Raw genomic sequence first — 288358 nt, forward strand, 5'->3', positions numbered from 1 at the left:
GTGCAAACTCCACAGAGACAGTGACCCAAGTCAGGAATTGAACCCAGGTCCTTGGCGCTGAGAAGCAGCAGCGCTAGCCTTTTATATTCAGATGGCTAAAGCCTCTGCTTCTTTTTTTTCCAAAAATATACTTTATTCAGAAAAATCTCAAATAAACTATTGCAAATGTACAGGGCTTTGAGCTGAAAACAATGCAGAATCAAGACATTTTTACAGGTTTGAACAAATTACAATGATTACATTTCAGTACTTAAAACTATCTCCATGCCTCAATATTTACAGATTTGTACAAATTACAGTGATTACATTTCAATACTTAAAACTAGATACATGCCTCAATAAATTACTGTGTGCCGTTAGTGCTCAGATTGGCACACAGTTACGCAGGTCGAGGGTATTCTGCAGTTCCTGGACCCTCGGTCTGCCTCCGTTAAAAGGCCTTACAGTGTGGCCTTTCCCCATTGTGCCTTTGCGGAGGCTGCCCCAAGCTTCAGCGCGTCCCTCAGCACGTAGTCCTGGACCTTGGAATGTGCCAGTCTGCAACACTCGGGTGGGGATTTCAATTGCATCATCGACAAGGCCGACCGATCCAGCAGGGCCGAAAACAAACTGGACGCTACGTCCAGAGCCCTGCTGGAGACGGTCAAAGATGCCAAGCTGCTCGACGTCTTCAGCAACCCAGCAGACGGAGGGCAGCGCAGGTACACGTGGTCGCGGCCCAAAGGGTCAGTCCGCTTTATGTTTGTGTCCCGCACGCTCACGGTCAGGCCCACCGACGTCAGGCCGGTGTTCTTTTCTGACCACTGCCTCCTGCTGGCCGACTGTCAGCTGGAGGGAAGCCAGAAAGTGGGCAGAGGGTCCTGGAAGCTGAATGTAGAACTGTTGACCCCAGAGAACCTCGAGGAACTCAGGAGGGTTTACCACGGTTGGAGGACCGTCAAACCCTTCTTTGAGTCTCCATCACTCTGGTGGGAAACCATCAAAGACAACATCAAAAGGTTCTTCATTCGCAAAGGAGTTCAGAAGGCCAGGGAGAGACGGGGGGAAATGTCCCGACTCCAGGAAAGCATGCAGGAACTGCTCCAACTGCAGTCGATGGGGGTTGATGTCAGGGAGGAGCTGGGGGTAGGGTGTTAGCGTGGATAGAGGATTGGCTGTCAAATAGGAGGCAGAGAGTGGGGGTCAATGGGTGCTATTCGGATTGGCGGTTGGTGACTAGTGGAGTGCCCCAGGGGTCGGTGCTGGGGCCTCAGCTATTTACCATTTATATAGATGATCTGGAGAAGGGAACCGAGTGTAGGGTGTCGAAATTTGCTGATGACACCAAGATTGGGGGAATGGCAAATTGCGCGGAGGGTGTGGAGAGTCTGCAGAAGGATCTAGATAGGCTGGGCAAATGGGCCAGGAAATGGCAAATGGAATTTAATGTTGGCATGTGCGAGGTGGTCCACTTGGTAGGAATAATAGTAGGAAGGACTATTACTTACGTGGTGAAAAACTGCAGCAGGCAACGGTGCAGAGGGACCTCAGGGTCCTTGTGCATGAGTCGCAAAAACCCAGCCTGCAGGTGCAGCAGGTGGTCAGGAAGGCGAATGGGATGCTGGCCTTCATAGCAAGGGGGATTGAATATAAAAGTAGGGAGGTCTTGCTGCAGCTGTATAGGGCACTGGTGAGGCCGCAGCTGGAGTACTGTGTGCAGTTTTGGGCGCCACACTTACGCAAGGATATTTTGGCCTTGGAGGGAGTGCAGAGGAGGTTTACTAGGCTGATTCCGGAGTTGAGGGGGTTGAGCTATGAGGAGAGGCTGAATAAACTGGGCTTGTACTCGTTAGAGTTTAGAAGAATGAGGGGAGATCTCATTGAGACGTATAAGATGATGAATGGGATGGATAGGATAGAGGTGGAGAGAATCTTCCCGCTCAGAAAGGACAGTAGGACTAGGGGGCATAGCCTCAAGATAAAGGGGGGGCGGTTTAGAACAGAGTTGAGGAGGAACTTCTTCACTCAAAGGGTGGTGAATCTCTGGAATTCTCTGCCCGTTGAAGTGGTGGAGGCTGCCTCGCTAAATATATTTAAGACGCGGCTTGATGGGTTTTTGATAAGCGAGGGGATTAAGGGTTATGGGGAGAGGGCGGGAATGTGGAACTGAGCCACGACAGATCAGCCATGATCTTATTGAATGGCGGGGCAGGCTCGAAGGGCTAGATGGCCTACTCCTGTTCCTATTTCTTATGTTCTTATATCCAATTCAATCCAATCAAAGTCCAATTCAAAGTCTCAACAAGTGAGATATTCCCAATCCAAGCTTACAAGACAGGGCTCACTACTTCCTGTCATGGGCTTGATCTACATGATCAAAACTGATTGGAGTAGGCATTACACCTCCTCCAAGCTTGATCTCATTTGCATCTTAGCCAAAAGGCCTAGATTTCGCTTTTAAAAATTACTTCAAATGAAGCCTCAGTGTAACCTCGTGAATTCAACCAAGTGCAGGACAACAAAACTATACATGTCAAAAGCAAAATACTACAGATTTTTTTTATATTTCAAAAATATACTTTATTCATAAATACTTTGAAATAAACCATTACTTTCAATCATTACAAACAGTGCAAAAACAGTCGTATTTACAATTTCCTTAACGTCAATATTTTATAGTGCTCAGTTCCAAGACATTACAGTTCAGTTCTTCAACAAACTATATACATTCCTCATATTTCACTGTGTGCTGTTTTTAGAGTTGCACACAGTTATGCAGTCCAAGGATTTTTTACAGTTATTGACTTCTCGATCTTCCTTGGTTGAAAGGCTTTAAACACTGGCCTTTGCCCATTGTGCCTCTGTGGCCCCAAGCAAAATACTGCAGATTTTTTTAAATCCAATTCAATCAAATCAAGTCCAATTCAGAGTCTCAACAAGCTGAGACATTCCTGATCCAAGCTGACAAGACAGGGCTCCCACCTCCTGTCTTGGGTTTGATCTACATGATCCAAGCTGATTGGAGTAGGTGTAGCTCCTCTTCCAAGGCTTGATCTCATTTGCATCTTAGTCAAAAGGCCCAGATGCCGCTTTTAAAAATTGTTTCAAATGAAGCTAAAATATAACCTAATGATTCAACCAAGCACAGCATGTCGATACTACACTTGATCTTAACCAAAAGGCTGAGAAGTGACCCATTTGCTTCTGACAGCCGGGGAAGAGCAGAAGGGAGGGATTGGGACATCAGGAAAATGCCAGAGACATAAAACCCCAAGTTCTACCCGTCTGCTTTCAATTTTAACAAAGACTAATTTAAGTTCTGTAAATGAACCAGTTCAATGAAGACAATGTATCAACCACATGGTATTGCATTCATAGGAACACAGGAAATAGAAGGAGGCGTAGGTCACCAGGCCCATCAGGCCTGCCCCGCTATTCAATATAATGACAGCTGATGTACATTGGCCTCAACTCCTTTCCTGTGCCATTTCCCCATAGCCTTCTATTCCTCAATTTATCAAATATTTATCCACCTCCACTTTAAATAGTTCTAATGATCCAACCTCCGCTACCCTTTGGGACAGAGAATTTCAGAGGTTCACCACCCTCTGCGAGCAGAAATTTCTATGCACCTCAGTTTTAAATGACCGTCTCTTCATCTTGTACCTGTGTCCCCTTTTTGAGACTTTCCCATCCCAAGTGAAAACATCTTACCATCTGCCCTGTCAAACCCCCTCAGGATCCTATATGTTTGAATAAAATCACCCCTCACTCTTCTAAACTCCAAGGATTACAGACCCAAACTATTTAATCTCTCATGGTCGAACAACCTTTCATCCCAGGAATTGGCCTGATGAAGTTTTAGTTTAAAGTTTATTTATTAGTGTCACAAGTAGGCTTACATTGACACTCAATGAAGTTACTGTGAAAATCCCCTAGTCGCCACATTCCGGCGCCTGTTCGGGTTTATGGAGGGGAGAGTTTAGCATGGACAATGCACCTAACCTGCACATCTTTTGGACTATGGGAGGGAACCCACAGCAGTGGCAGCAGTGTTAACCACTGTGCCACTGTGCCTTGGACTGCCTCCTATGTTACTATATTCTTTTTAGTCAAGGAGACCAAAACTGTATGCAGTATGCCAGGTGAAGCCTCACCAACACTGTACAATTGCAACAAAACCTCCCTATTTTAAAACTCCAATCCCTTTGCAATAAAGGCCAAAATGCCATTTGCCTTCTTAACCACTTGTTGGACCTGCCATTCTGTCAGTCATGGAATCCCTACAGAGCAGACAGAGGCCATTCAGCCCATCAAGTCTGAACCAATCACAATCCTACATAGGCCCTATTCCTGTAACCCCACATATTTACCCTGTCACCCCCCTCCCTTCTGACACTAGTGTCATTTTAGCATGGCCAATCAACCTAATCCACACATTGTTTGCACTGTGAGAAGAAACTGGAGCACCCAGAGGAAACCCACACAGACTCAGGGAGAAAGTGCAAATTCCACACAGTCACCCAAGGCCGGAATTGAACCTGGGTCCTGGTGCTGTGAGGCAGCTGTGTTAACCATTGTGCCACCATGCTGCCACTGTTCAATTGGTATGCAAATGCAACCAAAAAAAATGCAGTCATGCTGCAAGTTCACTGGCAGTTGCCATGTAACTCTCATATCTCCAATCTTTTCATGGCTGCAGGCTGGACATGGCTCTTTTTACTGTTTATTTGTTTCTTTCGTCATCCAGGGAGCTCTGACCAAGAGTCATTCAGACTTGAAACGTTAGCTCTCTTCTTTCTCCATTGTTACATAAGAACATAAGAACATAAGAAATAGGAGCAGGAGTAGGCCAACTAGCCCTTTCGAGCCTGCCCCGCCGTTCAATAAGATCATGGCTGATCTGTCGTGGCTCAGTTCCACATTCCCGCCCTCTCCCCATAACCCTTAATCCCCTCGCTTATCAAAAACTCATCAACCCGCGTCTTAAAGATATTTAGCGAGGTAGCCTCCACCACTTCAACGGGCAGAGAATTCCAGAGATTCACCACCCTTTGAGTGAAGAAGTTCTTCCTCAACTCTGTTCTAAACCGCCCCCCCTTTATCTTGAGGCTGTGCCCCCTAGTCCTACTATCCTTTCTGAGCGGGAAGAGTCTCTCCACCTCTATCCTATCCATCCCATTCATCATCTTATACATCTCAATGAGATCTCCCCTCATTCTTCTAAACTCTAACGAGTACAAGCCTAATTTATTCAGCCTCTCCTCATAGCTCAACCCCCTCAACTCCGGCATCAGCCTAGTAAACCTCCTCTGCACTCCCTCCAAGGCCAAAATATCCTTGCGTAAGTGCGGCAACCAAAACTGCACACAGTACTCCAGCTGCGGCCTCACCAATGCCCTATACAGCTGCAGCAAGACCTCCCTACTTTTATATTCAATCCCCCTTGCTATGAAGGCCAGCATCCCATTCGCCTTCCTGACCACCTGCTGCACCTGCAAGCTGGGTTTTTGCGACTCATGCACAAGGACCCCGAGGTCCCTCTGCACCGTTGCCTGCTGCAGTTTTTCGCCACGTAAGTAATAATCCTTCCTACCATTATTCCTACCAAAGTGGACCACCTCACACTTGCCAACATTAAATTCCATTTGCCATTTCCTGGCCCATTCGCCCAGCCTATCTAGACCCTTCTGTAGACTCTCCCCACCCTCCGCACAATTTGCCATTCCACCAATCCGTCAGACCTGCTGGGGTTTTCCAGCATTTTCTGTTTTTGTTTCAGATTCCACAGTATTTTGTCTTTATCATTGAGCCCTAAATTGTAAAAACCAGAGTTGTTGTGTTGTTGCTTGACTGCCCACAGGAATGGGGGAAAAAGAAACCATCCAAGGTTCAAACACTTGTTCAATGTTTGGTGACCAAATATTCACATTCTGATGGAATAGGAAGGTCAGCTCTCAGGTGGGGATAAGTAGCTGGATGATCACTTGAGTGAGGTTTTGGAGTTCTGGCAGGCCCTTTGTGATCATAAGCCACAAAGAACCAACTCTTACAGGCGGATTATTTTTATTTGTTCATTTAAGGATGTTGGCATCACTGGCTGGACCAGCGTTTATTGCCTATCCTTTATTGCCCTTGAGAAGGTGGTGGCAAGCTACCTTCTTGAGCTCCTGGAATCCCTGAGGTGTAGGTTCACCCACAGTGCTGTTAGGGGGGGAGTTCCAAGATTTTGACCCAGCAATAGTGAAGGATCAGCAATACATTTCCAAGTCAGGATGGTCAGTGAGTTGGAGGACACAGTATCATCACACGTATCCCCTTTAAGACAAAAAAAACCCATCAACATTGAAAGGAGACACACCAGGACACTGCCTGGGATGGAACATTTAAGTTATGAAGAGAGGTTAGGTAGGTTTGGGTTGTTTTCATTGAAGCAAAGAAGACTGAGGGGCGACCTGATCAAGGTGTACAAGATTATGAGGGGCTCGGACAGAGTGGATAAGGAGTTGCTGTTCTCTTAGTTGAAGGGTCAGTTATGAGTGGACATAGGTTCAAGGTGAGGGGCACGAGGTTTAGAGGTCATGTGAGGAAAATCTTTTTTACCCAGAGGGGGACTATGGTCTGGAATGTGTTGCCTGAGAGAGTGGTAGAGGCCGATTGCCTCACATCCTTTAAAAAGTATCTGGGTGAGCACTTGGCACATCATAATATTCAGACCTATGGGCCAAGTGTCAGCAGATATAATTCGGTGCAAGCTCAGGTGTTTCTAATGTGTTGGGGCAGACTCGATGGGCCAAAGGGCCTCTTCTGCACTGTATAATTTTATGATTATATGACTTTATGGCTTCATTTTTCAAATATTTCTAGTTTCACACTATTAATACTCTACAATAGATAAATAATCATTTTGCAAAATCAAAGTATGCAAACATAACAGTAACATAGTCAGTTCAGTCCTTGTCTTCCAATGACAAGCATTCCTTCTTCTTTCTTTTCTTGACACACTGATATTGTTCAGCTCCTTCCTCGTTCCTCACCAAAGTTCTCCTTCAGTCCTTTATCCTGCTTTGAATCCAAGTTCGAGGACAATTTCATCATTACAATTATAAATCAGCTTTAGTGATGTCCTCAGAGAGTTAGGCAGGATCAGTAGGATAAAACTTCACACGTGTGTAGTCAGGGCCATTCAGAAGGGTCACTTTTTCTCTGTCCTCTGTCTTGTCAATTGGCCTTAATTCTTCTGTCAGGCAGTCCAACTCCTTTGTTTGCTCTGGATCTTCACCATCACTTTCTACACACTCTCTGCTAAAGACAGAGATTGCCTCCTATGTTGTCAAAACCCATTACAACCATGGTTCCAGCAATCACTGTAACAAAAACCACTGTAATTTACTCAAATGCCAGCTGTGAGCAGAACTGTTTCACTGGATATCCACATCTGTGCAAACTGTACAGATTCATTATCCCAGCAGTTATTTTTGAATGATGGTCCATTTTCAGCAAACAGCCTTATTTCACATCGTTGTCCTTTTCTTTGATCTGCAGCAGTAACAAACTTCTGCTCCTTAATCTCCTTTTAAAGATCATACATGACTCTCAATTCATCTATATTTTTCTTTGCATAGATGAGCTGTTTTGACAATCTTGCAATTTATGTTCAGGTAATTTCAACAACTCAGCTTCCAAATAGTCACGTTGTCTTGTCTTGTCTTCACTTTCCTATTTCACATTATTGTCCGGTTTTTCTTCTCCACCTTCACCAGTTTTACATGACTGATCAGGATTTTTCAGCTGCCGCAATTCAGACCGAGTAAACGTTAGCTTCTCCTCCTGAACCTGTGCCAACTTGAGAGGATTATGTCGACATAGATGATGCTCAACTGGAAAAGCATTTTTTACAACTGCCTCAATTTTAATATTTCCCAATTTAGTCGCAAATATCTCCCCATGTGATTATAATAATTCTTTCAGGTCATTTCAATTCTCCTCTGGATGATACAGAGACAAGTAGTATTGAGGAAATGGTGGGGGGTGCTGCAGAAGGTCTTGAACAGGTTAGGAGAGTGGGCAAAGAGATGGCAGTTGGAATACAATGTGGAAAATTGTGAGGTTATGCACTTTGGTTCAGCTCCTTCCTCGTTCCTCACCAAAGTTCTCCTTCAGTCCTTAATCCTGCTTTGAATCCAAGTTCGAGGACAATTTCTTCATTACAATTATAAATCAGCTTTAGTGATGTCCTCAGAGAGTTAGGCAGGGTCAGTAGGATAAAACTTCACACGTGTGTAGTCAGGGCCATTCAGAAGGGTCACTTTTTCTATTATTCTATTGCACTTTTTCTAAATGGAGAAATGCTTAAGAAATCAGAAGCAAAAAGGGACTTGGAAGTCATTGTTCAAGAGTCTCTTAAGGTTAGCATGCAGGTTTAGTTGGCAGTTGAGAAAGCAAACGCAATGTTAGCATTCATGTCGAGAAGGCTGGAATACAAGGGCAGAGATGTATTTCTGAACCTATATAAGGCTCTGGTCAGACCCTATTTGGAGTATTGTGAGCAGTTTTGGGCCCCGTATCTAAGAAAGGATATGCTGGCTTTGGAAAGGGTCCAGAAGAGGTTTACAAGAATGTTCCCTGGAATGAAGAGCTTGTCATATGAGGAACCGTTGAGGAATCTGAGGTACCAGATTCTGTACTCGTTGGAATTTAGAATGATGATGGGGGATCTTATTGAAACTTACAGGATACTGTGAGGCCTGGATAGAGTGGATGTGGACAGGATGTTTCCACCAGCAAGAAAAACTAGAACCAGAGGGCACAACCTCAGCTTCAAGGGATGATCCTTTAAAACAGAGATGAGGGGGAATTTTTTCAGCCAGAGAGTGGTGAATCTGTGGAACTCTTTGCCGCAGAAGGCTGTGGAGGCCAGGTCATTGAATATCTTTAAGACAGAAATAGATAGATTCTTGATTAATAAGAGAATCAGGGGTTATGGGGAAAAAGCAGGAGAATGGGGATGAAAAAAATATCAACCATAATTGAATGGCGGAGCAGAGCTGATGGGCTGAGTGGCCTAATTCTGCTCCTATGTCTTATGGTCTTATGATCTTATGATAATGCAACAATTTATTCCAATTTCTGAGAACTTCTTCATTATCTAAATTAATTGTTAATTGTATTCTTAAATAAACTTTGTTGATAAAAGCTCCCTACTGGATCAAGCCTCAAGTGAAGTCCATCATGCTTATCCCAGCCAAGTTCCAGATGCAAAACTTTTGATGCAGATGGAGTCCATAAAACACTTTGGAGTTTCTGACCTGAACTATAACCCTAGAAACAGCACAAATCTGTTAACCTCAATCATATGAGATTAAACCAAATCCTTATGATATGTATATACCATAAGGATGACCAAGTTGTCTTACATTTGTCCCATTATTAAGTGCAATGCAAAGACTGTTTATTTATCAACAGTGAATTTTCAGTATAGCAATGGAGGATGGATTAATTATTGAGGAACTTCGAACGTGTTATAAAAAGGCAGTTTTCCCTGTTATTCTAATGAAGAGGTTGTTTCTGTTCTCTCTCTTCTTGCACCTAGAGGTGCAGAGGGCAGATTTTCATTGGTTCCCATAGTGAGGTTTTTCCCGGAACAAGTCACTATAGCCTGTCCCCAGAGGCTTACAACTTATGGGGCCTCACTCCACATTAAGCACGGACTAGGAGTCGTTAACACTTTCTCCACCAGCCTTTGGCATGTTGGAAGGATTTTTCAGGTTAACAGTCAACCTGTTTGGATGTCAAGTCCTGGCCTGGAACCTGAACCCAGAGTGTCTGGCTTTAAGGCAGGGATATTGACTGCCGCCACAAGACCTCCAACAAAGCAGCCAATCAAAGTTAATTTAACATTAGTGGGTGACTCTCTCTTTCACAAATGGACACGGCAGTGTTACATGAATGGGGTACCATGTTCGGTTGCGAATATCACCAAATTATTTTTAGTTTGATATCTCACATTGTCCAGCTGAGATTACAGCACAGAGGCAAAGCAAAGTTGTCACCCAGTCCTAAGGAATTCGCGCTCAGATTTACCTATCCCTTTAAGAAAGCAACCACTGCACATGTGCACGGTGCATCACAGCACTGTCTCTCGATTCTGCACATGTGCAGTGCCATTTTAATTGGGAACACCGCGATGATGACACCTGGAGCTGAAAGGCAAGTAGTCTTTTGTGTTTCTGCACTCTCTTTCTCACAATGCCGGCCTCGCTTCCCTGCTCATTTTCCATGCTTGTCTACAGCAAAATGCTCAAGGGAGAGATGAATATTAATGCATCTTTCCATTCAAGGAGAAAAAATGCACTTCCCGCCAATCCCCCAGATCCCTTGCTGTATTTTGTTGACTGAAGGTTCAGATTTATATCATGATTATAGTTTGAGTCTGAAACCAAAACCAATCTGAACATTGCTAGCTAAATATCCTACCTTGTTTAAGTTACAGTTGTCCTCAACTAGGTACCAACCTACAGTCTATTTCAGCATTGTAGTGATATAAAACAGTAATTAAGAGTTGTTAAAGAATATACATGCTCAGCCTTCTCTGCATCATCGAAAAGTAAACTCTCAAGGGCATGTACAAATAACAAGTGCCTGCAGTTTCACACTAAAATGCGATCGATGAAATTTGTTCAGTTCATTGATTTCTGTTTTTAACTCTTAGGAGAATTTTATTTTACAAAAACCTCATCTCCCACCAACAATCACATCCTCTCCAACCACGGCTCCCCCTGCTCCTCCTCCACCCACCCCCTCTCCCCTGGCCGTTTCCAAAAGTGCTGCTTTGATCTCGCATGCAGCACGTACAGATCAACTGACATGTCACCCAAGTGACCATTTCCCATGTGGTTAAGGTGATGAATCTGAAGAAATTATTTCCTGGTTCAAGCCTCCACTGCTCAACTTGTTTCCAGCCTTACAATAAAAGCAAATTATGGTAGACGCTGGAGTCTGAAACAAAAGCAGAAAGTTCTGGAAAGTCTCAGCAGGTCTGACAACACCTGTGGAGATGGAATAGCGCCCCCACCGTGGCCACTCGAAATGGTTTGTAATAACCACAGAGGGTGTCGCATTGCTGGAGATGCTGTCTTGCCAATGAGGTCCTTTTTACTTATCACCTCGGAACTCCATTCAACTTACTCGTCATCTCAAAAAGGTGGGTTGTTCCGGCTAACTTTAATTGCTGCACCATTACCATGAAAAACAGGTGACTAGGCCGCTTATCTCATTTTCTATTTGTAGAAAGAGTCAGGGAGAGAAAGACACAGCAATAATCACGGGAACTCTTTATCTATTTATAGACTGGAAAAGTCAGGTGGGCAAAGATAGCTTAGAAGGAGAGTTCATAGAAAGCTTTTGGGATAGCTTCTTAGAGCGGCACAGTGGTTAGCACTTCTGCCTCACAGCAGCAGAGACTCAGGTTCAATTCCTGACTTGGGTGATTGTGTGGAGTCTGCATGTTTTCCCTGTGTCTGCATGGGTTTCCTCCAGGTACTCCGGCTTCCTCCTACAGTCTGAAAGATGTGTTGGTTAGGTGCATTGGCCATGTTAAATTCTCCCTCAGTGTACCTGAACAGATGCAGGAGTGTGGCAACTAGGGGATTTTCACAGTAATTTCATTGCAGTCTGAATGTAAGTCTTCTCATGATACTAATAAGTTCTTCTCCCTTTTCTAGAGCCAAGCAGAAAGCAGGATTTAATGTGCACTGTGATAACTTTGAAGTGCCCTGGTCACTTCAATATCCATGCTCTATGAAGACTTGCAAGCCTTCAAAATCAGAACATTACTCCATTCAATAGAAGGGATTGCCCTTCCTCACTCTCAGAGCCCCAGCTATGATAGGATCCCTTTGAAGTCCTCAGACTGACAGGAGCTACCAGTTTCAGTGGGGGTTTCCCTTCCTCTCTCAAAACCCCAGGTTTGATAGGATCCCTTTGAAGTCCTCAGACTGACAGGAGATGTCAGTTACAGGAGGGGTATTCCCTTCTTCTCTCTCAGAACTGCTTAAAAATGGTAGCTCAACATCTGTAGAGCCGGGCTGGCTGACATGTTTTGTGCATAAATTTAAATGGTTAAGCTGGGTGAATCCCACCTGACAGATGTTGCTAATACCAGCGAGCAACACTCCAGTTTTCCTGGAGTGCAGGCAAGAGAATTGTGTCCAATGCTTTTAAATTCAAATAAGGGCAATTATGAAAGCTGAGCTGGCTGAATTAAATTGACAAGTGAGGTTAAATGATAGGTCAATAGAAATACAAGGCAAAAAATTTAAGGGGATGGTTCAGAACACACAGAATAGATATATTGCAATAAACAAGAAAATGTTCAAGAGGGTATGTCCACCAATTGTGGTTAACGAGGAAAGTTAAAGATATTATCAGACTTAACGTAAAAGCATATAATTGTGCATAAGCAGGTGGAAGATCAGAAGAGTGGACAGAAAGTAACAAGCAGCAAAGGGTGAAGAAGAGAAAAAATAGGGCAGGAGAGTAAATGACCCAGAAATATAAATACAGATAAAAAGAGTTTTTTTAAGTTAGAAAGAAAGATAACAAAGTGAGCATTGTAGAAAGTGAGTCTGGAGAATGTCCCGGCTTGGGTCAATGCCTGTGCAGAGTCTGCACATTCTCCCCATGTCTGGGTGGGTTTCTTCTGGGTGTTCCAGTTTCCTCCCACAGTCCAAAGATGTGCAGGTTAGATGCAATGGTCATGCTAAATTGCCCCTCAGTGTCCCAGGGTGCATAGGTTAGCAGGATTAGCATGGCAAATTCATGGGGTTATGGAGATAGGGCCTAGGTGGGATTGTTGTCGGTATAGACTCAATGGACCAAAAGGCCTCCTTCTGCACTGTGAGATTTCTATGACTCTATCATTCTAATTGATAATGGGAAACAAGGAGCTGGTAGATGAATTGAACAGATATTTTACATCAGTCTTCCCTACAGAGAATATAAGTTACATCCCAGAAGCAGCTATATATCAGGAAATGGAAGGGAGGGAGAAACTCAGGAAAATTACAGTCAGCAGAGAAGTGGTACTGAGTAAGTTGTTGGAGCTACGGACTGACATTTATCAGTTCCTGATGGGCTTCATCCTAACAGAAGTGTCTAGTGAGATAATCAATGTATCGGTTTTAATTATTCAAAACTTCCTAGATTTAGGGAAACTCTCATTAGATTGGAGAATAGAAAATGTAACTCCTTTTTTCAAAAAAGGAGGGGGACAGAAAGTGGAAAATTATAAGACAATTACTGGCTTAACATCTGTTGTAGGGAAAATGTTAGAAGTTATTATTGCAGAAGTTATAGCAGGGCATTTGGACAAACTCAAGGTAATCAGGCAGAGTCAACATCGTTTTGTGAAAGGGAAATCATGTTTAACCAACTTATTCGATTTCTAAGAGGAAATAATATATACTGTAGATAAAGGGGAACCAGTGGATGTACTGTACTTAGGTTGTTAAAAGGTATTTGATAAAGTGCCACATCAAAGGTTGTTATAGAAAACAAAAGCTCATGGTGTCGGAGGTGACATGTTGGCCTGGTTAGAAAATTGGCTCACAGGAAGAATAGAGTAGGCATAAATAGGTCTTTTTCAGGTTGGCAAGGTGTAACAAGTGGTGTGCCATGGGCATCAACACTGGGACATCAACTATTTACAATTAATATAAATGAAATGGATAAAAATATTGAAGGGATGATTGCCAAATTTGCTGATGAAACAAAGGAGAGTAAGTTGTGAAGAGGTGTTAAGGAGGCTACAAAAGTATGTAGACAGGTTAAACGAGTGGATAAAGATCTGGCAAATGGCATTGGGAAAATATGAAAATATGAAAAATTCCCTTCAAAAAGTAGAAATAAATGGGTCATTTTCAGGTTGGAAAGCTGTGGCTACTGTGGCAAGGATAGAGAAAGTTAAAGCTGCAGTGCTTAATGCTCATTAACTTGCCCCTGAAACATATCAGTTGAAATGTTAGACTTTACAGAAAAGACAGAATTAATAGTTTGAAGAATTTGTTACAGAGGAGGAAATGGGCTAGAATAATCTTGCCGGTCACGCCCCATTGCCGCTCCAACCGAGGATGGAGAGTTTGGCGTTCAGTCAAATCTCTGTTCACTACAGCGGGACCAGAGAATGCAGCCAGCATGAATGGCCAGAAAATTCCCACCACGCTGTGCAACCAGTGGTTTTTATCCTGGAAGTTAGAAGCAAATTTTGGGAACATGAGGGATTAAGTGATATTGGAAGAATTTCAAAATCATATTCCAATAGCTACCAGATCACATCTGGAGGCTCAGAAGGTGTTTAAGATATGAGAAGCAGCAGTATTGGCAGAATGGGATCATTCTTCATGCAGGAATCCAGGGAACAGTAAGACCATAACACCATAAGACGTAGGAGCAGAACTGGGCCACTCGGCCTATCAAGTCTGCTCTGCCGTTCAATCATGGCCGATATTTTTCTCATCCCCATTCTCCTGCCTTTTCCCCATAACCCCTGATCCCCTTATTAATCAAAAACCTATCTACCTCTGTCTTAAATCCATGCTCCCTGGATATTGACCAGGGAAAAGGGGAAAAGTTTCTTCCTATCAACCCAGTCTCTACCCTTCATAATTTTGGACAGCTCAGTCGGATCCCCCTCAGCCTTTTCTGCTCTAAGGGGAACAACACCAGCTTAACCAGCCTTGCTTCATAACTCATCTTGGAGAGTTGTGTGTACAGTTCAGTTTAGATATGTAGCTGGGAGATTTAAGAGTTCACCCAAGTTGTTGTAAGGATTACCTGATTATTGTATTAATTCATGAAGGGGTCTTTTCTGAATGGGGATAGGGTATAGAGAAGTGTTGCTACAACTGTACAAAACACTGCTGAGAATGCAGTTGGAGACTATGTACGGTTTTGGTCTTCTTCCCTAAGGAGGGATATACTTCCACTGGAAGCAGTTCAGAGAGGATTCACTAGGTGGATTCCTGAGTGAAGGGAGTTTCCTATAAGGAAAGGTTGAGCAGGTTGGGCCCATACTCATTGGATTTGACCAGAATGAGTGTGATGTTACTGAAACACACATGATTCAGGAGGGGGTTTGACAAGATGGATGTTGACAGGATGTTTCCTCTTGTGGTGGGAGTTAGAACTAGGGGACGCTTTTAAAGATAAGGGCTGGAATTCTCCCATCCTGCCCGCCACTGGAATTTTAGCAGTCGGGTTGTGGAGAATGTGAAATGCCATTGGTATTCAGGCAGGAATTTCCAGCTTTTAGTCTAGCATTCTGTCCAAAGGGTCTGCAACTGGGGTGAGGAAGAACTTCTCTCGTGAGTTGTTAAGCTTTGGAATTCTCTTCTACAGAGACCAGCGGAGGCTGGGTCATCACATATATTTAAGGCTCAGTTAGACAGAGTTTTGACAAAGTGTTATGGAGACAAACAAGAATTTACCGTTAAAGCATTTATCAGACATAATCTTAATGGCGGAGCAGGCTTGATGGATCAAATGTCCCACTTCTGCTCCTATTTTGCGATGAGTTTATGATAGAATCATAGAAACATACACTGCAAAGAGGCCATTCAGCCCATCGAGTCTGCACCAATACATGAGAAACAGCGGGCCACCCGCTTTATCCCATTTACCATCACTTAGCCTTGAATGATGACCTGAGATTATCCCAAAAAAGTCTTTGGATTAAAATACATAACACACTTTGTTTCTGTCTTCACAAAAAATAGTATGACGTCAATGCCGCAGCAGAGAAGATGGAAGTTGAGATATTGGATGGGATTAAAATAGAAAGCAGATATAAAAAAAGTTAATATCACCCAAAGTTTTCGAGTCACCTAGTCCAGATGTGATACACTGTAGATTGCTGAGAAAAGTTGGGGTGGAGATGGAGATGGCAGAACCTCTGACCAGAATCTTTCATTCTTCCTTGGATATGGAAATAGTGGCTGAGAATTGAAATACTTTATCTCCTGTTCAAAACTGGGAAGAGGAACAGTCCTTGTAATTGAGGCTGGTTGGTCATACAGTCAGTGGTGGGAAAACTACCAGAGACCATTGCCAAGGATAGAATCAGGTCTCACTTGGAGAAATGTGCTAATGAGCAATGCAGCCTTTTCCCTCTCTTCGGAGCATGCAAGGTACTTGAGCTGTTCCTTTCATTTTTATTTTATACAGAACAGCTTCAAGTCTTACAGTCACAGAGTCATAGAGATTTACAACATGGAAACAGGCCCTTCGGCCCAACTTGTCCATGCTGTCCTTTTTTTTAAATGCCTAAGCTAATCCCAATTGCCCACATTTGGTCCACATCCCTCTATATCCATTCTATCCATGTAACTATTTAAATGCTTTCTAAAAAAAAAATTGTACCCGCCTCTACTACTACCTCTGGCAGCTTGTTCCAGACACTCACCACCCTCTGTGTGAAAAAATTGCCCCTCTGAACACTTTTGTATCTCTCCCCTCTCACCTTAAAGCTATGCCCTCTAGTTTTAGACTCCCCTACCTTTGGGAAAAGATATTAACTATCAAGTTGATCTGTGCCCCTCATTATTTTATAGACCTCTATAAGATCACTCCTCAGCCTCCTACACTCCACAGAAAAAAGTCCCAGTCTATCCAGTCTCTCCTTATAACTCAAACCATCAAGTCCCGGTAGCATCCTAATAAATCTTTTCTGCACTCTTCCTAGTTTAATAATATCCTTTCTATAATAGGGTGACCAGAACTGCACACAGTATTCCAAGTGTGGCCTTACCAATGTCTTGTACATCTTCAACAAGACGTCCCAACTCCTGTATTCAATGTTCTGACTATGAAACCAAGTATGCCTAATGCCTTCTTCACCACTCTGTCCATCTGTGACTCCACTTTCAAGGAGCTATGAACATGTAGCCCGAGATCTCTTTGTTCTGTAACTCTCCCCAACGCCCTACCATTAACTGAATAAGTCCTGCCCTGGTTCAATCTAACAAAATGCATCACCTTGAGGCCATCATGTACACAGGAACCTCTTAGAGGTGCTGCACAGCCATACAGGCACATAGCTTAGAGTGAAAGTTGATAATAAGAGACTTTCTAGAGATAAATCGTACCTACCTAACCTGGTTAATTTCTTTGATGAAGTAACTGAGAGGGTTAATGAAGAGAGTGCAGTGGATATTACATGTACGGACTTCCAATATTTCCATTTGTGGAATAATACAGAAGCAAAGAGAGTTGGGAGGCTTCATGTATATAAATCATTAAAATGTCATGAATAAGTACCAAAATTATCAAATAGGCTGATCAAATGCGCACCTCTTCTGTCTCCCAATTGCCAGAGAGCAGAAGTACCTCCCAAGATGCACGACAGGACCCCTTGGAAATCCCAATTTCTGTTTCCTGGGAGACAGTGCCCAGGAGGTTTGAGCTTCCAATGGGCAATTCCCCTACTCCCTTTGAAAAAGTCTCCAACTCTGAGTTAGAGCCAGAGACTTTGGATGTTTGGTGAGACTTACCTGAACAGTTACCAAGAAATGTTAAACAGGAAAGTAAAGAAAAATTTATTTACTATTGTCACAAATAAGGCTTACATTAACATTGCAATGAAGTTACTGTGAAATTCCCCTAGTCGCCATAGTCCAAGAATGTGCAAACTCCACACAGACAGTGACTCAAGCCAGGGATCGAACCCAGGTCCCTGGCGCTGTGAGGCAGCAGTGCTATCCACTGTGCCACAATGTCACCCATCCCTGTCTACTCTATCTCCTTGTTAACTATACAATCAACCCCTCTCACAGCCACCCACTCCTTCTTCACTCTGTAACTCTCCCTAAGCCTTTCTCCCCTCTTTCCAAGATTTCCCCAACCCCCTGAGTGGTCCCCATCACCTAACTAATCCCCTGAACCTCGATCCCTTGACTGTTCTGACCTAACCTCACAGCTGCCATCCTATCCAGCTCCAGTCACCTCACCCAACTTACCCCAGCTCCCAAGCACCTCACCCACTCTATCCCAGCTTCCAGTTACCTCACCCACCCAACCCAGTTCCCAGTTACCTCACCCATTCTATCCCAGCTCCCAGTTACCTCACCCACCCTACCCCAGCTACTCACCCATCCTATCCCAGTTCCCAGTAAGTCACCCATCCTATCCCAGTTCCCAGTAAGTCACCCATCCTATCCCAGTTCCCAGTAAGTCACCCATCCTATCCCAGTTCCCAGTAAGTCACCCATCCTATCCCAGTTCCCAGTAAGTCACCCATCCTATCCCAGTTCCCAGTTACCTCACCCACCCTACCTGGGTTACCTCAATCACCCAGCCCAGCTCCCAGCTATCTCACCCACCCTACCCCAGCTCCCAGCTATCTCACCCACCCTACCCCAGCTCCCAGCTATCTCACCCACCCTACCCCAGCTCCCCGCTATCTCACCCACCCTACCCCAGCTCCCAGCTATCTCACCCACCCTACCCCAGCTCCCAGCTATCTCACCCACCCTACCCCAGCTCCCAGTTATCTCACCCCAGCTCCCAGTTATCTCACCCCACCCTACCCCAGCTCCCAGTTATCTCACCCACCCTACCCCAGCTCCCAGTTACTTCACCCACCCTACCCCAGCTCCCAGTTACCTCACCCACTCTACCCCAGCTCCCAGTTACCTCACCCACCCTACCCCAGCTTCAAGTTACCTCACCCACCCTACCCCAGCTCCCAGTTACCTCACCCAGCCTATCCCAGCTCCCAGCTACCTCACCCAGCCTACCCCAGCTCCCAGTTATCTCAACCAGCCTTCCCCAGCTCTCAGTTATCTCCCCCATTCTATCCTAGCTCCCTCATCCTCACTCCCCCAGTTACCTCACGCACCAAACGGGCCATCTGAAATGGTGATTGGTAAAGCACTCTGGGACAATTGGACAACTAAATGGCAAGCTGCAGTTTAAAAGACAGAGACAAACAGGCTGCAACCCGGAACATGTGAATCCACAGGATATGGGTCATCTCAAGGATCAAAGAGACTTTCTGGTCACACTGGGTTGTTTACCAGACATAAGGGAACCGTGGCCCTTGTTTGGGAGGGAAGGTGTGAACTTTATGTGCCTCCAGTATCTACAGGCATGGTCATTGGGCACACACCCAGAGATCAATGTGGCAGCACCAGATTGGACTTTTACCGATCAGGGTGATCAAGTCCTGATCGATTGATTGGCAATGGCCAAAAGGGGCGCAAAACCCAACGGGGTATAAAGGGTGCTGCGCAGCCAGGAATCTCTCTCTCTCTCTGACCCCATGAACGAGCTACAACAATGGTGACCATCGCCAGCAATGACTGGCACAAGGAGAGCCACCACATCCGAGAAGGAAGGAAAGAAGACCAGAGTCAGAGTACCAGGCCAGACCAAAGGACCAGACTATGCAGAGGACGACCAAGAGTAGCGCACAAATAAATGCCAACATTTGCTTGGGCACTTGCCACCCATGCAAAGTTAAGTCAAAGTCTCGCATTGGGCTTGAACTTTAGCATTTTCCTGTAAGATAATTTATCGTTGGTTGGCTGGATGCTCATTGATTGTGTGGGTTTAAATAAGTATTGGTTGCACTAACAATACATCTGTTGCTTTTTGTTTTTTGTCCATCGTATAAGGGTTAAAACAGACTGTGTGGCGGGTAATAGGCGATATACCCTACCTCAGTTTCCAGTCAGCTCACCCACCCTACCCCATTTACCTCAATCACTCTACCCCAGCTCTCAGTTCCCTCACCCACCCTATCCCAGTTAACTCGCCTTTCCCCAGCTCTTAGTTCCCTCACCCACCCTATCCCAGTTACCTCGCCCTTCCCCAGCTCTCAGTTCCCTCACCCACCCTATCCCAGTTAACTCGCCCTTCCCCAGCTCTCAGTTCCCTCACCCACCCTATCCCAGTTACCTCGCCTGCCCTACCCGCTTGCCTTCTCTCTGTAGATTTTCAAAGAAACTTTGAAACATTTTAGCTTTTTCTTTACCGAAATGCAGCTAGAGCTATTGAGAAGTGGGCGCAGTTCCTGTGTGGATTGCCTCCATCGATGACTTCAAAGATTACCTGCGCTGAGTAAGTTTGCAAGGATGTTCCAACGGAAGAAAATCCGGGGACTGGTAAGTGGGTATATTTCTGTCTGAAAATCAGAGTTCTCACCGTTCAAAAGATTTTGGATGTTATATCTCAAGGAATAGAATATAAGGGTTTAGAGGTTATGCCCCAGCTATACAAGTCAATGATTAATCACACCTAGAGCAGTGTGAACACCGCACCTGAAGAAACATTGACTTTTGAGCGAATGCAATGCAGATAAAGTCATAGAGGTTTACAGCATGAAAACAGGCCCTTTGGCCCAACATGGCCATGCTGCCTTTTTTTTTAAACCCTTAAGTTAAACCCAATTGCCTACTTTTGGTCCATATCCCTCTATACCCATCTTACGCATATAACTGTCTAAATACTTTTTAAAAGACAAAATTGTACCCACCTCCACTGCTACCTCTGGCAGCTTGTTCCAAACACTTACCACCCTCTGTGTGAAAAAAATTGCCTCTCTGGACCCTTTTGAGTCTCTCCCCTCTCCACCATAAAACTAGCTCTCTGGCTTTAGACTCCCCTACTTTTGGGAAAAGTTATTGATTATCTACCTGATCTGTGCCCCTCATTATTTTATACACCTCTATAAGATCACTCCTCAGCCTTCTACACTCCAGAGAAAAAAAGCCCCAGTCTATCCAGCCTCTCCTTATAACTCAAACCATCAAATCCCAGTAGCATCCTAGTAAATCTCTTCTGTACTCTTTCTAGTTTAATAATATTCTTTCTATAATTAAGTGACCAGAATGCCATGCTGACTGTCCCTAATCAGTCCTTGCACCTCTAAATGCCTGTAGATTTACCAGAATGTTAGCTCATAGAATCATAGAATCACTATAGTGCAGAAGAAGGTCATCTGGCCCATCGGGTCTACACCAACTCTCCAATAAAGCACCTTTATCAGACCCTATCCCCATAATCCTAAGTATTTACCCCACTAATCCCCCTAAACTACACGCCTTGAGATATTAATGGGCAACTTAGCATGGCCAACTACCTAATCTGTACGTCTTCAAGCTGCAGGAGAAAACCAGAGCATCCGGAGGAAACCCATTCAGACAGAGAGAACATGCAAACTCCCCTCAAGACAGTTATCAAGGCCAGAATCGAACCTGGGTCCCTGGTGCTGTGAGAAAACAGTGCCAACCACTGTGCCACCATGCTGTCCTATTTGTAACTGACTCTACAGACAGAATTTTATCGCCTGGCTCGTCCCGAAACAGTAAAATCCCACCCAAGGTCAACGGATTTTCCCATGGTTTGCCCCTCGCCCACTCCAATCTCTGCGGCAGGCGGGGCAGTAAAATTCCAGCCCACAAGTTAAATTACAAGGAGAGATTTTCTTTTATCTATTCTTTCATGGGATGTGGGCATCGCTGGCAAGGCCCAGGTTTATTGTCCATCCTTAATTGCCCTTGAGTGACTCAGAGAGCATGGAGGGCCTGAATGACACTATTGTTACTAGAGAGGCAGTGCTCGACAGACTAGAGGGACTGATGGTGGACAAGTCCCCAGGACCAGATGGAGTGCATCCAAGGGTTCTGAAAGAAATGGCGGAGGTGATAATGGATGCCTTGGTGATTATTTTCCAAACGTCGCTGGATTCCGGGGAAGTGCCGGAAGATTGGAAAACGGCTAATGTTACGCCATTGTTTAAGAAGGGTGGCAGGCAAAAGGCAGGGAATTATAGGCTGGTTAGTTTAACATCTGTTGTAGGTAAAATGCTTGAATCCGTAATTAAGGAGAAAATAGCGAGGCATCTTGAGGAGAATTGTTTGATAGAGCAGACGCAGCACCGTTTCGTTAAGGGGAAGTCGTGTCTGACGAATTTATTGGAATTCTATGAGGATGTGTCTAGTGCGGTAGATAGAGGGGAACCGGTGGATGTGGTGTTTCTTGATTTTCAGAAGGCGTTTGATAAGGTGCCTCACAAGATGTTGTTACAGAAGGTTAGGGGGCATGGAGTTGGGGGTAGGGTGTTAGCGTGGATAGGGGATTGGCTGTCAAATAGGAGGCAGAGAGTGGGTGTCAATGGGTGCTATTCGGATTGGCGGTTGGTGACTAGTGGAGTGCCCCAGGGATCGGTGCTAGGGCTTCAGCTATTTACCATTTATATAGATGATCTGGAGGAGGGAACCGAGTGTAAGGTGTCAAAATTTGCTGATGACACAAAGATTGGTGGAACGGCAAATTGTGAGGAGGGTGTGGAAAGTCTGCAGAGGGATCTAGATAGGCTGAGCGAATGGGCGAGGAACTGGCAGATGGAATATAATGTTGGCAAGTGTGAGGTTGTCCACTTTGGTAGGAATAATGGTAGGAAGGACTACTACTTACATGGCGAAAAGCTGCGGCATGCTACGGTGCAGAGGGACCTGGGGGTCCTTGTGCATGAGTCGCAAAAACCCAGCCTGCAGGTGCAGCAGGTGGTCAGGAAGGCGAATGGGCCTTCATCGCGAGGGGGATTGAATATAAAAGTAGGGAGGTCTTGCTGCAACTGTACAGGGCACTGGTGAGGCTGCAGCTGGAGTACTGTGTGCAGTTTTGGTCGCCGCACTTGCGCAAGGACATTTTGGCCTTGGAGGGAGTGCAGAGGAGGTTCGCTAGGCTGATACCGGGGTTGAGCTATGAGGAGAGGCTGAATAAACTAGGCTTGTACTCGTTAGAGTTTAGAAGGATGAGGGGAGATGTCATTGAGACGTACAAGATGATGAATGGGATGGATAGGGTAGAGGTGGAGAGGTTCTTCCTGCTCAGAAAGGACAGTAGGACTAGAGGGCACAGCCTCAAGATAAGGGGGGGGCAGTTTAGAACGGAATTGAGGAGGAACTTCTTCACTCAAAGGGTGGTGAATCTCTGGAATTCTCTGCCCGTTGAAGTGATGGAGGCTGCCTCACTAAATATATTTAAGACACGGGTAGATAGGTTTTTGGTAGGCAAGGGGATTAAGGGTTATGGGGAAAAGGCAGGAAAGTGGAACTGAGCCACTTCAGATCAGCCATGATCTTATTGAATGGCGGGGCAGGCTCGAAGGCCTAGATGGCCTACTCCTGCTCCTATTTCTTATGTTCTTAAGAATCACCCACGGATTGCTACTGATCTGGAGTCACACGTTGGTGGGACCAAGTAAGGATGGCAAATTTCCTTCCCCAAAGGGACATTAGTGAACGAATGGTTTTTACAACAACGAAGACAGTTGTCATGGTCACCGTCACTGAGATTAGTGATTTTCCTGATTTTATGAGTTTAATTTAAATGAATGCCAAGGTGAACTTTGAACCCACATCACCAGGCATTAGTTTGGTCCTCTGGATGACTGGAGCTGTGATATTTCCATTATGCCACCATCTACCCTTTACACAAAATCAGACTGCGTGCCCTACAATTTAGACAGTTAAGGGATGATTTACCCAAGGTTCTGAAGTTGTTAAGGGGAACAAATATCGTGGATGGAGAGAAACTGGTTGGAAAGTCTAGAACGAGGTGGGGCATAATGTACAAATCAGAGCTATAAATGTCAGAACTGAAATTAGGAAACACTCCCACACAAATGCTGGAATTCTACCACCTCATGCACCATGGAATCGGATTGGGGGAGGGGATGGAGAATGCAAATGTCCATTGACCTTGGGAGGAATTTCCGGTCTAGTTCGAGCAAGGTCATAAAATCCAGCCCAAGGTGTTGTTGAAGCATGGAACTCTCAGCTGCAAATGGCAAAAAAAAAAGCTACTTTGCAGGGATTCTTCAGGTAAATGGTAAAAAAAAACAACTTTGCAGGGATTCTTCTGGTAAATCCCAACTTCTGTGTGCCACATTGTTTCAGAAATGTTCTGGGATAGCGTGTTTTCCTGCTGGCATCACAGACAATTGAGTATGGCTGGAAGATTCCAATCAGGCCTTCATCTGCATCCCATTAACAGAATCATGCTGGATCTGAAAATTGCCCAGGCAACACAGAATCAGTCTTAAATGCCCTCTGAAATGGAGGGCAGTTTAGGGATGGGCAATAAATGCTGGCCCAGCCAACAACACCCACATCCCATAAATACATTTTTTTAAAATCATTTAATTCCTTCTTGAACGCCTCAATTGAACACTTTGAGGCAGTGCTTTCCAGACTGGAATGACTTGATGAATGAAAAGGATTAATTTCACAACACATTTGCTGCTTTTGCAAATCAGTTTAAATGTGTGCCGTCTCATTCTTGATCCTTTTCCGAGCGGGAGTAGTTTCTCCCTCTCTACTCTGTCCAGCCCCCACATGATTTTGAACATCTCTATCAAATCTCCTCTTGGCATTCTTTCTATTGTTAGAAGCCAGTGTGCAAATTAGAACTAAACAAGAATTTTAAGTGGGGGCTGTTCTTACCAATATGCATTGAACAGTGAAGTGAGAGTGGAATAGAGGATTTTGGGATATTGTAACAAATGAAGCTTTGGTTCAGTTTTGTTTAAGAAGGTGAGGAACAAATGTCATTGTAACCAATGTCAGTGGATTGTAACTGCTATCTTTAATAATGTGATGTCTTAACTCTAACCGCGGTTATTCTCAGACATCATCACACAATTGCCGACCTTCGTCTGCTCCTCCCCAGATTTCTGCCATTGGCCAGCCAACATGTCAATCATCAACAGAGCCCACCTTCTCAACACTTTTCAATATGTCCCAGACTTAACTTTGGAAAATCCGGTCACCCTCGTGTGGTGCCCATCCACCCCCCACATGCCCTCCCCCCAAAACTAGCACTAAATCCCAACCTCTGTAAGGATCCTTTGAGCTGATCTTAAGTAGAGGGTGCTACTTTCAAATCGCAGCAAGTTCCGTTACGAAAACCCATGGAAACTCTGTGGTCAAGCATGAGTTTAATGGCTGACTGCAAAATTCGGGCCAATGAGTTAGGCCTCACACTGAGGGTGCCACATACAGCGAATGTGGTATGCTCACAATGATGCAACAAAGAGTTTAAATGATGCCTGACGATAACATTGCTGGCATTTTTTTTATTCATTTGTGGGACATGGGCATCACTGGCTGCCCATCCCTCGTTGCCCTGGTTCAGAGGGCAGTTGAGAGTCAACCACATTGTTGTGGCTCTGGAGTGACTTGTAAACCAGACCGGGTAAGGATGGCAGATTTCCTTCCCTAAAGAACATTAGTGAACCAGATGGGTTTTTCCAACAATCAACAGTGGTTTCATGCTCATCAGTAGATTTTTAATTCCAGATTCAAATTCTGCCATGGCAGTGGCAGGATTCAAACCCAGGCTCCCAGAACATTAGCTGAGTTTCTGGATTAATAGTCCGGCGATAATGCCATTAGACCATCACTTCCCATCATCAGTCTCACCAGAGATTTTGTGGGGCTTCTGCCAATCCTTTGTTGGAACCCTGAGTGAAATGGCATTGCTGCATTTTACAGCATTTAATCGGCAATTCCCAAAGCCAAAGCAGGAGATTGGGAAAATGCTGTGGAAATTCTCTGCTCTCATTTCAGTGTCATTGTGTTGTTCTCTTATTGCCTTTACCTGGCAGCTGATGAAGCTTTAAAAACTCCCAAAGGGCCATGTGCATAAATTCACAGTGCACACCTGCAGAGCTACATAAGTGCAGGCACCAAGTCTAATTATATTTTTCAAATTGATGCCCATTGTACTTACAATACAAGAATAATCATCTTCTTAGCTTACACTATACAAGAATAATAACTTCAATTTGCAGCAATGTGACACTGAGCAACATAAGGTACAAAGTATCTCAGATTTATTCCCTATTCTGTATTGCTTGTTGATTGTGCAATTCAGTTTTGAAAGGAAATAACAATGTACAACATGAAAATATTAAACAACCTTGCAAAGCTCATCTCAGAACTGAATTCTGAGCTGCATTCGGACAAGGGGGTGCAGGTTTGCAACTGTGAGAGGGAAGTTTAAGACAATGACGTATTGTTACAATTTTAGGGGATGGAATAGTTCAAACATAATTGGCACTGGGATGATAATCCAAATTCATCCCCATGCTGAACACAATCCGTTAACAAAAGGGCAATAATTCCACAGCAGCATGGTGGCACAGTGGTGACCACTGCTGCCTCACAGCACCAGAGTTTGATTCCCAGCTTGTGTCGCTGTCAGAGCTTGTCCCTGAGGTTCTTAGCGCATCATTGGCTCCTCAAACCCATCTTTCAGCATTTCAGGATCTCATCTTCTCTGAAAGGTCTCCCTAAGGACAGTAATTCCCTCAATCCATCACGCAAACCATCGTCTTTGTGGAGTTTGCGTGTTCTCCCTGTGTTTGTGTGGGTTCCCTCTGGGTACTCCGGTTTCCTCCCACAGTCCAGATGTGCACGCTATGTGGATTGGCCATACTAAATTGTCCCTTAGTGTGAAGGGGACTAATAGGGGTTACAGGGATAGGGCCTGGGTGGGATTGTTGTCGGTGCACGCTTGGTGGGCCAAATTGCCTCCTTCTGCACTGTGGGGATTCTATTCTATTCTATGATTCCAATGTAAGAACACCAAACATGTTAGATTTGTGAATTGTTGGACAGTCAAACACAGCTGTAGACCAGGATTTTATGTTTGAACTTCAGGAGCAAGCTTATCATCAATTGATGTCAGGCATGCAGTTTTGAGGGCAATTGGTGCACGTACCTGCGAATTGGATGTACATCCGCTTACAATTAAAGAGCCAATTAAGACCATTAACAAACCAATGAACTGATTCTGCGTTGCCTGGGCCATTTTCAGGTCATTGTGCGGGCAAAACAAGTGGGTGAAAATCACATTGTTATTATTTCCTCATCCAAAGGTGGACCATGACACCCAGAGCAGCACCACCTCCTCTGTCATTGCGAGTTTGTCGCTTTGTGAGTACAGAGCTTGTCCCTGAGGTTCTTAGCACATCATTAGCTCCTCAAACCTATCGTTCAGCATTTCAGGATCTCATTTTCCCTGACAGGTCTCCCTAAGGACAGTGATCCCCCCAATCCAGCACACAAACCACCCTCCCATTCACTGACTCTGTCCACACTTCCTGTAGCCTCGGCAAAGCAACCAGCATAATTAAGGACCCCACGCACCCTGGACATTCTCTCGTCTACCTTCTTCCATCAGAAAAAAGATACAAAAGTCTGAGGTCACGTACCAACTGACTCAAGAACAGCTTCTTCCCTGCTGCCATCAGACTTTTGAATGGATCTACCTTGCATTAAGTTGATCTTTCTCTACACCCTAGCTATGACTATAACACTACATTCTGACTCTCACGTTTCCTTGTCTATGAATGGTATGCTTTGTCTGTATAGCGCACAAGAAACAATACTTCTCACTATATACTAATACATGTGATATTAATAAATCAAATCAAATCAAATCAAAGCACTGGTCCTCTGCATCTCATCCAACAGGGGTAGTGTATTGATGGGCATTCTCTGAAGAGGGAGAGAGAGAGAGGCAGGACGGAGAAAAGAGCAGATAAGTATGGACAGCATCCCCGAGACAGACCTCTAAGAGGAGAGGCACAGTCAGTTGGTGCAGGGTCAGCAGGGAGGCCAAGGCGGGAGGGAATGCCAATATACCACTACCGAGCACTGCAACTACTTCCAAATGTCCAACATCCAGTGACACCGAAGACTCTGTCTGTCCAGTAACACATTGTAGGCAAAATGCTACTTGATAAGTCAGGAAATCATCTCCAATTGCAAGGGTGGTCATTCCATGACGGTGATTTGAAGGTCACAGTGACCCTCAACTTCGATGCCTCTGGTTCTTTAGAGGGGTCAGTGCAGCCTCTCTCAATCAACCTCGCACAATTGCATCAAGCTCATGACTATCCTCAAACACATTCATCCACTACCGGACAGAGCACGGCAGCCAGTCAGAGAGACAGCATGCAGTGATGGCAGTGTTCCTCCCTATTTCGGGGTGTAATAGATTACGCTCATGTGACCAACAAAACACCAGCTTTCAGCAACAGAAAGCGGTTCCACTAAATGAATATTCAGACTGTCCGTGACCATGGGACACAGGTTCTCCAAGTTTCTGCCCATTACCCAGGGAGCTGATATGATTATTACATCTTGTGGAATTCACACACACCAAAGTTGTTTGTGGCTCCTCCATGATTGGATGGATGGCTCCTGGGTGACAAAGAAAAGGTGTCTGATGACCCCACTCTGTCACCCAAGAACAGAAGCAGAGGAGAGATACAAAAGGAGTCATGCCTCCACAACAGGTGGTGGAGAGGAACAACGGGCTACTGAAGCTATGCTTTGGATGTCTGCACTGATTGGGGGAGCATTCCAGTCTCCCCCATTGTTTACCTGTTCAAGGAAGAGAGTGCGGAGGTATTTAGTATGTGTGTATGTGTGAAAGGGAAAAAGGTTCTTTGCCATAGTGGAGGTGAAGGGTTAGTTGCTGCGGATGGTCAATTGTGGTGTTCAGGGGAGGAGCCGGGCAGTCAGTATTGGTGGTCAGCATATGTCAACATTCTCTCCAGTGCTGGAACTGTCACAAAGGGTTGTGGGCATTCCTACAAAACTTATTACCAAACTCCGTGGCCTGGGCCTCGGCTCCTCCCTCTGAGACTGGTCCAAAACTCCTTAATCCATAGACAGCAATCAGTAAGGATAGGCAACAATACCTCCTCTGCGATCATCCTCAACACCGGTGCCCCATAAGGCTGTGACCTCAGCCCCTTACTATACTCCTTATTCTGCTGTGACTATGTGGCCAAATCCCTCTCCAACTCAATTTTCAAGTTTGTTGATGAACCACCATAGTGGGTCGGATCTCAAACAAAGATGAGACAGAGTACAGGACAGAGATAGGAAATTTGCTAAACTGGTGCAGGAACAATAATCTCTCCCTCAATGTCAGCAAAATGAAGGAGATAGTCATCGAATTCAGGAAGCGTAGTAGAGGACATGTCCCTGTCTACATCAATGGGGCTGAAGTGAAAATGGTCGAGAGCTTCAATTTTCTAGGTGTCCAGATCATCAATAACCTGTCCTGGTCCCTCCATGCTGATGCTACGGTTAAGAAAAACCACCAATGCCTCTACTTTCTCAGGAGGCTAAGGAAATTTGGCATGTTTGCTACAACTCACACCAACACTTACTGATGCACCATAGAAAGCATTCTTTCTAGATGTATCACAGCTTGATATGGCTCCTGCTCTATCCAAGGTCCCAAATAACTACAAAGAGTCATTATCAAAGTCCAGTCCATCACTCAAACCAGTCTCCCATCCATTGACTCTGTCTACACTTCCTGCTGCTTTGGCAAGGCAGCCAGCATAATCAAGGACCCCATGCACTCCAGACATTCTCTCTTCAACCTTTTCCCATTGGAAGAAAATACAAAAGTCTGAGGTCACGTACCAACCAACTCAAGAACAGCTTCTGCCCTGCTGCCATCAGACTTTTGAATGGACCTATATTGCAACTTTCTCTACACCCGAGCTATGATTGTTACACTACATTCTGCACCCTCTCCTTTCCTTTTCCCCTATTATTCTATGAAAGGTTTATTTTGTCTGTGTAGCATGTAAGGAACAATACTTCTCACAATATACCTATACACGTTACAATAATAAATCAATTTACATCCTCTGGGAAAGATGTTGATGTAGTATAGGAGGAATTTTAAAAAGTTAATTATTGCCTTGAGGTAGGTGACAGAATGGTGCCTTGTGTTACAGAACTGGTCAGAATTCTATTCTAATCACAGAAAAGATGGATTGTCAACAGAAATTCTATCACCACAATCTTTATTTTCCGTTCATTTTATATATCGCTCACAAAAGTCAGTATCTTTTGTATTAAGTTAAACAGTGCTTTGCCCAGTGGGATGGTTCTTGTGATGTTAATGTCACTTCTGGCAGCATCAATAAAGTTTATTTATTCATCATAAGTGGGATTACATTAATACTGCAATGAAGTTACTGTGAAAATCCCCTAATTGCCACACTCCGGCACCTGTTTGGGTACACTGAGGGAGAATTTAGTATGGCCAATGCATCTAATCAGCACGTCCTTCGGACTGTGGGGGGAATCCGAAGCACCCAGAGGAAACCCACGCTGATGAGGGGAGAACATGCAGACTTCGCACAGACAAAGATCCAAACCAGGAATAAAGCCCAGAACCCTGGCACTGTGAAGCAACAGTGCTCACCACTGTGCCACCGTACTGCCTCTGTGTGTTTCGACTTTCCACATGGAATTCAAAACCTGTGCAACCAAAGCCACATGCTGATTATCTCAGCAATTAGAGTATCGGTTTCCTTGGCTCCTCCACTGATTCAATGAACTCCTGAAGTGGAACTGGTTCAATCATTGTTCTGCTGTGTAACTTGATCCCAGCTAGGGTATGTTTCAGGGGTCGGGTAGAGGTGGTGGCCTCCTTTCTCTGTGATATAGGGACTGAAGGGTTGGTTGAGGTTGTTCTGAAAAAGTAACACTGCTGCAATGAAACCAGCCATGAACATTAATACAGCAGATGGTGGCACGGTGGCACAGTGATCAGCACTGCTGCCTCACAGCACCAGGGACCCGGGTTTGATTCCAGGCTTGGGTTACTGTGCGGAGTCTGCACGTTATCCCCATGACTGAATGGATTTCCTCCAACTGCTCTGGTTTCCTACCACAGTCCAAAAGGCATGCTGGTTAGCTTCATTGGCCATGCTAAATTGTCCCTTAGTTTCCAAGATGTGAAGGTAGAGGGATTAGTGGGGTAAATACGTTGGGAGTGACATGTATGGGGTGGGACGCTCTCAGAGGATCAGTGCAGACTCAAAAGGCTGAATGGCCTGCTTCTGAATCGTAGGGACTCTGTGATGCAAACTTAGTGATGTAAGCTTTACACACTTGTAGGCACTCTATAATTTGAGGATAATCCCTAACTCAGCTTTCAAATTTAGCTGTAAATCTATCCACCACCACTTAGGCGAATGCTCTTAACATTGTTGTTGACTTGCAGTGAGGCATGACTCCTCCAGCGTAGAAAGGTAAGACTTCTCAATTTTATTGGGAACATCGATGCTTCATAATGCAGTTACGATGCCCCGTGGTCAGATGTGGATGTAATTTCTAAATGTCAAAGTTCATAGATGAATGCTGAACACGTTACTACTCTACAAACTTATTGGCAACTGTTGGTGCCTGCTTACAATGGACTGGACAGAGATGTAGCAGGAACACATTAGGAATCGCTATGTGAACCTAGATGAGAGGGAAATGCAGTCCATAGTTTGTCAATGCTTCCATGGCATGAAGAATGGTCAAAAATACAGCAGGTGCTGGAAACGTGAAATAAAATAAGAAAGCTGTAAATATCCAGCCGGTTAGGCACCATCAACTTAAAATCTTAACCCTGTTTCCCTGCGCAACTACTTCTCGCTCTGCCATTTCCTGCAATTTGGCCTGTAACTTCCTTGGTCGTCAGTGTTGGATGTGGAAGTGTAAAGATGCATTTGCCCAGGCTTCATTGGTGAACACAAGATGTTTTTATTAATAAGAATTGTACAGCAGCCACATGGCTGAAGATGCTCCCCAAATATCACTGCCTAGGACCTCCTCTCCACATGGGGTGATTCCACGCCCTGAGTCCTGATTGGTCACCCAGGCCAACTGACCCTTACTCTCCTGTGTTTCCCTTAAAGGGACAATCACCACAGCGGGTATCCCAAAGAGGCGCTGGGGAATCCCCCTTGGTTTACCCAGGAATTGTCCAGAAGCATTAACTTCCCCTGGACAATTGCACTGTGCTGGGAACCATCAGACCGAGCAATCACTAACTTCAGTTGATTCTACCAGTTTTACCCTCATAGTTACTCTGAAAGAGTTGGAAGAACTAAAACAACTTCCGACTTCTACGCAACCATTTTAAACACCAAGACTGAGCCCTGTTGGGGACATCCCCAATGTTCCTGGCCCCCAGGACCCCCCACATCCTACACTAAGCATCCCCCACTGTATCCATCACCACCAACCCTTCCCCCCTCTCACCCCTGTCTGCTCAGCCTAATATCCTCCTGTAACCCAAGCTGGCTGGAAACATCTCCCTTCCCCCACTCCGCCCACACCCAACTTGAGCCAACATCCATAAAGCCCCAACACAAACGAAACTCCAATGCCCCCCTAACTTAAACCAAACCCCATGTCCCGCCCATTGCTCAATGTCCAAACCCACCTGGTCCATCACACTAGCTCCAATGTCCAACCCACCACCGCCCCACCCCACCCTGATATCCAAACCTATTCACAACCCGCCCGGTGTCCAATACCCCCATGCCTAACTGTTCCAATGTCTGACCACAACTACCCCTCCAGTCCTCCATGTCAGATCTGCCACCTTCCCCCCCCAAGATACCGGACCTCTCCCCCCGTTGGTGTTCGACCACACATTTGTCGTCAATGTCTGACCACCACACCCACCCCAATATCAGACACACACCCCCACCCCACTATGTCAGACCTTCTCCCCAACTCTTGATGTCAGACCTCACAACCCCCAGTGTCCAAACCCTCACCTCCTCCAATGTCTGACCACCACCCCATCTCTGAACTACCCCCCCCGCACCCCGCACCCTCTACAACAGCTAGTGCCGTAAAACAGAGGACATTGCCACCACTTCACTCCGACTCTCTCAGACTTTGATGCTGGGGTCCGGGATCATGCTGTACTGCCTGGATCTCACCTGGCCTGAGTTCAGGAAGGTTGGCCAAGGCAGGCGCTTAAACATTTTGGCGCAGATAAGTGGGTACACTGTGGCAATCAGTATCCGAGGAAATTATAGCCCAATTCTATTCATGGAGAATGAATATTTTGGTGAATCATTGAATTCCTACAGTGTAGAAGGAGGCCATTCGGCCCATTGTGTCTGCAGCTATTTACCATTTATATAGATGATCTGGAGGAGGGAACCGAGTGCAGGGTGTCGAAATTTGCTGATGACACCAAGATTGGGGGAAAGGCAAATTGTGCGGAGGGTGTGGAGAGTCTGCAGAAGGATTTAGATAGGCTGGGCGAATGGGCCAGGAAATGGCAAATGGAATTTAATGTTGGCAAGTGTGAGGTGGTCCACTTTGGTAGGAAGGACTATTACTTACGGGGCGAAAAACTGCAGCAGGCGACGGTGCAGAGGGACCTCGGGGTCCTTGTGCATGAGTCGCAAAAACCCAGCTTGCAGGTGCAGCAGGTGGTCAGGAAGGCGAATGGGATGCTGGCCTTCATAGCGAGGGGGATTGAATATAAAAGTAGGGAGGTCTTGCTGCGGCTATATAGGGCATTGGTGAGGCCGCAGCTGGAGTACTGTGTGCAGTTTTGGGCGCCGCACCTGCGCAAGGATATTTTGGCCCTGGAAGGAGTGCAGAGGAGGTTTACTAGGCTGATACCGGAGTTGAGGGGATTGAGCTATGAGGAGAGGCTGAATAAACTAGGCTTGTACTCGTTAGAGTTTAGAAGAATGAGGGGAGATCTCATTGAGACGTATAAGATGATGAATGGGATGGATAGGATAGAGGTGGAGAGACTCTTCCCGCTCAAAAAAGACAGTAGGACTAGGGGGCACAGCCTCAAGATAAAGGGGAGGCGGTTTAGAACGGAGTTGAGGAGGAACTTCTTCACTCAAAGGGTGGTGAATCTCTGGAATTCTCTGCCCGTTGAAGTGGTGGAGGCTGCCTCGCTAAATATTTTTAAGAAGCGGGTTGATGGGTTCTTGATAAGAGAGGGGATTAAGGGTTATGGGGAGAGGGCGGGAAAGTGGAACTGAGCCACAACAGATCAGCCATGATCTTATTGAATGGCGGGGCAGGCTCGAAGGGCTAGATGGCCTACTCCTGCTCCTATTTCTTATGTTCTTATGTTCTTATCAACCACAAGACCACCCAGCCCTTATCCCTGTAACCCCACATATTTACCCTGCCGATCCCCTGACACTAGGAACAATTTAGCATGGCCAACCAACCTATCCCACACATCTTTTGACTGTGGGAGGAAACCAGAGCACCCTGGAGGTAACCCACACAGACACAGGGAGAAAGTGCAAACTCCACACAGACAGTAACCTGTGGTCAGAGTTGGATCCGGGTCCCTGACACTATGAGGCAGCAGTGCTAACCACTGTGCCGCCCTGTGAAACTGTAACCCTGATTATCACATTTAAATTATTTATACCCCTTTTTGTGATAGCCCAAGACTTGCACTGTTTCTTTTAAAGAGGCTACTCAGAATGGCATTGTCCACTTAGGGCCACATAATATTTTGATATAGGTGTGAATTGAATTGTGCAGATTGGATTGGGATCAATGCAGCAGATAACCAAGTGCTTTGACCTTCAAAGGGATTGTATTTTTCGAACATGTGGATCCTTCTGCCTTATTCAAAACTGTATTTTTAAACCTCTCAAGTGTTCAGACTATCAGAACTGCATTGAATGGTAATTATTTCAAACAGAACCTTCTGCTGAACTATTTTGTTACTAGTCATTGTAAGAAGACTGAAAAACTTAAGAAGCTCAAATAGATTTTCTAATTGTAAGTGTATTTTAAAATGCTGCTTGCCCTGTATGGTACACAAGGTTCACATTATGTCAGGGTTCTGCCTCGGTGGGCTCAATTAAATATGTTAATACCTTCCACCAGTTGATACATAGAAGAAGTGGTGGGCATTCCCATACACAAGTTACTATAATCAGTAGACTTGCGCTATTATTTCTGGGAAGCTGAAAGTGTAAGACAAAACTCCGAGTGGTTAAAGAGCATCATCAGTTTACAAATCACAAGGAAATCAATGCTCATGATGCATTGAAATAGAACAATGAGCCATTCATTAAATCCAGTACATCAATCCACTTTAAAAGACCAGATTTAAAATTTGGAATCAAAGGTTTATTTCTTGTTTTTGCGACACATCTTGGGAAGTTTTTCTAAGGTAAAGCCATAATATTAATCCAAGTAGTGAAAAGTGACACAACATCTCAAACCAATAGTCTCTTAAACCTTCATAGGGTAGCTTGGATTAGTGTTACCAGCAGCAACAGTGCCCATTATAACAATGTCATTTGAGCTGCAGATAAATGTGGTCTGTGGAACCCGATTTTCAGACAAACGTGTATGTCTAAAGTCAATTTACAACAGAACTGTTCAGGAGTGTTTAAATCAGTAAGGAAACCTGCCTACTGATTCCTCCCGGTAGCACAGTGGGTTAGCACTGCTGCCTCACAGAGGCAGGGACCCAAATTTGATTCCCGGCTTATCTGTGCGGAGTCTGCACGTTCTCCTCGTGTCTGTGTCTGTTTCCTCCCACAGTCCGAAAGATAGGCTGGCTAGGTGCATTGGCTATGCTGAATTCTCCCTCAGTGTACCCAAACAGGCACCGGAGTGTGGCGGCCAAGGGATTTTCACAGTAACTTCATTGCAGTGTTAATGTAAGTCTACTTGTGATTAATAAATAAACTTCAGTTAACTGTCAATTAACACAGTTAATTACCTCTCTACACCTCCTCACAATCTGTCTACCTTTAATATATCAATCATGAGACTCACACAAAACTGGGTGTTGTCATAACCAACTTCATTGAGGTACATTAAATCAGTGAAACATCTCAAAAGTATGACAAAGGTCATTCGAGTGATTCAAAACTTTGAGATCACCAACGTGAGTTCTCTAATCTCGACCTCTCCGACAGGCGCTGTTCGTGAAACAGGGTGAGGAGAAGGAATGCATGGGTGAGGCTGAGATGCTGGGCAGTTGTCCTAATTGCCGCAATGCCAATGTGGGGGGGAGGGAGGGGTGTGGGTGGGGGGGTGGGGGGGCGGTGGATTGCAACAGGCCATTTCCTATAGTCAGCATGCAGGTAAAGCAAGTAATTTGGAAGCTAGATGGAATATTTGCCTTAATTGCAAGGGGGATGGTGTATAAAATTAGGGAAGTCTTGCTACATAGAGGGTATTAATGGTACTGGGGTGGCATGGTGGCACAGCAATTAGCACTGCTGCCTCACAGCACCAGGGACACAGGTTCAATTCCAGCCTTGGGTCACTGTCTGTGCGTAGTTTGCCCTTTCTGCCTGTGTCTGCGTGGGTTTCGTCCAGGTGCTCCGGTTTCCTCCCACAGTCCAAAGATCTTAGAATCCCTACAGTGCAGAAGGAGGCCATTCAGCCCATCGAGCCTGCACGAACCATAAGCCAACCTAGGCCTTATCCCCATAACCTCTCACGCTTACCCTACTTGTCACCCTGACACCAAGTAGCAATTCAGCATTGCCAATCTATCTAACCTGCACATCTTTGCACTGTGGGAGGAAACTGGAGCACCCAGAGAAAACCCTCGCAGACACAGGGAGAATTAGGTTAGGTTAGGTTGACTGGCTGTGCTAAATTTACTCTAGTGTCAGGGGTATTAGCAGGGTAAACGTGTGGGGTTACGGGAATAGAGCCTGGGTAGGCTTATGGTCGGTACAGATTCGATAGGCCAAATGGCCTCCTTCTGTACTATAGGGATTCACTGATTCTATGACTGCACCTCGCATACTGAGTGTACTTTTTGTCACCTTACTTAACCAGGGACATACTTGTATTGGAGTCAGTTCAGAGAAAGTTCATTAGGCTGAGGTGAAGTGATTGTCTAAGAAGAAAGGGTTGAACAGGTTGGGCCAATACTCATAAGAGGCGATCTTATTGAAACATATAAGATTCTGAGGGGGCTTGACAGGGTGGATGCTGAGAGGATGTTTTCCATCTTGGGGGAGTCTAGAATTAGGGGTCATGATTTTAGAATAGGGAGCCTCCCTTTTCAGACTTTTATTAATTTTTATCGAGCCAGGGGAGTTAATTGAAAAGCGATTCTCATTTACAATGACGAACTGACCACGAGGCTAATGTCCTAGCAAAGAAATCACACAGCAAAACCATTCTTATAAACACTAAAAACAATACAATATAAATTAGAAGTGACAGAGAATTGACAGTTTAATAAGTACAAGAGAGACTAGGACCCGAGGGCACAGCCCCTGAGTCAAAGGATGACTCTTGAGAACTGACATGACTCTTTTTATGGCCCACTTCACTGTTAGAATGAAAGACTACCTGGGGTGCAGCAGACGTCCACTTCATACATCTCTGCTCCAACAGTGTCACTGACTAGCCAATGCCACATAAATTGGCATTCATTGCCTAGTTGTCAGTGCACTGATCCTGCATCCACTTGGCGTAAGGCCACGTGGAACTCACCAAGAGCTTGGCCGCTGTCATGTGACCATGCACCTGAAACATGGCGGTGCACGATTCTTCGATGGACCTCTCCATTCTCTGTCCGTGACTCAGCAAAGCTGCAGGGAATACTTGGGCACATGTTTCCCAGCATTGGCCACTTAAGCAGAGGCAGATTTGTGCCTCCATGAGGCAGGCAACTGATTAGACTCATTAAGGTAAAAGAAACATACTGCTGGTGCTGGAAATCTAAAATAAAAAAAGTTCTGAACAGTCTTATTCAACTCAAAACATTAACTCTCGTTTCTCTCACCACAGATGCTGCCAGATCTGCTGAGTATTTCTCAGATTTTATGTTTTTATTTTAGGCTTATTAAGGGTCTACACTCACTGGTGTTCAAAGGAGAGGTGATCTTCCTGAAACATATAGTTCTGAGGGGTCTTGACAGGCTGGAGGCTGAGAGAATGTTTCCCCTTATGGGAGAGACTAGAACTAGAGACACTTAGACAATAAGGTGTTTCCTGTTTAACACTGAAACCAGGAGGATGTTTTTCTCTTTAATTTTTATTCTCCGAGATGGAAATCCCAAACATGTACATGGTGCCAGGAATTACCCATCTGCCAATCTGAACTTCTTACGCTTTTGTAAGTGAGATACTGGTAAAACCCCATTTGGGAGATGTGTCCAAATTAACATACAGGGCGGAATCTTACCACCGTTCACTCCGGCAGGATTTTCCCAACCCACCACAGTGAACGGAGATCTGGCTGGCTGCCAAATTCTCCGAGCTCGCTGAAGCAGGAGCATGGTGAATACGGCAGGTGAGGTCGCGCCCTCAGTGCATTCTTCAGGTTTGACAGCGACTAATGAACTGCATCTTTTGTGGCAACTCATCCTGGTGGTCATTTGGACTAATCAGTTTGTGTCTTTCTCTTTGCAGATGATCAAAAACAAAGTAGTGATTTTACTTTGTATGTTCTCTTTAGCCTTGACATTTTTGATGTGTACTTTTCACCCGGACATGTACGTTAAACACAGGCTCCTTAGGGCAAGTATACATTCGATCGCAAAAGAGAAGGGCGAATTTCTCATTATCCCACAACCAAACTGTGACCATGACCCTCCCTTCCTCATCTACCTGGTGACAGTCTCACAGCCTCAATGGAAAGAGCGCAATGCCATTCGGCAGACCTGGGGCAGGGATCAGCGCACGGCTGAGAAAAGGACAGTTGCCTACTTCCTCCTCGGATACGATACAAAGTACCAGTCCAGGATCTTAAACGAAAGCATCCAATACGGGGACATAATCCAGAAAAACTTCACCGACACTTACCACAATCTGACATTGAAAGTGCTGATGGGAATTGAGTGGGTTCATAAATTTTGCCCATCGGTGAAGTTTGTGATGAAGACTGACTCCGATATGTTTGTGAATACTTATTACCTGACTGAGCTGCTGTCAGAGAAGAACCGGACTTGTTTGTACACTGGGTTTATCAAGGCCAATGAGAGGCCTATCAGGAATAAATTGAGCAAGTGGTACTTGACCGAGGAGGAGTACCCTCAGAGCACCTTCCCGCCATTTTGCTCGGGAACGGGGTATGTTCTGTCAGGCGACCTCGCCGAGAAAATCATCACCGTTTCGAAGCACGTTCCCATCATAAAGCTGGAGGACGTCTACATGGGGATGTGTCTTCAAAGGCTCAACGTAACGCCGGTGGAGCTGCACCCAGATCGGCCTTTCCACGCCCGGAAAGTGGAGTTCTCCATCTGTAACTTCCACAAACTGGTGACATCTCACGGGGTCAGCCCAGTCGAGCTGCTGATTTACTGGAAGACACTGGCAGAGAACAGCAAAGAGGAATGCAAAAATTGAGGGGTTTCTCTGGGCGTGATTCAAACAATGCAGGGGCACAGCGAAAATAAAAATATAAGCTACTAAAATCATCATCATTTTATTGATTTGCTGTCAAACCACTGCCTGAATCAGCAGTGTGAAAATTGATTTACCTTCCTCACCTGGGGTGCCATTTTGAATCAACACTCCAAAGACCTCAGGTATTTAATAAGGAATGTCAATTTATCGGTGTAAAAGGGAAAGTAATTAATGTTGGTGACATTGGTGAACGAAAAGATTAACTTCAAATATTGAACACAAATAGCAATTCAGTTATTTTCAATGGGACACTATGTTTACTGAAATAACTATGGAATTTCAAATCAAAATGCACACTCACAACTGCTAATACACTGTAACCTCTCCAGTCTGGAAATCCACTGCGGAACGAACAGTTGGCCAGAACAGAATAGAACCAAAGATTCTTCAACACGATGGGAATTATCTAAGTACAGCATTTTGATAGCAGATACCTGGAAGATACAATATTTGAATGAGTAAAACAATTTTTACTGCTTCCTGACGTTTTATCACTATTTAGTATTTCCGGCTAATATTTATATCTCAAGTCTGGTTCACACATTTCTGGTTAGGCATTCGATAATCCAGTGAGCTTCAAAATCCAGAAAGGACTGAATGTGTCCAAAGTGTTCTTGACTAGGAGAGGTTACGGTGTATTGGCAGCAGTCACCTCTAAGCTTATTATTGTAACAGTGGAATATGATTATTCCAGTGATGTTTCAAAGTTAACTCATCCATTGGCTCCTTGAATGTAAATATGTATTTAAATATAGTCAAATTCTCGATGAAAAGCATGCCAGACTTACACTAATTGCTGAAATATCCCACTCTTACCACATTTGAAATTGTTAATAAAGTCTCCGATTTCCTTATTGTGTTTTGCATACTTTGTGCATTCAAATGCACACCACTCAATCCTCTACTATTTGTTTTTATAATGAAGATTGACCTTTAATCTTTTGCCTTGGTGTTGTTGATTCATTAAGTGATAATCCTTGCCTCTTTTGTGCAGAAAGACATCGGTTGGATTAGCAACGGGAGTTGGAAGTGGTGTCTAAGCTAAGGGAAGTGCTAGAAGTGCGAAATCAATATTTTGCGATTGTATTTACCATTGAAAGAAAGAAGCAGGGGGGAATGCCAGAATTAAGAGATTTAAAGGATAGAACAGGACTGGAAACTGTGACCAGGAATTTATTTTCTGATTTGATTTGATTTATTATTGTCATATGTATTTTGTTATACAGTGAGGAGTATTGTTTCTTGCGTGCTATGCAGACAAAGCGTACCATTCATAGAGTACATAGGGGAGAAGGAAAGGAGAGGGTGCAAAATGTAGTGCTACAGTCATAGCTAGGGTGTAGAGAAAGATCAACTTAATACAAGATAGGTCCATTCAAAAGGTCCATTCTTTGAGGCTTTAAATCATTTGTAATAATTTAAAACAATGACGGGTGCAAAACCAAATACTGTGACCCTCCACTGTTTCCATCCTGTCATCTCTTCACAAATCATCATGGTTTAATTTCATCCAATCCAGCTGACTGGGATTGTCATAAAACAGGATAAGAACCTGCAGTCCATCCAATTGGTTATCAAAGAAAGGAAATGGATTCAATTGTTTTAGACCACCAAGTGATCTGTCCACCAGGAGAAAGATGCAAAGTTGTAAGATGCAAAACTATGTGGGGCTCATAAATGATAAAATAATGTCAACCCATTAAATTTGCAACATTACAGGAAAGTGCATTATAAGAAACTACTCCCTCCATGACACACTGGCCCACTCCTCCATCACGCCCAACTCTTCATTCTCTTCCCACAGCACCTTGCCTTGCAATCACAGAAGATGCAACACCTGCCCCTTTGCACCCTCCCTTTTCACCATTCAAACCCCCAAACACTCTTTTCAGGTTAAGCAATATTTCACTTGCACCTCCTTCAGCTTTGTCTACAGCACTTTATATTGACCATGGGTATCACAAAGCACTTCACAACCAATGAGTTACTTTCCAACTGCAGTCAAATAAGATGAGCAGCAAAGATGTTCCCCAACGCAGTTATGCAGTATGTGCCAAATCTCCCCAATATAGAGGAGACCACATTAGGAGTAGCAAATACAGTAGACCAAATTACACAGGATCCAACATTATTGGAGGAGACTGAAGAATAACAAGACAGAGTTCTACTTCTCAACATGAGGTTCCAGATACAATTCTGGGGCCTGGATAGTGAGAGAAGAACATTAAAGATGGCCTTGAAATAAGAGTGTAGAACCACCATCTTGCACTATCAAAGTTATGATGCAGTTGTAAATCAAATGTAGAAGTGAGTCTGCACTGGAGGGGTCAGAACCCCTCCAGTGAGGGAGAAGTGCGCTGCTGGACGAAGGAGCCCTTTTTGGGGGCGCATTCATATTTGCTGATTGTTTAAAAGTTAACTGGAATCTAAGCTGAGAGAAAGGAGGAAGACCTCCTTCAGACCATATCCATTGGCACCCACGCCTATTGCAGCACACTAGCAGGGAGATGTAGGAGCCAATGGCTTAAAGGCATAGTTGTTGCCTTTCAACATTAACAAAGGAATGTGAAACTTGGATATGCAGGCAACCTTTAAAGAGGCACAGGTGTAGCATATTTGGCAGCCCATCCATGAGGATTGTCATGTTCTTTCCAAAATTGGCATTTATTGTGACCCAAAGGGCAGCCAATCATTAATCATAAACAACTTAGTGATTTTCAGTATGCTAAATCAGAGATTGGAGCACTGAGCGAGGTCAGGTCACACATGGCATTTTAAACTTTTCCAACCACTGTGACTTTGCAGCTCTCACAGACTTCCCAAGAGTGCAGGTTTTTTTTTTAATTCATTCCTGGGACATGGGCATTGCTGGCTGGTCAGCATTTATTGCCCATCCCTAGTTGCCCTTGTTCAGAGGGCATTTGAGAGTCAACCACATTGCTGTGGCTCTGGAGCCACACGTAAGCCTGACCAGGTAAAGACAGCAGATCTCCTCCCCTAAAGGACATTAGTGAACCAGATGGGGTTTTCCGACAATTGACAATGGTTTCATGGGCATCAGTAGATTTTTAATTCCAGATATTTTTAAATCAAATTCATCTGCTGTGGTGGGCTTTGAAGCCGGGTCCCTTCAACATTAGCTGAGTTTCTAGATTAATAGCCTAGCGATAATAGCACTGGGCCACTGCCTCCCCGAAAGTGTGCAACTGATTGTACCTATGTGGCTTTAAGGTTTCTATGGTTTACCAATGTCTAATAAGCCTTAATGTTTACCAGTCGTTAAAGCACATAATGCTTACGTATGCCAGGTACCATGGGAATTGCCAAGGCTCATACATCCTGAGTCATTCCCAGGTTTTCGAAAGGCTTGACTACCTGCAAGGATGACTGCTTGGAAATAAGGGATGTCCGCTGATACATCAGCTCATGACACTGGTGCATCAGCCTCAAAGTGGTTTGGAGGAGAAGTAGGAGGAAAATTATAGCACAGCCCGCAGATCCACATATCCCTAATCAAGAAGATCTGCTTCAGATGCTTGGACCATTCCATGATGTACTACATTGTATTCTCAATAGGGTTTCACAGTATGTTAGGTCCTTCACAACTTGATGCTGCAAAGAGGTGATCCCTCGTCAAGAGGTGAAATGGAGGAGAATGAGAGCTCTTCCAGGACGGAAATCCAGAGGCCCAGGCACCTGAAGAGGTTGATGAGGGTCAGCTTCCATGGACTAACACCATAGAGGAAGCAAGACATGGGAGACATTCCAATGTCACTTTAGTTGTTGCCAGATTCCAGGAGAAAAGTGAAAGCAAAGGGTGATGACCACATTTCTTTTTTTTAAATTCACTTGTGGGCCATGGATGTCGCTGGCTGGCCAGCATTTATTGCCCATCTCTAGTTGCCCTTGTTCAGAGGGCAATTGAGAGTCAATCACATTGCTGTGAATCTGGAGTCACACGTAGGCCAGACCAGGTAAGGACAGCAACTTCCCTAAAAGACATTACTGAACCACATGGGTTCTTCTGACAATCAACAATGGTTTCATGGGTCATCAGTGGTGTTATGATTCAGGTCAGAAACTCCAAAGTGTTTTATGAAGCCCACTTGGATCGTAAGTTTTGCACTTTGATTTTGGCTACGATAAGCATGATATGTATGATTCAAATGAGCTTTTACCAAAGAATATAAGAATATAGTTCACATGTTTAGTAAGAAAATTAGCAATAACTTTTATCAATTATGGACAAAAGCAAAACAATCACAATAATGTATAACCCTTAACAAATAAATCTAAGATGTTCTAATCAAACAAAAACTTCCCATAGCCAATCTTTTCCACAGGTTTAACACAGCAAAGAGTAATGCTCATGTGATACTGGAACTGAGTCCTTTGGTTGGAGAATTGAAAATCCTGACATCTCAGCCTTGTAACTTCTAGCAGCCCTCTGGACACACTCACAACAGTTTGAAGTTAGAACAGGTTCCAAGAACACCAGGGAGAGTCTCTGGTCGAGCCACCAACAACAGACATTCTGCTCCAGGAAGGCAAGAAGCCTTGCTTTCAGTGAACCAGCAGAATTTCCAAAACTATAGAGAGAGAAACACTTCTTTTCAGCTTGATGCCCCTTTGAAAACTAAAAACTTCAGCCAGCCAAAACAGAAGTGAAACCTTAAATTCACTAGGAAGGAAAAAAAACTGTCCAAAACACATAATCTTCCAGCTGATGAATGGGATGGATAGGATAGAGGTGGAGAGACTCTTCCCACTCAAAAAAGACAGTAGGACTAGGGGGCACAGCCTCAAGATAAAGGGGGGGGCGGTTTAGAACGAAGTTGAGGAGGAACTTCTTCACTCAAAGGGTGGTGAATCTCTGGAATTCTCTGCCCGTTGAAGTGGTGGAGGCTGCCTCGCTAAATATTTTTAAGACGCGGGTTGATGGGTTTTTGATAAGAGAGGGGATTAAGGGTTATGGGGAGAGGGCGGGAAGGTGGAACTGAGCCACGACAGATCATCCATGATCTTATTGAATGGCGGGGCAGGCTCGAAGGGCTAGATGGCCTACTCCTGCTCCTATTTCTTATGTTTCTTATGTTTATTTCTTATGTTTAATGCAGGGTCATAAAAGATCCCAGAGTAAAAACAAACAACCCCATTTAATCCACTGAAGGAGCAATAAAAAGACTTCTAGCAGACAACCCAGCAGCAATTAAACCAAAACAGCTTATAGCTGCAGAGAACATGATGTAAAAAAAACATCATTAACATCACAGTAGATTCTTAATTCCAGATTTTTTAAAATTGAATTCTGTCATGATGGAATTTAAACCTGAAATATTCGTTGAGTTTTCTGGATTAATAGTCCAGTGATAATACTGCTAGGCCATCCCCAATGTCATTTGATTTCAATGGAAGGGATGTCCAACCTGTCACATCTTGAGTTAGTTCAGCATTCACACTTGCATCTTCCAGCCTCATGATTCACCAGGACATGATCTTTAAGAAAGTCAACGGTAAGTGCTTGCTCTGGTAAATAAAGCTACTCAACAGCAATAAGACCATAAGATTTAGGAGCAGAATTAGGTCATTTGGCCCATCCAGTCTGTTCTGCCATTCAATCATGGCTGATATGGTTCTCATCCCCATTCTCCTGTTTTCTCTCTGTAGCACTTGATCACCTTATTGATCAAGTCTATCTCTGTCTTAAAGGCACTCAATGACCTGGCCTCCACAGCCCTCTGTGGAAATGAGTTCCACAGATTCACCATCCTCTGGCTGAAGAAATTCCTCCTCATCTCAGTTTTAATTCACTCTGAGGTTGTGCCCTCGGATTCTAGTCTCTCCCACTAGTGCAAGCATCCTCTACTCATCCACTCTATCTGGGCTCCTCAGTATTCTGTAAGTTTCAATTAGATCCCCTCTCATCCTTCTAAACTATGTCAAGTATAACCCAGACTCTTTAACCACTCCTCATATGACAAACCCTTCATTCCTGGGATCATTTTCATGGGCCTCCTCTGGACCCCTCCAATGCTGCAAAAACCCACTTGAAACGGTAATGAGAAATTACAGTGCGATACGGATATGGTTGAAGGTATCCTCTCTTATCCATGTCTTGACCTTTACCTGTAAGACTTTAACCAGGTTAAAGTCTAATGGGTTTATTTGGAGTCATGAGCTAGGCCATCCCAAGTTGCCTTCGAGAAGTGGTGGTGATCTGTCTTCTTGAACACTGCAGTCCCTGATGTATAGGTACACCCACAGTACTATTAGGGCACTGGGAGGGAGTACCAGGATTTTAATTGAGTGGCATGTGTCCTATGTTGAGTGAACTTCCTTCAATCATAGAATCCCTACAGTGCAGAAGGAGGCCATCTGCCCCATCGAGTCTATACCAGCCAGGCTCTATCCCCATAACTCCATGCACTTATCCTCATTAGTCCCCCTGACACTAAGGGGCAATTTAGCATGGGCAGTCCACCTAACCCACACATCTTTGGACTGCGGGACAAAACTGGAGCAACCCAGAGGAAACCTATGCAAACATGGGGAGAATGTGCAAACTCCACACAGACAGTGATCCAAGCCAGGAGTTGAACCTGGGTCCCTGGCGCTGTGAGGCAACAGCGCTAACCACTGTGCCACTGTGTCGCCAAGCTTTTGGTCACCAGCATTAATACCTCCTCATGTGCCCAAATCTTGTTTCATAGTGTTCCAAAGAATCTCTTTGGTATTTACTTTTCAACTACATAAATTGTGTTGTCATTAAAACCAAAGCAAGTTTTTTTTAGCTGGTTTTCTTTTGATAAGTGAGTTTCTGGGGGAAAAAAGGATGGAAAAATTGGATGAGTGAGTGAGATTTGAAAAGTGAAAGGTTGGATGAACTTAATGCCATCCTAATGTGCTTATGTGACCAAACGTGCCATCACTAAGCTTTAATATCCTAATCAGACACAACTATATCTGGTGCCTGGAACATTTTCAGTTTTTTGCACTCCAATGTAATCACCATTTTAATAATTTTGAGATATACATTTATGTGGTTAATACTGCTGCCTCACAGCGCCAGGGATCGATTCCCGGCTTAAGTCAGTCTGTGCAGAGTCTGCACATTCTCCCCATGTCTGCACGGGTTTCCTCCGGGTGCTCCAGTTTCCTCCCACCGTCTGAAAGATGTGCTGGTTAGGTGCATTGGTCACGCTAAATTCTCCCTCAGTGTACCCGAATAGGTGGCGGAGTGTGGTGATTGGGGGATTTTCACAGTAATTTCTTTACAGTGTTACTTTAAGCCTACTTGTGACCTTCAGAAATAAACTTAAACTTGTCAAGAATTTGTGATGGAGATTATCTGAATTATTGAGGTCCTTGGTGCTAGTTTGATTTGCTGTCAACATTATGTTAGAACCATTTTGAAGAGCAAGAATAATCCATTACATTTTTATACTGCAACATTCCTTCATTTTGGACCTTAATAAATGAATTTGCATTCTGTTTTTGGCATCTATTTGCTTCCAGTTTTCTGCCTCTTGCAGTTTTTTTTTGTGTAACTGGCAATGATATAACTCATACTGTAATTCTCATTCAATGCCACAGATGTCACTGTTGTAAACAAACTCACAAACATATGTGGAGTTCAGTGGTAAATGCTGCCTCAGTGAGGACTAATTTAAAAGTACACTCTATTCATTAAACACCTACAAAATTGGACTGCATGAGACTGCATTGTTAAGCAAGGCTAAACCAGAATGATTCATTAACACAATGAAGGTTAGGAGTCCAGGTGATTACAAGGGCTTTTTATACGGTAAATCAGCTCCACTAGTCACTGAGTCAGGAACTAGAGGGAAATAAATCTAAGAAAACCAGCAACAAGATAGGATGGTGGCACAGTGGCTAACAAAGTTGCCTCCCAGTGCCAGGGACCTAAGTTCAATTCTCAGCTTGGATCACTGTCTGTGCGGAGTCTGCACATTGCCTCCACGCTGCTGTGGGTTTCCTCCGGGTGCTCCAGTTCCCTCTCACAGTCCAAAGATGTGCAGGTTAGGTGGATTGACCATGCTAAATTATCCCTAAGGATCACAGATATGGTGGTTAGGGAAATCAGTGAGACAAATAGCTGGGGCTACGAGGCTTAGGGCCTTGGGTAGGATGCTCTGTCGGAGAGTCAGTGCTGACTCAATGGGCCAAATGGCCTTAAGCACTGTAGGGATTCTAGGATCCTAGGAGAAGGGGATGTTAGTAGAAATATCTTCATGCAGATAGATGTTAGGAGCAGAAAGTGTGGCAGTAATCACTTTTGAAGGTCAAATCTAAAACTATTTGAAAAAATAAACATTTGAGAAGTTTTGGGAAATGCCAGAAGAATGCGATGGGGAAAAAAGTATTTCAACAGAGCCAATGCAGGCACCATGACTCTATAACAATACATCTCCTCCTGTTGGACAACTACCTGAAGGAGGAGGAAAAGATGCAGGGTCAAGATGAAAAGGCAGGGGATTGGGGTTATCCGAGTGTCAGCTTGGACATAACTGAATGTCCTGCTTCTTTGATGCAATCCTGCTGTGACTCTAATACAGGGGCTGACAAGGAAAGGATCAAAGTCCTAAGGCAGAGAAAATGTGGACAGAGATTCCAGTGATGCAGAGAGTGAAGACAGAGGTGACCTCATTTCGAAGGTGAAATAAGCAGCAAAAAACCTAAAATGCTGGAAAATCTCAGCAAGCGTGACATCTGTGGAGAGAGAATAGAGCCGACGGGCAGGATTTTACAGCCACCCTGAGCGAGACTGGAAATTTACGCCCAAGGTCAACGGCCCACTCTGATTCCATGGAGGGCGGGGTGGTAGAATTCTGGTGAATGTTTCCAGTCTGGATGACCCTTCATTGGAGCTCGACACATTGGCTCTATTCTCACTCCACGGATGCTGTCAGACTGGCTGAAATTTTCCAGCGTTTTCTGCTTTTGTTTCAGATTCCAACATCTGCAGTGTTTTGCTTTTATATTAGTGAAATAAGTAGTCTCAACGATGGACAGGATATGGGGTTTGAAGCTCAGCTTGCAAAGTGGCTGAATTGGCCCAAACATATACCTGAGGTTGCAGTAAGGAGAAAGCAGACAGATAAAATAACCTCGGATGCCTGCTTTCTGTGGGAGATAATTCTCTCTTAGCCACAGATTGTCGATAGGCAGCCTAGCAATTCTGAAGTGAGATGGAAGCAAGTATGGTAGTGGAAAGGTGCAATTAAGGTTCAATAGCATAGACATGAAAACTGACTCCAAGCAACAGATTTTTGGGGCAATCTTGAACTTCACTGCCTTGGCGGTAACTGTAATGGGGTGAAAATTGGACAGGACTTTTAACAGACAGGCAACCTATTCGATCACATTCCGTCAGGTAGAGAAGTATTCCTGCTAGGCATTGGTAAACTGCTTAGATGCAACTCAGAGAGGTTTTGCAGACTCATTCCTGAGATATGTTGTATGTTGCCTCATGATGATGTCTAAATACTTGTATGATTGAACAATAACTATTTATTAATGACCCTATACATATCTACATGATACAGTCCTGTCTTAGTTTTATCTTCATGCCCATCATACTTACTGCTACACTGTACTATTCGCCTGTGACTCCATACCATAATGTGGGCAGTATGGTTTCCACAGTCCCACAGTAATCCTTTCAGTCCTAAACTCCCTAAATACCTGCAAAATGTGGGGGGGTTTTTCCAACAATGACAGTTTGAACAAGTTGGGCCTATAGCAATTGAAGTTTAGAAGGATGGAAGGTGATCTTTTTGAAACATGTAAGATCCTGAGGGGAGTAGATAGTTTACAAAGCGGAGGTTGGTTCCCCCCTCTGAGAACTAATAGCAAAACACCCAAAGAGGAGTACCTCACCTTACAATTTGTAAAAAGTGTGCATGAAGTGGTGTCACCTGGGCTTCAGCAACTTGGTGAACAATTTTACCAAACTATTAACGAACTGAATAAAACAATATTCTCGTGGTATGCTGTTCCCATAAATACAATTCCCACTCATTAATAAAAAAAAGAGTTTAATTACTCTCCAAATTGCAAACAGGTTCTGCGTCCTCCAGAATTTTCTTGGCCTTCTCTGTTGAATCTTCTGCCTGGAACTTCTTTGTTCTTTGGTACCTTTGCTATCCAGATGGTGCTTTGAGCTGTGAGCTGTGGCAGGTGGCAGTTGCTCTCCACTCTTTATCCCACTGTCCTCTTCTTTTACACCTGTAACGACATATCAATATTTCCCACAATAGAATTGGTCTGAGGTTGTCAAAACCTTTGGATTAAGTTTACCAGGTTCTTGGTATCTAAGTGCCTAATTCAAATTGATTGGCTGAATTCAAAAAATTCAAAAGCCCATTGCCATGGTAAAACTGCTGCTTGGCCTTTTGATATAAATGTTTCATTTTGGGCTCTCTGTGTACTTGCATTTTTTAACTCTCTAAGCAAAGAAAAAGCACCACCTTTTAAAGGGATCATGCAATGCGTTCTCCCTAGCATCTTACAATTTTACAAACACCAATCTACAATTACTCTACCCAACTTTGTAACACCTCCCCCCCTTAAGAAAGAATGAACAATCATCATGATAAGCTGTCTTTTTTTAAACCTTAACTATATTATCTTACTCGATCCATAGTTCATTAATCTAGAGTTTCACATTTTATACTAACTCTATTTATATATAACATTGAACACTACCATTTCTATCTTATATAAACATTTTCCTTTTAAATTCGTGATAAAGCATCTGCAATTACATTTAAAGTTTAATTATTAATGTCACTGCACTGAAGTTACTGTGAAAATTCCCCAGTCACCACACTCTGGTGCTTGTTCGGGTACACCGAGGGAGAATTTAGCATCGTCAGCGCACCTAACCAACAAATCTTTTGGAGTGTAAGAGGAAACCGGAGCACCCTGAGGAAACGCACGCAGGCACGGAACAGACGGTGACCCAAGCCAGGAATCGAACCCAGGTCTATTGGTGTTGTGAGGCAGCAGTGCTAACCACTGTGCCACAATACCACCCCATATTTTCACAACCTGCAACATGTACAATCAGTCAATTAAGTACTTGCAACATGAGACTCCAATGAAGTAATCTGGTGTTCTTGTCCTTAAATCTTCCCAAACATGTAAAAGGATTGTGATCAGCATACACAATTATCACTGATGCATTGTTTGCAACGTAAACATTAAAATGTTGTAAGGCCGTTAGCAAACTCAATAACTTTTTCAATGGTTGAATTTTTTTGTGGTGGATTTTTTTTTGAAAAGTAACTGATTGGCCTTTCAATTCCACAATCATCCTCCTGTAACAGCACAACTTCAACATCTACATTGCTTGCATCGATGGCGACTTTGAAGGGTTTCAAAAAAATTGGCGTGGCTAAAACGAATGCAGCGGTTAAGACAGCTTTTAAATTCTCAAATGCTTCTTGGCATTATTCTGTCCACTAAAATTTTTCCTCTTTCTTAAGCCACCAGCACTATGACTATGACCTTATTGCAGTGAAAACACCTGAGGTCTTTCACCTCTTCTTCACCCTGTTTGGTTTGTTTCTTTTCACAGGTGGTAAACTGTTCCCAGTGTGATTTACCTTTTTGTTTTTCATTGAAGGATCTCCCTCCTTCCCAATTTGTATCCCTCAAGGAATGAAATTGCTGTCAGAAGCTAGATTTCAATTTATGCACTAAGTGTATTCATCTGCCATCTCTGCAGCTCTTCTTACTGTTTGAACTTTCTGTTCCTCAACATGAGTTGCTATCACTTCTGCAAGTGAGTTTTTAAACTCCTCCAGCAGAATACTAAGAGCCTCATGTGTCTTTTCTATCTTTAATGCTCTCACCCAGCTGTCAAAGTTGCTCTGTTTATATCTTTCAAACTTGATATCAGTCTGACCTAGTTCCTTTCTTACATTTCTGAACCATTGTCGATATGCTTCTAGTACCAATTCATAGGCTCTCAAAATAACTTTTTTTTACTTTTTCATATTTTCCTGATACGTCCTCTGACAGAGTTGTAAACATCTCAGTAGCCCTGCCTATCAACTTGGCAACTTGGTCTGAATTAACATTACCCATACCTCCTCTGGCCAGGTCATCTGTGTAGCCAATTTCTCAAAGGAAATGAAAAAGGCTTCTGCATATTTTTCATCAAATTTTGATAATGTTTGGACATATTTGTATATATCCCTGCCAGTTGGTTGGCTATGATGAGGTTGCCCATCATCACTTCTATCTTGCACTTCTACTTCTGTCATTTGAAGTCTTTTTGCTTTAAATTCCAACTTCATGCCTTCTTCACCACCTGCTGAACCTGCAGCAACTGTTATATGAGGCCCTCCAGACCTTGTTGCACCCCCCTCTCAATCTACACTAATTCAAATAAAAATCTGTCACATTTATCCACATTACACTGCATCTTCCATGCATTTTCCCAGTTCTCAACTTGTTCCAATCACACTGAAACCTCTCTGTATCCTCTTCACAGCTCACCTTCTTACCAAGCTTTGTGTCATCTGCAAATTTGGAAATATTACATTTGGTTCCTTGATCTAAATCATTAATATACATTGTGAATAGCTGGGATCCTAGCACTGATCCCTATGGTACCCCACTGGTCACTGCCTGCCACTTGGAAAAAGAACCATTTATTCCTACTCTTTGTTTCCTGTCTGCAAACCAGTTTTCTATCTCAATACACTACCCCTAACCCCATGCACTTTAATTTTACACATTAGTCTTTTATGTGGGGCCGTATCAACAGCCTTCTGAAAGTCCAAATTAATCGCACCCACTGCTTACCCCTCATCAACTCGACTAGTTACATCCTGGATGATGCTGGGACCAAGTGAGAATGATGTGGAGATGCCGGCGTTGGACTGGGGTAAACAAGTAAGAAGTCTCACAACACCAGGTTAAAGTCCAACAGGTTTATTTGGTAGCAAAAGCCACTAGCTTTCAGAGCGCTTGCTGCCCCTTCATCAAGCGCTCCAAAAGCTAGTGGCTTTTGCTACCAAATAAACCTGTTGGACTTTTACCTGGTGTTGTAAGACTTCTTACCAAGTGGGAAGGCAGAGGTGGACAGTTTGAAGCTAAAGTTGCAGGGTTTGTAGGAGATCTGATGATGACAGAGTTGATGTCTCTATGAGGTCTATAATTAGGCACAAATTGAGCATGGTAACGCAGTGGTTCCATTACTCTGATGGGTTTGGGAATATCCAGCCACAATTTCTCACATCATTATGGACATCTTTATTCTCCATAACACAACATGTGTGGAGTTTGGACATTCTCCTCGTTTATGAGTGGCTTTCCTCAGGTGCTCCAGTTCCCTCCCACAGTCCAACGATGTGCAGGTTAGGTTAATTGGCCATGCTAAAATTGCCCTTAGTGTCCTGAGATGCGTAGGTTAGAGGGATTAGTGGTTATAATAGGTAGTGATATGAGGGTAGGGCCTGGGTGGGATTGTGGTCAGGGCAGACTCGATGGGCCGAATGGCCTCTTTCTGCACTGTAGGGATCCTATGATTCTAACATTGCAAAACAAAGACATGCAAATCGGGCAAACAACAGCAAAGAAATATTTACAAATAAGATCCTGAAAGCCAGCTTCTTTGGCAGCTGCCAGAGCCATTCGAAATAACATGAAAGGGGATTCGTTTTTTTAAGCAAGGTCTTCAATAACTTTCCAGCACCTGCGCTGCTGGAGCTTTCCTGTTTCTGTGGTTTCACCTCCTGTCCTTTAGTGGGCGCTGTGGGCAGAGTGGGGGCGGGGGAGGCGGGGCAGCAGCCAGTGCGCATGCTCAGCAGCGGTGTGCTGTCAATAAAGTTGTGTTTGAAGGTGTCCCGCTGGTGGAAGCGATGGCGGATTATCAGGAGGCGCCGCTCGCCACCCGGCCTCAGACCCTCAATCCCCGCGAGTACTTGGAGCTGAGCCCGGAGGAGCGCCGGGCCCAGGAGGAGAGGCTCGCCCTCCGGGCCCGCCTCAAGCTGCAGTATCTGAAGCAGCTCAATAACCCGAGGCGGACCGAGCTGATAGTGAGTGATGGGGGGAGGGGGGGAAAGAGAAGGTGAACGGGTGGGGGTGAGGCGGGGGGGGCAGTTAGGGGAAGAGTTGGCCGCGGGCCGGGGGGGGGGCAGATGGGCGATTAATGCGGGGAGGGGAGGGGCCACTGATAGAATCCCTACAGTGCAGGAGGAAGCCATTCGGCCCATGGAGTCTGCACTGACCACAATCCCACCCAGGCCCTAGCCCCATAACTTTACCTGCCAATCCCTCTAACCTAGGTATCTCAGGACACTAAGGGACAATTTCAGCGTGGCCAATCAATCTAACACACACACACATTTCTGACTTTGGGAGGAAACTGGAGGACACTCGGGTGGAGACGAAGAGAATGTGCAAGCTCCACATGGACAGAGTGGCCCAAGCTGGAATTGAACCTGGGTCCCTGGACCTGTGAAGCAACAGTGCTAATCACTGTGCCACCCATAATCCCATGGGGTGGCACTTCTGGACCTGAAGAAGGAGCAGTGCTCCAAAAGCTTGTGCTGGCAAATAAACCTGTTGGACTTTAACCTGGTGTTGTGAGGGCTTACTGTGCCTCAGCGTGCCAGGGATCTGGATTCAATTCCTGGCATGGGTCACTGTCTGGGTGGAGTCTGTGTGTTCTCTTTGTGTTTGTGTGTATTTCCTCTGGGTGCTCCAGTTTCCTCCCACCATCCAAAGATGGGCAGGTTAGGTTGAGTGGCCATGCTAACTTGCCCCTGGTGTCATGGGATTAGCAGGATAAGTATATGGGGTTACAGGAATAGGGCTGTGTGGGATTGTGGTTGGTGCAGACTTGATGGGATGAATGGCCTCCTGCACTGGTGTGATTCTATGATTCTAACCCCACATAGTTACCCTGCTAATCCCTTAACAATAAGGGGCAATTTAGCATAGCCAATGCACCTAACATGTCTTTCAGACTGTGGGAGGAAACCCATGCAGACATGAGGGGAATGTGCAAACTCCACACAGTGACCCAAGCTGGGAATCGAATCTGGGTCCTTGGTGCTGTGAGGCAGCTGTACTAGCCATTGTGATGCCCCAAAGGTAGAGGGGAGGTGTGAGGATGTGGTGGGGGGGCATTGAGGAGAATGAAGATGGGACATGTTTAGGGAAGTGAGGATGGGAGAAAGATATGTGAAGACAGGGTTGTGAAAGGAGGTGAATAACCAGGAGAGTGAGCAGAGGATGGGTTGTGGGGTGAAGGAAGGTGAGCAGTTTTTGAGATTTCTATTCATTTGATTCGGCACTCTTTCAACTTTGATTTTAATTGTTTCACCGTTGGTGGCTGTGATTTCATGCACTCACTCCGTCTTGGCTACCATGTCTTCAGAAGGCGTTGGGGTCTGTGAACTTCCAGTGAATAGCTTGGTGACTAGGTATATTGCCATAGTTTCTATTAACCAAAGTCCTGAGCTATGAGTTCTCTTCCTTAAGCTCCTAAGGCACTGATTTTTAAGATGCATCAGAAGTATTACTGCAAGGAGGAGATGTTGGCATAGTGGGGATGTTTGCGGGTGATTAAACATGCTCAGTACCGTTTGCAACTACTTGGCCTATATGCAGCAAGATGTGGTCAAAATTCAGTCTTGGGCTGATAATTGGCAAGTAATATTTATGCCACACAAGTGTCAAGCAATGACCATCTCTAAGAAGAGTAAATCTTACTGTTTCCTCTTAACGTTCTGTGACATGGCCAATACTGAATTCCCCATTATCAACCTGCTAGGGGTTGAACTAAGATCAACAATATAAATACTATGATCACAAGAGCAGACCATGTGTTTCACCTCCTGACTCCCCAAAACTTGTCCACCATCTACAAGACTTTAGTCAGGAGTGTAATAGAATACTGTCCGCTTGCCTGGATGTGTGCAGCTCATCTTTGAGCATCAAGCATCATTAAATTTCCAATGTGATGAATGGTCTTCAGTGTTTAATAGGAAATTTTATTTAAAGCTTGTGTATTCTGTTCCAATTGCTCAAAATTTGTCATAATCTATTTCATTTTGACGTGTTGTAAGTTTGGTTCTCCCCAATATAATTTGCTGCAATTTTCTTGCAATTTACAGGAAGACCCAGCCCTCACCCGGTGGGTACATGCTCGCAGTCTGAACCACATCTATCCTAATTTTCGTCCAAGCCCCAAGACATCACTGCTGGGATTTGTGTGTGGTGTAGTGCCTCTATTTGCCTGGTACTACATCTTCAAAACTGATCGGGTAAGAATAGTGAGAACAAATAACTGAAGCAGAATTAGAAAATAATTAGAAGAAATTTGAAGTGAGGAATGTGGGTCTAGTCCAGGCTGGATTTCTGTATGGCCAAACTTATCACCAACTTCTGCCTGCCAGTGTTATACTATGGAGACCTGGCCCAGTATGGAGTTGAGGAGGAACTTCTTCACTCAAACGGTGGTGAATCTCTGGAATTCTCTGCCCATTGAGGTGGTGGAGGCTGCCTCGCTAAATATTTTTAAGACGCGGGTTGATGGGTTTTTGATAAGCGAGGGGATTAAGGGTTATGGGGAGAGGGCGGGAATGTGGAACTGAGCCACGACAGATCAGCCATGATCTTACTGAACGGTGGGGCAGGCTCGAAGGGCGAGATGGCCTACTCCTGCTCCTATTTCTTATGTTCCTATATGTATATGTGGTGGACTACAGGCAGTCCTTTATAGGTAGCTTAGCTTCCTGAGAATATTCAGTGCTGCAGCAACTGCTGAAAGGGTAATGACAGTAATTTTATGTATGTAACACAGAACCTCTACAGTGCAGAAAGAGGTGTTCAGCCCATTAAGTCTGCACCAACTCTCCAACAAAGCATCTTACCCAGGCTCACCAGCAAACCCCCCCACCACCAAATCCCATTCACTTAACCCCATGTATTCATCCCACTAATCCCCTTCAGTATAGCCAATCCACCTAACCTGCATATCTTTGGACTGTGGGAAGAAATCCAAGCAGATGTGGGGAGAATGTGCAAACTCCATAGAAATGATCACCCAAGGCTCGAACCTGGGTCGCTGACAATGAGGGACCAGTGCTAACTGCTGTAAGAGTGTGGTTCTGTGAGGGTCTTTACCCAATGATCTGATATAAGATGGGAGAATGGTTGTGTGGAAAATATCAAAATGATCTCCAAATAGGAACCTTTGGCATTGTGAAAGCTACATATATCTCGGGAAGTGACTGAATCAGTCTTGTGATGGTTACACTTGTTTGGTAGTGAACTTGAACTGTAGTCAGCTGTAGGTTTCCCTGCCCTCCGATTTCTGTAAGTCACATCCAAAGCAGTTTTGAGGGGAGGTGACGAAGTCGTTGTACCTGTCTGTAAAGGTAGCTGCCATCAGATGGGAGCCAGGAGTTTTCTACAGTGCTTGGCATCTTTGGTAGATTTTTGATAGCTTTTCCGAGCTTCAAAGCAAAGGCGAGCAGGAGGCTTGCAAGAGATGCCATAGGTTTCCCAATCCCAGTCTGATAAAACAGTCTGATAAACAGTTGAAAGCAAGGAATAAGATGACTGAGCAGTTGATTATTTTCCATTAGAATCAGAATTTTTGTATATGGAGAGTGAATGTGAAATGATTGGCAATTCTGTAATTAAGAATTAATATATACTTTCTTGTTCTATCTTAGATGCCTTTTAACTGAATAATGCATTTTCTTTAATGATGAGGAGGGGCTGTGATCTTGGGGGGGGGGGGGGGGAAAGAAGGAGGGGCTGTGAATTGGGGTGGGGGGGGAGCAGGGGTGGTGGTGGTGGCAGGGAGGAGGTTGTTGAGAGGTGGTGGAATGGAGGGCAATTTAGCTAATTTTAGTAAAAGCAGTGCAGAAGATTCAGCAAAATCTAAAATCAGTAGGAGAGCAAGATTCAGACCAAGGCAAAGAATTAAAATAACAGATCCAGGCAAAGAATTAGTAAAAATAAATTTTATTTATTAGTCACAAGTAAGGCTTACATTAATGCTGCAATGAAGCTAGTGAAACTTCCCTAGTCACCACACTGCTGTGCCTGTTCGGGTCAATGCACCTAACCTGCACATCTTTAAGACCGTGGGGGGAAACAGGAGTGCCTGGAGGAAACCCATGCAGACACGGGGAGAATGTGCAAACTCCACACAGTGGCCCAAACTGGGAATCAAACCTGGATCCCTGGCGCTGTGAAGCTAACCACTGCTAATGTGCCACCCATAGGATAACACATATCCAGGCAAAGCATTAGGATAGCAAACCTCCAGGCAGCAAGTAGTTATAGAATGTCTGTAATGACTGTTTAAAAATAGTGAATGGAAACATTAATAAAAACAAATTAAATTGCCTGTTTAGCAGTGTCCACTGCAAAACCAGGAAACCAAAGGCAGTAATTCATGACAAGGAACAAGTTATAGTGGAGCAAGTTATAGCGGAGGTTATAGTGGATGCCTTGGTGGTTATTTTCCAGACGTCGCTGGATTCTGGGGAAGTGCCGGAAGATTGGAAAACGGCTAATGTTACGCCGTTGTTTAAGAAGGGTGCCAGGCAAAAGGCGGGGAATTATAGGCCGGTTAGTTTAACGTCTGTGGTAGGTAAAATGTTAGAATCCATCATTAAGGAGGAAATTGCGAGGCATCTTGAAGGGAATTGCTTGATAGGGCAGACGCAACACGGTTTCATGAAAGGGAAGTCGTGTCTGACAAATTTACTGGAGTTCTGAGGATGTGTCTAGGGCGGTGGATAGAGGAGAGCCGGTGGATGTGGTCTTTCTGGATTTTCAGAAGGCGTTTGATAAGGTACCTCACAAGAGGTTACTGCAGAAGGTCAGAGGACATGGAGTTGGGGGTAGGGTGTTAGCGTGGATAGAGGATTGGTTGTCAAATAGGAGGCAGAGAGTGGGGGTCAATGGGTGCTATTCGGATTGGCGGTTGGTGACTAGTGGGGTGCCCCAGGGGTCGGTGCTGGGGCCTCAGCTATTTACCATTTATATAGATGATCTGGAGGAGGGAACCGAGTGTAGGGTGTCGAAATTTGCTGATGACACCAAGATTGGGGGAAAGGCAAATTGTGCGGAGGGTGTGGAGAGTCTGCAGAAGGATCTGGATAGGCTGGGCGAATAGAACATTACAGCGCAGAACAGGCCCTTCGGCCCACGATGTTGTGCCGACCAGTTTAAAAAAAAACAACAATGACCCACTAGCCTAAACCAATCCCTTTTCGTCCATAAACCTGTCCACGGATCTCTTAAACGCCCCCAAACTAGGCGCATTTACAACCGCAGCAGGCAGGGCATTCCAATCCCTCACCACCCTCTGGGTAAAGAACCTACCCCTGACATCTGTCCTATAACTACCCCCCCTTAGTTTAAAGCCATGCCCCCTCGTGCTAGATTTTTCCATCAGAGGAAAAAGGCTATCACTATCCACCCTATCTAAACCTCTAATCATCTTATATGTTTCAATAAGATCCCCTCTTAGCCGCCTTCTTTCCAGCGAAAACAACCCCAAATCCCTCAGCCTCTCCTCATAGGATCTCCCCTCCATACCAGGCAACATCCTGGTAAACCTCCTCTGCACCCTCTCCAAAGCCTCCACATCCTTCCTGTAATGTGGGGACCAGAACTGCACACAATACTCCAAGTGCGGCCGCACCAGAGTTGTGTACAGTTGCAACATAACGCTACGACTCCTAAATTCAATCCCCCTACCAATAAACGCCAAGACACTGTATGCCTTCTTAACAACCTTATCTACTTGATTCCCAACTTTCAGGGATCTATGTACACATACACCTAGATCCCTCTGCTCCTCCACACTATTCAAAGTCTTCCCGTTAGCCCTATACTCAACACATCTGTTATTCCTACCAAAGTGAACTACCTCACATTTCTCTGCATTAAACTCCATCCGCCACCTCTCGGCCCAGCTCTGCAACCTGTCTAAGTCTTCCTGCAAACTATGACACCCTTCCTCACTATCTACCACGCCTCCGACTTTGGTGTCATCAGCAAATTTACTGATCCACCCAACTATACCCTCATCCAGATCATTAATAAAAATCACAAACAGCAGTGGCCCCAACACAGATCCCTGAGGCACACCACTTGTAACCGAACTCCATGATGAATATTTACTGTCAACCACTACCCTCTGTCTCCTATCCGCTAGCCAATTCCTAATCCAGTTCCCTAGATCACCCCCAATCCCATACATCTGCATTTTGTGCAGAAGCCTACCATGGTGAACCTTATCAAATGCCTTACTAAAATCCATATACACCACGTCCACTGCCTTACCCCCATCCACCTCTTTGGTCACTTTCTCAAAAAACTCAATAAGGTTAGTAAGGCACGACCTACCCACCACAAATCCATGCTGACTATCTCCAATCAACTCATTACTCTCCAAATAACTATAAATCCTATCCCGAATAATTTTTTCCAAAACCTTGCCCACAACAGAAGTGAGACTCACCGGTCTATAATTCCCGGGGAAGTGTCTGTTCCCCTTCTTAAACAATGGGACAACATTCGCTAACCTCCAATCATCTGGTACTATACCAGAGGCCAACGACGACCTGAAGACCAGAGCCAGAGGCTCTGCAATCACTTCTCTTGCCTCCCAGAGAATCCTGGGGTAAATCCCATCCGGACCAGGGGACTTATCTATTTTCAGACCCTCCAGAATATCCAGCACATCCTCCTTATCAACTGTAACACTGTCAATTCTACTCCCCTGCAACCCAGTGTCCTCCTCAGCTATATCCATGTCCCCCTGCGTGAACACCGAAGAGAAATATTGGTTCAATGCTTCACCAATCTCCTCCGGTTCCACACATAACTTCCCTCTGCCGTCTATAACTGGCCCTAACCTTGCCCTAACCAACCTTCTGTTCTTGACATACCTATAGAACGCCTTAGGATTCTCCTTAACCCTATCAGCCAAAGTCTTCTCATGTCCTCTTTTAGCCCTTCTTAGCTCGCTCTTCAACTCCCTCCTAGCCAATCTAAAGCTCTCTAGTGCACTATCCGAGTGCTCACGTCTCATCCGAACATAAGCCTCCTTTTTCTTTTTAACCAACGAATCAACTTTTTTGGTGCACCACGGTTCCCTAGCCTTACCAATTCCACCTTGCCTGACAGGGACATACCTATCACAGACTCGCAGTAGCTGCTCCTTGAAAAAACTCCACATTTCGGACGTTCCCAATCCCTGTAATCTCCTAGTCCAACCTATGATTCCTAATTCTCTCCTAATAGCCTCATAATTACCCTTCCCCCAGCTAAAACCACTGGCCCGAGGTTCATGCCTATCCCTTTCCATCACTAAGGTGAACGTAACCGAATTGTGGTCACTATCACCAAAATGCACACCAACTTCCAAATCCAACACCTGATCTGGCTCATTTCCCAGCACCAAATCCAATATAGCCTCACCTCTAGTTGGCCTATCTACAAACTGAGTCAAAAAACCTTCCTGCACGCTTTGCACAAAAACTGACCCCTCTAACGAGCTAGAGCTATAACAATTCCAATCAATATTAGTAAAGTTAAAATCCCCCATAACAATTACCCTATTACTTTCACTCCTAACAAGGATCGTCTCCGCAATCCTTTCCTCAACCTCTCTAGAACTTTTAGGAGGTCTATAAAAGACTCCCAACAGGGTGACCTCTCCTCTCCTATTTCTAATCTCCGCCCATACTACCTCAACAGACAAGTCCTCATCAAACCTCCTCTCTGACACTGTGATACAATCCCTGACCAATAATGCTACCCCTCCCCCCCTTCTACCTCCTTCTCTACTTCGACTAAAACATTTAAACCCTGGGACCTGCAGCATCCATTCCTGCCCCTGCTCTATCCATGTCTCTGAAATGGCCACAACATCGAAGTCCCAGGTACTGATCCACGCTGCAAGTTCACCCACTTTATTGCGAATACTCCTCGCATTGAAGTATACACATTTCAAACCCTGCTCCACCCCACCCGTGCAATGCCATGCATTGCAGTCCCCATCCATGCACCCCTCACTTTCAACCCCTCTACTCAGGATCCCTCCCCCCCTCCGAATCAGTTTAAACTTCCCTGCATAGCCCTAGCAAACTTACCCCCCAGCATATTGGTCCCCTTCTGATTCAGGTGTAGACCATCACTCTTATAGAGGTCCCACCTTCCCCAGAACGAGCCCCAATTGCTTAAGTACCTGAACCCCTCCCTCCTGCACCATCCTCTCAGCCACAAGTTCAAACTTTCCCTTTCTCTATTCCTCTCTAAACTATCCCGTGGCACAGGCAAGAGTCCGGAGATAACCACTCTATCAGTCTTGGCCTTTAGTTTCCACCCCAACTCCATAAATCTCTGCTTAATATCCCCTTCCCTTAACCTCCCTATGTCATGTGTCCCCACATGAACAATAACTTGGGGTTGATCTCCCTCTCCTCTAAGAGTCCTGAATACCTTTTCAGATACATCCCGGACCCCAGCCCCTGGTAGGCAACGCACCAGCCCTGAGTCCCTACCTTTACTTCCGACCCTCCTATCTGTCCCCTTAACCATGGAGTCCCCAATCACGAGGCCCAATCGTTTACAGCCCCTAACCACCTGAGCTTTTACAATAGGCTCACCCCCAGTGACCTGCTCCCTTTGACTATCCCCAGTTGTTTCCTCCTCAACTGTAGCCTCCAGGACCGAAAACCTATTTTGGAGGGGAACCGCCCCAGGGGATTGTCCCCTCGATTGCTTCTTTCCCCTCTTCCTGGCAGTGACCCAAGACTCATTTTTAGGAGTGACTATTTCCTTAACTCCTATCGATTTCCACCTCTGCCTCCCGAATTATGCGGAGTTCCTCTAACTCCACCTCCAGCTCCTTTACACGCTCCTCCAGAAGCTGCAATCTAACACACTTCCTACAAGTAAACTCCCCTGAAACACTACTAGATTCCCTCACCACATACATCCCACAGGAGATGCAGCTTACTGCCTGAACTGCCATCCCTGAAGCAATTACCAGCAGAAAAATAAATTAAAAAACAAACAACAAACTTCCCCCACTCTTATAATTAGGTTAGAGGAGGTGGGAGGGTGGGATTCTCTACCAGTGTAGAGGATCGGGTATCCTCTCTACACTAATTTATAGGGTTAGGGGCCCAAGAAAAAAAAACTACAAATACTGGCCAGCGTCCTAGTGACGACTTCCGGTTTCTAACTAATTTTAAAAAAAACCGCCGAAACTCGCGACTTTAAAACTATAAATAAAACGTTAAACAATAAAAACAGAAAAATGTACCTGTTTGCTGCTTCCTCTCACGCCCAAAAATCGCTGCCTCTCGATACTGCTCCTCAGGAACAATGAGCCAGGAATGGGCCAGGAAATGGCAAATGGAATTTAATGTTGGCAAGTGTGAGGTGGTCCACTTTGGTAGGAAGAATGGTAGGAAGGACTATTACTTACGTGGCGAAAAACTGCAGCAGGCGACGGTGCAGAGGGACCTCGGGGTCCTTGTGCATGAGTCGCAAAAACCCAGCCTGCAGGTGCAGCAGGTGGTCAGGAAGGCGAATGGGATGCTGGCCTTCATAGCGAGGGGGATTGAATATAAAAGTAGGGAGGTCTTGCTGCAGCTGTATAGGGCATTGGTGAGGCCGCAGCTGGAGTACTGTGTGCAGTTTTGGGCGCCGCACCTGCGCAAGGATATTTTGGCCTTGGAGGGAGTGCAGAGGAGGTTTACTAGGCTGATACCGGAGTTGAGGGGGTTGAGCTATGAGGAGAGGCTGAATAAACTAGGCTTGTACTCGTTAGAGTTTAGAAGAATGAGGGGAGATCTCATTGAGACGTATAAGATGATGAATGGGATGGATAGGATAGAGGTGGAGAGACTCTTCCCGCTCAAAAAAGACAGTAGGACTAGGGGGCACAGCCTCAAGATAAAGGGGGGGCGGTTTAGAACGGAGTTGAGGAGGAACTTCTTCACTCAAAGGGTGGTGAATATCTGGAATTCTCTGCCCGTTGAAGTGGTGGAGGCTGCCTCGCTAAATATTTTTAAGAAGCGGGTTGATGGGTTTTTGATAAGCGAGGGGATTAAGGGTTATGGGGAGAGGGCGGGAAAGTGGAACTGAGCCACGACAGATCAGCCATGATCTTATTGAATGGCGGGGCAGGCTCGAAGGGCCAGATGGCCTACTCCTGCTCCTATTTCTTATGTTCTTATGTTCTTAAGTTACAATAGGGATAACTGAGACAGCTTAATAAAGAGCTGGACTTGAGGTTATATAGTTACAGGATATAATCTAAAAAGAATAGAGAAGGAAAAGGAGTTATGAGACAGCTGCACAAATTAGAGCCAATAATTGCAATAGGAAAGAGGAACATAATGTTGAAATACAAGCAGAATTCATACAGATTTAATTAAAGGATGAGATGGATCATCCAAATGGTGGTTCTCTATGCAGTGCGGTAACCTGCACTGGAAAGTGGGGATTAAAATAAGTAATTGCTTTTTCATCTTTTTTGGCAAAAGATTTAAAATGGTGATTATCAAAATCCAGAAGGAAAAATATTCCAGTAAAAAGGCAGAACAAACCAGCCAATAATGAACACCATGAATAAAGAAGGAAATATAGAAAATTTTAAACTATGGCATACACTTAAATGCAAGTCCATAGACTGAAGTTATTGAATTTTCTTGAATTCTTTGTAAAAATAACAAAATAAACAAGGGTAATACAGTGACTTTGTAACAACAACATTGACTTGTGTAACATCTTCACAAGGGCATTATAACACTGAGCCACATAAGGAAATAGGTAATTAAATAAAAGCTTGATTAAGCAAGTAGGTTTGAAAGAATCCTTTAGAGGAGGAAAGAGGGATGGGGAGAGTAAGAAGGCTATTTCAGAATTTAACATAATGTGACCACTAATGGTGGAGCAATTTAAAATCAGGGTGTTAAACCAGAATAAGAGGAACATGGATATCTTGATGGGATGTGAGCTGTAGGAGTGGGGCCATAGTGGGAATTGAAAATAGAGGTGAGACTTTTAAAATGAGGATTTTTTGATGGGGAACAAATGTAGGTCCGTAAGCACTGGGGTGATGCATGATTAGGATTTGGTTAAGACATTGACATCAGAGTTTTGGATGACCTCCACTTTGCAAAGGTGAGAATGTAGGAAATGTTCATTAGAATAGTCAAGTCCAAAGGTGACAAAGGCACAAATGAGGATTGGAGTAGCAGATTAGTGGAGGCAGGGTAAAATCAGGCAATGTTAGAGGTGGGAACAAATCTTGGCTTGAATATGAGGTCAGAATTGAGGTGGCAGTGATCTGGAACTGTGTCACAGAGTACACATGAAAACTGATGATTTTTAAGATGATATCACCAAGGGGCAGCATGTAGACCAGTGGTGTACCACCTGCAGCCCCACCTGATGAAGGAGCAGCACTCTGAAAGCTCATGTTACCAAATAAACCTGTTGGATTTTAACCTGGTGTTTGAGATTGTATGCAACATTGTGCGAGCATGCACTCCCCTGCATCCAATCGCAGTGTAAATATTTTTTTTTACTACTTAAAGTTGGTAGATCTCAATATATAAATGTTTAAATGTTTTCTATAATTTATGAAATATTCAGCAGGTGTCTTCAATCTTATTCCAGGTTATAGTTAGTGAACATGCCCAATTTCAATTTGCAGCCCATTAAGATGGAGGGGCACCACCTGTGTGACCCACTTACTTGCCTAGGGTTGTCTATCACTGAGTTAAATGATAAACAGGAGCAGGCAGGCCAGGGTTAGATTCTTGGGTAACAGTGGGGATAACAATGAAAGCAGGCAGAGAAGGCTAGCACGGTGGTACAATGGTTAGCACTGCAGCCTCACAGCACCAGGGACCTGGGTTCAGTTCCTGGCTTCGGTGACTATGTAGAGTTTGCATGTTCTGTGTCTGCATAGGTTTCCTCTGGGTGCTCTGGTTTCATCCCACAGTCCAAATATGCTAAGTTGTAATTGAGCCATGCTAAATTCTCCCTCAGTGTACCCAAACAGGTGTCGGAGTATGGCAGCTGGGAGATTTTCACAGTAACTTCATTGCAGTGTTAGTGTAAGCCTACTTCTGACATTAATAAATAAACTTAAAACATTGTAAATGATTCTGTGGCTATGATTAGATAAGAATAGAATTAGCCCTGTTCAACCATACATCATAAGACAATCCTTTTATCCCAGGAATGAACTGAGTGAACTTTCTTTGAATTGCCTCCAAAACTAGTATATCCTCCTTAATTAAGGATAACAGAACTACCACAGAGATTTGTGCACCTCTTAAATTCCCTGTACGTTGGTAGCAAATCTTTCCCTTAATATTTAATCCCCCTTTCAGTAAAGACTAACATTCCATTTGCCTTCCTAATTGCTGTATTTGTTTTCTAATGACCCATTTATCTGGACCCTCTGTTTCCTGTTAGTCAGTTTTCTATCCATACTAACATTAACCCCAACTCTCATCTTGTGTAGGAACCTTTTTATATGGCACATTATCAAATGTTTTTTGGCAACCCAAATACACTGCATTTACTGGTTCTCCTTTATCCATACTGCATGTTACGTTCTTGCAAACAGTTCTTGGTACCCTCCCATCAATGTAAGATGATGGACGTAACATCCTGAAAGAACTCTAATAAATAGAAAGTATGTTATAAGGATATGATAAAGTGCTTGGATGGGCCAAATTGTCTGTTGGTACATCTGATGCAACTCTAAATTGTCAGTAGTAATTTTGTGATGCAGTTGATATTTTTGCGTATTTGAAATCTTATTTAACTTCTGCTTTCTATTTTCTTTGAAGGACCGTAAAGAAAAGCTCATCAAGGAGGGAATGGAGCGACCATTTAGTCTATCGACATGAGTGGTTGAACCACAGTGACAGACATGCCTAGTAATTGTACAGTATATTATGAATAAATTTAGCCTACGCCTTTATGCTTTAAATAAAAGATTTAATTTATCCTAGTTTCCTTGATCTTTCTTTGAAAGTCCTGGGTGAAAGCCATGAAGAATTGAGAACAAGGATGACCATTTTAATATTGGTTCACAGTTAAGCAAAGCCTCTATGTAATCCAGTGTACACAGGTGATAAGTTAACAGGACTTGGTGTGAGTAAGCACAAAGGCAGCAGAGTTTTGCATGACATCAAGTTTATGGAGATTAGAATGTGAGAGTGCAACAGCACTTTGGAATAATGAAATGTAGAGGTAACAAAGACATTGAGGGTTTCACCAGCAGATGAGTCAGGCAAGATGGAAAATGGATGAACTTAATGATGTGCAGGTATGTGGTTGGAAGCTCATCAAGGTCAAAAATGGCATCAAAGTTGCAAACAGTCTGGTTCAGCCTCCCTTTCCAGGGAAAGGGATGGACCCTGTGGGTAGGGGAAGCATTTTGTTGTGGGAACTGAAGATAATGATCGGTTTCCCAATATTAAGAGGAAACATTTGCTCATTATTTTGTCAGACAACAATCTGACCATTGAGATAACAGGGATCAAGAGAGGTATTGATGAGGAGGGCCATGTGGTAAGTGTATACATGAAAACCTGTGCTGTTTTTGGATAATATCACCAAAGGACAACGGGTAGATGAGAAAAGGGAGAGAGCCAAGGATAGATCCTTGAGGGCATTGTAAGGAAAGGTGGGGGATTGGGAAGAGAAATTGTTGGCGATTTTCTGAAAGCTATTGGAAAGTAACAGAACTGGACAATGCAGCCCACTTAGTTGGACAACAGTGGAGAGGCATCAGAAAGATGTGACCAGCTGGGTTAAAGGTTGTAAGCAGTTTGAGAAAGGTGAGGGCTAGTTTGCCCTTTCTACAGTTACGGGATGTTGTTCGTGACAAAGCATAGGGTTTGGGTGCAATTTTTGTCGGTGTCGACTCGAGTTGAATAGCCTCCTTCTGCAGTGTAGAGATTCTGTGAATCAGCAAGTGGTGTTTTGGTACTGTAGCTGGACAGAAATCCCAATGGGAGGGATTCTAACATGGATTTCCAGGTAAGCTGGGCTTGGATTTGGGAGGTGACAGCATATTAAGGACTTTGGAAAGGAAGGTAAAATATGGAGTAGTAGTTTGCAAAGATGAAACAGCAAAGAGGTTTTTTGATAGAGGTATGAAGGCAGTGAATTGAAGAGTGGGACAGTACCTAAAGACAGATCAGCTAACATGGGAACCAGGAAAGGAACTTGGGTGATTGAATATGGTTTTCCCCAACTATATTGCCAAAGTGCTTCTGAGAGCCTTGTGTAATTTAGCTCTGGCCACATTCTTCTTGCATTGCAACAAAAAGTTAATGGTCAATATTGTTTCTGATTCCCACAGTTTTGATTTTTTTTGCTGTACCTAGCTTATTTTGGCATAATTGAAGGTTGCTCTGCTTTTCATATAGATCTGCAGATCTTGCATAGTCAGTTATAAAAATGGGTCAAAATTTGCTGGAGTGGGACTTCTTGTGGTAAGAGTTTTCATAGAATCACAGAATCCCTATTGTGTAGAAGGAGGCCATTCAGCCCTTCCAGTCTGCACAATCCCACCCAAACCATATTCCTGTAACCCCACATATTTACTCTGCTAATCCCCTTGGCACTTGGGTCAATTTAACATAGCCAATCAATCTAACCTGCCCATCTTTTGACTAGGGAGGAAACCCATGCAGACACAGAATGTGCAGACAGACAATGACCTTAGGCCAGAAGTGAACCTGGGATCCTGGTGCTGTGAAACAGCAGTGTTAACCACTGTGCCACCTTTTACTCAGCTTGAGACTTTCTGTGCTACAAATTGCTGAAAGTGCTGTTGGTCCCTCTGGGGCCGAAAACTCCAGCACCAAACCAAGAGCCCATTGTTTAAACCAGTGAGATTTAAGGCTGGGCCAAGTAACAGGAATGGCAAGGATATAGGGTAAGTGGGAATTAAAGGTAGAGAGGGAAAGAGTTTGGAAAAGTAAGATTATTTTAATTTTAAAAGCCCCCAGGAACAATTTAACTTTGTGCAGTGGTGAGATGGCACAGTTCCCATCATTCCCTTGTTGATCCAAGATTGAATGGTATTGTAGGAGTATGAATCTCATGTAAAAGGTCCTTGCATCATTACATAAGAGTCCTAATTTTTGCAGTAAGTTTATTTTATCTGTGCAAATGCAGAATATCTTATGGAGAAGTTGCTGTTTTTGCAAGACAAATGTTGGAGTAGTGCAAATTACCCAGAAATCTGCAACTTCCAACTCATGGGGGTTGTCCTTTCCTCACCACAAACTGCTAGGTTATTCACATACTGAGTGGCAAGTGATTAAACTGTTTATTCAACAAATTCTGGCTTGATAGTTTATTTTTGTGCTAATTTGAATGTTTACTTTCCCTCAGTGGTTGGAAAACATGATGTCCAGGATACCAAAGTGGCCAACTTCCCTGAGTTGAGGGTATATAACTGTGTGTGTGGAGTTTGTACATTCTCCTTGTGTCTGCGAGTATTTCCTCTGGGTGCTCCAGTTTCCTCCCACGGTCTGGTTGTGATGACTAGGGGATTTTCACAGTAACTTCATTGCAGTGTTAATATATGCCTACTTGTGACTAATAAATAAACTTTAACATAAAAGATTGTAGTGTTACGTTTGGTACATCAATCTGGTTTTAATTTTTGAAAAAGGACAATGTATAATGAGTTAGCAAGAGGTTATAAAAATAAATTTGACGACCACCTTGTAAACTGTCATGTTCTTATTTGGTGCAGATAAACAGAGACTAAGCATCAGTCATTTAACTTCCTTTTACTTAACCTAAATGTTTGTATTTAATGATTCATTTAGTTAATAGAAATATTACATTTCTTAATTACTGTCCTCAACCTCACCAGTAGAAGTAAACATTACATTTCACTGGTGACCCATTGATTTATCCATCTGGTGTGTATTGAGAATAAAATGGAAATATTGTTAAACTTCTTTCCAGTTGTCACGGTTCTGATCTGAAATTGCAAAAGATAAATGTAAGTCAACAAAAATCAATTGCAAATACATATCTTAACAGCAGCATGGTGGTACAGTGATTAGTACTGCTGCCTCACAGTGCCAGGGATCTGGGTTTGATTCCCAATTTGGATCATTATCTGTGTGGAGTTTGCACATCCTCCCTGTCTCTGTGTGGGTTTCCTCTGGGTGCTCCAGTTCTCCCCCCCCCCCCCCCCCCCACAGTCTGAAAGATATGCTGGTTAGGTGCATCGACTCAAACAGGCACCAGAGTGTGGCGACTGGGGGAATTTCACTGTAACTTCACTGCAGTGTTAATGGAAGCCTTACTTGTGACTAATAAATAAACTTCAAAGTGTAAACATAACATGATTCTTTGACATGCACCTACTGATTAGCCTTACAAAGTCAGGCCGAACGTCTTCAGCTTGAAATTAATTGTTCCTAATTGAACTGTGCTGAAATTGCTTCTGCCAGAATTGGTGGAATATGGGATGGGTTTCCCTTTCATTGCCTTGGCCTGGCCACCTAACCCACTTGGCTACATTTTGGCATCCACCACACTGAGGTGGTCAAACTCCACTTTTCAAAGACTGCTCCAAGTACACTTCAGGCCTTGGCTATCTGTCTATGTTGAGTTTGCATGCTGTCCCTGTGTCTGCATGGGTTTCCTCCAGGTGCTCCAGTTTCCTCCCACAGTTTAATGATGTGCGGGCTAGGTGGATTGGCCATGCTAAACTGCTTAGTGTCCCAGAATGTGTAAGCTGGATGTATCAACCATGGGAAAAGTGTGGGATTGTGAGGGAAGGGCCTAGATAAAATGTCACAGAGTTGGTGCAGACATGATGGGCTGAATGGCCTCCTGAATTGTAAAATTAAATGGCTTGTTCACGGATGTTTTTTTAACGTCTTTGCCCAGTCTGTTCATGTTCTCTGTTTATAGTGGCAGTTTCATGCCAGCGAGAATCTTTAATGAAATGTCTCGGTTGGGTCTGCCAGTAAGAATCCTGCATCTCTTGAGGTTGAGGGAAACACTGCACTCTAGCTTGCCTTTAGACCCCTGACCCCAGTATAAATGTTTCTGTTCTGTTTCGTCCATTTATATGCGTATGGAGGAAGTGCAGAGTGAAGCTATCCATTGTATTAGCATATGTCCAAAAAAACAAAGGAACGCAAAACAATTTGTTCAGTAGCAGCTCCTATGTCTTTAATCCCAATTTCCTGTGTTTTCCCATATTGTTTTGTACTTTTCAGATATGTATTTCCTTTTTAACACCTCAATTAATTGGGATTATTGGACCATCTCACCCTATGGTTACAGGCATTTTATATCCCAGCTTCACTTGTCATTTGGCTTCCAGTTGGGATTGAAATGCTTTCTCAGTGGCTGCCAACAGTTCGAGTAGTTTTTGTCCAGGCAATTGCAGGCCTCCTGGCCCCATTTGGTAACAATCATGTTATATGAAGACTCAAACATAAATGCCTGTCAAATAGAAAATGAAGGAATTAATAGATTCACTTAACAATGACTCTTATGCAGTATTGCACAGAGACAAATTAACATTATATCAAACTGGAATAATTAACATGATTGTGCCTTCCTCTAAGAACAACACATTTTCCAGTCTGTACAAACTTGATAGTAGCACCCGATTGAATGATATATGTTCTCCAGCAGTATTCTGCACCATGAGTATGTTAAGAAGCAGTCTACAGTGTTGAAGACTCTCCTTGTGATATAAGAGGTTCACATGTCGGTAACAAGTCTTAGGCTTTGCTGCATTATTCCCTATATGGCAATCTCTAGTTCTCATGATCAAATTTTGAAAAGTAATTATTTTCACCCATTTTAATTTAGCCCGGTTTTTGCTGGGCGAGGACATTTATGATTAGGAGACGATTGATTTCCAGTAGTCTCGATTGAGTAGATTTTCTACTGGATAAGGTTATGCAAAAGATTTTTCAGACATCATAGAAAACATTTTTTCTGGTTGTATCACAGCTTGCTATAGCTTCTGCTCTGCCCAAGATCGCAAGAAACTATAAGATGTTGTGAACGTAGCCCAATCCATCATGCAAACCAGCTTCTCATCCATGGACTCTGTCTACACTTCCTGCTGCCTCAGCAAAGCAGCCAGCATAATTAAGGGCCCCACACACCCCAGACATTCTCTCTTCCACCTTCTTCCATCAGGAAAAAGATACAAAAATCTGAGATCATGTACCAACCAACTCAAGAACATCTTCTTCCCTGCTGCTGTCACACTTTTGAATGGACCTACCTCACACTAAGTTGATCTTTCTCTACATCCTAGCTATGACTGTAACACTACATTCTGCACTCTCTTGTTTCCTTCTGAATGCATGGTATGCTCTGTGTAGTCCACCAGAAACAATACTTTTCACTATATGCTAATACATTTGACAATAATAAATAAAAAGAAACAGGAACAACCTCTTGATATTAAGCCACTGATCTCACATTAATTATCTCTTTAGAAGGCAGTCCTCTCATTTCCAATACAATAAATACCTATAATGAATTGTATTTTTGTCTTCAAATGTTCATCTTGGGAAAACCTATTTGAGTTAATTTGACAAGTTAACAGCATATTCAGAAACTTCAGGAAATTCTGTGCACTATAGTCACAATATGGGAACAAAACGATGATGATAATCTCATCATGCCTACTTTTGCCATAATCTCCACTCATGCGATAATGGTTGTGCCTACACCCAAGAGAGCTGACCTAATCCTTAATGAATATTGAATTTAGCTGAATAATTTATCAGTGATCATGGCATGCAGCACATTGTATTGAGAACACCACAGGAGTTGAGAGCCAGAGTGGGGTTGGCCAAGAGCAAATGAAGGCTACCCATACATTCTCTGTCATTTTGTCCCTTGTGCAATTTGACTGTTGAAGGCTGAAAATAATTGTGAGCAATAGGTAAAGATGTTGTTAACACATATATTTGTAGAGCATAGAGAAATAGCTTGAAGTTAAATAGATTGGATATAGTTAGGCATATTGATAACCCACTTTATGGAAACAACTGTGAGTTTAGTCACAAACATAGGACATAGGGTTCGATGCTGCTAACACAGCAATAATTAGGGATAATAAAAAGACTGCCTGTAATGTAGAGATAACATCAGAGATGTGATGTGCAGTGAAGCATACACCACATCCTGCAGGAATGTAAGAGGCCCACGTTATAAAAAGCAAATGGTCTGCAAGATGTGTTGTTTATACAACTAAGCATAAAAGGGGGAAGGGGTCACTGAGATAGTCGGGACAGCAGTGATTAAGTTGGCAAAGGATTGATTACTGCCAATCTGAACTGGACATGTAACAGTATTGGATAAGATGGATGAGTTTGCTAATGCACTCTTGTGATAACAGGAGACATTGTTAGATGGGATAGGAACTTAGGGCACCTCGAGCCAATAGGAGAATGTCAACACATAGATGGGACAGGGACCACCAATTAGGAGAGAACATCACATTGCAAAGCCATCACAATGCTTGTAAAAAAGGTATAAAATGTGCTGTAAATCTATGTGAGGTGTGCCTATTTCGCTAGACACCCGGTCTTGCAAGAACGTCAAATAAAATCTTGCTCCTTCAGAACTTGACTTGACTAAATTGTTTAACTGTGAGCTGTGTTTCTCACAATTGGGGGCTCGTCCGGGATACTAACATCCCTGGTAGGGGGGTTGCCGGTGACAACTGGGAAGACGCGTCCCGTTCCAAATTGAACGGTCCCAGGTGTTCATTGGTGGGCTTCTCTGCCACTGACTGTTGAGAATCCTAGGAAAGTTGTTCTGAACGAGTAAGTGGGATACGATAGGCACCGTCGTGTGGTCGGGCAACGCTGTGCACGGACCAAGGTAAGAAAAGTGACTTTTAAGTATTGCCTTGGCGACCGGGTCGTGGTCGGTAAACCATGGGAAATGGGGGTAGTTGGAAGAAGTCCCCCGGGAAAGGTGTCAGGATTGGGGCCCCAGGGAACATCCCTCCAGAAAGTCCGTTGGGAAGGATGTTGGAAGGTTTGAGCACTAGTAGCTGTACTAGGGATAAAAACAAGACGACAATGAGAGGATATTGTTGTCTTGTTTGGGTGAAAGAAGCAATCCGGAGTCCGTCTGTCTTCTGGCCAAAGTACGGATCGGAGGAGGATTGGGTTTGTCATATTCTTAATGAATATGTGAGATAGAAGCAGCCGGTGTCCCAGAAAGGAATTGACTATGCAAGTTGCTGGATAATGTTAATTTCGGGGCTGCGGGGGAGGTTATGTGATGAGGGAGCAGAAAGAGTAGAGAGAAGTATGTCAGTGGAACTGGGAACCCTGACATAGGCTTTTACTGAGGTGCGGGGTGAATGCTAATAGCGGTTATGTATTTGGAATTGTGCATGACTATATGACTGTTTGAGAGAGAAGGGGATTTGTCACGGCATGGGGCACCCAAATCAAACAGGTCAAATTTATTAGAGGCCAGTGAGCTCCCACCAGTAAAGGGTTAAAAAAAAAGACAAGCAGGCTGACTCTGTATGGTACAGAGAGAGAGAGAGAGAGAGAGAGGGTGTAACTGTGTAATTGAGACCCTCATGTGATGTAATAGGTATAGCCAATCAAAGTGAATTGCTTTAAGTTTACTAAATTATGTAGGGATCGGACAGAGATTTGAATTCTGCCAAGTGGGAAAGGTGGCATTACATTGCATCTTAAAGTTGTGAGGAGAGTTAACCAGTTAGGCAAACAGTAGATTTGATTTTGTACTTGCCTGTGTTGGTTACAAAGGCAGAGCTGTAGAAATAATTAAACATGTAGATTGCACATTAGAATGCTTTCAGTATTTCTTCGTGCATCTGTGTTCCAAGTGATGTTTTGTTTTATTGTACCAGAATTGTAAGAATGTGCAAGGGTCTTGATTTAGTGAGGATATTTAAAGGTGATAAAAATAAATCTTATTTTGGATTTTCTGAATCAGGCTTTTGTTAAATAAACTGCTGTACTTTGACTCACAATTGGATTCAGAGGTATCTTTACCTACAAGAATTGGTGCTGAAACCTGGGATCTGTTTACGGGTCCGGTTGAATGGCCACAACCGGAGCTCCGGAATAGATTACCGAATTTAAGGGAGTGAATCAAAGTACAGTAGGTGCTCATCTGTGATGAAAGAGTGTGAGTGTGTGAGAGGTCTGAGCTGAGCACGTGCAGATAAGGAGGTGTCTGTCTTTACACCTAGCCTTAGACCAGTTGTTAAGAGGGGTAGCCCCCTATGCGAAGCTCAGAAGTTTGAAGTGAGTGTAAAGGCTAGAAAAGGATGCCTGGGATGTGATGTTCAGATGAGAGTAAGAAAGAATCTGTCTGAGAGATTGCCGGAGTAGAAGGGAAAGCCGGCTTAATAGTGTGAGCTTAAGGGTGTAAGCCCACGAGTGTAAGCGGTGGTACGGAGGGGACTGATCACCCCTGATAGGTATCACCGGACTGTGATAAGAGCGACCTAGGGGTGGGATCCATTTCACCCACTAGATCAACAATGGAAATGATTGGGAAAAAAAGGACGGAACTAAGATAATTGGAATTCTCTTAGTTTGAATTAATTAAACAGGTTTAAACTGGATTCATTGAACACATCTCAGTCTTGGGTAAAAAAAAAACTGGGCTGACGACAAGGAGAGAATTAAAACGTCAGAATCACAGATTAGAGAGTTAGAAAAAAGAAACCAAACAAAGAAAATAGCAGTATTGTTAATACATCAGTTAGCTGGACTAATTGAACAAGTAGTCACTTCCACTAAGAAGTGGAGTGGGGATAAAAAAAAAATTCAGAAAATAGAAGGGTGGAGTGAGAAGCCACTTGATGAATTGTTAAGAGAAGCACAGAAGGTATTTGTGAAGAGAGATAATGAGACAGAGAAACAGAAGGCAAAGATAATGGTAGCAACCGTAGATGAGATTGTGAGAAAGAGGGTAAATCCCCTAACTGAGGAAAGGACACGAGGGTATCAGTATGTTGAACGGAAGGTGCGCGGAAGTAGAAAAGGTGGGGCACTAAAAGGTGGGGTAACAAAAAAAAAACCCAAAAGGGGTGTTATCACTGTGGAATGGTTGGACATTTTAGAAGACAGTGCCCTGAATTACAAAGAGAAGAGAGGGTAGTGCCTCTCATGAGTATGGATGAAGATTAGGGAGGTCAGGGGTTCCTACCCCCGGGAATCCACCGGGAACCCTTGATAAATCTGCAGGTGGGTCCCCAACAAGAAGATGCGGTGTTTCTGGTGGATACGGGGGCCACTAGATCCTCTCTGAATTATATACCGAGAGGAATAAAGTTAATCGATAAAAAATTAATGGTATCAGGAGTGAAAGGGGAAGGTTTTACAGTCCCCATGTTTGAACCGATTATGCTTAAATATCAGACTGAGCGGATAGAGGGTCAACTCTTATACATACCAGCAGTTGGCAGTAATTTATTAGGCAGAGACTTAATAATTAAATTGGGTTTGGCAATTGGAGTAGAAAAGAACCAATTAACAGTAACCATTGGCAGTATTAACAGACGAACAAGAACAGCAAATAGACCCGATAGTCTGGGCAGGGGAGGAAAACCGAGGGGGATTAGACGTTCCTCCTCTGCAAATAAATTTAAAAAAAAAGGAGAGACGGTGTGTGTTAAGCAATACCCTATACCTTTGCAAGGGAAAAAAGGATTACAGCCAGTAATTGAAGGATTGGTTAGAGATGGACTGTTAGAACCCTGCATGTCCCCTTATAATACCCCTATATTGCCTGTAAAGAAGCCTGATGGAACGTACCGCCTGGTACAAGACCTAAGGGCCCTGAATCAGATAGTGCAGACACGACACCCCGTTGTCCCTAATCCTTATACTTTATTAAGCAAGATTCCTCCTGATCATGGATGGTTCAGTGTAGTAGACCTAAAAGATGCATTTTGGATATGCCCACTGGTGGAAGAAAGTCGAGACTTATTTGCTTTTGAGTGGGAAAATCCTATCACAGGACGGAAACAACAGTTCAGGTGGACAGTGCTCCCACAGGGGTTCACAGAGTCCCCAAATCTTTTCGGTCAAGTCTTAAAGCAGGTGTTAGAAAGATTTAAAAAGCCTGATGAAATCACGTTACTACAATATGTAGATGACCTACTAGTAACAGGAGGAGGAAAGGAAAAGGTAATAGAAACCACAAATAGCTTATTGAATTTTCTGGGACAACAGGGATTCAGGGTGTCAAAGAAAAAGCTGCAGTACATAGAGAAGGAAGTTAAATACCTTGGACACCTAATCAGTGAGGGAAGGAGAAGAATAGATCCAGAAAGAATACAAGGAATCCTAGATCTAAATATACTACGGACTAAAAAGGAACTTAGGAGGTTCTTGGGATTAGTAGGATACTGTAGATTGTGGATCGAAGGGTACGCACAGAAAACTAAACAACTATATTTGAAACTGTTAGAAGAAGAACCTAATGTTTTAGAGTGGACAGAGGATCTAAGCTGATAATAGAAACGAAACTCCCTTGGACTAAGTGCTTACCAATAGCGCTTTTGCGTATTTGTACACCTCCTCGAAAGGATTTGGGTTTATCCCCCTATGAAATGCTATTTGGACTGCCTTATATGGGGGCAGTCGGGGAGTTACCGGTTCCTGAAATGAATGATCAATTTGTAAAGAAATATATACTGGGCCTGTCCTCCTCGATATCTTCCCTTAGGAAACAAGGATTATTGTCGCAGACTCCAGCCCTCGACTTCACGGTACATACAATACGACCGGGAGATTGGGTCCTGGTAAAGTCATGGAAAGAAACTAAGCTGCAACTGGAATGGGAGGAACCATATCAAGCACTCCTAACAACTGAGACAGCAATCAGGACTGCTGAAAAGGGGTGGACACATCATACTAGAATCAAAAGGACTGGTAAAACCTCCAGATAATTCCGACACGTGGAAGGTCGAACCAACTGAAGAACCTTTAAAGCTGAAATTTAAAAGACTCTAAATAATCAATTTCTAGTAGCGGCGTGAGCGCGGGAAAGAAACTGTTTTGAATAAGTTCTCTCCTAAAAGGTAACGAGAAAGGGATAGAATGGAAGGGGTAACCTGGATAATGCTTTCCTTCCTCTTGTCTCAGAAAGTACTTACAAGTATGGGATATAATTTAGATAAATTAGAAAAGGAAAGGAAAAATACTATAAGCTCAATTACGATTCTGGATCTCCCTACAACACAGGTGGTAGAGACTGACCTATGTTTTTTGGTAGTATGTGGAGATCTGATGAGCCAGCGAAAATATTCGGTGGAATTCTTACAATTTTATGCTGATGGAAAGTATCCTTGGGGTAGACTTCCTTCCATAATATCCCTTCATCAGAAATATATGCAGTCCAGGTCAGAATGCTTAGATAAGAAATGCAATCCTATATATATATATATATATAACAATAAAAGGGACCAAATGGACCGGAAAAAAAAAGTAAACGGTCCAGTTCTAGATCCTAAGAACCTCTCCTGGTACTCCATAGCTGGTGGACCCTTCCTTACGGTTAACTGGACCAGAGACTACCAATTGCACCAGGCAGTATTTGGAATTAGGGTGAAGGAGGGAGGAAAAGATAGTAAATTGAAATGTTGTTTCCGAATCTATGTAGATAAAAATTTGAAAACACCCGACCAGAATGATAAGGTTCCCCAAAACGACCCAAGGGCAGTAAAAGTAGTAGAAATACACAACCTAAAACAAACCCTTGAAATAGAGACTGGGTATGAGGAAACCAATGCCTGGGTAGAATGGGTTAAATACACTGTAAAAAGCTTAAATAAAAGCAATTGCTATGCCTGTGCGTCTGGGAGGCCAGTGGCCCAAATAGTACCCTTCCCTCTGGGATGGAAACGCGACAGAAGAGGTGTGGAGTGCATGTTAGCCCTGTATCAAGAAAAGGAAGCATGGGGCAATCCGAACTGCACATCCCTATCCCTGATGTTCCCTCCCGTGGAAGCAAAGAACTTAAAAACTCCCCCTCAGTTTCTCACTGCTGTTGTGAATCACACTTCATGTGTGAACCGACAAGGGGCAGAGTTAACTCATAATATGGGGGAGTTAGAATCATGCTCAGAGATCAGGAGCATTACAGAGAACGGAATGGGAGGGAACTATTCATCATTGAAAATCCCCAGAGCAGATATATGGTGGTATTGTGGAGGAAGGGTACTGAGGCCAACTCTACCCCCCCAGTGGAAAGGTACATGTGCAATTGTCCAATTGGCTATACCATTTACCCTGGCATTTGAAGAATCGAAAAAGATAAGGAAAAATAAGAGATCAGTGATAGGAATTTCTTTTGATGAAAAGATATATCTAGATCCCATAGGAGTGCCTCGGGGAGTCCCAGATGAATTTAAAGCTCGAAATCAAATTACAGCTGGGTTTGAATCCTTGTTTTGGTGGGTAACAATAAATAAAAACGTAGATTGGATAAATTATATATATTATAACCAACAGAGATTCATTAACTATACCAGGGATGCTGTTAAGGGGTTGGCAGAACAACTAGACGCCACTAGTAGAATGGCGTGGGAAAATAGAATGGCCTTGGATATGGTGTTAGCAGAGAAAGGAGGTGTATGTGTAATGTTGGGGGGAAAGTGTTGTACCTTTATCCCAAATAACACGGCCCCTGATGGCTCTATAACCCGAGCCTTACGAGGACTAACAACCTTAGCAGAGGAAATAGCAGAAAATTCTGGGGTAAACAATGTATTCACTGACTGGTTAGAGTCCTGGTTTGGAAAATGGAAAGGAATGGTAGTATCAGTACTAACCTCCTTAATAATAATGACAGGAATATTGATAACCGTGGGATGTTGCATAATCCCCTGTGTAAGGGGACTGGTCCAAAGGCTTATTGAAACAACACTAACAAAGAAAATGTCTACGGTACATCATGGAGAGAGAATGAATTTATTGAAAATTGGAAATGAACTGGATGATGAAGTAAATAAAATAGCAGAACAAATGCTCCAGGAATTTGAAATGTGAGGATGGATGGATGTGTCAACAACAAATTAAAAAGAAAAGGGGGGAATTGTGAGCAATAGGTAAAGATGTTGTTAACACATATATTTGTAGAGCATAGAGAAATAGCTTGAAGTTAAATAGATTGGATATAGTTAGGCATATTGATAACCCACTTTATGGAAACAACTGTGAGTTTAGTCACAAACATAGGACATAGGGTTCGATGCTGCTAACACAGCAATAATTAGGGATAATAAAAAGACTGCCTGTAATGTAGAGATAACATCAGAGATGTGATGTGCAGTGAAGCATACACCACATCCTGCAGGAATGTAAGAGGCCCACGTTATAAAAAGCAAATGGTCTGCAAGATGTGTTGTTTATACAACTAAGCATAAAAGGGGGAAGGGGTCACTGAGATAGTCGGGACAGCAGTGATTAAGTTGGCAAAGGATTGATTACTGCCAATCTGAACTGGACATGTAACAGTATTGGATAAGATGGATGAGTTTGCTAATGCACTCTTGTGATAACAGGAGACATTGTTAGATGGGATAGGAACTTAGGGCACCTCGAGCCAATAGGAGAATGTCAACACATAGATGGGACAGGGACCACCAATTAGGAGAGAACATCACATTGCAAAGCCATCACAATGCTTGTAAAAAAGGTATAAAATGTGCTGTAAATCTATGTGAGGTGTGCCTATTTCGCTAGACACCCGGTCTTGCAAGAACGTCAAATAAAATCTTGCTCCTTCAGAACTTGACTTGACTAAATTGTTTAACTGTGAGCTGTGTTTCTCACATAATGCTAGCAAGGAAACTGGCCCTGTTGTATGGAGAGAGACAACCGATAGCAACATTGATTCCACTATGGGCTTTCCTTGAAGTATTTCACCAGCTGGGTGCTTGGTATCTGGAGTGCCATTCTGATGTTGATAGATACCCAAGTTTAAACAAAATATGTGACCTTAGTGAACCTTCTGGTAGAAAATGAACAATTTACTGGGTTTGATGACCACACCAGGTTGCCTCCATGTCCAATACCAGTCACTTACCATTGTTCCTTCAGCTACTCGTTCTGGCTCAAGTTTTGCCTTGCTTGCTTTCTGAAAGCATTCTGCATCGGGTCCATGTGGCGTCATAATACTATGCAGACTTCCTCCACCAGGCAGAAAACCCTCCTCTTTTGCTTCATAATGACCTTTAATCAGCCCCATAAATTCACTCATACAGTTGCCTGGGTAGGAAACAAAACAAAGCATGAAAACCCTTTCAATTGCAAACTACTGATCCTACCTATACTCTACAATGTTTCAAATTTCTGGTTATTATTTAATCTGTTTAGAGCCAGGCTGGGGTTTAGAACAACAGTGTTCAGTTCTTAAAGAAATGTCATTTCATTTTTTTTTTCATTGACAGTTTGCTTTTTTTTGGTAAAATTCAAAACTCAATGGTTGAAGACCTGTTGAATTGTTAACAGGAAGCATCGATTGAGGGTTAGTGTTAAAACCGTTTTTTTCATAAAAGGTTATTAGGTCATGAAATATTTTCCTACAAAATGGCTATAACATGGTAGTGGGTCATCCAATTGCATTGTCACGTATGAGCAGTGACCTAAATGCTCTTACATCCTACACTACGAATATAAGATAAACAATTGGTCCAATTTAAAAATAATCATCTAACATCCGGTATATCTTCTGGCTTTCAGGTGGAGGTTAATTACAAGTTAAATTTTAATCTGTTTCAGGTCATCTGTCTAAGGTCTTTGGAAGTCAGTTCCAAAGGCTGGAAAGACTGCCCTAGTGCACTTGCTCTCTTGAATATAGTATCAGTTTCTGCCACTGTATTGTGTTAGTAAGAGACACAATGGATTTGCCATGTCTTACGATGGTAGTAAGGGGGCCTGAATGTGTGGTCAGCTACTCCCCAGCGAGGTGGAAAGATCACAAAGTCTGCGATTGCCACACCTGGACGGGTCGACTTTGCAGTTAGCACTGTGAAAATCGAAGGATCCTGAAAACACATAGGGTTGGTTAGGTCAGTGCTCTCTATCTCAAACACCATTGCATACCTGCGATGTCTGAATTTGGTTTCGGGGTACTCTATTTTCCCCTTGCACAGGAAGCTGTTAGAGTCATAGAAGAGAATCATAGAATCCCTACAATGCATAAAGAGGCCATTTGTCCCATCGAGCCTCTACTAGCAACAATCCCGAGATAAAAGCAAATTACTGCAGATGCTGGAATCTGAAACCAAAAGAGAAAATGCTGGAAAATCTCAGAAGGTCTGGCAGCATCTGTAAGGAGAGAAAAGAGCTGACGTTTTAAATCCAGATGACCCTTTGTCTGGAACATAAGAACATAAGAAATAGGAGCAGGAGTAGGCCATCTAGCCCTTTGAGCCTGCCCCGCCATTCAATAAGATCATGGCTGATCTGTTGTGGCTCAGTTCCACATTCCCGCCCTCTCCCCATAACCCTTAATCCCCTCTCTTATCAAAAACCCATCAACCCGCGTCTTAAAATTATTTAGCGAGGCAGCCTCCACCACTTCAATGTGGAACTGAGCCACGACAGATCAGCCATGATCTTATTGAATGGCGGGGCAGGCTCGAAGGGCTAGATGGCCTACTCCTGCTCCTATTTCTTATGTTCTTATGTTCTTATGTTCCAGACAAAGGGTCATCTGGATTTAAAACGTCAGCTCTTTTCTCTCCTCACAGATACTGCCAGACTTGCTGAAATTTTCCAGCATTTTCTCTTTTGGTTCCAGCAACAATCCCACCCAGGCCCCATTCCAGTAACCCTACATATTTGCCCTTCTAATTTCCCTGACATTAAAAGACAATTTAGTCTGGCCAATCCACCTAACTTCACATCTTTAGACTGTGGGAGGAACTTGGAGCACCCAGAGGAAACCCACACAAACACAGGGAGAACATGCAAACTCCATACAGAACAGTCACCCAAGGCCAGGGTGGAACCTGGGTCTCTGGCTCTGTGAGGCAGCAATGCTAACCACTGTGTCACCGTGCCGCCCCTATTATATGAAAGGTTTAAAGTTTAACTGGGCTGTTTGGATATTTAATGAAAAGAGAGCAAAAAAGTAGGTTTCTCAAAATTAATCTCTAAACTCTTGAGGCGTTAGTTTTCAAATACTTTTTTTGTGTGTTTAGGTATTCAAAATTTGACCAAAATGAAAGGTTTGGTCAAATTTTGATTCTTTTCCCAAGAAATGGTCTTTACTGTGGTTCCGACCACTTGTAAAATGGACCCTGTAGTTTCATAAAGATCATGTTGATGGGAGCCTGTAATTTTGTAATATTTTTGCTTATTTTATAGTCTTCTTATTTTTCAGCTGTGCACATATTTGATACATCAATTGATCAATACACATAGAGTGTGCGTGGTGGTATCATGAGGTTGAATCTTTGTTGGTTGTTCCTCCCTCGATATATCCCACATACAAAACACACCTTTCACTGGAAGTCCCCAAGTCTGAAATTGATCTCAGTTTGGTTAAAAAAATCAAAGTGCCTTCAGCTTTTTTGGAAAACTATCAGCTTCACAACCTCGTCATTACAAGATATCTAAATTCCCAAATGGCGTGTGCCTCATGTACCAAAATAAAAAGAACAGGAAGGAGACAGAGAGTGAAGTGAGCGGGAGGGGGTCAGACAGAGAAGCGAGCAGGAAGGGGACAGAGAGAGAGAAGCAATGGCCGAAAGCAGAGAGGGGGAACAGCGCGCACCAACCCACTGAGTTTTAAAAAGTATTGTCCATGGCGAGTAGGGAAGAACATTACTTACAGCATGATCAAATGAAACAGTATTAATGACCATGAAGTCCTGAAGATTGTACTTGTAGGGTGTATAGTTTCCATGCCAAGCCACAACATTAAATGGAGAGAAGTTCTGAAAAGGATAGGTTGAATTGCTTAATCTGTTACAACATTAGAAACTGAAGAATTACATTTGAGATTCTGGGCAAATTGATCCCAGGATCAGCTGCCCTTTGCATGTAAAGTAATTCAAAATAATTAAAGCACATCCTGCAGAACCAAGTCCCCAATGGATAACACTGACCTCTCCCATTTGCTGACTGAAGAAAGGGTGGTTGAAGTCAGAGGCCATGAGGCTCTAGAACTAGATGGGAAGTCTCTCCACAATATAGTGAGGAGCGAGTTCATCCGTACTGCACTTGTAGTCATGGGGTCTGACCCCAGGCAAGGCTATTGAAACAGGCAAAACGCATACCACCCAGACCAATGGGCGAAGCCAACTCAGGACAGAGCTTGACAAATAAACCAGCTCGAGAATGAGGAATTGATGCAAGAAAATTGCAGCACTGCACCCAAAGTTGGCTCTGGTCAAGATTAAACTCCAAGTAAATGGCCACCCCTTAGGCACGGAGCTAGAGAGACACAAGACTCACTGCATCAATTATTGGGGAGCAAACCTTCAGGCAACTCCGATTGGGTATCTTACCTTGAGGGGATTTTCACAGTAACTTCATTACAGTGTTAATGTAAGCCTGTTTGTGACACTAACAAATAAACTTAAACTTTAAGCCTGTGGGACACCAGGGTTAAACTGGCCACATACACTGGGGAACTGTTACCGTACTGCTGGAACCCCAGTTTCGCATGGGCAATAGACTGTCCGATCCCCCTAATAGTGGTGCAAGGACCAGGGCCCAGCCTTTTGGGAAGGGACTGGCTACAGAAAATTCACCTGGACTGACAACAGATCTTTAAACAGGGTACTAATAATTTATGCCAAATCATTGGGAAGTATCCCAAAGTGTTCCAAGATGACCTTGGGAAGATTATAGGCACTAGGGCCAAGATTTAGGTGGATCCACGGATCTAACCTAAATACTCCAAGGCATGACCAATCTCCTGTACTTTACAGGCCAAATTGGAATGTCTAGAGCTACTTGGCATTATGTGTCCAGTACAATTTGCTGAATAGGCCACACCAGTCATCCCCCATTTTAAAATTTGACAATTTGGTCTGACTCTATGGAGATTGTAAGTTGACAGACAACTGAGCCTCTTGCTTGGACAGACACTCTATGTCGTACATAAGAAGATTTGTATGTGGATCTGGGTGTCTATTAACCTATTTTCCAGATTAGACATGAGCCACACCTGGAACTTGAGGTGTTATCCAGGAAGTACGTCACTGTAAATACTCACAAAGCACTCATTTGCCCTTTAACATACCTTGGGCAAAGAGACCATCTGCCCATCAACAATATGACTCTCCAGCTGTTTGTCTTTCTATTATGTGAACAATACAGTGACACATGTCCCATACAAAAATGCATTCCTTTTCCTTTGTATAGATGCATTTCAAAATGAAACAACCTGCAGTTACAGGAACCAACACAAAATTACCCATATCAGGAGCATCAGATTGCTAAAGACAGGAGAAAGTATCTGATGAAATGCCCAATACTCCAGTGGGAGCAAACGGAGGAAGCAGCAGAGAAACAGCCACAAGGCAAAGATGGGCTTTTGGGGGGGGGGGGGGGCGTTCCTCAGTTACAAGGTATCTATATCTGCTCAGGCTGCATACAGAGGGGAAATTAAACAGACTGGAACCAAAAGCACCTCATGAAGTCATTTGAGAATCTTTAGGACATGTGTGTATCCATCATTTCTCATAGATGAAAGGATGCCAACACACATCATAATACATTGCATTATGTCAGAAACAGTGCAAAGGGGCAGCTCTATCATGTGTGCAGGCATGCAAGAGGATTTGACAAACAATTTATAGAGTAAGTGGCAATTTCAGAATTATCCACAGGGTGGCGCTGCAGACCAAGCCTGTGAGTTTGATGACTGATACCAGGGTGGGTGAAGGTGTTTGCTCGCTTCCTTAGTACAAACTGAGGGAAATGTTAGGTTGAAGATGGACAGAAACGGACTTTACTCAGTTTTGTTTTCACTTCCACCTGTTGACTCTTGCTGGTTTGGTGTACCGTGGGCATCTACAGACCTCCAGCACCTTCCCCAAATTACTATACATGAACCTTGGTGACAAGTGCTTGCAGACTTTGCAAAGGGAGGAGGAGACAGTGCACCAAGTTTAACTCTTCACCTCAAGACACAAGGTAGTGATCTGGAGGGATTACCTGGCTGAATTTTCCCTTCCTTAATTCAGGAACGCTGGTCAACTGTAGCACACCTTACTGCTGACCTGATCAATATGGTTCAATAATACACTAGGAAGAGAACTTTCTGAGCAAATTACCAATGGATATGGCACTAAAACACAACTGATTTGTCCAATATATCCTCACAGTGCATTCAGTATTTGACAAAGAAACCTTACCTGCTGAGCAGCAAATAACTTGCCCTGGAACTTGCTGACCACTGTAAACCCAGCTGGAACCTGTCGGTCCTCATACCAAGCAACCGGTACCTTGAAATCCCGGGGATTGGCAAGGCCATTAGCTCCTAGTGAAGAAAGTGAAATAACATTCTAGAGTTGGTACCACATGCCTTTGAGAATCCATTGATTCCATCTACACTTCCCGCTGCCCCAGTAAAGCAGCCAGTATAATGAAGGATGCCATGCATCCCAAACATTCTCTCTTCCACCTTCTTCCATCAGGAAAAAGATACAAAAGTCTGAGGTCACGTACCAACTGACTTAAGAACAACTTCTTCCCTGCTGCCAGTAGACTTTTGAATGGACCTACCTTATATTAAGTTGATCTTTCTCTACAACCTAGCTATGACTGTAACTCTATATTCTGCTCTCTCCTTTCCTTCCCCCCTATGTACTCTATGAGCAGTATGTTTTGTCTGTATCGCACACAAGAAACAATACTTTTCATTGTATCCCAATACATATGACAATAATAAATCAAAGCGAATCAAATCAAAGAATAAAGGAGAGAATACTTATTTGATATGGAGTGCTAATTTTCTTCTACTTCTTAAAGAATTCTATTTCCCCAATATTTACTTCACATCTTAACTATTTTAGCTTGGGAGCATGCTGTCTGTCATCTCCCCCTGTTGTTAGTGCAGAGCATGTAGATTCAATCTGGAGATGTTGGCTTTGTGGTATCATTAGTGCAAGATTTGTTCATCGTAAGATTCATTAAGGAGAGAGGAAAGTTAGGCTTCTGGAAGAATTGAGACAGTCAGAAATTGATTTTAACCAATCCACCAAAATAAAAAAATCTAGGTATAGAATCACAGAATCCCTACAGTGCAGGAGGCCATTCGACCCATCAACCTGCACTGATAACAATCTCACACAATGCCCATTCCTATAACCCCATGTATTTACCCTGCTAATCCACCCATGACACAAAAGGGCACTTTAACATGACTAATCAACCTAACCCGCACATCTTTGGAGTGTGGGAGGAAACCCATCAGGAGAAATCTATGAAAATCAATTTTAAAGAATACTTAAACGAGTCAATGAAAATGATGAGTTTTAACTAAACAAGAAAACAAAGTTGGGTTGGGTGCATTGGCCGTGCTAAATTCTCCCTCAGTTTACCCGAACAGGCATTGGAGTGTGAGATTTTCACAGTAAATTCATTGCCCACTTGTGACGCTAATAAATAAATTTTAAACTTTAAAGTCGCTCGGATGCTGGAAATTTGAACTAAAAGAAGAAAATGCTGGAAATGCTCAGCAGGTCTGGCAGCCTTTTAAGAGAAAGAGTGTTAACATTTCAGATCAATGATCTTTCAAATAGTGTCTGAACTGTTGAGTATTCCCTACATTTGCAAGTTTTATCTAAAATCCTGTTATGCCTATTGGACGAAAGGAGTCACCGTCGCATACTTTTGTGCCACAATATTGCGGAGAATGGGTTTTGCTTAATATTTTGCAATGTAAAATCTTTACCAATTGGTCCAAGATCAGGCAACTCAAAGTGGCCTTGGAAGACCTCCAAGATGTAACCTCTCGTCTCTTCAAAAACCTGCACACTGAAGTGCATCCCTTGCTGAAAGAAAGACCAAAAGTATATTGTTATACCTTCAGGGCATCTTTGGGTATTTTTCATAGCAATTATGAATATAAATGTCATGCAGATAAATCTACTTTATTTAATTTATCATTAATCCTCGTGAAAACAGAAAACGTTACAAAAGGAATTTGTATCATATGCTTTTTGAATCAAATGGATGCAACCAGGCTCCTGATGTTAAAATTAGAAGTGTGTGTGTGTGTGTGTGAGAAATACACCTTTTTACTTTTATAAGTTATTGGTATAGTTTATGTGTAACATGGGCAGTGCAGTAATGTTAGCCCTTATGCGTTTAGAGATACAAGTTCTACCATTATAATGACAAATACAAATTCTCCTCCTTGGGGCTGTTTTCCTTTAAACAAAGGAGATTACGGGGAGATCTGATAGATGTGTACAAGATTATGTCAGACATTGATAAGTAGACAAAGCGTACAAGGTAATGACAGGTCTTGATCATTTGTAATTTTTCTTAAATGTGAGTTTTAAATTGCAAGGTAAGGTGCGGGCAGATCGGTGACACGGTCATTAGCACTGCTGCCTCACAGTGCCAGGGACCCAGGTTCACTTCTGGCCTTGGGTGTCTGCCTATGTGGAGTCTGCAAATTCTCCCCGTGTTTGTGTGGGTTTCCTCCAGGTACTCCAGTTTCCTCCCACAGTCCAAAGATGTGCAGGTTAGATTGATTAGCCATGTTAGGTTGTTCCTTAGCGGAAGGTGATATAGCAGGGTAAATACGGAGAGGAGGGGTTATGGGAATCGGGCCTGGGTGGGATTGTTGTTGGTGATGGCTCAATGGTTCGAATGGCCTCCTTCTGCACTGTAGGATTCTATGATTCTATACCTAGATCACTTCCAGCATTTCTGTTTTTAGTTCAGATTACCAGCAAGTGCGCTACTTTGTTTTTCATTTAGTTAAAATTCATTATTTTCATTGACTGGGTTTCAGAGTTCTTTAAAATTAATTTTCATAGATTTCTTCTGATGTGTTTCCTCCCACACCCCAAAGATGTGCTGGTTGGGTGGATTGTTCATGCTAAATTGCCCCTTAGTGTCAGGGGGTCTAGCAGGGTAAGTAAGTGGGGTTACGGAGAATAGTGGTTGGTGAAGGCTTGATGGGCTGAATGGGATTCTGCACTGTAGGGATTCTCTGATTTAATGATAAACCTAGAAAACCTGGTCCCATTAGCTGATGGTATAAGGACTCGGGGACGGAGATTTAAGGCTTCGGGGAAGTGATGCAGTGGGATGTGAGGAAGCGCTATTTTTATGCAGTGAATGCTGACAACCCTAGAACTTGTTGGCTATGAGGACAATGGAAACAAAGATGATCGATCATTCCCAAATGAAATTGGATAGGCACTCGAGGGAAATAAACTGGCAGGGCTGTGGATGAGAGTGGAGAAATGGGACTGATTTATTTATGTAATTATTTATTTATTAGTGTCACAAGTAGGCTTACATTAACACTGCAATGAAGCTACTGTGAAAATCCCCCAGTTGCCATACTCCGATGCCTGTTCAGGTACACTGAGGGAGAATTTAGCTCGGTCAATGCACCTAACCAGGACATCTTTCAGACTGTGGGAGGAAACCAGAGCACCCGGAGGAAACCCACACAGACACGGGGAGAATGTGCAGACTCCACACAGAAGTCACCTAACATGGATATCACGCCTCGTCTCTGGAGACCAGTAGTGGTTCTCGCCCAGCTACCTCTGCGCCCACGGGGTGGAAAATTCCAGGACAGGAAAGATCTTGCCATGAGTGGACTCAGCGTATTTAGATGCTCGTTTAAATATGTGGATCTGCTTCCCGCTCTTCCGCAAAACATGCTAAACCACTCACCCGCGAATCTCCAGTCCCGTTCCATTCTAATGCATTCTGTGCTGGACGCAATGTAACCGGAAAACCCTATTTTATCATTTTGATTCTAAGTGTGGGGCAGACTTGAAACTGGGAATGTTTCAGGTTCGATTTTTAGCCCGTTCTGAGTCGCCCCCATACGCACTCTACCTGAAAAAAAAATCAGTGATTCCAAATCCCACTGCACCCCCTTATCCCCACATCCCCCTGCCACCCAGACTGATCACAAGCTCCTCCCCGTCCTCCCGATGTCAGGCAGAGTGACATCGGACACCCCCTTCTCCCCCACTGATCTCAGGCAGAGTGACAGTGGACACCGTCCCACTGTCCCCTCCTCACCGATCTCAAGCAGAGAGCCTTCAGAAGGTCGACACTTACTTTCTCACTAACTGGAGTGCCCGAATCGGACTTTTGTGGAGCATGTCTGTTTCGTGCCAATTTTGGATGGGCAAACACGGTGGTAAAAGGGAAGTGCCGGTAAGTACGGGCATGCAGCCCATTAAGTCAATTTAAATGCATGCCCGATTGTGGCCATTTTCGGGCCTTGGTAAAGGGGGAACCAGTGCAGAGGCCGGCACGCATCATGCTACTCGCCTCACACCCGACTTTACCAAGTTTCTGCGCCTGAAAACAGGCACAACTTGCTGGTAAAATCAGGCCTTAGATCTTTGTGACAACTTTCTTTGGAAAACACACTGTGCAATTGCTTTTGTTGATCACAAGACTCTGCCCATATCACTATTCATTCTTCCTGGACTATTTAACCTTGCAACCTTTTTCAGAACTTTCTGAAAAAGCTAACTTTTCAAATATCAATTTCCTATTAATCTTTCCTCATCCTTTCTCACTATATTGTGTTGTTAAGCTGACAAAGGAATATTTGCCCATTAAGAACGTAAGAACATAAGAAATAGGAGCAGGAGTAGGCCATCTAGCCCTTCGAGCCTGCCCCGCCATTCAATAAGATCATGGCTGATCTGTCGTGGCACAGTTCCACATTCCCGCCCTCTCCCCATAACCCTTAATCCCCTTGCTTATCAAAAACCCATCAACCCGCGTCTTAAAAATATTTAGCGAGGCAGCCTCCACCACCTCAACGGGCAGAGAATTCCAGAGATTCATCACCCTTTGAGTGAAGAAGTTCCTCCTCAACTCCGTTCTAAACTGCCCCCCCTTCATCGTGAGGCTGTGCCCCCTAGTCCTACTGTCCTTTCTGAGTGGGAAAAGTCTCTCCACCTCTATCCTATCCATCCCATTCATCATCTTATATGTCTCAATGAGATCTCCCCTCATTCTTCTAAACTCTAACGAGTACAAGCCTAGTTTATTCAGCTTATTAATATCAAACTGGATGATTAACACAACAGGATTAAATGTAATCTCTCGAAAACATGCTTTTTTTCCAACTTACCTGAATGACACAAATCTCATTGGGTTCAACCAGCATCTTGCCAAATTCTGTTGTAATCAACAGGTTCCCTTTTTGGGGCACTGCAGTCAAACAGATATACATTAAAATTCCACAATCTTAAAAATTAATATCTATACAATGCTTCCTATTGTCAGCTTTGGAGAACTATTATTTTATTGGCACTCCTTCTTACCCCATTTTCATCTTCTTGTGGGCTAATCCCCTGCACATTTTTCTGAAATTAGCAAGGTAGAAGATCCAAATCTGTATATTTTCCTGCAATGGCCGTTACTGTTACACCATTATCTGATACAAAGTATGTTTCTATGCTCATACATAAAATAATGCAATGCCAGTAATTGCATTTTTTAAAAATTCAATCATGGGATAAAGACTTCACTGGCTAGGCCAGCATTTATTGCCCATCCATAATTGCCCTTGAGAGGTACTGGTGAGCTGCTTTCCATGTGGTCTACATACACCTATAGTGCTATTTGGAGGGAGTTCCAGGATTTTGATCCAGCGACAGTGGAGAAAGAGCAACATATTTCCCAGTTAACATGGGGAGTGGTTTGGATAGGGATTTCCAGGTGGTGATGTCCCCATGTGTCCCATGTGATGGTAGTGGTCATGGGTTTGGAAGGTGCTGCCTAAGGAGCCTTGCTGAATTCCTGCAGCACATCTTGCAAATGGGACACAAGGCTGCTACTGTGCGCTGGTGGTAGAGGGAGTGAACGTTTGTGGAAGGGGTAGCAATCAAGTGGGCTACATTGTCCTGAATGGTGCCGAGCTCCTTTACTATTGTTGTAGCTGTACTCATCCGGGCAAGGAGAGGGTAATCCAGTTTTGACTTGGGCTTTGTAGATGGTGGACATGCTTTGGGAAGTCAGGAGGTGAATTACTCGCCACAAGATTCCTCGTCTTTGGCTTGCTCCTGTAGCTAGAATATTTAAATTGCTAGTGCAGTTCAATTTCAACAGTGGCAGTGGGAAGTCAATATTTAAAGTGCCAGTCAAGCAGGCTGCTTTATCCTGGATGATGTTGAGCTTCTTGAGTGTTGCTGGAACTGCACAGATCCAGGCAAGGGGAGAGTATCCCATCACACTCCTGACTTGTGCCTTGTAGATGGTCAGACCATGGAAAGCTGAGTTACTCTCTGTAGAATTCCTAAGCTCTAACCTGCTATTGATATATGGTTAGTCCAGTTCAGTTGCTGGTCAATAGTGCAACCCGCCCCCACATCGCTACCCCCCCCCCCCACCCCCGCCATTCTGCACCCCCCTCCACCGTCCCCCCACCCCCCACCACCCCCATTCCCCATCATCCGTGATGACGGTGATAAAAATCATCTTTTTATGATGAAAAGAAGATTATTGATGAAGCAGCTGAAGATCATTTGGCCTACACACCACCCTGAAGAACTCCTGCAAGTGATCCCACAGACATGCTGGTTAGGGGTGCATTGGCCATGCTAAATTCTCCCTCTGTGTACCTGAACAGATACCAGAGTGTGGCGACTGTGGGATTTTCGCGGTAACTTCATTGCAGTGTTAATGTCAGCCTACTTGTGACACTAATAAATAAACTTTAAAATGGGGCGGGCAGGCCTTGCCTGGCTATGATTCATTTTATCACAACCCAGAAACTGGAAAGCAGTCATTTAACTCCATTTGCCACAGTCAAATGTTGTTTCATGGTCCCACCAGCAGGAGGCTCCAATTCATGGCAGGCAGGACTGGCTGTGCTGTTGCTTTGGTGTTAAGTTTTGAGGGCCACGTTATGTCAATTTAACCACTGGATTAAATGAGAGACACATTTCCTTCAATGATAAACTGACCGAGTGTATGAACTGACTTTACATACTTACCCAGAAGGAAATCCCCATCTGAGTTATAAAAACTCCTGAAATACAGAACGTTAAGTAATTATGGTACACTTTGATTTTACTAAGTAGGAAGTTATACTCAATTACTGGACAACAATCGTTTAAAATCAGGTTAGGACAAAAGAATTGTATGAGCTGTTGGACCAATGAAACATCTTAATGTTCTTTAGGCAGCAAACCCCTGTTCAACAAAAACAAGCTAATGCCAGTTAACTTTAACACTACTGGAGATGGCAAATATACATCCTAACACCTATCTGTGAGATGTTCAGGACCTGCTTGTGTTGTTGACTCAAAGCGCACTGTGTCAGTTCAGATTGCTGAGAGTAATTTAGTTTAAAACCCTTTGCAGCTGTAAGCAATGTTCTTTTTAAACATTTGTCAGTGTGTGTGGGCGATAACGACCCTTTAAACTTTTATATGGCCATATACATACAATAATTTGTGTGCTGACTGCATATCGTCCAGTTTAGAGCGAACATTAGCTGGAAGACACAAGTTTCTTCATTGGTTTGAAGTAGTAACATGAATATGAAATTGGCTGAGTGACAGGAAAGAGAGATCAGTGATTTGTTTTTCAGACTGGAAGAAAGTTTATAATGTGGATCCCCAAGCATTAGTTTTGGGACTCCTGTTCTTCCTGATAAGTACTGATAATCTATATCTTGGTGTACAGAGCAGAACTTCAAAATTCGGGGACAATATGAAACTTGGAATCATGGTGAGGATAATGGTGTAGAACTTCACTAAAGTTGTTCTTCACTGGAACTATTCTTGTGAATCTTTCTTGCACTCACTCTAATGCCTTCACATACTTCCTAAAGTGTGATGCCCAGAACTGGATACAGTGCCCCATTTAGTGCCGACTCACTGTTTTACACAGGTTGAACATCGCTCCCTTACTCTTGTACGCTATAGCCCTGTTTATAGAGGGCATAGAGAAACTGGTGGAATGGGCAGACAAGCAGATGAAGTGTGCAGTGATAGAAGGAATGTGGAAAGACAATGTAAAATAAAAGATGCAATACTAAAAAGGGATTGCAGGAATAGGGGGACCTGGGTGTATGTGTGCATGTCATTCAAGGTTGCAGAACAAGTTGAGAACATGGTTAATAAACCATCTGTTTAGAGCAAACATTGGCTGGAGGACACAAGTTCCTTCACTTGTTTGAAGTGCAACTGATCCAGATTTTGCATTTGAAGCCACTCTGCTACATAATTCTTGATGCCCTCATCCTTTCTGGCTTGGATTAGAACACACATCCCAGAGATATGAAGCTAAGCAAGCAAATGTCTAGGGGCCAAAATTCCTTGGATGTCTTCGAGCCTGTGTTTGTAAATCTGGCAGAAGACTAGCACTGCCAAGTTTATAACTGTGATCCAGTTATCTCAGTTCATTCATTTTACTTTGAGCTAAGAAGCTGTGCCCTAGCTGCCCATCACCTTCAGGTGGGGGAATGTGATTGATGCATATGTTTTCCGGCTCTGAGCCAGTAAGTTATTTGAAGCTCAGCCATGGTACCTGAGTGCAGGCGCATCCCTGTACTTATTACAGATCTGGGGCCTTGGTCTTCAATGCAACAATAGTAAGAAGTCTCAAAACACCAGGTTAAAGCCCAACATGTTTATTTGGTAGCACGAGCTTTCAGAGCACTCACTCAGCTGATGAAGGAGCAGAGCTCTGAAAGCTTGTGATACCAAATAAAGCTGTTGGACCTTAACTTGATGTGAGATTTCTTACTGTGCCCACCCCAGTCCAATGCCAGCATCTCCACATCAATGCAACAATCGTTGCATGAGTAACAAGAATCAACTCAGGAGAAAAGTAACAAAAACAAGGACTTTTCTATCTCCTTTTTACCACGGTAAAAGGCATAAATGGAAAACAGTCTGATAGAAAATATCCCTATGGTCGCATACTTATTCTCCATTGAGGTGTTGCAGGTATAGATGTGGATAGCCAAGCCATTTCGGGATCTGATGTCTCCAGCTCCACATATTGTATTTAAACCCTGTTGATAAAGCATATCATTCAATTGCTGTGCTCCAAAAAGAAATAGTAAGTACATTGGGATAGGAAGTAAGGAAAGACCCATAATTGGCTAAATGATAAATATGTTACAGAGGACTTTTTTTAAAATTCATTCATAGGACATGGGCATCAGTGGCTGGCCAGCATTTATTGCCCATCCCAATTGCCCTTGAACGGGGTGGCTTGTTAGACCATTTCAGAGGACAGTTGAGAGTCAACCACATTACTGTGGCTCTGGGTCCAAATGTAGGCCAGACCAGGTAAAGACGGCAGATTTCCTGCCCTAAAGGACATTAGTGAACCAGATGGGTTTTTCCAACAATTGACAACAGTTTCATGATCATCAATAAATTATTAATTCCAGGCTTTTTTTGTTGATTTCAAATTCCACCATCTGCTGTGGTGGGATTCGAACCCAGGTCCCCCAGAACATTAGCTGAGTTTCTGGATTAATAATCTAGCGGTAATATCACTAGGCTATGACCTCCCCATTTTCAATTTTCCCATTTCCCATTTCAATTTCACTTTGTCAAAAAATATGAATAGGAACTATTGTCCAGCCTCTCCTGTAAATAAAGTGCATTGTCTTTAATAAAATGAGAGAGATGGAGGGCATGAATGGAAAAGGTTATGAAGTCAGCTATTTACATATCATATTACAGCATCATTATCCAGCCGTTCACACCAGCGAGGTTCTCTGGTCCCCCTGTAGTGAATGGAGATTTGGCTGAGCGCCAAATTCTCCGTCCTCACTGTCAGCGGCAGTGGAACAGCTAGAGAATTCTGGCCTATATCTGCTTGACCCATTCTGGAGAGCCTACCTGAAAGACATCGGTATTGTAATGTTGGAGCAGCAGCCCAGAAGTGACGTTCATTTTGCAGGAAACCCGCCCGAGGTCTACTTCAAATGAAGCCCAAGGCTCAATTCTAACCAACACCGAGACATACCTGTTCCAGTGCAGGGATTGTTGCAGCACTGGGGGATACCTGTGCCATTGGAAGGCTTGCAGTTAGCACTGCTGCTTCGTCACAGTGCCAGGAGTCAGGCTCAATTCCAGTCTTAAGTGACTGTCTATGTGGAGTTTGTACATTCTCCCCGTGTCTGTGTAGGTTTGCCTTGGGTGCTCTTGTTTCCTCCCACACTCCAATGATATGCGGATTAGGTTGCGTGGCCATGCTAAATTGCCCCTTAGTGTCAGGGGGATGGAGTTACGGGGATAGGGCCTGGGTGGGATCCTTGTTGGTGCAGGCTCGATGGGCTGAATGGCCTCCTTCTGCACTGCAGGGATTCTATGATTGTTTGATTGTTCCAGCGCTAGGACATACCTGTTCCAGTGCAGGGATGGTCCCATACAGCCCCTTAAAACTGTTAGTAATGACATTATGTAATTCTGCAGATCAATCGAGGCAGCCAAAAGTAAAATAAATACAGTCTTACCATTACAAAATCAACCTTCTTCTCTGACGTTTTGTGAATTTTAAATGGCAACCATCTGAGCTAGAAGCAGAATAAACAAATTTGTGATTTTCATTTCAAATTAAGGATATGCACTATACAGGACTTGTCCAGACTTACACTATCTTTTGGACAATGTGTTGATATATTATTCGAAAATTATAAAAATCTACTTGAACGTGCAAATTGAGTACGACATTTTGCAGGAATTTACTTTTATATATTAAAAATCTCACGTCTGGGATTCTCCCGAAACAGTTCTAAACGTTGAATTAGTGTGAAAACTGGAGTAAATCACACTTTTTTTCAGTGGGAGTTGAGAGAAGAATTTCTCACACTCTGTGTACTGCAGAGTGCACTGGCATAAATCACATTGAAAATCAGTGGGTGGGACTATTCCCTCTGGAGAGGCTGGCAGCATAGTGCTGAGCAGGTCATTGTGCATCTGTCAGTTGAGATCACGCGCAGTGGTCCCTGTGTGCCGGCCTCCTGATTGCTGGCCAGCTCAATTGTTGGTCAGTCCTGCGATCCCCGCAGTACTGGTCCTCTGCCACCACCAACCCCCCCCCACCCCATTTCCTCCTATGGCCTGATCAGCCATGCTTGGCCCCCTCCCTCAACCCCCCCACTTTCTGGCTGCCCTGATATTCCCCCATTGATTGATTTCCAATCATACCCTGCATCAACAGTGGTGCCTGCAACCTCTCCCCCAACACTCCCCTCCACCCTATAGCCTCCCCAGGCTGGCTGACTCCCTAATCCCCCCACACCCCAATGACCAGTCCCAATCACCGGCTTTCCTTCCTTAACCCACTGATCCTGACTGCAGAGTGGCAGCAGGAACCCACCACCCCCCCCCACCGCCCCTACTCCCACCAATCGCCCCACCAGGCCCTGCCCACACCAAGCCCCACCGCTAAGCCCTGCCTCCATAGGCCCTTCCCCTTGGCACTGCCCTGCGCCCAGTAGGCAGTGGTTAGGTGCTCCCTGGGCATTAAAACGTTGCTCCCCCTTAGACACTATCATGGGGCCCAGGCTGGCACTGCCAAGATTGCTGTGCCCAGGGTGCTCACTCCCCAACCACCACCCGATCCTGTGTGGACCCACGATCACCCCCCTATACTCCAATGGGGTTGGGCCTGCAGCTCCCTGAAAGTGGAAGCTACTGTAAACCCCGCTGGAGTGAAATACTCCTGGCATAGGGTGGGGGGGGAGAGGCTAACGGGAGCACAGATTTCTGTCCCAGGCCCGCTAATTGCATTTAAAATATATTTAAATTTCTCTGCATATGCATCATGCAACTCCGCACCTATTTCTAACATAGAGCTGATAGTGCCAGAAATCTAGTGCTGGGAGACCACTCGGGGCTGGACACCCAGTGTAGATCACACAGATCGGGCACTGCCTGCTGCACTAAAAAAATTATGGTAGTGGGATGGGAGAATCATCCCCTAAACCTGCAATCACTTTCTGCCAATAAAATATATGACATTAAAAATGGATCTGAATTATATTTTGTCCAATGATCCCCTACTTTGTAACCCTACTTCACCTGAAGACTATCTGGTCTTGACATCAAGAATAATCTGTTAGAATGGTTCACTTCCCTATTGTAGACTTTATGGGATTTACGTAGCATCCAACGAAATGAAATAAAAATTGGACAAGTTCTACGAACGACCGACTAAACACCAAAGATCATCTATGTAAGCCAGAACTTGCTCCCTGTGAAACAAAATGCTCCTTAAAATGCCCAACAGCCAAAAATGTAGCAGGCCTTGAGCTCCTAAGACATTTGTATTTAGCTCAATCAACGGACGGGATTTTTTGGCCAGGCTCGCCCAAGACCAGAAAATCCCGCCCGAGGCCAATAGACTTTTGCAGGGTCCGTATCCCGCTCGCAGTGATTCAAGTGCCAGGCAGGATGAGAAAATTCCACCCAATATGTCATATATCCTCTTGTAACATTCCAGATTTTGCACTGTTAGAGTACACAAAAGATTAGACTGTGGCTTAGCTAATTCATTAAAAACTAACAGCTAAATGGTCGTAACATATGATGCAGTGGGTTATAATAATTCACAGACTTCTCCAGTCCCCCTTGAATGATTTGTTTCCAAAGATATGACTTGCTCATAAAATTCATAAAAGTACATTACATGATCGTTCAAAGTTGACATTATGCTAAATACAAACAAAATCAGTTTCTTCCAAGTCTAATTAAAGGCACAAGGAACTGTAACAACTTTATGATTCTGTGATGGAGGGTTCAGTAAGTGTCAGCAGCCTCCATCTAACAAATTTATATTGTGGTATTGAACCAAAGAACAAAGCACGCAGCGACAGGAACTCGCTCTGGTGGCATCAACCCAATTGCTTTGCAGTTACCCATTATTAACTTATTGGTCTCCCAAAGCCAGTTTGTCTTGTTCCCTAAATGCACTGGCGCGATGAAGTGCTCAGTTCTGAGGCTGGTGGGGGGGCATCTATTCAAATAAATCTGGTTTTCATCCCAAATAACTGTATCAAAAGAAAATACATCCCTGCCAAGATTTGGCACAATGCACAATATGCAAGACATTTTGTTTCATAAGATAGATTGCACTTTACATTGAAAGGGTAAGAATCTCTTAAAAATGTAGCCCCAAATGTTTTTATGAGTACATAATTGCAACATTTTATTACCTGGTTGGGATCAGGTCTGATTTCTTCCCAATTGTAGGATAAGTTTCCCTGTGGTATGGAAGCAAAGGGCTTGTGTAGAACTGAAGGTAAAATACGATAAAACCAACTGAAATGCAAAGGGTAGAAAGAAACTAATTAAGTTCGGTGTGAAATGCCCAGATGTATCAGCACTGAAATTGCAAGAATGGTAAAAAAAATTAAGTTATATAAAAGAAAATTATTGCGGATGCTGGAACAAAAACAGAAAATGCTGGAACATCTCAGCAGGTTTGACAGCATCTGCAGACCAAGCGCAAAGCTAACGTTTCAAGTCTAGTTAACTCTTTGCCAGACTCTTCTCATGAAGAGTCTTCAAGATTTGAAACTTCAGCTCCTTAAAATAAAGTTAGTCTGGCTTGTGGACTGGGATCCCTGCATTAGCAGCAAAGGAAGTGCCAAATTTTGCAATGGAACTCTTTCCCTCTAATTTTAATAAACCAATGGAACATAAAAACAGGTCAGGAAACTTGGCTTGTCACACACAACATTGGCGAGTATGAGCAGCACTCTTTAAAAGGCTGCACATTCCACTGAAGGGTAATTTGGGCTGGTGGAAGAAAAGTAGATGAATTGTTCATTAAATGTGTGTGTGTGTGTGTGTGTGTGTGTGTGTGTGTGTGTGTGTGTGTGTGTGTGTGTGTGTGTGTGTGTGTGTGTGTGTGCGGAGTTTGGACATTCTCCCTGTGTCTGTGCGGGTTTCCCCGAGGTGTCTTTGTGTGTGTGTGTGTGTGTGTGTGTGTGGAGTTTGCACATTCTCCCTGTGTCTGCGTGGGTTTCCCCGAGGCGGTTTCCTCTCATAAGTCCAAAGGTATACAGGTTGGATTGATTAGCCATGCCAAGTTGACTGTAGGGTCAGGGGTATTAGCAAGGTAAATATGTGGGGTTACGGGAATAGTGGTTGGGTGGGATTGTGGTCAGTGCAGACTTGATGGGCAGATTGGCCTCTTCCTGCACTGTAAGGATTCGATTCTATCTATGTGGGCAATAATAGTCTATTTCATGGCAAACAGTGGAGATCCTCCAACAGGAGTGCAGCCTGAATTGGTCTGAAAGCGTACCTCTAGTTGCCTCTGGCGGCTATGACTCATCTTTCATTCCCTCACCCTACAGTATAAATATCTCCCACTTTCTATGCCTTTTAGCTTTGTCAAAAGATCATCTGGATTCAAAACATCAGTTCTTTTCTCTCCTTACGGATGCTGCCAGACCTGCTGAGATTTTCCAGCATTTTCCGTTTTTGTTTCAGATTCCAGCATCCACAATAATTTCCTTTTATCTAGTAAAAAGATAATTGCAAGCTAAAGGATGATTGCGTAAACAAATGGTTCCTGACACCTGACTTCAAATGAGGAAAAAGTTTGCTAATATCAAGAAGGAGATGGAAATGAATGTTTTTCCACATCTTCACATATATTTCTTGTTTGCTGTACGTCATGTTGGACACAAACTCAAGTGAAAAGCTCCCACACCTTTAGTGAGTTACCGCTGCAAGTACCAGATAAAGATCAACACAGATCTTTCACTATGCTTAAACTGAATAGTGTCCTTTCACCCATTGGAGGTGGTGGACTTAGAATAAGCTTAAGCTTGGGGCTCTTCTCTCTTATTAACAGATTTTGTTCGGTAAAGTTATCAGCTTGGCCCTTCACACAAATCAGCCTCCCATCCATTGACTCCATTTACACTTCTTGATGCTTGGAAAAGCAGCTAGTATCAGGAACTCCACACACCCTGGACATACTCATTTTTACCTTCTTCCTTCAGGAAAAATATACAAAAGTCTGAGGACATGTACCAACCAACTCGAGAACAACTTCTTCCCTGCTGCTACCAGACTTACCTCGTATTAAGTTGATCTTTCTCTACACCCGAGCTATGACTGTAACACTACATTCTGCATGCTCTCATTTCCTTCTTTATGAACGGTACGCTTGGTCTGTTAGCGCACAAGAAACAATACTTTTCACTGTACACTAATACATATGACAATAATAAATCAAATTAACTCAAGAACGGTTTCTTCCCAGCTGCCATCAGCCTTTTGAATGGACCTATTATATATTAAGCTGATCTTTCTCTACAGCCTAGCTATGACTATAAGACTATATTCTGTACCCTCTCCTTTCCTTCTCTCCTATGTATGCTATGAACGGTATTCTTTGTCTGTATAGCGCGCTAGAAACAATGCTTTTCACAATACATATAACAATAATAAATCAAATCAAATCAAAGCCATTAAGACGGAGGTTAGTTCTCATCTCATAAGAACCATCACCCCATGTTTCTTCTCATATCAAAATGTAGAAAACCGTTTTTTTAACAAAAGCAGTCTTTCCCCCCACAATCTAAGAAGGAGTTGTCAAAATTCTATTTTCTTTCCTTGCAAGATTAATTTCCTTTGGATAAATTTCATCAATGTGTTTGATAAATTAAATACTGAATTAGCAAAACTGGTTTTAAAATTTCTTTTTGTACATTACTTTTGCTCCGTCCCCTGAACTTGCTACTAAACTCCTACCCCTCAGCTGAGCAGTGAGGATCTGGCTGAAATATTCTCAATGCAACAAAGCACAACTTTGTAATTACTGTAGCTCAGAATTGTTCTTTGGTAACAATTTCTTTCACTTCTCAAAGACCTCTCATGAGGATGATGAACTTGCTTTGGAAGGTTCGCTAAATTGATGTGTTGGTGTTGTTTCACAACCAATTGTTTCTTCATCATTTGGTCACTGGGAATTTTGGAATCTTACCCATTAAAATGTTTCTCTGATTACCTTCGTTTTATGATGATCACGTTAGAACATTAATGAATCTTATTTGCTTACATGTCATAATACATGGAGTAAATAATATTATAAATTTTACCATAAAATCTACATTACCTCCTCTTGTTATTGTATCTTGGACAAGTAAAGGCTGAACCAGAGAGTTGTTCAGCATACAACCCATATGGACAAACCTGTGGGTTATTCTGAAATGTAAAAAAATGCCAAACTGTTATTGTTTCATTGTTTACTCAACAAGATTATCCCTGTTATTGCTATTATCAACAATTAGAAATCATTACATCATTGCTGACAAATCAAAAGTGATCTTTTCATATTCAACTCATTGTCATACGGTTGATATGAACCAGTAACCTTTTCTGCCACCCACCCCTTCCCCTGGACATTCCAGAATGTTCTGAACTTTTTAAACATACAATTGTATGAATTATGAGCAGGAGTAGGCCGCTCAGCCTCTTGAGTCTGCTCCGCCATTCAATAAGATCACGGCTGATCTCATTTTAACCTTAACTGCATCTTCCTGCTTACACCTGATAACCTTCCACCCCCTTGTTTATCAAGAATCTATCTGCCTCCGCCTTAAAAATATTCAATGATTCTGCTTCCACAGCCCTTTGAGGAAGAGAATTCATGATTGTGAAGTTGAGTTTGTGAAGTGTGGTCCTTTTAAAAGCTGGTTTTGTTTTCAGTGCTTGGAGGTTTAACATGCAGGTGCATACAGGGTATGCAGACTGCAACATTTGTAGCAAAGACCAAGCATCAGGGTTGCCTTGGTAACAGGCTTTGCAGGCTCTTGAACTTTGAATGCAGCCTACCAGTTTAAAGAAGACACTCAAGTATCAAGAACCTATCAAATTTAAATTTATTGTTGACAACAACAGATAATCCTGTTGTAGGAAAATTGATTGACCATCACAGTTATAAAGAGGAGATCAACTACCTGCCTGCAGTTCGGTTCAGTTCATTTTGTCTAAAGAACTGCCACCTCTCGAAGCCTAGAGTGGGAAAGAGCAGCCTCTGCTGGCTTCAAATATCTCTCAACAGAAGTCATCATCTATCTAAAGAAGAGTATCAAATCAGAAAGAGCTTACAGGCAGCAGAATCAACAGAAGAACTCCAAAAGTTTCCCAAAGCCACAAAACCTGGTGGTATATGCTTTGAGAGTGACTAAATTATTTTGTTAATTTTTTTTGTTAATGAATGAACCTTGCACTTATCTGAACAGCATTCCAGTAGAATCTTACTTTAATTGATATGTTACTTGTTTGGTTAAAGTTTTCTGTTAGTTAAAAATAAATTGTCAATTGTTCACTTAATGTGAGTGTCAGGAGTTTCTGTTAGTTAACCTCTCAACCTTATTGAAGAACAGGTCACACCTTCCCAAACAGGTTTAACAGATTACAAAGTGAGGTACTCTTCCCTGGGGGGTTCAGGGTACCTTCTCAAAAGGGGATCAACCTCTGCATTGTAACACTATCTTCTGATTTTGATTTGATTTATTATTGTCAAGACTACAAGAAACTACAAAAGGCCATGAATTTATTCCAGTCCATCACGCAAACCAGCCTCCCATCCATTGACTCTGTCTGACTTCCCGCTGCCTCGGCAAAGCAGCCAGCATGAAGAAGGACCCCACACACCCTGGACATTTTGTCTTCCACAAAAGTCTGAGGTCAAGTCCCAACCAACTTTTGAACGGACTTACCTTGCACTAAGTTGATCCTTCTCTACACCCTAACTATGACTGTAACAGTACATCCTGCATGCTCTTGTTTTCTTCTCTATGAACAGTATGCTTTGCCTGTATAGTGCGCAAGAAACAATACTTTTCACTGTATGCTAATATACGTTACAATAATAAATCAAATCAAATTGCATATTTTCCCGGTGTCTGCATGATTTTCCTCTGGGTGCTCCAGTTTCCTCCCACATTAGGTTCATTGGCCATGCTAAATTAACTCTAACGTTGGGGGATTAGCAGGGTATATGTAAGGGATTAGGGGAATAGGATCTGGATGGGATTGCGTTCGGGCAGACTTGACCTGCTGAATGGCCTCCTTCTGCACTGTGGGATTCTATAACAAATCAAAAAGCAGGTAACCATCAGAAGTGAGTGAAAAGTGTGAGTTAATCAAGAGGTTGTGTGGTCTCCATCTGTTCTTAATTCTCATGTAGTGATTAAGCTCACTGCAGGCAATAAAAGAGGTGGGAAAATTCTACAGTACCTGACCCTTTGGTAAGGATCCAGGGCAGCTTGGATCTTCTGAAGAAAACTCATTGCCAAATCCTGACATGTACTGGAAAAGAACAGACAGTGAACAGTCAGTGATGTGCCATTTTGGCATTCTAGTAAAGCAATTGATTTAAATAGCTATAAAATTGCACAAATATTACCATGTCTAATTAGATGATGCCCTTGTTTTGTCCTTGGAATGATTTTTATCCAAGCATCTAATCTGACTGCTCAATAACTTAAATTTCACAGTGAGGCTTTGAATATTCAAGCATAAATGCATATATTAAAAGATGTATGTGTTTAGGTGGCACAGTGGTTAGCACTGTTGCTTCATAGGGCTAGGGGCCTGGGTTCGATCCCCGCTTGGGTCACTGTCTGTGTGGCGTTTGCACGTTCTCCCCGTGTCTGCGTGGGTTTCCTCCGGGTGCTTCGGTTTCCATCCTCAGTCTGAAAGATGCGCTGGTTAGGCCCAATGGGCATGCTAAATTCTCCCTCAGTGTACGCAAACAGGCATCAGAGTGTGGCGCTAGGGGATTTTCACAGTAACTTTAGTGTGGCGTTAACGTCAGCCTACTCGTGACACTAATAAATAGATAACCTTATCTGTCAATGCAAGTTTACTACCATAGTCATTTTAATTTATTTCTCCACAGATTTTATTTATTATTTTACTTCAGTAAGGACAGTTTCATTACACTTATCTGAAAATATTTTTGTCGTCCTCTTTTCTCGCAGTTGAAAGATGTACAATGAAGAGACCAGAAATGATTGGTTATAACAATCAAAGGTGTTTGAACAGGTTTCTGATAATTTGGATCAGGTTTGATAGGACAGATATAGAGATGTTTCCATTTGTGGGGCTGAGGGGTTCAATCCTATAAATTTAAGATAGTCACTAATAAATCCAATAAGGAATTCAGAAGAAAATTCTTAACGCAGAGAATCTTCTGAATGTGCAATGGAACAGATGCATACAAGGTGAAGCTATACAAACACGAAAGGGCAAACAGAATGAAAGGTCATGCTGATAGTGTTAGCTGAATTGGAATGGGAGGAGGTTCATGTGGGGAATAAATACCAGTATGGAGCAGTCTTTGCTAAGTAATTCTATATATTAGGATTGAGGGAAACCTGGTTTAGGGGTGCAGACACCTTCCCTTACGCCCTCATGCCCCTCTAAGACCATCATGGTGGTGGTGTGGTGCTTATCATAAGAACATAAGAACATAAGAAATAGGAGCAGGAGTAGGCCATCTAGCCCTTCGAGCCTGCCCCGCCATTCAATAAGATCATGGCTGATCTGTTGTGGCTCAGTTCCACTTTCCCGCCCTCTCCCCATAACCCTTAATCCCCTCTCTTATCAAGAACCCATCAACCCGCTTCTTAAAAATATTTAGCGAGGCAGCCTCCACCACTTCAACGGGCAGAGAATTCCAGAGATTCACCACCCTTTGAGTGAAGAAGTTCCTCCTCAACTCCGTTCTAAACCGCCTCCCCTTTATCTTGAGGCTGCGCCCCCTAGTCCTACTGTCTTTTTTGAGCGGGAAGAGTCTCTCCACCTCTATCCTATCCATCCCATTCATCATCTTATACGTCTCAATGAGATCTCCCCTCATTCTTCTAAACTCTAACGAGTACAAGCCTAGTTTATTCAGCCTCTCCTCATAGCTCAATCCCCTCAACTCCGGTATCAGCCTAGTAAACCTCCTCTGCACTCCCTCCAGGGCCAAAATATCCTTGCGCAGGTGCGGCGCCCAAAACTGCACACAGTACTCCAGCTGCGGCCTCACCAATGCCCTATACAGCTGCAGCAAGACCTCCCTACTTTTATATTCAATCCCCCTCGCTATGAAGGCCAGCATCCCATTCGCCTTCCTGACCACCTGCTGCACCTGCAAGCTGGGTTTTTGCGACTCATGCACAAGGACCCCAAGGTCCCTCTGCACCGTCGCCTGCTGCAGTTTTTCGCCACGTAAGTAATAGTCCTTCCTACCATTCTTCCTACCAAAGTGGACCACCTCACACTTGCCAACATTAAATTCCATTTGCCATTTCCTGGCCCATTCGCCCAGCCTATCTAGATCCTTCTGCAGACTCTCCACACCCTCCGCACAATTTGCCTTATCGCTAGATCACACCATGTCTAACTCCTTAGTCCTCTGGCAATTTCACTGAACGCTTCATTTTCATTGGGTGGCACAGTGGTTAGCACTGCTGCCTCACAGCACCAAGGACCCGGGTTCGATTCCAGCTTCGGGTCACTGTCTGTGTGGAGTTTGTACATTTTCCCCATGTCTGCATGGGTTCCCTCTGGCAGTTTCCTCCCACATTCCGAAAGATGTTGCTGGCTAGGTGGATTGGCCATCATACTAAATTGCCCCTTAGTGTTAGGGAGAGTAGCTTAGTAAATATGTGGGATTATGAGGATGGGGACTGGGTGGGATTGTGGTTGGTGCAGACTCGATGGGCTGAATGGCCTCCTTCAGCACTGTAGGGATTCTATGGATTCCATTTTGTTCCATCCTTTCATTTAAAATCTTCATTCATTACTTAATAAATACAATAAAATGCTCTCACTGAGATATCTATAATGCTTTACTCTCTCAGGCTCTCTCAGCCTCTGCATCAAATATGACTTCTCATCCTTGCTGGTCAAATTCCATCTCAGCTCCTCATGAGTTCTCACTGCAGTCTTCCTTAGTCTATCCCTCCGTGTAAACTCCCCTCCACATACTTACCACAGCTCTTTGAAATTTCCACATTACATAGCCTCGCCATTCCCATGGAAGCAATCACAGATATTTAGCTCTGTCTTGGGTAATTCTGTAACAGTTTTCAATTCCAGTGTGTCTAGTGCAATAAATTAGAAATACTGGAATTGCATGTATTTATCTCTTACAATTCTCCTTTTTCTCCAAATGAATTGGTCTCCAATTCATTTGAGCCTTTCTGAGTTTTTAAGTCATTAATAGATCTTCTATAAATAAAAGAAAATTATGGCAGCGGATGCCGAAATCTAAAACAAAGACAGAAAATGCTGCAAAATCTCAGCAGTCTGACAGTATCTGTGGACGGAGAACAGAGCTAACATTTCAATGATTAGGGTCATTCAGACTCAAAATGTTGGCTCTGTTCTCTCTCCACAGATACTGTCAGACCTGCTGAGATTATTTTCCATAATCTGTTTAATCTGGGGATGTGTTTCTTCCCTGTCTTTTCACTGCATTTCCCCCTTTTCTATTGAAATGCTCTCCTCCCACTGCCCTGATGTTCCTTGCAAGTTTTTTGGCTAATTATACAATTTCATAGAATCCCTAAATTGCAGTTTGCAGAAGGCCATTAAGCCTTTTGAGTCAGCACTGACACTGTGAAAAAGTATCCAGGCCCTCTCTTTTTCCCTATCCCCGTAACTCCACACATTTACCATGGTTAATCCCCATAACCTACACATCTTGGGACGCTAAGGGGCAATTTTACTTTGGCTGATCCACCCAACCTGCACATCTTTGGAGTGTGGGAGGAAACCAGAGCACCCGGAGGAAACACGCAGACACGGGAAGAATGTGCAAAATCTGCACAGTCACCCATGACTAGATTTGAACCTGGGTCCCTGGCGCTATGAGACAGCAATGCTAACCACTATGCCACTGTACGGCCAACCTCTCTTATGACTTGTATGTTTGTTTTTCCCTGGAAGGATTCCCAGTTATTTGTGAAGGTAGGTAGATGTGCCATGCTGCAGCCATTTACTCACTTCCTCAATTCATTTGGTGTCCTCTCCGCTTAAATATTTATCTGGAAATTAAGACTGGATTATCACAGATGCAGTGGGTGGCTACCCTCAGTCTCCTGCTGATTGGCTGTTACTTACTTAATGCCAAGTTTCAAAATATGTTTGTGATCAAAGTCTGGAAGTTGTAAAGTGGACTGACCTTTAAAGACAAACACATGCTTTCTACTTTCCCCCAAAAGTGACCAACTTCCAGCTACCGAGAGCAATATGTTGCAAATTGCATATTGAAAGGAAAATAATTAAAATACAGTAGAATTTCAATAATAAAAGTAACAAGTGATAGTGACAGACAAACATATATGTTCACTAAACTGGTCGATAGTATGCTAACGTTAGCTGGAAGGATAGAACTTTTCAAGGCAAAATAAACAGGCCAGGGAATGTTACAAATGCACATTAAAATATTTGGGAGAGAATAGGAAATGGAATGTATTTCGAATGAAGATTTTTCCCCTCAGTAAATGAAATGAAGAATTATATCCATAAATATTCATGGTACATATCAAAATTGGTGAAAAAAAATCAATAAAGAATAGTTTTGAGAAAGTTGATTCTTGCAAGAAACAAAACATATTTATGTCTAAAATTTATGGATTCATAGATCTTACCTTGAGTGATGCCATTTTTTATGTTGCTTTTGCTTTCTTCAAAAAGTTCAGGGGAGGTTTAAATGAGCACTGGACAGAAGCGATTGAGCTTTGCTCAGAGAGAGAGGAGAGAAGTATGTCGCTCCAGGGCAAAGAACTTTATATTGCAGGGATTGCATTAGTCATGCTCCAGAACTTATGCAACATGTTCGATATTGAGAAAAAGTGAGGAGAGTGAGAGAGACGTTACAGAATGACAAGTGGAGAGAGCAAAGGGAAATGAGAATGGAAAATACAAACCAAGAAAAAAAGTGAAAAACAAATAATATGGACAGGAAAAGGAGCAGAGAAGGAGAAAGCTATTAGACTTAAGCGAGAATTTAATGATTGAAAAGTCCTCATTAACCATTTACAGTGTTAGCGTCTGCTTCAGATTAAGAGACAGTGTAAACCACATTTAGCATTATTGGACTTTATTCTCCTTTTCCTAGCCCACTAAAACTCTAGGATATTGCCATCTCCTGATTTTACTTCGCCACTGCCCTAATTCCATTCTATCTAAACAGTTGACCACTCCACTTGCTTTTTTGCCCACCATCCTATTTGTCATACTAAATAGCTGTCCTCTCTTGCTAGTGTGTGTTCAGGAGAATTTTATACAGCAGTATGTTTGCAGACCAATAAGAGAGGAGGCACTGTTATACCTGGGAATGAGGTGGATCAAGCATGAGGAAGGCAACATTCAGGGGACAGTGATTGTTGTGTTGCAAGGAATAGTTTACCTATGGAAAAGGACAAGGAATAATCTGGAGTAACTGGGAGAAAGGCAACTTCAGTGGGCAATGAATGAATCAGAACCAGAAAAACTGGAACCCAAGGTTACCAGGCAAAACGGCAACTGAACAATAGGCTGCCTTAAAGAAGAGATAGTTCAGGCACCGTCTAGGTATATAGTGGGTGGCACAGTAGCACAATGGTTAACACTGCTGCTTCACAGCACCAGGGACCCAGGTTTGTTTCCCGGCTTGGTGACTGCCTGTGTGGAATTTGCATGTTCTCCCCATGTCTGCATGGGTTTCCTCCAGGTGCTTGGGTTTCTTCCCACAGTCTGAAAGACATGCTGGTTAGATGCACTGACCCGAACAGGCGTTGGACTGTGGTGACTCAGCGAATTTCACAGTAACTTCATTGCAGTGTTAATGTAAGTCTTGTGACACTAATAAATAAACTTTACTTTATTCCCAGGAAAGGAAAAGATGGGCAAACAAATTCAGAACTTCCTGGATGACAAAAGAGGTAGTTATCAAGATAAAGCAGGTAAAGTGTGCCTATGGTAAGTCGATGGGTTATACAAGTGAATATAAAATGCTCAGAGGGAAATCGATAAAACAAATAGGGGAAGTAAAGAGAGAGTATGAGAAAAAAGTGGCAGGTAACATAAAGTGAATCCAAATGTCTTCTGCAGCATATGAATGGAAAAAGGTATAAAAAGAGGAATAAGGTCAATTAGGGGCCAAAAAGGGGATTTATGCGTGGAGTCAAGAGGCATATTTAAGTTATTAAGTGAGTACTTTGCATCTGTCTTTACCAGGAAGAAGACTCTGCCCAGGGCATGGTGAAAGTGGAGATAGTTCAGACTCTTGAACAGTTTAAAACTGGTGAGGAGGAGGTATTGGCTTGACGGTCTGTACGTAAAGTTAGTAACACACCAGGATTGGATGAGATAAATGTAAAATACTGGAGATGCTGCAATCTGAAACAAAATCAGAAAATGCTGGAAAATCTCAGCGGGTCTGACAGCATCTGTGGAGAGAGAAGAGAGCCAATGTTTTAGGCGACCCTTCATCAGAGTGGAGAGGAAAGAGAATGAAGAGAGATTTATACTATGAGGATGGGGGAGGGGAAGTGGAATTGGACAAAGGGAATGTGATGAAAAACTTATGAATAAGCAAAAGTGATTATACAGTAAACCCAAGGAGTATGCCTTGCCTGAATGTACCCAGAAATGATCATTCATGTAATATATCGTATTGCTTCAGTGAACCATAATATCCAACTTACAAATGGGGCATTGGCTTGGCTTCCTGTTGGATGGAAGGGACCTTGTTACCCTAAAGAAATTTCCATATGTATATAAACTCCCTCATCTGCCAAGGCGTCAGCAAGCTGTGACAGAAGGATAATGGTTTTGGCATTATATTTACCCAATATAGAGTGGTCAGAACAATCTGAGAGATAATTGTGCACTCCATTGGGAACAAGTTGCCAATACTGAAGCTGCCCTCATGGGGATCAATGGTGAGATGGTTGCCACGCGTACAGAGAGACTATAATGGTATTGGATGGCGTCTTGGTAGCAAGGGGAGGGACATGTGCAGTAATTTGATCAACGTTGCATTTACATACCAGACAGTTCAGTGAACATAACTAGTCTGGTTGTACACATCAAGAAGGAGGTGGAGAAACTCAAAGACCCTGAACCATTTACCTTGAGTGGTTGGCTTTCAGGCTGAATAGGGTCTCCGAGAATATCGACCCTGGAAGGGATTATATTATTTTCACTGTGATCCCAGTATTAGTAGTAATTGTATACCTGATCAAATATGGAAGTGCTCAACTTTCTACGTCCATAGGAGGAACAGCATCAGTGATGGCTGGTAGGGTAAAGAAGAGAGGAAAATTCAAAAGTCACAATACTTAGTAAGGGCTAAGATTAGTTACTTAGATACATCAACTTACCAGCTTTAGTTGTGGCCAAAGTGGGGGGGGGGGGGGGAACTGATGTAGAGGGGCTAATTAGGCTAATAAACACATAACCGTAGATTTAGGAATACTAACCCGATACTAATTGTAGAATGAATGATCTTGGACTATGAGAACGTAAGTTGGACAGGGCTGTTGCCAGAGAAGATAGCTCTGTATGATTAACAAATATTTCTTACTTAAAACATGTATGTTGAATTTACAAGATGGATGTGTTTTGCTTTTGATGACATTTTGTGAAACTTCAGTCAGTGACAAAATACAGGGAGAGGGGAGGAACAATAGTTCCACTGAAAGCAGTAATGCCATCAGCAATGGTCGGAACAAGATAGTGCCAACGTTAATCATCCAAGAACTGGATGAAGTGCTCCAGTTAGTGCCGACTCAGTGTTTTATACAGGTTTAACATTGTTTCCTTACTCTTGTACGCTATAGCCCTATTTATAGAGGGCATAGAGAAACCAGTGGAATGGGCAGACAAGTGGCAGATGAAATGCTGAGAAGTGTGCAGTGGTAGAAAGACAATATAAAATAAATGATACAATACTAAAACGGGACTGCAGGAATAGGGGGACCTAGATGTATATGTGCATAAGTCATTGAAAGTTGCAGAACAAGCATGATTAATAAAATATTCACTACATTGTTTTATAAATGGGGACTCCAGCCTTAGAATCATAGAAACGCTACAGTACAGAAGAAGGCCATTCAGCCCATCAAGTCTGCACTGACCATAATCCCATCCAGGCCCTACCCCCATATCCCTACATATTTTACCCACTAATCTACACATCTCAGGACACTCGGAAGCTATTTAAGCATGGCCAATCAACCTAACCCACACATCTTTGGAACTGTGGAGGAACCCAGAACACCCAGAGGAAATCCACACAGACACGAGAAGAATGTGCAAACTCCACACAGACAGTGACCCAAGCTGGGAACCGATCCCAGGTCCCTGGAGCTGTGAAGCAGCGGTGCTAACCACTGTGCTACCATGCCACCTTTGACCTGTTGCAATGCTCCAGTAAAGCCCAATACAAACTGGAAAAACAACTCATCTTCCAATTGGGCATATTACAGCCTCCTGGACTCAACACCAAGTTCAACAACTTTAGACTCTGAACTTTCCTCTCTAGCTTGACCCCCTTTTGTTTTTTTTTCTTTGGGGCCCTTGGTTTGCCCCAGTACAGCCCCACCGTCCCCACATGGCCTTCTGTTCCTTGCTTGTCAAATGTGCTTTCAGTCAGCACTGACCTTTATTCTCCCATTACACATTCTGCTACTTTACCTTTATGCCACAATTAGCACTCCTTCAGTCTCTAATACCACCATTAACACCCTTGTCTTACCTTCATGACACCTTTGCCAATATTACATTAGTTCTGACCAAACCTTATTCTTCCATTCTACCCCACCTCCTTCTCCAACTATAGAATCAATTTCTATCCCTCTTCAGTTGTGTAAAAGGGCCACATAGATTCAAAATGTTAATGCTGTTTCTCTCACCAAACTTGCTGAGTTTATTCAGCATTTTCTGTTTTTCAGATTTCCACCATCTGCAGCATTTTGCTTTTATTGGGATAGACGTGTTGGTGATGATGGCAGATTTAAAAGGAGCAGGACAGTGAGGAAGGATCTGATTATCACATATGCTGGCATCAGCACAAGGAATTGACTTCAACAAATGGTCAGAAGTTTAGTGATAATAAGGGTGAGAGAATAGGACGCACATTTTTAAAATTCATTCGTGAGACAGAGGCAATACTGGATGGTCAGCATTTATTGCCCATTCCTAGTTGCCCTTGAGAAGATGGTGGTGAGCTGCCTTCTTGAATCGCTGCAGTCTACGTGCTGTGGGTTGACCCATTTGCCTTCATCAATCAAGGGATTGAGTTTAGGAGTCGGGAGGTAATGCTGCAGCTTTATAAGACCCTAGTCAGGCCCCTCTTGGAGTACTGTGCGCAGTTCTGGACGCCTCACTACAAGAAGGATGTGGAAACTATTGAAAGGGTGCAGAGGAGATTTACAAGGATGTTGCCTGGATTGGGTGGCATGCCTTATGAGGATAGGATGAGGGAGCTCGGTGTTTTCTCCCTGGAGAGACGAAGGATGAGAGGTGACCTGATAGAGGTTTATAAGATGTTGAGAGGTATAGATAGGGTGGACTCTCAGAGGCTATTTCCCAGGGCTGAAATGATCACAGTGAGAGGACACAGGTTTAAGGCGCTGAGGAGTAGGTACAGAGGAGATGTCAGGGGTAAGTTTTTCACTCAGTGGGTGGTGGGCGAGTGGAATCGGCTGCCGTCGGTGGTGGTGGAGGCAAATTCATTAGGGTCTTTTAAGAAACTTCTGGATGATTACATGGGATTTAATAGGATTGTGGGTTATAGATAGGCCTAGTAGGTTGGGATATGATCAGTGCAACTTGTGGGCCGAAGGGCCTGTTTGTGCTGTAGTTTTTCTATGTTCTATAATGCTGTTAGGGAGGGAATTCCAGGATTTTGACCCAGCGACTGCAAAGGAACGGTGATACATTTCCAAGTCAGGATGGTGAGTGGCTTGGAGGGGAACTTGCAGATGGTGATGTTACCATGTATGTGCTGTCCTTGTCCTTCTAGATGGAAGTGGTGTGGGTTTGGAAGGTGCTGTCTAAGGATCTTTGGTGAATTGCTGCAGTGCATCTTGTAAATAGTACACACTGTTACTACTGAGCGTCAGTGGTGGAGGGATTGAATGTGCGTCGATGTGGTGCCAATCAAGCGGGCTGCTTTGTTCTGGGTGGTATCAAGCTTCTTGAGTGTTGTTGGAGCTGCACCCATCCAGGCAAGTGGGGAGCATTCCATCACACTCCTGACCTGTGCCTTGTAGATAGCAGATAGGCTTTGGGGAGTCAGGAGGTGAGTTACTTGCCGCAGTATTCCTAGTCTCTGACCTGCTCTTGCAGTCACTGTGTTTATATGGTGAGTCCAGTTGAGTTTCTGGTCAATGGTAACCCCAAGGATGCTGACAGTGGAGGATTCAGCGATGGAAACGCCATTGAATATCAAGGGGTGGTGGTTAGAGTGTCTCCTATTGGTGATGGTCATTGCCTGGCATTTGTGTAGTGTGAATGTTACTTGCCATCCAAGTCTGGATATTGTCCAGATCTTGTTGCCTTTGAACATGGACTACTTCAGTATCTGGGGAGTCGCAAATGGTGCTGAACATTATGCAATTACCGGCAAAAATCCGTGACCTTATGACAGAGGAAAGGTTATTGATGAAGCAGCTGAAGATTGTTGGGAATCTCATGGAAAAGATGAGTTCTGTAGACAGACGAGATGGGGAAGAACTAAAGAAATATATGTACGTTCACTGGTGGCATGACTAGGGTGGGGCGAGAACTTTGGCTTGGTGAGCAAGGAGAGCGTTGAATGGATGGTCTCCTTGTACGTTGCAGGTATGATTGAAGGGGGTAGGGGATAGGGGATAGGGGAAAAGGCTTTGAGGATATTGTTAATTTTGTTAGGTTTGTTTCAAGACTATTCCAAGACATTGGGCAGTATTCTGCACTCTCCCAGCTGCATATTTTTCGGTGGCATGTTGTTCGCTGGTGGTGGGGTTCTCTGGTCCCACTGTTGTCAACAGGATTTCCTATTGGAGCCACCCCCTCTTGCCAGGAAACCCATAGGCCAGCTGGCCAGACCAGAGAATCCCACTGGCATGAATGGCCAGAGATTCCCATCTATTATTTTGCATATTGACTTTTAAATAGCTTTATTGATTGGGTGGTGCTGTAGCACAGTGGTGGGCGGCACGGTAGCACAGTGGTTAGCATTGCTGCTTCACAGTTCCGTGGTCCTGGGTTCGATTCCCGGCTCGGGTCACTGTCTGTGTGGAGTTTGCACGTTCTCTTTGTGTCTGCGTGAGTTTCCTCCCACAGTCCAAAGGTGTGCAGGTTAGGTTGATTGGCCATGCTAAGAAATTGCCCCTTAGTGTCTAGGGATGTGTAGGTTAGAGGGATAAGTGGGTATAATATATAGGGATATGGAGGGTAGGGCCTGGATGGGATTGTGTTTGGTGCAGACTCAATGGGCCGAAAGGCCTCTTTCTGCACTGTAGGGTTCTATGATCTATGATTTACTCATTGCCAAGAGGGTGTGACAGTGCATGCAATTAGACTGGGGCTTAAGCTCATAAGAGTTGGCCATTCAACCCATTGAGTCTGCTTCACCATTCAATAAGATTATGGTTGGTCTGATGTGACTTTAAATCCACTTTCCTGCCTGCATCCCATGATACTTGACTCCCTTGCAAAGTAAATTAGATCTCAACAATCATCATCCTTTAGGGGATTCCCAAGTCACCTCATCCATTCTCAGTCTCTGTGTAATTGCGATGTTTGTAGTGACTTGGGAACCATGCAGTTACCTCTTTCTGGTACACTCTAAATCTCCTAAGAATTGTTCAGATTAATTTAGTTACGGCTCAAATCAGTCAAGTAGACTTCATTCATTGCTTTCCATCAGCTTCTGTCAAAACAGGTTTCAGAAAAGTGGCTAAGCAATTTTTCTTCCATCTAGTGCATTAAAGGTAGTAAAATACAAATTGCTGTAATTTATCTAGGTACTGGTTTGGTTTAATAAATTTAACTTTAATGATATTTCAGAAACAGAGGAATCATTGTTTCGCAGCTGTTTTGTTCTTATTCCTCTGAGAATACCAAGTTCAACAAAAATATGAAGCTGCAAGAACAAAGCAGTTATTTCATGCTTCTGTTAACAATGCTCTTTCAACCATTAAATGTGGACATGATTAAAAAATCAACATCGCTGGCAGTCACAAGTAAGGGTACAGGAGAAACGCAGGAAGTATCTGTTTATTTTTTTTTGCATTCCTTCAGAACAGCATTTAAAACTATGTTGGGCTGTTGCTTTGTCTCACTAAAGTTTATTTATTAGTCACAAATAAGGCTTACATTAACACTGCAATGATGTTACTGTGAAAGTCTCCTAGTCGCCACACAGTTTGGGTCAATGCACCTAACCAGCACGTCTTTGGAGTGTGGGAGGAAACTGGAGAACCTGGAAGAAACCCATTCAGACACAGGGAGAATGTGTAGACTCCGCACTGACAGTGACCCAAGTCAGGAATCGAATGCAGGTCCCTGGTGCTGTGAGGCAGCTGTGCTAACCATTGTGCTGCCCACACTTGACCAAAGAATGTTTGGCACTAATAGCTGAACTGGAATAAGTTTCATTTCTCAGTGTATATTTACACACAAAAAAAAATCTTCTATAATGTTTAGCTATTCATTCCTCCAAAACATACTTTGTTACAACTGAAAATTTTTTGCAATTTTCAATATAATTTCAAGTTGGCACTGATTTTCAACAAATTACAGAACTACAAAATGTGTTCACCAAATAGCATTTAATAAACTATTTTCTGAAAAAAAAATTCAGTTTTAATTTCCTTTTTTGTAAATCATTAACCCAAAATCATACTTGAGCTCAATTCTTCACCCTGTGCATTCAAATCAATTTCTAGAGGCATTATGAACATATTTACAATAAACATTTATATCTGGTTTTACAAAAGAAATTTTACCAAGTGTATGTAGTCAACACAAAACTGTACAATACAGTTCATGTAAACACAGGAGATACAAACGCTCCCCTTTAAACATACAAGCTGAATTATTGGTACAGGCTTCAAAATACAGGTACCTAAATATTGCTAAAATCAAAACAGATGTCGGAAAACTTAAATAAAAACAGAAAACACCAAAAAATCGAGTCTGGCAGCACATGTGGAAAGAGGAGGAGTTTTAGAATCATAGAATCCTACAATGCAGAAAGAGGCCATTCAGCCCACCTAGTCTGGGCTGACCACAATCCCACCCGGGCCCTAGTCCCATAACTCCGTGCATTCACCCTCGCTAGTTCCTCCTGACACTAAGGGACAATTTAGCATGGCCAATCCACCTATTTATCATGGCACATTTTTGGACTTTGGGAGGAAACCCACAGAGTCATGGGGAGAATGTGCAAACTCCACACAGTAACCCAAGCCAGGAATCGAACCTGGGTCCCTGGTGCTGTGAGGCAGCAGTGCTAACCACTGTGTGCCACCCAGTTTAGAGTTCATACATCGGGACTCAGAATTGAACTAAGTTTCTCTCTCCATGGATGGCTGCCAGACATGCTGAGATTTTTCCTGCATTTTCTGTTTTCATTAACTAAGTTTTACTTCTGTACTCGAGGAACTATCACAAGCTGTTATGGACTTCTAGTAGCTTCAATAATCCAATGCCTAATATAAAACAGAGCTTGCATGGACATGACAGGCCATAATGGCTTCCTTCAGTGGTGTAACCACTCTAATGATTCTTTGATCAAACCTATCTATCCACCATTTTAGTCACAGGGACAGGTGCATGCTTTAAAGCAACTGAATGTGGTGTTGAGAAAGAACTATGTAAAAAGAGTGATGTAACAGCCAGTGTTGCTCTCCAATAGTAAGCTACTGATAACAAATCTTGGATGGTGATTATGGTGGTATATAGCCCAAACACCTTCAGGCAAAAATGAAAGTAGTTGAGAATTCACAAACTGAAGTGTAAAAAGAAGTGCACTATGTCTGGTTTTGGCTTTTTTGTTTCTGAAAATTTCAAAAAACATAAAACAATGGCAACAGGTGCTGCTGATCTACAGACCATCCAAAGTGCTGACAATTCGCAATTTTGAAGCTACTCAACGCCCCAGGAAGGACAATAATGCCGTGCTGTCGTGCTCTGTTCCCAAGAAGCTAGTTAGCTGATTGAAAGATTGTCTTTTGCCCAAGGGAAGACTTAAAACTATATTTGTGCATATGTTTACATACAGCATGCTTCAAATAGTGTTGAATCCATTTATTAGAGACCTCTAATGAATGTTTACCCCCTTTCTCAGCCTACAAACACCTGAGGAACATGTATTTTGAGTGTCAGAGGTCCCTAGGGGTTTTCACTGAAGAGGTCTGGACAATTCTAAATAAATACAGATAACAAGCTCAGGCAGATAATTCAGATGTATATTCATTTTTGCAAATGAAACTTAAGGCAGTTACTCATGAAAGAAATTGGAACATTTACTGGACAAAAGTTTATGTTCAGATTTGTGTAACAACATAAAAGCTTGTACAGCTCAATCTTATTAGACAAATTTGAATTCGACTTTTATACTGCATATCATTTCATTTTGCTATTGGTTGCTAAAACATTCTCACCATTGAAATATACATTGTTTCATTAACAAAGTGTAATTTACAGATTGAAGAGAGCTTTTGAAACATGCATCTTTTGAGCAATGTAACCCAAATTTTGACAATACAAAGATAGAAAATGTTTCAAATATCCTCATGTGGCTCAAATTTTACTTTCTTTTATAAAAAGCAAAAGTAGTAATCTGTTCCTGAAAGAAATTCTCCAAAATATAGAAATGTGCGATCAGTGTGCGATGTTGAGAGTTCAGCCCCCATATTCCGCAAAACATTGACCATTCTGCTTAATCGTAATGAAGAATTTTCATTGTGCCTGATGCTCCAAAACGTTTTCGGTCAGCAAAATTAGGAATCTGTGAAAATATACATTCAAAAAAGAAAACAACAAATTAGAATTGCACGATCCGTTCCATACTATGTGCTCCTAACTCAGTTCTCTGATGCAGTCATCAGAACTTAACTCACTCTGACATGTTCATGACGATGCGCTGGGGTTGTTAAATGGAAACATCCCATGACGCGCAGGCTTCTGCTTCGTGCAAACATATTATCTTGAGAAAAATATATTTTCCTCTTTGGGTTACTTTGTGGTTAATAATTCAACCCTAGTGCAGCATGGCCACTGTTCAGGCACTTTGCACATCTGTGCAAGAATCAGCCGAACTTGCCTGATCACTTGAGACATATTAACAAAGCTAAAAGCAGCGGGATGGGAATTCAAGTGCCAGGAAAGGCTGACTGTAGCTCTGCCTCCTAGGGGAGGAGTAGGAGTGGAGTGTAGCAAGGCAGGACAGGGAAGAATAAAAGTCAGGCTTGCACTTATAAAGCATTTTACGTGACCCACAGGATGTCTCAATGCACTTAACAGTGAAGTCACATTATAAGGAAACACAAAAATTACGTAAATAAAAAAAGCACTGCTCTGGGCAGCAGGGTAGCACAGTGGTTAGCACTGCTGCCTCACAGCACCAGGGACCCAAGTTCGATTTTGGCCTCGGGTCACTGTCTGTGTGGAGTTTGCACATTTTCCCTGTGTCTACGTGGGTTTCCTCCAGATGCTCCTGTTTCCTCTCTCAGTCCAAAGGGGTGCAGATTAGGTGGATTGGTCATACCAAATTGCCCCTTAGTGTCAGGGGGACTAGCAGGGTCAATGTATGGGGTTATGTGGATTGGGCTTGTGTAGGATTGTGGTTAGTGCAAGCTCGATGGGTCGAATGGCCTTCTTCTACACTGTGGGATTCTATGATTCTTTCCCTCAATTAACCTTTCAACAAACTTTATTGAGTAGTTTAAAGCGGTTTCTGTAGTAGGGATGGTATTCTGCAAGACAGAACAACATGTCAAGGGTTTTCTGGTCAACCCCTAGAATTTGCTATAGTTTACTAGCAACTGGGCAAGTGAAGGTATATCCTGATTCATAGGGAATCTAGGCAGGTTCACAAGGATGATGAATGTCACCAAACTCAAAAAAAAATTGTTGTTCAAATCACATTATGAGTATGTTTTCCATTTAAGGCCCAGCTGTTTAATACCATCAAACATCTATTCAGGTATTATATTGGTTCTGCCACTGAGATAACAGGAGTGCTATTTCCACACAATAGTTAATTGGGATTCCATGTCATTTTTATATCCAGCGATAACTGGTCTCAGCGATTTAACTTGCAATGGAAACATTGCTAAATTGCTCATAATCTAGCTACAAGTTTCACCACAATTAAAAAGTGAAAAAAAAATCTAGGTAGGGATACTCTGATACCAGGGTTTGGGTATATTGTTGCGCACAGCTCAGGGAACTTTACTATACCTCTGGTCTGCATTATATCAGACCTGGGAGTGCCAGTCCCTAACACTGACAACTTGTACTTTGATGTACGTCCTAATTTGAATTATGTATTTTAGAAATTGTTATCCCACCAAGTAGATTTACAATGGCTGGAACGAAGTAGGAAGAGAAAGGGAAAGAGTGATATGGAAAGAATGCTCTATAGTTTACTTTAAAATAAAGTTAAAATAGATTGTGGTTTTATTAGCATACAAAATATATTGCGGCAGTGCACTGCATTCTATATCTTGGAGACTTGTAACCAACGATGGCATGGTAGTACAGTAGTTAGAACCGCTGCCTAGTAGCACCAGGGACCTGCATTCAATTTCAGCCTTAGGTGACTGTCTGTTTGAAGTTTGCATGTTCTCCCCTGTCTGCCTGGGTTTCCTTCAGGTGCTCCTGTTTCCTCCCAAAGTCCAAAAATGCATAGGTTAGGTGGGTTGGCCATGCTAAACTGCCCCTTGGAGCCAGGGGGATTAGCAGTGTAAATGTGTGGGGTTGACAGGATAGGGACTGGATGGAACTGTCGTTGATCTAGGCTTGATGGGCCGAATGGCCTCCTTCCGCATTGTTTGTTTCTATGATTCTATATCCAGCTAAACTGACAATCCCCTGTAATTGCAAGATCACCTAAGTGAAATAAATTGAGTAATATCAATCCAATTTCCAATGGACAGAGCAAAACTAATTAGCAAATTTTAATCAACTAAATTACAGAATAGCTGATAAAGAAATAAGTACAGAAGGCCATTCAGCCCATTGAGTCTGCGCCGACCACAATCCCACCCAGGCCCTATCCCCATAACCCCATGCATTTACCGTAGCTAGTCCCTCTGACACTAAGAGGTAATTTAGCACGGCCATTCCACCTAACCCGCATCTTTGGGCTTTGGGAGGAAACCAGAGCACCCAGAGGAAACGCACGCAGACACGGGGAGGACATGCAAACCTCCACACGGACAGTGACCCGAGCTGGGAATTGAATCCGGGTCCCTGGCATTGTGAGGCAGCAGTGCCATCAAAAGAACTGTCAGAACTTGCATTTGTATAACACATCTTTGTCAGGATGTTCAAGTGTGCTTCACATCTAAATAATTACTTTCCAAGCATTGTTACGTAGGCATCTGAACATAAGATTGCATAATCAGCACGAGAAGCGTGACTGCTTAATGTATTTTAGTTGAATATAAAGACGAAGGCCATCATATCTGAAGAATTGATTTTCTTTGAAGCGTGCCATAGGATATTCTAGTTCATTCAAACAGTCCGATTTGGACTTGTGCTTTATCCATAAGAACATAGCTTCAACAACACAACTCTCATTGAGTACTACAATGAAGTATAAACTGAGATCGTGTGTTCAAATCTTGAAGTACGTGTTCAGCCAACAACCCCCGGACACACAGGCAACTGTGCTACTTGGGCAAGTCAAAGCAAGGAACCTGGCCAAGGAGGTGATGTTCTGCTGAAGCTGAGGTACACTGCTGAAGCTTTGCTCTGAAAAATCATGCTGAGCAAAGACTGATGTGAACCCGAGGTTGGTGCTCATTGATTTTCAAACCCATGCATTTCAATTGCTTGAATTATTCACTTATCTGAACGACTAGCTGGGGGAGAAACAAAGCAAATAGAATCCGGTTTGGGAGAAAAGCAAATTTAAAAATGTACAAACCTGGTTACCATCACGTGAAAAATACCTCCTTTCTATTACCTGGAAATACAAACCAGAACAATTATTATGATATATGAAGTGATTGAAGTGAGTAAAGTAAAACAATTACTATACATGTACGACAGTGATAAGAGCGAGAGAGAGAGCAGCAAGTAATGCACTGCAACCACTTGAGAACAAAAAAGATGCAACATTAATTGAGTTTCAGAAGATTGTTTGTCGTGTATAATTGAAGTTTATTTATTATTTATCAGTCACATTAATACTGCAATGAAGTTACTGTGAAATTCCCCAAGTCGCCACAGTCCGGTGCCTCTTTGGGTCAATGTACCTCACCAGCACGTCCTTCAGAATGTAGGAGGAAACCAGAGCACCTGGAGGGAACCCATGCAGAAAAAAGTCTGACAACACCAGGTTTTAGTCCAACCTATTTATTTGATAATATACTCACAAGCTTGGGAGTATATTATCAAATAAATAGGTTGGACTAAAACCTGGCGTTGTCAGACTTTTTACTGTGTTTACGCCAGTCCAACGCCAGCATACCCACATAACCCATGCAGACACAGGGAGAACATGCAAACTCCTCACATACAGTGACACAAGCCGGGAATTGAACCCAGGTCCCTGGCGTTGTGAAGCAGCAGCGCTAACCACTGTGCCACCATGCCACCCCTGAAGTTATTCACTAGTTGTATAAACCCTCATCCCTACTGTACTCTCTCCCTAAAAGAAATATATTTTACACTGCAGAAAGATGATAGTATATTGAACATAGAAAGCAATGTGATGCAGGGTTATGTATGGAAAAAATCTTCCAAATTCCTACATTTTCATTTTAACATTAAGCCATTGGAGAGGTGATAGTTTCAGAGAAGACATTTCACTTGCTGTCACGATCAATATGTGGAATTCAAATATTTATAGGCTGTCAAATTTCTCCATAACATAAAATGCATACACCTTTTTAAAAACTTAATGTTTACTCAATTAAACTCTTAATAATAGATTCTCTGACCATAATACAGATATTAGTTCCTTGCTGCAGATCCATTCAGAACCTGGCAATCTAAATAGTAGGACCCACTGTACAGTTTTACGTTTCAATATTAACAAGTACACTTGCAATAAAACTAGCCATTAGGAGTAACTTTTCACCATCTACCCTCAATCCCAAGACAAATCAAGTTCAAAAAAGGCACTTGGTGATGGATTCAGTTGGCAATTTTGCCAGCTCCACTAATGAAAAGTTTTGGAATGCTTAATTTCTACAGACAACAAACCTCTTTCTGGAGCACTGTTAAAAGATGGAAACAGCAAGAGTTGCCCCTACATGGCACTTGTTAATGGCAGCTATATCTTTGACATCCACTATTTCAGGATGTGCAGAGATTTTTATAATGTTCTTTTAAAAATAAGTTACCAACAGAGTAGATCCAAAGAAGAGTCTGGTTCAGCCTACAGAAAGCATTCTTTCTGGCTGTATCACAGCTTGGTATGGCCCCTGCTCTGCTCAAGACCGCAAGAAACTACAAAAGATCGTGAATGTAGCCCAATCCATCAGGCAAACCAGATTCCCATCGCCTCGACAAAGCAGCCAGCATAATTCAGGACACTATGCACCTTCTTCCTTCAGGAAAAAGATACAAAAGTCTGAGGTCACGTACCAGATGACTCAAGAACAGCTTCTTTGCTGCCATCACACTTCTGAATGGACCTACCTTGCATTAAGTTGATCTTTCTCTACACCCTCGCTGTGGTTGAAATATTACATTCTGTACTCTCTTGTTTCCTGCTCTATGAATGATATGCTCTGTCTGTATAGTGTGCAAGGAACAATACTTTTCACTGTATGCTAATACAGGTGACAATAGCAAATAAATAATAAATCAAATCCTTAGATAGTTTTCTGGGAGAAGGACAGTTGTGGTGCCCAGGGATTGGAGTTTATAGCAGTGACCAAAGACAATGGTTTTGTGCTTCCCAATATTGAACACAGTTTATAACATAGTCCAACATCATCAAAAAACTAAAATATTAAGTTCCCATCATGTTATTTCAATAATTGAGATTCTCAAAGCTGAGACTTCAAGGATAATGCATGGTTTTATTAAAACATCTGGCAAATGGTAACTGATCCTTGAGAAATTCAATTCATTGAAAATTCATGTGATAGTAAGAAATTAAAAGATTGGTTACAGCAAGAACTTTTTAAAAACCTACTTTATCAAAGAAACGGCTCAGTTTCACAGCATTGGATGATCCTGCAGCCAAATATCGTGGATTGGTACAATCCTAGGGCAAATAGTAGAAAAAAGGATCAGTGAAGGAGCATTCCAATAGGGAGAATTTAAGCACAAGCGAAATATTGCGGATGCTGGAAATCTGAAACGTAACAGAAATATGAATCCTCAATGGGTCTGGCCAGATCTGTGGAGGAAGATAAAGCTAATGTTTCAGATCACTGACCTGTCATCAGGTTTCTTTGACCTGAAACATTAACCTGTTCTCTCCTACAGAGATTTGCAGTAATGACTCAACTTCAAGACTGAATTTCTTTGGGAGCACTTAGAGAATTATAATTGTTTACAATTTGAGAACTACTTTCAAAAAAGATACTACTACACTTCTAATATATTAATTTAACAGACATACAAATCTATTTTTATGTGAAATGGCCGATGGCTAAGGCTGTCCAGCTGTACACCATTTTGTGGTACAGTTATGCCGATCATGAGTGACATACACCTATGGTTTAGATGGAGGTTCTGAAGCTGGCCAGGGGGCTGAGAGTCGAGGAAGAGTAGAAACTAAACAGGGGCCAGGATTTTCTGGCCCTTCCCGCTTGTTCGATATTTTGGTCCTGCCACAGGTTCCTAAGCAATGCAGTCAGCGAGTAACGCAAATAGACAATGACCTTGGCAGGATGGGAAGATCCCGCCAGCGGCCAATGGTGAGCTGTCTCAGCTGCTGGAAAACTCATTACAAGAAGGTTGGAAAATCCCAGCTGGAGTCTTTAGTACAAAACACTATCCGTGGACCACCCAACTGGGAAATAGACAAATGTGGATATGGATAGACTTGGCTAAAAAATATGGATAAAAACGTATTACTTTGGAATACTTTTTAATTCTATTTGTAACAAGTCAAATTTTAAATTTGAGACTTTTTCCATGGAATCAAAACAGTTATAAGACATTAAAATTAACCTTTGATCTTCACACCAAGTATCAAAAACACGACTCAAAACCAAACCATTCTAATCTTCCAGAACACAAGGTTAGAGATTTTATTGGGCCTAGTCTGTCTATTACTGTATAATAATTACATTGATTTTATTAAATGTAGAATCAAATGCAAACTGATAAAGTAGAATAATTTTCCTAATCTATCTTTACTCCTACAAGAAGCTCTTTCTCTAGTAGAATTAAATTTTGCTGTTTGAAGTCTGAATCATGGTATAAAAAGCCCATACCAGATTAATTTCTTCAGCATTGAAATCCTCTGCCAAGAATGCAGTCCTTGTCAAAACCTCATTCCTTTTAGTTTCATGAATCTGGTCCAACTTGGTACCAATGACCAATAGTGGAATCTGGTTATCTGCAAACTGTTCACGATCGTAGTCCCTTTGGAAAAAAAAATGGTTGACTTCGGACTTCTACACAGCTCAAATAAACATGCAATTGCATCAATTTGGCTTTTACTTTCTTGCACAGTCGGAATTATGAAACAAGTCAGGGATTCCTCAGCTCTTCCGGCCTCAGCGCTAGCTCAAATCTATTTTTGTTCATCTTTCAGTTACTCCATCACATCACTGAATTTCCCATTTTAATTCACACTTTGGTATAAATCCCTTCTTCCACCGCTGCGCCGCTCCCCCCCACCCCCACCCCCCAACCCACCCCTCCCCTTCCACCCCCACCCCTCCCCTTCCCCCACCACCTCTCCCCCCTCCTCTCCCACCCCCCTCCCCCCACCCACCCCCCTCCCCCCCACCCCCTCCCCCCACCCTTCCCTACCCCCCTCCCCACCTACCGCCCTTCCCTCCCCCCTCCCCACCCCCTCCGCCCTCCACTCCCACCGCCCTCCCCTCCCCCCACACCCCTCCGCCCTCCCCTCTCACCGCCCTCACCTCCCCCAACCCTTCCCCCCCCACCCTCCCCCCGCCCTTCCCTCCCCCCTCCCTCCCCTCCCCCACCTACCCCCCTCACCCCTCCCCGCCCCCTGCCCACCCCTCCCCCCCACCTACCCCCCTCCCCTCCCCCCCACCTCTCCCCTTCCCCCCACCCACCACCCCCTCCCACCACCCTCCCCTCCCCCCACCGCCCTCTCCTCCCCCCTCGTCCTCCCCTCCCCCCCACCTACCCCCTCCCCTCCCCCCACCCCCGCCCTCCCCTCCACCCCCCTCACCACCGCCCTCCCCTCCCCTCCACCCCCCTCCCCTCCACCCCCCCTTCCCCCACCCCTCCCCTCCGACCCCCCTCCCCCCCACCCCTCCCTCCCCACCCACCTCCCCCAACCCCTCCCCCCCACCCCTCCCTCCCCACCCACCTCCCCCAACCCCTCCCCCCCACCCTCCCCACCCCCCAACCCCTCCTCCCCACCCACCTCCCCCAACCCCTCCCTCCCCACCCACCTCCCCCAACCCCTCCCTCCCCACCCACCTCCCCCAACCCCTCCCCCCCACCCTCCCCACCCACCACCCCCCCACCCTCCCCACCCACCACCCCCCCACCCTCCCCACCCACCACCCCCCCACCCTCCCCACCCACCACCCCCCCACCCTCCCCACCCACCACCCCCCCACCCTCCCCACCCACCACCCCCCCCCTCCCCACCCACCACCCCCCCACCCTCCCCACCCACCACCCCCCCCCCTCCCCACCCACCACCCCCCCCACCCACCTCCCCCAACCCCTCCCCTCCCCCAACACCTCCCCCCCCACCCACCTCCCCTCCCCCCCACCCCTCCCCCCCACCCACCTCCCCTCCCCCCCTCCCCCCCACCCACCTCCCCCCAACCCCCCTCCCCTCCCCCCCCACCCACCTCCCCCCAACCCCCCACCCCTCCCCCCCACCCACCTCCCCCCAACCCCCCTCCCCTCCCCCCCACCCCCACCCACCACCCCCCCCACCCCCCACACACCTCTGGCTGCAGTTTCCCCTCAGACTTTCAGTATGAATATAGACCATGAAAGTGTGGCCTCACGATACTTCTGACCTTTTGGGCCTACTACTACCCTGCTTAATTCTCCCTTCAAAAATAAATCACAAGCTCATTTCTCCCTTCATTCATTTGTATTTTCCCTCCCCCAAATCAATGGTTTCCACATCTCAATCCCCATATTTCTGCTGATCAGCGTTTGATTCCCAGCTTGGTCACTGTCTGTGTGGAGTCTGCACGTTCTCCCTGTGTTTGCGTGGGTTTCCTCCCAGTCTGAAAGACATGCGGGTTAGGGTGCATTGACCTAAACAGGCAATGGAATGTGGCAACTACGGAAATTCCACAGTAACTTCATTAAAATGTTAACAAAAGCCTTACTTGTGACTAATAAATAAACTTTTAACTTCTGTTACCATTTGCCCCACTGTGTAAATTTTCTGATCACTGGCTTTTGTCGCCCCTTGCAATGACAGCACTTCCCAGGTGACGGACAGATCCACTGAACATTACCTTCCGCAATGTCTCTCTTCCCACTCCTTCCTCCGCTTAATTCTACTCCTGCCTCCCCACCTCCACTCCATTCTGTCGCCCCCTTCCCATCCCTCAGATAGTTGCAGTTTTCTCTTGAATCTGAGCAATTAAATTTAATCATGACTATTCAGATGCAGTACTACAGGAGATTAATCCTGTAATGTAGAGGTATTTCCAGTGAATTCTTTATCAAATTTTAGTTGAACGTAATATAGTACATACTTAAATTCTTCAAGTTATCACAATGAATATTCAAGTAGGTGTGTTGCTATTGCTTGAAGAATGTAACAGAATTACAATGAAAGCACAGCTTACCCATTCGTCACTATGACTCCAGTAGGAGAGGAGTCCTTATTTAAAGCTTCTAACGACCACCGATACAGATTCTGGGATGACTTTTTGTTTGTACAATCATGCACTAATATTACACCTTTAAGAACAAACAAAAAACAAACAGAAAAGGTTATATTTATAAAAAATAAAACATTTTGATTGTTCCTGCCATGCAAATATAATGCTTTACATTCCAGGTAATAGGACTTTTCAATAGGAGGTCCATTTAGATCTCACCAATATTACAGCAGAAAGAAAAATACAAACACTCCCTAAAACCTGTCTACCAGCTACAAGACACAAGTCGGGAGTTGGATGGAATACTGTTCACTTGCCTGACTGAATGTGACTCCAACAGCACCCAAGAAGCTCAACACCATCCAGGACAAAGCAGTCTGTTTGATCGGCATCCCATCGACCACCTTAAACATTCACTCACTACACCACCAGTGCACAGTGGCAGTCCTGCGTACCATACACAAGATGCACCGCAGCAACTTGCCAAGCCTCTTTTGCAAGTGCCTTCCAAACCCGTGACTTCTACCAGAAGATGCATGGGAATGCCCTCACCCCTTCCAGACGCCATCACAATTTGGAACCAAGTTGTTGTTCCAAAAACGTGGAACTCTTTACTAACAGCACTGTAGTTACACCTATCCCACACAGACTGTAGAGGTTCAAGGTGGAGGCTCACCACCACCTTCTCAATGAACAATTAGGGAAGGGCAACAAACACTGAACCTGCCAGCAAAGAATATTTTAAAAATCCAAATCGGGTGTTAATTTTCAGCTGTAGCCAGTTTGATAAGTGGTTAGCATTGCTGCCTCACAGTGCCTGGGACCCGGGTTCGATTCCTGGCTTGGGTCACTGTCTCTGTGGAGTTTGCACATTCCCCCCTTGTCTGCATGGGTTTCCTCCGGGTGCTCAGGTTTCCTCCCACAGTCCTAAAGATGTGCTGGTTAGGTGAATTGGCCATGCTAAATTCTCCCTCAGTGTTCCCGAACAGACACTGGAGTGTGGCTACTAGAGGATTTTCACTGTTACACCATTGTAGTCAGAATGTAAGCCCACTAATAAACTTTATTTTTAGCTTATGCATCTTTCAGCTGTTGCCACTTGGCCTCAGCTTATACATTATTGTATTCATATTTTTGTTTGAATAAGTTAATATATGTAAAATACCGTATCTCCAAGATTAAAACACTCCCTCGGTGTCAGCCTACATTATGTTTTCTGGTGTTGGAGTGGGGTTTGAATGCTTAACCTGCTGATTTAGAAATGAGAATACCAATCGTACTAAATTACCAATGCTTTTAAAGGCAAATGTCAGAAAAACCGACTTCCAGCTGTATATTTGCAGTTTGACATTTTTAGACATCTCTAAATACACGTTGCAATTATTAACTTCATACATACTTTTGTAAGTATATAGTGCTCTTATATACTCATGCTGGGTAAATTATAACAATATGTGGTTCATTAGGGAGTGTTTACACAATCCAACCAAATCTTTTTTTGAAAAAAATCAACAGCTAACAGGGATGGAGTGAAGACCTGCATTAAAAAAATCAAAATACGAATGTGAACAGACTTGTAGAAAATATTAATTAAACTACAGAACTGTGAAATTGACTATATTAAGTTGGAAGATATATTATTTCATGAAGGTATCATACCAGGTAATACATCATTCTGTTAGGAAGTGCCAGCATGATTACCGTGGTGTGTTCTTTTAGCACTGCATAGTTTAATTACAATGCTGTCCCACAGTAAACTGCAGGTTAATTACAGTGACAGAATAGCAAAAGTAACTCATAGCACGCTGGGAATCTCAAGGTCATGATAATGTGCTAAGTAAATACAAATGACATTCCTTCATTTAAGGAAGTCCTTAAGTCAGTTAAGGTTCAGAAGAAACCAGCAGGAAATTGCATTCAGCTTTTCTTTTTGAACTGTTTTTAAGAAAAAAGCATCACTCAGAAATATTGTATACCGAACAAAGCATGAGATTATCATAAAAGCATCACATTTATCTATTAGGGATGGTCCATATGCATTTTAGGTTAAAAGAAGGAAATCCTGACTTGAGTTTGCATCTAAAAACAGATTAAAATCCAAGATACATAATAACGGACCATTTATCACCAATTTTAAAATAATATAAAATAGTTGGGTTACTATATGATTTGAGAAAAGAACTGAAATGTAACAAATGGTAACTTTAGGACCAGTATAAGTTACAGGTTGATGAAGTAGATTCCATAAAGGGAACGAGGTAGCTGTTTTTGAAGAAAGAGCATGAAACACTGGCACAGATTTGATGGACTGTATTACCTGTTTCTCTGCTGCAACATTCAATACTTTAAGGCAAACAGTTTAGGACACAGATTAAAAATGGACTAAGCTTACTCATAATTAGACAAAAACTATGAATAGCAAAAGTAGCTTCCATACCATTCACAGAGTTATAAAATACAGCTCTAGTGCTTTTAATACTGCTGGCATTGCCCACAGATCCACCAACATCCCACAGTTCAATGTAGTAGGTTTTCTCAGCTGGTGTGCCTTCTTTATAGTCATGAACCTGAGTTAAAGAAAGGGAAAAACAAAATGTATACAAATTCCACAAAAGTCACCAATTCCACCAGTTGCTGAAACAAATGGGGCAGATCAAAGCTGAGCATCCATGTGGATCCATGGTGCTGTGGGCCATCAGCAACAGTAGGAGTGTACTCAACCACAATCTGTAACCTCATGGCTCGGCATATTCCCGCAATCTACCACTACCCAGGGTAAACTCTGGTTCAAAGAAGAGTGCAGGAGGGCATGCCAGGAGAGCATCAGGCATACCTAAAAATGAGATGTCAACCTGGTGAAGCTCCAACATAGGACTACTTGCATACCAAACAAGCAAACACCATGCGATAGAGCCAAGCGACCCTACAACTAATGGAGCAGACCTAAGCTCCGCCATATCCAGTTATCAACAGTCATGGCCAATTAAATAACTAACTGGAGGAGGCGAAGGCTCCACAAATATCCCCATCCTCAATGATGAGGGAGCCCAGCACATCATTGCAAAAGATGAGATTAAAGCATTCACAGCAATCTTCAGCCAAAAGTGCTGAGTGGATGATCCATCTCCCCCCAAGGATTCCAGCATCAAAGATTACACTCTTCAGTCAATTTGATTCAGTCCATATGATATTAAGAAACAGCTGAAGGTACCGGATACGGCAACAGGTATGGACTCTGACAACATTCTGGCAATAGTACAGAAGACATGTGCTCTAGAACCAGCTGAGCTCCTAGCTAAGCTTCTCCAGTAGGGCTACAAGAATGGCATCCATGTGGCAAGGTGGAAAATTGTCCAGGTAAGTTTGTCCACAAGAAGCAGGACGAAGCTAACCTGGCTAATTACCATCCTATCAGTCTACTCTTGATCAAAATGATTTAAGCAAGCACCAGCTTACTGATGCTCAGTTTGGGTTCTGCCATGGCCATTCAGCTCCTGACTTAATTGCAGTCTTGATTCAAACATGCTCACAAGGTCTGAACTCTAGAAGTGAGTTCATAAGAACACAAGAAATAGGAGCAGGAGTAGGCCATCTAGCCCTTCGAGCCTGCCCCGCCATTCAATAAGATCATGGCTGATCTGTCGTGTCTCAGTTCCACATTCCCGCCCTCTCCCCATAACCCTTAATCCCCTCGCTTATCAAAAACCCATCAACCCGTGTCTTAAAAATATTTAGCGAGACAGTCTCCACCACCTCAACGGACAGAGAATTCCAGAGATTCGCCACCCTTTGAGTGAAGAAGTTCCTCCTCAACTCCATTCTAAACTGCCCCCACCCCCTTATCTTGAGGCTGTGCCCTCTAGTCCTGCTGTCCTTTCTGAGCAGGAAGAATCTCTCTACCTCTACCCTATCCATCCCTTTCGTTATCTTATACGTCTCTATAAGATCCCCCCTCATCCTTCTAAACTCCAACCAGTACAGACCCTGTCTATTTAGTCTCTCTTCATAGTCTAACCCCCTCATCTCCGGTATCAGCCTAGTGATCCTCCTCTGCACTCCCTCCAAGGCCAATATATCCTTGCGCAAGTGCGGCGATCAAAACTGCACACAGTACTCCAGCTGCAGCCTCACCAGTGCCCTGTAGTTGCAGCAAGACCTCCCTGCTTTTATATTCTATCCCCCTCGCTGTAAAGGCCAGCATCCCATTCGTCTTCTTGATCACCTGCTGCACCTGCAGGTTGGGTTTTTACAACTCATGCACAAGGACCCCCAGGTACCTCTGCACCGTAGCATGCTGCAGCTTTTCGCCCTTTAAATAGTAATCACTCCTACTATTACTTCTGCCAAAGTGGATAACCTCACGCTTGCTAACATTGTACTCCATCTGCCAGGTCCTCGCCCACTCGCTCAGCCTATCCAGATCCCTCTGCAGACTTTACACACCATCTGCATGATTTGCTTTTCCACTCATCTTTGTGTCATCAGCAAATTTCGTCACCCTACACTCAGCCCCCTCCTCCAGATCATCTACATAAATGGTAAATAGCTGAGCCCCAGCACCGATCCCTGCGGCACTCCGCTAGTCACAACTGTCAATCAGAATAGCACCCATTGATACCAACTCTCTGCCTCCTATTAGACAACCAATCCTCTATCCATGCTAACACCTTACCCCAACTCCATGCCCCCTAACCTTCTGAAGCAACCTTTTGTGTGGCACCTTATCAAATGCCTTTTGAAAATCGAGAAACACCACATCCACCGGTTCCCCTCTGTCTACCGCACTAGTCACATCCTCATAGAAATCCAATAAATTCGTCAAACACGACTTCCCCTTAATGAATCCGTGCTGCGTCTGTTCTATCAAATCATTCCTTTCCAGGTGCCTCGCTATTTCTTCTTTGATGATGGATTCAAGCATTTTTCCAACTACAGACGTTAAACTAACCGGCCTATAATTCCCTGCCTTTTTCCTGCTATCTTTTTTAAACAGCGGTGTAACGTTAGCCGTTTTCCAATCTTCCGGCACTTCCCCGGAATCCAGCGAAGTTTGGCAAATAATGACTAAGACATCTACTATCACCTCTGCCATTTCCTTCAGAACCCTGGAATGCATTCCATCCGGTCCTGGGGACTTGTCTACCATCAGTCCTGCTAGTCAATCAAGCACTACCTCTCTAGTGACAGTAATCGCATTCAGGCCCTCAACTCCTACCATCCTTCTATCTTTAATATCCGGCAAACTATTCGCGTCCTCCTCCGTGAAGAACGAGGCAAAAAACTTACTTAAGGCCTCAGCCATTTCCTCATCTCCCACCACTAAATCCCCCCTCTCATCCTCTAAGGGTCCAACATTCACTCTAACCAGCCTCCTCCTCTTTATATATTTGTAAAATCTCTTACTGTCCTTTTTTATATTTAGTGCTAGTTTAGCTTCATAGTCTATCCTTCCTTTCTTTATCAACTTCTTAGTCATTCTTTGTTGATTTTTAAACCTCTCCCAATCTTCTACTCTCCCACTACTTTTAGCCACTCTAAAAGTATCAGCTTTTAATTTAATACTCTCCTTTATTTCCTTCGATAACCACGGCTGATTATCCCTTTACCTACATTCCTTCTTTACCATCAGATGCTCTTGACATCACGGCGGACTAACAAAATTGGAGTCAATGGAAATCAGGGAGAAACTCTCCACTGGTTGGAGTCATACCTAGCACAAAGTAAGACGATTGTGATTGTTGGCAGTCAATCACCTCGGTCTCAAGACATTGCTCTAGGAGTTCCTCAGGGTACTCCTAGTCTCAGCCGCTTCAATGACCTTCACTCCATCATAAGATCCAAAGTGGGGATGTTAATGGATGATTGCACAACGTTCAGCTCTATTGGTGGCCTGGAGGCACAGTAGTCAGCACTGTTGCCTCTCAGTAGCAGGGGCCCGGGTTCGATTCCAGCGTTGGGTGACTGTGTTGAGTTTGCACATTCTCCCAGTGTCTGGTGGCTTTCTCCAGGTGGTCTAGTTTCCTCCCACAATCCAAAGATGTGCAGGTTAGGAAACTGGCCATGAAAAGTAAAGTTAAAGTTTATTGGTCTAAGTAAGACTTATATTAACACTGCAATGAAGTTAATGTGAAAATCCTCTAATCGCCTCACTCCAGCACCTGTTCAGGTCAATGCACATCTTTCAGGCTGTGGGAAGAAGCCATGCAAACACGGGTAGAATGTGCAAATTCCACACAGACAGTAATCTAAGCTAGGAATCAAACTTGGGTCCCTGGTGGTGCAGCAGTGCTAACCATTATGCCACTGTGCTGCCCAGTGATACAGTGTAGATGTGAGGCAATACATTTGGTCAGAAGAATGAGGAGACTGTGGGAGGAAACTAGAGAACCTGGAGGAAATCCACCCAGACTCTGGGAGAATGTGCAAATCCAACATTCTAAATAGCATAATTATAAGGTGGGGACGGAGTGCACAAAAGAAGGGAGTGACCTGGGATGTTTTGCACAATCTTTGCTGATGCAGGAAAGATTAACAAATCCAACGGCAAACCCAACAATAAATGGAGACATGATATATAAAGGCCAGGAAGTGATTCTAAGCCTATATAAAACATTCATTCAGACTCAGCTGGAGTACTATGTCTAATTCTGGACCCAAGACTTGCTGAAGGACATGTTGATGAGTACAGAAAATATTTACTAGACTGATTTCAGGAATGATGGTTTTGTGGATAGGCTGGAAAGTTGGAGTTGTTCACTTCAGAGCAAAGACTTCACTTACTCTTCAGTAAGGGAACACTTCATGCACGTGTTTATAATCACAAAGGATTTAGAAAGAGTAAATAGAGACTAACTATTTCCGGTGATAGTGATTTCCCAAACAATGTAAACAATATTTTTCTACTAACAACTCAAAGCTTGAAGCCTACCCAAGTAACAAGTTTTCTACTTTTTGCACGTTCCATTTATTATTTATTTTCCATACTGTCTCTCCTATATTTGTTTTAAATATTATTGAAGTCCTACATTCATCTGCCTCTGTAAAAAGAGGGAAAATGTTTATCAAGTAATTCTGCTATTGCATCCCAGTATAAACTTTTCCCTTCATCTCCAAATTCCCACTTACATTGGAATCAGCCAGTACTAATGCACAGTTATGTCTAGGACACGTGAACCAAGATTATTTTCCCTCTTAGAAATGTATGGTACTTTGCCGAGGGAACCAATCAATTGCTAGAGAAAAAAAAAATCACCTTTCACAGCTTTTAAAACAATAAGATCTTTCACGTTTACGAACAGGCTCGGCCTTCTCATACATACCCTCACATCAACGGAGCATCCAACTGTCCAAGATGGATTTCCCAACACTTGGTTGTGGCACAGCAAGTGGACAAGGGACGATTTCCCAACTCCTGGGCAATAAACAGAGTAAAGATTGAAAACAGAAGAAATGGAATAAAATAATTCACCCTTTTGCTGTCAGCATTGTCTTAATAGCAATGTTCCATATTTCACACAGTACGATATGTAAAATCACGTGACATATATACAAAAACTTTACGAGCATATTAAACATTCTAGTGATATTAAAAGATTACCTCACAACCAGCTGTACAACAGATTTTGTTTGCAAGAATATCTTTATACATGAATAGGATGGGAATAGAGGGATATGGTCCCTGAAAGGGTAGGCGGTTTTAGTTAAGTAGGGCAGCATGGTCGGTGCAGGCTTGGAGGGCCGAAGAGCCTGTTCCTGTACAGTAATTTTATTTGTTCTAATAGTAATTCAGAATACTGGTCTTTTCTTTAAAATAGGGGAAATTTAAAGGTATATATTCGGAACACCAATGTTGTGACAAAAAAATAGAACTTGCATTTACATAGCACCTTCCATATGTCAGATGAAGAGCTATATGGCCAATGTGAGCCCTATTTGAAGTGTGGTCGTTGTTGTAATTGAAGAGAAACACTAGTCAAGGTGACACAACAGCAGCTTAATAATAAACATACAAAGTAGGTGAAGTAGGTAACTTGGCTCCTTGAGTCTGCTCTGCCACTCACCATCACGACTAACTCTTTTGAGTTTTATATTCTCCATCAAATAATGGCCAAATAATGTTTATGGTGATGTTGGTCACAAGGGAGTTGCTTAACTCAGTTGGCTAAGCATATGGTTCAGATTAACGCCAACAACGTTGATTCCCATTCCAGCTGAGGTAAGGCTAGGATGTGCCTTCCTTACCCTGCCTGGAGAATGGCAAACACCAAAAAGTAAAGTTTATTAGTCACAAGTAAGGCTTACATTAACATTGCAATTACCGTGACATTCTCCTAGTCACCATACTCCAGCGCCTATTCAGGTCAATGCACCTAATCAACACGTCTACCACTACTAACAAAAACTGCCAAGAAAATGGATCAGGATGAAGCAAGTGTAGGCAGCAAAATAAAGGACCAGCCTTTGCACAGAGCAAACTGGAACAATGGTATTAATTGAGCAACAAACGTTGGCCAAGACACCACAAGAACTTCCCTACACTTCTGTGGACAATGCCATTGAATCTTTTACATTCACCTGTAGAAGCAGACAAGCTTAAATATCTTATTTAGAAGACTGAAGTTCCACCAATACCTCATTCCCTGAATTTGATATTGTACTTTAATCTCTTAATTAGGACTTGAACCCTGGATCTTCTGATTCATAGGTGAGAATGATGTGGAGGTGACGGTGTTGGCCTGGGGTAAACACAGTAAGAAGATTCACAACATCAGGTTAAAGTCCAACAGGTTTATTTGGTAGCAAAAGCCACTAGCTTTCGGAGCGTTTGCTGCTCCTTCATCAGGTGAGTGGGAGTTGGTGAGGATGCCAGGAATAAGCCGAGACTGACATTACGTTTAGTTGTTTTGTTTGTTTTAAAAGGGAGACAATTTCAGACCATAAAACATTACATTATCAGTTTAGTTTGCTCATTTGAAAGACTGTAAAATTCATCCATGTCAATATGCTCAAAAATTAGGACGACAGGGTGGAACAAAGGTTAGCATGCTGCCTCACAGCGCCAGGATCCCAGGTTCAATTTCTGGCTTGGGTCACTGTCCGTGCGGAGTTTGCAGATACTCTGCGTCTGCGTGGGTTCCTCTGTGTGCTCCGATTTCCCCTCTCAGTCTGAAAGATATGTTGGATAGGTGCATTGGCCATGTTAAATTTTCCCCAGTGTGCCCAAACAGGTGCTGGAGTGTGGCGATTAAGGGATTTTTACAGTAACTGAATTGCAGTACTAATTTAAGCCTACTTATGACACTAATAAATAAGCTTAAACTTAAATTCAGGCAACAGTTTATTTAGAAATTCATACAGTGCTGTGTATGGGAGCTTGTTACACACAAACTGGATCACAATAGTGATAACCAACTTCAAAACAACACTTTGGCTGCAAAAACTTGGGATGTCTTGAGTTGGTGAAATGCACTACATAAATGCAAGTCACCCTTTGGTTCAGATTAAATCAACTCATTAAAAATTAATTCCCACTGCTCATCTCATGTTTAACCTATTTGGATCATTCTATCAATAATTTACAAATGACAGCATCTGCTAGTCAGGCCCACTCATCCATAGATTGCTCAGTGAATTGAATGTAAAATGTTATCAACATAGAAAACAACACTGTCCATCAACTTGAGGATCAGGAAGATTAGAAACCCACTTAAAAGAGGAAATTGTATTTACTAGTGAATAGATTCCATTTCTAAAACAGAGTGAGCATGGCTCCAGGTCATGTAATACTTGTGGGTGAAGCTTTATTTCCAATATACTACATTAACCGAGAAATGAATGATTAACCACGTGGAATTTCATACATTTTGGTTGGGGCAACGTGTGACCATCTGGAGGCCTGGCTCCATGTGGCTCTCGGAAAGTAAACTACATCTGAATCTTTACCTGAATCCCCCAACACCAGCACCTTCACTCGCTCCAAGGACGCCATGTCACTAACAGGTCCACCTTCACCCCAGCCCCCACCCTCGGGTTAGCGTGTGAGATTATACACAATATAGTTCCAACAGAGAGAGAGAGAGAGGCGAGGATCGATCAGTCTTTACTGAGTGGCTGACAGGCTGTCCATCACAGCGGGCTGAAGCCACAGGAGGGGCCAGCGTCTGGACTCAGACCGCCGTGACGTCCATCTCCACACTCCGCACTGCGCCGTGACGTCAACCTCCACGCTCCGCACTGCGCCGTGACGTCAACCTCCACGCTCCGCACTGCGCCGTGACGTCAACCTCCACGCTCTGCACTGCGCCGTGACGTACGCCAGCCCCACTACGCTGCGCGGTGACGTTGACCTTCACGCTCCGCTCTGCGCGGTGACGTCACTGGCCCAGCCGCACTGCGTGATTACGTAGCCCTCTGCCCACCGCGCGGCGCCAGCCGGGTAACGTGGTGCTGCTTCTTTAAGGGCTGTAGTTGTGAACTGTGGTGAGTATTTATTTAAATATAGAAATTATTTTAATGGTCATTACCACTTAATGTCTAATGCCGCTGTTAAAATATCCCCCCTCGACTTACATCTGTGGCCAGCCCTTTGTGTTAATTGGCATTGTTTTAAATAAAGACCTGCAGCTTTGATCAGTGACCATTTGTTGAACATTTTGTATTTGGTTATGTTTTAAATTCCCCACCTGAAGCTGTCTTTATTGATTATAATCCACAATATGCGACAGCATTTAAGTTTCGGTATTTACACTGAGTAGTTCCAAGTGAGGTGTAATTTGTAAGAGTGTATGAGATGGTTGTGGTCTAATTATATGGGGAGTAGACTATTTAAAGGTTAAAGCCCCCGGGGGGATTTGGATGAGATCTCCTAAACAACCAGGGCAATTCCCCAGTGGGTTGTACAGCATTTGAATGAATCTTGAACTATATTCTCCTGTAACACAAAGTGAACTCTTAATGCCCTTCCCCACTTGTTTGAAAATAGGCAAATACGTTAGAAATCAACGTTTGTGGGCCCTCATGCACGGATGTGCCTAACTTTTAATGTTAGGGAAGAAGTGTTCATGCTGTCTGGTTTCTATGAACAAATCTGAAAGTGTAGCCTTGTGCTGGGCTTGAGTGCTATTTAATCTGGTGTGAGGTAATGTTGGATAACATGCCTTAGTGCACTTGGGAGTTATTAAAACCAGATCTGATTAATGAAACAGCTCATTCCCACCAGTGTTTAGTACACCTACCTTTATTTACCTTTTGAGGATTGACTTGGTGAAATGAAACTATGATTTGACGGATATAATTCTTCAAAAATTCTAAACTTTCCAACTTGTCTAGATAGAGTCAAGCATTAGCATCCAGCAGTGCTTTGCTATACAAGTTTAAACATGATCTAGATCTCTTTCTTTTACAAACTTTGAACTACTATATTACACCGTATATCTTTCTAACTATATTACTTTGCTTGCCTTCCACAAACTCAGCTTGTATCAGCCTTTATCAAAAAGTTGTATGTGATATAAGCATCCATCGTCTGAGCTACCAGAGGCTTATGGAATTTGCTTATGTTTAGGTTTTTTAAAAAAAATATAGAATGTAGACTCCTGTGGGTCAAAATCTGGTAACTCTTATCCAACAGAATTGTAGGACCACATTACCACAATCAATGCAGTAGTTCAAGAAGATGGGCCACCACCTTTTCAGTGGTTAATAGGAATGAGCAATGAGGACCAGCCATAATGTCACATCATGAAAATTAATTTAAAAAGGAAAAATCACTTGTACAGATAAATTAGCCTTGAAGCATGTGTAAATGTGAAAAAGTTTAGAATTAAGTGTAATTATTTTACTTTGCTCAGGCTATTTGTGACTGATGTGAAGACTGTCACTGTCAGCAATGTTCTATGGGCTTTTCAAATTGAGACTTAATATTAAGTGGATTACCTATTAGGATTAAGATCCTTGTGTTCTTAATTTATTTGCACCTCAGATTGTAGAAGCCTACTATTTTTGTCAGTCTTGGTATCTGTAGCTTGGCCCAAAAACAGTTCAAAAGAACACAACCTGACATTGTACATTAGGACAGGTTTGAAATATCATGAATTTCAGGTTCAGTTTGAATCAGTGTTAGAGCATCAAAGCTTTGGGCCCAAAAAGTTGACTTTTCCTGCCAAACCTCCTTGTCCAAATATATTTTTCTGTTTATTCCATGTAGCCTTCAAAGTTCTTACTGTTATCTAATTCTCTTTTAGTGGAAAAGCAAAATTGTTTTGATTTAATTTATTATTGTCACATGTATTAACATACAGTGAAAAGTATTGTTCCTTGCGTGCTATACAGAAAAAGCATACCGTTCATAGAGAAGGAAATGAAAGAGTGCAGAATGAAGTGTTACGGTCATAGCTAGGGTGTAGAGAAAGATCAATTTAATGCAAGGTTGGTCCATTCCAAGGTCTGACAGCAGCAAGGAAGAAGCTGTTCTTGTGACGGTCGGTATGTGGTCTCAAACTTTCGTATCTTTTTCCTGACGGAAGAAGGTGGAGGAGGGAATGTCTGGGGTGCATGGGGTCCTTAATTATGCTGGCTGCTTTGCCGAGGCAGGGGGAAGTGTAAACAGTCTACTGGGAGGCTGGTTTGCGTGATGGATTGGGCTACATTTGACCTTTTGTAGTTTCTTGCAGTCTTGGACAGAAGCTGAAGCCATACCAAGCAGTGGTACAACCAGAAAGAATTTCTGCAGATGTGTGAAATCCAAAATAAAAATAGCAAATGCTGAAAATACTCAGCGGGTTGGGCGGCGTCTGTGGAGAGAAAACATGTAATGTAAAACTAGTTAAAGGTTCTGAAGAAAGGTCATAGACCTGAGAAGTTAACACTCATCTCTTCCAGAGATACTGCCTGACCTGCTGCATTTTTCCAGCATTTTCAGTTTTGTCCCTTTTAATGGAACTTTATTTTACTTTAATCATGACTTTTGAATGATTTATCTTAAATTTATGCTCCCTGGATAACCACTCTCGATCAATATTTACTATGTCATAATTCTGATTGCCCCTCAGCCGTCTTCATCTCCACCAAAGTCTCAAGTATAATCCCATCATCCCTTCTGTTGAATCTGCATTTTCTGTACTGATTTTTATACTTTTCCTATAATCAAATGTCCAGAATTGCGGAAACTGCAAATACTTCTGAAAGGTTATTTTATTACAATTAATATTTTAAAAAATGAAGTTATTCAATCATTTCAGTGATTTTGATTGACAAGGAGAAGACCTGTTGCTTATCCAAGTTTAACACGTTAAAAAGGCAAGTAAAAAGAGCATAAGAACTGGAAAGACCTTTTTTGAAAAGGTGGGTATGGGACATTTATGAAAGTAGGACTATGATATAATTAGGGTTAAAAGGCACCTCTGTGAAGGAAGAGAATTTTTAAATTGTGAATATGATTGAAAGATGGGGAAGGCAATTACAACATGTTCTGACTTCACAAAAGTGGTTCACAAACCTTTTTGAAAAGTCACTTGCCCTGTGCATATTAATGTGACCACGCAAGCTTCTCAAAATCAATCAAGTATAATTATGCATTTTTAGCACAAAAGATACCAGTCTGCCGGAATAGGTGGATCACTGAGCACAAATTCCATATTGCATTGGACTACTCAATGGAATATAATACAGAGAAACATGAAGTTATGCACTTTGGCAAAAAGAGTAAAGGAGCTGAATATTTAAGTGGTGAAAGACTGCAGAAAGCTGCAGTGTAGGGATTTGGGGGACCTCAATCACAAAAAGCTAGCATGCAAGTTCAGCAAGCAATAGGGAAGGCTAATAGAATGTAGAGCTTTATTTCAAAGGGAATTGAGTATAAAAATAGGGAAGTTTTGCACCACTAGTTAGACTACATTTTGAATACTGTGAACAGTTTTGGTTCCCCTTGTCTAAGGAAAAATATAGTGGCATTGGAGGCAGTCCAGACTTGATTCACTAGGGTTGGTCCTGAGTATTGAGGGATTTTCTTATGAGAAGAGGTTGAGTAGGTTGGGCCTGAACTCATTGGGGTTTAGAAGAATCAGAGGCGACTTTATAGAAACATATAGGATTCTCAGGGGGCTTGACACGGTAGATGCTGAGAGGTAGTTTCACCATGTGGGTGAGTCTAGACCAGAATGCATCATTTCAGAGTAAGAGATTGCCTATTTAAGACAAATGAGGTGAAATTTCTTCTCTGAATCTGTGGCATTCTCTACCATAGATAAGTATGTTCAAGGCTGAAATAGACAGATTTTTAATCAGTAAGGAAATCGAGCGTAAAGTGGGAAATTGGAGTTGAGGATCATCACATCAGATCAATCATGATCTCATTGAATGCTGGAGCAGACTCAGTGGAATGAATGGCCTATCTCTGCTCCTTTGTCTTGTAGTTTGCCAGTTTTTCTCTATCACTTGAGGGGGCAGTGCTCGATAGACTAATGGGACTGAAGGTGGACGTGTCCCCAGGACCGGATGGAATGCATCCCAGGCTTCTGAAAGAAATGGCAGAGGTGATAGTGGATGCCTTAGTGATTATTTACCAATATTTGCTGGATTCGGGGGAAGTGCCAGAAGATTGGAAAATGGCTAATGTTACGCTGCTGTTTAAAAAAGGTAGCAGACAAAAGGCAAGGAATTATAGGCCGGTTAGTTTAACGTCTGTAGTTGGAAAAATGCTTGAATCCGTCATCAAAGAAGAAATAGCGAGGCACCTAGAAAGGAATGGTTTGATAGAGCAGACGCAGCACGGATTCATTAAGGGGAAGTCATGTTTGACAAATTTATTGGATTTCTATGAGGATGTGACTAGTGCGGTAGACAGAGGGGAACCGGTGGATGTGGTGTTTCTAGATTTTCAAAACATGTTTGATAAGGTGCCTCATAAAAGGTTGCTACGGAAGGTTAGGGTGCATGGAATTGGGGGTAAGGTGTTAGGATTTGCTGTCTAATAGGAAGCAGAGAGTTGGTATCAATGGGTGCTATTCTGGTTGGCAGTTGGTGACTAGTGGAGTGCCGCAGGGATCGGTGCTGGGGCCTCAGCTATTTACCACTTATATAGATGATCTGGAGGAGGGGGCTGAGTGTAGGGTGACGAAATTTGCTGATGACATGAAGATGAGTGGAAAAGCAAATTGTATGGAGGTGTGGAAAGTCTGCAGAGGGATCTGGATAGGCTGAGCGAGTGGGCGAGGACCTGGCAGATGGAGTATAATGTTAGCAAGTGTGAGGTTATCCACTTTGGCAGAAGTAATAGTAGGAGGGATTACTATTTAAAGGGCGAAAAGCTGCAGCATGCTACGGTGCAGAGGTACCTGGGGGTCCTTGTGCATGAGTCGCAAAAACCCAGTCTGCAGGTGCAGCAGGTGATCAAGAGGCGAATGGGATGCTGGCCTTTATAGCGAGGAGGATAGAATATAAAAGCAGGGCGGTCTTGCTGCAACTGTACAGGGTACTGGTGAGGCCGCAGCTGGAGTACTGTGTGCAGTTTTGGTTGCTGCACTTGAGGAAGGATATATTGGCCTTGGAGGGAGTGCAGTGGAGGTTCACTGGGCTGATACCGGAGATGAGGGGTTGGATTATGAAGAGAGACTGAATAGACTGGGTCTGTACTGGTTGGAGTTTAGAAGGATGAGGGGGGATCTTATAGAGACGTAGAAGATCATGAAGGGGATGGACAGGTAGAAGTAGAGAGATTCTTCCCACTTAGAATGGAGAGCAGGACTAGAGGGCACAGCCTCAAGATAAGGGGGGTGCAGTTTAGATCAGAGTTGAGGAGAAACTTCTTCACTCAAAGGGTGGTGAATCTCTGGAATTCTCTGCCCGTTGAAGTGGTGGAGGCTACCTCGCTAAATATATTTAAGTCACGGGTAGATAGGTTTTTGACAGACAAGGGAATTAAGGGTTATGGGGAGAAAGCAGGAAAGTGGAACTGATCCACTTCAGATCAGCCATGATCTTATTGAATGGCGGAGCAGGCTCGAAGGGCTAGATGGCCTACTCCTGCTCCTATTTCTTGTGTTCGTATGTTTTTAAAAAATTTCCTTTTACAGCGCTTTAAGAGAAATGCTAGCATCCTCCTTAATAGTAAATTGCCGTGCTTCAACATAGGGCACTTGGGCAGGTTAGGAGAGTGGGCAAAGAAGTGGCAGATGGAATACAAAGTAGGAAACTGTGAGGTTATGCAGTATTTTTAAGGAAGAATAAAAACATAGACTATTTTCTAAATAGGAAGATAGTTCAGAAATCAGAAGTGCAAAGGGACTTGGGAGTCCTAGTTCAGGATTCTTTTAAGGTTAACTTACAGGTTGAGTTGGTTGTTCGGAAGGCAAATGCAATAGAGTCATCGAGGTTTACAGCATGGAAACAGACCCTTCAGCCCAACTTGTCCATGCCGCCCTTCTTCTTTTTAAAACCCGTAAGCTAATCCCAATTGCCTACATTTGGCCCATATCCCACCATACCTGTCTTACCTATGTAACTATCTAAATGCTTTTTAAAAGACAATATTGTACCTGCCTCTTCTACTACCTCTGGCAGCTTGTTCCAGACATTCACCACCCTCTGTGTGAAAAAGTTGCCTCTCTGGACACTTCTGTATCTCTCCCCTCTCACCTTAAACCTATGCCCTCTAGTTTTAGACTCCCCTACCTTTGGAAAAAGTTATTGACTATCTAACTAATCTGTGCCCTTGTTATTTTATAGACCTCTATAAGATCACCCCTCAGCCTTGTACATTTCAGGAAAAAAAAGTCCCAGTCTATCCAGCCTCTCCATATAACTCAATCCATCAAGTCCCAGTAGCATCCTAGTAGATCTTTTTTGCACTCTTTCTAGTTTGATAAAAGCCTTTCTATAATAGAGTGACCAGAATTGCACACGGTATTCCAAGCGTGGCCTTACCAATGTCTTGTACAACTTCAACAAGACGTTCCAACTCCTGTTCTGACCAATGAAACCAAGCATGCCAAATGCCTTCTTCACTACTCTGTCCACCTGTGACTCCACTTTCAAGGAGCTATGAACATATATCCCGAGATCTCTTTGTTCTTTAACTTTCCCCAGCGCCCTGCCATTAACTGAGTAAGTCCTGCCTTGGTTCAGTCTGCCAAAATACATCACCTTGCATTTGCCTGAATTAAACTCCATCTGCCATTCATCAGCCTACTGGCCCAAAAGGTGAAGATCCCATTGCAATTGGAGATAACTTTCTTCACTGTCCACTATGCCACCAATCTTAGTGTCATATGCAAACTTACTAACCATGCCTCCTATATTCTCATCCAAATCATTAATATAAATGACAAATAACAGTGGACTGATCCCTGAGGCATACCACTGGTCACAGGCCTCCAGTTTGAAAAACAATTCCCTACAACCATCCTTTGGTTTCTGTCAAGAAGCCAATTTTGTATCCATTTAGGTACCTTACCCTGAATCCTGTGAGATTTAACCTTGTGCAACAACCTACCATGCAGAACCTTGTCAAAGGCCTTGCTAAAGTCCACATAGACAGCATCAACTGCACTACCCTCATCTACCTTCTATCTACCTTCAAAAAACTCAATCAAATTTGTGAGACATGATTTTCCACTCATAAAGCCATGCTGACTGTCCCTAATCAGTACTTGCATCCCTAAATGCCTGTCGATCTCCCAAAATACCTTCCAACAACTTACCCACCACAGATGTGAGGCTCACTGGCCTGTAGTTCCCAGGCTTTTCCCTGCAGCCCTTTTTAAACAAAGGCACAACATTTGCCACTCTCCAGTCTTCAGACACCTCACCCGTGACAATCGATGATTCAAATATCTCAGCTACGGGACCTGCAATTTCCTGCCTAGCCTCCCACAATGTCCTGGATACACTTCATCAGGTCCGAGGGATTTATCTACCTTGATGCACTTTAAGACTTCCAGCCCCTCCTCCTCTGTATTATGTACATTCCTCAAGCCAATACTATTTATTAAATTCAATGATAGCATTTGTTTCGAGAGGACCAGAATACAAATGCAGGGATGTACTGCTGAGGCTGTATAAGGCTTTGGTCAGACCACATTTGAAATATTGTAAGCAATTTTGGGCCCAGTATCTAAGGAAGGATGTTCTGGCCTTGGAGGGGATCCAGAGGAAGTTCACAAGAATGATCCTGGGAATGAAAGGCTTGACATACAAGGAGTATTTGAGGACCCTGGGTCTGTACTTGATGCAGTTTAGAAGGATGAGGGGGGTGGGGAATCTCACTGAAACTTACAGAATACTGAAAAGCCTGGATAGAGTGGATGAGGAGATGTTTCCATTAGTAAGACAGACTAGAATCCAAAGGCACAACCTCATAGTGAAGGGACAACCCTGCAAGGTGAGGAGGAACTTCTTCAGCCAGTGGGTGGTGAATCTGTGGAATTCATTGCCACAGAAAGCTGTGGAAGTCAAGTCATTGTATTTAAGATAGATAGGATCTTGATTGGTAAGGGGATCAAATGTTATGGTGGAAGAATGGGGTTAAGAAACATATCAGCCATAATGAATGGCAGAGCCACTCCAGCTGAATGGCCAAATTTTGTTCCTATGTCTTATGGTCTTGTGATACATTTTGTGCCTTTGCATCTGTATCATTATTTCAACATTTCTAATGCTTTGCTTTTTAAAGCAGTTTGAAAAAACTATATTATCCTCACCTCCACAGATGAATTATCATTGGGCTTCTCTACTAGATCCGTTTTTGATTCAACCCTGTGTCTGAAAATTTAAACCAGTCTCTGAAGTGGCACAACCCAGAAACTCAGGTGGGTTGAAAGACAAGGTCTTCTTTTATTACTTGTAACATCAATTCTATGCACAATTATTCATTTTCTGAAAATAGGAAACAGATTTGGAGGTAAGAGATGCACTGATGCTGAATAATGAGAAGAACCTTCATCTATTTCTGAAACCTTTAGTGAACTTTTTCTGGGAGGCACTGCACAAATTGATAGCATCTGTAATAACCAATCACATGGTACATGTACCAGGCCTTAATTATGTTGCTGATCAGCTTTATATGGATTCTGGTGGACTGTGTTTGAGTTTGTATTGTTGGCTGTTTTATGTACGTCCATCCGGGTAAATGCATTGATATGATGCAGAGGGAATTTGTTCCTTATAATCCACCTTGGCATGGAGAAGAAACCTTCTGTGCTGCCTAATATGTCTTAAAGTACCTTTATGGTATACAAAATCATTTTCTATTAGTTACATTGGTTGCAGCACAGAAACAGGCTATTTGACCTAACTGATTCATGCTGGTGTTTATGTTCCACGTGACACTCGTCCCACCCTCTTTCACCTCATACCATCTGCAGAACTTTCTATTCTTTTCTCCTTCTTCTACTTTTCTAGTCAGTGGTACAGTGGTTAGCACTGCTGCCTAACAGTGCCAGGGACCCGAGTTTGATTCCTGGCTTGGGCCCCTGTCTGGCTGTGCGGAGTCTGCGCATTCTCTCCATGTTTGCGTGCGTTTTCTCCGGGTGCTTTGATTTCCTCCCACAGTCCGAAAGACGTGTTGGTTAGATGGATTGGCCATGCTAAATTCTCCCTCAGTGTACCCGAACAAGTGCCGGAGTGTAGCGATAGGGGATTTTCATAGTAACTTCATTGCAGTGTTAGTGTAACCTACTTGTGAGTAATAAACAAATAAACTTCAATTGTCTACGTTGACAGTAACGAGAAACCTGATCCTATCATGCCTCTGATGATTTTGGCATTCTGATTTAGTGTGTTTAAAACTAATCTCAGTCTTTATTTTTGTATAGGCAGTCTTGCTTAGAAATATCAACAGTGTGGCACCCAAATATTACCTGTGTTTAAGCCAGCCTACATACTAAGAAAATAATGGTAGGGATTTCTGTCTGGAAATCAAACTCTCCAATTTAGTGTACCAGATTCAATATCAAGGCAGGTACAGTAAGCAGCTGCAGATGCCTAAACGTAGCAGAAAACTGTTAGCATTTTAAATAGGTTTTGCTGTCTCAGCTGACAGCTTGATGCTGCCCTCTTACCCATATAAAAGTGATAATGACCAGAATCTCAAGGCTGTTGTGGTTTCACTGACCTGTCCTAAATTTAACTGCAGCCAGGGTGGTACAGTGATTAGCATTTCAGTCTCTCAGCGCCAGGGACCCGCATTTGATTCCCAGCTTGGATTACTGTCTGTGCAGAGTTTGCATATTGTCCCTGTGTCTGTGTGGGTTTCCTCTGGGTGCTCCAGTTTCCTCCCACAGTCAGAAACAAGTGCTGCTAAGATGCATTGGTCATGCTAAATTCTCCCACGGTGTACCCGAACAGGTGCCAGAGTGTGGTAATTAGGGGATTTTCACGGTAACTTCATTGCAGTGTTAATATAAGCTTACTTGTGACACTAATAAGTAAACTTTAGATGATGTTTATACAACACACAAGGATTCATTAAACAGTGGGTCATGTACTTTATTAGTCTGGTTTGGGAAACTCTGGCCAATATGCATGTACTCTGAATTTTAAATTACAAAATTCCAATTACCTTTTTTGCAATATGGAGCACTTTATTATGCTAATGACATTGCATAATTTGAGTATTGGATAATTAGTGCAAAAGTAACTTTTGAATTATCAGAAGGAGTCTGACCTGGTTTAATATCACAAAACAACTGACTTTCTTGGGTTACAAAAATATAGACCCCACCTTTACATAGTGACCCGATGAACCCACTGTAAGTGGTGAACAGTGTTTTCGAGAATAGGAATTAGGATTGAAACTACACCGATATGGGCATAATCATCTTTGCTGCCATGTTTGAATTTTTGTACTCATCCATGGGGGCTGGGCTTCGTAGACTACATCACTAGTCATCAATGCCATTAAGAATGTAGTTATGAGAAGTCTTGTGATGTAAGTACACAGGGTGTAAGGAGAGATTTCAAGGATTTTGAAGGAATGATGATATACTTCCAGGTTGGAATAGTGTGTGTACTTGATAGTGTTCCTATATGTATTCTAGATGATAGGATTTTGAAGGTGCTGTTGTGAGAACCTTTAAAGAGTTGCTGCAGTGCATCTTGTACATGTTATGCACTGCTACCGCGGTGCGTCAGCAGTGGAGAGACTGAAGGATTAAGGCTTTGAGGCATCAGGACGTGATTTGCATGTTCTTGCATCCGCAGTATCTATGTGGATGGTCCAGTTAAGTTTCTGGTCAGTATTAAGTCTCCAGGATGTCGATGATTGGGAATTCACCGATGGTGATACCATTGAATGTTAAGGGGAGTTGGTTAGATTCTCTCTGGAGATGATTGTTGCCTTGTACTTGCGTGACCTGTACCTTACGATTATCAACCCAACCATAAATATTGTGCAGGTATTGCAGCATGCAGGCAGATATTGCTTCACTATCTAAGGAATTACAAATGGGTCTAATTGCTGCAGTGAGCAGCCCACTTCTGATCTTAATAAGAGAGGGAAAATAATTGATGAAACAGCTGAAGGTGGTTTTGCCTAGGAGACTACCGGGAGGGACACTTGCAGCAATGTTCTGGGATGAAATGATTAGTCCCCACTTCCTCAGATTTTTTCCCCTCATTTCCATTGACGTCAATTTTATTAGTGCTCTTTGCTGCGATCCTTTGTCAAATGTTGACCTAATATCAACAACAATCACTGTAGCCTCACCTCTGGAATTCAGTTCATTTGTTCATACTTGGACAAAGCTGTAATGAGTTCTGGAGCCAGGTGGACCAAAACTGAGCATTGGTGAGCACATTGTTGCAACATAACTGCTGCTGGATAGCACTGCCAATATCACTACTCATCACTTTGCTGATGATTGAGAGTAGACTGATGGGATGATACTTGGCAGGATTGGATTTGTCTTGCTTTTCCACGTTGTCATGTGAATTTCCAGTATTGCAGCTGTACAGTTTGACTAGCGGTGTAGAAAGGTCTGGAGCACAAGTTTTCACCACTATAGCTGAGATAACATGACAAGAGGACACAGCCTCAAGATGGGGGGAGTTGGGGGGGGACAGTTTAGATCAGAGTTGAGGAGGAACTACTTCACTCAAAGGGTGGTGAATCTCTGGAATTCTCTGCCCGTTGAAGTGGTGGAGGCTACCTCGCTAAATATATTTAAGTCACGGGTAGATAGGCTTCTGATAGACAGGGGAATTAAGGGTTATGGGGAGAAAGTGGAACTGATCCATTTCAGATCAGCCTTGATGTTATTGAATGGCGGGGCAGGCTCGAAGGGCTGGATGGCCTACTCCTGCTCCTATTTCTTATGTTCTTATAGATGGTGGTGTCACAGATGACCTTTGCTGTATCTGTTGTGTTCAGCTGTTCCTTGATGTTGTGTGGAATTATTTGAGTTGGCTGAAGACTGGAGCCTGTGATGGTGGAAGCCTTAGCAAGAGGCCAAGATGGTGTATTCAAGTAATCTGGAGAGCAGTGATAGGAGGAAGATGCAATGGGTTATCTGATCAGTATTTCTGGCTGAAGATGTTGGGAAATGTTTCAGCATTAATGTACTGGGTTCCACCATTCAGAATGGGGATACTTGTAGAGTCTCCTCATCCTATTAGGTCAATTGCCCTCAACCATTCATGACTGGATGTAACTGGCCTACATAGCTTTGATCTGATTCATTAGCTGTGGGATCATTTAGCTTTATATCATGCTGCATTTGTTGTTTAGCATGTCCGTAGGCCTGTGTTGTCACTTCACTAGGTTGGTATCTCACTTTTGGCTGCACTCTTTGTTGAACTGGGTGGTTCTTTTTCATATGAGTTATGGATGTGCTGAACCATGAGGTACAGAATGTGGTGGTGTACAGTTCTGTAGCTGCTGGTGGCTCACAGGGTCTCATAGTTGGCCAGTTTTGAACTGCTAAATCTGATCTGAATATCTCATTTAAAACATGGTGGTAGTGCCAAATAACACAATGAAAAGTGTCCTCAGTATGAAGGTGGGCCCTTGTTTCCACAAGGACTATGCAGTGATAAGTCCTACCAATACCATCGAGTACAAAGGCATTCTGCGATAGGTAGATTAGTAAGGACATTGTCCAGTTGGTTTTCCCACATGTTGGTTCTCTCACCAGGGCCAATCCCTCCCTACTATATACCACTGTGTTGCCACCTCTGCTAATGGGACTGAACAGACACAGGGAAGGTAATGGAAGAGTCTGGAAAGATTTTGAGAGTATCGCTATTGTCAAACCATTATTTGTCCAGAACTGTGAGGCAGCTCTCAATGATAGAATCCCTACAGTGCAGGAGGCAATTCGGCCCATTGAGTCTGCACTGACCACAATCCCACCCAGGCCCTATTCCTGAGACCCTCATATTTGCCCTCCTAATCCCCCGATACTAGGGTTAATTTAGCATGGCCAATCAACCTAATCCACACATCTTTGGACTGTGGGAGAAAACCGGAGCACCTGGAGGAAACCCACGCAGACATGGGGAGAACATGCAAACTCCACATGGACAGTGACCTGATGCCGGAATTGAACCCGGGTCCCTGGCACTGTGAGACAGCAGTGTCGCGCACTGTGCTGCCCTAATGTTGGCATATCCCCAGATGTTAGTGAGGAGGATTTCACAGAATTGACTGGGCAGCGTGTGTCTTTGTGTCTGTTGCCAAAACAGTTGGTGAGTGGTGTGTCCTGTTTAATCCTTCACCATTTTAGTGAGCCAGATTGGTTTTTATGACAATTTGGTAGTTTGATGGTCATTGTTACTGAGACAAGCTTTTTATTCCAGGGTTATCAATTAATTGAATTTAAATTCCGCCAGTTGCTGTAGTAGGATTTGAACTCATGTCCCAAATCTGATCCTCATTCCCTAATAGCAATGCCTCAATGATCTTTGAATCACAGGGTTCTAAGTCCCATTCCAGGATTTGAGCACAAAAATCAAGGCGGTGCTGTTTTTTATATGATCTGTTAAACTGAGGCCTTATGTTATTGCTTGGGTGGATCCTAAAGATTCCATGGCTCAATCTCAAAGGAAAACAGGGGAGCTATCCCCAGTGCCCTTGCCAATGTTTATCCCTCAATCAACATCATAAAAACAGATTAACTCCTCAATATATAAACTAGAAAGAGTGCAGAAAAGATTTACTGGGATGTTACCGGGACTTGATGGTTTGAGTTTTCAGGAGGGGCTGGATAGACTGGGACTTTTTTCTTTGGAGCATAGTGGGCTTAGAAGTGATCTTATAGAGGTCTATAAAATAAAAGGGGCACAGATAAACTAGATAGTCAATATCTTTTCCCAAATGTAGGGGCGCCTAAAGCTAGAGGGCTTAGGTTTAAGGTGAGAGAGGAGAGATACAAAAGGGTCCGGAGGAGCATTTTTTGACTGAGGGTGGTGAGTGTCTGGAACAAGCTGCCAGAGGCAGTAGTAGGGGTGGGTACAATTTTGTCTTTTAAAAAGCGTTTAGACAGTTACATATGTAAGTTGGGTATAGAGGGATATGGGCCAAATGCAGGCAATTGGGACTAGCTTAATGGTAAAAACTGAGCAGCATGGACAAGTTGGGTGATACGGCCTGTTTCCATGCGTTAAACCTCTGACTCTATTATGGGAGTTGGCAGTGCACACATTGGCTAACATGTTTTCCACATTGCAATATTAATACATTTTTTAAAATGGTTTAAAGCACTTTGAGACAACTGGTGATTGTGAAAGGGCTATATAAAGGCAGTCTAATAAATGGCCATCCACGGATGGCTAAGGGCATGCATTCACAATTACAGCCAAGCACCATATCTCACATGTTCAGTCTGCACTGCCACGTTTAAACTGTGCTCATACAATCTCACTTGAGATTCACACATGTTCAATACGTGAGGCTTTTCCCTTTCTCCAAAGTGGGCAGCATGGCAGCACAATGGTTAGCGCTGCTGCCTCCCAGTGCAGGGACCCAAGTTTGATTCCCAGCTTGGATCAATGTCTTGTGCAGAGTTTGCACATTCCCCCCATCTCTGCATGGGTTCCCTCTGAATGCTCCAGTTTCCTGTCATTCTCAAAGACGTGCTGGTTAGTTGCGTTGACCCGAACAAGCGCCGGACTGTAGCGATGAGGGGAATTTCACAGTAACTTCATTGCAGTGTTAATGTAAGCCTTATTTGTGACTAATAAATAAACTTTACTTTGAACATGTGCTGCCTGACTTTAACTGCATCACTCCTTAACTAATCACTCTATTCCATCTGTAACAATGGGGTAAATGCCTCCTCCCACACCTACTGGCTGATATCAACTCTATTATCCCATCAACTCTTTAAAAACATAATTTATATAGTGGTTTTCATGATCTCACTACGTCCCAAACTGCTTTGCAGCCAATTATGTATTTTTGTGGTGCAGTCAGTATAATTTAAGAAGTAATTTATTTAATCCAGCTGAGACCAGAAAAAATCTAAAACAGGCATAGACTAAGAATTATCCATGAAGTGATTTAAATACAAATGTCAATGAGCTGCAACAAGCTTATTGAAATCCCTGCAATAGTTGCGACATTTAATGGTTTGTAGGCAGTGCTTCTGTGATTGTCTTCAGTAGAAAAAGCAAATGATTATCAGCTTTGCAGGTGATTGCTCGCGAAATATAGGCAGTGGGGACCACGCTTCAATTCTGTATCAGAAATATAAAACTAAAGCACTGATGTTACATAACAAATATTCATAACCACTCAGTAAACCATGGAACTTGTGACTTACCTCGTCTGTCAAGCTGCATATTAATCAATCAGTGTTGCACTTCATGTCAGCCCTTGGCATTGTGTTTTGTTTTAATTTACTCCCACAGGTGTGGGCATCGCTGACTAGGCCAGCATTAGTTGCTCATCCCTAATTGCCCTTGAGAAGCTGATTTGACATGTTTTGGGGAGTCAGGTAATGATATTACTCACTGCAGAATTCCCAGGGCACCTCAGTGGCACAGGTGGTTAGCACTGCTGTCTCACAGCGCCAGGGACCCGGGTTCAATTCCTGGTTTGGGTCACTGTGTGTGTGGAGTTTGTACATTCTCTGTGTGGGTTTTCTTGAGGTGTTCTGGTTTCTTCTCACTGTCCAAAGATGTGCCATGCCAAATAGGTGGATTAGGTGGACTGGCCATGCTAATTTGTCCCTTAGTGTCCAGGGGACTAGTGAAAGTAAGTGCATGGGGTTATCGGAATAGGGCCTGGGTGGGATTGTGGTCAGTGCAGTCTCAATAGGCCAAATGGCCTCCTGCACTGTAGGATTCTGTGACCTGCTCTTGTAGCCAAAATTTTTATATGGCTGGTCAGTGGTAACCAGAATGTTGATGGTTTTAAGGGAATGACCATTACATAGTATGTTTAAAACTACAGTGCAGGTTCACATTGAAAATGTGCTTACTACACCTATGAAGCACTCAACAATATAAAATTCTCTATAATTGTAAAAGTAGGTTACAAAGGCAGCTTATGTGTGAAGCTGAAGCAAGACCAGCAAGCTACGTGTGCCCTGAGAATCGGAATAAGGAGTAGTCCATGGCATGGTGGCACAGTGGTTAGCACTGCTGCCTCACAGTGCCAGGAACCTGGGTTCGATTCCTGTCTGTGTGGAGTTTGCACATTCTCCCCATGTCTGCTTGGGTTTTGTCAGTGCTTCAGTTTCCTCCCACACTCCAATGATATGTGGGTTAGGTGGATTGGCTGTGCTAAATTGTTCCTTACTATCAGGATGATTAGCAGAATAAACACAGGTGGCTGTGGGGATAGGGCCTGGGTGGAATTGTGGTTGGTGCAGACTTGTAGGGTCAAATGGCCTCTTTCTGTAATGTAGGATTCTCTGATATCTGTTATTCTTTGATTTCTGAGATGACTCATTTTATGCTGGCCTCAATAAAAAAATAAATAAATACAACTTGTACTCTGTTTAACATGTATAAAATTGGTCACTGGTGAAGAGGCACTTACGGGCAGCTGCGACACAGTTTGAGAAGTGCCCAGCATGAGTTACTATCTTTTAGGGGAGGAAGAGAGAAGCTAGTTTGAGATGGAGATAAACGAGTTGTCCACCTCAGTTATCGGTTAGCATTTTTGGGATTTGGATTGAATCTGGTTCTGACTGATGGCATGATAACTGTCTTTCGGTTGTGATGGTTTCAGTTGAAACATGTTTGAGCCATGACAAGACGAGGTCTCTAAATTAGTACTCTCAGTTGAAAACTGAAAGAGCATTCAAAACTAGTTGTGGTATTCAATGTTTGTAGAGGATAATGCACTTCCTTAGTTCATTTTTACTATCAAAAATGCCATGCTTACCCAACATCATGGGGCCATTCCAAGCCTTATTGACAGTAAACATATTGACAGCTACAGAATCAAGTGCAATTTTAAAAATTTTGATTATCATTTTAGGTGACTACTTCTAATGACAGGAGTGCAGACCAATCGATTCTACTGCTTTAGCAATGTAGTTAATATTCTGACAATATAGCTTGGTTAAATTTATTGTCCATATACAAGTTATCTCAGAGTAACAGGTTTGCATTTGTATGTGTATTCAGTGTGAGACCTCCTAATTTTGAATGAATTTTCTTTTTTTATAAATCAAAGGTCAAAGATGACTGATCCAGATGTTGTGACTGAGGTGCCTGCAGCTTTGAAACGCCTTGCCAAATATGTTGTAAGAGGATTTTATGGGTTGGAACATGCACTGGCCTTGGATATTCTCATTAGAAACCCTTGTGTCAAAGAAGAGGACATGCTGGAGCTGCTGAAATTTGACCGCAAGCAACTGCGAGCGGTCTTGAATACACTGAAAAATGACAAATTTATTAAAAGTAGAATGCGGGTTGAAACTGCTCCCGACGGTAAAACTACCAGACACAATTATTACTTCATAAACTACCGTCTTCTGGTGAACGTGGTGAAGTACAAACTTGACCACATGAGGCGAAGGATTGAAACCGACGAACGAGATTCCACCAACAGAGCCTCTTTTAAATGTCCCACCTGTTCCAACACATTCACAGATCTGGAAGCAAACCAACTATTTGACCCAATGACAGGTACAGAGAGTTTTGTGCTTAACTATTCAACATGCCACCATCATTTACTCAAGTAGCTTAAATGATCCTGATTTATCTGAGAACAGTGCGAGTGAATATCTCATCCGCACAGACAAGGAACGTTCCAATCTTAGTTCCCATTATATGTTGCTGAACTTAGCCATGGTGGTGGTCGGGGTACTATAATTGTCATGAATATCTTGAGTTGTAGAGGGGAAAATCAGCTGAAATTCCAGAAATCCTTGCTCAAAATATATATCAGTGGACAGGATTGGATTGGGCACTAAAACTCTTTAAAACCAAGGAGCACATTGTCACAATTCTTGCGTTAATGATGACCACTTGTGGAAGGGGCACGATAAATATCTCAAACCTTTGGGCAGGAAGGAAGGGAAATAATGGTGTGGAATGGAGGAAGGAAGGGAAATAATGGTGTGGAATGGAGGAAGGAAGGGAAATAATGGTGTGGAATGGAGGAAGGAAAGAGGTTAGTTCTTAAAAAAAAGAGTATTGATTTTATTTATGAAAATTTAGTTACAGGAATTGAAACTACATTTGAATTTCACATATTTCTAATCAGTTCCATGTACCCATCCAGAAGCCTCTTGAAAGACCCTATCGGATTTGCTTCCACCACTACCGATGGCAGCCGATGGTAGTCAATCTTGTTCCATTTAGGAATGTTAGTAGGTTTTTGAATTCCTCAAGCCTACCCCTACCACAAATCACAGCTGGTTGGCACCTCAACTCCTTTTATCTGTCTTTTTTCCACCTGTTCCTTAATACCCATACATAACAAATATCCAAGTCTGAAAAATATTTCATTCCTAAATGGCCTACCTTGTAAGTTCTTTTGTCTGAATGCTCCACCAGCGGAAGCAGTTTCTTTGTATACAGGCCATTGAATTCCTCAATCATTTTAAATACCTAGTTTGAATTCCCCCTTGGCCTTCTAAACTCAAAGGAATAAATACCACATTTATGTAATGTGCCCTGTTAATTTAACCCTGAAGTCTTGGTATCATTCTGTGAAACTTGCACTACACCCCTTCCAGGGTCAGTATGTCCTATGGTACAGTGTCCAAAACTTTGAGCAAGGATTTATCTAACCAAATTATGATTGCCTCCCCTTTATATTCTTGTCTGCTTGGGATAAAACCCAACATTCCATTAGCCTTTCTGATTGCTTTTTGCACATATCTGCTAGCTTTCAATTAGAATATAGGAATTTTGTCTAGTTGAGCTGTCAAATTTGCTCCTGTATACTTTATTGATGAGATAACAAAGAGGGTTGATGAGATAACAAAGAGGGTTGTTGAGGCTGATATAGTTGATTTGGTGTCAATGTAAGAGGTTCACGGCCCTCTGTCCCCCTAACTGGGGCAGCACGGTGGCACAGTGGTTAGCACTGCTGCTTCATAGCGCCGGGCCCAGGTTCAATTCCTGGTTTAGGTCAATGTCTGTGTGGAGTTTGCACATTCTCCCCTTAGAACACAAAACATAGAAAAACTACAGTACAAACAGGCCCTTCAGCCCACAAGTTGCACCGATGATATCCATACCTACTAGGCTTACCTATAACCCTCAATTCTATTAAGTTCCATGTACCCATTCAGAAGTCTCTTGAAAGACCCTATCGAATTTGCCTCCACCACTACCGATGGCAGCCGATTCCACTCACCCACGACCCTCTGAGTGAAAAACGTACCCCTGATATCTCCTCTGTACCTACTCCCCAGCACCTTAAACCTGTGTCCTCTTGTAGCAACCATTCCAGCCTTGGAAAAAGCCTCTGAGAATCCACCCATGTCTGCGTGGGCTTCCTTCGGGTCCTCTGGTTTCCTCCCACACTCTGAAAGACGTGCTGGTTAGAGGCACTGACCCAAACAGATACCAGATGTGGCAACTAGGGCAATTTAACAGTAACTTCATTGTAGTGTTAATGTAAGCGTTATTTGTGACTAATAAATAAGCTTTAAACTTGACTTTAGGATTTTATAAAGAATAAATTTACAGACACAGCAATTGGCTCAACCACAAACTTGTTGATTACTAAAAAAACTCCTAATGCCCTAATAGAAAGAGCTCTAAACTAGTGTAAATGACACTACACAACACTTAATTGCTTAGTCTGATTTAGGTGCCTCCACGATTTAACCTCAGCTTCCACTTAAACATGCAATGCAATCACGACTTATTAGGAAGCCTCTATTTAAAAGCCACAAGTAAAATCCTGCATTTGTGCCCCAGCCCTTCCTCAATTCAACCGCTCCCCCCCCAACCCAAATTTTTCAGAAACATACTTTATTCATAAAATCTCTGAAAGACACATTACAAGATCATTTCAAATCATTATAACATTTAAGTGCAATGATATTCACATTTCCTCCAGATGCCAAGATGGCCCCTGATGAATTTCAATTCAGTAATGGGAACATTTAACATATTTCAATATTTTCATTACAGGGAGTACAATTCTTTTGAAAGCATGCACATCTGACACGTTGTACTCTGAAGTGCTTCAATATGGTAACATACGATTACGATTAAACACACAGTCTGAGAGGTTTTGCACATTTACCAGCCCCTCGGTGTACATAGGCTGAAAAGTCTTACATGGTGGTCTTTCACCATTGTGTCTTGGCAGCAGTTGCCCCAAGCTTGAGTGTGTCCCTCAGCACATAATCCTGGACCTTGGAATGTGCAGGTCTGCAGCACTCTGTCGAGGACAGTCAGAAAGATGAACGAGCTTTGGGCAGATCAAAGAGTGTCTTTCGCAGAGTTGATGATTCTCCAGCATTTGTCTGGGTGTGTGTTCCTGGAAACAGCCCGTAGAGCACAGAGTCTTGCGTCACAGAACTGCTTAGGATGATCCTTGACAAAAACCTCTTCATTTCTCTCCAGACCTTCTTTGCAAAAGCACATTCCACAAAGGGGTATGTAACCATCTTTTCTCCACCCCCAGCCCATGGTTCAACTACTTGGAGTGTTCCACAGCAATGTGGCCAGACTGGGGTCAGGTAAAATCTCAGTACTTGGTGACACTTGGTGTTAGCATACCAAGAATCGACACACAGCTTTGTGCAGCCACATACAAAGGCAGCCATCAGGATGAGGGTAGTATAGGTACATTTTTTCCTCCCTAAGGGCTTAGTGTCCCTTTTGGACTCGATCCATCTTGGATTTTCAGAGTAACGTGAAGATGGCTTGGGTGATAGCTGTGACACAGGATCAGAGTTTGAGCCAGACCTGTGCCACATATAGCAATCCCAAAAGTACCTCACACCTGATGACTAGGCTTTTGCCTGCAATGGAGAGGGAGCATTGGTTCCATATGCCCAGATTCTGCTTTACCTTGGCAATACACTCCGTCCAGTTTTTGGCACATGTGCTAATCACTCTGAACCACATCCTAGCAACTCCTGGAATCCTGACCTGATGGTGAAAGGGCCAAAGGATCAGTTAGCCCAGCTCCCTGATTAAACTGGTCACAGACCTTCAGGGTCTGTGCATAAGCATTGGATTCAAGCAAAAGATGGCGATGTTGTGCATACACAAGGAGGTTTTGACCTGTGTGCCTCTGCTGCTCGAGATTGGCACTCCTCTTACGCACAGATCCTTCCTGATGGACTTGGCAAAAGGTTCTATGCAGCACGCAAGTAAGATGGAAGAGAGAGGGCAGCCCTGCCTGATGCCAGATTTGATCTGAATGCTTTGTGATTCCCATCCATTGAATAAAGCTGTCCCACTGATCTTTGTGTACAGGAGCTGGATCCAGTTGTGGATTCCCTCCCCAAACCCATTTTGGACAGCAGACCCATCATGTAGGTGTGCGATATTCTGTCGAATGCCTTTTCCTAGTCCTGGCAGGTGTTCATCCTCCTGCTCTGCACATAGGCAATCATATCCCTGACTAGCACAAAGCTATCAGAGTTCTGCCAGGTACAAGACCAGTCTGCTCAGGGTGGATCACTGACTGCAGAGCAGACTTGACCAGATTGGTGATGCCTTTAGCTGGAATTTTATAGTCAATGTTCAAAGTTGAATGGGCCACCACCTTCTAAATTCTTCCCTTCCCCTTTTCCTTTCCCCTTCCCCCCTTCTGCTTGTAAATGAGTGCAATGATTCTCTCCTCATGAATTCTGACTGCTTCTGGACAGCAGCATTTCACACATACACTCCAGCAGGTCTGGGCTGATCCAGAGCCGAAATCCCATGCAGTTTGTTCTTTGGTATGAATTGTAGGCCAGGGTGACTGTTTCAGACCCTCATGTCCTTTTTATGGTGATTCTTATTGGAATATCACAAACACATTTCCTGAAGCCATCTTGCTGCTAGTGCTTAGCACCGTTTGTCCTTTTCAGTCTATCATGTCCTGGTCCAGTCAGACTCGCTCAGTGCTGATGTTTCGATACTCAAAAACAATGAACTTGGCCATTCGGAGGTGACAATGGCCTCCTTGGCTTCTTAATTGGGTTATTTAATGGCAGTTATCTGGTGCCACTGTTGTGATAACATCCCCATTTCTGGTCCTTTAATAGTGCTGCAGTTCTGCTGCAATATTGGATTGTTTGAAGTTAACCCCTTAAGATACAGTCTGTCTCTCTCTCTCTTTTGTGTTGGGGGATTGGCTTTTTATTTACAGTCCTTGTGTCTGTCGGTTTTAAGACTTTTCTTACTTCAAAATATCCAGTTGGAGGGGCTCCTGATCATTCGTAAATTAATTTTCAAAGGGTGAGCATGTCAGGAGCAACATGTGGCATACCTAAAAATGAATTGCCAACCTGGTGAAGCTACACTACATGACCTTGGACTTTTGTATCTCTTTCCTGATGGAAGAAGGTGGAAGAGAGAATGTCTGGGATGCATGGGGTCCTTGATTATGCTGGCTGCTTTGCCGAGGTAGCAGGAAGTGTAAGCAGAGTCAGTGGATGGGAGGCTGGTTTGCATGATGGATTGGGCTACATTCACGACCTTTTGTAGTTTCTTGCAGTCTTGGGCGGAGCAGGAGCCACACGAAGCTGTGATACAACCAGAAAGAATGCTTTCTACAGTGCATCTGTAAAAGTTGATGAGAGCCGTAGCTGACATGCCAAATTTCCCTAGTTTTCTGAGAAAGCAGAGGCGTTGGTGGGCTTTCTTAACTATGGTGTTGGCATGTGGGGACCAGGACAGGTTGTTGGTGACCTGGACACCTAAAAACTTGAAGCTTTTGACCCTTTCTACTTCGTCCCTGAAGATGTAGGCAATGCCTCCTGAAATTGATGACAATCTCCTTCATTCTTTTGATATTGTGGGAGAGATTATTGTCGCCGTACCAGTTCACTAGATTCTCTATCTCATTCCTGTACTCTACCTTGTCATTGTTTGAGATCTGACCCACTACGGTGGTGTCATCAGCAAACTTGAAAATCAAGTTGGAGGGGAATTTGGCCACACAGTCTTAGGTGTATAAGGAGCACAGAAAGAAGCCTCACAGCACCAGGTTAAAGTTCAATAGGTTTATTTGGTAGCACGAGCTTTCAGAGCGCTGCTACTTCATCAGGTGAGTGGATAGTAGAGTTCACAAACAGGACATATATAGACACAGACAATTGCAAGATAATGGTTGCAATGCGAGTCCTTACAGGTAATCAAGTTTTTACAGACCCTTGTTCACAGCAAACTATACAGTCTTCAGGAGAACAGCAACGTGACACCATGGACACCGCTTGACAATCACCAGGCAGGAGTATTCCCTTCCTGTCAGGGAGCACATCAGTGAGCAAGGACATTCAGCCTCTGATCTTCAGGTAAGCGTTCTCCAAGGCGGTCTTTGAGATACACAACAACGCAGAATCGCTGAGCAGAAACTGATAGCCAAGTTCCGCACACATGAGAATGACCTCAACTGGGATCTTAGGTTCATGTCACACTTCTGTAACGTCCACGACTTGCCTGGGCTTGCAAAATCTCGCTAACTGTCCTAGCTTGAGACAATTCACACCTCTTTAACCTGTGATTATTCCTCTCTCCACTCGCATTGTCTGTACTTGGAAAGACTTGTTTACCTGTAAAGACTCTCATTCCGACCGTTATCTTGCAATTGAGTTTATATATGCCATGTTTGTGAACCCAAATCTCTACTCACCTGATGAAGGAGCAGTGCTCCGAAAGCTCATGCTACCAAATAAGTCTTTTGGACTTTAACCTGGTGTTGTGAGACTACTTACTGTGCCCACTAAAGTCCAGTGCTGACATCTCTACGTCGTGTACAACGGGGGCTGAGAACACAGCCTTGTGGGGCACTGATGTTGAGAATGATCGTGGAGGAGTTGTTGTTGCCTATCTTTAGTGATTGTAGTCTGTGGGTTAGGAAGTTCAGGATCCAGTCGTAGAGGAGGAGCCGACACTCAGGCTGTGAAATTTGGAGATGAGTTTCATAACAATAATGGTGTTGAAAGCTGAGTTGTAGTCAATAAATAGGAGTCTGACATAGGTGTCGTTGTTATCTAGGTGTTCCAGGGTTGAGTGCAGGACCAGAGAAATAGCATCCGCTGTCAACATGTTGCGGCGGCAGGTAAACTGTAGTGGTTCTAGATAGTCCGGGAGATTGAATTGATTTGTTCCATGACTAGCCTTTCGAAGCACTTCATAATGATGGATGTCAAAGCCCCCAGACGATAGTCATTAAGGCATGTTGCTTGGTTTTACTTTGGTACAGAGATGATGGTCGTCTTTTTGAAGTGGATATGCTGGCGTTGGACTGGGGTAAACACAGCAAAAAGTCTGACAACAATAAATCGGTTGGACTTAAACCTGGTGTTGTCAGACTTTTTACCATCTTTTTGAAGCCAATAGGGACCTCATTGTTGTAAAGAGAGGTTGAAGATGTCTGCGAATATGCTCACCAGCTGATCCGTGCAGGACCTGAGTGCTCGTTTGGGTACCCAATCCGGGCCAGTCGCAGGATTACAAATTTGCTGAACAGCAGAAGCAGCATGCACTAGACCAGAGCAATCCACAACCAACAGATCAAATTCAAACTCTGCAGTTCTGCCACATCCAGTCATGAATGGTAGTGGATGCTTCATAAACATCCCCATCCTCAGTGATGAAGGTGCCTAACACATCAATGCAAAAGAAAAGGTTGAAGCATCTGTAATCATCTTTGGCCAGAAGTGCTGAGGTGGTGGTACAGCAAGAGGTCCCCAGCATTACAGATGCCAGTCCTCAGCGAATTTGATTTCAGTTTACATGATATCATTACAAAGACTGAAGCATGAATTAAGTCAAGGCTATGAACAACACCGAGACTCTAGTACTGAAGACTTGTGCTCCAAAATTAGCTGTGCCCCTAGCCAAGCTGTTTCAGTACGGCAAGGCACTGGTATCTACTCGGCAATGTAGAAAATTGACCAAATAACACGACAAATCCAACCTGGCCAATTACCGCCCCATCAGTAAGTGATAGAAGGTGTCATTGAACCTGCTAAGAGATAGCATTTACGCAACAATAACTTGCTCACCAATACTTAGTTTGGCTTCCATGAAGGCCATTCATCTCCAGACTTCATCACACCCTTGGCCCAAATATAGGTAAAAGAGCTGAATTTCAAAAGTGAGATAAGAGTTGACTGCCTTTGTCCAAGAGTAGCATCAGAGAGTCCCAGCAAAATTGAAGTCAGTGGGAATAACTGCGAAAACTCTCCACTTGTTGGAGTCATATATATTTTACAACTCTTGAATCTGGATGAAGGGATTGTTATTGGATAATTCTGACTGCTTTTTTAGTAAAAGCTTGAAACCAAGTGCTAAATAGAAGCTGGCTAGTAAGATGTCGGTTTGAAGGTATTGTTTTAGCGCTCATTTTGGACCTGACTTTTGGAATTTTAACTTGCCCGGAGGAGCTTAAACAGACAGGTTTCGTACTCGAGCACCATTAGACACAATTTTCACAGAGAGGTGTATGTGAACTTCACACATCCACTTTCACTATCTGTAGGTCTGTAATGTTGTGGCATATTTAAGGATGGCTTGGGGACCAACTGAGATGGTCACATAAGTTCTCTGACTTGGCGTGGAGGCCCTGATGAAAGATGTGTAGTGAAGAAGGGTTGTTCTGTACCTGCAGGGGCTTAAAGAGCCCATCTTGCTCACCTGACAAAAAACATTCCAAGTATAGTTGAAAATCAAGGGGTAAAAGGGAGTGAGGAACTTTTAACAAAATCATTAGGGAAAACTTACTGGGAAAAGTATTGCACGAAAGGCTGACAACTCGCCTGGACCTGATATTCTGCAATCCAGGAATCTAAAAGGAAGTCAAATGCATTGGTTGTGATCTTCCAATGTTTCCTCAATTCTGGAATGGTCACAGTTGATTGGAAATTTGCAAACGTGACACCCCTGTTCAAAAAATGGGTGAGGGTGACAGAAAATAGCAAATATAGGCCAGGTAACCTAACCTTTGTCATAGGAAAAATGCTGGAATGAGGCATTTAGAAAATCATAATACAATCAGGCAGAGTCAACATGGTTTGGTGAAGGGAAATTGTGCTTGACTAATTTATTAGAATTATTTGTTGAAGTATCAAACAAAGTAGACAATGGGGGACCTCTAAATGTGGTGCACTTAGATTTTTAAAATGCATTCAAGAAGGTGCCACGCATAGGCTACTTCACCAAATAAAAGCTCCCAATGTGTGATGGTATAGTGGTTAGCACTGCTGCCTCACAGCACCGGGTTTGATTCCCAGCTTGGGTCACTGTCTGTACACAATCTGCATGTTCTCGCTGTATCTGCGTGGGTTTCCTCCGGGTTCTCCTGTTCCCTCCCACAGTACGTAAGACATGCTGGTTAATGTGTTGGCCATGCTAAATCCTACCCAGAAACTGGCGCCAGAAAGTGGCGACTAAGATTTTCACAGTATCTTAATTGCAGTGTTAACGTAAGCCTACTTGTGACACTAATAAATAAAACTTTAAACCTTGTAGGGGACAACATATTGGCACAAATAGAGAATTAATTAGCTAGTAGGAAGCAACGAGTAGGGATAAATGGGCCACTTTCAGCTTGGCAAGCTTTAACTAGTGGAGTTCAACAGGGATCAGTGCTAGGGCCTTAACTATTCCCATTTGTAGCGATTTCCATTTATTGGATACAGGGAGTAAATGTATGTTAAAAAATAGGTAGGAAAGTAAGTTATAGAGTCACAGAGGTTTACAGCATAGAAACAGAATCTTCAACCCACTTGTCCATGCCGCCTTTAAATTTTTAAACACCTAAGATAGTCCCAATTGCTCACATTTGGTCCATATCCCTCTATACCCATCTTAGCAATGTAACTGTTTAAATGCTTTTTAAAAGACAAAATTGTACCCACTTCTACTACATCTGGCAATTTGTTCCAGACACTCACCACCCTCTGTGTGAAAAGATTACCCCTCTGGACCCTTTTGTATCTCTCGCCTCTCACTGTAAACTTATGTCCTCTAGTATTAGACTTCCCCTTGGGAAAAGATATTGACTACCTAGCTAATTTATGCCCCCCGTTATTTTATAGACCTCTATACGATCAGCCCTCTGGTCCTAGTCTATCCAGCCTCTCCTTATAACACAAACCATCAAACCCCGGTAGCATCCTAGTAAATCTCTTCTGCACTCTTTCCAGTTTAATAATATCCTTTGTACAATAGAGTGACCAAAACTGTACACAGTATTCAAAGTATGGCCTTATATAACTTCAGCAAGACATCCCAATTCCTGTATTCAACGTTCCGACCAATGAAACCAAGAATGCTGAATGTCTTCTTCACCACTCTGTCCATCTGTGATTCCATTTTCAAGGAGCTATGAACCTGTACCCCTAGATCTTTGTTCTGTAATTCTTCCCAATGCCCTACCATTAACTAAGTAAATCCTGCCCTGATTCAATCTACCAAAATTCTTCACTTCTAAGTTTATAGTTGTTAAAAGTCCACAAAGCAATTTAGATAGGTTAAGTGAGTGAGCAAAAAATTGGCAGATGGAGTAAATTGTGAACTCCTCTATTCTGACAGGAAGGATAGAAAAGCAGCATATAATTTAAATGGAGAGAGACTGCAGAACTCTGTAACAGATGGAACTGGGTCTTTGTAGATGAGTCACAAAAAGTTAGTATGAGGATACAGTAAGTGATTGGAAGGCAAATGGAATGTTGGTGTTCATAGCAAGAGGAATGGGATATGAAAATAGGAAAATGTTACTACAGTTGTGCAGGACCTTAGTGAGCCCGTATCTGGGTACTGTATACAGTTTTAGTCTCCTTCCTTAAAGAAGGATATATTGCATTGGAAGCAGTTCAGAGAGGTTTCACTTGATAGATTCTGGGGTGAAGGGGTTATCTTATGAGGAAAGGTTTAACAGGTTGGACTTGTGCAGTTAGGAGCACAGAAAAATGAGAGGCGATCCTATTGAAACATAAAATCCTGAGTGAACCGGACAGCATGGATGCTGAGAGTACGCCCTTTGTGGAGAAGTCTAGAACTAGGGCACACCATTTATACAAAAAAAAGGTCATCCATTTAAGGCTGAGATGAGAAATATTTTCTCTGTGAGTCCTTAGTCTAGAATTTTCTTCCCAAGAGAGCTGGGGAGGCTGGGTCAGTGAATATATTTAAGGCTGAATTTCTGATAGATTTTAGGTCAACAAGGGAGTCAGTAATGGGGAAGAGAACGGAAAGTGGAGTTAAGGCCACAGTCAGATCAACTATGATCTCACTGGTGGAGCTAGTTCAAGGGCTGAATTACCTACTAATTCTTTATAAGATGGATAAGTTAGTATGGGCTGAGTAGCTTTCTTTGTGAGTATCAATAGTCTTTGTGACTATCAATAGTTGTGCAGTAGTGGTTTTAAATTAAGAGGTGGGGCAGAGTGTGGATGGATTGGGACTACTCTGACAGAGGGATGAGGTGGTTTCTCAGATATATGTTCCACAAACTTCCCCTGGGCAGTAAATACCTAAACAATGTTGCTCTGGCTAGTCAGACAGTGCCTTTTACAGCAAATGTTTCCATATTTCTGTTTTTATTCTGTCTTTTCTTTCAATTCAATAATTCTTACACTTATGGTGGAATTAAGGAGGGTGGTGTAATTTAAGCACACACAAAACAGGAGGATAGGGCCTAGGTGGGATTGTTGTCAGTGCAGACTCGATAGGCCAAATGGCCTCCTTCTGCACTATAGGGTTTCTGTGATTCTGAAGTAGGTTGGAAACATGGTGAAAAATTTAAAAATCTGAAGCCCAGTTCCAACCTGCCTACTTATTGATTTTATCAAGGTGGATGATGGAATGGGTAACCAACCAGTTCCCAGTAGGTGTGTGCCAATTGAAATATTTCAGTGAGGTATGCAACCTTTGATTTACCCTGCTTTGCACGTTTTAGTGGGTGGGAAACCTGACAACTAATGTGAGGACAGCTTCAGGTAGAATGCAAGTGTCCTTACATTAGTCTGGGAGAAGTAGGAATACTTGCCCTCATCTTCTGCGAGCACATTGCAGCCTCCCCACCCCCAAATACAAAACCCCTGCCAACTGGTTTCATGGACTAGGATGCCACTAACATACTGGAGGTTACTGTTGACCAGAAGCTAATTGGGCCAGCTATATAAATACCGTGATTTCAAGAACAGATCAGAGGCTGAGAATCTACAGCAAGTAACTCGCCTCTGAATCCTCAAAGCCTGTTCACCACCTACAGGGCACAAGCCAAGAGTGTAATGGAATGCTCTTCAAATGCCTGGATGAGTACAGCAACAACTGCACTCATAAGCTCCACGCCATCCAGGATAAAGCAACCTGCTTGATTTGATGCCCAATTCTCCACCTTAAATATTTATGCCCTCCAGCACTGACACACAGTGACAGCAGTGTGTACCATCTACAAGATATACTGCAGCAACTCATCAAACCCCCTTCAACAACACCTTTCACACCCACAATTTCTATCACCTAGAAGGACAAGGGCAGCAGACACACGGGAACATTACCACTTGCAATTTCCCCTCCAAATCACACACCATCCTGATTTGGAACTATGTCACCATTCCTTCACTGTTGGACCAAAATCCTGGAACACTCTTCCTGACAGTTCTGTGGGTGTATCAATACCACATGGACTGTGCCCGTTCAAGAATGCAGCTCGCCCTCAACTTCTTGAGGGCAATTAAGAATGGACAATTAATGGTCGCCAGCCAGTGATGCCCACATCCCATGAGCGAATTTTTTAAAAAATCAGTCTTAGGATCAGGTTGGTCTGATCTGGTGACCTGCAATACTTCCTATCTGAAACTTCATTTCCTACACTTGTCTACTGAACTTGGCCCTTTTAATATCCAGGCCACAGTGTTAAAACTCACACCTTTCCCAGCAGCAACCCACACACATTAATGAAGCTTCTTGGCTCTGTCTCAAGTTGTTCTTTCTTCAATTTCCCATTGATAACAATTCAATGAAAAATGCTTACAATCTTGAACATTTCCCAGTTCATTTGGTAGATTTTTGGCCAGCTGGAGTTTACCCTCTAATACCTTGCTGATGACTTACCGCAATGCGTTGAAGAGACAAGTCACTATTTCTGGAGCTACTGTCTGCTGAAGCCAAATGCTGATTTGGGAGACACTAAGTGAACAGGGTTTTAAAAAAAAAAGTGATCCATCTACTGTGAGCACAAACTAATAGCAACTGTGACTAATGTGTCATGTTCCAGCATTTTTAGATATTAATCTCTTCAATGCCTCGATTGAACTTTTCTCCATCAGGCAGTGCATTCAGATCCTAATCACTGCATGAAAATGTTTCATGTCGCCATTGCTTTTATACAATATTAAATGGTTCCAAGTTGTACTTTTAGCAGTTCATGTGTTCTGCAATCTGCTGAAAATGAGCAAGGAAACCATGTTAATTCTGAATCTTAGCTATATCTTATTGATATAAATTCTGTATTCAATGAAGTGCTCGTCAGTGATTCGAAAATTCTTCTTCTTTGGACTGATGAACTACACAGCATTTTGCCACACCAACACAAGTACAACTTTCAGTCCTTACTCCCGATCCCAATAGTGACACATAACCCTCAAGTACATCACACATAGTAGATAACGGCATGAAACATACCTTTGTGGATCTAAAACGATTAAATATCTTCATGCAAACTATATGTACTTCAAATTGTGAATGAAATTAAGTTCAATTCATCGACTGGACCATCACAAAATGTGCATGATTTTTATAAAAATTAACGTTTTTGATTTGATTTAATATTGTCACATGTATTAGCATACAGTGAAAAATATTGTTTCTTGCGCTCTATACAGGTAAAGCATACCGTTCATAGAAAAGGGGAGGAGAGAGTGCAGAATGTAGTGTTACAGTCATAGCTAGTGTGTAGAGAAAGATCAACTTAATGCAGGGTAGGTGCATTCAAGAGTCTGATGGCAGCAAGGAAGAAGCTGTACCTGTGTTGGTTGGTACGTGACCTCCGTCTCTTTTTCCCGACGGAAGAAGGTGAAAGAGAGTATGTCTGGGATGCATGGGGTCCTTAATTATGCTGGCTGCTTTGCTGAGGCAGCAGGAAGCATAGGCAGAATCAATGGATGGGAGGGCTAGTTTGTGTGATGGATTGGGTTACGCTCATGACCTTTTGTAGTTTATTGTGACCTTGAGCAGAACAGGAGCCATACCAAGCTGTGATGCAACCAGAAAAAATGCTTTCTGTGGTGCATCTGTAAAAGATGGTGAGAGTTGTAGCTGCCATGCCAAATTTCCTGAGTCTCCTGAGAAAGTAGAGGCGTTCGTGGGCTTTTTTAACTATAGTGTTGGCATAGGGGGACCAAGACAGGTTGTTGGTGATCTGGACACCTAAAAACCTGAAGCTCTCGACCTTTTCCACTTCGTCCCCGTTGATGTAGACAGGGGCATGTTCTGCTCTACGCTCCCTGAAGTCATTGGCAATCTCCTTCGTTTTGTTGACATTGAGGAAGAGATTATTGTCATTGTACCAATTCACCAGACTCTCTACCTCATTCCTGTACTCTGTCTCGTCATTGTTTGAGGTCCAACCCAGTACAGTGGTGTTGTCAGCAAACTTGAAAATCAAGTTGGAGGGGAATTTGGCCACACAAACGTAGGTGTATAAGGAGTATACTAGGGGGCTGAGAACACAGCCTTGTGGAGTACCGGTGCTGACGATGATCACAGAGGAGATGTTCTTGCCTATCCTTAATTATTGTGGTCTGTGGGTTAGGATCCAGCTGCAGAGGCAGGAGCCAAGCCCCAGACCATGGACTTTGGAGATGAGTTTTGTTGGATTAATAGTGTTGAGCTATGGTCAATAAATAGGAGTTTGGCATAGGTGTCTTTGTTATTTATTATTCAGTAAATAATATTGAACATCTTACTAACTTGTGACAAAGGATTAATATTTTGTGTAAAACACCACATAACTGATGGTAATTTGAACTCACATTGTCAAAGCAGATTATAATGAACGAACAAACTTGCATTTAAATGGCACTTTTAATATGTTCAGGTCGTCCCAAAGCACTGAATCAGTTTGAAGAGTTGTCACTAGTTTGTCGGCGGATCCAGCAGCCAATCTGTGTGTAACAGCATCCCACAGACAACAATGAGAGGGTTCGCCAGTTAAACTACTGTGTTGATAATTGAAGCTTGAATATTGCTGGAGCTCTTTGAAATTAGTGCCAGGGGACCAGTGGTGTGGGACCTTTTTCAGTTCCACGAACCTGCAAGCGTAGTTGATTTACCACATTATCATTGCCATTGTATTTCTGTAAACCTGTGTAACACAATCCTGCTGAAGATGATAGAACATTGGTTTGTTCATCTAATTTAAAATGGTAAATGGTATATTCTAGCACTGCCTCATTTAAATTAGAAAAAAGTATATCCAGGTCTGTCTGAATTAAATTGGAAAATAGTATATCATTGTCCTGACTCAAGTATATCCTAACCCTGTCTCATTTAAAATGGAAAATGGTATATCCTAGCTGTGTCTCATGGATATAGGAGGATGTACTTTAAAATGTCTCAAATTAATTTCCCATTTTTGTTAAAACACACCATCCTTTGGCAGTCAAGAAATATTCGATATCTGTTTAGGATTTATTCTACTTTATTAATTTGTTTGTCTGAATGTCCATCAATGCAGCACATTCTCATTATTGCCCCTGTAGCAATATACTGATTTGATACTTAGATAGATAGCTATATTTTTAAGCCAGGGAGACTGACTAATGCCAATTTATCCATGCAGTTTGTGCATACTGTAGTTATGAAAGTTCTGCTTACAGTTTGTATTTAATGCATGTAGGAGGTGAAAAAAAACTATTAGAGGTATCACAAACTTTGTGCATGGATATCATTAGACTTTTCAGCAATTGTCACAATATAATTACTGATAGTTACCATTCGTTAAATGCTGGAAGTGGGTTTTTTTTGCTGGTCTGCAAAGGAACATTGGGTGTTACAAGTGTGAAATAATTTGCACTGTTTTGTCTCCCTCCACTGCTCCTCCCCCTCTGCCCCATCACAGATATCGACATTATTATGATGTACTTTAGTTATCCAGTGAAAGATTTGTTTTTCCACTGAGTAATTTTTCTTTCCCTCACATTCCCCCCAAGAACTTTTTTCTACAGAAGGCTTCTTGTTCAGAAATATTGTTATTACATTGGATAGTCAATAGAGGGCAAGACAACACCAGTGGTTAAAAAGAAAACTAGAATCCATTGTCAGAAACAACATTAATATAATGACATTGCTGTGTTATTATGCAGCCACTCAGCTAAATATATATTTAACTCATTTAATCAATCATCTCTGTTCTTGGCATTTAACTCATCTACTCAAAGAGGAGAAATTTACAGGACTAAGAGCGAAGAGCAGGGGAATGGGACTAATTGGAAAGCCCTTTCATAGACTCCTACAGACACGATTCGTCGAATGGTTTTCTTTTGTGCTGTATAATTCTATGCACTAACAGACCTTCTGTGGGGGTGTTCACAATGAGTCAGAGGTTTATAAGAACAGGGATGTTATGCTCAGTATTGTCAGGGACACTCATTTATCAGCATGGAGGCGGCACTTAAGGGGATATGGGTCTGGCAATGCTGGCATAAAGAACCCAATACCATGCAATATTTTTTGGACAACATGTTCTGCTTTTCTCAACTATTATATCATTACAAGTTGTTGTACAAAATATCTATATTTCGGCTTCAGCTTATTTGTAAAGTAATTCATGCATATATCATGATTACCTGTAATATGTCATCAAAGCAATGAGGTCATCACCAGTGTTTAATCTCTGTTTATTTTCTTCTTGATAAATAAGTCAAATCTATATGTATGATGGAACACTTGAGCTACCTGGGCTATACAAAAAAATGAAAGATTGTGGCAAAAGTTACAGGAATGTTTTTTCATTTTTTTTTGTGGAGGGCCTGTGGGTTATTGTGGTTATGGATTGCAGTCTGTGAAACCTGAATGATGAATTGTTTTTTAATCCCCTTCCTTTCTTATGACATGGAGCTACACTTCTCCTTGCTCTCTGGTCATACTGGTTACCTTCTCTTCCTCAGTTCACTCTGATTCCCAGTTCATGTTGTCAGCCTCTCCTCTCCAATTCACACGTTTAAGCAGTTTTCCTACATAATGGGCTATTTCTTCATCCACCAACAACAGACTTAGCAACAGATTTCATAACTTCTTGAGAACGGGCATGCAAAAACCTCGTGGATCAAATTGTACAATCTATGTGCAGCTTTATCCAACCTCCCATAAAAGTATGTATGCTGACCATCTCATTTTCTTGTGGTAGTGAGTTCTATATTCTAACCACATTCTGGATTCCCCAGTAGTGACTACCTTATATGAATGCCTGGTTTTCGTCTCAGGTGAAAACATCTTAACCAAAACTTTTCATAATCTCGAAGATCTCTTGTTAGATATCCTTTGGCCTGTTCAATTTTTTCTGATGGATATAGGTCTCAGTTTTGGTATCATACTTTTAAATCATTTTTGTACTTTCTCCAGCCCCTCTATATCTTCATCAACCTGTACACTGCAATTGTAGGAGAGCAAGATCGGGGAGGCAAGCAACCAGGAGTTACGTTCTTTGCTTAATCTTACAAGGATGCTCTTTGCTTTACTTAATCTATCTTCAAAGTTTAAACTTGGCTGGCTATTTCCCAGCTGGCAAAGTGAGGCAAAGGCTACTTTTGCGCAAAAGGCAGCTACCTTTACAGCACTGCTTGTGGGCCAGGAGTAGTTTCTCTCAGCCCATAATACTTGCCTTCCCTGTCCACCACAGGACTCCAAACCTCCAAATCTCAAGTGATCCAATTCCCTGGAATCGGTAATTGGAACTCTGACGCTGGCATTGCTGACCTAAACCCCACATTTAACCATTAGCACATTCTGTCACTCAGATTAACTTCCGGGCACCTGCTGGAACAAGAATACCCATGCCGGGGACTTCTGGGCTTCCCAAACTAAAATCTTCCCTGCTCTCAGAACCCACCCCAGTCAATATCTGGTTCATTGTAATTTACAAAGCTAGAATCAAGGACAATGGCAGTTACCTGGGTAGGTAGTTTTACTTTGTAATAAAATTGCAGGAAAATCATCATTTAACGTTTTCGTGAAGAGACTTTAAAATATTTTTAATTGGCCAGGAACCAACAGCAAGGTTAGATCTCATTCTAGTTGTGCCATAACTATATCGAGGGCAAAGTGTCATGTGTTTCTCTTAATGGCATTTGCAGATGCATGTTTTGAGTAATTCTACAATGATATGACAGCCAAAGTAGCAGAAACCTGGGCACTAATATATTATGGGCTGATTATGTTACGGGGCGGAACGGTGGTTAGCACTTCTGGCTCAACAACGCCAGGGACCTGGGATCAATTCCCAGCTTGGTCACTGTCTATGTGGAGTCTGCACGTTCTTCCCATGTCCGTGTGGGTTTCTGAAAAACCTACTGGTTGGGTGCATTGACCCGAACAGGTGCCAAAGTGTGGCGACTTGGGGAATTTCACAGTAATGAATCAGGTAAAATTGTGAGGGATCCTCTTGGAATGAGTGATCACAATATGGTTGAATTTCTAATACAGATGGAGGGTGAGAAAGTAGGGTCCCAAACTAGTGTCCTCTGCTTGAACAAAGGAGAGTACGATAGGATGAGGGTGGAGTTGACTAATGTAGACTGGGAACGCAGATTAGTTGATCGGACAGTTGAGGAACAGTGCAGGATTTTTAACGAGATTTTTCTCAGTACTCAGCAAAAACATATTCCAGTGAAAAAGAAGGAATGTAAGAAGAGGGATAACCAGCCATGGATAACTAAGGAAATAAAGGAGCGTATCAAATTAAAAACCAATGCATACAGAATGGCCAAAATTAGTGGGGAGCTGGAAGATTGTGAAAGCTTTAAAAAACAACAAAGAACTACTAAGAAAGCAGTAAAGAAAGGAAAGATAGATTATGAAACTAAACTAGTGCAAAATATAAAAACTGATTGTAAAAGTTTTAACAAATATATAAGACGGAAAAGAGTGGCTAAAGTAAATGTTGGATCCTTAGACGATGAGAAGGGGGGTTTAATAGTAGAAAACGAGGAAATGGCCGAGACCTTAAACAAGTTTTTTGTGTCGGTCTTCAAGGTAGAGGACACACATAGCTTACCGATAATTGATGGCCATGGGACTGTAGGGGGTGAGGACCTTAAAACGATTACTATTACTAAAGAGATAGTGCGTGGTAGGCTAATGGGACTAAAGGTAGACAAGTCCCCAGGTCTGGATGGAATGCATCCCAGGGTACTAAAAGAAATGGCAGAAGTAATAGCAGATGTGTTAGTTGTAATTTATCAAAATTCGCTGGACTCTGGGGAGATGCCAACTGATTGGAAAACAGCTAATGTAATGCCACTGTTTAAAAAAGGAGGTAGACAAAAGGAGAGTAACTATAGGCCGATTAGCTTAACATCCGTAGTTGGGAAAATGCTGGAATCTATCATTAAGGAAGAAATAGCAGGACACCTGGAAAAGAATGGTTCAATCAAGCAGACGCAGCATGGATTCATGAAGGGAAAGTCACATTTGATTAATTTACTGGATTTTATGAAGATGTAACGAGTGCAGTTGACAGAGGGGAACCAGTGGATGTGGTGTTTTTAGATTTCCGGAAGGCATTCAATAAGGTGCCTCACAAAAGGTTGCTACATAAGATTAAGGTACACGGAGTTGGAGGTAAAGCGTTAGTGTGGATTGAGGATTGGCTATCTAACAGAAAGCAGAGAGTTGGAATAAATGGGTGCTTTTCCGATTGGCAGTTGGTGACTAGTGGCGTGCCGCAGGGATCGGTGCTAGGGCCTCAACTGTTTACCATATACATAGACAATCTGGAGGAGGGGACCGAGTGTAGGGTAACAAAGTTTGCGGATGACACAAAGATGAGTGGGAAAGCAAATTGCATGGATGACACAAAGTCTGCAGAGAGATTTGGATTGACTAAGTGAGTGGGCGAGGATCTGGCAGATGGAGTATAACGTTGGCAAATGTGAGGTTATCCACTTTGGAAAGAATAATAGTAAAATGGACTATTATTTAAATGGTGAAAAATTACAACATGCTAGTGTGCAGAGGGACCTGGGGGTCATTGTGCATGAATCACAAAAACTCAGTTTGCAGGTCAGCAAGTGATCAAGAAGACAAATGGAATGTTGGCCTTTATCGCAAGAGGGATGGAGTATAAAAGCAGGGAGGTCTTGCTGCAATTGTACAGGGCACTGGTGAGGCCGCAACTGGAGTACTGTGTGCAATTTTGGTCCCCTTATTTACGGAAGAGTATATTGGCTTTGGAAGGAGTGCAGAGAAGGTTCACCAGGTTGATTCCGGAGATGACGGGGTTAGCTTATGAGGAGAGATTGAGTCAACTGGGCCTGTACGTGTTGGAGTTTAGAAGGCTGAGGGGAGATCTTATAGAGACATATAAGATAATGGAGGGGCTAGACAGGGTAGAAGCAGAGAGATTATTTCCACTTAGAATAGAAACAAGAACAGGGCACAGCCTCAAAATATGGGGGAGTCAATTTAGAACAGAGTTGAGGAGGAACTTATTCTCGTAGAGGCTAGTGAATCTTTGGCATTCTCTGCCTATTGAAGCAGTGGAGCTACCTCGTTAAATGTGTTAAAGTCACAGATAGATAGACCAATAACTGGACCAATTTTGACCAATAAGGGAATTAAGGGTTATGGGGAGCAGGCAGGTAAGTGGAACTGAACCACTATCTGAAAAGCCATGATCTTATTGAATGGCGGAACAGCCTCGAGGGGCTAGATTGCCTACTCCTGCTCCTTTTCTTATGTAACTTCATTGCAGTGTTAATGTAAACTTGACATGTGACTAATCAATAAACTTTAAAACTTTATTTTACAGAATTTGCTTTTTTATATGTGAAGCCTTTACCTGGGTACTCCGGTTTCTTCCCACAGTCCAAAGATATGCAGGTTAGGTGCGTTGGCCATGGTAAATTCTTCCTCAATGCACCCGAACAGACACCGGAGTGTGGCGACTTGGGGATTTTCACAGTAACTTCATTGTAGTGTGACTAATAAATAAACTTAAACTTAAGTAATTTCTGTGATATATAAATGCAAATTTTTCTTTCCTTGCTGTGTTTCACTTAGCCACCCTGCTGTGGTTTTCCTTGAAACGTAAAGGTGTGTCCCAGAACTGGATTTCTGTGCAGGATTGCAGCCATGAGAATAATTGCCCAAATAGTTTCCCCTCCTTTTATTAGCTTGATGAATCATCTGTATCTTTCTTTGAACTAAATTTCAAAAGAATAAGGAAGATGAAAACACAGTTGGTAATCTTAACATTTTGATATAATTAGCTGCTACTTAGCACATTTTAACTAAACAGGAATTAGCTTAAAACACTACAAGCTTACACTCCTGCATGGTAAATTTAAAAGTCATATCCATCTGGTACTGACTGCTACATGAGTTGGATGAAACCATATATGGTGGCACAGGGCAGGATCAGTGGGATTAGCGCTGACTGGTTATATTGAAGCATGTGTACTTTACTGAGATGTGGAGATGGCAGTTTTGGACTGGGATAACCACAGTAAGAAGTCTCACACACCAGATAAAGTCCGACAGGTTTATTTGGTAGCAAAAGCCACTAGCTTTTGGAGCGCTGCTCCTTCGTCAGGTAAGTGGGAGTTCTGTTCACAAACAGGGCATATAAAGATACAAGCTCAATTTACAAAACAATGGTAGGAATGTGAATCTTTACAGGTAATCAAGTCTTAAGGGTACAGACAATGTGAGTGGAGAGAGCATTAAGCACAGGTTAAAGAGATGTGTATTGTCTCCAGCCAGGACAGTGAGTGAGATTTTGCAAGCCCAAGCAAGTTATGGAGGTTACAGATAGTGTGACATGAACACAAGATCCGTTGTCGTGTGTCATGAAGACCGCCTTGGAGAATGCTTATCTGAAGATCAGAGGCTGAATGCACATGACCGTTGAAGAGTTCCCCAAAAGGAAGAGAATACTCTTGTCTGGTGATTGTCAAATGGTGTTCGTTCATCCGTTGTCGTGGCATCTGCATGGTCTCCCCAGTGTACCATGCGTCGGGATATCCTTTCCTGGAGCGTATCAGGTAGACAATGTTGGACGAGTTGCAAGAGTATGTACAGTGTACCTGGTGGACGGTGTTCTCACATCAGATGATGGCATCTGTGTCGATGATTTGGCACGTCTTGCAGAGGTTGCTGTGGCAGGGTTATGTGGAGTCGTCGTCACTGTTCTCCTGAAGGCTGGGTAATTTGTTGCAGACAATGGTCTGTTTGAGGTTGTGAGGTTGTTTGAAGGCAAGAAGTGGGGATGCGGGGTGTGGGGGAATGGACATCGAAGGCTACTCTGTCCGCTATGTCCCATGTTTTTCTTCTGAGGAGGTCGGTGCGGTTTTTCGCTCTGGCGCGTGAGAACTGTTGATCGATGAGTCGAGTGCCATAACTTGTTCTTATGAGGGCATCTTTCAGCGTCTGGCGGTGTCTGTTGCAATCCTTCTCATCTGAACAGATCCTGTGTATACAAAGGGCTTGTCCATAGGAGATGGCTTCCTTAACGTTGACTTTGTTGTCCAGTACTTTCCGGGAGTAGAGAAGCTATGACATCTTCTTTGGAGCCTTCAAGTGTCATTGATGAAGATGAACATCACACCAAGACCATCCCCACACACTCATTTCTTGTCTTCAAACAACCGCACAACCTCAAACAGACCAATGTCCGCAGCAAACTACCCAGCCTTCTGGAGAACAGACACCGCACAACCCTGCCACAGCAACATCTGAAAGATATGCCGGATCATCAACACTGATGCCATCGTCTGACGTGAGAACACCATCCACCAGGTAAACGGTACATACTCTTGCAACTCGGCCAACGTTGTCTACCTGATACGCACAGGAAAGGATGTCCCGAGGCATGGTACATTGGGGAGACCGTGCAGATGCTGTAACAACGGATGAATGAACACCCCTCGACAATCATCAGGCAAGAGTGTTCTCTTCCTGTTGGGGAATGGCCTCTGATCTTCGAGTAAGCATTCTCCAAGATGGCCTTCATGACACACAACAACGCAGAGTCGCAGAGCAGAGATTTACAGCCAAGTTCCACACACATGAGGACAGACTCAACTGGGATCTTGGGTTCGTGTCACACTATCTGTAACCCCCACGACTTGCCTGGGCTTGCAAAATCTCACTAACTGTCTTGTCTGGAGACAATGAACATCTCTTTAATCTGTGCTTAACGCTCTCATCACTCACATTGTCTGTACCTTTAAGACTTGATTACCTGTAAAGACACGCATTCCAACCATTATTTTGTAAATTGAGTTTGTGTCTTTATATGCCCTGTTTGTAAACGGACCCCCCACTTACCTGACGAAGGAGCAGGGCTCCAAAACTAGTGGCTTTTGCTACCAAATAAACCTGTTGGACTTCAGCCTGGTGTTGTGAGACTTCTTACTGTGTTTATCTTATTGAGAACACGATTTTATATCTAATCAGATTTCAAGAGATGTATTATAATTGCATTATTAATCGTCCTTTCTTTAAAAATTTTCTCTGCCACTTTTTTCTTCCTTCATACCACTATAGTCCCTGTAGAGAACAACAACTTTTGCAACTAACCCAAAGCACAGCAAGGGTCATATGGAGGGTCATAAAAGATCTGAGTAAAAATAAACAAAACTCCATTGAAACCACTGATGTAGCAATAAGAGGGCGGCACGGTAGCACAGCAGTTAGCACTGATGACTCACAGCGCCAGGGACCTGGGTTCGATTTCTTGGGTCTTGTGTGTGGAGTGACAAATATTTCCTCATTTTAAATTGAGACTAGCCGCACTCACAAATGTCTAGCACAGAGCATACACCCGGAGAACTAAGTACTTCAGATGCTGCAAATCTGAAATAAAAACTGAAAATGCTGGAAATACTCAGCAGGCAGCATCTGTGTTGTGAAAAACACTTCAGATTCACAATCAGCACTAGTTCTCATGAATGGTCACTGACTGACCTTTGTTTTTCTGTGCACAGATGTGTTTGAACATTTCCAACACTTCTTGTTTCTATTGAAATAAAAATAACTCCTTTTTCCAGCCCTCCAGAAATCACTCAGATTTCTTGTGACCTCTCATTTCCTTTCAGCAAGAAATGAGCAGCAGGCGCCCAAGATCTGGTTTGGCACAACATTAAATGTGAACTTCAAGTGAAGCTACAAAGACAACATAAGCAACTATCAAAGCAATACGTTTATCATTTTAAAAAATTGTAATTAATGAAAAATAAGCATTAAAAAGCGTCAAGCAGCAAAGCTATCAAACAAAATCCTTTTTTTTGCCTTTTCATCTAAGAAGCAGAGCCAGAGAGTGATGGCCTAAGTCCCATGTCTTGGTCACCAGGGAAGGGGAGGGAACTGAGGTTGAGCTTTGGAGTTAGCTTTAACTCATACCAACCTGATGTTCACCTCTGCTGGCACACTACTAGCTGACCTCGGTAGAATTCATACAAAAGTGGAGTCAGAAGCGGGATGCCTTTCAGCCTGGGTCTTCCTCCTCTCCCTGTGTGGTGTATGGATAGACTTTTGGGGAGGGGTTGAATGTTATGTGTGCCTATGGCCATTTGGAAGAGGGGTGGTGTTGCCCAAGTCTCCAAATGTATGAACCCCCAATGATTAACTATGTACTTACACCCCAATTTCCGCACCCCCTTCTCTTCCCGCCACCCCCCTCCCCTCCCCCTTCTCCCAGACCTTGGCCTAGGGAGTTGAAGGATATTCACGTAACAAAGCTCATTAGCAGGATAACTTTGAAAATTCAACACCATCCAAAGTTGAAGTTTATCTTAAAACCAGAAATCTGGTATACTTATATTAGTCTTTCCAACCACGCAATTTCCAAATGTAGTTTCCTTCTCAAGTCAAAATTACTTCAATTTGATTTTCTATTGTGTAAATGTCTTCGCAGATGTTGTTTTAATTGCTTAATTCTGGATGATTTGACCTTGTTTAAAAAGTGAAATGGGAAACACTGCATCTAAATTTAAAATATGCAGAATGTTGAAATTTGCATTTAAAGATTTGTGAGTGTAATATCAGAAGTGGAAGCAGGAATAAACCATTTGGCCCATTGAGCCTTGAGCCTGTTCTGCTATTCACTGCGATTGTAGCAGATGTGATTGTGACTTTAAATAAACCTTGTAAATCTGAAATGTAAGAGGAAAGTCAAATTAATCTTTTCATATTACATTGATTTATCCCACGTGGTGCTATTAATTTTTGAGTAACACTATTAATCTTTTTGCATAGAAATCACTTATGACACAATTAAATTGAAGTAAATATAATTATGTAGATTTCATTTTGTTGAAGAAACTACTTTGAAAAGGATGAAACTACTATTACATATGTATTTCTACAGGCATTCATAATTCCCATTTTTGCCGATGCCTTTGCCTACTTCATGTTACAAGGGATTCTCGCCACTCGGGGCCATTTGCCCCATCATATGGAATGGTGGTACTTACCGGAATGTTTGATTCAATTCACTATTGTCACCCTGGAGATCCTGGTATTATGTTATCCACGTGGAGGGTGCCCTGAAATGAGTGCTAATTACAAAGATGCACTTGTGTGTTGGCCCACCCAGGTTGCACAAAAAAAAACACATTGCATGATGCAAAAAATATAAAACTCCTTAAGTTCATATTTATTAATTCTCCATGTTGATACAAGAAGTCTTCCGCATTAGTGCAGTAGTAGGTACTTTGATCACTGATTGTGTTCTTTGTTCTAAAAGTCAATTCTCACCTGTTGAAGAGTGTTAACATAAAGTCTAGGATGACTGGCTAAAACATCCAGGAAGATGTCAACCTTGTGGGAGCCTTACAGCACAGGAAGAGACAACTCAGTCCATTCTATCGGTGTTATCTAACTAGTTCCATTCCTCTGTTCTTTCCCCATTGCCAAGCAATTCATTTTCCTTCAGCATTTATATAATTTTTGAAGTTACTGCTGAATCTGCTAACACTATCTTTTCAGGCAGTGCTTCCCAGGTCATCAGAACTTGCTCCATAACACTTTTTTGTTCTCTCACCTGTAGATGTTGAAAATTGCCTTAAATCTCTGTTCTCTAGTTGCTGAGCAATGCAAACAGCGATTCCTTCATTAAAACTCCCCTCAACCTTCTCTGCTCTAAGGTGAACAAACCCGGTTTTTGAAATTATTGCCTTGCTAAAATGAATTGGATTTAGTTCCCAGTATCGTCTTAATAAAATGAGAAGCCTCAGGCTATAGTAATTTACAACCAACAGCAGCAAGATAATATTTGTAGACTATGCAATTAGTGTTAAACGCTTTTTGTTTTCTCTGCACAAAATTAATCAAAAAAATCATTGTTTAACCCTGCCTAACAAGATGCATTCTCCTGCCTTCCAGCTATATGCACATGTATTATTGAGATTTGTAGAGATATTAGATAATATTATACATTTGATTGCAAGTATAGAAATATGTATAATTCAAGGTGCACTACACCTGTATGTTAATGATAAATTTGAAGACAGTGATATTGTTCTAGATGCCTTTTATATTCTGTTGCACTGAAATGCAAAATTAACTGCAGTAGATTTAATGTAAATATTGTTACGGTTTACTGGAGAAACTAATCACTATATATTGCAATTTTAGAACTTAGAATTCAACATCAACCTGGAGTATAGTATGCAAAGAGTGGAGATTTGTTAGAGTCTTTAAACTCAGATCTCTGAATTAATTTCAAGAGTAAAATTATAAATTTGAGAAGTGATTTTGTCCTCCTACTATCAAATATGACTACAATCATGGTGGGTTTATCTTTCTTACCTAAAACCTCTCTGTAGTAAATGGCCATCACTCATGCTGTGAAGAGGCTTATCACAGCCCAGCTATGCTGCCATCAGGATGCTTTTAACAACATGACTAAGCTTTCAATTTTCCTCTTGACCTCCTATTTGCAAAAAAAAGCTAAAAGGCGTGCTAAGTGCAGAAAGAGTTAATGGCTTGTTTCTGCTCCCACTCTTACCATTGTAAAAGAACCATGGAATTTATTCCATTCATCTTGCTGAAAGTAGACAAATGTCTTTCCCTTGTCATGACAGATGGAAACAAATGACAACCTCAGAATTGAGGCCTTGCATCTAATTGGTAGGCAGGTGCTTGACTGTGGGTGCCAACAAGCTGCCAAATAATTGCGTTTTTTTTAAAGCTGCGCCGAAAATGTAAGGTTTCTCGTTCAATCCAGAGACATATGATAGGCCAATGTTAGATCATTTGTTACTTGCTCTGTGTGTGTGTGCTGTATAGAGTAAATAAATTTGGAAGGTGATAAAACATAATTCCCCTGTTGCTGATGTGACAGACATTCTGCATTTAGAAATTGCTTATTTATCTGCTCTTGCTCCGCAGTCACAATAGACCAGTAACGTCTAATTCTCTTCATGAGCTGATGTCATTGATTGCAGTAAAAATTTCCTTACCATTCACAAGTCTTTGAAACTGCAGCAGGGCTCAGCTGAAATGCTTAGGGATGAACAGCCGTGTCATGAGGCTTGAGATGTAGAATTTATTGAAGGAATTGTTATCTTGCTTTACTTACAGTGCACCGGAATTATTTTGTTTATATTAACTCAAATGTTTCATTATTTGGAATTAAATGTTACAAAGCAGTCCTTATATCGCTTGTGCCGAAAATCCCTATTTGTAGTTAAGCATGGCGACCTTTCTAAAGCATAGTCTACAGACTGAATATGCTTTTTATTTCTCTGCCCTCCCCCCCACCTTTGTCAAACAGCAAATACATTCTTGTGCAGAAAAATGACACTTGCAACTACATTTTATTTACAATCATAGTGGAATTCCATTCATGTTATATAGAACGTGAATAAATTCAATTTCTCTAATGTTTACACTGTATTTTAGCACTAAATTGGCACAGTTGTTGTGCTGTATCAAAACTATATCTAGCTGTGCTGCAGTGCACCTCAAGTAAGAAAACAGAAATTCTCAGAGCTGTGAGATTTTAAATAGCTTTTCAAATTTTGTCAGATTTCTCTCATGGAAGTGAATTATTAATTGAGGCATACAGATTATTTCACTGGAAAGTGATCCTAGCAATATCAAATTTCCTCCACCTATAGCTACCTTCCTTTCATTTGAGTGGAGCTGAAATGATGATGAGGAATTGTGTTAAGCGAGTCAAAAATTAGAGTCGTTAAATAAGATGTTAGTTAGGAATTTGTAATGCCGTTGGCACCTCCAAGCATTTGCAAGCACAGTTGACTGGTTTTCTTATTTCTTACAGGGCGGTGCTCAAACAAACTTTAACATCACAGTAATCAAACTGCTTATTTGTCATGTATAACTTTGTTACTTTCTACTCTGAAAACTTAAAAAAGTAGCTTGAAACCAGATGTGTAGAACCTACCCATATGAACAGGATTATATCTCCAGTTAGATCTTAATACTTTCCTGGAAGTGTGGTCGCATATTGTAGACCACTCACAGAAGCTGACCACAAAGGTTAAGCCATTGTCTTTGGTCCCTAGCCACTAACTCCATCTCTCTCTCTGACAATAGTCTGAAGCAGAAACAGTCTGTCTGATATCTTGTCTCAACATGAGCTTCTGGCCGCATTATCTGCTCCATTATTAAGATCCTTTTTCCCTTCTATCATTTTATTTGACCTAACCCAGTCTCAGCTTATCTGCTGCTGAAACCTTCATCCATGTCTTCATTATCTCTTACGTTGTCCAGTCTGACAAACTCCAGACAGGCCTGATGACAGGCCATCACCCCTGCACTCACCAATCAACATTGGTTGCAATTAAGCAATGTCTAGATTTTAAAATTCTCAAGTTTATTTTGAAATTTATTTGTAGTCTTGCCCCTTTCTATCATTGTAATCTCATCCAGCCCTACAATCCTGCAAGATATCTGTCTCTTGTACATACCCGATTTTAATCGTTCCAATGTTGGCAGCCATGCCTTTAGCTGCCAAGGCGCCACAATCCGGAATTGCCTCCCTAAACCTTTCCATGCTCTTCCTCTCTTTCTTTCTTTCAGACGCTCTTAATATCAATTTCTTTGACCTATAAGTCCTTATGCAGTGTGATATCAATTTTGTTTGATAATACCTTGAAATGTTTTACTAATTTAAAGGGGCTATTTACAGGGGCTGTTGTCATTGTGATGTAAACTGCCAGAGGATTCCAAATACATTGAGCATCATCTAGTGATAGCATGTTTAAAGACCTAGAGAATCGCAGAACCCAACAGTGCAGTAGGAGGCCATTCAGCCCATCGGGTCTGCACCGACCACAATCCCATCCAGACCCTATCCCCACAGCCCCATGCATTTATCCCAGCTAGTCCCCCTGACACTAAGGGGCAGGGGCAATTTAGCATGGCCAATCCACCTAACCCGCACGCCTTTAGAACATTACAGCGCAGTACAGGCCCTTCGGCCCTCGACAACTTTGGACTGTGGGAGGAAAGCCACGCAGACACGGGCGCACATGCAAACTCCACACAGACAGTGATCCAAGCCGGGATTCAAACCCAGGTCCCTGGCGCTGTGAGGCAGCAGTGCTAACCACCCTGCTGCCCCTGATAGTAATGCTGTATTGGGTTAGCCTATTGGAGTTTTACTCTTGAAAGTTATTAAGCCATTACAGAATGAGCTTTCATATAGCACTTGGAATGATGGAAGGAGTTGTAATTTCAATAAAATGTCAGCTTTATAATAGAAAATAAAGGGTGTCCATCAGTGGTAGCATTTTTGATTGAACCAGTCTGCTCACAATTTTGATGTCATATTTGACCCTGAGCCTTTATCCTCTCCCTTGCTAAGATTCTACACCCATCATCTGCCTCAGTCTGTCTAATGCTGAAACCTCATCCCTGCTTTTGTTACTTCCAATATTGACTATGTCAATAGTCGCCTGGCTGGACTACCATCCTTCAGCCTCCAAAAACTTGAACCCATTCAAAACTTGACTGCCTCTGTCCTAACTCATACCAAGTTCTGTTCTTCCATATCCCTGTACTTCCTGATCTATATTGGCTCTTTCAATGGCCTTGACCCTGTCTCTGTAATCTTTTCAGGTCTACAACCCACCAAGAAATCTACGTCTCCAATTCTGGCTGCTTGTGCATTCCTATTATACCGACCGGGACATGATCAAACAACTAGCAGATGATGTATTAAGATCTGCAAGAGTGTTAGAACTGTCGACCGTGCTGGACGGCTTCAGGTTGAGCATGTTAGACATTTGGCTCATGACTGGAAATGATTTTTAATTTGGCGAAGTGCAGTGTGCTGCAAGTAGGCAGAATAATTGCTGAACATACAAACACCAATCAGTGAAGGACACTAAAGAAAATGGGTAAAGAAAAGAGCTAGGCACACCAGTGCAAATATTTCTAAAGGTACATAATCAGTGCTGTGAAGCATTGTTTACAGTGAATAGGGTCTTGAGTTGCATTCATAGAACAGTTGATAATACAGAAACATAGAAAATAGAAGCAGGAGTAGACCATTTGGCCCTTCAAACCTGCTCCACCATTCATTTTGATCATGGCTGATAATCAAAATCCTGATCCTACTTCCCCCCACCCCCCCATATTCTTTCATCCCTTTAGCCCAAGAGCTATATCTAATTTATTCTTGAAACATATCATTCTGTCCTTGTACAATTAGGCCTCAATGCTGAATCAAGTCTCAGAAGGTGGGTTATGTGTAGTGTGGTGAGCAGCGGTTCCGAAACTTGCGGGATGAGCAATTGGAGATCATGAGCTTGGAGCCAACAATGGCAGCTGTGGAGTGGAAACTCAGATTTGACAGTTTTGAGATTGCCAAGAAGCACCTTTAACTTTTTTTGATTATGAGCGTGTCTTTATCCAGTGAATTGAGGCCCGATCACTTTCAAAATGTAGGTGCCTTAGATGTCTTTTGTCCCTGTATCCCTAATGTTTGAACTGTACCCCGCCCCCATGCAATTTTCACTCTGGGGTCACACCAAGTGTGGAGTATTAAAATAGGGTCACAGCAGAAATCATGAAGTATGGTGGAGAGGAGAACCAGGAGGCTAATTGTTGTCATTCAAAAAGGGTGGCATACAAGGGACCACTGATAAGGAAGTACTCAGATGTAAAGTTTATTTATTAGTCAGAAGTAGGCTTACATTAACACTGCAATGAAGTTACGGTGAAAATCTGCTGGTCGGCACACTCCGGCATCTGTTCAGGTCAATGTACCTAACCAGCACGTCTTTCAGAATATGGGAGGAAACCAGAGCACCCGGAGGAAATGGATGCAGACACAGGGAGAGTGTGCAGATCCCATACAGTGACCCAAGCCAGGAATCAAACCTGGGTCCTGGCGCTGTGAGACAGCAGTGCTAACCACTGTGCCACCGTGCCACCCCATGTTGAGTGCACTCAGGACTGTCTACACCCTTCTGTCACTGTCATTGAGCATTTTGCCACCATCTTAGTAGAGGACATTGCACACAGAAAAGATTGAGTATCTCACCCAGTGGCACTGCAATTTCAGCTCTCATGTTTGATGCACCCTTTAGGGTGGGTAAACCTTCAGATATACGAATGTAACAACCATGCCAAATCCAGGGACTTGCCACAGCACCCATAAAACATTCCACACTAATTCTACAAACCGCAGTGCCCAAAGTTGGCATAAATCAGCTTAGCTGCTAGTTGGGTGCCTGGCCTTTTAAATAACAATAATGAGGCTTCCCTCTTGCAACTGAACACATTTTTTGGTGAGTGGCAAGTAAATACATTCTGAGAGACTGATGAAGGGCTGTATTTTAGTTCTCAAAGTGTGGTCTGCAGGACAGTCCAAAATTGAAGTCATTGATTTAGTGCCATGGTCAATGTCCCACTACAGAATAGGCTAGAACCCTCAGCCCATCACTTGTCTAATGTTACACACCAGACCAACTCACACTGTAGCATAAGCGTGAGCGACATCTACATCGTTTTATAAGCAAATTTCATGGTATTATTGCAATGCACAACTGCAAGATAGAATTTTCAACACTTGTAGGGCTGAAAACAAGAGGAACTGGCTGAAAAGAGCCCAACATGAGACCGAAGTTCTCCAACTTGGAATTGGACATCATCCCATCAAAAGCAATGGTTAGCACTGCTGCCTCACAGCACCAGGAACCTAGGTTCGATTTCTGGCTTGTGAAGTCTGCACACTCTCCCTGTGTCTGCATCAGTTTCCTCAGGATGCACTGGTTTCCTCCCACATTCTGAAAGACGTGCTGGTGAGGTGCATTGACCCAAACAGATGCTGGAGTGTGGCGAATTGCGGAATTTCACATTCTCCCCATTAATTGTGATGATTTGTTTTGTGGTGGGGCTGCTGTGTAGTCGTTGGATCTTTTGCCCTGAATAGGTGGTGCATGGCAAAATGTTTGCGAACCACTGATGTCAGGCACTGTGGTGGTAACCCTTTGAGGTTTGCTGAATAAATACACTAAAAATAATGTAATCAAAGTTTGCCAAATCCAAGCCCGATGTGCTCGTTAATCAGAGTTGCTGGTCATGATTTAGTGTTGCACTGATTTGACTACATTACTGGATAAATCCTGACTGTATAAGCGTATTTCATTGTGTGAGATGATAGATACTTCAGAGTCCTACTGTAGACAGAAATGCTGTTAAAGTTGCAGCTTAACGCAGCTTTAATCTTTATGCCGAGACTCTCCAGATGGGAAAGATGCAGGATCCTCGGCAGTCTGGGTTGCGTGTCTTGGGGTTGGTGCCATCTGTTTTCCGTCCCTCTCACTTTGTTATGCACATGAGAAGGACTGATGCTTTCATTCCTGCGGAGAGCAGCATCAAGGGGAGCTCTAGTACGTGCAGTGTCTTCGTTTGACAAATCCTGGCTCTGTCCTAAAATAATCGAAAGACAGATGGCAAAGTGTATAATTCACATCCTGACACAGTAACGTGACCTGATATCTGATGGTCTGAAGTAGCATTGGTGTTATGCATTCTAAAAGCTTTAAAAGCTTGATGAGAAAACTATTCTGCTCTTCCCACTTAATTAAAAGCCATTTTCAGTTTTCACCATGTTTCTGTTCAGCATTGTAATTTCACTCCACTTTGTGCCATTATACAGGAAGTTGGTATTTTGTTCTATCTGTATTCCATATATCAAGGTACAACGTACATGGCGGCAATGGATGAATTTGCTCTTTAAAGCCCCCAAAAAGCCTTGGAAAATTTAATGATTGCCATGACCAATGAAAGAAAGGTTACTCTGTGAAGTGACAGAATTTGTGTGGACCCACTCCTCCAACCACAGGCTGCTTCTTTTCCACGTTTATGCTTGTGAGCCTATCAGCAGCAAACGTGAGAGAGAAACAGCTTGTAATTGGAGGAGCAGTGGGAAGGTGAGTGACGGTACATCAGCCTGAGTGCCAGAATAGTGGCAGGGAGAGGGGCTGTGAGCAAGAGGCTGAGAATAAGAGCGAACAGTTTCAAACCTGTTGTCAAACGAATACTCAGATAACTTGGAACCAGGAAAATTTGAAGTTACTGAGATAATGAATTCCTTGCAAATTAATGTGGGATCTCTAAGGGTGCATATGTCCATAAGCATAAGCCATTGTATAGGAAAAAATGTAGTGAGTGTTTTGTAATGAATACTCTGTTAATTGGATATTGGAATACTGAACATAAAGATGTGCATTTATTACATCTCAAAGGTTTTGCATACTGAGAGTTACTTGAGGTGCAGTTTTGAGAAAGGGTCACCTGGGCTTAAAACATCAGCTGTTTTCTCTCCTTACAGATGGTGACAGACCTGCTGAGATTATCCAGCATTTTCTCTTTTGGTTTCACATTCCAGCATCCACAGTAATTTGCTTTTATACTTGAGGTGCAGTAATTGTTAGAGACAAACTTAAGTTTTTTAAGTATAGTGTCACAAGTTGGCTTACATTAACACTGCAATGAGGTTACTGTGAAAACCTCCTAGTCGCCACACTCTGGCACCTATTTGTGTGCACTGAGGGAGAATTTAGCATGGCCAATCAACCTAACCTGTAGGTCTTTGGACTGTGGGACGAAACCGGAGCACCCGGAGGAAACCCACGCAAATACAGGGAGAACATGCAAACTTCACACAGTGACTCAAGCCGAGAATCGAACCCGGGCCCCTGGTGCTGTGAGGCACCAGTGCTAATCACTGTGGATTTTACCTGTTCCAAAATCCCAGACCGTAATGAACAACTTAATTTTTATTGTGCTTTTTCAAAGTATAGACAGTATTATAATGAAGGACATGTAATGAGATGAATGATCAACTGGAGATCTGGGACTAGGGAGCAAAGTCTAAAATCAGAATCATATCTTTCAAAATAACATTAGGAAACACTGCTTGGCCTTTTGGCTAAGATCACGCCCAAGAAGGGGTGCAATCCTTTTTACTTGTCTGCTTGGATCTTGTATGTCTCTCTTTTGGGGATCATGAATTGGTTTCAGTTTGACTTTGAATTGTTTTTTGGAGCAAGCAAGGAGCTGGGTTCTGGCTTGCCCGGTCCACTATGTGCATTGGCTTTATAACTTTAAGAATGGAGTTTAAAAAAATTTTAAAATGGAATTAGGGGACACTTCAACATGCAAACATGGATACAAGTTTGGCGGTCTCTTTCACAAACACCAATTGATGCTAGATCAATATCAATGCTCATTCCATTATTAAATTTAAATCTGAGGTTGACATCTGAGATGCAGTAAAAAGGATAGTGGCGACTTGGTTAAAATCTTCCAGCTTTGTGCAAATTTGATGAAAATGCATCATCAGTCTGTAGAAAGCATGTTTAGGATGATGACTTTTGTGTTTCTCAGTGTGTGCCAATTATTTTGAAAAAAAACTTGTTGCCAACTTAAACCTGTTGTGCAAATTTGGGTACTGTGGTGTCTAGGAAAGTCATGCTTTCCTTAGGTGTTGTGGTTTATCTTTAATGGAGGGTGTTGATTACCGATGATACTGATGCATTCTCCTGATTCTGCCTTTGTTCTGGGAGTTCAAATATCACAGTCCCTTTTGTGTTTCATCATACTCTTTATTGCTGTCCTCATCAAAGGAACTCTGGCCTTGTTTCCCCCTTTTGCTCTTGTTTGAATGTACTTAGCCTGTACCTGAAGTATCTCCTCAAAGATCACTCATTGTTCCATTTACCTTGGTTAGACCCCTTGTCCCATTGAAATTGGTCCTCTTCTAATTTAGATGATCTATTTTGGATTGTTCCTTGCCCTTCTTCATTACCAATCTAAAGCTTATGATACAATGATCGTTCTTACCCGAGTATTCATCCACTTGGCCCATCTCATTGCCTGGCAACTAATCCAGCAAAGCTTCCATTCTAGATGCTCTGAAAACATAATGGTCAAGGAAGGGTTTGTAACTACACTTCATAAATCCCTTGCCCTTTACTCTAACACCAGCCCAATTAATGTTTTGGTATTTAAAGTCCCCCAAAATCACCACCATTTTGCTTCTCAGCCTGAAGTAAATGAGTTGTCTAGTGCCTGCCTGCCTTTATCAGTACTGCCACCCCACCTCCCTTTTCTCTTCCCTAATCTTTTCTGAACGCTATATATCCTTGAAAATTAAGCTTCATGCCCATACCATTTTTAAGCCCCTACTTCATATTCTGATACAATTCTTTGTGCTTGTATTTCATCAAATTTACTCACTACATTTTGTGAATTTATACACATGTATCATAAACTTGTTTTTATTCCTTAGAGTCAGTAATTCTTGGTCTGCTCCTAGTCCAATGAACATGGTTCATCTCCGATTGATCTTTTGAAAAAAAAGAGCCGTTTCTATTATCTTGGCATTTCCAAAAGAAAAGCCACTCCTGTAGCTCCCCCTTAACCCCTCCCATGGCTGCTTTCTTGGTGTCATGTGAGCTTTGCCTTCTATTTACTTGCAATCTCATGTTCTCACAATCATTTTGATCTGTTAGTAGTGCCACTGAGATCCACTGTATTTCATTGATGAACTTAAACCTAATTGTCATGCGGTATAAACAGCTGGTACAGAAATCTTGGAGTAAGATTTGTGATAATTCATTGACGACATGGCATTCATACCATGGTGAATGTTAATACAAAATTCCTTTCTGTCCTTTCAGGAACATTCCGATGCACCTTCTGTCAAACTGAGGTGGAAGAGGATGAATCTGCGTTACCAAAGAAAGATGCCAGAACACTGTTGGCAAGATTTAATGAACAGATTGAACCAATCTATGCTCTATTGCGAGAAACTGAAGATGTTAATTTGGCCTATGAAATTTTAGAGCCAGAACCAACAGAAATTCCATCGCTTAGGGCAAGGTTAGCTTGTGTTCTAAATGTTTTGTTTTATATTTTATAAGGCCTAAAAAAAACTATGTCATTAGTAATCTGTGCTTGTAAAAGGTGAACTTCAAGCGGCTTTTGCTTTAGTTATGAACAATGTACTTTGGGCTTATCTCCCCAACTGGAATTTACTTAAAATTTCAGTATAAACTTTAATCCTACTCACAGCACAGTGTATGGAACCCGTATAGTAAAATTGGCAAAAAAGAATTCAGCTCAGTTTTATATATAGAACTTACTTTTGATTTGATTTATTATTGTCACATGTATTGGCTTACAGTGAAAAATATTGTTTCTTGCAGGCTATGCAGATAAAACCCATCTTTCATACAGTACACGGTGGCACAGTGGTTAGCACTGCTGCCTCACAGGGCCAGGGACCCAGGTTCGATTTCTAGCCTGGGTCACTGTCTGTGTAGAGTTTGCACATTCTCCCTGTGCCTGGATGAGTTTCCTCTGGGTGCTCTGGTTTCCTCCCACAGTCCAAAGATGTGCAAGTTAAGTGGATTGGTCATGTTAAATTGCCCCTTAGTGTCAGGGGGACTAGCTAGGGTAAATGCATGGATTTATGGGGATAGGGCTTGGGTGGGATTGAGGTCGGTGCAGACTCGATGGGCCAAATGGCCTCCTCCTGCACTGTAGAGATTCTGTGATTTCTATGATACATAGGAAAGAAAGGAGAGAGTACAGAATGTAATGTTACATCGCAAGGGTGTAGAGAAAGATCAAGAAAGATCAACTTAATATAAAGTAGAGCTATTCAAAAGTCTGCTGTCAGCAGGCAAGATGCTGTTCTTGAGTCAATTGGCATGTGATCTCAGATTTTTGTATCTTTTTTCCGATGGAAGAAGGTGGAAGAGAGAATGTCCAGTGTGCATGGGGTCTTTAATTACGCTGGCTGCTTTTCCGAGGAAGCGGGAAGTGTAGACAGTGTCAATGGATGGGAGGTTGGCTGTTATCACCATCTTGTTTTGGTGTTTCTATTTGAATTAGTAATGTGTTCATTTCTCATTTGAATATTTTAGTTTGTTCACAGCAGTAGGTCGAAATTGTGTTTTATTTTCTAAATTTTTAATTTTAAAACATTTTTATGGGGGCTTGTGTCTAATCACTTTAATTAGGTTTCTTGTGCATTCAAATCCCATTCTAGGGCCTAAGTCTGAAAGATGTGCTGGTTAGGTGCATTGGCCATGCTAAATTCTCCCTCAGTGTATCCGAACAGGCGTCGGAGTGTGGCGACTAGAGCATTTTCACAGTAACTTTATTGCAGTGTTAATGTAAGCCTACCTGTGGCTGATAAATAAGTAAACTAACTAACTTTAAAATCAATGCTACCAATCCAACGTAATGCTGAGGGGATGCTGCACTACTAGAGGTGCTGCTTTTCAGTTGAGATATTAAACCGAGACTCCGTCTGCTACTTTGGTGTAAAAGATCCCATGGCATTATTTCAAATAAGAACAGGGAAGTTATCTCTAGTGTCCTGTCTAATATGTATCCCTCAATTAACATCACAGAAAACAGATTATTTGGTCATTATCACACTGGGAGTTTTCTGAGTACAAATTGGCTGCTGCATTTCCTGCTGTGAATACATTTGAGAAGTATTTCATTGATAGCGTACAGACCTGCAAGTTATATCCAGCCATTCCATGCCTCAGAGTTATGTAAATAAGGTGCCTTTGAGTTCCTGTTCATCAACTATAAATTAAAAAGTATGGTCATTATGTGAAATCGACGTCGTCTGAGCAGATAAGCAGTTTGACTAAGTGCTATAAACAATTAACTTGCATAACTGGGCTATTAATCTGTTACACTGAGGGGAATTGATTACAATAGTGGAGAGGTTATGCTTCAGTTGTTCCAGGGCATTCGGGGAGACCACATCTAGAGTGCTGTGTGTGTATTAAGCCTCCTTGTTTAAGGAAATATGTAAATATGTTAGAAGCAGTTTAAAGAAGGTGCACTAGACTAATAACAGGAATGGGTGGGTTGTCTCCTGAGGACAGGTTGGAAACGTTAGGTTTATCTACGTTGGAGCAGTGATATGCAAGCTAGGCTAGTAAGTGGGTCACACGAGTGACCCTCCTCCATCTCCATGGGCTGTAAGATTGAAATCAGGTTTGTTGACTAACCATGACCCTGGGAATAAGATTGAATACCCAAATTACATACAGCACTTTAGTAATTACTTTCACTCTGTGTTTTGTGAATATTTCATAACGAGTTAAAGGAAGTGCTTAATCATTCATCTATTAATAGAACTGTCATCAACTTCAAATAATAAAAGCAAAATAAGTAAATATGCTTGGGAAGCAGAGGGAGCGCACGGCTCTTGCTCTGTCAATGTTATTTTAAACTTCTAAGATCTTGAAAGGTATTAACAGGGCGGATGTGAAGAGAAGAATCTAGAACTAGGGGTCACTGTTTAAAATTAAGGAATCATTTAAGACAGGTGAGAATTTTTTTCTCTTTGAGAGTCACCAGTCTCTGGAACTCGCTTCCTCAAAAGGTGGTGGTAGCAGAGTCTCTGAGGTAGAAGCTAGGTAGATTCTTGATTAACAAGAAGGTGAAAGGTTATTGGGGGTAGGTGGGAATGAGAGGTTGAAGTTACAGTCAGATCAGCTACGATATTATTGAATGGTGGAGCAGACTGCAGGGGCCGAATGGCCTAATCGTACTCCTGGTTCGTATGTAATTAGATGAACTCTGAAACCAACAGCATTTATCAAACCCATGACCACTGGCATTCTTTTATTTATGTATGAAGGAGATTCAGGTCCTCTTTTTGAATAAATTAGTTCTGTCACACAGACAGACTTGCCAAAGGCAAAACCCTGTTTATAAGGATTGGATGTACCAATTAATTAACAAATTTACTTAGCTCCAACAGACGTGGACACCAGATGTGGCTCCTTAGGTCAAATTGAAGTGTTTGTATGCTTAACCCTTTCAAACTGATTCAAACTATTGTTGTACTTGGGATGATGTTACTTGCCACTGTAAATGACTTTGCAAATAAATCATGCCCCTCATGACTGAAATCAGTTACCTTCTAAAGTGATTTGGGTGTGGGCAGTAGAAACCCTACATTTAGCCCAGAAGGATTCGCCCAGAGTGCATTGTCTCTTGGTCTCTGTGCTGCAGTTAGTGTATGTAGTTACTCAATGCACTCCGAATGAATGGTGGGTGAACAAGTTGTTGGCAGAGAGTGTCCATAAGTCAGAGAGAAAATGAGAAATTGGAGGGACAGAGCGAGGCTATAAACCAGTCAGAGAAATTGAGAATTGGAAGGATTGAGCGAGGCCACAAATCACTAAGGGAAAGCAGGTATTGGGAGTGACAGAGCGAGGCCACAGATCAGTAGAGGAAAACTAGCAATGGAAGTGACAGATCGAAGCCATTGATTTATAAGAGAATTCGAAGATTGGGAGGGACAGAATGGAGCTATTGATCTGTAAGAGAAAGTGAATGCGGGGCGGGAGCAGAGCATTGGGGGCAGAGTGGAGGGTGCAGGCAGGGCAGGGCAGAGTGGAGGGTGCGGGCAGGGCAGAGTGGAGGGTGCAGGCAGGGCAGGGCAGAGTGGAGGGTGCGGGCAGGGCAGGGCAGAGTGGAGGGTGCGGGCAGGGCAGAGTGGAGGGTGCAAGCAGGGCAGAGTGGAGGGTGCGGGCAGGGCAGAGTGGAGTGTGCGAGCAGGGCAGAGTGGAGGGATAGAATGGAGGTTGCGAGCAGGGCAGAGTGGAGGGTGCAGGCAGGGCAGAGTGGAGGGACAAAGTGGAACTATTCTGTAACCAAGTAGCTGGTCAGAGCCTCATTGGGAAACACAAATTAAGATAGGACATCATGCAGGAACAGGTAGGTGATTGGCTAGTGAGTATTCCCTTGTCATCTATTCTAAACCAGGAAATTTCTATCAGCAAACACAAATATTTATTACAGTAGTAATAACATAAGTACAAATGAAACTAACTGCATTAATTAAAGTTTATTTTGGAAAATAATCAGTTAATGAATTAATTATAATACAATAAATATGGTTCAGCTGGTGATGTGATGCAACTGCAGAATGTGGGGGATGGTGGATGCCAATGTGTTCCACGAGAGAATTGTGGGCAGTGTCTGCAGTCTGAAGAACCTTGGTTCAGCTGGTGGCTAAGCTACAAACATTGTGATGGCTCAGGGAGGGGACAAATTTTGGACACTTTGTTCCAGAAGGCAATCAAACCTCTCGGGCTAGGTTCGTCTGACTTGTTCCATGTCAAGGACAGAAGTGTGTCAGACAATTATTGGCATCAAAGTTGAGAAGCCTTAGCTTTTTCAGTTGTCCAACAGCTTGGAATTTCTTGCAGCTTGTGTAAATGAGAGTGGGAGCTAAGGGGTGAATGAGCAAACTGAGCATGGCAGTGTGGTATAGGAAGCCATTCAAGCAGGGAAGTAAATAGCAATAGCAACAGTAGAGTCAAACACAGTTCTCTGTACCTGAGTCACAAGTTAATTGGTATAGGATAAGTAGCTTTAGAGAGTTAAATGGGCAGTTTAGAGATTGGTGTTTGACAAATGGGTTTCAATTCATGGGGAACTAGCACCAATACTGGGGAAAGTGGGAGCTGTACCATTGGAGCTGTCTTCACCTGAACCATGCGGTGACCATTGTTTTGTTGTATAACTAGTTTTCTGGAGCTTTAAAGTAAATAATGAGGGTGAAGGATCATGTGAGGAAAGATGTGGTAAATTAAAGAGAAAGGATAAGACCACCAACAACCTGTCCTGGTCTCCCCATGCCAACACTATCGTTAAGAATGCTTCTACTTTCTCAGAAAACTAAGGAGATTTGGCATGTCAGCTACGACTCTCACCAACTTTTACAGACGCACCATAGAAAGCATTCATTTTAGTTGTACCACAGCTTGGTATGGTTCCTGCTTTGTCCAAGACTGCAAGAAACTACAAAAGGTTGTGAATGTAGCCCAGTTCATCATGCAAACCAGCCTCCCATCCAGTGATTCTGTCTACACTTCCCACTGCCTTGGCAAAGCAGCCATGTAATTAAGGACCCCACGTACCTCAGACATTCTCTCTTCCACCTTCTTCTGTTGACAAAAAGATATAAAAGTCTGAGGTCACACACCAACCGACTTGAGAACAGCTTCTTTCCTGCTGCTCTCAGACTTTTGAATGACATACCTTGCATTAAATTGATCTTTCTCTATACCCTAGCTATGACTGTAACACTATGTTCTGCGCTCTCTCATTTCCTTCTCTATGAACAGTATGCTTTGTCTATATAGTGCGCAAGAAACAATACTTTTCACTGTATACTAATACATGTGACAATAATAAATCAAATCAAAAAGAGAACTAGGTAACAATAGGAGTGATGTCAATCAGAGCATGACAGAAAGGACAGAACATCCAAACTTAAGAGTGCTACAGCAGATAAAGCCAGAGTATGCAAACGTAGCAAAAGGACAGAAGTTTCTGACTCTAGATGCCTGTAGCATTCATAACAAAATAAAGAAATTGACAGCTCAAATAGATAAAAATATCAATGACCTGAAAATGATTACAGAGATGTGTTGACCATTGCCAAGAGCTGAATATCCAAGGGTACTTGTCATTTTGGAAGGGCAGGAAACTAGGAAAATGTAGCGGGGTTTCTCTGTTAATTAAGGATGACATTGGTACAAATGTGAGGTGACCTTAGTTCTAAAGATCAATATGTAGAATTACTTTGGGTGGAGATCAGTAACAATGCTTTTAGGACAGGATATACTGAAATAATTGTGGAAAAGGCGCAACAGTAAGCATGAATGATTTCTTTTCTCCAGGTTTCATCAGATTTTTGGTATCTTGGTGAAAAAAGTTATGTGCAGATTATCAATATTAATTAATGTGTGTGTGTGTGAAGTGTGATTGTAGTACACAGAGGTCCCTGAATTTAATCATAATGCAAGGCTGTCAGAAGCAGCATTATAATTCAAATTCAGATAACATAAAAGAGGTTTTAATTAGTTCATGAGTGAACACTGCCAAAAAGGTGAAAATGGGCAAAAATCAGAGAACAGCCTGATTATGAAAGGCCTGAATTATTCAAAAATCGTGAAAAACTGAAAATGTGGAGCCTTTTTTCTGAGCTCAATATGACACATTAGCAAATGTGGACAGAAACTACAGCAGAACAATAACATTATTTTTCAAAGGTTTTCATGGATAGTTTATGATACTGAAACAAAAGCCATAATCCGTAGAATCCCTGCAGTGTTGGAGGCAGCCATTCGGTCCATCGAATCAGCACTGGCCATAATCCCACCCAGGTCCTATCCCTGCAAACCATCCTATTTACGCTGCTAATCCTACTAGCCTACGCACCCGGGACACTGATGGGCAATTTAGCATGGCAAGTCAACCTAACCCATACATCTTTGGACTGTGGGTGGAAATCTACACAGACACGGGGAAAACATGCAAACTCCACACAGACAGTAACCCAAGCCGGGAATCGAACCCGGGTCCCTGGCAGCAGTGCTAACCACTGTGTCACCCTAATTCTGGACTGTTTTGTTGTAGTTGTGACTGATACTGATACTTACTGATTTTATTTTTCAGTCAACGGGCACTTGGTGCTGGCAGTGGAAACATGCACATTCAAAAAGAATCGTGGGCAAACAGAGGGCCTACATATGAGGATCTCTACACACAAAATGTCATCATCAACATGGAAGAACATGATGTTCAGCATAAAATTGTATCTGACGGGAAACCGACTAAGGAGAGACCAATCTGGATGAGGGAGAGCACTGTCCGAGGAGGCTTTAAAGATTTGGACAAAGTTCAAGAAGGTGAGCTTTCAGCTTGCGTTTGCCTATTTCTTTGATTTATTTACAAATTCAGCAAAGTAAGTTCCACCATTACTGAAGTATCGAATTTGTCTTGATCTAAATAGTATCACCTCTATTACCCAATGCATTTAAATTTCTGTATTGATTCTTAGAGTTGTTTCACAAAAAGGAGTACAAATTATTTAAAGCTAAGGGTTTTCAGCTTTTGTGTTGCAAATGAGTGGATGAAGAAAAGGAATCCAGCTGCTTTGTTTATAATTATAGTTATTAAAAAGATAAAACATAATAACAGAGTCCATTAATTATACAGTTTTGTGCCCCGATGTCAGCTGTGGCTCAGTAGTGGCACACATGCCTCTGAGTCAGAGGTTCAGTGCTAAGAGAGAGCTGCACGAGTGGTAGTACTGTCTCTTAAATAAGACATTAAATTGAGATCCTGCCTGCCCTCGTTGTGGGCATAAAAGATCCGGTGGCACTCTTTTGAATAAAGGAAAGCTCTCCTGGAATTCTGGTCCATATTTATCCATCAACCAACATCACAAAGAAACCATTTGGTCTTTCTCACATTGCTGTTTGTGGGAGCAAATATTTTGTGTTGAATGGCTGTCGCACTTCTAAAGTAAAGTTTATTTATTAGTCACAAGTAAAGCTTACATTAACACATTAACACTGCAATGAAGTTACTGTGAAATTCCCCTAGTCACTACATTCTGGCACTTGTTCGGGTCAGTGCACCTAACCAGCACGTCTTTCACACTGTGAGAGGAAACCGGAGCACCCGGAGGAAACCCACGCACAGGAAAAACATGCAAACTCCACACAGACAGTGACCGAAGCTGGGAATCGAACCCAGGTCTCTGGTGCTGTGAGACAGCAGTGCTAACCACTGTGCCGCCCCCGACATTACAACAGTTACAATATTACAACAGTGACTGCGTTTTTGAAGTGTCACGTAAAAAAAGTTGTATTGCATTCAAATCGTGCCTTCTACAATCTCGGATGTCCCAAAACACCACAGTAAGTGAAATGAAGTCAGCGTCGTAATATGAAGTAGCAATATAGGAAGCATGATAGACAGTTTGTATACAAACAACAATGTGATAATGACCAGAGAGATAAACTGTTTTAGTTGTATCAGTTGGGAGATGAATGCTGAGCAGAACATTGAAGATAACTTCTTACTCTTAGAAATAGTGTGGCAGAAGCTTTTACATCCATTTTCCAAGTGGGATTTGAACCCACAATCTTTTGACTCAGAGGCAAAGAGTGCTAGCAACTAAGCCACAGCCGACAATGACGTTATGAAAGGCGCTGTGCAAGTGCAAACCTTTCTTTCAGTTTTCCTGTTGTAAACTTATTCCTAAAAAAAATCTGAATACAGCTGAACAACGATAATAGCAACTTAGAGACCTCTGAGCAGTCAATTGCTTATCCCAACTGCATTAATGAACTAATTAAGTAGATCAATATTAGCTTGAGTTAAAGAATTTTAAATTTCAAATCCCTTCATGAGGCTGAACATCATCAGTGGCACAAACTTGTTTTAAGTTATGGACACAACTCGACTGCTGTATCTCAGGAACATTCCAAGTCGCATTTTTTTAAACATTTAGAAGGTAAAAACAAGTTAAAATACATAAAAAGTCTCAGCTAAAATAAACAGGAGGAAAATGAAATGCTTATTTCAATGCTGTTTGTTTTATTGTAATGATTTTTGTCAATTGTATTTTTCTAATTGAGGTTGGCGTGGTTTATCAGTTATCTTGCTGCTGGTTAGCATGTGTGCATCTTGAATGGCGTATTGACTTGAATAGAGCAGCACTTTAGACCCTTCTGGGAGAGTCTAATCCAGGTTGGGGGCACTGTTACATATTTGCTATGTGCTGATCTTTAAAACATGTAAAGTTTTAAAGTTTTATTTATTAGTCACAAGTAAGGCTTACATTAACACTGCAATGAAGTTACTGTGAAGTTCCCCTGGACGCCACACTCCGGCGCCTGTTCGGGACAAGGCACCTAACCTGCACGTCTTTCAGAATACAGGAGGAAACCAGAGCCCCCGGAGGAAACCCACGCAGACACGGAGAGAAGGTACAGACTCCGCACAGACAGTGACCCAAACCGGGAATCGAACCCAGGTCCCTGCCGCTGTGAGGCAGCAGTGCTAACCACCGTGCCACCCAGTAACAGCAGTAATCATTCATTTAGTCAGCTGCTATAGGAATAAATGTACTGTGTGGAAGTTTTCTTTTGGAAATCCAATTCTTTAACATTTCCCCACTCCTCTGTATGTTATAGGTGACAATGATGTTGACTCATATCACGATCGTGAAGGAAAGGGAAATCCAGTGGAAGCAAATGAAGAAGTCATGCAAACACTGCTCATCCATGAAAAGAAAAGTACATCTGCAACTGTGGCTGCAGCTGCTGCAATCCCAACTTCAAATGCCAGTGATTCAGAGAGTGACACTAGTGAGTCAGAAGATGAATCACCTCGACCGCAGGCAGCTGCAGCATCATTCCCAGTGGCAGCAGCAGAAGAGGATGAAGAGTTTGAAGAAGTGGAGGATGAGCCAACTGTGCTGGTAGCAGGACAGCCATATCCCTATAGCCAGGTCAGCCAATGTCTGGAGCTAGTGACACAGATGACAGCCGAAGAGAAGGAAGTATACATTGCCATGGGGCAAAGAATGTTCCAGGAGATGTATGATTGACCATTGCCACAGCAGTTGAACAAAAGTCCTAATTATATACTTCCTATGGCTTTATTAGTCAGTGTTTCCACAATTTTAAGTGTGTCTGCCAAAATGTTAAAGACACAGCATTCTTTTCACAACAAGCAGGCTGATTTTAGAAGTATTTTAAGACAAAAGTATTATTTTTTAAGAGGCGGAAGAAACTGCAGTACTCTGACTTTAAAGTTATGTATTTCATAGGTGTTCTTGTTTTTAATTGAACATTTCCTTCCTCTCGGTGGCAATAAAATGTACGAAACCCCTTTGCGCCAACATAGTTAAATGAGGCTTGTTCAACCAATAAGAAATGTGTTTTTTTGGATAGTAGATTGGCCCCTGCCAAGGTGGAAATATGTCTGCCTTGTGCTCCATCTAACTGTACGGATAATCAATTGGCAAATTATAGGTGAGGAGCAGCGATAAGATTGAAGCTCAGAACCTGCTGGTTAGGAATCAGTTGCTTATTCACTCGAACTACGAGGCCCAGCAGCACAGTATACTTGTCTGTTGGTACAGAATATGTGTCCAGTTCTTTTTGAAGAAAAATGGTTTGTTTTGGCATTTGGAACAAATGTGCCTGAGAGCAAGGAGACCTGTATTTTAAAAAAAGAATGAGCTATGTCACTGTAAAGAAACTGATACCTAGTTGTTCCACTAATGTACGCATTCATCCTGATGTTTGTGGGTTAGGAAAATGATGATGATGCTGGTAAAAATATTTCTTAACAATTGATCAATTGATTGGCCAACCCAATTGCGGCTACGGTTCAGCATCTCTCTGCCACACAGAACAGAAATGTTCCAGGTTGAATTTCTAATTTGTGTTGAGTTAATTGACCTTGGCTGGAGCAATAGGTAGGATTCTTGATTAGTTCCAGAGTCCCAGTTCAGTTAACTGAAAATCTGCAGAATTCCTGCTTCTGATCACGATTGTGTTGTCCCTACTGAAATTTCCAAATGTCTGGACAAGTGAGGATTAGGATCAGATGTAATGTCATCTGTGATCAGACAGCTGCTAGTGTTCTGTGTCCAATTGTGGATGCTTACGTGAGGTAGCAGTAGATATCTGACACCCTGGAATTCTACCCAACAGAAGTCATTGCCTTCAGGAAGAGAGTAGAGGAAAGTTTGACAGGAATTGATCACACAATTTTGTTTAAATCTAAACAAAATTAGTAGCTTTTATCTGAAATAAAAATATTTTAAGTGTAATCATTATAGAGCAATGCAATTTTAAAATGAGCTGGATAAGTGCCAAACCATTGTGACTCCGTGTTTATAAGCATCAGGGACAGAGTTTAAATATACTGACTATACGAGTGAGTGATCTTCAGATGTGTTCTGCTGCCTAAGGCCAGCTAAGGTTTTGAAAAGGTTCGGTAAAGTTTTATTTTCTTAGTATCTGTGCAGCAGAAGATTAACGTGAAGTTTTTAATAGCAGTAATATAATCAGATTTCAACACTGCACTCTAAACAGAAAATGCTGGAAATACTCAGCAGGTCAGACTCCATCTTTGTTTCAGATTCCCAACATTTGCAGTATTTTAACTATCTAATACATAATCTGTTTGAGAAAGTGAAATCTGCAGCTTGACTGTCATTTGTGTGTGTTCCCTCACGCTTTTCACTTAATTTAGGCCCAATGTAACATTAAGTCCTTTCATAAATTATTGTAGCCCAATACCACTTCCGCCATCTCACTGTTCGCCATCTTTTCGCGTATCAGACGTGTACTGTAATTGGTGACCTGCAGTTTGGTTTTGCAGTCAGATTAATGTGTTACAGCCTGTAAAAAGTGAAGGGAATGTCTCATCGACTCTTAACCTTCCCACCTGTACAATTCTACACAGGGGCTTGAGTAAAACACTTAGAAGATGATGGAAATATACACAATGGAAAACTAGAGGATGCATTTGCCAAGTCAGAACTATTACATTAACATTGAAAACGGTTAAAGCTTTTCTAACAGCAGAGGAGTTGGTGTATCATAAAGAGTATTGCCTCATCGTGAAATGTATTTTTATTACAATGTTTATCTGCCCACTGAATACTTGAGATTGATCACAATGCTGTAATCTAATTCAGAAGGCTCAGGTTGCAACTGAACTGAGTGTGATCCTGGAGTAGCAATATAACCTGTATCTTGGAAATAAGCCTTCAAATTCACTCCCTGCTGTCTTTTTGTGTCATCTAATCTAAACAGTTTAATTTCTGTGTGATATTAGGTCATGTTCTGCCGCTGGTAATGGACTGTGTCTTATGCATGGTGGTCATAAAAGAGCATTGATGCCACTGTTATAGGTTTTGGTGGTTGATTGCAAAGAAATGCTCTGTTCTGATCTTACAAAAGATCACACCTTTGTAATGAACTGTATGTTGCTCTTTCCACGCATGGAAGAGCTACTGTATGGTGTTGTGAGTAATGCAATATTTATTCTACATGTGTCTTACAGTGACTGTGAATTGCAGACAGCTGTTTTTGTCTCCATTTTCCATGCAGTTAAGTATCAGATCTGGAGGGTGACATTCAATCTGCTGCCTTTAGATCAACAGCTTAAGTTAAATTATCTAACAATTCCATTTCTTTTGCACAAAATAGCCACTGTTTCTTTTACACATATTTAATTGACTCTTACTGAAAATTAGATTTCCACTATTGACATTCATAGGATAAATCACTTTCAAGATTATTTTTCTAAGGTTCTTTCACTGCACAAGTGTGAAAAGGTACCTGAAAACAAGTGCTTGAGTTTATTGGGACTACTCTATTCTAATGTTATACTATGAGCAGGAGAGTCATCCTTAATGCCCAAAGGGAATAAAAACTGCGTTAATGTTATTTTAAATTTGCAGCTTATGAAGACTATTCACTGGTCAATGTCTCCTAGTTATATTTTTGAGAGGAAGGAATCTAGCCAAGGGAAAAATCTGTAAAGTCTGTTGGATGCTGGAAAATGTGTGGCACTTAATTTCTCCAGCCTTCTGGAATTATTTAAATACTTTACTTGCAACATCCAGTGGCGACCATCAAGTACAGTGGTGATGTGTTCATTCCTGTAATGGGGTTTGCCTAAGTTGCTACACATCACATTAAGCCAATTGAAAGACATTTTCTTGTTTCTTGTGCACTATTGCAATAAAAATTGGCCTTAATCCCTTGCATGCAGTATACAATGACCAATTAAAGCATTTTATTGTACAGTGCTTGCAAATGAATAAAAAAAAACTGGTTTTAAAGTGGTGCAGGAAAACATCTTTCTTCCTTGCTTGATAGGGTTGGAAAAGTACAATTTCTATAACGTTCAGCCCACAACAATGCAAGTACCTTTTCATGCTCAAATAAAAAGAACAGAACGTATTAGAAATGCTCATCAGGTCAGGCTGCATCTATGGAAGGAAAAACGGAATTAACATTTCAGATCGATGCACCTTTCCTCACTCTCTCTCAAAGATGCCTTCCCTGTTATTCTTAAATGCAACATTATAGAGAGATGAATCAATTTCAATTGTGCTTAATCTCATGCATATATCCAAAAGTACAGCAAAATTATCTGAGCTTTCAAATATCTCTATTCCCCATTAGAGCACAGCCCAGAAGATTTATTCTGATATGATTCTTGTATGTATGTGTGTGTATGTAAAGCACACAAAAATGTTGTTTGCAACTGTACGAGGTTAAAGGAGAGAGAAAAGGGCTGTACATTACCATACAAGTTCTCGAGCAGAAAGTAAAGTAAGAGACTCGTTTGGGAGAAAGAGACAACATTCGAACTTCACTGAATCCCCAAACTCTGTAAATTTTAACTTTGTTCAGCTTTCACAAAAGTGGTAAATTTTCCACAATTAGAATTAAAATTGTGCTGTTTGAAAAGAATATTCTTTTTAGAAACAAAATCCAAACCAGTGTCTTTTCCATTTAGTGCTTTTTATTCAGTTTTATTTGCTAATATTTGGAAATAAAAGTTTTGCAATGATAATTGTGTCAGTAATTATTTTGGATGTAAACGTCTTTCAAGTGTCTCGCTTTGCTGAATTGTATCAAGTAACGCAAGAGTTTTAATAAATTCCATAATCTACAAATAGAAATAGAGGTAGGGAGAAGGACATATTGAGCCGAAAAAATCTTGTAGCCACAGTAATGGGGAATGGTAAAGGCTTCTTATGAACACATTAGGTAAAAGAATAATCTCAGAAGTGAATTCGTAGAATCTGTACAAGAAGGAGGCCATTCGGTCCATTGAGTCTGTACAACCGCAATCCCATCCAAGCCCTATTCCCACAACACATTTACCTTGCTAATCCCCCTTACACTAAGATCAATTTAACATAGCCAATCAACCTAACCTGCACTCTTTGGACTTTGGGAGGAAAACCAACATGATCGTGGGAAGAATGTGCAAACTCCACACAAACAGTGGCTTTAATTCAAGCCGGAATTGAACCTGGGACCTTGGGGCTGTGAGGCAGCAGTGCTAACCACTGTGCTACCATGTCAGAAATGAGTACAGTGAAATTATAGTCAATAATGAAATAGTGGAGTTTTCTTAATAATAATTTGTCTCAATATTGACAGGAGAGAGAAAGAAATTGTAATGGATTAATTAATTTAATTAATTAAATCTGTGGAGGCCAGGTCATTGAGAGTCTTTAAGACAGAGATAGATATGTTCTTGATTAATAAGAGGATATGAGTAAGGCAGGAGAATGCAGATGAGAAAAATATCAGCTATTATTGAATGGCAGAGCAGACCTGATGGGCCAAGTGGCCTAATTTTGCTCTTATGTCTTATTGCTTGTGGCTAAGGAAGTAGGATATTAACTGATGCAAGAAGGAGCAGAAAACTGATACGAACAGGAGCAAATTAAATGCAGCTCAAGAACTGAAGGAGGTTAGTGAAGAGGCACAGGGGTCACAGAGTTCCAGCTCACCATTTGTGCCCAGTGGAGATACCCCTGAATAGGCTACTCGCCTCTCTTTTGGTTATGCAGTGGTCTCTCCCTGACTCCCAGAGCAAGGAGATCAAAGTGCTTTGTTCCTGCCTCACTTGAAGATATCCAGCAGCCACTGAGTGTTCTGCTGGACATTGTTCTCCATGGCAGAAGCATCCACTCATGCCGGAGACTTGGCAGAACTCATGGCTTGAATAACTCCTCAACCGTCTCTGGTATCTTCACTAGATGTTCCCTTGCCTGTTTCTGCATCTCTCAACTGTTTCCAGAGGGCCATCGCCAGCATGGGGCTACACGAGGTCCAGGTCTCCAACAGCCCTCTGATTATCAGGGATTTCAAACTGTCACATCTTCCATTAGCTGCTGCAAAGTATCTGTGGTGGGTTCACCAGGTTGTGACCCCAAGCCTGTTTGCAAGCTTGCTCCTACAGTGGCCATCCCTGTATTGGTGGAGCATACATGTAACATGATGGTACATTCTCAGTGTTCCACGCCACTGTACTCCAAGGTGGACTGCTGCGTTGCTGCCAACTGCAGTTGACTTCCATCTGATCGCAATGATTTGCAGTGGAGAACACAGAATTAGTTTTGGGAAAAAGCCATTTCTGCTTTCTAGCACCAAAACACATGTCTCCTATAAGCCTACTTCTCTTTGCAGGTTGGAGACATCCTCACACTGTTACCTTTGACATTTTGGCCTTGCTGTTTGCAACTGAGTATCCACCCTGTTCCCTGACCAGGCAGACAGAAGGATTGATTGAATAGTACCGCAATGAAGGCCTATGATTATTCTAGTCTCCGGTAAGTGAAACATTGACAACTGGTACAACTTACATATTTTGCACAAATTCCATCCACGTTTCATCTAGTATTGAGGCCTAGAAACCATACTCATAGCTCTCTCCTTACATATTTACATTGATTGATGTCATCACAAATATGGCTTTGCAGTGACAATGCCCTGTCACTTAGCCGCCCTTTCAGTTTGCCTTTTTCGGGCATTTGGATCCAGTTTCACTTGTGAATTTCATTGCTGTTCACCTCTGCTACAATCTAAAAAGGAAAGTTAAAAAGTTTATTTATTAGTCATAAGTAGGCTTACATTCACACTGCAATGAAGTTATATGAAACCCCCTAGTGGCCACATTCCAGCACCTCTTCAGGAACACTGAGGGAGAAATTAGCATAGCCAATGCACCTAACCTCCATATCTTTGGACTGGGAGGAAATCGGAGTACCCAGAAGAAACATATGCAGACACAGGGTGAACGTGCAGACTCCATACAGACAGTGATCCGTCAGGAATCAAACCCAGGTCCCTGGCGCTGTGAACCAGCAGTGCTAACCACTGTGTTGCCCACCACTGTGCCACCCACCTCTATCTAGGCCACCTTAGTCAGGCAGAAGAGTTGCCTGCTGCTATTGCTGGAGAACATGACCTCCCTTTGTTCCTGAAAGTCTGAAGTAAAATAAGGGGGTGGGGGTGGGGCTGGGGGTGGCGTTAGATGAGTAATTAGCAACAGCAGCTGTATTTTCAAAAAACACAGCCAGACTGCTGCTGGACTGTAGGGACTGTGTTCCTGTTTGGGTGCCTTTTAAATATGAAACCTTGACCTCCAGCCCCATAAGGAATCAGCAGAGTCATTGACCCTCCCACTCAACCCTGCGTATGATTGGCCAGGCTCTTGGTTCTCAGCTGTAAGTGGCTGGCTGCTGCATGATTATGTATGGCCAGCTATCCAGTCTTAGTAGAAGTCCCACCACCCATGATTGAGACACTCAATGTGGCCACAAGACTCTGCCTGAAGTTTCTTTTGTATGGTTTTTATAATTAAGATGCTAAATGATGCTATATGGACCCTTGAATAATAACTGTTCCTTTCTAACTCAGAAATGAATTTTAAGATATTGGAAGTCCTTGATTTTTTTGAGGAACTTAAGTTTAATATCTATAACATTTTCTATCTCTACTATTATTAATTTAGCACATAAACCAGGGAAATGATTGTTGGGCATTTGGATTAGCCAGGCCCTGTGTCAATCTTGGCTAATGACTCATTTTGCAAAAGAGTTCTGTTTGATTACATGATTGTTAGAACAACGCTCATCATAAAATCTGACAACACGAAATTGCCAGATGCCCAATGTATAGAGTACTAGAAACTGAAGATTCTGCATTATTCGTTCATCAGACAAATTAGCCTCTTACTTCAAAAGAATTGGTGCACATTGGCACTCTGCAGAAGATGAAATAGCTAGTACCATTATTCCAATTAGATTACCAACTCAAACTCACCATTTTCCCTTTAATCAGGAAAATCTAAAAGATAATGGTAATTCAATTAAACGTTAAACTATTAAATAAGCTTGAATTCAAAAGGTTTCAGTCTATAAATCTTGTCTGAATTTGAGATGGATGATTTAGGGATTCGAACTAAAAGGTCATTTTTTTGGCAAAATAATGGTGTGGCTAAAGGGGCTGATATGTAATTAAACTCAAACATCTAAAAGTTTCAGGCAGAGTTGTGCCACTCCACTAGTCGCTTCAGCAAAATGGCATCTTCCTGTCTGTTTCACCATAACATGCATCGAATGATTACCTGGTACGGAGGGCATTAGTTATGAGGAGAGGTTGGAGAAACTTGGTTTGTTCTTACTGGAATGACGGAGGTTGAGGGATGACCTGATGAGGGTCATGGATAGAATGGATAGTCAGAAGCTTTTTCCCAGGATAGAAGAGTCAACTACTAGGGGACATAGGTTTAAGGTGCAAGGGGTAAGATATAAAGAAGATGTATGAGGCAAGTTTTTTACACAGAGGATGGTGGTGCCTGGAACTCACTGCTGGAGGGAGTAGTGAAAGCCGATGTGATAGTGACTTTTAAGGGGCATTTTGACAAATACATGAATAGGAAGGGAATGGAGGGTTATGGTCCCTGGAAAGGTGGGGGTTTTAGTTCAGTCCAGCAGCATAGTCAGTGCAGGCTTGGAGGACCGAAGGGCCTGTTCCTGTGCTGTAATTTGTTCTTTGAATATGATGTTGCTACATTTGCACAGCTAATGTGAATTGAACTCACTATAGAAACTATTTACATGAAAATACCATTTTAACCCCATTATTGTGTTAATTACTGCCAAATAATCTCTCTGGCATTGAAAATAAATTATTGCAAACCTGGGGCCTCATTCCTTCAGGTATTAAGTTGAAATTTTTAAAAATATAGAATTTTTAATTTATTTTTAAATTTTATTTTCTCTTTCAATTCAATCTTTTCTTTTCACTCTTTATTTCTATTTAGGTACTTAATTTGAAATTGCATTTCACATTCAAGATTACACTTTCTTCTCATTCTTGTGCTATTAATTTCAAAATCTTTCAACCTGTTTAGTTAAGGAGATGCCTTGCTATTTGCCCTGTTCACTTTAGAAGCATTTCCTTCCCTGTCATGTTATAATCCAATCACAAAAAAGAAAGTCTAACTAATGGCAGATGCTGTTAGATGACCCACTGCAGCAAATTATCATGTGCTATCTCTGTAAAGTTGTTATTCTGACATATGGAAACTCATCACTTTTAGTACTCCAAAAATGGTCCTTTTAGTTGCTTCCAAGCTATTATTCATAATTTTCATTATTCCGCACACTTACTCCACAGAACACAATGACACCTTTCAGGATGGTGGACTTTCCGTTGAGGGAGCAGCAAGTAATCACTGAGTTCAGTAGTTACTGGGCAGCAGATCTCTCACGTCTACAGAGTGGAGTAACGCAAAGGATACTAAGTTATTCCATTTGATAACAACGTCTGAGTGCAAAAGATTCTTCATCACTTGTTTTACTTGCTCATTTTATGGATTGATTGTTCTGTTATGGATTAAATGCCTTACATTTCACAGGCATGCTGCGGTGTAGGAAGAGACCATTTGACCCATCGTGTGGACGTGGAGAAGATGTTTCCACTCGTAGGAGAAATTAAAACCAGAGGATGCAATCTCAGGCGAAAGGGAAGACACTTTAAAACAGAGATGAAGAGGAATTTCTTCAGCCAGAGAGTGGTGAATCTGTGGAACTCTTTGCTGCAGAAGACTGTGGAGGCCAAGGCATTGAGTGTCTTTAAGACAGAGATAGATAGGTTCTTGATTAATAAGGGGATCAGGGATTATGGGGAAAAGGCAAGAGAATGGGAATGAGAAAAGTATCAACCATGATTGAATGGCGGAGCAGACTCAATGGGCCGAATGGCCAAATTCTGCTTCTATGTCTTATGGTCTTATGGTGTCTGCTCTTCAAACGACTTAGTACCTTTTCCCTGTACCCCTGCACAAATAATTATTCCTTGTTATTTTAAATATTTAAATCAATTCTCACTCTAATCTATTTTTAAGGAGAACATTTATTTTGAATTTCTTAACTTATCTATCAGTCTATTTCACATTTTTCAAAGAACAAAGAACAAAAACAGCCCTGGAAACAGGCCCTTCGGCCCAACGAGCCCGCGCCGCCAATCTAACATTACCAGTCCCCCTTCCACCCATGACCCTTATCTATGCTTATGGCATTCCACATTGAGGGAAACTAATTTAGGGACAATTTATTACCTCCAATCAGCCTTATAGCACATCTTTGGGGTGTGGGATGAAACTGGAGCACCCGGAGAAAACCCACGCAAGCACGGGGAGAATGCGCAAACTCCCACAGAAACTGGCCCAAATCCATGTGTCTGCACAGCAAACAGTGATAGTCACTGAGCTGTCGTGTTGCCCAGCATCTGATCCAGTTTAAGCACACGCTAACGACATGAAGCACTAGGCTAATCTTGAACATCCAAGAGCAGCCCTAGTACGACCCATCATGTGTATGCCCCTCGTTGAACAACAAGGCGGACTGACTTAAAACCTGTGAACTAAAAGAGAAAAACATTAGTATCATTCCACAGATAATTTTCCAACACTATTGGCATGAAGTTTGTTCTATTTTCAATTTTAATTTTTTAAAATCTTTTACCTATTTGTAGTTCAATTCTCATGTAATTTTGACTCTACAGTCAACTAAAGAAGATTGACTGGCTGTTTACCTCTTGGCCTAAAATTGACTAATAGGCTGGTTAGTTGAACATGACTAATCGTTACACAGCATATAATTTAAAGGTCAAATCTATTCTCATTAGTTATTGATCAGCCTTAATAAATATGCCATGGTATTAGAAGTGAAATTATTAACATGCAAAGTATATAATTCCCAACAGAACCAGGTGGCAGATAGTTGAGTAGGTCAAGCAAATATGATACAATTCTGAGACTGCATCATATATCATATGCTGGCAGAGAAAGAAAAAGTAGTAGATGGTCTGCGGTGTGAGAAGTTGAAGAGAAGATTGATAAGACCAGAAGGCATAGCAGCAGAATTAGACCACTCAGCCCGTCAAGTCTGCTCCATCATTTAATCATGGCTGATATTTTTCTCATCCCCATTCTCCTGCCTTTTCCCCATAACTCCTGATCCCTTTATTAATCAAGAACCTATCTAGCTTTGTCTTAAATATAGAACAAAAAAAATAGGAGCTGGAGTTGCCCACGTCTCATCTCTGGAATTAGGCTAAATCATTGCTTCCAATGTAAGTATCTCCCTTATTAAGTAAGGAGACCAAAATGACACATACTACTTCTAGGTATGGTTTCACCAACGTCCTTGCAATAAAGGGCAGTATTCAATTTGTCTTCCTATGTAATTTTTGTACCTGATTCATTTATGAGAACATCCAGGTCCCTCTGAAATGTAGCATTCTGTACTGTCTCCATCTAAATAATATTCTTTTCTATTCTTCCTGCCGAAGTGGACATCATATTTTCCCACATATGTTACATCTGACATTTGTCCACTCACTTATATTCTCACAATTTACTTTTCTGCCCAACTTTGCTTCATCAGCAAATTTGGCTACAATACAGTCTTGTTCCTTCATCCATGTCATTGACATAGATTGTAATGTCGATGAATTGTAAAGATCTATCAATCAATCAATAGGTGAGGCCTCAGCAATGATCCAAGTGGCACGCATTTATCCCAACTCACTTTTTCCTGTTTGTTAGCCACTTCTCTATCCATGGTAATATATCAAACCCGACATCAAAATTTGCTGTTAAGCCGGAACAATTCTGTATTGGAGAAACTAATGAACTCTGCAACCTTAGTGGGCCTAAAAATCTGATCTAGTTCAATGGTGGAATGAGGCCAGGCCAGGTAAACAAGGCTAGAATCTTACTTTCTCATGGGGCGACTTGGCAGAGACTCAGCTTATTGCATCAGCGATATTTTCACCAAAATTATGGCAGTATTACGAGAGAAGGTCTGAAATAATTCTCTCCCGTCAGTCCCCTCCCCCACTCGCCTGTCAGTAGAAAGTGTTTGAAGTCTAGAAATCAGAGCAAAGGCAAAAAAAAAGCAGCTATTTATTATACATGAAACTAAAGTAGAATTTACATGGTGAGTGACAGTGAGACAAAGTGATGAGAAGGAAACAGTGCTTGAGTGAATATTTCAAAGGGGAAGAATGGGGGTAATTATGGGGTTTAGTAACAGTAGCAAAGGAAGTAAGGGGTTGATAAGAATGGGAGGAGGTCGTGGGAATGCGGAGGCGTAAGCAAAGTGATAGGACAAAAGGATGGAGCAAAGCAAGACAGATGACTCATGCTTTCCACCAGAATACACTCCAGCTTTAAATGGTTCCTTTCCCTGTCACATCGTTGCAGTAGTCATCACTTTTCAACTGAAGGAAAGGACGAAAAGACAGAAAAAGTAGAAGACAGAGATGAACAGTTGAAGAATTCATTCCTCAAAACATCAATATAAACCCTGACATTCCATGTAATAAGAATAGGATTTGACTTATTCAGTCACCATTAATCAATAAATCATTCCGCATTTTGTGACATACCGCCTCAATTTCCCCATCATTACAAAACAGCATGTCCGCTGACTCACCTTCAGCAATTTACAGGATTATAGATATTAAAATCCTTGAGTTAGTAATGCTGTAACACCCCCACTACGTGGAAATCAATGGGTAATGCTCAAAACAAGAACAGCCTATTATTTCGATTCAGCCTTTTGAGAACAACACAGCTAAAAGACACACTATTTCCCCTGATCAACAGTCAGCAAGGACACAGGCCATTCATTTACGAAAACCCTGCATGTCTTACTTTGTAACACCTGGATAAGGGTGTTTCAGGCCTAAAGAAGCACCTTTTATTCATTGCACACCTTCTAAATTTAACAATGATTCCAACGTTATGGAGAGCCCTCACTGCCCTTTAACTAATCCTGCACATGATGCCCATGGATGCCTGAAAAGATTCTGATCATTAAACCATGGTAACTTTCCTTTCTATGATTAAAATGTGGATGTAATTTGAAGAATGCCACTGATGCAAGTGCAATTGCAGGAAAGTCACAGGTGAAGCTCTGCAAACTGGGGCTGGAGCTACCATCATGAGCAGAGATGTGATGAGGGAAAGGGAACTATAAACGTTAATAATCGGAAAAAAAGGAGACTTGCTTTTGCTGTTGTGCCTTTCACAAAGTTATTTTTACAGCCAGTGAATGATTTTTGTATTATAGGTATATAGGAAAAGCAGCAGCCAATTTGTGTCTAAGTTTGCACAAACCACAGTATGATAATAACAAGTTAATCTGTTTTTTTTGTGGTGTTGACTGGGGGGTAAGTATTGGCCATAAAGCAGCAGCCAATTTGTGTCTAAGTTTGCACAAACCACAGTATGATAATAACAAGTTAATCTGTTTTTTTCGTGGTGTTGACTGGGGGGTAAGTATTGGCCATAACACCAGTGATGAGTCCCCTTGTTATATTCAACATATCGGCAAAGAATCTTTTAAATCCACCTGTGAGGACAGACAGGATCTCGGCTTAACATCTCATCCACCGATGCTGCACTCCCTCGGTACTGAACGAGGGAATCAACATTGATTTTATGCTCAAAGTGTCTTGAATGAGACTTAAATCCATAATCTACCATCTTGAGGTAAGCATGCCACCAACTGAAGCGCTGAATAGATCAAGGAGATTGGAGCATATTATGGTTTTGCACATAATCATATATGGCAAATTTTCAGTGGGACAAATATTTATTCCGAGACCTCATTGTGCATGAATACATCATATTGTCTCTGAGAGAAAACATGCAGAAAATTCCAGATCATAGCACTTAGAGTGATGTGTGCATGTGTATGTGATTCTAAGGCAACAGTTTATTTTCTCATAAGTGTTGTGGAAATAATTGATGAGTAAAAAGTAAGTGTTTCCTGCTTTGCATTTAGTCCTAGTTTAAAACTAATAGACGTTTCCCAATAAATAAATAAAACCAAGAAATTTAAAGCCTTTCAAACTGCATGAACTAGATTTTCTTTTGTTCCAGGCTTGGCTGGTAAACACTTTAAAGTCAGAACAAATGTATGAACAAAATTAAACATGATCTACAACTTGATAATGCAGCAATACATCTCAGATAAAACATTAGGAAGATTATGGAACATAATTTAGAACTTATGAGCATGAATCTAAAGGTCTGTAACTCACAATTACTAACATCATATTTTATGCTTTCTTTTTGGAAAATTGTATTACATTGTTATTTTCTCCTCAATTTTTTTTTCTGTGGACTTAAGTTTAGAATTTAACAAATCTTGTCTCAGACTGACAAGAATGATTTATTTCACTACAGTTCCACAAAGGCTAAAGCAATTTTGATTACAGATAAATTGCTACAATGGAAAACACACAAAATATTCTCCACAAAAAGAGATACAATGGGTCTTGGAAACCAATCAAGATGTTTTTAGATGTTTAAAGAACAACAGACATTCAACTGTCACTTGAGTTTAGTTAACATTGCCTTCCATGACATTAATAAATATATCTCACATCAAATCAGAATCTGTTAAATCTAGACTATGTTTATATACTTCCAATTACTACTTAACATCTGATGCGTGAAAGATATTTAAAGATCTAAAGTATTCAAAATAAAAATCTTATATTACCTCAATTGAAGCGCTGAGTCGAGCAAAAGTGTCAAATGTAGCTATTTAAACAGTTCCTTCCAAATGCTAGCATCAGTTGTGTCATCCTTAAGATCATTCTAATTTTGTGTGGACTTCTGTTCGCGTACTTGAAAATGATAAATAAGCATAGTGCGTCAGTATGGGAATGGCATGGTGGCAACCTATGTGTGGCCTGAGTCAGCTCTAAGCCCAGGGGTCAAGGGTAGCAGCGAAGAAAGAAAGAGAGGGGTCTACAGAAGCTGTGGATGACCTAAGCAAAGCCAGCGGGAGCCAAGAGTAGATGAGGGAAGGTGGATGATAATGGGAGTAGGCCAGAGGGAAACCAACAGTAATGGGAGTGGACCACCAACGTAAGATCAGCAACACCAATAGTGGAAATGGATTTTTTAAAATTCAAAGTTGAATGAAATTTAACGTGGAAGGATTAGCTTTCGGACTTGAAAAGCCTAAGCAGCATCATTTAGACAGAAGACTATTAGGTAGACTGTGAGTCTTGCGAGATAAATAAAATCAATAAAAAGAATGTGATAGAAATATGTTTGCAAATTTGATTACACTGTTCTGAAAGTGCAGAACCCACCATATTGAACCTGGCTCATTTGTAGGCTTCTAGAATGCATACCAAAGTCATTTAAAAGTTTTATTATAATATTTAGGTAAGGTGCCTCTGCTTGTTGGAGGACATTTTGTGAAGTTGGTCTTCCCACGACCTGACTTACCATGTAGTCAACTTTCTCAGCAACCTGTAGAGCGAACAGGCAATAAGGAGACACTTCAGCAGTAGCATTTAAAGGGCCAATTCAATCCATTCAGATTAGTTGTGATTTGTCCTTTGTTAGAGTCCTAGACCAGAACCAAAGATGTGTAGGTTAGATGGATTAGCCATGGGGAAAGTAAGTGGTTACCAGGATAGAACAAGGAAGAGGGTCTGGGTAAGATACGTTGTTAGAGAGTCGGTTCAGATTTGATGGGCCAAATGACCTCTTCTGCAATGTAAGAATTCTATGATTCCATGAGAATGCCCAAGTTACATTAAGAAAATAGACCAGGCATCAATAATTTTTTTGGCTTAAATTTGAGGATACAATATTTCTCGCCAGGAGTGATTCCACTGACAAATTAGGGACCTTTCATGGTAAAGCATATTTTATTTAATAACACAATTTAAATATAACACAAACAAATGAATCTACTCAACCATTAACAGTTGAGCAATATTTGAAAATGAAAGCAAGCAACTTTTTTCTAGTTTATGACTGTTCCAGTTATAAATAAGCCCCATTCATCCATAGATCAAATCCACTTTTAAATAAATACAGTTAACAAACCTAGGCACACTTGCTATTAATTGTATAAATAGTCTTGGAGCTTTCAGAGGTTTTGTGGAGAGACATTGAGTTCTCAGGAACAGCTGCACGCATGCCTCTGACTTCAGCAAACCTCCAATAGCAACTGCTTCATTTTTTCCCTGCTACAAACCTAGCTCCACCCTTTATCACATCAGCACCCAATTGATAACTCATGACACTTTCAATCAACCTAATCACAAACTCCAGGGAAAATCCCCATTTATAAACAAAAGCCCATTAGCTCTATCCTAACTAAAAACTACATGGCTAAAATGAGTAATTATTCTGCTCTCCCAGCATCTGAGCTGCATTCCCTCCAGACATGCCAACTGCCTGTAGAATAAAACTGACTTTTATCCATTCCCCTTTAACAGTTATATATATATATCAATTACACTATTATTGCCTTTTAGGTCTCTGATCAACTTCTGTGTTTAAATTATTTTCCAGTTTTGAGGGGGTGAGAACTCAAAGATAGCAAGACATTGGAAATGAACTTAACTCAATTCCTCTGCCTTCTGAGTTGTGACTCAGATGGTTGTACATTCATCTTGAATATAGAAGGCTCTGTGTTCAGAATTCATTCCAGGATTTGAATACTTGAAGACTGACACTTCATTGTAATACTGAAGTGCAGTTTTTTGAGTTTTTTTTAATTCATTCGTGGTACATGGGTGTCACTGGCTGGCCAGAATTTATTCCCCATCCCTAATTGCCCTTGAGAAGGTGGTGGTGAGCTGCCTTCTTGAATCGCTGCAGTCAATGTACTGTGGGTTGACCCACAATGCCGTTAGGGAGGGAATTCTAGGATTTTGACCCAACAACTGCGAAGGAATGGTGATATATTTCCAAGTCAGGATGGTGAGTGTCTTGGAGGGGGAAACTTACAGGTGGTGTTGTTTCCATTTATCTGCTGCCCTTGTCCTTCTAGATGGAAGTGATTGTGGGTTTGAAAGGCGCTGTCTAAAGATCTTTGGTGAATTGCTGCAGTGCATCTTATAGCTAGCACACACTGCTGCTACGGAGCATTAGTGGTGGAGGGATGTGTTAAGCTGATTCCCTGACTCGTTGTAACATGGGCATTAAATATATTAAGATGCATTTTTGATGTAGGGGAGGAGAGTTATTCCTATGATATGATCCCTACGTGTGTTTATGGCATTTTGTGCAATTCAGAGGCCATAATCTGATTCCCACCAGTAGAAGGGATGGAGCCTATTCACACTGGGAAGCCAGATTCAGACTGTAAGGGTGCCATTGCAGAAGCGTCACTCTCAATCAGGCAGTGTTTTCCCTGGGGCCCAGATGTTTCAGTATTCTAATGTATCTATGGGCTGTCAGCCAAGAATTCATCATAAGGCTTGTTTGAGAACCCAGAATTCCATTAGCCTGTTGAAGCATCTGCACCCCAGGGAAAAATATTGTGTTATTGACGGCTCTTGCTCTGTGATCTATACTGTCAATTGCACAATGTTTATTTATACAATATAAAGAGGTTTCAACTGCTTGAAATATCAGCTATTTATACTGGAAGTGTCAGGATGATTGACATTTTATTCCTCTGTATTAAAGGGAAGCTTTTTTTTAGGAGAGTGGATGGTTATTACTGAATGAACTCCTTTAAATATATTCTATTGTCACTATGGGTTCCATACAGTGTAAAGTGAGTAAATAGGCTTGGAAGTGCTGTAGTTTGGTGGGAGAGGAGATCAAGGGAAGCCACAGAAGGGCTAATGGACTCTTGTCTTGAAATGGGGAGCATGAAGGCCATGTGGTGGGGAACATACCTCAGCATGAGAAGGTTGCTTTGAACTTACCTTTCAAAAGATTCCATCATGCAGATTCCATCATTTCTCATCCTATATTTAAATTAGTCTGTAATACGCCTCAATTTCACACAGGTTAACATTTTTTAAGCATTTGAAATCCCAATGTTATCTAGCTACGCTTTAGGCTAATCAGCACTAAAGGTTAATAACTAGGAGTCAAGTTACAACCTTAAACCCTTAAAGTTCTGCTTCAATGTAGGAATAAAAGTCCAGCCTTTCCAGCACTTTGTCAACATTTCCAATTGAAAAGACTACCCATGTCTACTTGAGTTTCCTCCGCGTGCCCTGGTTCCCTCCCACAGTCTGAAAGATGTGCTGGTTAGGTGCATTGGCCATGCTAAATTTTCCCTCAGTGTACCTGAACAGGCGCCGGAGTTTAGCAACTCAGAGATTTTCTCAGTTGCTTCATTCCAGTGTTAATGTAAGCCTACTTGAGATACTAATAAATAAACTTTAAAAAAAGCGTGATTCATTTTTGTTAGATGTCTCAAATGTAAGGAATATTCATCAATTTGCATTTGATTTACATCCAAACACACAGAAACATTTTGTCTATTTAAGGATTTTTGCCCTGCTGTGTATTTTCAGTTTGCTTAGCCTTTTATTTTTATGTGCCAAAGTAAAACTCAATGTTATTTAGTTCCAAGTAGGGATGTATTACTTTTACTATCAATTTAATAAATTAAACATCAGATAAAAAAGCACAGTAAGAGCTTGAACAGTACTTAATTTAGTTCTGACCCAACTAAGCTGCAGAGAATTAAGAACAATTCTAGTGATATTAAAAAGAAAGTCAATGATCCAATGAAATGATTCACACATGCAATTCACAAAGAGGTTTTAAAAAAAGGGCAGCATGGACAAGTTGGGCCAAAGGGCCTGTTCCCATGCTGTCAACATTATGACTCTATGACATATTGCCAGAAAGTTTGGTTTGCTGACTTTTCACAGGTAAAAGAATGCCACAAAAATGAACCACATGAATCTCAATACATTTCTAACATGTTTTTCCTCTAAGATAAAATGACCTCAGGTAATTGATTCGTTAAGTTTTACATGCAATGTAGAGTTTCCCAAAGTATTGACATAGTTTCAGTTATTCCATCCAATCCTTCTGACTTGAGTCAAAATGTAGACTCAAGGATGCATTAATATGTTAATGTCACACTCCCTGCGACTACATAACTACATCACACTAACGCTCAGATGGTGGTGGAGGGTTGGGAATGGAAGGGTGGGGGGAGGAGCAGGGAGGGTGGTGAGTTTCATTGACGTCATCAGCAGTACAGTTATTAGTAAAATGACTTTCAACTAAATGAAGTGATTTATGTTTCCTTGTGCAGTCATTTTGCATTGACGACCTCTGATTTCCAGCAGCGCTGTATTTTTATTCACAACTACATACCATGTCCGCAAAAATATAAAAATACAGAGGTACAAAATACGTTACCCAATTTCCGAGGCAAATATTGTAAAATTGTTTGGTATCCGTCATTTCAATTTAATCCAATGAATGTTAACTAAGGATATGAATTGGATTCAGTGCATTCTGCAAATTATTTTTGAATAGTGTAATATTGCAAAATACTATATTCTTTCGGAAAAATGTATTGAGTGTTTCAAATATCTGGCTGTGTAAAATCACCATTAGATGCAACAATACCCAATTCACCATGTTAGAGCTGTAAACATGACTCACAAATATAGAAAAATAATTTTAGAAAAGAGTAATTATGCCATATGTTATTATTCAACATGAACAAAAGACATACTGAATGCTGTTCCTGTCAAACTGACGTTTCTGGAACGATTGGCAGATTCAACCTTCAGTTTTGTCCTTCAATCCTTCTGTTCATCTCAGTTTGCAGACCGCACATGTGCATAGCATTGTTTTAACTCCACATTAATAATACTAATTGTCATCATCATCATCATTATAATAATACATTGTTTCAGGTTGTTCATCCGAAGCAGATAGCGCTGCAGACACTACCCAGGGCATCCACAAATTAATACTTCATGACGTAAAACAATTCGCTAATTGATGGCTGCTAATTAAGTGCTTGTTAATATATTCTTTCAGGATTAACCAGCTGCTTTTTTTTTAATATTCTGGAGAAACCAGATGTTGATGGAGTGAATGCCTTTTTGGTCCCATCTTACATCTGGAAAGTCATAGTGTAACCCTGAGCTTGGACAAATACCCTTGTCACTTCTCTCCAGATTTCATTTCAGCCTCCTCCTGGGGTGCCCACCGTCACTGCCTCCACTCTTCAGCCAATTCAATTCACGCTATGTAATATCAAGAAATGGCAGAACGTATTAGGTGCAACAAAGGTAAGGGTGCTGACAACAGCCCAGCTGTAGTATTTTCTGTAGATTGTTTTCTGAATGGGAAAATGCTTAGGAAATCAGAAACACAAAGGGACTTGGGAGTCATTGTTCAAGATTCTCGAAAGGTTTACGTGCAGGTTCAATTGGCAGTTGGGAAGGCAAATGCAATGTTAGCATTCCTGTCGAGAGGGCTAGAATACAAGCACGGGGATGTATGTTTGGAGTGTTGTGAGCAGTTTTGGGCCCCATATCTAAGGAAGGATGTACTGGTCTTGGAAAGGGTCCAGAGGAGGTTTACAAGAATGATCCCTGGAATGAAGAGCTTGTCCTATGAGAAAAGGTTGAGGACTCTGGGTCTGTACTCATTGGAGTTTAGAAGGATGAGGGGGGATCTTATTGAAACTTACAAGGTACTGCGAGGCCTGGATAGAGTGGACATGGAGAGGATGTTTCCACTAGTAGGAAAAACTAGAATCAGAGGGCACAACCTCAGGTTAAAAGGACAACCCTTTAAAACAGAGATGAGGAGGAATTTCTTCAGCTTGAGAGTGGTGAATCTATGGAACTCTTTGCTGCAGGAGGCTATAGATGCCAGGACACTGAGTGTCTTTAAGACAGAGATAGATCGGTTCTTGATTAATAAGGGGATCAGGGGTTATGGGGAAAAGGCAGGAGAATGGCAGATGAGAAAAATATCAGCCATGAGCAGACTCGATGGGCCGAGTGACCTAATTCTGCTCCTATGTCTTATGATCTTATTTGTGCTCCAGAATTTGCTGCGTCCTTAGCCAAGCTGTTCCAGTACAACACTGGCATCTACCCAACAGTGAGGAAGATTGCTGCAATATATTCTTTCCACAGAAAGGTCAACTCCAAGTCAGATAATTAGCACCCTATCTGTCTATTCTCAAACATTCGCAAATTGCTATCAGCTCTTACCCAGCAATATGTTGCTGATGCTCAGTTTCTGTTCTGTCAGGACCACTCAGCATTGCTCCAAGCATGGACAAAAGAGCTGAACTCAGGAGGTAATGTGAGAGTGACTGCCCTTGACATCAAGACAGCATTTGACGGAATGGTGGGAGAAAGATGGGGGAAGACAAAAGTTGGTCCCTTACAGTCAGGAACAGGGGAAGTTATAATGGGGAACATACTGTGGTTCTGTCTTCACAAAGGAGGATGCAAGTAACATGCCAGCAATGTCCAAGGTTTAGTGAGAGGGAGAAACTGAAGGAAATCAGTGTTAATACAGAAATGGTTTTGGGGAAATTGATGGGACTGAAGACAGATAAATCCCCAGGACTGGATAATCTACAGCCCAAGTACTTAAGGAAGTGGCCTAGAAATAGTGGATGCATTGGTGGTCATCTTCCAAGATTCTATAGACTCTGGAACAGCTCCTGCAGATTGGAGGATAGTTAATGTGACCCTGTTATTTACAAAGGGAGGTAGACAAAATAAGGAATTAGAGACCAGCCAGTCTGATGTCAGTGATGGGGAAAATTCTACAGTCCATTATCAAAGATATTGGCCAGAATTCTCCCCACAAAATTCTAAGTGTTGAATTTGTATGAAAACTGGAGTAATTCACATTGCTTTTCTCAGTGGGAGTTCAGAGACGAATCTCCCACACTCTGTCACTGCAGAGGTCACTATTGTCTATATCATCAAAATTCAGAGGCTGAGGGCTATTCCTGTCCAGGAGGCCGGCTGCATATGGCTGAGTGGGCCACTGCGCATGTGCCGGTTTGTCAGTGCTGAGATCAGCACATGCACAGTGGCCCCACAATAGCGACCTCCCGATTGCTAGCCAGTCAATCACTGGCCAGCCCTCTGATCCCTGCATTACTCGTCCCCACACACCGGATTGCTGCCCCCCGACCATTTCCAGGCCAGCCCTGAACTCCCCTCCCAGCCTGTCCCAATCTCCAGCCCACACCCCCAATTCCCCACCCCCGCAGACCCGACCACACCCCTCCCGAAAGCCCCGAATGCCGCAGCAGGCTGACCCTCAAACCTCCCCGATCGCTGGTCTCCCTCCCATTCCATCAACTGCCTCACCAGGCCCTGCCCCATCAGGCTCTGCCCCCTAACCCCCCCCAACCATAGGATCTGCCACCCTTGGCACAGCCGCATGCCCAATGGGCAGTGCCAAGGCACCCCCTGGGCATTGGCACTTTGTCCCTTGGGTTGTGCCGGGGGGGCAGGCTGGCACTGCTAGGGTGCTAATGCCCAGGGGAACCCAGAGCCGCCCAATCCTCTGGGGGAGGCCCTGCATGCCTCCCCTTCATCCCAGCAGGGTCGGGCCACTTGCTCCTGATGCCCGGATAGCGGGGAGCTACTGTAATCCCCGCGGGAGTGAACCACTCTGGCGGGGTTCGGGGGGCTGGTGGGGAGGGGGGTGGAATGATAGTGGGCCCAGTGACTTCAGTCTTGGGCTCACTAATCACATTGAAATTGTATTATAACGACCATTTAAATGGTCTTTGCACCTTGCCACCAATTTCCAGCACGGAGCTGACGCCATCGGAAATCTATCACTGGGAGACGTTAGCGGGGCACGAACGCATGCGTGAACCTTGTGAATCGGCCTATGTTAGAATCTTCCAGTCGGCTGTGCTTTTTTTTCAGTGCAGTGGGATGGACAATCACGGCCATTATAACAGAGCACTTAGACAACAGTCGTAGAATCGGACACAGTCGGCATAGACTTACGAAAGGAAAACCATGCTTGACAAATCTGAATGCTCCCTCCAATGTTTGATTAATACATTTTTGGGTGACGCCGTGGCACAGTGGTTGGCACTGCTGCCTCACAGTGCCAGGGACCCGGGTTCCATTCCCGGCTTGAGTCACTGTGTGGAGTTTGCACATTCTCCTTGTGCTTGTGTGGGTTTCCTCCGGGTGCTCTGGTTTCCTCCCATTTTCCAAAGATCTGAAGGTTAGGTTAGTGTCAGGGGGATTAAGAAGGTAAATATGTGGAGTTATGGGAATGAGGCCCTGGGTGGGATTGTGGTCGGCGCAGAGTTGATGGGCCGAGTGGCCTCCTTCTGCACTGTAGAGATTCTATGATACTATGAAATCTACTGGAATTCTTTGAGAGTAACTGAGAGAATGTGTGATGGGGAGCCAATGGATGTGGTTGGTTTGGATTTGCAGAAGCCTTTCAACAAAATCCCACATAAAAGATCAGTGTGCAAAATTAAAGTGCATGGGGATTGGGGATAGTGTATTGAGATGGATAGAAAACTGGTTGGCAGACAGAAAACAAGGAATAGGAACAAATGGATCTCTTTCCAAGTGGTAGACAGTGGCTAGTGGGATACCACAGGGATCAGTGCTGGGATCCTAGCAAGTCACAATGTACATTAATCATTTGGATGACGGAACTAAATGTATCATCTCCAAATTTGCTTATGACACAAAGTTGGGTGGGAGGATGGGCTGTGAGAAGGATGCAGAAATGTTTCAGTGTAATTTGGACAAGCTGAGCGAGTGGGCAAATGCATGGCAGATGCAGCATAATGTGGATAAATGTGAGCATATCCATTTTAGAAACAAAAACAAGAAGGCAGATTGAATTATCTGAATTAAGAGAGGGGATGGTGCAATGAGTCCTGGGCATCTTGGTACACATGCCAATTAGTACCCTATCAGTCTACTCTCAATCATTAGTAAAATGATGAAAAGTATCATTGAAATTGCTTTCAAACAGCCCTTACCTACCAATAACCTACTTGCCTCATGGTGCCAGGGACTTGGGTTTGATTCCCAGCTTGGGTCACTGTCTGTGCGGAGTCTGCACATTCTCCCCATGCCTGCGTGGGTTTCCTTCAGGTGCTCTGGTTTCACCCCACAGTCTGAAAGATGTGTTGGTTAGGTGCATTGGTCATGCCAAATTCTCCCTCAGTGTACCCGAACAGGGGCCAGAGAATGGAAACCAGGGGATTTTCACAGTAACTTCATTGCGGTGTTAACGTAAGCTACTTGTGACACTAATAAATAAACTTTAACATTAGTGGAGAGGGTTGGGGCGAAATCCCAAAGCTTATAGGATCAGTTGAAGACAAAGCTGCCATGGGTGGAGCGATTAAAATGGGAAATACTCAAAAGGCATAGTTTAGAGAAATGCAGAGATATTAGAGGGTTGTGGGACTGTTGGAGGTTACAAAGCTGGGATGGTCATGGAGGGTTGCAAAACAAGAAGTTCATAACTGAGGGACTGTTTAAATAGGAGGCAGTATAAGTCAGCAAAGGAGTGGTAGCTGAACGGGGACCTTGGTGTGAGTAAGGACACAGTAGCACAAGTAGGCATGCAACTGTAGCAGGCTGTAAAGAAGGCAAATGGTATGTTGGCCTTCACAGCAAGAGAATTCAAGCACAGGAGCAGGGGTGTCTTGCTGCAGTCATAAACGGACTTGGTGAGGCCACACCTGAAATATAGTGCGCAGTTTTGATTTCCTTATCTGAAGAAGGATGTTTTTGCTATGAAGGGAGTGCAACAAAGGTTTACTAGACTGATTCCTAGGATGGTGGGACTGGCATACAAGGAGAGATTGAGTCCATTTGGTTTAAATTTGCTGGTGTTTAGAAGAATGAGGAGGAGGGGATCTCGTACAAAAGTATAAAATTCTAACAGGACTAGACAGGGTATATGAAGGAAGGATGTTCCTGATAGTGGGGGAGGCCAGAACCAGGGGTCACAGTCTTAGGTTCTGGGATAAACCATTTAGGATTGAGGTAAGGAGAAATTTCTTCATCCAAAGAGTGCTCAGCCTCTGAAATTCTCTATCACAAAGAGCAGCTGAGGCCAAAACATTATACGTTCTCAAGAAAGAGTTAGGTATAGTTCTTGGGGTAAAGGGGTCAAGAGATATTGGGGGATGCAGGATTAGGCTATTGAGTTGGACAATCAGCCATGATCATAATGATTGGTGGAGTAGGCTCGAATGGCTGAATGGCCCATGCCTGCTCCTATCTTCCATGTTTTCTATCCAGGAAATCAGGCAAAATTGAAGTCAATGGAAATCAGGGTAGTGGTGGTGAGGTGTTGGTGGTTTTGGCCATTTAGCTGTTCAGGCTCTTCACTGTCAAAGCTGCTGACCCAATTTGATTGAGGGGTGGAAAGTTCAACCCCCAGTCTGTTTAGCCTGCCCCCACCTTGCTTTCAAAAAGTCAATCCATCAATGCAGGACTGGCTTTCCTTCTGGGAGGTGGAGAGCAGATACCCGCGCCCCCACCCCCCCCCCCACCCCCCCCCCCCCCCCCCCCCCCCACACTTCCTAGGATCCCTTACCTATTAGTGGAAAATCCCACAGCAGTCACCTCCACCTTCTCAGACAGTGACATGGAAGTACCACGACCTCTGACTTCTCCATTCATGGCCCTCGCACAGGAATAGAGAGATTTCACCCCCGTCAGCCTCCTTCACTCTTCAATATGACCACTGCTGATTTGTGACCTAATTCCATAGATCCATGTATTGTGCATCCAAGAGGTGGGAAGGACTTTATAAACTGAGACACAACTGATTTATAAACTGGGACACGCCTGATGTGTCTCTGACTTGGTCACAAAGTCACTTAAGGTGAAGGAGGAAAGTTTAAAGGAGATGTGAGGGGCAAGTTTTTTTTACACAGAGTGTGGTAGGTGTCTGGACTGTGCTGCCAGGGGTGGTGGTGCAGGATGATACAACAGGCCGTTTAAGGGGATTTTATATAAGCATATGAATACGCAAGTAATAGAGGGATGTGGACCAAGGGCAGGCAGAGGAATTAGTCTAATTTGGTGTCATGTTTGGCACAACATTGTGGGCCGAAGGGCCTGTTTCTGTGCTGTGATGTTCTACGTTCTATGAAAGGATGACCTAATAGTGTGGTGAATAAATAGTAAATGGAGGAAAGGAATTGGATAAATAGCTGAAGATGAAACAACTGTCAGTGATACAAATGGGGGAGAGTGGGCTAACTGACTCATTCTTCAAAAAAGCTGGCACAGATTCGATTGGCTGAATGGTCTCCATCTGTGCTATACAGAATCTATGATTCTGCAATTCTAAGGCTGCCTACAGATGGTTTACTTTGATCAAAGAAGACCTGACATTATTTATACATTTGTTTATTGGTAGGCTTACTTTAACACTGCAATTAAGCTAATGTGAAAATCCCCTAGCCGCCACACTCCGGCACTTCTTTGGATACACTGAGGGAGAATTTAGCATGGCTAATGCACCTTACCAGCAGGTCTTTCGGACTGTGAGAGGAAACCAGAGCACCCGGAGGAAACCCGCGCAGACACGGGGAGAATGTGCAGTCTCAGCACAGACAGTGACGCAAACCAGGAATCAAACCTGGGTCCCTAGTGCTGTGAGGTAACAGTGCTAACAAGGGCAAAATATTTTTAAAATTATCATCAACGAGTTAAACCCCTTTGCTCAAAGAAGAATCTGCTGCACTCTGTAAGAAAAATAATTTTCTGTTAACTCCAAATACTCAATGTAATAAAGAAGTAAATAGGATGGAAAATCAGAATATTTCTCTGATTAATAGTCACTGTAAAAATGACTCATACATCTTTTGGTCACCAGGTTTGACTGTATTCTTTGAAGGATTAAATTTACTCAGTGCTCCCAGCTGTTTGACCGCAATGCAAAGGATTTTGTCTGATTTGTCATGCAAAGTGCATTTGTGAACGTCATGTGTACAGGACATGTGTGAGAGTAGCCTTGAGAAACAGTGAGCTAAAAAAAATCTCTGGAGCCGCAATTTTCAGTGTTGAAGTATCACTCTTTAGCAGTGCCATTAAATATTGTCACACATCACTGTGTGTTTTAGGAATTTATATCTGTGCTCTCACTAGAGGAATGTTTGCAGCAATAGAATTGAATAGTGTATGAACACCTAGGTATTCTGACATATTTTGGATGAGCAGGGTTTGGTTCCTGAGCTTGAATGGTAAAGTCCAGGCCAGGCTTCATTAACACTGAACCTGTGAGCGTCAGGCTTGGAGGGCAATTGACAGTCAACCACGTTGCTGTGGCTCTGGAGTCACATGTAATGTAAAGCTTATTTATTTATTAGTCACAAGTAAGTCTTAAATTAACACTGCAATGAAGTCACTGTGAAATTCCTCTAGTCACCACACACCTGCTTGTGTCAATGCATCTAACCAGCACGTCTTTCAGACTGTGAAAGGAAACCGGAACACCCAGAGGACATGGGGAGAATGTGCAAACTCCACACAGAGTGACCCAAGCCAGGAATCGAACCCAGGTCCCTGGCACTGTGCTGCTGAGCCACCTTGCCACCTGACATGTAGGCCAGATCAGGTAAGCATGGTAGCTTCTCTTCACAGAACAAAGAACAGTACAGCACTGGAGTAGGCCTTTTGGCCCTCCAAGCCTGCGCTGATCATGATGTCCACCTAAACTAAAACTGTATGCACTTACGGAGTTTGCATCCTTCCATTCCCATCCTATTCATGTTTTTGTCCAGATGCCCTTTAAATGCCGTTATTGTACCTGCTCCCACCACCTACTTCCTTGAAGGACAACTTAAAGGACAAAGGGAGTGAGCATCAGTCTATTGTAGTGCAGGTAATGGCTCTCAGGTAGGTAATAAAGACACAACCGGGAAGGAGGGCCATTGTCACATGAAGGACAGTGGATATAGTGGTGGTATCTTTGAGAGTATGTTTATTGGGGTGGTGGTGGGGAGGTGAGTGAGGAGGTGGCAGCAGGAACCCACAAGGGTCACACTCCTGTCACTCCTAGCTCCTGATGAAGGAGCAGCGAGGGCTCCAAAAGCTAGTGTCTTTTGCTCCGAAATAAACCTGTTGGACTTTAACCTGGTGTTGTGAGACTTCTTACTGTGTTTACCCCACTCCACATCACTCTTAGCTCCAGCAAGTTAAGTATCATTTGTTGGTTGCAGCTGAACAGGGAGCCGCTCTCAGAATCATGCATTAGGCCACATACAGACCTAAGTTACCAGTGTGCAAACTGGGGCATACCCACAGGTCCCCAGAAGGGTTAGTTCATCTGGGCAGCATGGTTGGTGCAGGCTTGGAGGGTGGGAGGGCCTGTTCCTGGTGCTGTAATTTTCTTTCTTCATTGTTTCTTTGTAGGTGTTACAGCCCTTACTCACATAAGCAAAAGACAATGGTGGTTTTAGTCATGGGTACTGCTGCTATTTTTGTTGGCCTTTATAGTATAGTTTGCAGTTCACTTCCAGCTTTCTCTTCTTGCCAACCAGATTCAAGGCTTAGGAGATTGGTTAGCTTCCAAGAAACAGGTTTTGCAAAGAGATTGGGCCATAATCACAATGTTGTCTGAAACAAAATACACAACAATGTAGGCAATGACCTTCGGTTTTCTAAAAATCCACTGCGCATTTTCTAAAGGTTTGAGATAGTTTGTGAGTTGAATTGTAAATAATTTCCCTGGAAGTTGACAATTCAGGGATAAGTAATGACTGATGTGATCTAATTCCCTGCTGAGTTGCTTGATAGCCACAGTATTGCTTGAGTTTGTGTTGATTAAAGGATGTCAGGGAGACAGTGGGGAAGAGAGAGTTATTTGATGTGAAAGGCAGAAAATCTAGGTTTTTCTATGGAAAGTTACATAACCTAAGGTCTTAAGGGCAAGACGCTATAAACAGTTACATGGGTAAGATGGGTATAGTGGGGCCAAACGCGGGCAATTGGAACTTGCTTAGTGGTTTAAAAAAAGGCAGCATGGACAAGTTGGTCTGAAGGGCCTGTTTCCATGCTGTAAACATCTATGACTCTAAGACTCTTGTTGCCTTTCCATTTTGCCTTTCTCTCCCTCTTCCTCCTACCCACGCCTCTTCCCTTAAATGGTGTTGCCTATTTGCTGAAGGTGTGGTTCTGTTTTTAACTGGTTGTTCTGTTGCCTTAGCTAAGTGACCATTGTGAATTGCAAATCTAGACAGCAAATGTCCAGTAGGCTATTCAACTCGGGAGGCATTATATAAATGACTAGGATCATAGAATCCTACACTGCAGAAGGAAACCATTCGGCCCATCGAGTCTGCACCAACAACATTCCCACCCAGGCCCTATCCCCATAGCCCCATGCATTTATCCTAGCTAGTCCCCCTCACACTAAGGGGCAATTTAGCATAGCTAATTCACCTAACTTGCACATCTTTGGACTGTGGGAGGAAACCAGAGCTCTCTGAGGAAACCCATGCAGAAACAGGGAGAGCATGAAAAGTCCACACAGACAGTGACGCAAGCCAGGAATCGAACACCGGTCCCTGGTGTTCTGAGCAGCAGTGCTAACCACTGAGCCACCGTGTTATCCTTGAGCCACTGTGCCACACTAATCCTGCCATCATCCATTTTGACACGCAATGGGTTATTGAATAACAATCAGAAATTGAGGTCTGATTCCCAACCCAAATGCAGGACATTGAGACTCTTTACAATTGAGGAAGATAGGCAGGGAATTGACAGATATCTTAAGCAAAAGTAGCATTGGGATGTTTGGTGTGGCCAAAGTTACCAGATATTCAAAAGCTTAAGTTTTGCTGGTAGAAAGAAGGCAGAGAGGAACTACCTTCTTGGCATCAACAAATGGAGAGGGTGGGATAGGCAGCATGGAGTGAGACACATCAGCAACAACTCATGTTTATAGGGTATTTTTAATATGGAAAAACCATCCCACAAGAAGTAGAAGCAGGCAAAGGCCACCAGTCCCTTCAATCTTCCCTGCCATTCAGTATGATCATGGCATCATCAAATGACTGATGTACTTCATAGAAAGAATAATCAAAACTGACTACTCAGACTGACGAGCATCAGGACCCCAGCCTTGTGCCTATTTTGGGATCCCAAGCCCAACTATGTCGACTGCGTGCCTGCCTCACAACCTTTCAGGAAGCAGCTTTCAGGTTGACCACCATGTGTTTGCCATCCTATTAAGGATGGTGGGTGGATTTCTGGTCCCTGCAATGATGTAACACCACTGAGAGAAGTTGGCACTACTGAGCAAGACAAGCAAGAATGAGGGCACCTCAACATGGATACGATCTTGGCCGACTGCATTGAAGTTATAAATTCAAAGAAACAAAGCCATCAGGTTGCAGGGGAATCCACTCCACAGGCCTACTCACCAATGGAGCTGTCACCTTTCATGGCCAAAGTCCTATCATTGGGGTTTTTAAGAAAGAAATAAAGTTAATTTATTAGTCACAAGTAGGCTTACATTAACATTTCAATGAAGTTACTGTGAAAATCCCCCAGTCGCCACATTCCAGAGCCTGTTCAGGTACACTGAGGGAGAATTTAGCATGGCCAATCCACCTGACCAGCACATTTTTCAGACTGTGGGAGGCAGAGGGTGGTGGGGGCTTGGGATGCACTGCCAACTGAGGTGGTTGAAGTAGTTACATTATCCACAGTTAAGACATAACTTGATGGGCATATGGACAAATGGAGAATAGAGGAATATAAGAGGTTGGTTAGGTAGGTAAACGTGATTGGTGCAGGCTTGGAGGGCCAAAGGGCCTGTTGCTGTGCTGTACAGTTCTTTGTTCTTCTTAATTCACGTTCCTAAAACTATTTTCTTTGTTCCTCTTATGAATGATGCTCAACCTAAAGATGACCAGTCTAAAGTACAGTATGGCACATCCACCCATAAATCTGATTTACCATCAACACTTTACTTACTTTAGCTCCAACCCCAAGAACATATACCCTGAGAAAATAATTCAGGAGTTGGGGGAATACCACTGTTGAAGCAATTTGTACCAATATGCACAGAGGACAAGGGGAACCAACCACGCCATAGAATGGAAACATTTGTCCTTGGTTAGGGAGGTTATAGACTCTGAGTTTGCAGACCAGCTTTGCAATATAAAATTGACCCACGCTGTAGAGGATGTCTCCATGATGAACAAATTGATGGAGTTCATTCACCATCGCAGCAACACCATCTCAGGAGGTACATCAGAACATTTGTTTTCATTGGATTTGTTTCATTATTGCCACATGTATGAGCATACAGTGAAAAATATTGTTTCTTGCATACTATACAGACAAAGCATACCATAAATAGAGAAGAAAACAAGAGAGTGCAGAATGTAGTGTTACAGTCACAGCTAGGGTATATAGAAAGATCAACTTAACATGAGGTAGGTCCATTCAAAAGTCTGACAACAGCAGGGAAGAAAGCTGGTTAATACATGACCTCAGACTTTTGCGTCCTTTTCCCGATGGAAGAAGGTGGAAGAGAGAATGTCCAGGGTGCATGGGGTCCTTAATTATACTGGCTGCTTTGCCGAGGCTACAATTACATTGTAGTTTCTTGCGGTCTTGGATAGAACAGGAGCCATACCAAGCTGTGACACAATGAGAGAGAATGCTTTCTGTGGCTCATCTGTAAAAGTTAGTGAGAGTCATAGTTGATATACCAAATTTCCTTAATCTCCTGAGAAAGTAGAGGCATTGGTGGGCTTTCTTAACTATAGTGTCAGCATGTGGGGGCCAAGACAAGTTGTTGGTGATCTGGACATCTAAAAACGTGAAACTCTCAACCCTTTCTACTTTGTCCCCGTTGATGTACATAGGGATATGTTCTCCTCTATGCTTCCTGGATTCGGTGACAATCCCCTTCATTTTGTTGACATTGAGGAAGAGATTATTGTTCTGCACCAATTCATCCGATTCTCTGTCTCATTCCTATACTCTGTCTCATCCGACCCATTACGGTTGTGTTGTCAGCAAACTTGAAAATCAAGTTGGAGGGGAATTTGCCACACAGTCATCCTAGCGGGTGTTGTAGTCCAAAAAATAGCTGTGTCTCAGGAGGACAGTGCTTAATGCAAGAGCGAATTCTGAATGAGGGAATGTGAGCTCCATTGATGAGGTCCAGGTCAGTAAAGGAGTTTGACTTCCGAAGGGTTCTGTTTTAAAGTAAGTCATTCTCTTACACATAGGGCATAAGCACTGGAATCATGTTCTGGAGCACTCATGATCTTAAATTAACAAAATCAACTTATGTAATATTATCCATACCAAACATCAGCATTTCAAACAAGCTGTCAGTTACCTTAACCCAGCTTCCACAAGAATAAAATCAACACTTCTTCACTGGGTTAGCATCGTCTGAAAGGTGAGAATGTAGGTGATCAGAAGCAGATCAGATTGATTGTAATATCGAACTTCATCAGACTTTACTCCCTCTCAATTTCACCTCTATTTAAGGTGATAAATATGTGGGGCAACAGATCAAGAGAGCAGCTGAAGAAATGTACCCCTTAAATGTCACAGAAGAGCTTATTTCAGTGTTCGCTTTCAAATAAATTCTACATAACCAATACGCTGCAAAAATGTTTTTTTTTAAACTTTGTTTTCCTCTCTTCCAAGGAACTTTCTGGGGTATACCCAGCAATTGTTTCATGTGAAAATATATTTTCTTCGAATCCATTTGCAGCTGCTGCTTTGAGATAAGGCAAATGTTCCTTGGTGTGAATGCATTAGCTATTTTTATTTGAAAACTCCTGTGAAACTGCCAGGGTTTGGAAATTAAGTAGAGAGTGCAGTTGAAATGATGACGCATTTTAGTTAATTAAAAGCGATTGCACTGAAAGTTACACTTAGAATTACAGCGGGTTCCAAAATGTCAATAAATGTATTAAATCAGATGTTAAAACTAGTGTTTTGAGAGGAGCGAGCTCACATGGAAAATACATGCCATGCTTTTATCTGCCATTGTACTTCTAAATTACCATTGCTACTGGCTGTGCTTTTGTGAGCTAAGAACATAGGAACAGGAGTTGGCCACTCAGCCTTTGAGTATGTTTCACTATTTAGTAAGCTTTGTACCTGAAATCCATTTACTTGCCTTTCCCCAAATCCTTTGACACATTTAGCCACTTACTGATCTCAGCTCTGAGAATTATAATTGACCCGTCGCCATGCATTGCATTTTGGGGGAGAAAGTTCCAGATTTCCACTATCATTTCCACAGAAACTGGCCCTCCTGATATCATTCCTAAATAGCTGAAATCTAACTTTAAGATTCTTCCCCCTTGTTTCAGATTTCCCACTGGGTGGAGTAATTTCTATCCACCTAAAAGTTACGGGATTTTGGGTATATTTATAGATTAAGTGTAATAAATCCATGTCACACTGTGGCGCCAGTCTAATTCTTTTGTCTTTTTCGATCATAATGCCTGATTCTGAGCTATCGATGTTTGAAGTTGCATCAGTTTGTTAGGTATCGGTCAGCTTTTCCAGGTTGCTGATTATATGGTCTTTCTAAAGTTTGACAGTGCAAGATGACGCCTTTATTTTTTCATTATTATTTAGTGCGTAGAGATATTTTTCCTGTTGTTTAAAATAAGGAGTAACCTTTTAAATGTTTAACACTTTCAATCCCATCACTGTTTTAAGGTTACTCAAGGTCTACATATGATTTAAGTAAAATTAAGTTCTATAATTCCTTCCAAATTATCAGCTGTTCTTTGGGGACCAGTGATAAATTCATTAAAATGGTGTCAAATATACTAATAAATTGACTTACCCGCCTGCTCACCATATCCTTTAATTCCTTTACTGTTCAAAAATGTATTTATCCTTGCCTTAAAAACACTCAATGAGGTAACCTCAACTGCTTCACTGGGCAGGGAATTCCACAGATTCATAACTGTTTGTGTGAAGAAGTTCCTCCTCATCTCAATCCTAATCTGCTTCCCCTTATTTTGAGGCCATGCCTCCAAGTTCTAGTTTCACCTGCCAGTGGAAACTGGCATAATATATTCATATAGTCAAAACTTCATAATAAATTTGATAATAATCATACTAAATTGGCAGAAAAAGTGTCAAACCCTTACAGGCACTTTTGGAGCGGAACAGTCTTTTACAAGTAGGTCAAGTGGGAGTTGGTAACACCAATTTTCTCTAACTTGGCTTCTATACTATTAATCTTGCTACGTAATTGGTGATAGGAGCTCGAAGACACACCCCTGTTACCACATTGACAAGGCCATTTTGTGTGATGTTATTGAAGCTTGCCATTATCCTGAATGCATTTCCATCTATTCAGAACTTTGGAGGTTCAGTTGGACCCTCACAGCCTTGAGGGTCCTAATCTGCATTGGAAAAATATATTTTTCAACAAGAAGATTTTTATTCCTATGCTATGAAGAGGAGGAGGTTGAGGAATTGGAATTAGCTAGATTTGGATGTCCTTAGAGTCAGGCATTGCAGAGGGCATTGCTTTTTCCCCTTTCTCTCAAGATGGCGCCAGAGCAAGGTGGTTTCTTACAAGCTGTGCCCAGCATGCCTTCTAATTCTATCCTTTACTCTCGTTCCCTGCTTCTAAAACTTCATTCTAGCTCTTTTAAACGCTCTAACAATGCTCTAATTCAACCTCTTACAGATTTGACAATCCTTAGGACCTTGGCTTCCCTGCTGCCATTAGACTTGCGAATGGACCTGCCGTGCATTAAGTTGGTCTTTCTCTACACCCCAGCTAAGACTGTAACACTACATTCTGCACTCTCTCCTTTCCTTCTCTATGAACGATATGTTTTGTCTGTATAGCACGCAAGAAACAATACTTTTCACTGTATGCTAATACATGTGACAATAATAAATCAAATCAAATTAAAATCAAATTCATTACATGGTCACATTGGCTAACTAAGATTTACAAACCAATTTTTAGGCTGTAATTGCATGAGTGAGCTGTGGTGCCCCCTGCAGTGTCAGCTATTGCATGACAACTCATAGCCTATTTCCACTAATGGAACAGTACTGTTTCTACAAGACAAGGTCACTACTATTGGTTTTATGGGTAGTCGAACCCAGAGATAATTCTTGGACAGGCCCATATTGTCACTGCACACTCCAGTACGATCTTCCAGGAGGCAGCCTCCTAATTGGTCCCCCTTCACCCTGCTGCCCTATAATGGACAGCAGTCAGAATCCCAAGGCTGAAGACCCATTGAGAGGGGCCAAGCAATGTCAAGCCAGCAGCCTCACTGGGAGACGTGGTCACCACTGAGGCAGGCATCTCAACTTGGAGGCACCTTCAGTTTCCTGCATTGAAGTAATTATGGCTATTAGAGTGGAAAGGGAAATAATGACAGACACAGTTATAGCCTTTCATCCCTGCAGTCCTGCCCTTGGGGCATGGAGCTCCCAGTTCCAATGGTTACCTGACTTGTCACTAGTAGGCTGCCTTGATTGAACATAGAACGTAGAACACTACAGCACAGACAGGCCCTTTGGCCCACAAGTTACACCAATCATATCCATAACGATGATAGTATGATTGGTATGATTACCTATGATTGGTAGTATCTTAGCATTGTTTGGCCATTATTATTATTATTCCTAATTGTCTTATTTGGCTGCCTGGGACTATGGAGCAGGCAGCTTACTTAGTTCCCAAACAACTCCTCAAAGAATCCCCCTGAGGTGGGAATGCATCAAGGACTCATCCCACCATGACTTCTCTTATTTTGCAGCCTCCACCATCTGCAACCCCGGGCCGGTTTTCTGACATCGCTTGCAGCTGGGATTCTCAGGTCCTGCTGCTGTATACCGAGATATGGCTGAGTGCTAAACTCTCCAATCTCACTGGCAGTGATAGCAGGCTTGAATAGCCAGAGAATTCCTGCTCCCATCTCCATGAGTCATCCTTTGGGCCTGGATCTATCTAAGCAATATTTGATGTTCTTTAGCACATTACTCAACTGCAGCTCATCACTGGTTCAAGGTCACTGATGCTTTATTCAACAAGGCTGCATAATTCATACCCTTCCCAAAGAAAGTAGGAAAACAAAGAAAAATAGCTATCCTTTTCTACAGACTGGCAGGGTTCCCAAAGATGCAAACAGCAACTGATGAAATGAATGTTGCACTCAAAGTCCCATATCATCATTGCCTCAGTTTCCTGGATATGTCTTTTATGGCTCACATTCCAGCAATATCCAGCCAAACTGTAGTGACAGCTACTTTATCCTAAACATTAATGCCAGATAGTAGCAAATTGCCACGACAATTTCATCATACAACAATCCACAAGGTCAACCTTTGGGTCTTTGAGTTAAGTATCTTAATGAATGATTGGTGATTAGGGACATTGTCTGCAGTCTATAGTCAGATACAATGAACAGTATCTCCGAGTAGCCAAGATGAATCTGTGGGAAGCCAGTAAGGTAGCACAATGGGAACCTCAAGAATCATTGTCCACACTTAATTGTATGCATGTTCCAAAATTCCATTCACCTTACCTTTAACTACTTCTGAAAATCCATTGAGACAGCGAAGCTACTTGCTCACACTTCTAATCTATTACCCCTATGAGATGCCACCTGACTTCAAACCTTGACTTCTCCCACAAAGTCTCCTTTGTGTAGTATATTCTGCGCATGTACATTCAGGATTTTCAGGACCATCCCACCTTCCCTGGTTATATTTTGATAGTACTGATTGATTTGATTTGATTTGATTTGATTTATTATTGTCACATGTATTAGAATACAGTGAAAAGTATTGTTTCTTGCGTGCTGCACAGACAAAGTGTACCGTTCATAGGGAAGGAAAGGAGAGACTGCAGAATGTAGTGTTACAGTCATAGCCAGGATGTAGAGGAAGATCAACTTAATGCAAGGCAGGTCCATTCAAAAGTCTGATATCAGCAGGGAAGAAGCTATTCTTGAGTCGGTCGGTATATGACCTCAGACTTTTGTTTTTTTCCAACCGAAGGTGGAAGAGAGAATGTCTGGGGTGCATGGAGTCCTTAATTATGCTGGCTGCTTTGCCAAGGCAGCGGCAGTGTAGACAGAGTCAATGGATGGGAGGTTGATCTGTGTGATGGATTGGGCTACATTCACAACCTTTTGTAGTTTCTTGCAGTCTTGGGCAGAGCAGGAGCCACACCAAACTGTGATACAACCAGAAACAACGCTTTCTGTGGTGCATCTGGAAAGGCTGGTGAGTTGTAGCTGACGCGCCAAATTTCCTTAGTCTTCTGAGAAAGTAGAGGCTATGATGGGCTTTCTTAATTATAGTGTCGGCATGGAAGGACAAGGACAGAGTGTTGGTGACCTGCACCTAAAGACTTGAAGCTTTTGACCATTTCTACTTCATCCGCGTTGATGTAGACTGGGGTGTGTTCTGCACTATGCTTCCTGAAGTCAATGACAATCTCCATCATTTTGTCAACATTGAAGGAGAGATTATTGTGTTTGCACCAGTTTACTAGATTCTCTATCTCATTCCTGTACTCTGTCTCGTTATTGTTTGAGATCTGACCCACTACGGTGGTGTTGTCTGCAAACTTGAAAATCAAGTTGGAGGGGAATTTGACCACACAGTCATAGGTGTATAAAAAATATAGTAGGGGGCTGAGAACACAGCCTTGTGGGGCACTGGTGTTGAGGATGACCATGGAGGAAGTGTTGTTGCCTATCCTTACTGATTGTGGTCTGTAGGTTAGAAAGTTCAGGATCCAGTCACTGAGGGAGGAGCTGAGGCCCAGACCATGGATGGAAATAAGTTGCGTAGAAATAATGGTGTTGAAGGCTGAGCTGTAGACAATAAATAGGAGTCCGATAGACGTGTCTTTGTTATCTAGGTGTTTCGGGGTTGAGTGCCAGGCCAGAGAGATGGCACCTGTTGTGGACCTGTTGTGTTAGTAGGTGAACTGTCGTGGATCCAGGCAGTCCAGAAGGCTGGAATTGATTTGTGCCATGAGTAACTGTTTGAAGCACTTCATAATGATGGATGTCAGAGCCACTGGCTAATAGTCATTAAGGCACGCTGCTTGGTTTTTCTTTGGTACAGGGATATTGGTCATCTTCTTGAAGCCGATCGGGACCTCAGATTGTTGTAAAGAGAGGTTGAAGATGTCTGCGAATATCCTCGCCAGCTGATCTGTGCAGGATCTGAGGATCTGATTGTAGGTCACATTTTCCTTCAGATAGAAGGGAGTTACTGGTAAGACCAATAAACAGCAATGAAACATTCACTATTCACAAACACACATCCCATAATAATGATAATGGGAAAATTGGGATCCTTTTAAATAAAGAGTCATTGAAGACTAGCTGCAGTTCATTAGTAGACACCCTGAATTTCCTGAATTGTTTTGAATAAAATATATGTTTGCAGCGCATGCATTTTATTTGCCCCAGAGGTGCTCCGAAAGGAAGAGAAGTGGGTGAAGAGTTTCTCAGTGGTACAAAATGTGTGTTGGCACTGCTCCTAGACTTAACTTAGATTTGTGATAAGATAAATGAACAATTCTTGGGGTGCTGTGGTTGTACTGATTACCTCTACAGCCCTCTTCATACAGTCTGCACTTTCCTGTAATGGAGTTTCTTGCCTTCAGTGACAACTTTACACTTCTGATAGATGGGTGTATAGATGCATCTACAAAGTGGGGAGCCCTTCCACCTCACACCTTACCAAGGCTGACACTTTTGGCCTTTCTTGAGGAAAAGTGATGTCCTCCTTGTATTAGTTTGCAACAGGATTGGATCAACCTCAATCAGTAAACAGGAGTCCATTATCATCTGTTTTATGCTCCCATAGAAAGGTACAATGAGCCACAATGTATTTCATGAGCCATGTAAATGTGTGAAGGAATTAGTTAGTATACTGATTTTCTCACCCAGTCTTAACTGAAGGACTTGCAGTGAACCAGAGGGACTCAGAATCGTAAAAAGTTTATTTATTAGTCACAAGTAGGCTTACATTAACACTGCAATGAAGTTACTATGAGAATTCCCTAGTTGCCACACTCCGGCGTCTGTTCGGGAGAGACAGAAATTAGCATGGGCAATTCACCTAACTCGCACATCTTTGGACTGTAGGAGGAAACCAGAGCACCTGGAGGAAACCCCCACGCAGTCATGGGGAGAAAGTGCACACTCCGCATAGATATTGACCCAAGCCTGGAATTGAACCGGGTCCCTAGCACTGAGAAGCAGTGCTAACCACTGTGCCACTGTGCCGCCCTCGGAGCAACCTCATTGCCAAATCACCAACGAATAATGATGATAAAAATGATGGTGATTAAACTGCACAGCAGGCACTGCTAAATGTCCTTTGGATGTGTAATTACTGATCCCAAAAAGACCTTTATCTTCAAACATAAATAGAAAAGAATTACTTGCTCTTTAATATGCATGGATGGAGTCTGCACCATAATCTATGGCTTTCATATCAAGCGTAAAACAGGAACTTATCGCTCGCTGACCAATTGCTGTCAACTATGATGCATCAGTCACAGCTTGACACTTTATTTGTAATCTGCATGCAGCAAGGACTAGGTGCAACATTTGTACCAGATTTTAAGATTGAAAGAATTAACCTGCTATTAGCAGATGTAAAAAGCAAAAAAGGTGTAAATAATTGCAATTTGAAATAAACAGAAAGAATGCTAACAATAAGCAATTCTCACGGAGTCTCAATCAAAAATGCAGCAGCATAGGAAAATGGACAGGAATAGGGCATTCAAAGGCTGTTCTACCTTTCGGTTATATCACTGCTGATCTGCACCTCAACTCCATGCAGTTGCCTTTTTTCAATATTCCTCGATGCCCTAAGGAAAAAAATAAAGGACCTTAGCCTTGAGAATTTCAATTGACCTAGCCTCCAAAGGCTTTTGGGGAAGACAGTTTATTTTTCCGTCGCCCCACGTGAAAAGCACATCCTGATTTCAGCTAATATTTTAACATTATTCCTTCTTGTTCTGAGCTTCAGCCACCAGCCACAGAAATATGTTATCTGTATCTAGCATATCAATTCCTTTTATTATTTTAAATAACTTGATTGGATCCCTTCTCAACCATTTAAGTTCAAGAAAATAGTAGCCAGGTAAATGCAACTTATCGTTAGAATTGAATTCCTTAAGGCACTGTAACAGAGATACCAGTTAGAACTGCAGCCTCACAGCTTCAAGGACCCGAGTTCGACTGTGGCCTTGGGTGACTGTGTGGAGTTTGCAGGTTCTCCCTGTGTCTCCATGGGTTTCCTCTGGGTGCTTTGGTTTCCTCCCACAATCCATCGATGGATTGGCCATGTTAAGTTGCCCCTTAGTATCCCAAGATGTGTAGGTTAGATGGATGAGGCATAGTAAATATATGGGGTTACAGTGATAGGGTGCAGGAGAGGGCTTGGGTGAGATACTCCCTGTCAGAGTCGGTGCAGATTCGATGGGTTGAATGTTCTCTTCTGCACGTTAGGGATTCTATGATTAATTTGAAGAAATGTAGATTTTAACCACTGAAACATCCTTCCTGAACTTTGATGTTTGAGTCTGAATGAAGTTTTAAATATGTATTCATTTACGGGATGTGGGAGCACTGGCTAGGACAGTATTTATTGCCCATCTCTCATTGCCCTGGAAAAGGTGTGGTGAAATGCCCTCTTGAACCACTGCAATCCATGTACTGTAGGCACACCCACGGCGCTGTGAGGAAGGGCGTTCCAGGATTTTGACCCAGTGATAGTGAAGGAATGGCGATGTATCTCTAAATCAGTATGGTCAGGATGGAGAATTTGTAGGTGGAAGGAATATAAGAGCATAAAAGCAGGAGCAGACAATTCAGCCCATCAAACCTGTTCCACAATTCAATTAGAGCATCAACCCCTACTCTAATATTCCCACACTATCCCCATGTCCCTTGATGTCATTAGTATCCAAAAATTAATCAATTTCTGTCTTGAACGTACTCAATGATTGACCTTCCAAAGCCCTAAGGAGTAGAGAATTTCAAAGATTCACCATTCTCTGAGTGAAGAAATTCCTCTTTCTTTCTGTCTTAAATGTCCCACCCTTTTTCCTGGGACTATGTCCCCTGGTCCCAGACTCACGATGTGAAGATACCAGCGTTGGACTAGGGTGGGCACAATAAGAAATCTCACAACACCAGATTAAAGTCCAACAGGTTTATTTGGTAGCACAAGCTTTCAGAGTGTTGCTCCTTCTTCAGCCAGGGGAAACATCCTATCCTTAAGTACTCTGTCAAGCCCTGTGAGATTTTATAAGCTTCAGTAAGGTTGCCTCTCAATCTTCGAAAATCTAATGAACGTTGGCCCAGTTTCCTTAATGTCTGTTCATTAGACAATCCTGTCATCACAGAGGGGTGGTGGTCCCAGACATCAGCTACCCTTGTTCTTCTTTTTGGTAGACACTGCGGGTTTGGAAGGAGCCTTGATAAAGTGCATCTTGTGGATGGTGCAGACTATTGCCACTGTGTATCGATGGTGGAGGGATAGAGTGTTTAAAATATTCCGGAAGAGATCTGCATAACCAAAGCATCACTTTCTCATTCTTGAGTTCCAATTCCTTTGAGATAAAGGCCAATGACCTACAAACTGCAGGGAGCTAAAACTCTGCGTAGGACAGCACCTGATGGACAGGTATCTACAGCGTTGGTGCTTTATTCCCCTCACCCCCCCACAGGTTATAATTTTCCGTCCCATCCCCAGCCCAGCCACAGGGAATGCCATATCATCCCTAGACTCATTGTGAAGTTCACAACAGCTTTAACATTTCATACTGCGGAATGTTTCTATACAAACAGGCAACTTTAGCTGAGTCAGCAGCATAAAGGTCAAATAAGTCATAGGTACCAGAAACGTCAATTCCAGCAGCAGATAAAATTCCCAGTTGCTCACAGAGTGGTTCACCAGATGACCCAGTTACAAACCCATGCCAAGTTTGCATTCGATTCCCAGCTTGGGTCACTGTCTGTGCAGAGTCTGCGCATTCTCTGCGTGGGTTTCCTCTGGGTGCTCCAGTTTTCTCCCACAGTCTGAAAGACGTGCTGGTTAGGTGTATTCACCAGGGAAGGCACCCCAGAGTGTGGTGACTAGGGGAATTTCACAGTAACTTCATTGCAGTGTTAATGTAAGCCTTACTTGTGACTAATAAACTTTAACTTTGATAGCCTGAGTGTTTGTTGGACACTTGTGCACTCCATGCATGGGGGATCCCAGTTAAGATTAATAAATCGCTATACGCCCTTTCTAGCATCACCCAGTTAGGAACTAAAAATCCACAGAATTAGTAGGATTATATTGTGCATAAGGAAGTAAATCTAAGATAAAATTACATCGTTTGATAATGATAGCCATTGCACATGTTTACATTCCATTAAGGATAAAGAAACGCTCCTGCTTTTAAAACTGATGAAATGGTCGAGTTGCAATTTTGCGATACTTTCTGGAAAGAACCTGATGGTTCTTAAATCACAAGATCAAACGGTCTATTGATTACTGTACTGTACTTGGCAGGTCACATTAGACAATCAATCATGGATTAGGCTTCTCAGTGAGAAGAGGGCTCCTTTTGCCAGAATATAATCATAACATTGGATGATAGTTATGATGTAAGCCACATTTCCATTCAGCTTTACTTTCTGGAGCTTATTGATCCAGTGGTGATATAACATAATCCTTAGATGCCCAATCAACAGTAGTTAAGAGCCAGCAAAGAACAAAATAGGAGGAACAGCCTGACTAGAAATGTAAATATACATCAAGAGGTCTGGAGGGTCAGTGCAGCAAAATCACAGAAACATCAGCCTGCTACACAGCTTCAATGATTGGAACACATTTGTTCACTTGACAATTAAGCACCTTAGGGCATTCTAAGATGTTAACAAATTCATAGCTATAAAAGAGATGAGAACATGCAGGATTATGCTTTGGTCTGAAATTTTAGGCAGGTAATCGTGGAGAATGACAGAAATGTAAGGCTTGATGTTGCTTCACCTCCATGAATAATATTTTCCTCTCTCTGGCCTGCACACACCCACCCAGATTATAGCTGATCCCCTCTTCCCCTCCCATTGTACACAAATGGCAAGGGGTCAAGGGCACCTACGTCCCTAGTTGATTTTCCTACTGTCCACTCCACTCATCTGTAGTACTCAAGGGGAAGTAATTTGTAGTGGGCCGGGGGGTTGATTGCAATGATTCCAGGTTTTCTCAATGACTCTGCAGCAGCCTCTTCTCCCTTCTTCTTCTCAGCGCTTGCTATCTTGTGGATCCCTCAGCCTCTACTGGGATGTTGATCTCTAATTTTACAGGTCTCTTGACTATCATTGCCGGATTATAAGATATAAAAATAAGGATATAATGTTGGAATTGTATAAAATACTGGTCAGACCACAACTGGAGTATTGTGTGCAGTTCTGGTCATCACATTACAGGAAGGATGTAATTACCCTGGAGAGAGTGCAGAGGAGGTTTACAAAAATGTTGCTAGGTATAGAAAAATGTAGCTATGAGGAGAACTTGGATAAAGTGGGGTTATTTTCCTTGGAACAAAAAAAGCTGAGGGGTGAGATATATAAAGTTATGAGGGGAAGAGATAGAATGGACAGAATAAAATTGCTTCCCTTGACAGAGAATTCTAGAACCAGGAGACATAGATTCAAGATAAGTGGCAGAAGGTGTAGAGAGGACATGAGGAAGAACTTCTTTATGCAGAGGGTAGTGGGTGTCTAGAATTCACTGCCTGAGTTGGTGGTGGAGACAGAGACCCTAAACTCTTTTAAAAAGTTCCTGAATCTGAACCTGAGAGGGCTGTGGGCTGGGTGCAGGAAGGTGAGATTAGGTGTCATAGGGCTGGTATGGACAGGATGGGCTGAGTGGCCTCCTTCTGTGCTGTAGCTTTTCTATGGTTCTATGGTCTGTCAACTGATTCTTGTTTTAAGAGAGAGAGAAAAACACCGAGTTAATGTTTCAGGACTGTGACTTTTCATTAGAGTCAGAATCATCAGAGACTTTTTTTGGAATTTTGAGATGAACTCTTGCTCCAGGGTCATGATTTTCAAATCCCGCACCCTGGGGTCTTTTGAATATTCAGTTAGGGTGTCCAGGAGTGAAATCCAGGAAGAACAGGGTACTGGATATTTGGAACTCATCCCACGCCAAATAAAAATCTGTGAGTGCTAGACTAATTAAAATGTTCAGACTGAGGTTAATGGATTTTTGTTCTGTAAAGGTTATCAAAGGATAGGAATTATATAAAGTGGGTATGGCACAGGGAGACATTAATCTGACTGAATGGTGAAACCAGGACTTTGTCTTCCTATATTTCTATGTTCAGTTTGTTTCTAACATTGCTTCTTATCGTCAGCACTCTGCTACTTGAATCAGTTTCATTTTATTAATATTGCATGAAAGAATTTATTTTTTAATTTAGCAATCTCCTTTTTGAAAGTCACCACTTCTTTCTCTATATGTCAGCCCTCAGTGGGTAGTATCTTTGCAAAACACGACGGTTACCTTGACCCATCCTTGAAGCTTTCTGAACTCTGGGCAGTAAGACCATAGGACCATAAGATATAAAAGCAGAATTAGGCCACTCGGTCCATTGAGTTTGCTCCACCATTCAATCATGGCTGATATTTCACTCATCCCCTACCCCCTGCCTTTTCCCCATAACCCCTGATCCTCTTATTGATCAAGAATCTATCTATTTCTGTCTTAAAAACACTGAGTTGACCTAATCGCCATAGATTTCTGCGGCAAAGATTCACCACTCTCTGGCTGAAGAAATTCCTCCTCATCTCTGGTTTAAAGGATTGTCCCTTTAGGCTGTGGTTGTGCCCTCTGGTTCTAGTTTTCTCTACTAATAGAAACATCCTCTCCACGTTCACTCTATCAAGACACCACCTCTGAAAGCTCTTTCCGTAAGCAGATAGACCAATTGAAGTAAGTGAGGCCATGGGCAGCTGATGATGCCACCAGGAGGAGGTGGGCATCACTGCTGTAGGTGGGGACCACAAAATTGCTTCAAGATGGAGATGCCGTTTGAAGGCTGCACAGATAGGCACGGATAAGTAGCTGCTAGGTTATAACCACAACCCCCCCTCCACCCCCACAGAGGATGGTCTGTGGTTCTAGGAGTGTGGAATCAGTGTTGAAGAAGGCCTCATTTTCCCCATTGGACTGTTGACAGGAGGCCTGAGTGGGTTGAATAGGGGTGAGGGTGGGGTTGGGGAGAGCTGGGGTGGGCATCTGCTGTCAAGAAGATGCTGGAAGCAATCATTTCCCCCTACATCAATTTTCCCCTAAGAGGGCAGGTCATTGCTGGTCATTAGCTGTTGGGAGCAAAGCCTGTGTCATTTAGACATTGGTTCCGGCAAGATCACCAGGTGGTAATTTCATACTCGGGCACAGCCCCAGTGAGCCTCCAGACTCCAAATGGTATATGTTAATGATTTAAGGGGCAATTTTACAAAAAAAATTGAAGTGCCAAATGAGTGTGAAAACGGGGAAGAATTGCATTCATTTTTGGGGCATGCTCCCAGATGCAATTGTATGGCAATCATAAGAAAAGAAAGAGACAAAGTGTGATTCTTGCCAGTAGGGGCAATGGACAGAGTCTACTCACTCTGTGAAGCCGGCTGCAGCCTACTAGAGGATGCTATTGCACATGCGTGCTGATCTCCCAGTGTGCTTGTTGAGCTATGCACAGTGCACTGGGAATCTGTCACTCCCACCACTCGCCCTTGATCATGACCTTTCCTGATTACTACCACTCCGAGCCAATCGCCACACCCCCGATTCCTCCCACCCCAAGCCAATCGCTGAACTGATCCCCCCCCTCTGGATAATAGCTGCTCTTGATTTCCCCCTTGCCGATTGCTACTCCCAAACCCCCTCCACTGGCAACTCTCACCCCCAATGCCTCCACCCCCAACCAATCACCACCCTCAATTAAAAACATTATTAGATGAAGGAGGGGATAAAGTTTTGGCAACTTCTCCACCTCTTCAACAAAATACAAATTTGTATTGGTGAAAGAAGATGATGGGGAATTAGTTCTTTAATTCAAACAAAAGCAAAACACTGAGGGATGCTGGAATCTGGAACAACTGCCACCCCCATTCCCCATCCCCCAGTGATCACCATCCCAGGATCCCTGATGTAAAGTATGCACCCCTACAGGGCTCCCCACATCTGCCTCTCCTTCAGGCCCCACTCCTTCCTCTAGGTCCCACCCTTCCCCTTAGGCCCTGCCCCTTGGCACTGCTTGGTTCCCAGTGGACAGTGACATAGTGGCCGGTGGGTCATGCCAGGATGCACAGTGCCAGGCTGCAGGCTGGCACTGCCAGGGTCCCACACTGGCAGTGTAAGGCTGGCACTGCCCAAGAGGCACTGCACGCCCCTGCTCCTGATGATCTGGGGAGCTTCAATAGCCACTGGCGAGGCGGTCACACCTGGTCCGCATCGGTGGGGACCTCCAGAGTTTAGGGCATTAAGGCAAAGGAATCTGGAGGATTATGTCTGGGGCTCACTAATAATATTAAAATTAGGTAATGTATGTATACGTCAGCCTTGCTCTCTTCTTACACTGGCAGAACAGGGCCAGTTATATCGCATCGGGGGGGGGGGGGGGGCGTACCTGGTTTTTGGCCCCTTGCATGATCTTACAGCTCAGCATGCTAATCAACTGGTGTGACTTAAATGTGGTAGCATGACTGAGAAATTTGCAGATGATACAAAATTAGCCGAGTAGTTGACAGTAAAGAGGATAGCTGTTGACTCCAGAATGATATCTGGTTGACCGAGCGGAAAATTGACAAATGCAATTCAATCCAGAAAAGTGTGAGGTCATGCATTTGGAGAGGGAAAACAAAGCAAGGGAATACTGAATGAATGGGAAGATATTAAGAGCTGTTGAAGAAGGCCTTGAAGGGCATATCCACAGCTTCCTGAACGTAGCGGGACAAGTGGACAGGAATGCTTTCACTTATTGGACAACGTATTGAATACAATACCTTGTGTCTCCCCGTGTCTGTGTGGGTTTCCTCCGGGTGCTCCAGTTTCCTCCCACACTCCGGAGATGTGTGGGTTATGTTCATTGGCCATGCTAAATTGACCCTGGTGTCAGGGTTGTGCGGTTACAGGAATAGAGCCTGGCTGTGTCTGTAGTCAGTTCAGACTCAATGGACTGAATGGCCTCCTTCTGCACTGTTGGGATTCTACAAAAGCAGGGATGTAATACTGGAACAGTATGACATGCTGCTTAGGCTCTTGCTGGATTTTAGTGTACAGTTCTGAACACCACATTACAGAAAGGACATAATTGTTCAGGAGAGAGTATAGAGGAGATTTACAAGAATGTTGCCAGGGCTTGTAAATTGCAGCTCCAAGGAGAGGTTGGATAAGCTAGGATTGTTTTCCCTTGAACAGAGGAAGCTATTGGGTGACATAATTGAGGTATAGAAAGTTATGAGGGGCCCAGACAGAGTAGACAGGAAAGATTTGCTTTCCCTAGCTGAGGGGTCAATCACCCAGAAGGTGGTGGGAGTCTGGAATTAGATTGTAAGAAATAGGAATAGGCTGTTTGGCCCCTTGGGCCTGCTCTGCCATTCAATAGGATCATGGCTGATCCAACATGTCTCATGTCTGCTTTCCTGCCCTTTTTCTTTAACCCTTGATCCCCTTCTGATCAAAAATCTATCTCAGCCTTAAATGTACACAAGGACTTTATCCCCATAACACTCTGTGGCAAGGCGTTCCAAAGACTCTCAATCCTCTAAGACAAGAAATTCCACCTCATCTCAGTCATAGACTGGCACCCCCTTATTCTGAGAGTATATCCTCTTTCATAAGAACATAAGAAGTAGGAGCAGGAGTAGGCCATCCAGCCCTTCGAGCCTGCCCCGCCATTAAATAAGATCATGGCTGATCTGAAGTTCCACTTTCCCGCTTTCTCTCCATAACCCTTAATTCCCTTATTTCATGAGGGGAAACATCATCTCGGCATTTAGCCTGTCAAACCCATAACGATTCCTATATGTTTCAATGAGGTCAGCTCATACCCTTCTAAATTCCAATGAATAGAGTCCCAAACTGTTTAATCTTTCCTCATAAGACAATCCCTCCATACCAGGGATCACCCTAATGAACCTTCTCTGATCTGCCTCCAATGAAATAATATTTTTCCTTAAATAAGAGGACCAAAACTGCTGACAGTACTGCAGATGTGGTCTCACCAGTAGAGTTGCTGCAAGACGACCCTACTCTTACTCTCCAACCCTCTTGAAATAAGGGCCAACATTCCATTTGCCTTCCTGATTACCTACTGTATCCGTGTGCTAGCTTTCTGTGTTTTGTCCACGAGCACCCCCAAAAGTTCCTGTGTGTTGCAGCTTTCTGCAGTTTTTTTAAATGTCTTTTCACTGCGTAGGTTGGTGGTTGATTCTGGAATGCTCAACTCACTTAAAATTACCTGGATCTGCATAGTGTAATACTTTACTTATTAGTCACATTTAAGGCTTACATTAACACTGCAGTGAAGTTACTATGAAATTCCCCTAGTCGCCACAGTCACGCGTCTTTTCAGGTCAACGCACATGTTTCAGACTGTGGGAGGAAACCGGAGCACCCGGGGGGAAACACATGCAGACACAGGGAGAATGTGCCAACTCTACACATACAGCGACCCAAGCCAGGAATCGAACCCCAGGTCCCTGGCATTGTGAGGCAGCTAATCACTGTGCCACATCTGATCTGCAATGCTATAGACCTGGTGCTGGAAAATGGGATTAAAATAAGTGTCTAGTTTTTTTTTTGGCTGGCACAGACATGATGGGCCAAACAGCCTCTTTCAGCGCTGTAGCTTTTTTATGGTTCTATGGTTCACAGCCCCTATACATGAGGCTGCTAAGATTCCACCCAATTTCTCAGCAGGTGGGCTAAAGTTTCGCTGCAGAAGTATCTCTCTCTTCCGATGTGTTAAATTTTCTCTATCTCTACTCCAATGCCTGCAATCTTGAGCTGAAGTAATTAATCTCATTTGGAGAAGCTTCCCATATATGTACTCTGACAGCAATTGATTACTTTGACTAATAATGGGACTAAAACACTGAATAAAGTGGAACTATTTTTAATTCAGTAACATTTGTCATCTAGATAAAAGCAAATTACTGCGGATGCTGGAATCTGAAACCTAAAGAGAAAATGCTAGAAAATCACAGCAGGTCTGGCAGCAACTGTAAGGAGAGAAAAGAGCTGATGTTTCGAGTCCAGATGACCCTTTGTCAAAGAACAAAGAAAATTACAGCACAGGAATGGGCCCTCCGGCCCTCCAAGCCTGCACCGACTGAGCTAAAACCACCTACCCTTTTGGGGACCATATCCCTCTATTCCCATCCTATTCATGTACTTGTCAAGGTGCCCCTCAAAAGTCACTACCATACCCGCTTCCATACCTCCCCCCGGCAGCGAGTTACAGGCACCCACCACTCTCTGTGTAAAAAATCTGCCTCGTACATCTCCTTTAAACTTTGCCCCTTGCATCTTAAACCTATGCCCCCTAGTAATTGACTCTTCCACTCTGGAAAAAAGCTTCTCACTATCCACTCTGTCCATGCCTCTCCTAATCTTGTAGGCTTCTATCAAGTCTCCTCTCAACCTCCATCGCTCCAGTGATACCAAACCAAGTTTCTCCAAGCTGTCCTCATAGCTAATGCCCTCCATACTAGGCAACATCCTGGTAAATCTTTTCTCTACTCTCTCCAAAGCCTCCACATCCTTCTGGTAGTGTGGCAGCCAGAATTGAGCACTATATTCCAAGTGTGGCCCAACTAAGGTTCTATAAAGCTGCAACATGATTTGCCAATTTTTAAACTCAATACACTGGCCGATGAAGGCATGCATGTCATATGCCTTCTTGACTACCTTCTTCATCTGCATTGCCACTTTCAGTGACCTGTGTACCTGTACACCCAGATCCCTTTGCCTATCAATATTCTTAAGTGTTCTGCCATTTACTGTATATTTTCTATCTGTATTAGACCTTCCAAACTGCATTACCTCACATTTGTCCAGATTAAACTCCATCTGCCAACTCTCTGCCCAAGTCTCCAACTGATCTATATCCTGCTGTATCCTCTGATGGTCCTCATCGCTATCTGCAAATCCACTAACCCTTTGTGTCTTCCACAAACTTACTAATTAATCCAGTTACATTTTCCTCCAAATCATTTATATATATTACGAACAGCAAAGGTCCCAGCACTGATCCCTGAGGATCACCAGTTGTTACAGTCCTCCATTCAGAAAGGCACCCTTCCACTGCTGTCCTCTGTCTTCTTTGACGGAGCCAGTTTTGTATCCACCTTGCCAGCTCACCTCTGATCCCATGCAACTTCACCTTCTGCACCAGTCTGCCATGAGGGACCATGTCAGAAACCTTACTGAAGTCCATGTAGACAACATCCACTGCCCTATCATTAGATTCGTTCCACTGGTCGGCGCAACATCGAGGGCTGAAGGGCCTGTACTGTGCTGTAATGTTCTATTTCTATTTCGACCCTCATTAATCATCTTCATCACTTCCTCGAAAAACTCGATCAATTTCGTGAGGCATGACCCCCTCTTCACAAAACCATGTTGCCTCTCACTAATATGTCCACTTATTTTCAAGTGGGAATAAAGCCTGTCTCGAAGAATCCTCTCCAATAATTTCCCTACCACTGACATAAGGTTCACCGACCTGTAATTTACCTGGATTATTCTTGGTACCCTTCTTAAACAAAGGAACAACATTGGCTATTTTCTAAGCCTCTGGGACCTCCCCTGTCATGATGTGTAGATGCTATCGTTGGACTGGGGTAAACACACTAAGAAATCTCACAACACCCACTTACCCAACGAAGGAGCAGCGCTCCAAAAGCTAGTGGCATTTGCTACCAAATAAACCTATTGGACTTTAACCTGGTGTTGTGTGGCTTCCCCTGTAGCCAGTGAGGATACAAAGATTTCTCTCAAGGCCCCAGCAATTTCCTCCCTTGACTCACTCAGTATTCTGAGGTATATCCCATCAAGCCCTGGGGACTTACCTTAATGTTTCTCAAGAACCCCAATGTCTCCTCCTTTTTGATCTGAACATGACTCAAACTATTTACACATCCTTTCCCAGGCTCATCATCCATCAAGTCCTTCTCTTTGGTGAATACTGATGCAAAGTACTCATTTAATACCTTGCCCATTTTCTCTGGTTCCACACATAGAGTCCCTTCCTTGTCCTTGAGTAGGCCAACCTTCTCCCTGTCTACCCTCTTGCTCTTTATATATGTATAAAAAGCCTTGGGATTTTCCTTAATCCTGCTGACCAATGCTTTCTTGTGACCCCTTTTAGCCCTTCTTACTCCTTGCTTAAGTTTCTTCCTACTTTCCTTGTATTCCTCGCTTGCTTTGTGTATTCCCAGCCTCTGGCTTTGATTCCTTTTCCTCTTGGACTAGGCTCACAATATTTCTCATTATCCAAGGTTCCCAGAACTTGCCATACTTATCCTTCATCCTTACAAGAATATGCTGGTCCTGAATCCCTAACAACTTACACTTGAAAGTCTCCCACATGCCAGATGTTGATTTGCCCTCAAACGTCTGCCCCCAAACTACATTCTTCAGCTCCTGCCTAATATTGTTGTAATTAGCCTTAATTACAACAATTTGGCACCTTAACTTGTGAATGACACTTATCTTTATCCATCAGTACCTTAAAGCTTACTGAATTGTGGTCACTGTTTCTGAACTGCTCCCCTACTGAAACATCGACCACCTGGCTGGGCTCATTCCCCAATACCAGGCCCAGTATGGCCCCTTCCCTAGTTGGACTATCTACATACTGTTTCAAGAAGCCTTCCTGGATGCCCCTTACAAACTCTACCCCATCCACACCCATAGCATTAAGTGAGTCCCAGTCAATGTAGGGGAAGTTAAAATCTCCGACCACAACAACCCTGTTACTTTTACACCTTGTCAAAACCTGCCTACATATCTATTCCTCAATCTCCCACTGGCAGTTGGGAGGCCTATAGTAAACCCCCAACATTGTGACTACACGTTTCCTATTCCTGAGCTCTACCCATTGCTGTGTGAGCCCACTGGGGTGTTCTCTGAAGTATAGCTTCGATATTCTCAAACATTTGTTCTCAATCTTTAGGTGGAACAGTGGTTAGCACTGCTGCCTCACAATGCCGGAGGCCTGGTTTCAATTCTGGCTTCGGGTCACTGTCTGTGTGGAGTTTGCACATTCTCCCCTTGACTGTGTGGGTTTCCTCCCACAGTTCAGAGATGCATAGGTTAGGTTAATTAGCCATGTTAAATTGCCCCTAATGTCAGGGGGATTAGCAGGGTAAATATGTGGGGTAATGGGAATAGGACCTGGGGGGGTGGGGGTGGGATTGTGATTGGCATAGACTTGATGGGCCAAATGGCCTCCTTCTGGACTGTAGGGATTCTATGATTCTTTCATTTGGGCCAAAGAGGCTTAAAACATTGAGAAATTATCATTAAGTTTTAATGTGAATTGATGCAAAACCTGATCCTATTCTAAAATCCCAGAACAATCTGCCTTCCAACTGGGTATTCTGAAAGCATGGATTTATTTAGGGACAATAGTTACTTACAAATAAATTTCTGGTGGCTTTTCAACAAAATAAAATGCTGCACTGAAACATTGGTGCTGGGAAATGAGATGGGCCTAGTGGACTATGTCTGTGAGGGAAAACTTAGATAAGAGTGATCATCATAACTTTTACATCAGTAATGGAGAAGAGTGAGGAACAGTCTAAAGACGAACTTCTAAATTTGCAGAGGGCTAACTTCAAGGGGCTCAGAGGGAATCTAGCTGCAGTGAAATGGAAGATTGACGTGAACGTCTGTGCCAGCACAATGAACATCAAGGAAGATGTTTCAGGTACAGGCTAGGTACATTCCAATTGGAAGAGAAGGCTGGAAGGCGTGCCAGGGTGTCAGGGTGTCTTGGATGACAAGGGACATAAAAGATGCTGGATGATACATGTCAGGGGAATTCTTCTAGTGAGAACCAAGCCAATTACAGGAGGTCAAGAGGACAGGTGAAGAAGAAAATAAGACTGGAAAAGAGAGAAAATATGAGAATAGAGTGGGTGTTAACATAAACGATAACACAAACTCTTTCACCGCATGTAAATTGTACAAGGATAGTAAGAGATGGGATCAGATCTATTGGGGCAAAGAAGGTGACATATGCTGAGAGGTGCAGGACAAAAATGAGAATGCTTAATAAATACTTTGTACAAGGGTTTAGTAAGGAAGAGGATGCTGACAAAATATCAGTACAGTAAATAGGCTCACAAAACCAGATTAAAATCCAACAAGTTTATTTGGTAGGACAAGCTTTCGGAGTGCTGCTCCTTAATCAGATGAGAATTAACGCCGGCATCGCCACTTCAAAATATCGATAGAAGAGGAGAGAGTGGAAATGGATGGCAGGATGTAGCAGAAAGGCTGTGTATGCCAAGAGTAGACCAGTACCCTGCTCCAGGTGACCTACATCCTAGCCTGCCGAGAGAAGTGGCGGAGGGGATAAAAGAAAGGCTTGAATTAATCTTCCAACCTCCTCTAGAAACAGCAAGATGCCAGAGCATCGGAAAGTGGCAAATGTAACACACTTATTCTAGAAAGGGCATAGGGGCATTCCTGACAACTATTAGCCAGTCAGTTTAACACCAGGGCTGGGGCATCTTTTATAAACAATAGTCAAGAAAAAATATTATCATGCAACCTCACACCTTGCCCTGCACTTTCCCACCCTCCCTCTGACCATCCCCTCCCTCTGACCATCCCCACCCCCCGACCATCCCATCCCCCCAACCATCCCCTCCCCCTGACTATCCCCTTCCCTGACCATCTCCCCCGACCATCCCTTTCCCCCCAACCGTCCCCTCCCCATGATCATTCCCTCCCCCCGACCGTTGCCTCCTTCTGACCAGCCCATGCCCCCGACCATATCCTCCCCCACAACCATCCCCTCTCCCCCACCATTCCCTCCCTCTGACAATCCTCTCCCCCTAGCTATCTCCTCCCCCCGACCATCCCATCCCCCAGACCATTCCCTTCTCCTGACCATCCCTTTCCCCCCAACAATCCCCTCACCCACTGACCATCCCCTCTAACAGACCATTCCGTCCTTTCGACCTTCTGACTATCCCCTCTCCCCGCCATCCCCTCCCCCTGACCATCCATTCTGTCTGACCACCCGCTCCCCGCAACCATTCCCTCCCCTCCACCATTACCTCCCTCTGACCATCCCCTTCCCTGACCATCCCCTCCCCCGACCAACCACTCCCCCCGACCATCCCCTCCACTCAATATCCCCTCCCCCTGACCATCCCCTCCCTCCCCGACCATCCCATCTTCCAGACCATCCCCTTCCGCCAGACTACCCCCTTCCCCAATCATCCCCTCCCCCACTGACCAACCCCTCCCCTAGACCATCCACTCCCTCTGACCATCTCCACCCCCGTCCATCCCGTCCCCGCAACATCCACTTCCCAGACAATCTCCTCCCTCTGACCATCCCCTCCCGTGGACCATCTCCTCCCCCCGACCATTCCCTCCTCCTGACCGTACCATCCCACCTGACCATCTCCTCCCCCTGACCATACCATCCCCCTCTGACACATCCCCACCCCCCGACCATCCCCTCCTCCCACTGACCATTCCCTCCCCTTGTTCCAGCAACTCCCATCCCTATTTTGTCTTCCTTCTTCCCCACATTCATGTTCCAAGCAGTCCCCTAGCTCCCCCTCCCCCCATCGATGTGCACCTTCCTTGCTGTAGACCAGGTGGCACCTTGCCAGTGCGTCCTCGCCATCTCGGTGCCATGTTGATCCATTTGTGTTAACTCCCACTAGGGTAGGAGTTATGCCGCAGTGGGAGTGGTGGTGGGATGGGTGAATTCAGGCCGGATGCTCTTTGTCGGAAATGGTGACCCTCCATTATCCCGCCATTTAGGACGCAGGTTCCTGCCATCATTTCCCACCATCATGTACCCTTTACTTCCTTCCCCTGGAATTGTCTGCTCCCCAACCCTTCACGACCTCACTGCTGGAGATGGAAAATTCTAACCTTAGTCTCCACAATGCTCTCTGATTCTGACCTCTGAACTCTTAGCCTTAATCCCTGGATGTGTGACTGTTTAAGCTGTTGACTATATTTCCTCTCACTGCTTTGCATCTACTGACCTAATTAGTTTCTGCTGAACTTTCTAACCAGTTATATGTATGCTTTCAGAAATTGGCCATATTGTTGTCCTTTATTGATTTCCATTCAAGAGTTCAAAGCCCTCTTTCTGTTTCCATAGTAATATACCACAGTGGATGCTGCAGAGCGTAAATCTTAATGCTAATGTAACGTATGAGATCTGCAGGGTGAAATTAAGAATGACGTAAGCAGGAACTATGGGGAACTGATGTCGAATTGTCAGCATTGAGGTTATTTTACAACTTGCTACTACTGATCTGACTTATTTATACCACCTGCGTGTTCTCTGGAACCTGGCCTATAATCAGGACCACTGATTTACAGTAACTGAACAGGGCAAATTTCACCATTTTATATAGGATTTTGAACCAGTGATTCGGAGACTGTGGTCCGTACGTCTATCTTATTTATAATTACAGAGACTGTTCTATGGTAACTGGATGAGTCTCATTCCATTTTTATTACAAAAGGGTATGCAAATTTTATCAGTATCTTGAGGGGTACGATTCTATCCATTTCACTGTGAAAATAAAGTCGCTGTCCTCTCCTATCATCTTCAATTGATTTTTAAAGTGGAAAATGATTGAAGTAACATAATCCCAACCTCTGAACACTGGTAGAAATGAAACTTGCAACAGCATTTCATCATCACCAGAGCAATTCTATTCCAGTCTGCGGTGAAAAATTTTAAAGGTTCCCATGGAAGTGCTGGAAGATTCAGGAGTCAAGCAATTTGTAGAGAATGGGTTGTAATTTCGTCAGTAATAGCTCAGACTGTGAATTGCCTCTGTATGGATCAGCTATGTTCGAGACTGCTTCATTTATAATGAAAATTTAGAGGCACCTTCTAATGCAACCAAAATAACCCAGCCTGCAAGTGAAGCCTGTTAGTAAATTAATTTAATCATAAAGTACATTCCGTGTGTTGCAAAGCTTTCACTTTGTAATTTTTAAACAGCCCTAATGGCAGAGTGCTTTCTGAAATGCAGACTCAGCTATTACGTAGTCGAATTTCAGTCAGGTCGACAGGAGTATTAATAACCTCTCCCAATTGTAAACACAGAATCAGATGAATAAGACATTCTACATTCTCCACATCAGCCATATTCTATTTTCTATGAAGGAAGGGACTGTGTTCTGAATTGGGAAGGGGGTAAAGGAAATGTTGCAATGAGAGTTTGAATTCTAAGGATGCGTGTTTCTCTGCTTTATGTCTGGGGGTAAAGCCCAAATTGGAGTCAACGTCACCAAATTTTATAATCACAGAAAATGGGCGCAGGGATCACCACATGTAATTAACCTGTGTGTGTGTGTTGCTTCCAGTGCAGACAGCATGCAAATTCTGTGCTGCCTGCTAATACAAGTGATTGTACTGAGCAGCTAGTGCTAAGCATGCCCTTGGATAGCAAAAACTTCTGACCAGGTGGTGTCAAATCATGAGAGGTTAATATATGCTAAAGCCACTTTACCACTGAAAGACAGCCTGCCCTCCCTTAAAGAGCAGTGCATTTTAGCTGCAGCAAGTGTTGGAAGTCCTTCCACAACTGAATTTGACCTGCCAAAGTCACAAGAATGGTACTGAATGTGTCCTCCAAGATTTTTCTGAAGCTGCAACTCGAGCCTTGGTGTGGGAGATGGAGAGAATGAGTAATAGCCAGGGGGTTCTCCAAACTGTGCGAAAGCAGTGGAACAGATGGTAGTGAATGCCAAGAGACTAGCCTCAAGGACTTGGATGCAGCGCAGCAAGAATTTCAATTATAAGTTTATTTATTATTAGTGTCACAAGTAAGCTTACATTAACACTGCAATGAAGGTACTGTGAAAATCCCCTAGTCACTACATTCTGGCACCTGTTCGGATGCAATGAGGGACATTTTAGCATGGCCAATGAGTCTAACTAGCACATCTTTCAGACTGTGGGAGGAAACTGGAGCACCCGGAGAAAACCCATGCAGGCACGGGGAGAACATGTAGACTCCAGACAGACAGCGACCCAAGCGCGAATCGAACCCAGGTCCCTGGCACTGTGAGGCAGCGGTGCTAACCATTGTGCCATCATTCCACCTGTACCTCACATTGCGTCACATAAGTGGCCAAAGTCAGTGAATGTGTCTTCAAGTACCATATCTGACCAACTGAGTCACTGGCTTCCGACACTTCTCAATGAACTACAACCCCACCATTCACCTACCAACAATCCCCATCAATCAGCACTCACATCTAACATTCATAGCTTCACCTCACCCTCACATTGTACATCTCAGAGATTGCACATTGCCAGCTATTCAACCACGACTGACACATTACCCATACATATTGTACCACATCCACTGGCACACTTCCCTTCTTCAGCAGGATAAGGTGAAACACTGTAAGGTTTTAATTTTTATTTCAACAGGATTCAGTGTGCTTGCTAGGTCGACACATTTTATTTTAAAGAATTTTTACAAACATGAACTCTGCAACAAGACCGACCTGGTCAAGTTGCTATTTTGCACTGACATGTTTTCAGAAAATGAGCCATGTTGTTGCTAACCTTTCACAACAAGTAAATTTAACATAATAACCACTGACCGGTAACAGATGATTAATAGAAGAAAACACCTCAATTACCCAGTAGAGTTTGGAGCCTATTATCTCCGGAGTGGAAATGGATGGAAGGTCTATTCGCACACTTGTAGACCCAAACATAACATAACATCTAATAGCCTATGTGCATGACTTTCCAGCTGTGCATGCCAGTGGGATTGTCCAGTCCTACTGATGGCAATCCCTCTCGCCCCTCACACCCGCAGGTTCCCCAGCAGCGACGAGTGTGAACAATGTGAAACCCTGTTGACTGCAATGGGATGGGACGATCCCAGGCTGCCTCTGCCGAGGGGAACTTGCAAGTGGTGAATACATAGAGGTGAATGAGTCTTGTATAGTGTGCACTGGTAGAGAAGTTCAGACGTTCAAGTTTAAACAGTGTAGATGAAGGCCAGGCAATCTAAACCTGCACAGAGTTCTAGTTCCCCTGCTGTGGGGGAGGTGTCAGACTGCCTCCTTTCGCTTCACAGGGCAATATTACAGATTGTAGCAGCCTGGCGGTTAGGTGGGAGGTGGAAGGGCTGGGGGTAGTGTGGGAGAGTGGGGGCTGGGGGTCATGTCACATAACTTCCACTTCTTCCCCTTGGTTTGGACACAGGGTGTATATTCCTGGTCTGGACTCTTGAGATAGTTTACCAGAGATTTCAGAGTCCTTTTGTGATGGTCAACAGCAGAGGAATGTGTCCAATGCTGAATGAGGGTTGCCTTGACAGCTACCCTATTTGGTTGAGTTGATCACAATCTACTGAGCCAGTGATCGGTTGCCTCCTTCCTTTCTTCTCCGCCTCTGCTCTATCTCCCTCTCCTCAGTCGCTTACCATACACCAGGTGGTCAGTGCCTGACTCTCATCCTGGTGAGGTTGTGCAGTGTTCAGCAGACTTGGAGTCCAGACTAGCACTCTGCCAAAGACAGCAAGTCACCTCCAGAGTGTTCCAGGTAGGGCAAGTGTTCATAGAATCATAGAAAACTTTCAGTGCAGAAGGAGGCCATTCGGTCCATCTAGTCTCACTGACCACAATTCCACCCAGGCTCCATTCCCATAACCCCATGCATTTACCCTAGCGAGTCCACCTGACAGTAAGGGGCAATATACCATGCCAATCCACCTAACTCGCACATCTTTGGACTGTGGGAGGAGCACACGGAGGAAACCCACACTGACTCAAGGAGAATGTGCAAATTCCACACAGACAGTGACCCAAGCTGGGAAGCGAACCCGGGTCCCTGGCGCTGTGAAACAGCAGTGCTAACTACTGCGCCACCGTGATGCCCATATTGTTTAAGTACCCCCATCATCTCTTCAGTTACATTCAATATGGAGGCGTGACTTTCATTATAGGCATGCTACTCAGCTGTCTGTGGGTTGTACACCAGAACCACGAGCCAGGTAGTAACTGGGTAGCGCTAGTCACTTCTGGATTGCCATGATGGTTCAAACGTTGATGGTACAGCTGATATGTGCAGTCAATGGCATACTGTATCATTAATAAACTTGGAGCCCTTGCTAATCCACAAACTCACTCTGCCTACTTCTTCCAACAAGACAGAATGAAATCATTCAGCTCTCTTGGAACGCAATGATCTCAACACCACCACCCACTCCCCACCCTCCCTTTCCCATCCCAATCTTATGTGAGAGCGGCTGACAAACAGCAGATGTCACCTGCTCCAGCCTGAGGGAACCAGGCACATCAACCTTTGTGACCATGGTTGCCATCACAGTCACTGGCAATACTGTCCTTTCCCTGTTCTGGTATTGCAGTTGTATTTCACCAGCTGGCAGATGTCAGTGAGGACCTATTTAGTCAATGGCTGACACCTCACAAGTTGTTTGTCAGATAGGAGAATTGGTCCCTGAATATTCTGGATAGATATGAACACCTGCTGAACTCTGCGAGCCTGTCCTCCTACTCCCTCTTCCAACAATTTGTCATGCTCTGTGTTACCTCACCAACCAAGAAGATTTCATACAACTTCCAGCATATGTGGAAGCAAGTTTTTGTGCAAAGTCCTTACCACACCATTCCCTATAGACTTCAACAATTTAAACAATTCAGGCAATCACCAAACACCTGTACAATCACTGTGAGAGATGGTTTAAAAAAATCAGCAGCTAACCTTAAGGTCATTGATGATCCTGTTAAATTGTGCTGGTGTAGGGAGAGGGTCCCTCCTGCTTTTGAGTACACGTTGAGCTGTGTGTTTTTAAGCGAAGGCTTTAGTTGCAGTGTTTAGCTTCAAAATGGCAACACTACTGACAATACGATCTGACCATTCTGCACACTTTAGACAGGGGCCCCCTGTTTGTGTACTATCACGCTGGCTAAAAGAACAGCTTAACAAGAAGAATGTGTACATGCACACATTCTATTTTAGACCATAAGATCATAAGATATAGGAACAGAATTAGGCCATTTGGTCTATCAAGTCTGCTCTGCCATTTGACCATGGCTAATATGTTCCTCAAACCCATTCTCCTGCCTTTTCCCCATAACCTTAGATTCCCTTACCAATCAAGATTCTATCTACTTCTGCTTTAAACGCACCCAATGACCTGGCCACCACAGCCTTCTGTGGCATTGAATTCCATAGATTCACGATCTCTGGCTGAAGAAATTCCTCCCCATCTCGGTTCTAAAGAGTCGTCCCTTTACTCTGAGGATGTGCCCTTGGATCCTAGCCTCTTGCACGAATGGAAACATCTTCCCCACATCCACTCTATTGAGGAGGTAAAATGGCCCTGATTGTGATGAAAAACCAGGCACTATAGCATTGAGTTTCACAAATTAGGAGTTCTATTTAAATGAAGCAGCCTGGTGCGTTCCTGGCCTCCAATATCAAATGCCTCAACCTGAGTGTCAGTCTTGGTCCAGTCTCAACACTGTTGCATTTCAATCAAAAGTGCCTGGGTTCAAGTCACAGCTCCAAAGACTTGAGCCTATAATCCAAACTGACCTTTTAGTGTAGTACAGGTGGAGGAAAGTGGGACTAGAAAGGGTACCTGGGTGTCCTCGGGCTGGCATGGACAACATGGGCCAAATGGTTTCCTTCTGTGCTGTAACTTTTCTATGGTTCTATAGTTCTATGGTTCTAGGTTTAATTTTTTGCTACCAATTAGCATAGTATTACAAAGATGAGTTTGTTTACGTGTACTTGTGGATTTCTTTTGGCTCTATAGGTACACAGAACAAAATACAGAAAATTACAATGCCAGGCACTCTCTAGAATATTGCCACAGTTCTCAGCAAGAGTTAATCACAATGTATTGCTTTGCATAAGCTCTTGACTCAATAATTATAATTCTTTACCTTTTTAGCGTGAAGGGAAAAATAACATAGCAATATAAAAGGTACACTTCTAATCTTATTTCAAAAGAGCTCTGTTTTACCAAAAAGAATATATTTGCCTTGGAGCTCAAGCTATCAATCAAACTAATAACCATCACGGTAGGGGTAAGGTTTTTATTGAGTTGGGATTTATTTTCCTTCTGCATTTTGTCATGAGGGAAAAATCTGTCTTTGAAATTCATACCTCGTGGTGAGACGATGGATGCAGTACTTCTTTGTTCTGAATTTATGATAAGAAAATAGTTTCTTCACAACAATGCGTAGCTTTCTTCTCTTCTAATATGTTAAATATAAATGTATATATATAATATATATATATAAGTTGTGTGAGAGTTAATCCCTAAGATATTGCATGCAATTCTCTGGAGTTGGAGGGAACAGTCATTTTCTTTCCTCTTTGGTGAGTGCTGTTCACTGAGGAGTGATGCAATGATTGAGTTTGAGTGGAGGCAATTTAAGGGACATGAGGTAAGGGAGTTGGCAGGTGGAAGGAGTCCATGGCAGGGAGCAAGATAGGGAGGGAAAGCGAGAATGCAGGACCTTGAGAGGGAAGGGTTATGTGATTGGGTAGGCTAGAGAATTGCTGGTAGAAGAGCAGTGGTCCTAAAGGACAGGGTTGATGATGTCTACAGTAGGGCTCTAAGAGTTAAATTGAGAATGCTGGGTAGCAGAGGGAACAGTGGCAGTGAGGCGGGGGAGGTGGGGGGGGGGGGTGGTAGTGAGATGAAGTAGGGTGGCAGGTCCAGGATAATTGGCTCATGGAGGAAAACATAGAAACAGGTGCCACTGATAATGGGAGAGGTCAGGGTGGGCAGGGAGACAGTAATAGATGTAGGCTCAGAGAGGAGAGAAGGAGCATAATGGATCAAGGGTAATGGCGGGGATTCTGGGAAAACAGGGCAGAGAGGCAAAGTTATATTGGGTGGGTCAAGGGTGATGGGGAAATTGGTGGGGGATAGAGGGAAGGTGGATGTAAATGGAACGTGTCTGACAAGTGCTTTTTGCTAACTATAACACAGTCACTGTGACTGTGCAATCTCTCAAAGTGGAGAATGGTCTTTCCAGGTGGATGGAGTTAAAGATAAGCATGATTGACTGAGCACAGAAAGAAGTCTCACAACACCAGGTTAAAGTCCACAGGTTTATTTGGTACCACAAGCTTTCGGAGCGCCGCTCCTTCATCAGGTAAGTGGAGAGTTGGGTTCACCAACACAGCACACACAGACAAAGACACAACTTCAAGATAATGGTTGGAATGCGAGTCTTAACAGGTATTCAAGTCTCTACAGGTACAGGCAGTGCAAGTGGAGAGAGGGTTAATCACAAGTTAGAGAGATGTGAATTGTCTTAAGCCAGGACCGTTAGTAGGATTTTGCAAGCCCAGGCCAAATGGTGGGGGTTACACGTAATGTGACATGAACCCAAGATCTCAGTTGAGGCCGTCCTCATGAGTGTAGAATTTGGCTATCAGTTTCTGCTCGGCAATTTTGCATTGTTGTGTGTGTTGAAGGCCGCTTTGTTTGTTAAGACTTGCATTCCAACCATTATCTTGCAATTGTGCCTTTGCCTGTATATGCCGTGTTTGTGAACCCAATTCTCCACTCACCTGATGAAGGAGTAGCATCCGAAAGCTAGTGATACCAAATAAACCTGTTGGACTTTAACCCGGTGTTGTGAGACTTCTTTCTGTGTCCACCCCAATCCAATGCCAGCATCTCCACATCGTCATTTGCTGACTAAATGGGACAACTGGATGGAAACCATGTTCTCGTCTGGATGGTCACCCTCTGAACACAATAGCATTGGCCCATGGGTCTCCTTCCAGAGAGATCCCAGCAAGGTCAGGAGCTGGACCACAGCAGACACTGATGGGCAACTTCTGTTGACCAGGCCATGGAGAATGAGAGAGAAGGGGGATGTACGCAGCCATGAATGCTCACGGGAAGGTGGGACATAGGGAGGAGACTGGGTGCTGCAGGGAACCTGAATGTCGAAACTCTACACATTCCGAATGACTGTAGGATGAGCAAGGGACATAGAAGGGGCAGTGGCATCGTGGCATTGTCGTTGGACTAGTGATTCAAAGACACAGGCTAATGCTCTGGGGACGCTGGTTCAAATCCCACCAGGGCAAATGCTGAAATTTGAATTCAATAAAAATCTGGAATTAAAAGTCTCAAGATGACCATGAAGCTAATGTTAATTTTCATAAAAATCCATCTGGTTCACTAATCTTCTTTAGGGAAAGCTATCTGCCATCCTTAGCTGGTCTGGCCAACATGTGGTTGACTCTTAAACGCCCTCAGGGATGGACCTTAAATCTTGGCCCAACCAGCGATGCCCACATCCCATGAACAATTAAAAAAAAGAATGGTATTTCCAAGTTTTGAGACTTGAGGAAAACTGAGGGAAGCTCAGGAATGAAAGAGGACGTGCAGAGGATGATGGCGGCTAGCACTTTAATGTGTGTATGTGTGGGGCAGGGGTAAAATGTCAAAGGTCCCCGGTTGGTGGCTGATAAGGGGGTGGATAGAATTTACCTGTGATCAAGGATGATGGAAGGAAGCTCAGAAGTGATAACAGAATGCATGGTTGTAGCTTACTTTAGTATCAATGCTTCAATCTCCATGCACATGAGTTATTGGCATTGATGGTCCAGAATAGGATTGATCACTGTGGGGGAATGGAGGCCAGGATACTATGTGTAGTGCTTCCTAATGAGCAGAAACACTCAGGACAGGAGCGAGGTCCTTGAAGAATACACTGACCAGACAAGTCCCTGTAATTTTTTCACAGATAACCTCAGGCAGGTATGATGCTAGGGCAAGTTAATACAGTGCCTGTGGTAACTCTGTTGAAGCTGTGGAGGAGCCAGCAGAGCGTGGCCCAGGGCCAAGCCAAGCTGCTGCCAGAACAGCAACAGGGAGGGGCAGCAGAGGGCTATGCAGTACGGAAAGCTGGCAATCAGAAGCTGGGCCGAGGTGGAGCATTGATACACAACTGTCTACACCGCAGGCAGTGCTGCTACCCGCAGATGTCTGAGAAGCAATGCCAGAGACAACTTAGGACGACATGGGGATGTGGTAACACACAAATGCCAGCTGCTCCAAGCTCTGCATTCATAGGGGCTGGGAGCCAACACGATGCTGGAAGCATTAAAAGTGACAGCGGCATTGAACCTCTTCACCAGACGCTCCTTCCAGGAATCCACTTGGGGCAGATGTGGATTATCCCAGTCGGTATCTCAGAAGAGCACATGATTTGCAGCGAAGACTCCAAAAGCTAGGCAGCCAGAGCTATGGGATTTGCTGCAATCCCAAGATTTCCACAAGTGCAAAGAGCTATTGATTGCATCCATGTGGCACAGGGAGCTCCCTGGGAACAGCCCACTCCATTCATTAACAGAAAGGAATTTCATTTTGAGTTTGCAGCTGGGCTGTGACCTCCGAACACAAATCCTTCAGGTGTATGTGCACTACCCCTGGAGCTCTCAGCCTGAACAACTTGTCGCTGCCACATGTGTGTTGCTCCATCTCATTGACTGCAGGGCTTTGTGACAGGTGATAGATTTGTGACAGATGCCTAGTGGTATTATCACCAAACTATTAATCCAGAAACTCAGCTAATATTCTGGGGACCTGGGTTCAAATCCCGCCATGGCAGACGATAGAATTTGAATTCAGTAAAGTATATCTGGAATTGAGAGTGTTCTGATAACCATGAAACCATTGTCAATTGTCAGAAAACCCATCTGGTTCACTAATGTCCTTTAGGGAAGGAAATCTGCCGTCCTTACCCGGTCTGGCCTACATGTGACTCCAGAGCCACAGCAATGTTGTTGACTCTTAACTGCCCCTGAACAAGGGCAATGAGGGATGGTCAATAAATTTTGGCCAGCTAGTGATGCCCATGTCCCATGAATGAACAGAAAAAAAGATACCCACCGCAGACTTTGCTGATGACCTCGGTATAGAACCGGGCGTGTGTTTCCAAGGAGGGGGTCAATGCTGCCTGTGCCTCAACAAGGATAAGAGTAGAGCAGGAGACTTCGCCGCTTGGATCGCTCAGAAGGAACACTTCAGTACTCACCAGGATCATTGTGGTCTGCTGCATCCTGCACAACCTCACTCACATGATTTTGTGAGTGAGGGATGATTTTGCATAGGGACCATTGGAAAAAAGCTAGATGATGAGGAGGGAGAGAGGACGAGGCTGCCGATGAAGGAGTGGATGTTGCAGATTCAGTGGAGGAAGACAGGGCAATAGTGTGACACAGAAGACAGGCTCATGACATGTCCCCATGGCTGCGTGGGTTTCCTCTGAGTGCTTCGATTTCGTCACACAGTCTGAAAAACATGTGCATTGACATAAACGGATGCCGGACTGTGGCAACTAGGGGAATTTCACAGTAACTTCATTGCAGTGTTAATGTAAGCCTTACTTGTGATTAATAAATAAATAAACTTTACTTTATGACAATCTTATCACTACCAGATTGCCGGCTGAATGAGGTCCCAATACATCACTACTACACTGTGGGTTATAATCCTCTGTTGTGTGAGAGGCCAAGCTTCATGGGCACGGGCATTCTTGTTTCATGTCATTACTTTGATGTTCTGTTGGCTGCATTCAATGGAACATTTTCACCTTAAAGCTGTTGCTATTGTGATCCTGTGTATGGGCCCATCTGAAATAAAACATACCCCACATTTGGAAAACGTGTTTTTGCAATAAGACTGCAGCATCTGTGCCAGCATTATTATCCGTATCGCACTGCACGTTCCTGTGACCTCTGACACCTGGAAGGAAATGTGCTGCAGGCCCTCAGCACACACAAGCCTCTAAGTCTGCTTCATTGGAAGCCACTCTTAACATGGCAATGATACCTTCATGTCTCACTGACACATTCTCCAAATGGGGGCAAAGCCCTGCAAGAAACTTTGACGTGCAGACATCATCAAGATGCACAATGGCTTGACTGCAGATGTTGCTCAGACAGCAGCCACAGAGAAATAAGAATCAGGTCAACAATACCTGCTGGGTTGCCAACTGCCTTCCAAGGCCACAACTTCACTCATGATTCCCAAAATTCAATCCAAAGAACAAAGAACAGTACAGCACAGCAACAGGTCCTTTGGCCCACCAAGTTTGTGCCGACGCATGACACCTTTCTAAACTAGAGACCTTTCACCTCTATGTGGTCAGTATCCCAACTGTCTGTCAAGATGCCTCTTAAGCGTTGCTATTGTATCTGCTCCTATCCCTCCTCTGACAGCGCTTTCCAGGCATTTATTACTCTTTGTGTAAAAAACTTGCCCCTCACATCTCCTTTAAACTTTCCCCTTTTACCCTCAACAATTATCCTCTAGTAACTGACATTTCTACCCTGGGAAAAATACTCCAAGGGTAGAAACATGTGAGAGGCTCAGAGATGCCACCACTGATGATGTTAAACAATGAATCATATTTCCATAGGCCCACGTCATCTGAGATTGCTTAGAACAAAGTGTGACGCCCTTAAATCTATATGACCATTACAGCAACTTGCAGAATAATGAAAATACAACATACATGAATAATCTGACATCAAACATATATTTACGAGTGTGTTCCATATATACAGTGATTAGACGTCATTGCCTCCATTGTCCCCTTATATTTTCTTAAGCTTTCTTTATCTATTGCAACATCAAGGCATAGCCTCGATGTCTGATGATATGGAGGCAGTCTGAGATGTGCTTTTGGCAGCTGTCTACCGGCGACCTGAAGCCTAGAGTGCTTCAGCTTGCTGAGCGTCTCCTGTTCAAGAGCAGTTGCACCCTCCTCCAACTGGCATGTTAGAGGCAATGGAGTCATTGGCAGAGGGGAGGTGGAGAGGCAGGCGTGTTCTGGGGTGAAGCTGGCACACATCCTCCCTGTGGATGCACAATAGCACTTCTGATCAAAGAGAAGGAACATCTGAAGGGAGGGGTTCATGGTCTCTCACTGAGCCACTGCTGCACTGCATCCATGCTGAATTTGATGGAATGTGGGTCTGAGTCCATATCCACCTAGTGCTCTTCTGGATCAGATGCTCCACAGCAGTTGCCATCCTCTCTATAAAGGAAGCCACATGCCAGTATCCATAACATGAACGGACTCCTTCAGCCTCCACTCAAATCGATGCATGGCCTCTGGTATCTCTGCCTGATGTTCCCCTGTCTGTGTCTCCATCTATCTCAGGTGTTGTATAGCCAAGACCAGAGGCTCACCATCAGCATGGGGCTCAACATGGGCCTAGTCTCCAGCAGTCTTCCGAGTGTCAGAGATTTCTATTGGTAGGGGGATTGAATTTAGGAGTCGCAGCGTCATGTTGCAACTGTACACAACTCTGGTGCAGCTGCACTTGGAGTACTGTGTGCAGTTCTGGTCCCCACATTATAGGAAGGATGTGGAGGCTTTGGAGAGGGTGCAGAGGAGGTTTACCAGGATGTTGCCTGGTATGGAGGGGAGGTCCTATGAGGGGAGGCTGAGGGAGTTGGGGTTGTTTTCGCTGGAAAGAAGGCGGCTAAGAGGGGATCTTATTGAAACATATAAGATGATTAGAGGTTTAGATAAGGTGGATAGTAATAGCCTTTTTCCTCTGATGGAGAAATCTAGCACGAGGGGGCATGGCTTTAAATTAAGGGGTGGTAGTTATAGGACGGATGTCAGGGGTAGGTTCTTTACCCAGAGGGTGGTGAGGGATTGGAATGCCCTGCCTGCTGCAGTTGTAAATGCGCCTAGTTTGGGGGCGTTTAAGAGATCCGTGGATAGGTTTATGGACGAGAAGGGATTGGTTTAGGTTAGGGGGTCATTGTTTTGTAACTGGTCGGCGCAACATCGTGGGCCGAAGGGCCTGTTCTGCGCTGTAATGTTCTATGTTCTATGTTCTATTTCAGCTGTCACTGGCTCTGTCAGCTATGAGCCTGTGTCATTGATATGTTCGCTAAATTGTGACTTTTAACCTAATCTACAATGAGTAGCCACTAAGGTGAAAATCTCTGAGCTGGTGAGGGGACAGGGAAATGCCGGGACGTACATCTTCTGAGGATTCTAAGGCTACATCAAAGGTAGTGTTCAAGGTGGAGCTGGGGGAATGCTGTTCCCTCTTTTTGTTCTTTGTTCTCCTCCATAGGTAGATGTAGCCAGAGATTGAGTGTCATCCCAATGAGTGTATATCCACATGCACGCCCATGGCAGCTCTTGGGCTCTCTCCAATATGTGTTTGACACCCACACTGTCCTACAACAGCTATATCATTCACAGCATGAAGTGGCTCCCACACATCCAGCCCACTTGTTCATCTGCTGCCAATGTGTGGAAGACAAACTCCTCTCTGTCATCCCTCTGCGCTCTCACACTTATAATGCTTGATGCTTATGACTGTCACTTTGCAGTAACCATTCAGTGCCAATTATCCGACTGGAGGATCATTCATCCTCCTCCTGCAGTACACACAGGTTCTGGAGTGGGTACCAGTGGCACAAGCCTGCACTGAGACCTCTGTCCAGCTGGCCTTGGTTGGATAGCGTCGCTTGCTAGCATCCCCCAGGCAATGGGACGAGAACCTGCACTCAAGCATTGCTGAACTGTGGGACACTCTTTGCCTTCCCTGCGACATTTTCTTGGGGGCAGGGAGATAGATCTAATCAGCCTTGGTGCACAACTCAGACAGACTAGCTGCTGCTGCTGGCTTACAGGGAATAAAGGCTTGTCCTGGCATCTCTTTAAATGTGGCACCTGGACTCTCGACGCCCATATGTTAACAGCTGGGACATTGGTTAGCTGCCCACCCCCACCCCATGATTTGTCATGCTCTTCAATGATGCATGGCTCACTGGCTGTCCACCCTATGATCCGCCATCCCACCCTGGAATGGAAATGTCACTCATATCCTGTCTCGCCCCTAACAACCTCACTGTTACCGGAAGATTCCACCCCTTGTCTCAGATTTAGCTGCAGGAATCACATCATTTAATCTGACAAATGGGGTGGCACAGTGGTTAGCACTGCTGCCTCATAGTGTCAGGGACTTGGGTTCGATTCCCAGCTTGGGTCACTGTCTGTGTGAAGTCTGCACGTTCTCCCCGTATCTGCGTGGTGTTCCTCCGGGTGCTCTGGTTTCCTCCCACAGTCTTAAATACGTGCTGGTTAGGTACTTTTAACTGAAGACGTGCTGAAATGCAGTGATTAGGGGAATGTCACAGTAACTTCATTGCAGTGTAATGTAAGCCTTACTTGTGATTAGTAAATAAACTTTTTTTTTAAATTGGCTAACTTCCGACTGCTATGGGAACCTAGTTGTCCTTTATCAGTGTGCAGGGTGTGACACACAGCAACCCAAGTATACAAACACATTTAGTTATCATGATGACATCCCTCCTTTACCAATTTGAAAACATATCTGGTGGAATTCTCCCAAAAAAATTCTAAATGTCAAATACGGGGGAAAACTGGAGTAATTCACATTGTTTTTTTCAGTGGGAGTTCAGAGAAGAATCTCCCACACTCTGTGCACTGCACAGGCCACCAGCGTGAATATTGTTACATTTCAGGGGGCCTATTCCTGCCCAGGGGGCTGAAACTAGCGGGCCTCTCCACAAGCGCAGTGGCCCCTCACCATCAGCCTGCAGTTTGCTGGCCAGCTTGATCGCTACCTGATGGGCAGTGCCGAGGTACCCCCGGCAATGGGCACTTTGCCCCTTGGGCAGTGCCAGGGTACCAATGCCCGGGATGGGAGGGGTTAATAGGCCTGGAGAGTTCAGTCCTGGGACCACTAACCATATTTGAATAATAGTAAAACTAAATTAAAATAACAATCTGTCATCCAGCCAATTTTCATGCCCGGATGCAAGACACTCCACCCTGCTACACAGAGCGGGGTGGGAGAATCACCCCCATCGTCTTTGTTTTGTGTGTGTTTTCTTTCCTTCTTCATCAAATGTCATTGCCCAACATGAAACTTTCCAAACACGATGGTGAATTCCCAAAATCCAAATAAAACGTTTAAGTTAAAGTTTCTTCACAACATCCCAAATTTGAGTATGGCATTGACACCTCAGTCAAATTTCCTTCATTACTTTTTGCTTGGTGTATGTAGCCTGAACTCCATCCCTTACTGGGGAAACTGAAAGGTCTGAAGGTGGATAAATAACCTGGACCGGATGGATTACATCCCAGGGTTCTAAAAGAGATAGCTGAGGAAATTGTGGAGGCATTGGATGTGATCTTTCAAGAATCACTGGAAGCAGGGAGGGTTCCAGAGGACTGGACAGTAGCAGATGTAACACTGCTGTTTAGGGGAGGGAGGGAGGCAGCAGATAGGAAATTATAGGTCGGTTAGCCAGACTTCGGTCATTGGTAAGATTTTAGAGTCTCATATTAAATGTGAGATTGCAGAGTACTTGGAAGTGGATAACAAAATAGGACTGAGTCAGCACGGCTTTGTCAAGGGGAGGTCATGTCAGACAAATCTATCAGAGTTCTTTGGGGAAAGTTACAGAACAAAGAGATCTAGGGGTACATGTTCATAGCTCCTTGAAAGTGGAGTCACAGGTGGACAGGTGCTGAAGAAGGCTTTTGGAATGCTTGGTTTCATTAGTCAGAACATTGAATACAGGAGTTGGGACATTTTGTTGAAGTTGTACAGGATATTGGTAAGGCCACACTTGGAATACTGTGTGCAATTCTGGTCACCCTATAATAGAGAGGATATTATTAAACTAGAATGAGTGCAGGGAAGGGTTACTAGGATATTACCAGGACTTGATGGTTTGAGTTATAAGGAGGGGTTGGATAGACTGGGACTTTTTTCTCTGGAGCATAGGAGGCTGAGAGGTGATCTTAGAGAGGTTTATAAAATAATGAGGGGCACAGATCAACTAGACAGTCAATATCTTTTCCCAAAATAGGAAAGTCTAAAAAGAGGGCATAAGTTTAAGATGAGAGGGGAGGGATACAAAAGTGCCCAGAGAAGCAACTTTTTCACACAGAGGGTGGTGAGTGTTTGGAACAAGCTGCCAGAGGCAGTAGTAGAGGCAGGTACAATTTTGTCTTTTAAAAAGCATTAGATAGTTACATTGTATAGAGGCATATGGGGCAATTGTGGACAATTAGGATTAGCTTAGGGGTTTAAAAAAAGGGTGGCATGGACAAGTTGGGCCGTAGGGCTTGTTTCCATGCTGTACACCTCTGTGACTCTATGACTCTATGAGTTAATAAGAAAGTTAGATAATGGAGAACCAGTGGATGTGGTTTATTTAGATTTCCAGAAGGCCTTTGACAAGGTGCTGCATATGATTCTGTTAAATAAGTTAAGAGCCCTTGGTGTTCAGGGTAAGATCCTGGCATGGATAGAGGATGACTGACTGGCAGAAGTCAGAGAGTGGGGATAAAGGAGTCTTTCTCAGGATGGCAGCCAGTAATTAGTGGTGTGCCTCAGGGGTCAGTGCTGGGACCACAACTTTTCACAATATACTTTAACGATTTGGAGGAAGGAAGTGAAGACACTGTTGCTAACAGTGCAGATGATACAAAGAAATGCAGAGGGACCGGTAGTAATGAGGAAGCGGGTGTTGTAGAAGGACTTGGACAGGTTATGAGAATGGACAAAGAAGTGGCAGATGGAATACAGTGTGGAAAATTGTGAGGTTATGCACTTTGGAAGGAGGAATGGGGGCGTAGACTACTTTGTAAACAGGAAAATGCTTAGGAAATCAAAAGAAAGGGACTTGGGAGCCCTTGTTCAAGATTCTCTTAAGGTCAACGTGCAGGTTCAGTCGGCAGTCAGGAAGGCAAATATAACATTACCATTCATGGTGAGAGGGCCAGAATAAAGAGCAGGGATGTACTTCTGAGGCTCTACAAGGCTCTGGTCAGACCCCATTTGGAGTATTGTGAGCAGTTTTGGGTTCCACATCTAAGGAAGCATGTGCTGGCTTTGGAAAGGTCCAGAGGAGGTTGACAAGAATGATCCCTGAAATGAAGAGCTTGTCGTTTGAGGAACAGTTGAGGACTCTGGGTCTGTACTCTTTGGAGTTTAGAAGGATGAGGGAGGACCTTATTGAAACTTACAAGATACTGCAAGGCCAGGATAGAGTGGATGTGGAGAGGATGTTTCCACTAGTAGGAAAAAACTAAAATCAGAGGGCACAACATCAGGCTAAAAGGATGACGCTTTAAAACCAAGGTGAAGAGGAATTTCTTCATCCAGAAATCATAGAAACCCTGCAGTGCAGAAAGAAGCCATTTGGCCCACTGAGTCTGCACTGACCACAATTCAAACCAGGCCCTACCTCCATATATTTACCCACTAATCCTTCTAACCTACGCAACTCAGGGGCAATTTTAGCATGGCCAATCAACCTAACCCACACATCTTTGGGCTGTGGAGGAAACCAGAGCACCCAGAAGAAACCCATGCAGACACGAGGAGAACGTGCAAACTCCACACAGACAGTGACCCAAACCAGGAATCGAACCCAGGTTCCTGGAGCTATGAAGCAGCAGTGCTAACCACTGTGCTACCATACCACCCAAGTGGTGAAAGTGGTGAATCTGTGGAACTCTTTGCCACAGAAGGCTGTGGAGGCCAGGCCATTGAGCTTCTTTAAGACAGAGATAAATAGATTCTTGATTTACAATGGGAATCAGGAACTATGGGGAAAAGGCAGGAGAATGGGATGAGAAAAAGGATCAGCCATGATCGAATGGCAGAGCAGATTCGCTGGGATGAGTGGCCTAATTCTGCTCCTATATCTTATGGTCTTACTAAAGATACTGTAATAAATTTTGCATACAAAAACAACCTTAACATATCATTTTTTACCATATCTCACCAAGTATCTTTTTCAATTACCATAAGACCATAAGATGTAGGAACAGAATTAGCCATTTGGTCCATCAAGTCTGCTCCACCATTCAATCATAGCTGATACGTTTCTCAACCCCATTCTCCCACCATTTCCCCATAATCTTTGATTCCCTTATCAATCAACAACCTCGCTAACTCTGTCTTAAATGTACTTAATAAGTTTGGTGCATCACAGTACAATACTGGGTGGCACAGTGGTTAGCATTGCTGCCTCACAACGCCAGGGACCCAAGTTCAATTCCTGGTTTGGGTCATTGTCTGTGTGGAGTTTGCATGTTCTCCCCATGTCGGTGTGGGTTTTCTTCAGATGCTCCAGTTTCTTCTCACAGTTGAAAAATGTGCAGAATAGATGAATTGGTCATGCTAAATTCTTTCTCAGTATATCCAAATAGGTGCTGGACTATGGTGACTAGGGGATTTTCACAGTAACTTCACTGCAAAGTTAATGTAAGCCTATTTGTGTCTAATAAATAAGAAATATATAGTTTTGATCTTTACTTCAGTATTTCACTTTCTGGAACTGTTATTTCTCTGTTTCTTCAACCAGTGTAAACTGAATTTCTAACTTTCCTTTCATTATTTAGCTTGGTTTCTCTGTGACAACCATTTGTATGCAATTCAATGTTCCTCAATAATCCACCCTAATTGCTTTCTTGTGTACTTGCAAACACCACAAAGAGGAACTTCAAAACAAAACAGCAGCGTGCAGAGTACACTTTTTTTTCTTTTCAACAGAACCACAGCACATAAATGATTCTGGAGCTTTCCACAGGCATTTGCACCAGCATTGTTCCTTATCCTACTGGACTCATCTACTATGACTTTTGCTGGTGTGCGTGGACTGCAGTATGTCAGGGTTTGAACACGTGTCAAGCTGTCTTTCAAAGTTTCGATGGCAGCTTTGTGCTCTTCATCAAATCTGAACTGTTCATCCCTCAATGGTTAAGTTCCTCAATGGATCAGCTGGAGTAGCAAAGTTTGGGCTGTACCTTACACAATAGTTCACAAATCCCAGATATCGTCTCTCTTTGCCTGCATTTTGTGCTTTATGTGCCTCTGCCAATGCTCCAATCTTGTCTTTGGCTGGATTGATTCCACTGCTTATGTTCTATGGGCATTCGCTCTGCCATACCCAGCCAGCGATAGTCTGCACTTACCATAAGTCCTGCTGCCATCCAAGATGTTGGTAGATCCTGGAGTCCCTTGTATCATCTTTTGGAATTAGTGTTGGGAAATCTCTGACACCGCGGTGATGAGAAACAGCAATCTCTTTTTGGGTAAAGGCCACAATGACAAAAGTTGTCACCTTCCTTGACCGTACATAGTTTGGGGCCATTGATTAAAGAGATAGGTAGCTTTGCACTGTACTACCTCAGGTACTGTCCACCTAGTTGCACAACTTAAACATCCTTTCTGAACTATCCGCGAACTAAACATCACAAATAATCTTCCAGGGCTGCATTTACTTTGGGAATAATCACAAAGCTGGAAATAGCCTCAAAAAATATTAAATTGATTCTATAGGATGCTGTGTAAAATATTACACATTAAAGCGTACACTATGTTCTTAAACTACTTTTACATGACAAAATGAACTCAGATTGTGCAATCTTTTCAGAAACTGAATCATGCCTGAAGCACTGAATCCACAAGTCAATAATGTTTATTAAATCTCAGCCGACAGCCCAAAGAGTGTCCGACTAATATGCAATCTGAGTTGCTTGTCCAGAGCCAGGAATTAACCTCATATGCCCTGCCCACATGTACCAGATAGAGCAAAGAAGTCTCTGGGATGATCAGTAACTGATTTTTTTATATAAGCAGATGTATGGTGGGAACCTATGGCTCAATGAAGAAAGAAAAATATTCCTGGCATAATTTGAAAAGCGACTGTCACAAATGATTAAGCTTGTTGAAGGGAGTGATTTTAATCAGTTTGAATCCCAGTAGTAAAACAAGATTAAATAAAAGGCACTAGTAATGTCAGCGCTCTTATCAAAGTTAAAGTGACGGAGGTCGGGCTGGGGGGTGTTACGCAGGGTAACGATGCTTTACAAATTAATATGTTCCCTTTACCATCATTCTATCCATATACAATCCATTCGAGAGACAGATCATTATCTTAGGTGAAATATTCATCAACAGATTTCTACTGGCAATATTTAAATTGTAATAAAACATAACATAGATTTTACATCAAACTCAATTTAATAATTCACTCTCCCACATTGATGGATGTGGAACTAATCCTGTCCGGTCCAGCAATGTGATGGACATATTTTTAACAATGAAGACAGGCTGATTCAGAATCTCTCAACTCATTTAGCAGATGAGACAGGAGATAGATCTAATGTTTCTTTCTTACGAATATTTGGCCCCATTGAAAGTATACTCCTGCCATTCCTACTGTGGAGTTGGCTGATTAGGCCACAGCTGGAGTTTTGTGTACAGTCTCGGCCATCACCTTACAGGAAGGACTTGATTGCTCTGGAGAGATTGCAGAGAAGGTTTGCAAGAATGTTTGCAAGGCTGGAACATTGGAGCTCTAAGGAGAGACTGGCCAAGACAGGGTTGCTTTCCTTACAACAGAGGATAAGCGGTGGCCTCACTGAAGTGTACAAAATTATAAGGGGACCAGGCCAGGGTAGACAGGAAAGACTTGCTTCCCCGAGCTGAGGGGTCAATTACCAGGGAGCACAGATTTTAGGTGATCAGTAGGGGGATTAGAGCGGACATGAGGAGAATCTGTTCATCCGGACATAGTAGGCTTCTGGAATTCACAGCCTAAATTGGCAATTGAGGCTAAAACTCATTTGAATGATACCTGGATCCGTATTTGAGGTGTTGCATCCTGCAAGACTACGTACGAGGTGCTGCGAATTTGGATTAAGAAGAGCGGCTAGTTACTTTTTCTTTGCTTTGGCCAGCTCAAACCGTCCCTGACCGTACACAGTTTGGGGCCATTAATTAAAGAGATAGTTGGTTTGCACTGTACGACCTCTGGCACTCTCTACCTAGTTGCGCAACTTTAAACATACTTTCTGAACGATCCGTGAACTAAATATCACAAATAATCTTCCAGGACTGCATTTACTTTGGGGATAATCACAAAGCCAGGAATAGCCTCTAAAAATATTAAACTAATTCTATAGAATGCTGTGTAAAATATTACATATTATCAGTAGGAGAATTAGAGCAGACATGAGGAAAATCTTTTCACCCAGAGGTGATGGGATTTTATGGCCTCGCTTGAGGTCAATGGGCATTTCTGTTGTCCGCTCCTCGCCCACTCCAATTCTGTGTGGCCATAGAATTCCAATGGATGGGCAGAATGGCCTCTTTCTGCACCATAACTTTCCTGTGGTTCTACACATTCTTTCCATTTGTCTTTCAGGCAAGAAATTGCCAGAATCCAAATGAATTTAACCGAAAAGAGAAGAAAATCATCGATATGTTTACCAAATCAAGAAGTTTACAGTCCTGTTCCCCATGGTGCCACAAAATAGAAACAGAGATTTAGGGTGCTTAAAACAGAAGTTGCTTAAAAAACGTCAGCACATCTGGCAGTCTGTAAGGAGTGGGAAAGAGAGTTAATAGGCAGAATTTTATCATTTTTTGACTAAGTGTCAACCACAGGTGAGAAAAGCAGTGTGCTGCCCACCGGCTCCACTTCTGGATCTTTCCACCATATTCTTTGTCACTTAATCAAAATAAATTTTGGAGGTCATGGTCACCCCATGACATCTCATTGGCACCTCCCCACCAGCAACCTCGGTGTTCGAGAGATCAAAGGGCACCCAGATCTAAAAAAACAAAAATAGGTTTCCTCCCCATGGACGTGGAGACCTTCCCCATCCAACAAAGACCCAACTCCCCACCCCAATGTGGACATGAACGCACCCCTCCTTCCAAGAGAAAGTGCCATGGATATGAGACTGTCCCAGGGACCCTCCCCACTCCTCATGGAAATGGGACCATCCCCCCATGACCATTCCCCTCGTCACAGCGGACTTCACCAACAGAAGCCTCCCTTCCCAACAGTGCCCCTTGATACTGCACAGGCAGTGCCCCATGGCAGTGGGCAGTTCCAGGTAACAGTACCTGGTCACTGGCATGACCCTCTTCCCCCATGGACTGTACTTAGCTGTGGGCTGTCAGCAAGGACCATTTGCCAGCTCCCTGCTGGTCCAGAGCTGTTGTAAATCCTATTGATGATAATTAATGAAATTCCCTATGTGAGGGGATAATAGAATAGGGAAACAAACTAATGATATTTAAATTAATGGTAACAGGGTTCCCAACATTCATGGAAGGAACCCCCATCATTCCATTGGCAGGGGGCTGGGGATAATTGAGTGGGGAAATCCCATCGTCATGAAAATCATTTAGGGATCTCCCCCCACACACCCCCCAAACGATTCTCCGCCTATATTGACTTTCCCACCTGCCAAAAATGGGGGTGGAAAATCCTAGCCAACTTTTCAGCCAAAGTCCTATTGGAGTCAGGATGCTAACTCTGTTTCTCTCGCCATGGATGTTGCCAGACCTGCTGAGTTTTTCCAGCACTTTCTGTTTCTACTTCAAATTTCCAGCAGCTGCAATATTTCACTTTCTTAAAAGGTTTCGGGGCCTTTTGTGGACCGGCCACCAGTGGTTCCTTTCAACCCACAGATGCCATAGAAGCAGCTTTGAATAACTAAATACACTTGGAACTTTAACGTCCCCATTTCTCAGCACCTGAATTCACAGCACGGTAAGGGATTTACAGACAATAATGCAGGGTCAGTTAATAATTACGCCTCAATGTGGGGCTCATACAGCCCACACACAAGATGATATAAGCACTGGGAAAAACTGGAAAAAAAATAACTGGTCAAGAAAATAAAAATTCAAAACAGAAACCTGCATCTTAATGTACAAACACTTTAAAAACTTCAGCCTGATTTTAACTCCAGGCCAGTTTTGAGTGAAAGGGCAGTGATGTGAATCAAACCCACTGCTTCGGAAACGAAGCATTAGATATTTTAACACTTGTTAAGATCCGGCATTAATAGGAAGCCATTGTGTTGCCAGAACTACCAATTGGACACAATTACAACATTATGGTAGGACAGAATTTTCTTTGGCTTGCAATGATAGTTGGATGTCACATACTCACCACATCCCAAAATACCTTGGCCAGAACTTTCCAGCCATTCGTGCCAGCAGGATTCTCCCATCCTGCGGCAGTGAATGGAGGCTAGGTGCCAAATCCTCTGCCTTCACTTGCAGTGGTGAATGGTCAGAAAAATTTTCAAAGTGAAATCATTATTGCTATATCAGTAAACACGTCAGCCAATGTACACACAGCAAGGTGGATAAATAATCAAATAATAGGTGTTACATAGGATAGTCCTTGAAACCCCCACAATTTGTGATTAAACAGCATCCATTGGCTACAATATAGACCACATATGTTCCCATTGCACAGTAGTGAACGTCTTGCTCATGACCATTGACTCCATGACCTTAAGGTGGTCATCCTCAAACCCGACGTCACTCATGGTTTCAAGGCATCACAGGTGTGTGGTGAACTACTGTCTGAGCAGACACGTGCTTTGCCGAGGCAGTGGGATATACTTGGTGCAAAGCCCAGTAATATAAGCGAGTGCCACAAGCATAATTTTGGTCATAAATCGGCACGCAGAGCACTCAAACAATGGAGCGAGAAATTGGTATTTCACAGTGAATCTGTTTGTAGGTGGTGTTGATTGATGGATGAATGATTGCTCGCTCTTTTATGAATACCATTAGGTCTTTAATGTCAATCTGAGGAAGTGGGTGGATGTGACTGCAGGGCAGTGGACTTTTCTAAATTGTTGAACCTGACTCCCTCACTACTGGACGGAGTTAGGTTCAACAATTTAGAAAGGGGAATGAATACACAGCCCTGTAATTGAGAGATAAAATTGAGCTGGGATGACTCACGGATCAATTACTGATTCCACCAACAGGAGCTCAATCTATTCACAATGGATTGTGGTCTTTTTCTTGCAGGTGCCGAGCCTCAGTGAGGTTTGGTTCAAATGGGACAGACTATTTCCCAGTCACCCAAAGAGTGTGGAGAAAAGGTACAAATTTTATTTTGTTTTATCATGTGGTTAAAGTAAAATTTATTCATTAGTCACAAGTCGGCTTACATTTACACTGTAATGAAGTTACTGTGAAAATCCCCTAGTCACCACAGTCCAATACCTATCCAGTACCAGTCCAGTACCCACACAGACATGGGGAGAATGTGCAGACTCTGCACAGACAGTGATCCAAGCCGGGAATTGAACCCAGGCCCCTGATGCTGTGAAGCAGCAGTGGCGACCACTGTGCCACCGTGTCGCCGGAGCAAAGCAAATAAATGCCACATACAATGTCACAGCAACGCTGTGCACCAATAATCTATAGTATTAAACAGAACGCCACAACAATCTGTACAGCCAAAATTCACAGTGTTCCTCTGTCCAGCATTGCTACATTACATGGCATATTGCTGCAGCTTACATTTCCCACCAATGTGCAGGCCCATAGTTCGGCAGACGCATTTGAACAGCCAATTTAATTTCTGGTTAGAAATCCCAGAAGTGGTGGCAGGTGGCAGAGAGCTGATAGAGTGTCTCCTCATCCAATTTAATGCCTCCACCCAAACGTTAGGGAGCTGGCATTATCCCAGCTGCCCTAGTTTGTTGCAGGGTACTCAACCTTGAAGAAAATTAAAGCTGGTTCTGATTCTGCTCCTGTTCATCATTCGTATGTGCATTCTGGGAATAGTCTCCGGATAGCAGCCAGGAATTGGAATGAGCTGATTTTCCATGCCTGGTGCAGGTGACTCACAATCCTCAAACTAACATTCTAGCTGAGTTCAGATAGCTCAGCTCCAACCCAGGACTGCATGTCGAACTTTCCATTATTAAAAGGTGATGGGAGTATGAGAGAATTACTATTTAAAGCCTTCCAAGGGTGAAAATGAAGGCCATTGCTATCACCACAGTAATGTCCCAAACAACTAAAAATTCCTTTGAATGTGTCAGTTAGATACCAAGCTCCATCCTCAACCTGAATTAGAGATTTTTGGTGAATTGGAGTATGCTGATGGAGGTACTGATTCTAGCTCATTGTGGCTAGAATCCAGTGTGGGGATCAGATTAATGCCAACAAATGTGAAGTTCAATTGCCATTACGGCTAATGTCGACCCACAGCCTGGCTCCTTCCACCAACCACGGTTAAAAAAAATCATGACACTTTGCTGTGCTTAGGCATATCATAGGATCACAGAATCATAGAATCTCTATAGTGCAGAAGGAGACCATTCAGCCCATCGAGCTGGCACCAACAACGATCCCTAATCCTGTAACCCCACGTATTTACCCTGTTAATTCCCCTGACACCACGGGGCAATTTACCATGGCCATTCAACCTAACCTGCACATCTTTGGACTGTGGGAGGAAACCAGAGCACCCGGAGGAAACTCAAGGGGAGAATTTGCAAACTTCACACAGACAGTCACCTGAGGCCAGAATTCATCACCAAGTGCCTGCATTCAGGCAGGGAATTGAAGTATCCTGATGGGGGGGTGTAAAATACTTCTAAATAAGCCCGTTGTCCACCATCAAGCTGAGTTCATTCAAATATTTCTTCCAAAGGTGATGGTGGTTTGTCACACATGACAAACATGATTGGCTCAGGAATATTCACAGATGCGTAACAGAATGAAATACGTCAAATCAGTTTAAGCTTTATACAATAAGCTCTGAGCACCAGGCATACAGATCCTGTTTCCTCAGCAGCAAACAACTTAAGTGGATGCTCACAACATGTTCCATTTGCTTTGGATTTACCATCAAAGGGATATCAAAGAAATGTAGATGGACCACCCTCGAATTGTGGATAGAATTATTTATTCATCGGGAATCTCTGCGTCAGTGACCCTGGAACTGAATGATTCATCCTCCACCTTTCCCAGGTTTTAAAAATTAAGTCAGGGAAATTCATTTTAAATCCATGTAGGGAACACACTACATCAAGCTCTGCTAACCTTCAAATGGGTGTAGGACGGTATAAAATACTGAAGCTGTATTAGTAACAGGGAATTTAGACAAATGTTGGTAAATTGATAAAAGAAATCAATAGACGCTTGTGAGAAAAGAATCTGAATCTGTTCCAGTGGCAGGGCTGATATAATATATTATATGTTAATTATGCCCTTTTCAAGGGCATTTAGGAACAGGCTTTGCCAGTGAAGCCCATATGCCATGAATGAAATTTTAATTATACACTCTGCCTCTTTCTCTGCGCAGTGCCTTGCTGCCATGGCTTAAGACAAACTTCAGAAAAAGAGAGGCTCAAAATTAATCTTTTACACTCAGGTCATCTGTTGATTGGATTTGAAGTAAACTGACCCATTACAAGTGAACAGAATGATACACTTATCCCCAAGCTATTAAACAGCTCAGAAGAGTCTAATGTTTAAAGTTTTTAAAGTTTTTTAAAGCCTAAGTTTATTAATTAGTCTCACAAATAAGGCTCACATTCACACTGCAATGAAGTTACTGTGAAAATCTCCAAGTTGCCACATTCTGGCGCCTGTTCAGGTACACTGAGGGAGAATTTAGCGTGGCCAATGCACCCAACCAGCACGTCTTTGAAATCAAAGAACCCCTACAAAGCAGAAGGAGGCCATTCGGCCTATTGTGTCTGCACCAACAACAATCCCACCCCAGCCCCTATCCCCACAACCCCACACATTTACCCCACTAACACACACATCCCGGGACACTATGGGCAATTTACTATGGCCAATCAACTTAACCTGCACATCTTTGAACTCTTGGAGGAAACCGGAGCACCCAGAGGAAACCCACACAGACACGGGGAGAATGTGCAAGCTCCACACAAACAGTGATCCAAGGCTGGAATCAAACCTGGGTCAGTGGAGATGTGAGGCAGCAGTGCTAACCACTGTACCACTGAGCTGCCCAAACTTCAGGTGAGATTAGCCACAAAACCCAAGTGCATTAGTTAACAAAATAATTCAATATGCATTGTGCAAGCTCATTTCAGTTACAAATTAAATCAGGAGACTTTTACCTACAACACACTCAGCCATGGCCTGTATAAATGTTCCATTACAGTAATCATTCCCGTGTAACCATAGCCTGTCATGCAGAAGAACCACAACATTTGAAAAAGAAACTTTGTAGTTTGGGCTGTGGGCGGAAACCGGGGCACCCAGAGGAAGCCCACGCAGTCAAGGAGAGAACATGCAGACTCCACACAGACAGTGACCCAAGTCAAGAATCAAACCTAGGCCCCTGGCGCTATGAGGCAGCAGTGCTAACCACTGTGTTCCCCGTGCCAACGGTAGCACATGACTAAATTTTCCCTTTTTTGCACAGAGTGCTGGCAGAGGTGGGAAAACCGGCACAAAGCTCACAGATGGCACAGCCAGCTATTCTTGCCAGATAATCCAACACTTTGCAGAAATAATCAGCAGGGATGGCCCACGCCATCACACTGGCTGGACGTGGCAGCTCCCCACCCCACTCACATGGAGACCTCCCCATACATGCACAAGCATAACCCCTCAACCCCCACCCTCACATACAAGGAGAAACCCTACTACTGACACAGATCCCACCCCATAGATACAAGTATCCCCCACAGTGGACATGGGCTTTCCCCACCCTGCATGGAAAAGGGGAACTCTGTTTCCCATGGAGATCCCCAGGGGGGTGTGTGGAAGGTTCTGAACAGAGAAGGGCATATAAAGACACACACACAGTTTATAGAATACTGATTAGAATGCAAGTCTTGTTCGCAGCAAACTACCCAGCCTTCAGGAGAACAGTGACCACAACACTACACAACCCTGCCACAGCAACCTCTGCAAGACATGCCGGATCATCGACATGGATGACATCATCCCACATGAGAACACCATCCACCAGGTACATGGCACATACTCTTGCAACTCGGCCAACGTTGTCTACCTGATATGCTGCAGGAAAGGATGTCCTGAAACATGGTACACTGGGGAGACCATGCAGATGCTACAACAATGGATAAATGAACCTTGCACGACAATCACCAGGCAAGACTGTTCCCTTCCTGTTGGCGAACGCTTCAGCAGTCACAGGCATTCAGTTTCTGATCTTCGGGCAAGTGTTCTCCAAGGCGGCCTTCATGACACACAACAGCGCAGAGTCACTGAGCAGAGACTGATACCCAAGTTCCACACACGAGGACAGCCTCAACCGGGATCTGGGGTTCATGTCACACTATCTGCAACCCCCATGATTTGCCTGGGCTTGTAAAATCTCACTTACTGTCCTGTCTGAAGACAATACACTTCTCTTTAACCTATGCTAATGCTATCTCCACTCACATTGTCTGCATCTTTAAGACTTGAATAGCAGGTTAGCTGTAAAGACTTGCATTCTAATCAATATTCTGTAAAATGTGTGTGAATTTATATGCCCTTCTCTGATCAGAACCTTCCACACACCTGATGAAGGAACACCATTTTCGAAAGCTTGCGGGATTACTATCAAATAAACTGGTTGGACTTAAACCTGGTGTTGTGAGACTTCTTACTCTGTTGACAGATATAGGCCAGACCAGGTAAGGATGGCAGATTTCCTTCCTTACAGGACATTAGTGAACCAGATGGGTTTTTCCAACAATTGACAATGGTTTTGGGGTCATCAGAAGATTCTTAATTCCAAATATTTTTTATTGAATTCAAATTCCACCATTTGCCATGGCAGAATTTGAACCCAGGTCACCCGAACATTAGCTGAGTTTCTGGATTAATAGTCTATTACTAGGCCATCGCCTCCTATATATTTATGTAGCACTTTAGACGTTAAGAAAAACAGAGTGCTTCTCGGAGACTTAGTTAGACTTTATGGGAGAACATGACATTGTGCAAAAAGCACAGATGGGCAAGAGAGCTTTGGATGTGCTGAAACCTATGGAAAGTAAAGAGTGGAGCATTGGCCAAGAAGCCAATGGACTAGCCAAATCTGGAGGTGGCAATAAGGCTAGGATGAGGGCATCAGGAACAAATAGACTAAGGCAGGGGCATTGACAGACTATGCTATGAAAAACGAATGAATGCATTCTTTGTTATAGAGAGTATATGAAATCAAATTGTCAGAAAGGACAAAGTTTGCAAAACGGTTTGGCGCCAGCTGGGTGGATGATTGAATGTGAAGAACATGAAATCAGTGGTGAAGGTACAGAGTTTACAGCAAGGACCAAAGACAGTCTCTGTCCTCTTAATGTTTAATGTTTAATTCTGATTCAAACCATGTCGTGGCATAGACGAAGGTTGAAAGATTGTGGAGAGGTAGAGCCAGGCATCATCAATGTACATGTGAAATTAATACCAAGTCTGCTGATGATGTCACCAAGGGCATCTGAAGTTAATAAGTAAAACGAATTATCTTGAAGATTCAGTGGCCGCAAAGTCCACATGGCTTTGTAGGAAGGTCCCCAACTTGAATGGGAATGCCATGTACATGGGTCACTGCATGTAAAACTTTGTGTCCACCTGTTCACATCAGCCAGAAAACCTAGAGCTTACCTGTCAATGGGAGATAGATTATCCTTCCTTCACCCTCTGCTCTGCCCTCTTGACTCTTTCTCTTGAGAGTTGTTGTGACTTGTGTGTTTTTAATCCTTATACAGGATGACATGGTGGCACAGGCATGGCACAATGGCACAGTGGTTAGCACTGCTGCCTCACAGTGCCAGGGACTCGGGTTTGATTCCCAGCTTTGGGTGACACTATGTGTGAAGTTTGCATGTTCTTCCCATGTCTGCGTGGGTTTCCTCTGGGTGTTCCGGTTTCCTCCCACAGTCCAAAGATTAGGTGGATTGGCCATGCTAAGTTGCCTCTTCATGTCAGGAGTCTAGCTAGGGTAAATGTGTGGAGTTATGGGGATAGGGCCTGGGTGGAATTGTGGTCAGTGCAGACCTGATGGGCCAAATGGCCTCCTTCTGCACTGTAGGGATTCTATGATTCTATACGGTGGACGAAGAGCTCTCGGGTGGGAGGTGCAGTGTAGGGAAAAGGTGTCTGTGGTTAATTGGCAGATTGGCACTTTTAAAAGCTGGTTTGCAGTGCGACAGATCAAATTAAATAGCTGCCTGACCTGCAGCTCAAGTTGCAGTGATTAGGAAACTCAAAGCAGCTTTTCCATTTTCCACTTAGAACTGAAGTGGAATGAGAGACAAGGGTGGTTAACGATAGCAATTTGTGTGGGCTGCTTGTGACAAAAACTTGGGGAAAAATTCAGTTTCTGGGCTAACTGATCAAAAAGGCATGCTACAAGCTGCATTTAATAAGTCCTATCAGGACATTGCACCATATCTGGCTGATATAGTGCTACATTTTTATACTACACTCCATTGTTTCTTCACTCTTTGTCTGTGAAGGGGTTTTGATGAGTCATTTCTGCAGGGGAAGCTATTCCAGTTCCTCACGGTTCCTGAAAAAACTGTGAGTTGACTTCTTATTAATACAATAACATTTATTCACTCACAATTAATACCAATTATAGAAGTTAAATTTACAGAACAATCAAAAGTTTCAAACTTAACACTGGACTTTGATTTAACTTTGAGTGACTGACAAGTACCCAAGCAGATATTGTCCTATATCTGTGCGTTGGTCCCTGTAGTCATCTCGGTATGGGTCTGGTCTTTGGGCTCTGATCCTCTTCTTCTGGGTCTGATCTGTTCTTCCTTCTTCTCCTCTGGATAACTCAGGGTTGTCCTTCACAGTGGTTGTTCTCTAGAGTCACTGCTGTTGGTAGTGTGTTGTGCAGCACCTTTATCCTTGGATTATTTTGCGCCTTTAAGGGCAGGCTTTCAATCACTACCAATCAATCAATCAGGGCTCGATCACCCTGATCGATGGGTCCAATCAGATGTTGCCACACCGACTTTGGGCTATGTACCAAGCAGCCATGCCTGTGGGTGCTGGAGGCACGTAGGTGACATACCTCCCTCCCAAATAAGGGGTTAAGGCACCCCTTTGTCCAGTAAACATGTGTGTTTGATCAGAGAGTGACCATTGTCTTTGGGATGTTTCCTGTGTATTCCCAATGTCTAATGCTGTGGCCCGCTTGTCTCAGTCCAATATTCAATTAGGGCTGCAGTCTGTTTGTCTCAGTCTTTACAAACACTTGGCCATCCTATCCCATCACGCTTTCAATTGCCATCTTTGGTGGCCTGGTTGGTCACAGAATCCACAGATTCACCTGTGTCCATCTGGAAGGCAGCATTTATTGCCCATCCCTAGTTGCCCAAGGGCAGTTGAGTATCAACCACATTGCTGTGACTCTGGAGTCACATGTAGGCCAAACCAGGTAAGGACGATAGATTTCCCTCCCTAAAGGACATTACTGAACCAGATGGGTTTTTCTGACAATCGGCAATGGTTTCAAGGTCATCAGTAAGAACATAAGTAGGTTCTTAATTCCAGGTATTTTTTATTGAATTCAAATTCCTCTACCTGCCACAGCAGGATTTGAACCTGTGTCACCAGAACATTAGTTGAGTTTCTGGATTAATAATCTAGCAATAATGCCACTCAGCCATCGCCTCCCTTTGCAGGTGCAACAAATCTGAAATGAAAAGAGAAAATGCAGGTCTGGCAGCATTTGTGGAAGAGAGAAACAGAGTTAACCTTTCATGTCAGGGGCCTCCTTTATAAAGTTATGGCACTATCTCCTTCATATCATTGCTTTTATATCATGGCAGGAGTGACCAGATTTGTAAAGTCTTGTTGCTCGATTGCTATTCCAGTAATTTTGTCAGCTATTTGCAGCAATTGTTTCACTAGATTAAATGGCAACAAGAATATCAAAACAATTTGCGCTAGAAATTGGGCTGGGATGGATTGAAACACCATGATTACTACATCACCGCATGGCTAGACAAAGGAGATACGTTGACCTAATACATGACAAATATGACAGACTAAATGGCTATTGATGTGATATTCATCTGAAGCCACATGAAATGGCCAACTGGAGACAAAGTCGGTAATGAAACATGAATAAATTGATCAATGAAGCAGCAGATAATGAATGGAAAAAGTAAGCTGATGTGAAATATAACTGATGAAAGAGATAACAAAACAAGATGCCTGATAAATAATGATGCAAAAGATATCATACTGAAATGCACAAATTAAAAAGAAACATAGAATAATAATCGATTAATATATTTAAAGAATTATGCAATACAAACCATGAAAGAAATAGTAAACAAAGATGTTTCATAAAATCACAGAACCCCTACAGTGCAGAATAAGGTCATTCAGCCCATCGACTCTGCACCAACAATAATCCCACTCAGGCCCAATCCCCGTAACCCCACATAACCATGATCATCCTTCTCAGACTAAAGGGCAATCTACTATGGGCAATCTACCTAACCTGCACATCTTTGGAGAGTTTGTTG

General features: G+C 43.0%; 4 protein-coding genes, 1 non-coding gene and 1 pseudogene across 6 annotated transcripts; 3 read left to right on the top strand and 3 right to left on the bottom strand.

Annotated features, from left to right (window-relative positions):
- Positions 1-2975: 2975 nt before the first annotated feature.
- On the bottom strand, positions 2976-3173 carry LOC145353566 (U2 spliceosomal RNA). The gene has a single exon (XR_013888737.1). It is a non-coding gene; the product is annotated as a U2 spliceosomal RNA (small nuclear RNA).
- A 16878-nt stretch (positions 3174-20051) lies between these two features.
- LOC145352912 (beta-1,3-galactosyltransferase 5-like) lies at positions 20052-39222 on the top strand (annotated as a pseudogene).
- A 13878-nt stretch (positions 39223-53100) lies between these two features.
- ndufb4 (NADH:ubiquinone oxidoreductase subunit B4) lies at positions 53101-66322 on the top strand. Its single transcript, XM_080203421.1, has 3 exons — positions 53101-53335; positions 55421-55570; positions 66164-66322. The coding sequence occupies exons 1-3, from the start codon at positions 53159-53161 to the stop codon at positions 66221-66223; spliced, it is 387 nt and encodes a 128-aa protein (XP_080059547.1). The 5' UTR covers positions 53101-53158; the 3' UTR covers positions 66224-66322.
- Positions 66323-68960: 2638 nt separating this feature from the next.
- hgd (homogentisate 1,2-dioxygenase) lies at positions 68961-108514 on the bottom strand. Its single transcript, XM_080203420.1, has 15 exons — positions 108186-108514; positions 103774-103845; positions 101645-101733; positions 98724-98829; positions 96021-96080; positions 94471-94562; positions 92533-92567; positions 90666-90745; positions 87267-87366; positions 85726-85850; positions 83191-83295; positions 81270-81396; positions 80436-80617; positions 70637-70811; positions 68961-69327 (listed from the first exon to the last, which is right to left on the bottom strand). The coding sequence occupies exons 1-14, from the start codon at positions 108198-108200 to the stop codon at positions 70668-70670; spliced, it is 1332 nt and encodes a 443-aa protein (XP_080059546.1). The 5' UTR covers positions 108201-108514; the 3' UTR covers positions 68961-69327; positions 70637-70667.
- Positions 108515-116323: 7809 nt separating this feature from the next.
- rabl3 (RAB, member of RAS oncogene family-like 3) lies at positions 116324-137923 on the bottom strand. The gene is made up of 8 exons (XM_080203422.1): positions 137661-137923; positions 135038-135129; positions 130156-130285; positions 127683-127797; positions 125148-125298; positions 123896-123967; positions 121673-121711; positions 116324-118525 (listed from the first exon to the last, which is right to left on the bottom strand). The coding sequence occupies exons 1-8, from the start codon at positions 137704-137706 to the stop codon at positions 118457-118459; spliced, it is 714 nt and encodes a 237-aa protein (XP_080059548.1). The 5' UTR covers positions 137707-137923; the 3' UTR covers positions 116324-118456.
- Positions 137924-138116: 193 nt separating this feature from the next.
- gtf2e1 (general transcription factor IIE, polypeptide 1, alpha) lies at positions 138117-205397 on the top strand. Of its 2 annotated transcripts, XM_080203423.1 has the most exons (6): positions 138117-138197; positions 146422-146521; positions 155338-155792; positions 191630-191831; positions 198462-198694; positions 200993-205397. In XM_080203423.1, exons 3-6 carry the CDS (start codon positions 155345-155347, stop codon positions 201406-201408), a joined length of 1299 nt encoding a protein of 432 aa, XP_080059549.1. In that variant the 5' UTR covers positions 138117-138197; positions 146422-146521; positions 155338-155344; the 3' UTR covers positions 201409-205397. The 2 variants fall into 2 exon arrangements, with proteins under 2 accessions (XP_080059549.1, XP_080059550.1); XM_080203424.1 differs by lacking the exons at positions 138117-138197; positions 146422-146521 and adding an exon at positions 147569-147668.
- Positions 205398-288358: the final 82961 nt, after the last annotated feature.

The sequence above is a fragment of the Carcharhinus amblyrhynchos genome, chromosome 15 (genome assembly GCF_965287045.1).
Source record: "Carcharhinus amblyrhynchos chromosome 15, sCarAmb.v2.hapA, whole genome shotgun sequence".
In the NCBI taxonomy this organism is placed as follows: domain Eukaryota; kingdom Metazoa; phylum Chordata; class Chondrichthyes; order Carcharhiniformes; family Carcharhinidae; genus Carcharhinus; species Carcharhinus amblyrhynchos.

Excerpts from the sequence above, each read along its gene's own strand:
- ndufb4 (XM_080203421.1), top strand. The coding sequence starts at position 53,159 with ATGGCGGATTATCAGGAGGCGCCGCTCGCCACCCGGCCTCAGACCCTC. Across the intron at positions 53,336-55,420 it reads CGAGGCGGACCGAGCTGATA|GAAGACCCAGCCCTCACCCG; the intron begins GTGAGTGATGGG and ends TGCAATTTACAG. Across the intron at positions 55,571-66,163 it reads ACATCTTCAAAACTGATCGG|GACCGTAAAGAAAAGCTCAT; the intron begins GTAAGAATAGTG and ends TTTTCTTTGAAG.
- hgd (XM_080203420.1), bottom strand. Across the intron at positions 96,081-98,723 it reads TCAGACCTGATCCCAACCAG|CTCAGATGGTTGCCATTTAA; the intron begins GTAATAAAATGT and ends TTCTGCTTCTAG. Across the intron at positions 83,296-85,725 it reads AGTTATTTGCTGCTCAGCAG|AACTTCTCTCCATTTAATGT; the intron begins GTAAGGTTTCTT and ends TATCCTTTTCAG.
- rabl3 (XM_080203422.1), bottom strand. The coding sequence starts at position 137,706 with ATGGCGTCCTTGGAGCGAGTGAAGGTGCTGGTGTTGGGGGATTCAG. Across the intron at positions 123,968-125,147 it reads ATGCTGAAGAAATTAATCTG|GATTGTACCAATCCACGATA; the intron begins GTATGGGCTTTT and ends TATTTGCCCTAG. Across the intron at positions 118,526-121,672 it reads TTTCACGTGATGGTAACCAG|ATTCCTAATTTTGCTGACCG; the intron begins GTTTGTACATTT and ends ATATTTTCACAG.
- gtf2e1 (XM_080203423.1), top strand. The coding sequence starts at position 155,345 with ATGACTGATCCAGATGTTGTGACTGAGGTGCCTGCAGCTTTGAAACGC. Across the intron at positions 155,793-191,629 it reads ACTATTTGACCCAATGACAG|GAACATTCCGATGCACCTTC; the intron begins GTACAGAGAGTT and ends CTGTCCTTTCAG. Across the intron at positions 198,695-200,992 it reads TTTGGACAAAGTTCAAGAAG|GTGACAATGATGTTGACTCA; the intron begins GTGAGCTTTCAG and ends TGTATGTTATAG.